The 288,358-nt window shown below is 38.7% G+C and overlaps 1 protein-coding gene across 5 annotated transcripts; it reads right to left on the minus strand.

Moving 5' to 3' along the window:
• Window positions 1–900: 900 nt before the first annotated feature.
• Window positions 901–162,631, minus strand: CTTNBP2 (cortactin binding protein 2). 5 transcript variants are annotated; one of them, XM_055283789.2, is made up of 24 exons: window positions 162,427–162,631; window positions 150,607–150,714; window positions 99,645–99,869; window positions 80,722–82,212; window positions 75,824–75,863; window positions 73,682–73,885; window positions 72,277–72,376; window positions 69,847–69,997; window positions 66,916–67,170; window positions 56,524–56,641; window positions 49,923–50,198; window positions 47,338–47,433; window positions 45,700–45,779; window positions 35,143–35,229; window positions 34,962–35,061; window positions 25,583–25,735; window positions 25,227–25,414; window positions 18,398–18,576; window positions 15,357–15,562; window positions 14,852–15,037; window positions 11,339–11,402; window positions 9,772–9,904; window positions 8,301–8,402; window positions 901–2,117 (listed from the first exon to the last, which is right to left on the minus strand). In XM_055283789.2, the coding sequence occupies exons 1-24, from the start codon at window positions 162,505–162,507 to the stop codon at window positions 1,872–1,874; spliced, it is 4,869 nt and encodes a 1,622-aa protein (XP_055139764.1). In that variant the 5' UTR covers window positions 162,508–162,631; the 3' UTR covers window positions 901–1,871. The 5 variants fall into 5 exon arrangements, with proteins under 5 accessions (XP_055139764.1, XP_055139762.1, XP_055139767.1 ...); XM_055283787.2 differs by lacking the exon at window positions 75,824–75,863 and having other exon boundaries at window positions 80,559–82,212; XM_055283790.1 differs by lacking the exon at window positions 75,824–75,863 and having other exon boundaries at window positions 1,926–2,013; window positions 80,559–82,212.
• Window positions 162,632–288,358: the final 125,727 nt, after the last annotated feature.

A 288,358-nucleotide genomic window follows, 5' to 3' on the forward strand; every position in this document is an offset into this window, starting at 1 on the left:
TCATAGGTGGGAATTGAACAATAAGAACACATGGACACAGGAAGGGGAACATTACACACCAGGGCCTGTTGTGGGGTGGGGGGAGGGGGGAGGGATAGCATTAGAGATATATCTAATGTTAAATGACGAGTTATAGTGGGTGCAGCACACCAACATGGCACATGTATACATATGTAACTAACCTGCACATTGTGCACATGTACCTTAAAACTTAGAGTATAATAAAATAAAAATAAAGGAACTTTTAAAATCCTCTTAAAAAAAAAAAAGCCCTGTTCTAAATGTCCTCTTTAGACATCTTACAGTCTGCCATCAATTACAAAAAGTGCATTTGTTGAATGTTACCGACAGTCACATGGATCAATTACCACAAGTCATCTTAATAAGGTATTCCAAATTTGGTTTTGTTTTCTCACTTCTAGTTCTTGAGTACACTAATGGGATCTTTATCTTCAGAAAAGCTACTAATATAAAACACAATGCCTTATCACTAACAAATCAAATTACATATAATCTAAGCAGGTGTATGTGAGCAGGAAAAAACACATTAGAGCCACCTGAATCTAGATATGATCTATGATTTTGAGAGTATTCAGTTTTGTTCTCAAGATTAGTGACATAATCTTTACTATATATTGTTATTTTTAAGGTATGTGCAGTTTTGTAATAGCAATACAATGCAGGTATGTATACTTCATTGTAAATAACCATTCTGGCCAAAAAAAAAGGCTTTCAATGAGTTTAGACAAGTAAATGATTCTTGGTACAAAATCATACTTTTTTGGTATTTATGAAAAAAAAAAAGGAAGGTGTTTTAACTCTGAGCACCCAATCCCTGGTGCTCCATTCAAGTATTTAAGATGTTTCTAATAGGGTTGAGTCTTGTGAACAGCTAGTGAAATACTGACATGGGAGGGCAAGTTTTACGAGCATTACTAAATTGAACACAAATTATCTGTTGCAGAGACAACAACAAAGAGCTATAGATAAAAAGTACAGCAAAATTATTTCACTAAATTAATATTTTATTCCGTGTCAAAGCATCTTAACTGAGTCGTATAAGTAATTTTGTCTGTAATTTTAGAAGTAACACTTGTAGAAAATATCAATTTTATTATCAGTTGTGCTACTAGAAATAATATTGAAGGAGTTAATTCTGAATTTATTCATTTATGCAGTTATTTATATCCACTTAGGTACAAAACTTTTGTAAGAAAGATAACACTTTTATTGCATTATAATTTCATATTTTACAGGAGTCATAATGCAAACTTAAAAGCATAAATATATACATGATGCTACCAAATGGCAATGTAACCACTAAGAGATTTAAAAACATAAAACTAGAATTTAACAAGCAAAATACTTAATATGGCTTTTAATGGAAAATAACTGTTTAGAAATGATTTGTTATTGCCCCATTCTAGTCATTCCCCATCAAAATTATGATCTCCATTTAAAATGGTACATGTTATCTAAGCCAAAGTTATACACATTTTGTAGCATGTATGCAGTATGATTTGTGGACTTCCTTAAATATACATACATATATACATACATACAGATATACAGTACACAGTTCTGTTTTAATACCCCTGAACATCTTGATTAAAACTATTACAATTTTTCTATTATAAAACTACTTGAAAAGTTGGCATAACTTCCTGGTACTGAAGTTCAATCCTACAGAATTTAAAAAAAAAAGCAACAAAATGTTGGTTATAAATACATTCTTTACAAAAAAAATTGAATAGTGGTCCCGCACTCATAATTTATATTACAGTGAAAACATTTTATCAATTTAAAGGTATTTATATCTTGTTGTCCTTGGTTTCTGTGTGAAATAGAGGAAGTTAATATTGTAGGCAGGCCTATTTGTTAGGTTTTTCTAGGTGTTCATTTTTGTGTAAGTTCCAATTCTCTTCTTTTGAGTTGTTGTTGATTTCTATTTGCCTTGTATTACTGCTGCTGCTGCTTCTTTTGGTGTTCTGGGAACACTGGGTGACTTTACTTCTAGGAACAGGAAGAAAAGATTTAACTCTTGAAACACCCAACTCAGTCTTTGATTTACTGTTGCTGCATTCAGTAGTTTGATGGCTGCTGAGAGGACTAACCTCCTGTAAGAGATGAGAAACCACACAAATTTATCACATTTGCCATTGTTACTAACTTCTGTTATGAGCCCTACTCCTGCCTCCTCTTTGAGCAAATGCAAAGGAGTTTCTCTCTCCAACTATAGGTTCTTGTGAAAAATCAAAAGAAAATGGAGAGGAGAAGCTGAGTAATTAATTTCCTATAGACTTACTGCATGATTTTCATTAGTCCTTGGCTGGTGTTACAAAACTCCTAAGTACAGGAGTCAGTGAATCAAGTGCTAAGGTGTCGATCTCCTTACCAACAGGAACTTCACAAAATTACAGGCCTGAGGAAATCACCAAATTGGAATAGTCCAATTTGTGGGTAGCTCTACAAACTACGTCACCTTGGGTAAGTCACCTAACTCTTCTGCTTTCTACTTTCAAGTCTTAAAAGTGAACTATTACTCAATAATCAAGGGGCATGTAGGAGAAAACATAAGAGAAACATTCCTTCCCTAGCAGAGCCTACATTCATCTATGATTAGGTCGCTCAAGATCTTCCATACTTGGAAAGCTGTGTGTTATCAATTCTCTAGTGTTTCAGAACTCCTATGATTACCTGGTCAATGATCTGAAAGCTGGATAGGTAAGATGATTTGCCCACAGTAAACGGAGTGGTGAAGCTGGGACCTCAGGTCTCCCAACTTTCACCCGAGGTGTTTTCCCTACATTGCATTAAATTCTGCAAACTAACAAACATGACATGACTCCTACTAAGTGAGCTACTCTGAATGCCTCTGAAGGAGTTGACCTTGATAACTTCTCCCCTTCAAAAGTAATAATGCAGCCAACAGCCATATAACCATTAAAAGATTTAAAACAAAACTAAAATTTAACAGGAAAAATCTGCCTTCACCTGGCAGTTGCATTCTCCTGGGTATCTTACATGATATTGGAATCACCTGGGGGAGCTTTAACAGTCATTGGCTGGGCCCTATTACCAGAGATTCATATTTAATAGTTCTGGGGTATGGCCTGGACATTAGGATTTTAAAAAATCTTGCGGCCAAAGTTAAGAACCCCTAGCTTAACTTCTCAATATCCTTTTTCTCCATTGAGCAATTAAATCAGGGGTCCCCAACCCACAGGCTGTGGACCAGTCCAAGGCCTGTTAAGAACTGGGCAGCACAGCAGGAGGTGAGCGGGGGCGAGCCAGCATTACCACCTGAGCTCTGCCTCCTGTCAGATCAGCAGCATTAGATTCTCATAGTAGTACAAACCCTCTTGTGAATTGTGCAAGTGAGGGGTCTAGGTTGCCCAGTCCTTGCGAGAATCTAATGCCTGACAATCTGAGGTGGAACAGTTTCATCTGGAAACCATACCTTCTACCCACGTCCGTGGAAAAATTGTCTTCCACGAAACCAGTTTCCGGTGCCAAAACTGCTGGGGACTGCTGTCCTAAATGGTAGCATTTTTCTTAGCCCTCTATAAGTCACACGTTGGTAATCTTTCCCTTCAGAGTATTTCAATCTCTAAGTATTTCCCAAAGTTCTTTCTTTAGCCCTCATTTATCTCCTGCATTTCCACCCCCCTAATTCACCTATATGTCTAGCCACACTTCAAATTCTTTCTAAAACTGTATTTATTGCACTTCCTCAATACTACTCATTTCTACAGCCTTTCCGCTTGGCTCATTACTGGTTAATGCTGCTCTCCCAGTGAATTTAGCAGGAAATCCTCAGTTATCTTTAGCAGCTGCCTTTCTCTCTCCTCACCAACCTAATCCAATGTTACCCACAAAATGGGCAGAGAATTATGGCTTTGCTGGTGCAAATAGGAAGGTAAAGGATAAGTCCTCACTAACTGCAAAGAACAAGTCCCAAACTTTAAAGCATGTCACTAAAGTTCTTTTAAAGTTTGGCTCCAATCCCCTTTAAATCCTATTTTTCTTTTACTTTCCTGTTAAAGTCCTAATTCTTTAATGTCCATTAAACTACCCCTAAATCACCAGTGAAATCTCTTGGTGTCAAGATTTTCAGACTCAGCTAATCTTAAGTAGAACAGCAATGTAAGTCTAATATATACTTGGCTAGAGGTTTGGGAAAATATAAAAACACTGAAACAACAAATATGTAATGGAGAATAAAGAGGGGACAAATCTGGGGTCCAGGCCACCTGCATTTACAGGGAAAGGAAAGAGAAGTCTAGACTGCAAGAAGCTAGCTTAGAAAGGCAAGAGCTTCCTGACAAAACAAAACAACAGATGGGCTTGGTTTTAACTACGTCCAAGGAAGCCTGGAAAAAGGCTGAGCTACATCTGGTGAGGGGACACATTCTAGTCCATCCTTGTCACCTCCATGTGTAGTTGATGGTATGTTAAGGGCGAATCTGCTTAGTATGTTCTGCTTTTGTCTTGTAAAGATGCTTATGCTGTCAAGTTACCAGGAAGAAAATGAGAAGTTACAATTGCTTGCCATGAGTTGGATGGTGATAGAGTCACAACTGTAAAAACAGTGCAGGTACCATGATCCAATCTCATTTTTCCTAACAAGAAATTACTGTTAAGACTGCAAACTGGGACTTAGTCATGGGCCTACTAAGGCCAATTACAACTTGTAATTTGGTCTAAAACACCAGCAAATTCAACACATACATAGTATTCAGAAAACATGAAATATGGCATTATAATAAGGATAACAGCTAGTTGCTATACAGAATCCGGTGGTGAGGGGAGTTGTTTAATTTTGCTATTGTCAAACCCACAGAATTAATGTCATGGCCCAGAGGAAGGAAAGGAGACATACACAGTGTTCTAGTTTGTTTCTGTACCTGCAACATGATGGTGAGGGGAGTGTACCTTCATGGTCTGAGGCAGGAAATGTCCACATGAAATAAAGTACTGAGAAGTACCCAGAACAACTAAAAAAATGTAGTTTGGTCAGTCCCTGGAAGTGTGAGGCTAGAATGGAAGGGGGTAGGATGAGAACATGGAGAATCACTTGGGCTTAGTGTGAGCCACAGCAATTCAAGGCCAGGAGTGCAAGAATAGAGCAAGTGACCGATGCACAGCGTCCTGCCTGAAAAGTGCTCCTGACACCCTGGAAGTCAAGCCTAGGGGGCAGCGGAGTTTAGGAGCAGGAAAGTTACAGGTGTTTAATGCTTCTTGGGATAAAACCCCCAAATTCTCTGTATTAAATGTATAACGTTTACTATCCATGTTGCTGTGCATGTTAAACTAATTCGTTTAGAAAGGCACTGACCTAAAGTAAGTTTTATTTAGCCTTAAAGAATTGGTAAATCAGAGCAATTCATCCAATACACAGCATCTACTAGAAGCTAAGAAGATACTGTAATTCCTCTAGATGGGAGAGATGGGGGCAGGAGGAAAAGAACATGTAGGGAAGGTGGCACTGGGGGTGAGTCTTTAAAGAGGCACAGGACTGTGACAGGTGAAGAGAGAAGGTTCTACGGGGAAGGAGCACACAGGGGAGTAGTAAATTACATGTAAAAAAGGAACATGTAAAAAGCTACATGAAGGCATCTCAATAATCCCTCTAAAGATATATTGGGAAAGAAAGAAATGGGTGGAAAATGAAGATGACAGATCAGGGCTATGTTTTAGAGCAGTGGGTCTCAACCTTGGCTGCATGTAAGAACCACCAGGGAGCTTTAAAAAACCCATTGTCCAGGCCCTGAGGATGGAAAAAAAAAAAAAACAACCTCAAGTGGATTTCATCATGCGAAAAAAAAAAAAAAAAACAACCTCAAGTGGATTTCATCATGCAACCAGATGTGAACTTGTCCTTTCAGAGGATTAGTTTGGATTTACATGAAAGGAAAACATTTATTAGCATTTGTTCTTCCTGTTGATTTAAATATGTATATTTGTTTTTAATTTAGAAGGCTGGCTAAATGCCACTTGATTAGTAAACCCAATTATGCTCCCTTACTGTTAGAGCAGTGAGGAGCTATATTGTTGCAAATAATAAAGATAACTTATTCATTTTTGTTTTCCAACAGATAATGATTGTCACAGGGCCCCTCTCCAATGGAGGCATTGCCAGCCTTCTGGCCATGAAGGAGAAAGTGATTTCAACTAACCCAGGGAGCTCTTACCTCTAAATGGAGATACTTCCTGATAACAGAAGAAACTGGGCAACTAACCCAGAAATACCAGCTGCGTAGGAGAAGAGAAAAGGCATCAGCCAGTCAAGGTTTCAGAAGGCTGCCAACAGTAAGTACCGCTTTGCCCTCTGCTGGCAGTTTCTGAGGAAAACATCTTCTAGCTCTTGGGGAAGAGTCCCTCCAAGTAAGTGTCTTCAGCCGGCAAAGGGAGAGAAGACTAGGAGGCAGCGGTCCTAATCCCCACATCAAACTGCACATTTAAAGAGCCCAGATAGTATAAAAGGACTCGTTTTAAAAAATATCTTTTAAACAAAGCTGCCCAGAACTTTGACTTTCAGTACTACTTTTATTTGTGGACAGTACCTTATTGTAGCAACTCAATACGGTCACTTGACAGAGAAGTAGGGGTATGACAATGTTTCTTCATTAGACATTTAAGGAGCAGCCATTCTCTATTTTTACACACGAAAGTGATTTGGCCTTATGGGGAAGGTAGCTCACTGTTCCTCTTGCTAAGATCCTCCTGGCCCTTTCCACTGTCCATGTTCCACAAGGAATCCTAAATTCTTGGGTCCTAGAGACTAGTGTTCAGTCAAGCACAGCTCAGGGCAAGCCATGAATACAGGGGGAGTGAGTTGAGGCTTTAAAGATGGCAAAGGGATGGGCCCTAGACTGTTTTCCAACCAGAACGCTCAGTGCTGACTCCAGGTCACCTCCTTACGTCATCCTCCAAATTTTGCTGGGCTTCTAAATTGTTCCCAATTGAACAAAAAAAGGCAGACATTATGATAGAGTGAGCTTGAAAGCCATGCTTTTCTTCACAGGACATCATGTTAAATATTTTGTATTAGAGCCCCCAGCCGTGTAAATTCCCACTCCCATACCTGCTCTCCCAATGCATGCAGCTCACATAGTTCCACATCTAATAGCCAGGATCTAAACCTAATGAAGCAGTGAGGGAGCAGGGCTGTGGGGCCCAGTGCTGCTAGGTGATGAGATAAGGCTTAATAACTTAATAGTCTCACTATGCTTACTTTATAATCCTGCTCTCTGCACCCCACCCTCCCACCCACACACAGGTCTTTGTAAGCCACCTTGGGAGTAGATGAGAACAAGATGTGAACGGCAATCAATCAACATGGTTTGGTGAACAAACCATATATTACAAAGTGCTTCTGTGAAGTCTGCATCCTCACAACATGGGTGAGACATTTCTTATTGTTTCTGCTCACCCAGGAATACCATGCTGTGCCCGCTCTTGCCATTTATTAACCAACTGATAATGGTGCAGTGCTGTAGTCATGGAAGACATTTCAAAAGGTTAAGGAAGTCTACTGGAATCCTGGTTCTTCTAGTTGCCATTCAGACTTGTTTTTAAAGTCTCATTGAAATGTAGTTATGGAAAGTCAGGATGAAATAAAATTGAGATTTTTTTGCAATGTATAAGACCTTTATGTTATCACTCAGTGCTTTGCTATAATTAACTCTAATTTTCTAAAATGCAGGAAATCTTAGATGACAGTTTTGTTACCATAGTACCCCCCTCGTCCGCAATTTTGTTTTCTGTGGTTTCAGTTACCTGTGATCTGGAAATATACAATTCATAAATTTGCAGGCCATTCTAAGTAGCATGATGAAATCTTGCACCATCCTACTCTGTTCTGCCCAGGATGTGAATCAACTTGTCCATTCTGTCTACATTACCCACCCACTGGCCACTTAGTAACCCTCTAGGTTATCGGATTGAAGGAATATAGTATATATAAACTTTGGTACTATCTTGGATTTCATGCATCACCTGAGGATAAGGCAGAACTACTGTATTTCTAGTTTTGTCATATACAAATGAAAAAAAAAATGGAGATCTCGAATCAAATAGAAGGGAAAAAAGTAATGCTTTTCTATGTCATTTTTTTCCCCAAAATATTCTATAAGCACTCTTTCTAAAAACTATGAACACTTTTACCTTTATCCTATTTCTCAGTTCTTAGCTTTGGTTTAAAAAAATAACTCTGTGATTCACACTGAAAGATGATTTGTGAAGTCAATTCCATAGCAATCATCCTTTGTTCACTTTGGCGAGAAAGGGACACTTACCTTTTGTGACACTGGCATTCTCAGATTATTAATAGTTGCTGAAAGTACACGGTTGTTTCCAGAACTATCAAACATCCTTATATCATCCCTGGAATCAGCAATCTGGAAAATACAGAATTTGCCCAGTCATGTCTCCACAGTCACATTGTACATACTCAAGGTACAGCTAAATGGTGGAGAAAGCACAGCAGAAGTGTCACTCTTCCTTCCCTGCCCCTCAAGTCCTGAACTGTTCACATGAAAGACTTCAAGTCTTTATGTAAAACTGACAGCAAATGCATGAGAAACATCCTCTACGGAAAAAGAATCCATTTAAAAAGTCAAAAGAAGACCAGAAGAACTCTCTAGGGAAAAAAAGTCACTTTGCAAGTAAAGAAAGGATATAACATCTGCAAGATTTTAATCATTACCTTACTTTTCCAGTGGATATATATTTTGTTTCCAACAAAGTTAAATAAGAGTGAATTCTACTTTGTCGTAGATATTATGACGACTCAAATAACAGAGTTTAGAGTCTCAGGAAGCTGAAAGTTATAACCACTCAAAAGGCATCTATCAAGGCAGCTCGGTGAAACCTGCTGCAGATACCAGAGTGCCAAAACAGGTTGAACTTGATGCTGTCCGTGTTTTCTTTGAGATTTCAGGTCACTGGTTTCCATATTTGGTCTCAAATTTCACAGCTTAAAGATTATGATGATATACATTATATAAGCTAATTCTTTTTCTCATTTGCAAAGAAAGTTGCTGCTTGGTCTATAACGTAAGTCGGCTGTGATGCTTGTTATAATTTTCTTACTGATAGATGACTGATATGCCAAAGTTAGAAATGTGGAAAGGAAAAAGATCTGAGGAAACTCAAATTTAGGCTCATATAAAAAGCTGCCCAGGCTGGGTGCAGTGGCTCACGCTTGTAATCCCAGCATTTTGGGAGACTGAGGCGGGCAGATCACCTGAGGTCAGGAGTTCAAGACCAGCCTGGCCAACATGGTGAAACCCCATCTCTACTAAAAAATCTAAAAATTAGCCAGGCATGGTAGAGGGCACCTGTAATCCCAGCTACTTGGAAGGCTGAGGCAGGGAGAACTGCTTGAACCCGGGAAGCGGAGCTTGCAGTGAGCTAAGATCCTGCCACTGAACTCCAGCCTGGGCGACAAGAGCAAAACTCCGTCTCCAAAAAAAGAAGAAAAAAACTGCCCAAATGAATTGATGTGACTTATACTAATGCAATTAACATACAATTTTAACTTCAGGTCTCAGAGGAGTTTGGAAAAGCAGGCTTCACAAAGTAACGCTCCTTTATTGTATAAATGATATTTCGGAAGAAACGGCCTTTCTAAGCAAGGTGAGGGATGGTTTGATTTGGAGCATTAACCATGTTATTCAATAAGGAATTTCTTTTAGGGAATTGTCCCCCAAAAGTCTCCCAGCTGTTGAGTAGAGCCACTCAATGCTCCCCATTTGTACTGCTCACCTTGCTGATATCAGACTCAGACTTGCTGGAGCACATGCTCTGAAGTTCCTTGACAAGATCTGCTTCGTCATCCGAACCCAGAGAGAGTCTCTGATCCAAATTCAACGTCAGTGATAGATCATTCTCTAAAGACCTAACACAAAGTTCAGAAAAACGTTTTTCAAAGTGAGAACAATTCCCAATTTGGAAATCTAGACACTGTACCTTTTTTGGGATTTGGTGTGGGGTAGGGAAAATGTTTTTAATATCATTTAAAGTATTTCATAAATGTCATTTAATGCAAGAAATTTCCACAGGATTTTGATAACTCCTACTCAAAATTCTTAGAGGATAAAATTTTGTTTCACAAAGAACTTCACTTTGATGTACAATATTCCAGGCTCCCTACTCTTGCCGTTTCTTCTGTCTCCCAGGCCAGATAGGATGCTAAACACTGTAGCATAGGGGACACTGTGATAAAATGGGGCAAACACGAATTTCAAACTTGGCTCTATTGCTAGCTAGCAATATGACCACGCACCAGGTTTTCTTAACACCTGTTCCTGGGTTCCCTTTTCTGTAAATAACCCTTATGTGTACATCTAAGGTTGCTGGAAAAATGATACAGGCTGTTGCAGGTCATGGATCTAGCTGTGGTCCTGGCAGAAAATAGCGTGCCATGCAGTTTCCTTCATCTCCCTTCTCTCTCTTCACCCTCCTCTCTTCTGTAATGCTACAAACTAGCGGACATGATCCTAAATGTTACCTGCCAAGTGACAGGGCACACAATTTATTGGGCTACCATGGGGACTTATGTACAAACTGCCTAAACATTTCTATTCTATAATTGTCCAAACCATCCTTTATATCTCGATATTTGTAAGCTGAAATAGTCTATTTCTTAGGAATAATATAAGAAATTATCACTGTAAATTTATAGCACTTAAAAATCACGCCTGTAATCCCAGCACTTTGGGAGGCCTAGGCAGATGGATCACAAGGTCAGGAGTTCGTGACCAGCCAGGCCAAGATGGTGAAACCCCGTCTCTACTAAAAATACAAAAATTAGCCAGGCACGGTGGCAGGCACCTGTAATCCCAGCCACACAAGAGGCTGAGGCAGGAGAATCGCTTGAACCTGGAGGCGGAGGTTGCGGTGAACCGAGATCACGCCACTGCACTCTAGCCTGGGCAAGAGAGCAAGACTCTGTCTCCAAAAAAAAAAGTCACACTGTTTCTGTAAATCTGTGGAAAAGTCATCTAATGACTGTCTAAAAGTTCACAAATGCATAAACAGAATTTGATCAAATGAAACCTATATTTCTAACCTTATTCAACAAATTACAAGCAAAATAGCCTTTATATTGCATTATATTAATCTTAAGGAACAGTTTAGAGGTTATCCAAAGATGCCATTAGATTTCAGTTTAATATCAGCATTTGAATGACATATATCAATATATCACTTTTTTAAAAACCGTATTAACATAATATTCAAATAATTGAGAACATGGAACATTTAAAATAGTAATTGAGGTTACTTGATTTATCTTTGTTTGCTATGAGTTAAATTTGAAAGGGGAACTTACTTTTGTTTTGACAGAGAAGCATTCCTGTTACAATTCAGCTGTGATATAGTCTTATTTTTCATACCTGTTAAAAAGAACCATTTTCAATAGTTCATTATCCCTGTGCCTCTTGAATTCTGTATTTAAAAGAAACAGACTGTGGACTTTGCAGTACTTTCATACTGTTCTTGGATTAGTATCCAGGATTTGAGGAGATTTTCCCCAGGACAGAGGCTCTGGGCATAGCCTCCTGCAGAGGCATTGTGGGAAAGTCAAGGAATAGCCAACTCCCTCGAGAACATTTTGATGGAACTCGGTACAACTAACACTACCTGAAGCTCAAGTCAAGAATCCTGAATTTCGCTTTTACGGATGGCCGTTCTTCTCTTTAGTCAAGTCCCTAGTTCCTTAGGCCCTTGTTCTCAAAGGACCAAAAGAAGATTTTACTATCTGCCTTTTGATGATGGTAATCACCCTTCCTCTACCTTTGTGTGCATTCTAACACTACTATGTAATCAAGTATAGTTTTTGATATGCGGCATTAGCCATGCACTTGTAGAAATTTAACTTTTAACAGCTTTTGCATTACACAGAAAAGAAAATATGAACAGGGTACAAAAAGTCATAGAATTTAAAAAATGCTGAAAATCATATAAATGTTTTTTAAACTGCAGATTATGACATAGTTAAAAAAAAAAGAAGAGAAAATAGCCTGTATTGCTTGCTGGAGGTATACTGATGCATATCAGTTATATATACACACAAATGCAGAGGCTTGTGTGTACAGCGATCACGGTGTAAAATGTATTTCTCAGTATGGGTTATGGTTAAAGTTTGAGAAACACTCTTATAAACCATTTTAGACTCAATGTTGTGAATGCATTAAAAGTTATTTTTGAGTGAATTCTAAAAATATTAATGTTGTCAACACAAATTTTCTCTAAAGAATGTTTTTGAAAAGTAAATACATCCTCATTAAAAGCAGATCAAAGAAAATCACTGTCGAGTTTCTTTAGTCATACTTCTGTCATTATTGTCCAAAGCACTGACTAGTGGCTTCTACTAATTACTACATAGCGCACAGCCTTGGGCTCTGCCCTAAAAGCCTGGGATCTGACATCATTGGCCTTTCTGTTTTAGGTCAGGAAAGAAATGGGCTGTCTCTTTATCAAATTTGATGAGCTTCCATAGTGATCTGCATGCAAAGGGATTCCTGTGGTTTTTTCTTTTTTTTTTTTTTTTTTTTTAACAAAAACCAAAGTCACCCCAACCATTGTAATAATCACATATACAGTGTAATTATTGGAAAAATTTACCATTATAAAAATAACGAGAACCATGCTAGTCATGGTTTCCAACCCAACTACTGACTCATGAATTATATACTTTGTAAAGTTAAGTTTTAGAAATTTCCTTGTTGAAGTCAGTGTAAATTCTTGTAGCATAGTTTTATTCTGTCCAAGAAGTTCATGCTTCAAAGAATATAACATTTGATATCAAATAGTTCTAAAACTAAAATTATTAAAAATACAAATAATTTCGTCTATTCATCTTTTTTTACATTTAGCATAATATAGTTTTCTGATCCAGACTCTTCCATGATACTGCTTTAAATTCATATTCATTTTGTTGATTCTGTTTGTCTACTCTAAAGCATATACCAACAATTAAGTTAGCTCAAAAAGTTGGTCTTAAACTTTATAGAGATTCTAATAGACTTAGAAATGACACAGTGAAGAGCCTCAATTGGTGTCCAGTTATCTGAGTATCCATAGATCATTGCATGTCTACAAGATTAGGGTGTCATGGACTACAGTAAATAGCACTAGACTTGCAAGAAACAATTACAGAACCGCATATTTCCAGGGGAGGTGATTTGGAGCAGGTGCCCAAGGGTTTCTGAACCTCAGTTTTGTTCTCTGTAAATGGAGATCATTATCATTGTCTTAGAGCTTTCTTGCATACTGAAAGGACTAAGAGCAAATGAAAGGTATAATCCTTGCTACAGAAAGTCATCTGGGGGTCTCTACTAAATTGGTGGGCTGGAGTCTAGTGATTCTTACTCCCTAAATCAAACACTCTGACAACTTTGGGAAGTCATAACAAGCTCTTAGGATCAAAACAGTATCTTATTATCAATATAAAATACTGATCTTTTTAAAAGTATAAGAAAATTCATTTTATTCAGTAAATTTTCATTCAGTCCCTTAAAAAGGGGTCACAATATGCTATCATGCACTTAGGGTAACTGGGGAACCCTAGCATATATTGATAGGATTAAAAAAACATTAAATTCTTATCAAAATTAACAAAATACAAGCTTACAAATGAAAATATACTCATAACTAAAAGCAACTTTATGTTTTTTAAAACGTAGGATTTTAAGTACCTCATTTAGAAACCCCACTGCTATAAAGCTGGCATAAAATTTCACAAAACAAATACTTTGAGAGGGGAGGTAAATGAATGACATAATCTGAAGTCCACAGTGCACATGAGGTGGAAATTTCTTTTCATTGTTATTCCAATTTGGATTTGTTTTGGGAAGGACATTTATAATTTATATAATAGCTGATTATCCTATTATCAATGCCAAAAGGAATAGGTCTAACACCAGAAGATACACACGTGTTACATCTTCTTCGTTAGAATGAAAGCTTACATATTTTTCACTTGATGTCCCATCATATGAAATCTGTCCAATTTATTAGAATATAAACTCGATGAAGGCAGGATTTTTTTTTTTTTTTTTGAGACAAGAGTCTCACTCTGTCACCTGGCCTGGAGTGCAGTGGCGTGATCTCGGCTCACTGCAACCTCTGTCTCTCAGGTTCAAGCAGTTCTCATGCCTCAGCCTCCTGAGTAGCTGGGATTACAAGCATGTGCCACCACGCCCAGCTAATTTTTGTATTTTTAGTAGAGACAGGGTTTCACCTTCCTGACCTCAAGCTATCCACTTGCCTTGGCCTCTCTCAGTTCTGGGATTACAGGGATGAGCCACCATGCCTGGCCAGAATACATATATTTTTTACCACTCTATTTCCAGTGCCTAGACTAAAACCCAGCACATGGTACACGTCATACATAAGAAAGAAATGTGTACACCTGATTCACCTGGAAAGGCCTTAAATGGGTATCAAATATGTCTCTACATGTATTTTTTTAATGTAAGATTAACTTAGGAGTGACATAATAGGAGATAAATATGCCAATGATTTTATTATGCAATAATACAATGATTATACAAATTGTGAACACCAAGAGAAACAAATTAATAAATAAATGACCATTAAAGTTAAAGATTAATTTTGGAATTCTGGTTTGAAAGTGGTATTTTTCAGGTAGGGATCTCCTGTATATTTTTGGAAATGTACCTACTATATAGTTTGTTTATTCCATGAAAATGTGCATTGAAATACTTAAACTTTGTTTTGCCAAATGCATAGTGATAAAAATGAAAGCATATTTGCTTTCAGACACTGGATCAGGTATGTCCACCTCCTTGTAGGCAGCATGCCAACCCCCGCCCCTTACCTTCAGTGCTTAGGTCTGGCTTATTCCAGGTGGGTAAAGAGAAGTGGCCAGACTTCCTGCGAGGACTGGTGTTCACCTTTCTCCAGGCACCACTCTCTCCTTTCTTCTTGTTACAACTGTTATAACTGGAAACTATGGATAAAGGGAAACCTCCTCCTCTGAAATCAGCTGTATGCTGGTCTAGCTCTGAAACAACACAAATCACAGCAGGGATAATGCAGTTTCACTGATTAAAGCAAAATACATTTCTGTTTCTCAAAGATACGGACTGTTCAAAATAATGCATTTATTTAATATCCAAGCTGGGGTTTTGTGAACCAGAACAAACTTTACTTGGAGGTCTAGAATTCAAACATAAACCAGTAATTAAAATCACAGTTCTGGAACACTGCTATAAAATATATATTTTTCTAATTACAAAGAGAGAAAGCTCTCTAAAAACAACTTTTAAAAGGTATTTTATAAGGGTGTGAATTTCCTCTCCTCTCTGCAGAAACCCACATACCTGCTCTGGGGAGGGGACAGCCATGCAGTACAGCTTTATTTAGCAAGATGCTGAGAGCAGCTTTGACCACAGCCTGCTGTCCTTGGCTAGGGTGTCTTTTAGCAGTTGTCTGCCCAAAGCCAGGTTGTCTTTTCACAGAGGCTCTTGACAATATTGCTTCTTGAACTCTGGGTGCGATGACGCCATTCCACAGCTTAGACATCCACCTAGCAGGAGAGGGGCCGATTCTTCCCTTAGGAGCAGGCTTCTCAATAATTATACACAATTCTATGAAAGGACAGTTTGAAGACTATGGGGAAAAAACGTTAAGTGTTTCTATAGATATGCTACCTTTCCCAGGTAGTTTTCGAATAAGTGAAATTACCCGATACAAAAGTGTTTGAATCTGCCTCAAAAATACAATGTATTTCAAATGAAACTGACTGTTTACATGTCTCTCTCAATGTAGAATCAATGCGTGAGTGCTGAGTGAATGAATGCATGAATAAACACATGGAAAGGAAGGTAAATTTAAAGACTGAAGAAATCTGGAAAAAAGATTTCCTAAAAGTCCATGTCTAAATAGCTTCAACTTCTTTGTTACATCTCCTTAATAAGGTGCACATACATTGTATTTTAATATTTCTGAAATTGGGATACTTTTTTTTTTTCTTTTTTCGAGATAGTCTCGCTCTGTCACCCAGGCTGGAGTGCCAAGGCGCAATCTCAGCTCACTGCAACCTCTGCCTCTTGGGTTCAAGCGATTCTCGTGCCTCTGCCTTCCAAGTAGCTGGGATTACAGGCATGTGGCAACAGGCCTGGCTAATTTTCATACTTTTAGTAGAGATGGGGTTTTCCTCATGTTCGCCAGGCTGGTCTCGAACTCCTGACCTCAAGTGATCTGCCTGCCTTGTCCTCCCAAAGTGCTGGGATTGCAGGCAGGAGCCACTGCGCCCAGCCTGGGATGTATAATCACTGGCAAATTAAATCTGCCTGTCCCAAGGCAAGGGCTCGCTGGCGCGTGTGGGTGGGCTCAGTTCTATAGGGAGGATAGGGGTCAACCAGCTATCGCCTCAGGTGGACTGTTTGCCATAAACAGTGGGACTGCAGCCCAAATTTGCAGCACTCAATGCCAAATAAAATTCCATCAAAAAAAGATTATGCTTTGTTGCAGTATTAAAAAACACTTATATGACTAAAGGCTATAGAAAAAAAACCACATCTCCCAGGTTAGGAATGTTTTCAAAGCTATTAGACATTGCATAAAACTTTCGAGAATTGTCAAAAACTATGATCCATCTATTTTAAGTTTCTCTCTTAGTGTCTAGTGCTACACAATTGGGGGAAAAATAAAAGTACAACAGGGAACACAGACAAAATTCTGGTATTCTACAGCATGAATCAAAATTATGCAGTTATTCCTAAAAGTGCTAAAGTATAACTATAAGCTGTGGTCTGAAAAAAAAAAAATCAACTCCTTAACTTAGCCACTAGTAGACAATTCCCTGTGGCATTTCTGCACATCTGGTGTCAGGTTTTGTTCTGAACTATCTTTTCAGTCTTGGAAGACAGAGATAAATGTCTCCTTCAGGAGCAGAGGGCAGAATTGTTTCCTGACCAGGATAATAAAAATAACATCTTCCAGGGCCAAGGGTCGACAGAGTTGCAGCACCCCTCTTTAGAAACCTTGGAGGGATGGGAAGGGGGGTGGTTCCACAGCTGTGAGGCAAATCCAGCATCCACATGGGCTACTATGTATCACCCCATGTGGCTTCAGGGATAAAGGGAATCTATGTAAAAGTGAAGCTCAGGCTGCCTGCTGTGTTGTGGGTGATGAAGTCCTGGTCCCTAACTCAGCATCCTGAACCATGGCAGGCTAACTTGCTAGCTTGCAAATAGGGTAAAAATCTTGGAATCTCCATAGTTCTTGACAAATACTATATTCCATATAGGAGAGGTCAAAAATGATTCCTAAGAATCTTGAGACTCTGGATGTAAAAAAGACTTTAATTTAATTGACATAATAATGAAGAAAGTGGTAATTATATCAATAAGTGTATTTATTTTGTAGCAAAATTCTAAATGTATATTTAATATAGTACTTCTTTCCCACCAATTAGCTGTTATAAAAATGGTGGTTTGTCTTACAATAGAGAAAATATACATATACTTTTTAGAGACAGGGTCTTGCTCTGTCACTCAGGCTGGAGTTCAGTGGCTTAATCAAAGCTCACTGCAGTCTTGACCTCCTGGGCTCAATTGATCCTCCTGCCTCAGCCTCCCAACTCAATAGCTAGGAATACAGGTGCATGCCACTATGCCTGGCTCATTTTTTTTTTTTTTTAAATAGAGATGGGATCTCACTATGTTGCCTGGGCTGATCTTTACTCCTGGCCTCAAGTGATCCTCCCCGCTGAACTTCCCAAAGTGATGGGATTACAGGCATGAACCACCACATCCAGCTAAGAAGATATTATTTCTATCCCCTGCTTTCCAAAACAGACTTCTGCCCATGATACCAGAAACTACAGAATCAAATCTGCTTGCTGGTCACAGAACCATTACTAAACTGGATGGTAACAAATTTTTTCTCATTTCAATTTTCTCCTGATTTTCTATTTCATTAACCTTATTGTATATATGTCTGTTCTCATAAGATGCTTCAAAGGAAAACACAGTAAGTACTGAACATACGTCTCAATAAAGGGAAAGCTTTTCAATTCATTAACAGAATGCAGGTTTTTTGGAGGGTGTGCATACAATACTTAATGAAACTTCTTATGTGGGACCTCACTCAGGAGACTCTGCACAGCAAGCCAAACATAACTTGGATGAGAGTTTTCTAATAGAGGAAAAACCTAGCTCTCAGCAAAAATGCAGCTGCCCTAGGAAGCACACAGTAGCCAAGCTGTGGCCATCCTCTGAAAGAGCAGAGAGCACTGGCACTCCGTGTCAGTGACAGGAGGTGGCGCAAGGCAGCCTGGTCAGCATTCTCATCCTCAAACATCTGAATTGGCCATGTCTCTATTATAAGCAGAAAGATAAGGAAAAATGGCACTTACTTCACTGTCACTTGGGCATGCCCAGGAACTACAGGACAAGACAGGAAATATTTTGGTCCAAGAAGTGCTTCAGGTGTGCCCAAGCGGGCCAGGCAGGAGTTAAGCTGACGCCAGACGGACAGAGCCCAGTCGACAATCTTGCACACAGGATCGCAGGGGGAGGGCGCCTGACCTTTGAACTAGAGAGACAGGGAGGTGGAACCCAGGAGCTTGGTTTAGAAAATTTTGTTTTAGAAGCCCAAAATTAAAAATATAAAACTTTAAATCAATATTGAAAAGTAGCTGAATCTTATTTAACTTTACTTGGGATGGCTGAAGGAGGGATAATAACACATACTATAGTTATGCAAACGTGTTAGTGTGATAAGCATTTTTCTTCTTTAATTCTCACCATGAGCCTGAGTTAGGCATTTTTACCCCATTTTACATATCAGGAGACTGAGGCAGGAAGAAAAAATAACTTGCCCAAGGTCCCACAGGTAATAGTGGCAAAGCCAGGGCTAGAGTCTATTTATATTTTTTATTAAGGTATAATTGACAAAAATTATACATATTTGTGGTATATATCATGTTTTGATGTATGCATACATTGTGAAATTATTAAATTAAGCTGATTAACATATCTATCCCTTCACATACTTACTTTTATTTACGATCTACTCCCAGCAATCTGCAAATATACATAACTACAGAGGGCTTATTTTTAATAGAAAAATAGGATACAGCATCTCGCTGAAATAATAAAGGAGTCACTTATCACATTTAAAATGAATTCAGTAACCACTATCAAGCTAAAGAACTTCCTCTTCTTCCTCAGGCTCAACATTTCTGAAGCTCTCTGTTTAAGCTTCACTTTCTACGGTCAGCCAGGGCTGAAAGAACAGGCTTAGCTTTGTAGGCAGCTGACAGAGGGTGAGGGGTCTCCCCAGCTGCCTCATCAAGACCACATGTAGAGGAAGGGAGAAGGAGAGCAGAGCTCTCATTGTAACTCGGTCCCCAGGGAAATGTTACTTTTTCTGGGAGGACTGAATTATTCTCTTAATGACTGTCTAATAAACTGCTTCTAAAGCTCAGACTGTTAGACATCATAATGGAATCATATTTCACAGTGCCCAGAGGCAGAATGTAATGTCTTTCCTAAGGACCTGAACAAACAGGAAGGGTGTCCACCTCTCTCCAAAGTGCAGATGTTGTTTATATGAAATTTCTCCTTTTGCAAGTTGGCTGTATTATGGGAAAAGTGGTTATCAGACAGTACATTAAAAACTGGTGTTTCATTAAAAGGACTATCCAATAAATAGACTTTCTAGTAACTACATGTTTTTATTTCCTTCCCTAGAGATATATTCCTTCAGTGTTAATGGATAATTTTGCATAGAGGTATGTATGCCTACTATGTATTCTATGCCTATTTGTTATTGCCGCTAAGAAGGAAAAATCCATGTCAGTTAGTGTACTCATGAAATACAGAGGAAACAAAAGAAAAGGTGTGAAAAGCTAATGAAGAGCAAGTGGTCAGTTCTGGTGTGGTTTGATGGAGTAGAGAAAGCCACCCAGCAGGTACTGCAATTGCCTTCCTTTTTCTTTTTTTTTTCTTTTGAATTTTACCAGCTGGAAAAATGAGGAAATTGAGCCAGGCCCTTTATCTTTCAGATCCCTTCCAGACTGGCAGTCTTGAAGTACAGACCGACACAAGCTGCTATGGTAATTCGAAAGAAGAACTGACTGACTACAGCATGGTCAGCAAAGACAAATAGATGAGGTGGGGACTTCAGCCGGGTCTCTCACAGGATGTCCAGGACATGGGATTGGTGAGGGGAGGTGGGAAGAGTGTCCCAAATATGGAAAAGGGAAGGAACTGTGGAGGAGCGGTCAAAATGGATGCTGATGTTTGCAAATAACAAAAGGGATGAATAAATGACAGGCTTCTACAAGTAAACAGTCTACGTAACTGTTACTAATTCAAGGTGCTGGATCTGATCCCCCACCTAGCATGTCCCCTGAACAAATGACTTCAAGGCCACGTAGTTGTCCCTGAGTTTTCCAGATGCCAACCTCCTCCTCCCTAGGCCTGAGATGTGTCGCAAGTGCTGCTCCTTCTGCCCAGACCCCCTGCCTCTCTATTCTCAGCAAACTCTTCTTCCTTCAGATAACAAATTAGCGTGACCTGCAAATCCTTCAATGTGACCACAGATAGAGAGGCCTCCACCCCAAATTCCTAAAATAAGTACTCTTCCCCACTTCTGCCCAAGTTTCTATAGTGGTACCTTACCTGTTTCTTTCACAGCACATATTAGCCACCTGTTTAATTAGCATGATTTGAGTGTTGTACCCATGAAGTCGGACAGAATTAGAACTGGGAACACAGAGTTTAATCTGATGTCATTTATCAGATTTGTGGCCCTGCCACTCAAGAAGAGACAAGCCTTAAATAGTTGAATCCAGTCCAGTGGTGAAATAGCATAGGTAAAGGTTACAGATTCAAATACAAGCTGAGAACTACATAATGTGTAAACTGAATCTACCCTACTTGGAAGGCATGGACTTAGACGCTTGTACACAGTGACTATCAGTGGGACTCTACTGGCTTTTTTTCCTGTTATTGAGGAAAGCCTAAGGCCAGATCACAAGTCCTCAACAAGTCTGGCCGATACATAGACTTGGCCAGCCAAGAAAATAACCCTAAATTTTCATGGAAAGAGAACCCAGGTCTCTTGAGATGGAAAAAATTTGGGGGGATGGGGACAGGGGGTGTACTTTTATCTTCATTAATATTCAGAATTAAATATAATCAAACATTATTTTTTGGGTTAGGATGAGAGAATCATATATTGGGTGTTTTTAAATACTTGAAATGTTTACAGGAATTTCATATATTAGAATAGCTTCATGTCCAGTTAAAAATGGTAACTGAGTTCAGGGTTGTGGTCTTAAGAAGGGGTAAGAGGATTTTTTTAAGTTTATGTAAATGGCACAAGAATTAAGAGAACATTTGAGCCACAATTTATAAATTTAATTTTCTGGTTTTATAAGAGTTAATTAAGTACTTGGGAAGATTTGTCAGCAGAAGTTCTTAAAAAGAGAAATAAAATATATTAAAGTTTTAAAGACCAAACTATTTAAAGAAATGTAATTGAGCTATGAGTCCCTTCAAAGGTGATTGTTAAATTTTGCTAGATTTATACATAGAAAGATAAATTAACTTAAAAGCCTGAGGGAAAGCCGGGTATTTGGATGTACAACTCTAGCACACTGGATGCATTTTTAAAAATAGCGCTTGAATAATGCCTCCTGAATAAAAACTGTCCTCCAAGGTCCCAAATCCTACAAAGATAGTTTCTTTTTGAAGGCCTGTCTTTCCATGAGAACACTAGCTCTCTGAGGGTGAGAGGACCCCCGTTTTGTCTCACAGTCCCCAGGCCAGGGGCAAATGTTTACAGAATAACCAGCTAACACTGTTCTGATGCGCTTATCACACTGCGTTTTGATGATCAGTTGCCATGGCTATATGTCCTTTCAATCTTAGTACTGGATCTTCCTTGGTGTGCCACAAAGTGAGAATTTAGAAAATGCTATGACTGACTGACGGGAAGAACAGGCTGAGAAGTTCTAAGTCTGGATGTCTGATAACAAAAAAGGAAGTCGGCGGGGGAAACCTGGAGTTAGGTTTGGGGACAGGACGTGTTGAATTTGTTATGTGTGCAGTATCAGATGGACTGCATTATATAGATCGGTAGCTGATTACATGAACTTAACACAAAATAGAGGGGTACGCAGACAAAGGAGAAAGCTGGATCAATTTTTAAACATGAATTCTGGAAGAAACATTACTTACATATATGTATATATAGTCCCTCACCAGGTCTTACAAATAGTAAGTGTTCAAAAAAGTTTTTTTAACTTAATAAGAATGACATTAAATATTTCGTATTCTGGGTAAGTGATGAGATGCTGTATCTGGATTTGTAGTATGTTCACCTGGTATTAATGGTAATGAAAAACAATTCTATTTTCCTAAAAGTAAGGTCTCAGATAAAATGCTAACATCACCAAAATGTACAGAGCTCTTTCAGCATACATTTTTCCAAAATTTAAAATGTGCGCATTTTAAATAACACCATATAACACACATGACCTGAAGGGAGTAATTCTTTTTAGAATTATATTTTATTTATAAAAATCAAATCCCTTTTTGGTGGTATGGAGGGTTCACACAAAAATAAATATTTATTTACTTTTAGGAGAAATACCCCTTGATTAGAAGTCAGGCACAAGGCCAGGCGTGGTGGCTCATGCCTGTAATCCTAGCACTTTAGGAGGCTGAGGCGGGTGGATCACGATGTCAGGAGATCGAGACTATCCTGGCTAACATGGTGAAACCCCGTCTCTACTAAAAATACAAAAAATTAGCCAGGCATGGTGGCGGGCACCTGTAGTCCCAGCTACTCGGAGAGGCTGAGGCAGGAGAATGGCGTGAACCTGGGAGGCGGAGCTTGCAGTGAGCCGAGATTGCGCCACTGCACTCCAGCCTGGGCGACAGAGCAAGACTCCGTCTCAAAAAAAAAAAAAAAGGTCAGGCACAGAAATGAACTGTGTATTTTACAAGAAAGAAGATTCACATAAATCTTTGCTTTACCAAGTAATTATGATATTAAGACAGGGGACAATTGTGAACACTGGTATGTCCTACGTGAAGGAAATAATTTGGCCAAGGAAAAACAAAAAAAAGATTCTGTGATACCAGCAGCTCTATTAAATTGATATCACTGTACTATCTGAGGCTTTGGGATCTGTTACAATTTTCCTTCTCTTCAAAAGAGGAATGATCATTATACAACTCTTTCATATTTTTTAAGCAACAATTCTGAGATCATGTATTATATAATTAATGATAGTTTAATATTTCCTACTAAAAAGGGTATAATTGTTTTTTATTAAATACTAGTAGAAAGCCTAGTATTGTCCTGAAAGGTCGATTTTCTTGTATCTCTCCAAGGAACTAGAAGAAGAAATTGTGATCAATTGCCAGTGTGCTTTAAGTGCCCACAAAGATTAGGTTCTGTGACATTACGAGATTTCTGATGTTTTGCAGGACTCATCCATTCCCTTGTACACACACCCCAGGGGCTGTTTTATTAGCCTACTTCAAGTAGGTTACTGGTATAGGAAGTGCTTATTGGTATAGGAAAGGCATTTCCTTTTTTCCACTTTCTATTCTTTGCAGCACACCCCACTCTCAAATGCAATGGAAAAGAGAGTGAACCTGAAGCTTGGAACTTTCCTTTCAAAATAAGTTAAAACAATTTTTATCAGAGAGCTGGGGGGAGGGGGGTATACTTTACCTGAAATAGTGCCAATCCTACATAATTAAAATGATGTCTTTTCTGATTATTTACATGAATTATCTTTGGCAATGAGATTTAAATGTCGACAGTGATAAAGTTAATGCAAGTATTGGTAATTTGAAAAGCTACAGACCTATGACTGTCTTTACCTCACCATCCGTCCTTCTTGTTGAGATCATACAGTGGCTAGGCTTTGGCCAAAAGCATATATTTATGACCAAGTAACTGATTTAAATATAACATGGGGTAGATTTCTCTCATTAAATTCGGAATTTCAGATATTAATTATAGTTACCAGTGGCAGACACTGTTCAATGAATTCCCAAAAGCCATTCTCACCCCACACTTCTCCCCGCCACCATCTCCCCCGCCCCAGCACACATGCGTGCACAGACTCTAACACAATAGACACAGAAATTTGTTCAAGCACTTGGTGGAGAGCTTCAATCTTGGAAAAGCAGGTTTGGCCATGGTCTGGGATGAAACCAGTTTTAGTTAATAAAACATTAAAGAGAAGTCTTATGTTTCTGGAAAAGTGCTTTCCTCCCTGATAAGGAGGAGACTGAGGAAGCCGAAGCTCTCTATCCTTCGCTGCAGCCCGCTTTCTGCCCTTGAACATGTTTTCACAAGGGCACAGTGTCTGCGGCCTTGTGGGCACACTGTGGTCTTGAGGGGAGGGTCAACAGACTCCCCTGGACTTGGGACCTGAGACGTTGGACACCTACCACAAGACATCTGGTTATGTGAGGGGGAAAATCCTCTTTCTGTGAAGCAGCTAGCAGTTGGTGTGTTATTAGCAGCTTAAAATCCTGCAATAATGCAATGACAATACTGTCCTCCAAATGTGGCCCATTGTGCAGGATTAAATGAGAAAATCTTACTAAATCAAACTCTATTATTTCTAATCTACCTTGACACTCAGCTACTGGCCCAATTTAAAAATATTAAATAATGATGTGTTTGGTCAGCTCTCAATTATTTTTATCATTTGGGAGAATATAGAATACTTATTTTGTTATTCTGTGAAAGTTATTAAAAGTTATTATTACTCTTGAAAATGTGTCAAAAGGTAGAGAACTCTACTCTTTCATGTGGCTGAATATTTACCATAGTGTAGTATAACAGGCCTATTGCAAAATGTGCCCACAGGGGTGTATGTTTTGAAGGCTCCAAGAAAGACGTTAAGTTTTCCTTAAGAAGAGTGATTAATTTTCTAACCAAGCCTTCTACAGCATTTAGAACTTGGTGAGATTCCTCGAGAACAGCTGATAGCCATGGTAAAACTAATTTGCTTTTTCTTGTAGTTAATGTAGTGCAGAAATTGTTATGGGTTTCACATTCATTATGTTTTTTGGCCCTTGAATGTTAAAAAACTGTACTTGCCCAAGGCTGCATAGTTAGTAAGTGGTGGAACTCAAGCCGAGATCTCCTGACAACTAAAACCCCCGCTCTCCTGGCAATAGGCTACAGTTGCTGTTTGTTACCTTATTCACAACTTTCCTTCGTAAGAACCTCTGCAGCAGTCCTTGTATGGGCTCCCCATCCCACCGCAGCTGCACCCAGCGGAAATGCTGCTGCACCAGCAAGTCGGAGCCCTGGAGACAGGCCTTGGCGATGGTTCCCATCAGAAAGCAGTTCTCATGAAAGTAATAACATTCGGACATTCCATTTCCTGAAACAAACCAAAAAGCAATGGCCCATCCTCAGTGAGTTATGTTATGGGACAGATTCAAATTAAAATAACTTAAAGAACATGAAGTATAACTGGTACTCTGGGAAACAGAAAGATTAGAATATTACGGAAGCTTGCTTCTCAGCACGGTCCCTCTATTAGCATTACCTTTTTGGAAAGTGCAGGGGCTTTCAGTGCTGCGATTTTCAAGAGGTGCCAAAAAGTCCCTCAATAACTCAGACAGTGAAGATTTTTCTAAATTCTCTAAAATGATGATGATTTTCTTCTTACTGGGAGATTGTTTCACTGGGATCAGACAATCTATAATAAAAAAGGAAATTCAATGATTCAAGCTTTTGACAAAAATTTATACAAATTGGCAAAACTAAAAAATCTGAAGTTATAAAGCATTAGCAAAGATGTGGTATAATGGGAATGTTCTTAAATTGCTTGGGGAATGAACAACTCTGGAAAACTGTTTGGTATTATTTGATATGTTTGAACACACTCACAAGGATCCAACATTCCTTGTTCTACAACAAGTCTCAAATGGAATCACCCCAATGTCCATCAACAATAGAATAAATGAATAAATAAGAGTATGTTCATACAACAAATAGAAAGCGAACAAATGACAACCTTCACAACATGGAAGACTCACAAACGATATATTAAGAAGCAAATCATGAAAGATTATATACAATGTGATTTCATCATGTAAAGTTCAAAACAGGCAACACTAAATCTATAATTTAGGGATTCATACACAGGGAGTAAAACTATAAAGAAAAGCTAAGAAATGATTATCATGAAAGAGTAGTGGTTACTTCCAAAGGGAAGGGTTTGCAATAAGGGGGAGAGACCACACAGTCACATTCTGAGAGCTGAGAATATTTTATTTCTTGGCCTAGTCAGTGGTTACATGGTTATTTTATTTTAAATTATTAATTAATCTGTAAACTTAAGTAGTATGTATTTTAATATATCTATTTCATAATACAAAAGGTGAAAAGCCCTTAAATGACCTTTAAATTATGCATATGTAAAATGTTCATAAAATTATGTAGACAGGGCCAGGCACGGTGGCTCATGCTGGTAATCCCAGCACTTTGGGAGGCCGAGGTGGGCAGATCACTTGAGCCCAGGAGTTCGAGGTCAGCCTGGGCAACATGGTGAAACCGTGCCTCTACAAAAAATTAGACAGGTAGTGGGCAACTGCATTCCCAGCTACTTGGGAGGCTGAGGTGAGAGGATCACCTGAGCCCAGGAGGTTGAGGTTACAGTGAGCTGTGATTGTGCCACTGCACTGCCGCCTGGGCAACAGAGCAAGACTGTCTAAAAAAAAAAAAAAAAAATGTAGACAGGACCTCAGAGAGATAAGTAAATCGCTCTTTCCATTTTCCAGATCTCAGAGAGGCTGAAGTAATTTGCGGTCTCAGAAACAATGGTAAGGGAGGAGTAAAATCCAGGACTTCTGACTCATATTTTCCCATTCCTTTCACTCAGGATGGGAAGGACTGACTTCTTGTCAACCCAAAATGAAAGCTGGAAAAGTAAATTAAAAATTAATATTATATATAGGAAATGAATAAGGGCACAAAACATACTTAAAACAGTACCTGGCACCTACTAAGCAAAAACTATTAATATTTTAGTTAAAATGTATTATATATGGCGCTTCCCATATACTAATCAATTACAAAATAAAATCACTTTAGTTTCTTGAAAATTCTAAGATGCCACAGTTTTAGTCAAATTAACCTTGAAAAGAGACCAGTTTAGGATACTTGAGAGTAACATTACCAAATAGTCTACTTTTTACAAATATTCATGATAGTATATTCTCAATTCCTTGTTACTATAGACACAATGCATTTTCATTTTCAAAAGAACTCCGTGAACATTGTAAATGAATCTCTTCTCAGACAGAAATGGCTTTTCTGGATGCTATGAAAATTTAAAAACTGAAAGGCTAGAAATAATCACAGCCACCTCTCAATCTAGTTGTACTTGTGGAGGGCTGTTAACACTAGCATCTAGTGTGTGTCAGATCCCTTTCAACACGGCTGTTTGGTAAAGAATGCTAAAATTCTATGTTTCTTTGGGTTCAAATGTTATTTCAGAAATAGATGTATTGTGGAAGTATGAGAAATCTGTAGTTGGTTAAAACAACAATGGAAAACTAACATTTTTAATTCAGTGATTAAAAAAACACACATGATTGATGGTTTATGTATCTGGTTTTCTGTAACTGAGGACTGAAAGTCTCCAGTTTTTCCCTGATTTCTGTTAAGTGCATTGCCAGTTTAAGTGGCTCTGAAGCTGCTGCAGCCAGCCAGAATGTATCTGAAGGAAGGAATATTTCCTTGCATTTCAACAAATGTTTATCCAATGCCTCTTTGCTACAGGTACTGGATGCTGAGTGCTATGGCATGCCAGAAGTGACTCATTCTAACTGGGGGTGTGTAGCATTTTATTTATTTTTTTGAGATGGAGTCTTGCTCTGTTGCCCAGGCTGGAGTGCAGTGGCGTGATCTCAGCTCACTGCAACCTCCACCTCCCGGGTTCAAGTGATTCTCCCACCTCAGCCTCCCGAGTAGCTGGGATTACAGGTGCACACCACCATGCCAAGTACAAAAAAAACTTTTTGCATTTTTAATAGAGATGGGAGTCACCATGTTCGTCAGGCTGGTCTCAAAGTCCTGACTTCGTGATCCACCCACCTCACCCTCCCAAAGTGCTGGGATTACAGGTGTGAGCCACTGCACCTGGCCAGCATTTTAAACTAAGTTTAAGAAATGGCACTGGCCAAAGAATGGAGGCTGGGCAGGATTCAATTCTAGAAGGGAATACGGCATCAGATCAAGGTCAGAATAGTTACAAAAGCTGCATCATGGTGAGCTCAAAGCTGATCCATATAGCAAGTCAGGCCAGGGCTGGGAACTTGGGGTGGAGCCACAGGAGGGGCAGGGGGCCCAGCAGTCACAGCTGCGGAAGGCAGGCTGCATCTTCATCCTGAGCTGCATGAATCGCTAGACCCATCCCCAGTGATTCTCAGCGATTCTGATTTAATTGCGCTGTGCTGGGCCTGGGGCACTGGGATTTCATAAAAGCTCTCTAGTGACTGGAATGTGCAACCAGGGGCGAGATTTGCTAATATGAAGCCTCAGGACTGAGCCAAAAATGAAAAGTAGAGACCCAGAATGTCTTGTTGGGAGGGAGCTACTGGTTCTGGGAATCACTAGAAGTCTTTAAATAGGGGGATAAACAGGATTTGACTCCTGCTCTGAGATCTTCGCTGGTGCAGAGAATTGGCTGAGGAGGAAAGACACAGTAGAATACACCTCCTAGACTCTTACTGCTATGGTTAAGGAAAGAGATGATGGGAGCCTCGCCCAGGACCAAGGCACAGAATGAAAAGGCATTTTGAGACCAAATCAGTAAATCTCAGTGGTTGACTTATTGAAAGAGGGGCAGAGAGGAAATAATGGAGACGACTCTGAGGTTTCCACCAGAGAAGAGGCTGAGCGGTTAATGGAGGCAGAGAGCAGATGACCAAGCATGTACTTGGGGAGGAGGTGGTGGTGATGCATTATGTTTCAGGCTTGATGTGTTTGATGAGTGAAGCATTGCTTCTCCGATGCCCAGCAGGTGGTGGGGCATGAGGGTGAGGGCATCGAGGAAGGATCCAGGCTGGAGATAAAATAAATGAGTTTTCAGGCATGCTGGGGTCTCTTGGAAAGAGGCAATATGCTCATTCTCCTGGGTCCTCAAGCAAAGACTGTATTGCTAATGACCTAATACCTCTCACATTCAATGGACAGTTTGTGCCCTAGACAAAAAGGGGGAAGGGTTGCTATACATAAGCATTGGGTTATCTTTCCACTTCATCTTTATCTTAGTCTCCCATGAAGTAGGAATCAAGGGTCAAACAGCACAGGTTTCTTTGGGGAAAAGCTTTGTCTTCATTCGCTTGCCTCATTGCCTCAGTTTTTCATTAGTACCTACTTTTCCATCTGACCACTTAAGCTCAACATCCTTCGTCAAGGTGGGGCAAAGGTGAATTTTATTTTAGTTGAGAAATAGTATGTGTATAGTTCAGGTTATTCTGCATAGTTTCAGGTCTAAAATATTAACCAGCCACAGAAGCAGGAACTCATTACAGTTTCAAGGATTGACCGGTCTCTGATCAGGGCTTATGGAGAGGTGAAAGAAGGCCACGCACCCCATGTTACAGCTACAGGTTCCTTTATACCTACTGCCAAAAAGTCAGCCATTTGAATTCCCTTTGCTTTGTGCTACTTCAAAACGCTATTTCTGAAACCAGTCTGCTCTTTTTGACCTTTTTCTTCCAACTTCATAGGCTCTCTCAGCCCTGCTCCTCTCCTGCAGGTTGGTAATTTTAACTGGACACTGTCTTTGTGATGCTCAGGGCTACATCCCAGTTTTGTACATCCTTAAAGTCTCAGAGAGTGAATTCTGCAGCCAAACTTATCAGTTTAAAAATAATTAGCATATTGCATTTCTAGCTAAACCCAACCTGCTTTGTGTCGTAGGTGACTGACTCCAAGTCTATAATCTCCCCTTTGAGGACAGAAAACAGCCCCTCTTTTCCATGTGCCCTTAAACCCCGGGCTCTGGAGGAACGATGTTCTGAGAGGCCAAGTGGGAAGCACAGGGCAAGCCTTTAAAGAGTCTCCAGGAATGCAGGGTCCAAGGAGGTAAACTCATTTCTGGAGACTCCAATTGTCAAAGTCTCCTATTGTAACAGCAACCCTATCCTCATTACTTTTACAAAGCAAAGTTCCCTTGAAAAATTCAGAGTATTACTTTAAAATACCCATCTAGTGTTTAAACTTTTTTCTGTTCTACTGTTTACAGTCACTGTAATTTTAAAAAGTATCATCTTGCTAACCCAAGTCCATACTTCATACTGAGGAGAAATTTGACCTAATTCTAATATGCATTCACAGCCTCCTTACCAAATATCAGAGTCATATGACATGACCCTCTCTCAAGAAAGGGAATATGAGAAGGAAATGTTATTTTAAAATAAACACAAAGTAATTTATGCTAGAATAAGTGCTGTGTCATTTTCTTTGAAATGGTCTTTTGTTCTCTATTCTTTTCTTCATTGGCACCATTTTAATCTCCATTTAAGTTTCAGATTCTTAAACCTAATTATTTAAAATACTTTTGCTACTCTTCATTTCTGCCCTTTTTGCTCACACCCTTCTTTAACTCTTTTCTGTGCCTGTTTCCTGGCTTTCTTCTACAGCATCGTACAGAGGAACACATAAGGCAATGTGTGCTGTGCTCAGTGGAAGACAGAAGTTCAGCATTCTCACCCCGTTCAATCCACATAGTTTAAGGCTCTCTCTTTAGAGAAAATAAGGTTAACCATCAGGAGTACGTGTGGAATACCTCAGGAATCAGTGTACTCTTCAATTGTACTTACCATTTAATCACTTCAGTTTTTGGTGAAAAAAGAGAGTAGCTGATAGATAATCCCTATAATGCTCATTATTCTAAACGCTTGAGTGGAACAGCCTAGAAAACCCCTTTCCTCCATCCAGATCTCTGACTTCTCTACCCTGTGGCCTCATCCATCGCCTCTTGACTGAAGGATCATTCCCTGCTGCATGCTTTCTGCACAGTGAAAGAACTGACGCCATGCCTGTCGATGGATCCTTCCCTGTGGCTCGCAGGAGTTCTCTTGTACTGCTCTGAAGTCTCTGGTGTCCTTGTTGATTCTAATTCTCCTCTACGTCTTCATCAGCCTCCAGCCCACAGCATGGGTCCTACCGAGAAGACGGTGGTGGAGGTAGAGTGGGTTTTAGGAGATGAGGGTGAACTGCGGCAGGGCAAGGATGAGGGGCCTGTCCACAATGTTCCTGGTGTAGATTCTGAGAGCTTTAGCTTTCATTCTGGAGCCTTGGGAGTATAACAGCAGGGAACTCTCTGAATGGTTTTATATCCTCCAGTGAGCCCCCAGATGCCTTGTGGAGGGCCCATGGAGGGACTGAGACCAGAGGAAATACAAAAGGTTAATGATGAGGCCTCTACAATGCCTTGAACAAGAAATAATAGGTGATAGGGGGAATGGAGAGCAGGAGGAGGAGACAGAGGAAGCAGATTCCACAGAGCTTAGGGACTGCCTAGATATGGGGAGTGAGGCAGACAGGAAGTGATTATGCTCACCTTGCTAACTTGGGCAACTGCAGTCAAGGTCTTAGCAGATGAACCTTGTATTTGTATCATAGTTTTATTATTAAAAAGTGAAGAAAGATATTGATACTTATAAGTTACTAAGCTACATACAGAATAAAAATCCTTCTGTATGAATTTTCTTTTTTGCTTTACTGCTTACGATCATTTGCAATTTTAAAAAGTATCTGTCTTACTAATCCAATTCCATACCTTGCACTGAGGAATATTTGACCCAATTATAATATGCATTCGCAGCCTCCTTACCAAACCACAGTCATGTGATATGAAGGGTATAGAAGGATTTTTATTCTGTATTTGGAGACGACATACCATTTCCTACTCTTCCTTCTTGAACCTAGAGTGGAGTATTTTGTCCTTAGTCTATTGTTCAAACACTTCATTTTTTAAAATCCAAATTATTCTCTGTGCCTAGTCATCAATGACTCCCTTATCAATGCCCGTCTCTCTATCCCTTATCAATGCCTGTCTCCCTAATCTTACTTTTTTCTACCTCGACTCTAAGCAAGTTCTACTTGCTACCACCTGAATTGAACTAAGAATTCTCTTTTTCTTTGCCTATGCTATTTCTTGCATCAGAAAATTCACCAATATATTCAACAAATAATTATTGACAATTTATATACAAGCTAAGAGAAGAATAAGTTAAAGTGCTAGCCTTCAAGGAGCTCATCATATAACATGTGTGTGGGACAAGGCAAAACCCCAAATAATACCCTCATTGCCTTGACATACAGTTGGGTAGAGCCCAGAAGTATAAATAAAATCCACTGCTGTTTACCAGAAGGAGTGAATCACAGAAGCTTCATTTGAGGTGTCCTTAAAGAATTTCGACAGAGGCTTTTTCTATAGTTTCCAGAAGGGCAGAGACTGTGTCTATTTTAATCGCTAGTCTATAACAGACTACTCTGCATCACACCGGCCACGTGGTAGCCATAGTGTCTGTGGGATGAGAGGCATTGACATGTTTACTCCTTAATTCTAGTGGAAACTGCAGCATGAGCAAAGACATGCAGAGTGGAAAAGCAAAGGATACTGCCTGTAGCCCCAGCTACTCGGGAGGCTGAGGCAGGAGAATTGCTTGAACCAGCGAGGCAGAGGTTGCAGTGAGCCGAGATCGCGCCACCACACTCCAGCCCTGGTGACAGAGTGAGACACTGTCTCAAAAAAAAAAGAAAGAAAGAAAGAAAGAAAGAATAGGGCCTACCAGAGTAAGAGCTTACAAAATGTTAGCTACGATCAGTAACATTATCAGAAAAAACAGCTTTCTGTAGCTAACTTTCACTAAGTTCTAGCCCAAGACTGGCCTGTACTAGCCAGTGATATTCAGATTCTACTGGAATTTTCCTGCCCCTAAAATGTGCTTCTAGGTTTGTGGCATCCTCAGTGAAATCCTCAGTGCTTCCTTAAACCTGCCTCATAATTTCATTTCTTTTTAAAAAAATTTTAAAAAATGGTGGATACATAGTAGGTGTATATATTTGTGTGTATATGAGGTGTTTTGATACAGGCATTCGACGTGAAATAATCGCATCATGAAGAATGGGGTATATTTATCCCCTCAAGCATTTATCCTTTGTGTTACAAACAATCCGATTACCTTCTTCTAGTTATTTTACAATGTACAATTAAGTTATTACTGACTATAGGTACAATTATTACTGACTATTGTCATTATCAAACAGTAGGTCTCATTCATTCTATTTTTTCAGTACCCACTAACCACCCCCACCTACCCCCCAGCACCCCACACTACCCTTCTCTGCCTCTGGTAACCATCCTTCTACCCTCTATCTCCATGAATTCAATTGTTTTGATTTTTAGGTCCCTCAAATAATTAAGAACCTGCGACGTTTGTCTTTCTGTGCCTGGCTTATTTCACGCAACATAATGATCTCTAGTTCCATCCGTGTTGTTGCAAATGACAAGATCTCATTCTTTTTTTTATGGCCGAATAGCACTCCATTGTGTATATGTATCATATTTTCTTTATCTATTCATCTGTTGACTTAGAAAGTGTTGGCTAGGCACGGTGGCTCACGCCTGTAATCCCAGCACTTTGGGAGACCCAAGGCAGGCAGAATGTTTGAGCTCAGGAGTTCACGACCAGCCTGAGCAACACGGCAAACTCTTTGTCTACAAAAAATGCACACACACGCAAATTAGCTGGAAGTGCTGGCGCGTGCCTGTAGTCCTACCTACTCAGGAGGCTGAGGTGGAAGTTTAGCTTGTGCCCCAGAAATCGATGCTGCAGTGAGCTGAGATCACGCCACTGTACTCTCTAGCCTGGGTGACACAGTGACCCTGTCTTAAAAAAAAAAAAAAAAAAAAAGCATAGGTAATTTCTATCTTCCTAAGCCTGGTCTACATTTGCCCTGGCCACAAGATATAGAAGCACCCCTCCCCAACAGAGATTTTGAATTTGCATTTCAACCTATCCTTCTCCGATCTTACAACTGCTTCCTTTGCGCCTTCCCCAGGGGTCTCTGTGGCTTTGAGCCCCAGGAGACTAAAGTCTGGTCCATTTCAGTTTTGTGTCAGAGTCACTAGTTATGCTATTCTACAGTATGCAATGCAGGGTTATGCTAATTCCACCCGTGATGAAACTTGGGGTATTAGACCCTGGAACCTAAGATTGAAAACTCATTAATAACATTACATTAATAAATACATTTAATCCTGGTGCTGCTACTACATAGCTGTGACAAACTACTGGACCTCTCTGTGACCCTTTCCCCACCTTTGAAAGTAGAAATAATGATACCTACTTGCATAGGGCTGTTGTGGAGACTGAATGAGTTAATTAGTGCACATGATGTATTTCACTAAGTGCCAGTCAATGGCATAGCAAGAGCGAGGCAGAGAAAGCGGTTGGCCCCAGGTGCAGCACTAAGGGATGTATTTGTTGTAGAGAATTTATGAGTACTAAAATTTACTAAAAAGTCAATCTGCTGTGTATCACCACCATGCTCCAGCAATTCTAAACAGCATCAAAGATGCAATACCTAGTCCAGCTAAGGTGAACCTGCTCCTACCACCTCCTCCCTTGGTATACCACTAGTGCCAGTAAGACAGTATGCTAGCAACAACTAATGATTAATAACAAAAGATAACAAAAAGAAGAAAAAAATGCAGGATGCTCAACAAATGCAATAATATACACATGAAGATAATTTTTGCAAGTGTTTATCCCACAGCTGCTGAATAATTAAAGTTATCTTAAATGTATCCCCAAGCAACACAGTGTATTTTCTCTTAATGGCATAATTGAAGAGCATGCCTTTAGGTTATCACAGGCAATTTGCTGAAATGTTCTTACCGCTACTGATGAACAGGTCTAGTAGCTGTTCCTTGGAAAAACCAGCATCTACTTCAGCTCTCACTATTTCACAGGAGAATCCTGCAGTCATTTGTCTGTGCTGTGATAAGAAAATAGGGTGATTAGTTCTACGCACTTGCCAATTTTCAAAGAAAAGGAGATGATACACAATAATCAATACCTTCAGGCAGAGTGCAAGCTGATGTACTATGTAGTCTTGCAAGCTTCCTTCTGGGCCGTGGAAAATGACATTATGATATTGCTCAACCTATTAACAAACCAAGTAGAGACCTAGGGTGAAGATGCTAAATTGATGAGAGAAACAAAGTGGTACACAGGTGTGGAATTCTTTTTTGATTGTCCTCATACTTTCAAAAGATTAAAAACAATATTTTAGAGATTAACTTTATTCATTGGACACGTGTACTCTCATTTGAATGTGAAACATGGGCAAAGGGTACTTAGCAGAGCTGACACTTTATTAAAAAAACACATTTTTCCCTCTATTTTCTATAGCGAGGGTCTGCAGGGTAGCTGAGAAACACAGTTCCAAGTTCATTTTGTCCCTTCCAGAAATTCTGTAACTTTTTCTATATTATCCTTTGCAAATGCTCTTTATGTGGAATTTTGTCAATGCTTATTTAGCTTTTTCGTGGTTAAAACAGTAATGCATTTCATTACGGAAATTTTGGTAAATATAAAGAAGAACAAAAAATTACTGAGTGTCAGCACCCACAGTCACTGTAAATATTTTTGTTTTCTTCCAGTTTTTTCTTTGCAGAGTGGCTGCGTGTGTGTGTGTATGTTTAAAAGATGGGTACATGAGTGTAATCTTTTTACAGCTGTTGTATATCAGAGAATGTCTTTGTGTTGACTTCTTAGGTAAAAGATGTTTTGATGAGTATAAAACTCAGATCAACTTTATATATTATTCCATTCTGGAATTTGGTGTTTTAAAGAAATCTAGGTAGAGATGGATTACTTTTGCTTTGTCAAAAAGAAAATCTCCTGCCTGGATGCTTTTTTTTTTTTTTTTTTTTTAACTTTATCCTTGTGTATAAGGATACCTCACCTGAGAACATGGAGATTCAGCATGCACTTGGATGGAAAGGCAATTATCATCTACACAGGGCAAAGGCAGCGATGTCTTGAGAAAAATGTAGAGAGGAAAGTCAGCCTCCCACTTCTGTCATCCCAGGGCTGACACCCCTGCCCCCTGCCCAGCACACATGCTTGGGAGAAGCTTTCTTAATGGAAAGCTGGTCTTGCAGCATGGTCTTGCAGGAAAGGACTTGGACAGGTAAGGCTCCAACCTAACTGATCCAGTTGGTATTGCTCACATGTGAACACTGAGCCACCCAGACTTAGAGAAGTTTTGAGTTTGTTCTCTCTATAATCTAGAACAGGACAACGTAAGAACATGTGTGTATATCTCTATGTTGTCTCTCTCTTGTACTCTGATGAGGTTGTCCCTTTGAGATCACAGGAAAAGGCCCATTCTTTATGGTAGCTGGGATGTACTTCTGGCAGGATAGTAAAAATGCTCCAGTCCATCATTACAGGGAGGCAGATTGTGGGATATAAAAGGAAGGCTTGAAGAAAAGCTCTTAGCATAAGAGATTAGCTAACTTTTTCCTTACCCTAGGCCTTTAAGACTTGAGCTTTGGGCCAGGCATGGCGGCTCACGCCTTTAATCCCAGCACTTTGGGAGGCCAAGGCGGGAGGATCACTTGAGGTCAGGAGTTCAAGACTAGCCTGGCAAATATGGTGAAACCCCATCTCCACTAAAAATACAAAAATTAGCCAGGTGTGGTGGTGGGCGCCTGTAATACCAGCTACTTGGGAGGCTGAGGCAGGAGAATTGCTTGAACCTGGGAGGTGGAGGCTGCAGTGAGCCAAGATCGTGCTACTGCACCCCAGCCTGGGAAACAGAGTGAGACTCTGTCTCAAGGGAAAAAAAAAAAAAAAAGACATGAGGTTTGACTTCTAAGGAGACTAAGGAAGGTTGGTGAGCACTTCTGGGAAGTGGAGGAAAGCCAGGCATGACCATCAGGATTCAGACCATGAGCTAAGAGGGCGGTGGTCCTTTAAGGGGCTCCTTGATGTTGGGCTTGGGACTGGGTTTTAGGCTCTGAAAGACATCATGTCTGGTAGCCTCCAGTAATATTCTCTGAGTTGGAATACTATTCAATTATTAGTACACCTTCAATAAAAGGCTTACGATGAAGGTGTAGGCAAGGACCAAACCTGGAGTAGGAACTTCCCCCTAGACACAGGAAAGAATACCCTAGAAAGTGCTGCTGAGGTTCTGCCTCTACGCAGTAAGGCAATGGGGCCATAAGTCTGCTGGGGTAATTATTAAATAATAATTATTGAAGGATAATATGTTTTCATTTATACTTATGAGATGGGGAAGCCTGGGCGATATACAGATTGTACTTATCATTAAAAAATGTTGCCCAGATATGTCTAGTTATAGCCTCTTTCTCCCAATCTTAAATGGAACATGGTAAGTCCTTTTGATATGCATAGTCATAATTTTTTTGGATTAGGACATTTTTGTCCAATTTTTTGGTAATTTCTCCTCTTCTAGTTCTCTTTAACTACAATGAACACCTATAATGCTTAAGTTCTCTGTTTTCTGTATCTGTCATCTTATCTCATCATTATAGCTCTGTCTTCTTTTGCATTGAGAGAGCTCAAGTTAGTCTTGCACAACAAGCAAAAGAATATTCACGATCTCACTTCTGTTCTCTGTAGTCAAGTGCAACTTTATGCCATTGCATTTTCAATTGTTCTTGTAGTTCCTTACCTCACCCATTTCCTTTCTAAAACTTTTCCTTGTAATCTAAGCCCAGATTCTACTATGACTTTCTTGCCCTGCTTTCATAGTCTACCACCTTGCATTCTGTAGACAAAGACCATAATTTTTCAAACTTTTTCTGTTTTTCCTAGTTGCTGTGGTCTTGCTTCCCCTGGCCCCAATTCTGTCTTGCTTCCCCTGGCCCCAATTCATATACTGAAATTCTAACCCCCAAGGTGATTGTATTAGGAGTTGGGGTTGTTAGGAGGGATTAGTGCCCTTATAAACGAGGCTAAGGGGAACCCCTTTCCCCTTTCACCATTTGAGGATTGAATGAGAAGGTGCCATCTGTGAACTAGGAAACAGGCCCTAACCAGACACTGAGTCTGCTGGCCCCCTGATCTTGAACTTTCCACATCCTGGAACTGTGAGAAATACATTTCTGTTGTTTATAAGCCACCCAGTCTATGATATTTCGTTTCAGCAGCCTGAATGGACTAAGACATTAGCAAATAATTTTAAGGGCGTGTTCTTCCCTGAGTTTGCAGACTGAAAACTGTTCTGCAGCATTCTTCCAGAGGTATACGGTTAATTTGTTATTATTCGTTTATGTACTATGAAACCAGAGGAAGAATTCTGCAAGAAAGCAGGATGTGTGGACCACCACTGGCTTCACTGGCTGTCCACAAATTGGGTGGCTGAATCTCCTTCTTGGGTCAGTGGGTGGATGAAAACTTGGTGTCTGCAGTTGCTGGTTAAACTCCTGGGTCTAGCAATGGCTGCAGTGGAATGAACTCCTACTGTCCAACACAGCAGACAATGCATAAAGATAAATCACAGTTCCAGGAAGCGCCGCAGCTCAGCAGCTCCTGTCTCCATCCCTGCTGAGTGCTTATGGAGAATCCACCACCTGGGATGTAGCACAGTCTCACTAATCCCCACCAACTTTTCGTCCAGGTATTTCTAGGACCCGCAGTCTTCGGATGGACGTGGAAAGACCTCCTGGGAGTGGAGGAGAATATCATAGTGCTGCAAAAGGCAGAGACTACGCGGTAAAGGATAAACGCCCAATTTTCTAACTGGTATAAATCTTTTTTTTTTTTTTTTTTTTTTAATCACCAGGAAGATGGTAGGGGAAGGATGATAATGATTTCCTACCTAATTTCAGGTAAGCCTCACATAAGTGGGCCTAATACTTTATTAGTCTTAATGATAGTAGAAAATGCTTCCAGATTCTTGAAAGAGAGAGACCTCAGTTCTATTTTTCTGTGACTGAGGTTTTGTCAATTTTCCAAAGTACTTTAGTGGGAAATTGTCTATTAGGTACACAATTTGCTAGCCAGGTGAAATTTTAAACCAGAGCTCTCGAGCTTTCCAAATTAATCCCAAATTGCTATGATTTATTGGGTAGAATTTTTTTTCACAAGTAATGTATCATTTCATACCATTGAAACAGGATACCGATTTTTAAGATTTACTGAAAATAAACAGACTAAAGATTTTCAAGATTTACCCCGGAGATTTTCAACTAGCGTGGCTATTTAATCTTGTCTCACTTCTGAAAACAAGAGTGCTCTATTCATTATGGCCATCCTGTCAAACTGCCGACACTTTCTTAAGATAAATTTTGAAATCAAATAGCATAAAGAGATCCAACTTCATAAAGAAGCTGTCTTTAGTTGCAACACTTCATTTGTTCTCAGACTGTAGGTTTTTAGGAAACACATGCAAGAAACATTCAATTTAAAATTTCATTGAAAAGGCCATTCACTAGATGTAAGCCCTTTGCATTTACATAGTCCAATGTCCTTCATGGGATGAAGCAGAAATATAAATAAATAAATGAATTAGGTAGGTAAAGAGAAAAACAAATACTTCCAGGTCATTCGTACATTTTAATGCATGCATTTCATTAGTAGGTTTCTCTTCATTTCGGGTATTACCAATTTTTTGTAAATGGTATTCTGTTATCAAATGATAGAGTCATGTTGGCTACCATTTAAATTCTGAACAACAACAAAAAAATACCTTAATTACTGGGAACCTGTTACTCTATCAGAACCGGGGCAAACATGCAAAGCTTTGCTAAGACATTACATATTGTTTTGAAGTTATCATATTATATTTCTCCAAATATCAAGATCTTGGGTATAATGAATATATATACTCCATGCTTCCAGCAGAGGGCTCTAAAGATAGATACATAGGCAGATCTTTTGGGGAAAGAGGGGTATAAATATTCTAATTGTATTGAAAGGAGATCTGTTCTTTGAACAAGATCAAACACAACTTTTAAAATTACAGTCTTAATTGTAGTTACCAGAATTATCCCCTAAGTGCACATTTATAGTGTGACATTTCTGCTTATTGATAAAGGGACACTGGCCTCATTATCACAATTGGTACCAATCCCTTTTATTCTTGTGTCTTCACAGACTATTCAGGAAGCTCATCACATGTCAATTAGTGCTTTGTGAGCCAAACAGATTCTGGATTAAATGGAAACAAGTGACCTCAACAATGGACCATGCGTCTCTATTTTTTTCGCTCCACAATGCTCTCCTGCAGAATGGGGTTTACCAGAAGAGCTGTGATCTCCACTACTGTTGATGTGGCACCTGTAATGTGTTTGCAGAGCTGTGGCATTTTAAAGCAATAAATTCCAAGTTTTGTTTGCAGTTTCACTTGTCACACATAGTCTGAGGAAAAGAAGCTTCTGTCCAGAGACAGTTCTAGGCCAGCTTGTGCTGACTAAACAAAAAAGAAAAATAAAAGGGCATTATGGAGCCAATAAAATTGGGATCGTTAAAATCACATGTTTTATAGCTACAAATTCCATTCCACCCATATCTGACGCCTGATTTTAAATAACTAATTTACTTGTGACTTTAGAGCCACCGATAGCACAATTATGGCCTATTCATTAACATAAAATTTCCTCAAACAATATTGGTACATCCAGCATTTGGAATACAAAAAACTGGAGTTCTTCACGGTAGAGAGCATTTTAATCATTTATTGAGGTCCCTTTTAAAGAATAGGTATAAGAGTAATAGGAATTTAAGAGAAATTACAGTTCACATACATAGCAGACTGGGTTACTAACTTCAAATACAGACAGGTCCCCATTTATTGATACAGACATAATAATTTGGGTATTACAGCTATTTTAAAAACATAAAACTATAAGATGGAACTTTTAGACATAACTGCTCCCTTTTCAGCCAGCCTCTGGAATTCATGAAGGTTTTCTGCTTTAGACCTTTTCTGGGCTGATATTTACTGCCCAGGATCCTCTTCCACTACTGCTGTGGAAGCCAAATGTTCCACTGGTGGCAGAGCCACCTCTTCCTCATATCAGGCAACTGGCTGCTTCCCACTTTCACTAGGACCTCACCCAGGCTTGCTCCTCCCTTTCCTGAGAAAGATCAGGCTACCAGGGTTGTAGGATGACTTAGACACATAACTATCACTTACAACCTTATTTTTATGGGAAAGTAGCAAACTTATTTTGGGAATGTAAGGAGAATAACTAGGCTCTCCTAGTGATGATTCTCAGTGACTGGCATGGCACATATTGGAGTGAATGAAAAACGGGTAGAAGAATCTCAAGGATCCCATACTGGACATTCAGAGTCTTAATTTTAAAGAAGCGCTCGGATCAAGATGATCGAACTCCAGCATTTTTTCTAATATCATAATTATTCATAGTCACTGAATTATTAAAACACGAGGTTTCAAATAACCTAACAAAAATTGCAACTGGCTCAAAGAAATGTTTAAGTTAATGCAAAAAATTCAACAATTACAATAAATTACTAATGATTCAAAACTCAATTGGGTTGAATATTTCCCGTATTAAATCAAGGGTGGAGATTTAAAATGTACTTGTATTATTTTTAACAATAAAAGTATTTAAAAATAACATCATTTTAAAAAACAGAAACAGAAACAGAATCCTGATTTAAAGTCTTCACTACATGTGGTTTTCTGTGTAAGGGTTTTAACACATGCATTTTATATATTTGCATACATAGTAATGACTGGTACTGCAATGCTTAATCAATAGGCTAATAACCTAGGCTAATAAACTATGATTACATGCATGAGTAGGCAGAAAGGCTAGTTTCAACTTCCTGGGTCCCACCACTTAATTGCTGAAGACGCTGGGTAAATTACTTTGAGTCTTTGTTTATTTACCTGTAAAATGTAACTTGTATGGAGTATCTATCTCATAGAAAGATTAAATGAGATTATCCATATATTTAGAACAGAGGTTGGTGTATAATAAATGCTCAATACAAAGTTAGCTATTCAAAAGCAACTATCATCAGAGTGAACAGACAACCTACAGAACGGGAGAACATTTTTGCAATCTATCCATCTGACAAAGGTCTCATATCCAGAGTCTACAAGGAACTTAAACAAATTTACAAGAAAACAAACAAACCCATTAAAAAGTGGGCAAAGGATATGGGTAGACAATTCTCAAAAGGACATTCATGTGGCCAACAAACACGTGAAAAAAAGCTCAACATCACTGATCATTAGAGAAATGCAAATCAAAACCACAGTGAGATGCCATCTCACGCCAGTCAGAATGGTGATTATTAAAAAGTCCAGAGATAACAGATGCTGGCAAGGTTGTGGAGAAAAAGGAACACTTTTACACTGTAGGTGGAGGTGTAAATCCAACCACTGTGAAAGACAGTGTGGCGACTCCTCATTTCTTTCTAGAGGCAGAAATATCATTTGACCCAGCAATCCCATTACTGGGTATACACTCAAAGGAATATAAATCATTCTATTACAAAGATACATGCATACGTATGTTAGCTGCAAGACTATGGATAATAGCAATGACACGGAATCAATCTAAATGACCATCAGTTATAGACTGGATAAAGAAAATGTGGTACGTATACACCATGGAATATTAAGCAACGATAAAAAGGAATGAGATCATGTTCTTTGCAGGCACATGAACGGAGCTGGAAGACATAATCCTCTGCAAACTAATGCAGGAGCAGAAAACCAAACACCCCATGTTCTCACTTATAAGTGGGAGCTGAATGAGGAGAACACATGAACACATGGTGGAGGGGGTGGAACAACATACACTGGGGCCTGTCACGGTGGGGGCTGGGGGGAGGGAGAGCATCAGGAAGAATATCTAACGGATGCTGGGCTTAATATCTAGGTGATGGGATGATCTGTGTAGCAAACCACCATGGCACACGTTTACTTATTTAATAAACCTGCACATGTACCCCAGAACGTAAAATAAAAGTTGAAGGTAAACAAAGTCAACTATTACTACATTTGTATATCTACTGTACAGATTTCCAACAACTCAACACACATCAATGTGCCTGTAGTGATTTGTGGAACTGAGAAGCTATGCCATTCTCTGGCTCAAATTCCCCCAGGGGCTTCCTATCCACTTGGAGTAAAATTCAAACTTTTTGCCATATTCCTGCATGATCTGGTTTCCGATCATTTCCCAGACTTCACTGTCAACCTAGATACATTTGTATCTGTGGTTCCCTGTACCTCAAACACCCTCCACAAGGCAACTCCCTTCATTTCATCTGTTTTTTAGTCCAAATATCACTATAGTAAGATCTCTGCTGATAACTCCATCTAAAAATAGTGCTTTCTGCCTCCTCTTCCACCCACTCTTTATCTCCTTGTCTGCTTTATTTTTCTTCACGCTTGTGTTAGTGCTGGTCATCACATTACATATGCATTTATTCATTTGATTTTTTTTTAATCTGCCTTCTTTACCACTAGAAGGTAAACTCTATGAGGCCAGGGAATGTGTCTTATACATAGCTCTATCCTCAGTTTCTAAAACATTACCTGCATTGAAGAGGCTCTCAATAAACAGTTGGGAAGCAATTGAGGTAACAGGACACAAAAATGCGTAACACAGGGCCTATGCTCCTAAGGGGCTTATAATTGTTTATGGAAGAGAAAACATTCACAACCATTACGATATATTGTTGTCTCAGTCACTTTAAATTTTGCAGTGACTGCTGAAACAAGTGATACATTTTTATTATATTCATTCAAGAGTTAATTGTTGGATTAAAAAAGTCTTTTATGTACACTCACTGAATTCAGAATAGAAACAACAGTGTTTGGTCTCTGATTTGCTGTTAACTGGTAGTGAAATTATGTCTTATGTATAAGGAGACACATACATAAGTGTACTTGGAATATTTTACATATAATGTGACTAGTAGACATTTCATTTTACAGATTTGCTAGTCAACGCTAATTTGCAGTTATGTTTTATCATCTTAAGGGATGAAGGAAAAGCCCTGGGTCAGAACCTTGCCTTGTATGGAGAAGCTGACAAGGGGGAAGGGGAGAGAAGGGAGTGGTTCTACCAGCTGATTCTACTGAGAGCCTGAGGCTAACATTCCTGAAAACCAGTTGATCACACCCTTCTACCTTCACTTAAGCCAAGTAATGATATAGATCTCCTTCCCATCACAGGCATACTTTCATGCTTTTAGGAAGGGGGACAAAGAGGAAAGCAAAGAAGTGAAAGTAACAGATTCAGGAGAATCCACCTTTTCTACATTGTGAGGCTTTGAATGTTTCTCTGCTACTGTGGCTGCTGGTACAAAAGCTAATCCTAACTTTGAGCCTGGCTAGATGATCAATGGAATGGTTTTGAATACTTCTTTTCATAAGGGGTGAAGACAAAGGCATCAATTCACAGTCTATGGAAACAACTTTTTTCAAGGGTCATAGTTCCAACTCATTTATTTAAAAAAGTCATCTAAATTAAGGCACAGAGCAAAATTATTGTTTAATGTTTTATACCAGTAGTATTAGTTTTAGATAGATCTCATACACATCAGAGACTTGCACAATTCTGGCTTCATCACTTACTAGATGCATGACTTTGAGCATTTTACCTCTCTCTGTTCAGTTTCCCCATCTATAAAATGGATGAAATTATCTCATAGGGATGTTTTGAAGAATAAATAAAATAAGTCATAACAGCATTTGGCATATTGCCTGGCAAGTAATAAGTATTTAATGAATGCAAAGCATTACATTTATCCATTTTACATTTATAATTTGCTACTTTCTTTTAATGATCATATTCTTCTTCTTCCTTTTAGTAACAGACCACCTGGTTTTAGGTAGGTGCACAATTGCCCAGCAAAAGGCTCCACTTCCCAGCTAGGCACCGACAGGTGTCTTAAGTTCTGCTGAATGGGATATGGGCAGGAATGACATGTGCAATTCCTCTGAAAGGAAAGGCTTGCCCTCCAGGCTCTCTCTTTCCAGCTAGGAAGCAGGAGTGGGAGTGGTGACTACCTTTGACCAAGCAACACAGACAACAGCCCGGCGAAGAGTGGAGCAGGGAGAAAGGGTGCTGAGATCCTGGGGAGGTCACCCTGACACTTCTCCCTCCCCAGGCCTCTCACCTGCTGGAACTTACATGTTTGAGAAAAATAAACTTCCAACCTGTTTAAGCTGTAATTATTTGGTTTCCATTAAAGTGGCCAAATTAACCTTCTCACTAATGCTAGCATCTTTACTCAATTTTAAATTATAAAAGTTTATAGTAAGGCATCTTGATATTTGTGGCCATTCCCTTCCATATTGATCATCATTTACTTGACATCAAGTCCTTGTTAAGGGAAGACATCCTGCTCCTGCCCAAATTATGATATTTCACAGGTCACAGGTGGTCTCTGGATCCAGGCATTAGATACCTGGATGACAGTGACAGAAATCCAGACTACGTAACGGGCAGCCTGCCAGGGAGGGGGCTGGTGGGGAAGGTAACGGTGTCAGAGCACAGGGTGGGGGAGCTTGCACTCCTCCTTTAAACATAAAAATGGGCCACCCAATTTTCCAGTGGCAGGGATGGGAAACACAGGCCTCCACCCAGCAGTGTCCACCTACCAGCCTGAGGTAGTTCTGCATCATCTGGAGAGGGATCATGGAGGCATAAGTCACACTACTGAGGCAGCCTTCTTGAGGACCTGTAGGAAAGGGCAGACGAAGAAAAATGGGCACTCCCTTGTTAAATATAAATGATCAAAACACAACAGAATCTGTCATAAAAGATAAATGTGTTTGTTGACTTATGTAGGCAGAGCTGACATTTGGCCAGGAGGCACCAGTGTGCCTTTCTGTTGTGAAAATATCGTCACACTTTGTTCTGGCTGATAAACTGCCACTGCTCCTGACCTCCCAAGAGCTCCCAGCTGCTCCTTCCCCCACCCCCTGGGATGCCCGCCTACCTCCCAGCAACCACAGCCAGGGCCTCCCCATCCCAGCCCAAACATTGTGCCCAGTATCTGCTGATTGCTGGGCTCAATGTTTTACAGTTCATAAGTAAAAGTTATCATAGATCATTGCAGTCCTCAGAAAGCTTTAGCCTTGGCCACTGTTAGGTCCATTGGTAATACTCGCCACCCCTCCCCGCGAGTTCTGCCATTCTCTCAATACATTGGGCCTAAAGCAATTTTCTGGGGTGGCCTCACACTTTTCTTTAAACTTCAGTAAGTCCAGTTCAAGTAATTAAATAAATCTTTATTAGTTAAGATTGAATTTTCAGACTCCATTCCCAAGTTTGGGAAATACACGATGAAATCCATAGCTGTTTAGCATCAAGGGCTGAGAAATTGAGTATTCCTATACCACTTAGTGGCAGCATGACCTTAGGCAAGAATATCAATCTCTCAGAGCCTCAATTTCCTTGGATATAAAATAGGGATAAGCAGAAATGCATGTCTCATTGGGTTATGAGAATTAAATGATTTGATACTTATGCTATAAACAACAGGGTGTAGCACATAGCAGGTGCCCACTAAACATTAGCCTGTACCATTATAATAATCACATTAAGCATTATTAAGCACAGTAAAAAAAAAAAAAAAAAAAAAAAAGACATTTCTCTCTTTTTTTTTTTTTTTTTTTTTGAGATGGAGTCTCACTCTGTTGCCCAGGCTGGAGTGCAGTGGTGCGATCTTGGCTCACTGCAAGCTCCGCCTCCCGGGTTCACGCCATTCTCCTGCCTCAGCCTCCCGAGTAGCTGGGACTACAGGCAGCCGCCACCACGCCCAGCTAATTTTTTTTTTGTATTTTTAGTAGAGACGGGGTTTCACCGTGTTAGCCAGGATGGTCTCGATCTCCTGACCTCGTGATCCGCCCGCCTCGGCCTCGGCCTCCCAAAGTGCTGGGATTACAGGCATGAGCCACCGTGCCCAGCAAGACATTTCTCTTTTAACACAGTCTCTGTCACTCTCTTATCAGCATGCCAGTTTGGCCTCTGGTTTATTTCCAATGAGTGATGCAATCATTATGACAGGAATCAATGATCCAGACAGACATCACCATGGGTGTCAAGAACATAGCTTTTGAGTTTTCCTCCCCTTAATCAAACATTTTAAAAAATGTCTAATTATCTAGTGGTGGAAGTCACATGTGTGTGGCTGGAAGACATGGGATGAAATGTGAAGATTTAAGAACTGGTGCTCTGAGGCAGCCATGAAGCAAACACTCTTTAAACGTCACCTTAGTTAGGGACATCCTTACCTGACAAAAGCACAGTGATGTGCTCTGCCTTATTCTTCCTCATAAAGTCCCACGGGGACTGCGTGAAGCTCTGACCCACTGACCATGGCACATTTCCTGGTTCCAAAAAATGAAATAAAATGTCAAGGGCAGCTTATGAATGGTTTTTCTCACAAGGGTAAACATATGCTCTCCTCTGTGAGAACCCTAAGGAATTCAGAGCTTAAATTGTCAAAGGCATGTACAGAACACACATAGGGCCACACAAGGGGTTAGCTCCCTAATGAAATTCTTGTTGAAGGTTGAAAGGAAGGCTTTCAATCTACAGACTTCTCCAAAGCAGCCCATAGGAGGGATTCAGGGAGAGATCTAGAAAGCAAATATATCCACTCAAATATTTCTAGGGTTAAGCTCTCAAGAACAAAGCTGTCCATAATCTAAAACTGTTTCAGTGTTCTTCCAATGCTTGTTTCTCAAAGCCTGAGCACTTTGGATGAGATACGAGATCATTTATGATCTGGTCCCTGAGCCTCTTTCCAGCAAAATTTTAGATTCCAGAAAAAAAAAAAAAAAGATAATTTCAGGTGCTCAGAATAAGGCAGGCCTTCTCCCATTGCAGGCCCTCTGCTCACTCTTGTTCTGAAAGGGTTCCACTTCATAGGTGTCTTCCCTAGGGAGTGATTGGTAATAAGTATTTGTTTTCATCTCTTCCTTCCACAGATCAATTCTTAAATATCTATTCTCAGCATGCCTCCAATATACACGCACTCACCTGTAATTGTGCTTATCTGCTGACCTGAAGTTCCTTTCATGTAGCTTAGGTTATGAATCCAGCAAACTCACTTACATACACACAATAATAACACTAATAATTACCAATTATGAAGTGGTTACAGCGAGGCACTAAACTAAGCCCTTTATCCACAAAACTCAATGATTTTTGGATGTGAAATGCTACTAGGGTGCTCTATACCTCTGAGACAAGCACGAACACTGCAGTAATCAAGCCTTAGCATGCACCGCTCACAGAGGTAAACTTATCTGTTGGCAGTGAATATCCATCTGCCTTTGTCAGTTTCCACATTAGCTGAACGAAGGCTGATGGAGGGCCATTTCCTTCAAAACACAGTTGTACTGACTTTGTTTATCAGACCCTGGGCCAGAACCACATTTTGAGTAATACTCCATGTGTGGACAAAATGTGTTCCTAAGAACTGAATCATTTCTTAATACAATTTTAAGTACATTATAACAATTCTATCTTTTTTTTTTTTTTTTTTTTTTTTTTTTTTTTTTTTTAAGAGAGAGGGTCTTTGTGGCTCAGGCTGGAGTGCAGTGGCTGCATCATAGCTCACTGCTGCCTCAAACTCCTGGGCTCAAGGGATCTTCCCACCTTAGCCTCCGAGGAGCTGGCACTACAGGTGCATGCGACCGCACCTAGTTAATTAAAAAAAAAAATGTTTTGTAAATATGAGGTCTCAGTATGTTGCCCATGCTGGTCTTGAACTCTTGGGCTCAAGTGATCCTTCTGCCTCATCCTCCCAAAGCACTGGGATTACAGGTATAAGCCACCATGCCCAGCCAATAATAGTAATTTTAATGATCATGCCAAAGATCCATAAAATCAAGTTGTCATGAATACTCTTCTCCAAAAACTAGTAACATGTTTTGAAAGTGAATAAGCATATATGGGTAAACAGAATAAAACACTTTCTGATATAATAATCTGACAGATAAATAGCAATGGTAAAAAGCCCACTTTTCCCTCAACCTTGGACCATTCTTTTCTAATACGGTGCTGTTGAAAGCACACAAGTTTTTCTATCCGACAGAATATGATTTGAATCCTGTCTGCTTTGCTCACTAGTTCTGTGCTCTCAAGCAAGTCATCTTGTACGGAGTTATCTATAAAATGACACCATCGAAAGGACCTTTTATAAGCACCCAACACAGTCCTTGCAAAGGAGCAGATTTCCCAAAGACGGTAGTTCTCCTGGACCAAGAAGAAAGGAACTAATCAGGGACACCGAATATTTACAGAGAACTTACTATGCTCAGCAGAAAGCAAATCTCTTAAGTTCTGTGGAATCTGTTTTGTGCTGTCTATCAAATTGAAATAACCAATTACTACCCTGATTCATCCCATGTGGGAGCATTGAATATATCTTTATTAAAGTGCTTCTTTCAAGTCTAGACTTCATCAGAAAACCTGTCCTGGAGGTAAGGTACTAATGCACTACAGTGCTCCTGGCCCAACCCAAGAACAAATTTTGAGCTGTGTTCAGTACTTGTGCAAAAGCAAGCAGCTGTGGGGTGTTTAGTTTCTTGCATTTATCTAGAACAGCAAGTGCAATCACAAAGCCTCATCAAGGGCTTTCATGTTTTTTACTCTTTGAGTATTATTTGGGGCATAAAAGCATTTTTATATTAACAGGCAACATTACATAATGGCTACATTGTGAATACTCAAGTTTTTCAGCACCGGCAGCTGCCACAAGTAAGCTTAGAATGTGCTTAATCAATGAACTCAGAATCAGGTTATGAAACCCATGAACAAAAATAAACCCAGAAATTTCACTTTCTCTTCGTCATAGGACTGCTGATACCTAGCGTGATGGATCGTATGCTTCTTGCACTGAGGCCAATGTTGGAATCAGTGGTGTTATTGCAAGTCACGTCTTCCAGACTCCACCATCCATCAGAAGAGATTGCCTGGAAATGATTTATCAGAGCTTGACTCACTGCTTTTGAAAAATCATCCCATGATGTCTGTTTGCGGATATTTAAAGCACATATTGTGTTTTCACATTCCAAGTCATCAGAACCATAGTCGCTTGGTTCAATCTCACCCACCGAAATCCTTAAGGGTATTTTAAGAGCATCTGTTAGAAGAGTAAAAGAATTAGGAGTTAAAAAAATCTGGACAGAAAAAAAAAAGCAAAACTATGATACAAAATAAGCAGATATAAACATTTAAAAATATAAACCAAAGGATAGCTATTTTATTTCATTAAATAACATTACATTGAACGTTCTTACACTGGAGTAAACTTTTGTCTCCCAATCTCTTCAGTTTCTTTGGAAGCACGCGGCATGAACTCTTTCCTTATATCTTTGGCTTTGTCTGTTTCATTAACTCTTTCCCATCAGCAAGATTGTCAAGTTTTTTAAAAAACAATCTGAAAGAACTATAACCCTCCCTTGACCCTGAGTTATCTATATTCTCCTTTCCTTTATAGATAATGTCATGGATGAGGCAGGTTATAGTTGGACAGGTCGGGATGCTTAGGATAGTAACTGAGAATCACACAGACCTTGGGTTGAGCCCCAGGTCAGGGTCAGCCTCCTATAGATGTGTGTTCTTGTAAATTGCCTTGATCTCTCTGTACCCCAATTTCTTCCATAAAATGGAGGGAATGTACATCGAGTTGGTATGAAGAATAAATGAACTTACTTTTGTAATAGATTTTACATATTCTCATGTGGTAAATACCAGTAAGTATTTGATAAATGGTTAACAGGGTAGTAGGAATGAACTTTTGAAATGCTCTTTCCGATTTCTCTGACTGAGGCTCCAGCACAGTGGGTAGCACTCCCACGTACTTCTGTTCTCATGACTGAATTGTATATGAGTTACTTGTGTTTGTTTCCAAATATTCTATGTTCACTGAACTGATGACTATAATTATTGAATTAAGTATTCCATAAATTGATAAAATATGAGTTACTGTTCCTAAGAAAACTAAGTTGAATCCTTTAGAGACAGTTTAGGAACTGCTAAAAAATGTTATCTAATGAGGTATAAATTGGACAACTATATGAAATTAGAAATGGTTTAATAATCTCTGGACAGGTATTACCTTTAGTTTGCTTCGTAAGTGTGTTTAAGCAGTCAAACATTAGAAATCATAGATGATGCATTAAAGGTATGTTTTTTTCAAACAAGAGTACGTGAAATTTTAATTAGTAGAACCTATACTAAAGACCTCTAAACTTTGGTAAAAAATTACTTTGTATGCTTTAAAATTAAAATGCTTTAAAACAACATGTGTTTATATGATCCTCTTCTTAAACTGGGATTTCTCCATTAACTAACCAACTGCTGGATTACTTATTTTCCATTTTCTGACTCTCAGTCATCTGACTTATCCACAGTATCCGACACAAGTGATCTCCCTTTGCTCCTTGATATACTCCTCCTGGATCTCCTGTACCTCCTTGGTCGCTCTTTAATGTTGTTCCTTTGTTGTTCTCTCCACCTTTTCCAGACTTCTTAATGATAGTGTGTTTTGGGGCTCCTTTCTCTATTTATTTTGTGCGTGTTCATTCCCTTAGTGATCTCATCCAGTCCCATGACTTTAAATATCACTGACAGACTGCTGACCTTCACATTTATTCACCCAGCTCTCACTTGTCTCGGGAATTCCCGCTGACTTGACATCTCCACACAGATATCCTAAGAGACATCTCAAATTCCTGCATCCAAATCTGAACTCCCCAACTTCATGAGAAAATCTGTTTCACCACAGCCTTTCCTCCTAACTCCATTGTGCCAGTTGGTCAGACTGAACACCTTGAATTATCTATGAATCTCCTCCCTCTCTCACACTTCACATTCAATCCATGAGGAAGTTCTGTTGACTCTACCTTCAGCTGTATCCAGAGCCCAAGTCCTTCTCAGCACCTCATCTGCTACATTCCTACACTGAGCCACCAGAATTGTCTCTCACCTGGAATACTATGTGCATGTACTAACAGGTGTTCCTGATTTATCTGTGACTTCCTATAGTTGATTCTCAACAAAGCAGCCAGTGCTACTGTTAAAATGTGCATCAGACCCCATCTCTCCTACAGTCGAATACTACAATGGCTACCTTAAGTTCTTACAATGGCCTACACATTCCAACAAGATCAGGCCACGCTCCACCCTGTTAACTGCTCTCCTGCACTCAAACACTGAAATGGCTACTGCTCTGACCCGTCTTCCTGCTTTTCTTTCCTTTTAACCCAGTCACCCTGCCCTCCTTGCAGTTCCTCAGACACAACAGGAATGCTGCTACCTCAGGCCTCTGTCCAACTGGTGCTAAAGCAGGAGCTTTTCCTACCTTAGATATCCACATAGCTGCCCTGTTCACCTCCTTCAAGCCTTGGCTTCAATGTCTCATCAGTGAGGCAAACTTGGCCACCATTTTAAAAGCTGAAATGCACCCTTACAATCCTCATCCCCCTTAGTCTTTTCCATAGCATATCTCACCACCTCACAATGCCAAAAAATAAATTTTTCTTATGTTTATTGTTCATTTTATCTCTTAATGTTAGACTATAAGCTTCAGGATGAGAACAATCTTCTTAAAAATTTTCTGACTTACATCAAGTGGCTAAGACAGTGAATGGCACAACAGCAGCTCAATAAGCGTATGTTCAATGAATTAATAAAAAGGTGTCTATTCAATGGATGAAGAAAACTATTCTAACAGAGATTTTTCCATTGCCTTCCCATATTATTCTCAGCTTAAAAAATCAGCTTCTGTCTATGTAACTGCATGAAATTTGTCTCCTTGTTAGCAGTAACTTATATTTGCCAAACGCAATTGACTCTTTTTAACCCTTACAGTCCAGGGAATGTGATACTATTAAATTACTTCTTCCTGTTGGAAAGCTCTCCTAACTCGAATCTAATTACACTATTGTTTTCTTTTTCTTTTTCTTTTTCTTTTTTTTTTTGATATGGGGTCTTTCTCTGTCACCCAGGCTGGGGGGCAGTGGTGCCACCTTGTCTCACTGCAGCCTTGACCTCCCTGGCTCAGGTAATCCTCTCACCTCAGCACCCACGGAATAGAGAACAGTTGGGACTACAGGCACGTGCCACCATGCTTGGCAATTTATTTTTATTTTTTGAAGAGATGGAGTTTTGTCACGTTGCCCAGACTGGTCTTGAACTCCTGGGCTCAAGAAATCCTCCTGCCTCAGCCTCCTCAAATGCTGGGATTGCAGGCATGAGCCACCATGCCTGACCATATACCATTATTTTTTGGCTCTTGTCCTTCCTATTTCCCAATCTTCTTTAAGAGTAATTTTTTAAAAATATTTTCTGACCTAAAAATGGGGGTTTCTTTGGGCTTGGCCTTCAGTTTGCTTTTCCCCTCACCCTATGTATCATTCCTGTCTCATAGCACACCTATGACTTGAACCATGACCCCATGACCCTGTTTCTCCAGCCCTGTGACTCCCTGGCTTATTCAGGCCTCCTTCTCTCTTACTAGGTACCAGTCATGCTCCCCATCTATGGTACCCTGTGTATCAAGATCAAGACAATTATTTCCCCATTAGCTACCTCTTACTTCCTCACTTATAATCATTCAGTTTTTCATTCATGTCCACAGGACTGCATCAAAACTTACACAGAAGATTGAGTCAAAAGGAATACAAGACCTTTTATGACCTGACTCTAGACTTCCCATATTCATCTCCCTCCTCTCCCCAGCACTGCAGATATAGCTAATACCTCTAAAGACTCCAAAGCACATTCCCTTCAGTGCCTCCAGATATGCTGCTAGTTCACCTGGAATGGCTCTATTTTCCACTCTTTCTTGGCTCAGCCCTTCAATTTTCACTTAAATCTTCCATAGGGAAGCTCTTACCTCCCCTATGCATATTTTTACACTTTGCCTCATTTAGTGGTACTTATAACAAATATAGGCTTGGAGTTGTATTTTTAAACTTTTACACAGATGGTTTTATGTGTCCTTTTATAACTGACTTCTTCACTCAACATTTTTTTAATGTATTTAAGGTGATTTATATAGATAAAATTTATTTTAAGTGCTACTTGTTACCTTTAAAATATGAATTTTCTACAGTTTATTCTATTTATCCATTCCCTAATACATGTCCATTTAGAGTGCTTTCAGTTTTCTAGTATTACACACAATGCTGCAACACACATTTTCATGTCTCTTGGTACACACGTGCAAGAGTGCTTCTAGCTACGTGCTTAGGCGAGGAGTAGTTTGTTGAATAAATGAAAATAATTGTGCATCTTTGTTCTTCTTTGACATATTCTGTTCTTCAGTTTCTTTTTTTTTTTTTTTTTTTTTTTTTTTTGAGATGGAGTCTCACTCTGTCACCCAGGCTGGAGTGCAGTGGCGCTATCTTGGCTCACTGCAACCTCTACCTCCTGGGTTCAAGGAATTCTCCTGCCTCAGCCTCCTGAGTAGCTGGAATTACAGGCATATGCCACCACGCCCAGATAATTTTGTATGTTTTAGTAGAGACGGGGTTTCTCTATGTTGGTCAGGCTGGTCTCGAACTCCCGACCTCAGGTGATCCACCCACCTCAGCCTCCCAAAGTGCTGGGATTACAGGCGTGAGCCATCGCACCTGGCCCCACTTACTTTCTATAGTTCATTTGCATTCACAGCTTTTATCATCAGCCTTATGGAAGTAATCATAATCTAAATGCATATCCTGTCTTTTTTACTTCTCTCGGATTGTCAGAATTGGAATCTTAGAAAGACCGTAAGAAACAATCCACTCTTTTGCACTCAGGTATACGAATAATTACTAACCCTATTAACAGGTGAGCAGACTGAGGTGAGAGAAGGCTAAGCACCTTGCCTGACATTACACAGACATCTGGGTACTGGGATTCAGATGCCCTTTCCCTTAAATCACACTACCTAATGTCCAGTCTTCCACAGGATGTGCACCTGCAAATCCTGCTAACATGTCCGAGATAGAAACTATACTCAGGTCTCCCATAACAGTCTTTTATCTCATAAAGTCCTCCCTAATCCTCAATTTTAGGATCTCCCATCCCTCTCCTCATTATATACCATTTCCCTCTCCTCCACCCTGGACCAACTGAGGACACATCATTAAAACTTTTTGATGCTTGATCTGTTTCCAGACTCTCTATAGGTTGATTTGTCCCACAAAGAGCTGCCTACAAAATTCCAAAATACCGTTTGTATCATATTATGCACTATCAACAATCTCATTGGCTCATCTTTGAGTGCCACATGAGGTCAAAACTACTGAAATGAGCATTAAACTGCCCAAAATATCAATTGCGCTGTCTCATCCTTCCAATTCCCCACCTCTAATCACACATCTATCCCAGCCATGCCAATATGCTTCATATTTTTCACATCTAAGATACCATAGCTATATACATTTATTCCTTCTATTTTTTAAATGTTTAATATCAAAAAGTGGAATATAATTAAATGATAGCATTTACATTCCATAATAAAATTTTAGCCCAACAGAAAGTTTTCCATGTTTGTTATTAGGTTAGCATCAGCTTGTAATAAGAGATCTATTTTAGAGAAATTCTATATAAGACACTGTTTCAGACACTGAGCAGTGATTCAAAAGTTTAAGGTCCCGAAACCTAGGCTTTAACGATAAACAAAGCCTTCTGTCAACCAAAAAAACCCACTCAGGTTTAAAGAGAATTTCTATGATTCTCTTTTATATTTTATATTAAAGTATACTTACACAGTTTGCATACATGCTTCCTTACCATTCTGAAATTTTCTTCACAAAATAAAAATATATATGTATTAGGTTGAAGATAAAAACATTTCAATTTTTAAAATTCTGCTTATCCTAAAATTGAATTACTGATACAGCTGGCTGACTGGATGGATTGGGCGATAATCTTAATATAAGAGGTCATGGTGTTTTGTAAGGTCTATACTCCACACTCATAAACCCACAAGTGAGCCTTTATAAGATATGCCTGAGGAGCATATACTCTTGGAGCTGGAAGGGACCCAAAAGATGATCAATTATCTTCATAGAAAAGTAGGCGACCAGGTGCTGGGAGACAATCAACTTGCCTGCTTCATACAATCAGCAGATGCAGGGTACGGAGCTGGGATTTCTCATATCCTGCCAGCCTAATGTCTAGAAAGACCATCTAAGTCAGAAGAAAAATGCAATAAATATTTAGATTGCTCTCCTAGGTCAGCAAAATACAAGGAGGAGCCAGCATTACTTGAATAGCAATTAGTTCTGCAAAAAGTCATTCTATATGGAAAAATAGTTAATTATCACACTTATAGTCAGTATTTTTGCCATAGCTAGGGCTCCAAAAAGGTTAAAAAGGACATGCAAAAGATGTAAATAGTTTTTCCCATTGTACCAGAGGCCCCAGCAGCATAGGGGAAAGATAAACAATAAGCTCTGAACATGACTCACTCAGATTCTCCAGCAAATGCTTGCAGTCATCAGTGGCAACATCATGCACGGTCCGATTGCACTTGTCTCTCCTTTCTGGCTCAAGCCCTCCATGCCTACACAAGATTTCTAGGCAGTTCTGTAAAGACAAGAGCTCTATTACCTTCAAGTCCAAATGAATTAACTTGAGTGCAAAACCCAAAGGAAAAGCCAGTTGCCTATAACAATCAAATCAAGAATTCACAGCTATAAATCTTATTTCAATTCCATCAATCCCAATATACAGATTAATCTTAGATTAAACAATGTCTAGAAATGCAAAACAAAGAGCGCTTATTTAAATGCAAATGATAGGCTCATAACATTTTTCCACAGAACAGCTTCTTAGGTTTCAAGAAAAAAAATAGCTTGCTAATCAGTCTGCAGATTGAAATTAAGAACAAAATTAATTTCAGCAGACATTCTCCTTTTATGGTAATTTGGCAATAGAAAACAAAAAGACTTTTGCTATAATGGGATGTACCTTGCTGTCTTCTAGACTATAAACTGCTTTCCTGGTAATGTAAGTGCAGGGCCCTAATTTTAACAATTCTAAGAGTCCTCATAAGCATATTTGTATTTGAGATGTTACCTTGCCATATTTTATTTGAAAAATATGCACATCATGTTGATTGAGATTTTAGAAAAACATTCCCTATAGATGTTGAAGTTATGCTACCTTTCCTTTTCAGCTTTTTCTTCTTCTGTGTTGCTTAAGGAAATCTCCATTCAAAAAGTAGAACTACGAACTGAAAAGTCTTAGTCCTCCATATTTTTTCAAATGCAAAGTAAGAGACAATATATATACATAAATTTTCTAATAAATAAGCACATGGCAAGGTATTACATCAGGATATTTACCAAGGAACTCTCCTATATCAATGTTTACCACTTGAAGATTTGTTGGCTAATTTCCCACAAGGCTAAGGAGAAAAATGAATAGACCAGAAAGCATGAAAAGGAACTAATAACCACAACAAGCAATGCCCTGCCCACCATGACTCCCTTAAACACACACACACACACGCACACACACCCACTCAGAGGCATGGGGCTGTCTTGCAGTTCTAACAACATATTAAACCAGGTCATCTTGAATAGCCTTTTCTTATCTTTCTGTAGCACACCCTTACATCCACTTTTAAAATATACCTTTTTCCTTTCTAATATAAAATACTTTTAAAACAAATACCATATCTGGCTGGGTGTGGTGGTTCATGTCTGTAATCCCAGCACTTTGGGAGGCTGAGGCAGGTGGACCACTTTAGGTCAGGAGTTCCAGACCAGCCTGGCCTGGCCAACATGGTGAAACCCCATCCTACCAAAAATACAAAAACTAACCAGACATGGTGGTGGGCGCCTGTAATCCCAGCTACCCCAGAGGCTGAGGCAGGAGAATCGCTTGAACCCAGGAGGCGGAGGTTGCAGTGAGCCAAGATCATGCCACTGCATTCCAGCCTGGGTGACAAAGCAAGACTCTGTCTCAAAAAAAAAAAAAAAGAAAGAAAGAAATATAATATCCACATAGAAGTGTATAACTTGAAGCATTATCACAAAGCACACATACTTGTGGAAGGAGCACTTTGGAAGCCCCTTTTGTACTCCATCTCAACAATTAACTCCCCCCCCACCTCCAGAGGCAACTACTATCTGATTTCTAATATTAGAGATTGGTTTGGTCTATTTGTGAACTCTATATAAATGGAATCATACTGTATGTAGGTGAATTTTTATATTTGGCCTCTTTCATTCAACATAATGTCTCTAAGATTCTTCTGTGTGTTGGGAGTAGTCAGAATTCATCTTCATTAAAACATGATTACTATGTGGGATTCCATTATATTCCATTGTGGTATACCACAATTTACTTATCCGTTCTCTTGTTGATGAACATTGATGTTCCGCTATAAACATTCTAGTACATGTCCTGTGGTGGACACATGTTTGGTGTTCAGTATATAGTAGAGCTGGACTGCTGTGCACAGGGCATGCACATGTTCTACGTTAGTCCATACTGCAAAGAGCTTTCAAAAGTGCCTACGCCAATATGCACTTCCACAAGGAGTAGACATGAGTTCCAGTTGCTTCATGTTGCCTCTGAAACACACTTTTAAATGCAATAATGAGTTGGCTAGAAAGTACAGTGAGTCCCTAAGGGCCAGAAAGAAAAACAAAAAAGTAAGCAGAAACCGCCAATTCAGGGAAACTTCAACAGGAAGCCAGTGCTGCTCTGAGGGTAAAGCTGACAGACAGAATCTTCTTGGATGGTGGAAGGATGGGAAACTGGGCCTTGGGTTTCCTGAGTAAAGAAAATCTGCCTGCTTGCAAAGGGAAGCAACTAGGACATTTGTTTCTCCCCACCTGGCCCTGTTCAGGTTAGAGGGATCTCTCTAAAACTTGCCATTTAAGTCTGGCAGTCTGTACAATTATTATGTGGCCATTAAAAAAGCAAATCTTAAAGAAAAGTCTGGAAGTCTGGCTTTCACAAGTCTACAGTTCAGATTTAAGAAATCGCTAAGAAATTAACAGAACAAAAAGTCAGATAAATAAATGTCAATTCACATCAATTTGTTATTACTAATTTGGACAAAATCAGTAAATGAATAAGATAATGTTGATTTAGAAATGAACTCCAATTAGAAACTTAAATAGAAAGCAATCTGAGCACTAAACTTAGTGAATTCTCAAGATGATAAATGATAAAAATCACACATTTATTTTGCAAGTTAGAATTTGCAGTAAATGTAGGTAAGAGCCACAGCAGACCTGGATTCTAATCCTGCCAACCAAAATGACTGTATCTACCACTGTTGCTGAATCATTTAACATTTTCCTGCTTTCATTTCTCTATCTGTATTTCAAGTATCTATATCTCATAAGGCTAACATGACTTAAATGAAAGATGTACACAAAGTTCTTATATTCTTGGTCTGTACTAAACTCCCAATATTTATTAGTAGCTATTATTATTACTATAATCAACATCATCATCACCAGCTAGAAAACAGTCCAAATATCCAGTTAACTGGTGAGGTACTATAGCACATAACAAATGTCACTAATCTCAAGACAATTTAAGTGTTGTTACTTCAAATTACAAACACAAATGATAAAAGGGGTAACACAAGTTTGCAATACTCCCGAACTGAGAGTCTTTTATTTCTGACCTTCAAAGTAGGTTATTTCTAATTTTTATTACATTCAGGTAGGTCAGTGGGCCGGAACATAAGCAGTGACTTTCTCTTTAAGGAAGCATGAATGTCAGTCCCCATGAAGGTAGCACAAAGCCAAACACTACTACAAGTGTAAATTCTGCAGTGTGTGCTGGCTGCATGGGGAACTCAAAGAATGTGAAAACTTTGGCCCTACTGACACTTAACACCAACAGCTACAACAACTATTTGAGCGCATACTAAGTTCCAGGCACATTCCACACTTTGCAAGTATTCAATGTTCGTTTAGCCCTCACAACAATTTGTAAGTAAGGCACAAAGCCCCTTTGGGCCAGGGGCTATTATGAGGGCTGAGGGTCCTGATGGTGAATAAGGTAGAGCAGTTCCATGTCTCAGAGAGGAATGCAAAGTGTCCTGATACACTCAGAAAAGGGGCTGGTGAAGCAATGAGTACAGTTTTACTTTATGGAGGAGCAGGAGGAAGTAAAGAGGGAGAGAAGTATCTACACTCTCTCCTTGTTGAATGGGATTGTGTGAAGAGGACAAATGCTGTGATCCCAGTCCCTGCTTCTGGAAATAGAGTCCCGGGGCCCTAAACTGGGCAGGATGTCCTACCCAAGTGATACGGAGACAGGGATCTAGATGGATGAGTTTAAGCTAAATTCCTATTAGGATATGGAGACATCTGCTATAACAGAGACCTTTTAAAGAAGTAGTTTAGGCCTCAGCTTTCACATGCACTCACATTCCACTTGCCGGAACTCAAGTATTTGGCCATAGTTCCCTGCAATGGGGACTGGAGAATGCTGTCTTTATGCTGGGTGCCCATGGGTCCAGCTGAAACAGAAGGATCCATTACTATGCACCAAGAACAGAGGAGAGGTTGAGGGGTGAGGGAAGTGCCAGGCTCCTTTAGGCAGAGCTGAGAAGCAAGGTACCAGTGCCCAGGAAATTCAGTAGAAACCCCAAGTCCAGAGAGCTAGAGATAAAAATCAAAGTCAGAGCAGGGAGGCAAGAGTTTGAGATTGAGCAGAGGGAAAGAAAGTGAAAAAAGTTTGCAATTATATGTTTAAAGCCCAGCTCAAGTGCTGAGAACAACCTTGGGGTGTAACTGCTGCTTTACAAGGCTGGGGAGATGAAAGCTGTTAATGTGGGAAATAACGACAGGAGCAAGAAGGTAGAGTTAGGTGTGCATGGCCAAAGATGAAGTTGGCTGCTGTGAAGGGCTGAGTGCTATGCACTTTGAATGCTTTTCTGTAGGCAAGAGGATGTGTTTGGGAAGGAAAGTGCCATGTTCTGAAAAGCAATTGTACTGAAAGATTACATTGGAAAGGACGAGAGCGACAGCAAGGACGAGAGTTACAGCAAGGAGACCAGTTAAGAAAATATAGTAGTCCATTCTCTTACTGACTCAGCAAACATTTAGTACTTTTGGGCCACAGACTCTGCTGGACACAGTATATATAAGGATTAAAAAGTAACTGTTCAGAGGAGACAGAGAGGCAGAGAGGCATGCAAACAATTACAATAAAGTACATGCTCTCTAAGCAAAGTGTGGAGAGGTATCCTGGGAACACCTAACTCCAAGAAGCCAAGACAAGCTGAAATGTTTTCCAGGCAGACAGGGGTCAGGACAGGAGAAGAGGCCATTTGAGGTAATGGCAGTAGCAGATACAAAGGCAGGGAGTGGGGAGAGCACAGGATGTTTGCACATTGGCTGGTCGTGTGTGGTCAAAGCCTAACACACACTAAGGAAGGAGACAGAAGTGTGTCTAGGGGAGCAGACCAAGGCCAGATCAGGAAGGGACTTGACTGTCATGATAGGCATCCGTGCCTTGGAAGTGATAGAGGCTTGGGAAGACAAGAAGCAGGTAATTACATCACCACGTTCACCTGTTAGAAAGGCCCCTCACATGGCAATGTAAGGGAAGCAGAGAGACCGAACGTGATGAGACCACGGCAGTACCATGAAGGTGACCAGACAGCAGATAATGAGGGCTCCCTTAGGGCAGCGCTGACAAGACTATGGAGGAGGCAAGTCATTCCAAATTTATTCGTAAAAGAGTAAATCAAGAGTTGTGTTGATCATTTAAGTTCTTTAAGTTAGGAAGATGGAGCAAGTAAACAAATGCCAGGTGATGCTATTGGAGTAAGAGAGGAGAAGCAAGAATTGCAGCAGACTGTCCAAGAAGCATAAACATTAGGGCCCAAGAATGTGCTAGAAGGGAGCTGTCTGGTGGAAGCGAAAGTGAATGTGGTCCCCAACAGGGTTACCCTATAACTGTTTAAACTGGAACACATTAGAGAGTAAAAGGAGGCACTGTTAATAATTACACTGGGATGACAGGCATAAACAGGGTTGTACTGAGAAAACTGGAGTTTGTTCCACTGGTTACCAAGGAAAGGACCTGCCTAGACAGACTCAGAAAATGCTTAAGTAGGGCTAGAGATGAGATTTTAGAATCCCTATAGATTATATTCTACGGATCAACAAGATCATTCAAGTGAGAAGTTCAGAGTGACGAGAAAAAGGATCAAAACCCAGATCCATGAAAGGTGTTGGTGGGAAACACTGGATGGCCCATGTTTTGGATGAGAGGTGGAGCATGACTCTGGGCAGCCAAGTTTACATTCCCTTCAGGATTCTGCCAGTCATTTCTGTCCAAAGTAAGAAAGGATTCAGTACTCTTCACTGAACATTACAGGGAATGAGTATAAAAAGGCATTTTCCAGAACAATTTTTTAAAAAATTAATAGAAAAAAGGAAATAACCATAGATAATCAAAAGCATTACAACAGAGTTCAAAGAACAGATTTCTATTTATCATGATTAAAATCTAGTTCCAATGACTTTGTGCCTTTTGCAGGCACCTTATCTAATTTTCTCTTTTCTAAACTAGCTACCCAACTCCATGCGACAATGAATAACTTTAGTGACTCCTATTATCTTGTTCTTGTTGCATCCAATTCCCAGGAAGATGGAATCCAAATGTTGGGGCGTCATGTGGACCTTTGCACATACCTCATGGAGACCTCCCGGAGGACCGAGGTGGCTGCTACAGTGTGAGTGGAAACGTCTGACTCTCATATGGCTAAAAGCTAACAATGCATCAGGCAGATAGCAATCCTAACACAAAAAAATGATCTAAAGTGGGTAACAAGAGGGCTACCACCTGATCAGAGGACAGTGGGCCTGCCCAGAGATGACCTCCAGGATGCTGGAGATGAATGCCTGGAGGACAAGTAAAAAGGCAGATATGGAGATATGGGTTTGGGACCAGTTACTGCAGGAGTCACAGTTGACTCCTGAAAGACTGGATAAGCTCTTAGAAAATAGGAGTAGGCAGCTGAGAATAAAGCTTGGGAGTTGCTTAGAGTTAAAGTACACACACACACACACACACACACACACACCCCAAAAAACAAAAAGCAGAAAAACAAATAGAAAGCCTGGTCAGCAAAGTTGGAGAGGAAGCGAGAAAAGGGCAGTGTTCTGGAAGCCCAGGGAGAGAGGAGTTTGCATTAAATCATCAACTTGTTAAAACACCCAGGGAGACTGAGCAAAAGCAGAAGTGACAGGAAGCCACTGGCTTCGGCAACACATACGCGAGAAGTATAACCTCTTCCTGTAGTCAAAAATTCACGCAGTCCCCCCAGTGAAAAAAATCTCTGGGTATATGAACTTCAACAACAGAACCACTCAAATCCAGACAATCTCCTAAATTTGTTTTGGTTGCAGGAAACTAACATGTCAATGGTTTCATGACAGAACAGAAGTTTCGTTAAGAAACTCATGTATCTATTCACATGAAATGATGGAAACAAAGGCTTATCCTTAGTTCAGCAGCCTCTCTGGAACAGTCAGGCAGGTGTAGAGAGACGTTTTCCGATAACATTTAATGGTGGTCTGCACAAATTTCTTAACCATTGGAAAAAAGACCAGGGGCTAACGTGGAAAAAGGACAGATTTGGGAATTTGATCTTCAGGAATTAGTTACCCATTTCCCATTTGTTGTAGATAAAGAGTATCTACAACACAAGGGAAATTGACTAGATGAACTATGTCAGGGGTCCCCAAACCCCCGGTCACAGACCAGTACCAGTCCGTGGCCTGTTAGGAACCAGGCCGCACAGCAGGAGGTGAGTGGAGGGTGGCAAGCCTTCCTGACTGAGCTCCGCCTCCTGTCAGATCAGCAGTGGCATTAGACTTTCATAGGAGTGTGACCCCTATTGTGAACTACACATGCAAGAGATCTAGGTTGCATGCTCCTTATGAGGTGCAACAGTTTCATCCTGAAACCATTCCCATCCACCCCACCCCCAACCACGGAAAAATTGTCTTCCACGACACGGGTCCCTGCTGCCAAAAAGGTTGGAGACCGCTGAGCTATGCTATGTCCTTTCAAGCTCTGAAATTCCACAATTCTCTACTGAAAACCATGTGGAAACTGAAGTCATCTTCTCGGGTAGCAATGATACTACCACCCTGTGCAGATTAGACAAACGTATGCTAGAGTAAAGAAAAAAAAATATTTTTAAGCTCTACTTGTGGTCAGTGTAGAATCTTTTTACCAATGCAATGACTAGCTCGGAGCTGTATTCTTTTCAGAAATCTGGCCTTAATATCTTAGTTATAAGTGGATTACTTTCTGAAGAACTATCTCAGCCAGAATATAAATATTAGGCAAATGATACAAATATATTTTCCAATATCTTTGACTAGGGGAGAAGGAAGTATGGTAGAATGAAAAGACTAATGGACTCAGGCAATCTGGGCTTCATTCCCAACTTTTATCTACTAAACCCTCTGGGGTTTAAATGTCTTAATCATAAAATGGAGAGGTTAGACTAGAAGATTAAATGTCCACTCTAGGGCTTAAATAATATATTAATAGCCTAGCAGTGTGTGAATATTGTCAGTCATGCCCACTTAAAAAAATCTCTTTCCTTGTCCAAAATTCATCTTGTGCTTCTTAAAGTAAAAGAATATAGGAGAGTCATAGTCTATGGGAGAAAGAGGTCACATTTCCCTTGGACAATATGCCAGAGGTGTAGAAATCAATGACAATACCACCTTTGATCATAAAAACACCAGAACTAATAAAGAATTCATAATTAAGGAGCTGAGCAGCATCACAATTGCCCTACACTGAAGGGTAACTCATCCTGGGGAGTGGGTTCCTTTCTGCCTAGCCTGAGAGGTTCAGTAGCTGAACATCTTAGATCAAGGGTGTTCAGGTTTTGTTTTTCCGGTTTTTGTTTTTTTTTTTTGTTTTTTGGGTTTTTTTTTTGCCTCTAGGCTGAGTGCAGGCATAATACACTCCTATCATTAATATCTCATATTACATTCAGAGTTTTTCTTTTAAAGGAGTGGAGGCAGGTTGCAAACTACCCTTTCCATGCACCTCTACAACAGCAAAAGAGATTCATAGTCCTAGATTAACTGTGCATATTCCAGTTTAAACTATTCACATTTTCCATCTTTGTCTCCCAAAAACTTTTATGTCAAATATTATTGCATTCCATTCAAATAATACATACAAATCAAGTTCCCAGAATTTTTGTATCTCTTTTGTCAAAGGGTAAAGTTGGGGAAACAAAACAACAAAACTGCTGCTAACAAACAATACCTCCAGATTGAATTGAATCATGCCCTTTTCTCGTTTTGTAAAACACCAAAGTCCAAGATGAACAGCTTCTGCTAAGATCACAATAACAGGAAGTTACTCAACCAGGAGCTCTAAATACACATCGTTAGCTATCTCCATCTGGATGAACAAATCGTAGCACTTACATTCAGCATGTCTAAAACTGCATTCTGTCTTCTTGATCAAAATGATGCCTTTTCTTTGTTCTTTTTGGGAATGTCACTATTATCTTTTTATTCGGCTCCCCCATTTCCCTCATCTAATTCATGTTCATTCCTGGGGCATTCCTAATATTTCTCATTATTTCCACTGCTCTCATCATCTTTCATGTAGTATCCCTTCCTGATATCAATTTCTTCGTAATCTCAAATCTTCTTGATGTTGTTGCTAAATGAATCTATTTAAACTATTCAGTTGATTATTTTGTTCCTTTGTACAAAATCTTTCAATGGTTTCACTTTGACAAGTAAATTAACATCAAACTCCTTGCTATGTCATTGAAGGCCCTGGGCCCTGCTGTGAAACTCCCAGTCAGGTCTCATTTCTCACTACTCTCCATTATCCCAACTAACAGGGGACCTGTTATCCACCTTCCTACTTCCATGTGTTTGTTTTTAATGCTCCTTTCACCTGAACCACTCTCCTTTTTCAGTGGTAATGGTGAATTTAACCCTCCTTGCAAAGCTCAAAATAATTTCCACCTCCTCCAGAATGGGCCATGCCTGAGCCTAACATTCCTGGAGCTCGGCCCTTTGAAATATGTATGTTCTCTTTCTTTTTCCTGTAATTGCTGCATTTTTATACTGTTCCAACTGCATTTCTGTTCTCCTTGTGTTCATTTTTTTATGTGTGCTTTTCTTATCCTACATTTGTCTTGTACTCTGCACACTTGCCATTGAACTAGGAGCTACCTAATGGCAAAAGTGATCCTTGCAAATGTTAGCACGGACAGTGCCTTGCACTCAGGAACTTCCTAATATCTTATTGCTAACACATATTAATGCTAAAGTGATTGACATCAGAAAAACATGAGTGAATGGACTACTATATTATACTATTTATTTAATATTCAGAATCTTTCTGTACTCTATCTGAGCATCTAGAGCTCCCTCTTAGATATCGGTAAGACAGCACAGTTAGGGATAAGTTTGGCAGCTGAGGGTACAGTGCAAGAGAATGTGCTCTGCAGTATGAGTGTGAATCCTGACCCTGCCTCTAACTAGCAGCATGGTGTTGGTACTGAAGTAAGCAACCCAATGGACTAAATCAATGCCAATGATTTGCTCCTATAGTAGATAAGATAAAATGTTTGAAATTACCCCCATATTTCTTATTAATGAACTACAAATAAATAATTTTTATTAAAAGTCTCTTATACCCTTGACCATAAGTAACTACTACATAGGAATAATGTCAATTCGTATTGGTAAATAACATCTGCAATTGTATCGCTCAGTCTCCAATTATTCAATTTAAGTACACTTAATCTATAGCAGACAACTTGGCTGCTCATCAAATTACAGCTGCATGATGCCAGCTGCTACCAGACACACCTTAAAACCTTTGGAAGCAGCAATGTGGGCAGCAGTCCAGCCTTCTCTGTTGGCGTGGTTAATGAGGTCTGCAGGAACAACAGGCTTGGATATGCCTTCAGGACTCTCTTCTCCTCCATCCAAGTCAAAGACACTTGACTCAGACCCCTCCTCATTGAAAGAATTTCCACGAGCTAGTATTCTATGGTACATAAGAAGCTTGAGGCTGTCCACATTACCAGTGTCCACAGCTGCGTGAACTGGTGTCCAGCCATCCTGAAAATAAAATGACCAGGGGGAAAGGGTTGATAACAACATTAATGTCAAGGATAATGTTATCGAAAGTTCACTTCTAAATGTTCTTGGGCATGGACCACTGAGCTGGGAAAAGCAGGCATTCCAATCCTGAACATCATCACTGATGAGCTGGGTAAAGTTCTCTGACCCCTGTTAGTTAACAATATTTCCAACTGCTATGACTTATGTTTGCTATTTTGTAATCATTTCTACCTACCAGTTAACCATTTGGGGTGAGCAGATACTGTCCAGGGCATAACTGAGCATTATGTATGGTAAATCAAAATCTCAATTTAATACTATGAAAGAGAATGAACTTTATCTTAAAGGGATTAAAAAAATTATATGCAAGAATAATGTTATCAGTAGAGTACTGAAAGAATGCAGTTGTAAGCCAGTTTTACTTATAAGGCACTGACCTAACTCTGTGATCTTAAAATTTTATGCCAACCACCCCAGAAGGAAAGATCCTAAATAATAAGGAAAAGGTAGACATAAAGAAAAAAAAAAGCCAAATAATTTCAGTGGAGGTTTATGGGCCCCTATTGAGTGTTTTGTGACTGCAGAGGGATACTGATCATTATAAGCTTAGAAAATGTTTCAACTAAAATTATTGGGTCTATTTTCTAGAATATATTACTTTGGAGCCTCTATTACCCACTTAGCTGGTTGCTAGAGGTATTAATAGAAGTCCTTTTTAGGGCAGTGATTCTCAGGTGTGGTCCCCAGACCAGCAGCATCAGTATCACCTGGGAACTTTATATAAATGTAAATTCTTAATCCTCATCTCAGATCTACTGAATCAGAAACTCTGGGGATGGGGTCTACCAATCTGACTTAACGACCCCTCCAGGAGATTCTAATACACTAAAGTTTGACAAGCATTATTCTGGGAAAAATCTAGGTTCTATCTATAGTCTCTTCATCTTTATATAGAGATTGGTCTGCCTTCTACTCAGGCACCCATCTTCTTTAGTTTTTTAGAAAATTTTTCAAAAAAGAACCTGGCTTTATTTTGGTGATTTGGTTGACTCTGGCTTTATTTTTCTACCTTTAATTTCCCCTTGACATACCTTTTTCATGCAGTATTTCACATTGCTATACTAAATATATTTCAGTAAGCTACAGTACACTTTTAAAAAATAATAGGGTAGAAGACAGAGAAATAGGCAATAAATACGAACAATCTAAATTTGAGCTAAGTCATCTCACCGTTTGCTAAAGCCGTCCCTTTATAATGTGGCTTTTTCTCTGGTTTGGTATCTCATACCAATAAAATCCACTTGGCTAAGACCAGACAATGGTGCTCCCATCAGGTAAATAAAGTCCACTTGGCTAAGACAAGACTCTGGAGCTTCAGTCAGCTCCATTCAGGCATGTTCTTCACTGGGTCGTGGACACCTTTACTCGGGTAGTATAACAGTATACTACACAAGTAGTCTACTGAAGAGTATAAGTGCTTTTGACCTTTCCCGATTTATATTACAAAGGCCATGCAACCATTTCTGGAAAAAAAATTTCTATTTTCCTTTTGATACTTTCTTATAAGGCACAAGACATAATTGTTCCCAAATTACACTGTTTATCTCTGAAGTTTTGAGCATCTATACTTCTAAAGGTTTTGTTTAGCTCATCAGCAACTAGTTGGAGAGAATGGATTTCTGTGTTCTCTAACTTAGGATGTGACTAATTTTTATGCTGTGCTACTTATTTTTCATTCAGCCCTGTGATACAAAATTAATTCATTTTTCACTATAGAATTTTATACTGAATATGTGTAACGCCACAGATTTCTCAAGTAATATAGATAAATAACATGAAAAATATAAAACTAAACTGTTTTCTCAGATTTTCAAAAAATAGGAAGTTTTTTTAAAGAAAAAAGCTCTAGCAATGAGTCATTAAAATGTTTATATCTAGCTTATTACATCTCAGCTAATACATATATATACATATATATATATATATACATATGTATATATACATTTTTTTTTTGAGGCAGAGGTTTGCTTTTCCCAGGCTGGAGTGCAACGGTGCCATCTCAGCTCACCACAGCCTCTGCCTCCCAGGTTCAAGTGATTCTCTTGCCTCAGCCTCCCTAGTAGCTGGGATTACAGGCATGCAACATCATGCTCGACTAATTTTCTATTTTCAGTAGAGACGGGGTTTCTCCATGTTGATCAGGCTGGTCTTGAATTCCCGACCTCAGGTGATCTGCCCACCTCAGCCTCCCAAAGTGCTGGGATTACAGGTGTGAGCCACCGCGCCCGGCCACATCTCTGCTTATATTATTAACCATTGGTCCTCCTTTACTTAAGAAAACCCAGGATCTGAGACTATTATTTGTTGAATGAATAAAAAATTATACCTCCCTTGTCTGCCCTAGTTCTAAAAATAATCAAAGCATAGGTATTTGTTTTCCTGTTTGACAGATGAATCTGAGGCTCAGAGGTTAAAGGACTGGTTAGGCTAATGAACAAGACATTTAATTAACGGGAAAGAGATTCAAACAAGGGTCAGACACTTTCCAAATCCTACAAGCAAAACAAAATAAAGCAACCTCTACTTTAATTTACTTTGTTTTTTCTAGTTGTAGAGTTTACAAATATATTGCAAATTATATATACGGGGGAAAAAAAACGGACTGGTACTCACTGTGGTTTTTACACTTCGATTGGTTCCAGCTTCCAACAAGAGTTTAATACATTCTTTATTTCCGTTTTTACAGGCCAGGTATAGAGGTGTCTGTCCTCCATCAGCAGCATGATTAATGTTAGCATCATATGCAATTAATAATTCTACACACCTGAACACAAGATTAGGATTAATTACATAAAACCTGGGTTTGACCTGTGAAGCATCACCTAATCAAGATATTAAACACAGAAAAGAAAGCAATGCTGCATCTTTATAGACATCAATTGTTTCTATTTATATGTATCAATTATTATGGATCTTATTACATGAATACTGTTTTTTCACAAGGCTAGAAAATATATTCTAATCATAAAATTTAATTTCTCCCATGAAAATCTGAAAAGTGCTAATACCTGCTTTATGACACTTCCCTATAAACAACTTGTGAAAGTAGAGTCCTTAGAATTTAACTTACTGGGATGAACGGTTTAACTGTACTTGATAAATATATATTATTTTGGTTCAAAATAGCTTGAACATTGAAAAAAGGCTGCTGAGTCATTCTGAGATTTTCACTTGAGAAAATAATTATAAATAGCATAGACAGCAGGGCACCATGTGCCTTCTCTATAAAAGGCAGCAGAAAGGCTGAGAAAAGGGTTGCCTTGGGGAGAAAAGACAGCAGAGGTTGTCCTGTCTCCTGAAGTCGGCTAGTTGATGAGGAAAAAGATAGCTAAGCAGAAACTTGCTGTCCTGAGAATCAAGGAGGAAAGAAATGAGGTAAAGTCAAGACTTTGTGACACTTATTTACTAGCTAAACACATAGAGCTTAAGTTGTAAAATTAGTTGAGAATAAACTTAGAAAAGAGGGCTAAATCATAATCAAAGTAAGAAGCAATCCACTTCATCTTTTATTTTCACTCCAATGAATGTTTTTCCTACTTTTCCCTTGCAGTATCTGATTTATGCATTTTTTTTAAAATTAAGTGACATGTTGATATATGTGTGTATCAGACACATTTAAATTAACCAATCCGGCCTGGCACGATGGCTCACACCTGTAATCCCAGCACTTTGGGAGGCCGAGGGGGGCAGATGACGAGGTCAGGAGATCCAGACCATTCTGGCCAACATGGTGAAACCCGTCTCTACTAAAATACAAAAAATTATCTGGGTGTGGTGGCTTGCACCTGTAGTCCCAGCTACTCGGGAGGCCGAGGCAAGGGAATCGCTTAAACCCAGGAGGTGGAGGTTGCAGTGAGCTGAGATTGCACCACCGTACTCCAGCCTGGCAACAGAGCAAGACTACGTCTAAAAGAAAGAAAGAAAAAAAAAAATCAATCCCCAGATTTCTCCAGGGTCCTTCCTTTTTGCAGAGTTATCCATGCTTCCATTCCTATGACTGCTATACTCTCCAAGAAAGTGGCCCTACAGGTTGCCTGGTGAAAGTAAAGGTAAAAAGCACAGCTCAGAAGGAGAAATTCCTTTTGAAGGAGTCAGGATATGTCCCAAGAGTAACAGCAAAATCAGTGTCTAGGGCTCTCAGTGACAAACTCAGGGTAATGAGGTATGTGGTAGATATGCAGAAAAGTAAATCATGCTATACATAAATAATTCATTTTGAATTTTTTAAAAAGTTATATTTATGATTAATAACATGGAGTCAACCTTAAAAACTCGTATTTCAATAATTCTGGAATTTGTTAAGAACATTCCCATCGGGACAGTTAGATTAAAAAGTTAAAAGCGGCTTGCGTTTCCCACAACCTGCCATTTCAGCACAGGCAGAGAAAGCAACTTAGCTATTTTCTATTTTTTTAAATTAAAATATGACTTTTAATGTTAAAAAGTCATGCCTATATCTAACTGACTTAGTAAGCTACTAAAGAAATCATTGCTAAAGTTAGGTATATTTTAATTAATAGGGTCTCTTTGGCTTAATGCTCAAACTACTTTCAGTATGTAAAATTCATGCTTCAATTTTGTTTTAAATGGTAAAACAAGATGAATAATTAGAATACATTACCACTAGGAAACTTAGATTATTACAACCAACATAATTCTATGTTCTACTTTCAGTGACATCATAAGTAAAAAATCTTTTGGGGGGTTGGAATGGTGTAAAACAGTGAACAACAAACTTCTCAACAGTCCTTTATCTCATGACATATGTGTTGATATGCAATAGATGATCTTCCAAAGAAAGTTCATTCACGTTCAATTGGGACACAGCACAATTCTCTTCTTCACTTCCCTCAAACGATAACTATTATTAAGAGCAAATTTAGAATCCTAGTTTGCATTTAAATCCTCAAATATATTTAGTGAATTTATTTGCCAGTGATTTTAAGCACTAGTTTACACACTCAGCCGGAACTAAAATACGTGTGCAAATTATAAAAAGAGGCTCCTTTGATGGTGGGAAAAAAAGAATTAAGAGCAACTTACTCGAAATGTCCCTGAGCAGCTGCAGCACACAAGGGTGTGAAGCCATTTTTATCAGCAGCATTGACTTGGGCTTCTGCACTCAGCAGCAATCTCACACAGTCTATGGATTTTAATAGAAAGCCATGTAAATTCCCCATTTGGAGTTATGATGTGCCAAATTCAAATTCAGAATCAAAGTAGATAGATTCTAAACCCAAAGGGACTCTCCCCTGCACAGTTCATCTCACAATTCCATCATGGCAGACCTGAGACTCTGTAGACTATTTTACAGGAAAAGCAGCCTCTTTTCCCAAAGATTATAATACCCCAGACTCACTAAGATGCGTGGGTGTGTGTGTGGGCGCGTGCACGCGTGCACGCATGCACATGTGCCCATGTGCGTGTGCATTTAGGGAAGAGTTGCTGCCGAGTAAAAAAAAATGTCATGTGCCAGAAAATGCTTTACCAGATTTTTCTACTAGTCTATCCCAGAAAATAATGTTCCTGGATGGAGAACCAAATTCATTTACCAAACTGAAATATCATTCTTTGTATTTAAATAAATTATTACTTTATGATATTTAATTTAATCTTTAAACTGGTTTTGGATGGTGGGCATCCTACACTTAACTCCATGAATGAGGCTAAAGGACAGCCCATCGAAAGTCACCTAACTCAGGAATAAATACCACCCAGATGTCACATTCCTTATGTTACTTACTAGATTTACTTCTTCTATATTAAAGTAAATCTCCATAGTGATTATGAAGAATTCTAGAATACTTTAAAAACAACGGGCTCTGTGAGGTCACTAGAATCCTCCATTTATCTGAATTAATCGACAATCATAGGGGCTCCCATATGCAATGCTATCTGACTTTGCATTTGCGGTCAAATCCTCTCTTTTTCTGCACTCCCACATGTTTTGGTATATTTGACTACAGGATTTGCATTTTAAAGAACAATTCCCAGTCGTCATCGATATACCATTTATAGTTACACAACTTCTCGGTTAAGACATTCAAATAACTATAACTTGTTCCAACTGTGGAACAATTTCAGGCCCATGACCTTACCTAACTGCTAAAACTTTCCCTCACTGTAGCATGTAGCACTGAAGTTCTGATAATTAGACTTTCTCATATATCAGGTATTTCTAAGAGACCACAAATGCAAAGCAATCTTTGCATAAAACAAAGATTACTTTTTACTAGCTCTGGTAAAACTTTACATTAAGGAACTGTACAATTTGGATTTTTTAAATGTTTATAAAAACTTTAAATCTCATGTTTAAAAAAACTATCCATTACCACCTGTAAAAGAAAAATAAAACTAAATTGAACTTTCTGCTCATAACAATGGATACGTGGGCTTTTGACTTTCCATCCTTTTGCAAGTGTGTGGTATAAGATCTCGCCATATTTACCTGTATGTCCATTCTTAGCAGCAGAATACAAGGCAGAATGGCCATCTTCACAGGAGTAATTAATGTCCAGTCCTTCTTCATTAAGCAGCATTGATAATAAAGTGACATTTCCCTGGGCAGCAGCTTGCTGAAGAAGGGTGGGCCTGCCAGCCAGGGGGGCAGGACCACCACTCATTAGCAAAGGGGTTAGGGAGGGTGACCAGCCTGTAGGTTAAAGTGACCCTCGTTAGAGAGTAGGAGCAAAGACAAGAGACAGATATTACCCATTCCTTTCTGAATTACACACACACAAACATATGAACATGTGTCCCTAGAGGATTACGTGGTTTCTAACATTATCAATCTGTTAATATTTACTTAGCAGGAATCTGGACTGTTATTTCAGATCTTATATCTGCTGCTAATTAAATCAACATACATGGTGAAAAATTATTTTTAGTCACGAGTCTTGCACAGATAAGTGTTAAAGTGGTGATTCGTTTTAGGAAAACTTAAGATGGCTGTCTCGTTTTAAAAGTTCAAATTCCTCTTCAGGATTTTAAAACAATTTGAATTTTAAAATGTAAAGGTTTTACAAGGTAAAGTTTTCCTCTAGTTCAATATTAATCTGGAAAAGTAAACTGATATTTTTAGGTGTAACAGAAATAATTGTAAGAAACAGATTTTTCTTTTTCAACAAGGTTTCTAAAATGTTTAATTACAAATTTTATGTAAACCGTTAAGATGGACCAAAGAGTCTATTTATATTCCTTGAATTCCCTTATTTGGGAATAGAAATAATGGAGGCCAACTGCTATTCAGTATTAAGAGATAATAAAATATAACATACATAACTGGATCTAGAGTTAACCAGCACAAATATTCAATATACAATTGTGAAGACTGTATCATCTGGCCACCTTTACAAAATGCCTAACAAACTTTTAATCAGCCAACAAAACAGGACACTCAACTATATAATTTTAACAAAAACAATGAGTTATCATAGTTAGATATTTCTCATCAGTATTTAGCAGCTTTAGAAGAGAATCTGTTAAGTGTGTGAATTCGGCTGCATATAGCATGAAAAATTTTCTGAATTCTTCCTTGATCAAAAGGCTGTAAAAACAGTAAAGTAAAAATGTTCATTCAATGTGACATATAGGTATTTGTGTATTTTAGACTTAAATACAGTGAATTTTCAAAATAAGACATTTTCCTCTTTTTCCTTATAGGGTTCTACTACCTGTAACATCGTTGTGCATATGTATATATATTCATCCCTAAGGGCACACTTTCACAGACCAATTAGGACTATTTTGTCCTGACCAAAGTGATCACAGATGGAGGGCTTTATTCTAAATAGTGCTTCACAATGACTAGATCCTGAATTTCTATATGCACAATACATCTCATTGTGCATAAAACAAAGATTACTTTTTTACTAGCTGCAGTAAAATTTTATATTAAGGAACTATACCATTTGGATTTTTAAAATGTTTTATAACTATCCACTACCACCTGTAAAAGAAAATTAAAACCACATTGAACCTTCTGCTCATAACAATGGTCACATGGGCTTTTGACTTTACATCCTTTTGCAAGTGTGTGGCATGATGAGATAAGATCTCGCCGTATCTACCTGTATGTCCTTTCTTAGCAGTGGAATACAAGGCAGAACGGCCACCTGATTACGATATGTGGTAATATCCCTTTAGTAAGATACAACAGATGGATGTTTTATACTCTCTGTACATTGGTATCAGCATAATTATTCTAGGCATATGAGTGTCATATTAATACATATGTAATACTCAATTCTTATGATTAAATCCTAAGTTATTTGCCTTAAATTATCTTAATATTTTAAAAGTACATATCAAAGGAACTTAGTATTTAAAAAATTCTTTATTAAAAAGGCAAAACAAAGCCAATTATACAAATGAAACTACACTGCTAATAAAAAGCTGGATAGTATATCTTTATAATCAATTATTTGGGTCTATGAATAATTTATTGTTTTTAATCCTATTAGGACTACATGTAGTGACATGCGAAATTAAAATGCTCATAAAATTCAATATTTATCTAAACTTTATGATATTTTCCTACTGATACTCATTAGTTCTTCTTACAAAAGTAGTATTTTTACTTCATACTTACAAGAAGGCTCCTCTCTGGTACATTTTACCTTTTGTATTTTCTTAAAAACAAACAAACAAACAAAAAACAGGCCCACAAAAATTAAATCAGTACTTATTAGAAATGGATAAACAGAGAAATTATAAACACGAAGGCATAAAACCTCGACTGCAAAGCAAACACAGGCAATATGAAGGCATCGCACTACAGTCCTCTGTGGAACAGGAGGGAATGGGGCTCATACTTAGCCTCTCTTTCATTCTCTCTTTAGATCTCATCCAAGGGGTCTTGGTTATTGATATTCTTTTATGAATACCAATATATGTAAATGGTTTGCTATTCTTTTGGGTTTTGTTTACATTTTTCTTTTTTCACCATAAATCTAGGCTTTTGGGGGGAGGAGACAGTTTAAATATATTTTTCAACTGCTTTATATGGAAATATTCAATTGCAGCTGTAATTTCCTGGGAAACCTTATTTTTAGTAAGTTATCTGAAAGACAAAATTTTTTTTCAATTTGTTTTCAATCTTTAGACCACTCAAGTGTCTTATTATACAGAACTACAGAAGATATATCAGTTGCCTTATTTTCTTAGAGGTCTGCAATATATTTTTAAAATCTTTACAAAAGAGAAATGCTTTATAAATACCAAGTATTTTAAAACTGTAAATACATTTTATATCTTCACTAACATTTCCAATGCTGTCTAGCATAGACAAGCTTATTTTAATAAATACTGCCTAAATATGGGAAAAATAAGACTTCATCATGAGACCATACTGGTCATCTGAAATTCCCGACAATGATAAAAATGGTAATGCTTAGTTAAGAGGTTAAATAGTGGTTAAGACAGAACAGACCGGTATTCATACAGCTACTCTAATGATGTTAGAGAAAGGTCAATCAGTTTTGCAGTGTCATATGCAAACATTAGTAAGGTGAGCATCCTGCACAACATGCCACGAGGAAGGGAATGACTGGACATGCAATGGCAGAGGGAAGGAGTGAGAACAGCTTCCGGCATCAGCTTCAGAGGGTGGAGAAGGTTAATGTCATAGCCCAGATCATTCTTGTTTTCTGATTTAGCCTTTAAGCCAATCATACATGGAGGATAATTTTTAAAAGATATGTTTCAATAGGGAAAAGGTGTAAACCAAATTAAATCAAATGTATCAAATAAAAAAAGAAAAAACAGAAAAAACAATTTCCAAGGGTATGGAAACTCAGTTGCCTGGAGTGATTTCTGGTTTAGGCTTCCGTTCATCTGACATTTGAAATGTGTTTATCTGGCAAGTTCAGGAGGAACAAGAAATTCTAGTTCATTTAGAATTAAGAATGTTATTTAAAAATTTAACATTTGGCTATAAAGGTTGCCAAATAGAGTTTGGGTAATTTATACTACAATTCATTAAAAGGGTAACTTCTGTCATTCCAATTTTCTTTGGGGCTCTAACTTAGTCATAATTTTTATAGATAGAAGCTGACATGGAAACACAGAATACCAGAGTTGGAAAGATCATGGACCAGTAGTTCTCCGAGGTAGAGGTAGTTTGAAAATTTATCAGGCAAGTTTAAATCTTTTTTTGTTTGGGAATATTATTATATAATTTTGGTTCAATGTTTTGAGACATGGTCTCACTGTGTCACCCAGGCTGGTGCACAGTGGCATGATTATGGCTCACTGTAGCCTTGACTTCCCGAATTCAAGTGATCTTCCCACTTCAGCCTCCTGAGTAGCTGGGATCACAGGCACACACTACCATGCCAGCTAATTTTTATATTTTTTGTAAAGATGGGATTTCGCCATGTTGCCCCAGCTGGTCTTGAACGCCTGGGCACAAGTGATCCTCCTGCCTTGGCCTCCCAATGTGCTTGGATTACAGGTATGAGCACTGCAGCCAGCAATGCTTTTGTTTTTAAATGAAAAAGCTAATGGCTCAGAGGGAATTAGCTCTCTAGGGTGATACTTAGAAAGGGGCAGAAATGGACTAATCCTGCCTTACTATACTTAGTTCAGTGCTTGTTTGATCACTGAAATTGGAAGAGACACCTGCCAGGTATTTGACAGATATGCGTTGTCCCTGTGCCTTGCTTTGGGGAATCACAACGGAATCAGTGGCTGTTTGGAAGGTTAATCCCCTTCAGAGGGCTCATGACCTGGAGAGGCACAAGCTCAACCAGGCACAGACAGGTTAGTAAGCAGGGTGGAGGCAGCTCTGGTGTTTCTTAGTTGCAATGGTCATAGTGGTGAAAATAGGGGCAATCTAAATGCAAAACAGAGTTGAAATCCTCTAACTTATTTGGAAAGATCAGCTGACCTACATTTATAGTTGAGTTGTAGAGTTGTACACCCCCATTGTGTAAGTGTTATCACACTTCCATTTCCCAGTCTAGGTGCTCAGTAAACACTTGCTGAATGACTCAAGGCCTCCAGCGCCTCCATTCTCCCTTAATACGCCACATCTTATAAGCAAATGACACAGAAACCAGTTATTCTACCAAAAGTAATTCTGCAGTTCTGAGAGGAATAAATAAATAAAATACTTTGGCAAAATTGCAAAAGTCAGAGAGTAGAAAATAAGGAATCTGTTTTCTGTATCTTCAGTGGCTGGTATTTTTTTGATCTCTGGTCTATATTGTCTTTTGCTCTCCAGACATAAGTGAAGGGCATTTTTCAGAGGAGTTATAGCTCTTTTATCTAAAATTTTACTGAATCCTAGGGCAGGACATCCTGGTGAATAGATAATAGATTAGTAAATCTCTGTCTTTAAAAGTTAACAGATTTTAATCCGTTAACTTTTCAATCCTGTTGACAAAATGTTACTCAGTTATAGATCCTGGTTTTAAAGCTTCTCTGCTGAAACCAAAGGGCACGTGCAGCTAAACCCTGGACCACAGTAATGACCAAGGCGACAAGTGGCAAAGCCTCAAGGTCTCAAAGATGGCTTTGTATTTTTTTTAAGTGACAAAACTTCTATATCCTAGGAAGTGTTTTCTACTTTACAGTCTATGCATTTATGGCAATAGCACTGCCACTGCTCCACACATTTCTGGAACTTGTGTTTTGTGACTGCCCAAAGATCTTATAGTACATTCTCTATTCTCCTGAATAGCAAAATTCCTCTCTGAGGGTGGATTTAATTTGTAAGAAACAGCCAAAATTATTTTAGGCCACGAGAAGAGCTGTTCAACTCAGTAATGCCATTTTGGATCAAAAATATAGAATGCTGAATGCCTGCAAAAACATCTCAAAATAATACTAAAGTCAATTCCATAGCAAATTCTCAAAAATACTGTAAACAACAATATCATTGAAGCAGTAATATCACCTCTATTTATTGATTACTCATGCAATTCTAAGCTCAATACCAAGCTGACAGGTTATAGGATCTGATCCTCCTAACAGCCACCCTCCCCCATATGAGTAGCATAAGAAGTCACCAAAAATGCACAATTGTAAATGGCAGAGACTAAATTTCAACATAGATCTAACTTCAAAGTCCATGCTGCTTCCAATTCCCTATTTCGCCCCTCAAAATATGGATAAAGCCTCTCAAAGACCTTAATTTCAAGTTGATAGCTTATAATTGGACAAATAAATCCTAGTGTACTGCTGTCATCACCTGATAATTAGCAAATATGATGCTATTTGCCTCTCTCTCCCCTCAAAGTATTAAATATAACAACTATTCAAACCTTCCTGTAATTATAAAAGTTCCCTCCCATTAGAACCAACAATCTCCACCAACCACTAAGATCCCATAGCAGGAGAGACTTCCCCAAAGCGTCAACAGAACTTTGTCATCCACATTTTGAGGGATAAAATTGGGAACTGAAAACAGCATGGACTTTGCAGTTAGTCAGATGTGTTTGGAATCTAGTCTCTGCCATTTACAAGTATGTATTTTTGGTAACATCACTTTAGAGCCACATTTGCTTAGTAAATAACTAATCCAGTCATGTCAATAAAAAGCAATGCTTTCTCTAGAACTGCATAACAAAAGGGAAAAATCCACCTCTTCTTTGTTCAAGAGTCCCAGATTCAGTGACTTCATAAGCCACACCTGCAGTGGAAACCTTCTGTGACATAGCCCACATGCTATGTTAACCATCTGTGCCCAAGTGTTGGAAGACGGCAGCACTAAATAGGGTACATGGCTTTTGAAATAAACTAAACTTAGAACAGATTTATAAATATTCACACTCCATTTCTGAAGGTAAAAAAAAAAAAAAAAAAAACCAAAACACCAAACTGATATTAGAACTTAAAATATACCAATTACAGAACAAATCTAGTCAATTTGGTAATCCGACATCGTGTTAATAATTACTTGAAACGCCTTTAAAAATGTCATCTCAGAAGGAACAGAATTAAACACGTACTGTCTGGTGATGACCCACTGAGGTCTTGCGAGATAAATATTTAATAAGAAGGAATACTCTTTTCTCCCATGTAAATATTTTAGTCTCTCTAAATTAATGGTCTCCATGGGCTTTAAGCCACTACTTTCAGGTTATTGTAAAAGAAGAAAGCACTTAGCATAGTGAAACCGCAATTCATATAGCAAGATGAATCACCATACCCTGGAGCCTTTACAAAAAAATACAAAAAAAGAGAGAGAAAGAAAAGAAATGAGGGTGGGGGGAAGCATCAAATTTAAAAAAAAAGCTTCAAGGCAATGTGAAGAAAATCAAGGCAAGTGAGAAGAGAGGCCATATTCTTTAAAAAAGGGTATAACATTTCAATCCCTTTACCTGATGCTGTTACCAGGAGGCTGTCTGAGGCACCTGGTCTACAGGATGAGGCACTAACGGGGTTTATGGAAGAGCAAAAGGCAATGGTGGTAGGAATGACAAGGGAACTGTCTGAACATGCAGGTTGGTTCAGTCCGGGGGTTGCAGCAGGCCAGGCACCCACCTGAGACGTGGCCAGGGCTGAAACAGCACAGCCTGCAGGTGCCACAGTTAAATCTATGGATGGTTTTGGTGGCAGCTGAGGGGAGGATGATTTAGGAAGGTTCTCCTCATTGATCACCCTGTTCCCTTGTGGCAAACTGGAAGGAGGCGAAGCCACAGTTTTGTTATCAACTTTGGCCCCTGTGTTTGAGGCCCTGCTGCTGTCTATAATAACCTTGAGTTGGGGGTGTGGTGGAGAAGGAGTTTGGGAGAGCCCTGGCTTTTTTGGAGGGATAGGAGGAGGATTTCCTCTGTCAACTCGTGCTACACCATGAGTCTTTAAACTGGTCCGACCGACTGGAGGGTGGGTGCCAACATCCCCTGTTGGGGGTGCTCCAGGCCTTGAGGGAGCACCTGCTTGAGGGCTTGTAAATCTTGACAGTGCTTGGGTCACAGTATTCCTAGCTAGTTGTTTGGCCACTAGGTTGTCACGACTTGTAGGCGAGACATCTCTTGATGGAGGACTTTGGGTAGTATTTCCGTTTTGGTCTGGGTCGTTAGCATTGCCCTGAAATCTAAATCTAGCTGCTTGGATTCGTGGGTTTAGACCTGGATGCAAAGAGGCATTGGCACATGGTGAATGTAAACTGTGAATAGGTGGAGCTTGCGAGTTCTGAGGAGCTATGCCTGGTGTTTGAGCGGTGGGAGGGGCAGCGTTACTGGGAAGTGGGGGTGTGCTACTGGTTGGATCTGGTGTTGACCCAGTGCTTGGTCCATTTTCCTCAATTCTGTTTGCACTTGGAGGTGGGAAAGCGGGTACAGAAGCGCCAATCAAGTCACCATGGGAAGCCTGCCTGTCAATACCTGGTCTGGCCATTGTGGCACTGGTGCACACGCTCCCTTTTGCATTTGCAGAAACTAGGGGACTCCCTGTGGAAGGTTTTACAGGCATGGTTAAAGGCAACTTTTTCATGTGGTCAGCACTTTCTGTCACTAGGTCTGTCTGGCATGCAACAGACCTTGTCACAGTTCCTTCTGTTCCCACAGATATGGAAACCAAACACCTATCTTTTGTCTTCCGTGGAAGAGAGAGGCTTGGTTTGCTGTCACTTCCCCTTTTCAGTTGCTCAATCATTTTCTTCATCTTGTCTATCTCCTCTTTGAGGTCAGTGGTGTGTGCTTCTTCCCGGTTCAGCTTGGCACGAAGCTGTTCCCGCTCGGTGTCAAACTCAGAGAGTTGTTTTTCCATCTGAGCTTCCATTTCTGTGCTTCTTCGTTTCTCAGTGGAGAGTTCCTCTTCTAATTCATTCGTCTTTTTCTTTTCCTCTTCCAGTTTGGCCATTACGTCTTCGAGCTTCTGGGCCTCCTCTATGACTTTGCCTGAGAGCTGCTTGCACTCTTTGACGAGCATCAGGACCACCTGCTTGTTCTTGCCGCGCTCTTCCTCAAGGCGGGCAGCCAGCTTCTTGTGCTCTTGCTCAAGGGCTTGTAGCTGAAGCTTCTCCATTTCCAGCTGAAAGAAATTCACAGGAAAACCCTGATTAATACACAGAATTTTCTTTACACCAAGGCAATGCTTTTTGTGAGTTTTATTAATTTTCTAACAATTACATAATTTGGGTTAGCAAAAACGCCACATTTTCAAAAAGTGTTGTGATAAGAAATATTTTAAAGACCCATTAAAATGAGAAAATAGACATAAATGGCTTTATAAAGACATCTAAATTACAACAATAGAGAATTTTTAAAGTCTATTGAAGTTAACTACAGAAAAAGAGAACAATAACCAGATGCTTTAAATCACAGCACAGGGATCAGAAAGGTCTATTTTTGTAAAAACACAGCTCTGTGATGGAATTGGTGATATTTTTAAAAAAGGTTTAATGCTTTAAAATTATTAATCTCGGAGGTAAAGTATCATGAAAAGTACTGAAAACCGAGGACTTCAGTTAAATTATAAGCCCCCATGTTTGCTAATTGTATTACCTATCTCAGTAATGCAACTTCTTTGAGCTTCCTATGATGAGTTGTTGCGGAAATCATATAAAATTATATATGAAAGTTCTTTGAAAACTCTAAAGAGCTAAAGAACAATCTTATTAGAACTACATTTGGTGTCAGTGAACCCGGAGCCTGACCTTGTCTCCTACTTTGATCCTGCTTACTCCCTTAGCTTCACTGGATGCCCGGAGTTTCCTAAACACGGTCCTGCCTTGGGGTCTTTGTCCTTGCTGTTCTCTCTGCATGGGATTCCCACCACACACCTTCCCGTAGCGCTCCCACAGTAAGCCACATGTGCATGGCACAAGAGTGACCTGTGGGAGGGTGAGTAAGAGCAAAACTCTAGACCTCTCTCCCTTCCTTGGATTTCCCTACTCACCCAGCTGCCTGCCCAGGCATGAAGACAGGGGTGCCTTTTCCTTCACAGAAAGGCACTGTCTGTTCACCAAGACACAGGCCCTTAGGATTGGTGCTTTCCAGAATGAAATCATTTTTCTAACTGATCAGCCTAGACAGGGAGCTTTCAAAGCCTTTCTTTCTCCAGATGGGGCTTTCTAATATACACAAAAGCTCCCAATAGCACAAGAGGTTGGCTTGTTCATTTCTTCCAGACTTCTGCTCAGCTGTCACCTTTACAATGAGGCCTTCCCTCACCACCCTGTGAGAAATAACAGTTGATAAACTCCCACCCTTGTGTTTATCAACCTTTGTTCACTACCTGCCTGCACCCCCCTCACCCCAAATGTGACTTTACTGAGGGCAGGGACTGTGTCCTTAAGACCTAGAACAGTGGCTGGCACACAGTGGTGCTTAATAAATTGTATACTGAATGAATGAGCTGAAATTAACATAGTTCCATTGATAACAATCAACTTCCGTTACTGATGGGCTTTCTGGCTACATGGGCAGCCTCACAGCGGCACTAGTCTAACGTGTTCCTGCAAATTTTTCACTTCTGTCCAGGAGAGCATCTGTCGCAAGGGGCTCATGAAGGACAAAGGACACACCCCAAGCTGGGATACAAAAGCCAGGTTGGACCACACGCCTCACTTCCCCAACTAGTGAAATGTTCAACTGGTGGTCTGTAATGGGCCTTGTGGTTCCTAAAGGTTAAAGTAGATCTACCTGATTATAAAGATGTGGACAGGACTTGTTTTCTCCACTAGATGTTAAACACAAATATCCTCTCAAGAGAGTCACTACTTATTTGAGTCAAATTTTTGTCATCAATAACAGAGGAAGATACTCTCATGATCTGTAAGTCCTGAGAATGTTCCTGTTTCTTACCCTGTTACAAAAATCCACGACTCCTTTCCCCTCATGGTCAGTCATGGGACCAAAAGGAGAAAATGGCTTGCTATACAATTAATAGTCAGAGATAGTGTTTCTTTACTCTGGGATGCTTCCTGCTTTGACAAACAATTGCTAAATAGCATTGGGATGTATCCCATAAATAGATGATCAGGAATATAGATTATTCCTCAAGCATAATTACACATATACTTTATTCTACTCGATAAAATTTTGGGAGTAATTCATAAGTAGATTAGGTAAGATTGGGGAACAATAGTGTTGTCATATACTGTTTTTATATGTATATCTTATTCACGTGGGTGCCTTGCACAAATTTGACATATTATTAACTAAAACACATTGAACTCTTCTGAGATGCACCAAATAACAGACTGGTATTAGAAGGCATATGCAAAGTCAGAACTATTAAGAAAATTTAAATCGTATTTTATACTAACCCCAACAAAAAAAATTCTTACAGCAATGTAAGAAAAACATAAACTAGGCCAATTTTCCGCTTACTATTAAAATACAAATTTCATCATTTGCCTCTGAAGGTAGAGAATTTTAAGAGCTACCTTCATTTCACAAAACAGTAACTAGAGGCCATATTAGTGTTTTTCCTAATGTCATCCAGCTAATGAGTGTCAGTCATGGCAATCACTCGGGGTTCTACCTGTCTCAGGTTTTTCTCACCGTATCTCACATCTTGTCCACAGTAATTCTGCACTATGGATCATCAACTTTCAGAATCAAATTGAGAAGGAGTTCCAAGTGGAGAGCAATTCAGCTAATCTCAAATATTTATACAGAAAACTATACTATTGTAAAAGCATCTCTAAGTCTTTTCTGTCTTTGTCCTCCATCACTTGTGCTTTGTAAATCCTATCTCAAACTAATACATGTCTTAAAAAAAAGTTTACCACAGAGAGCAGAGCACAGAGGAAACCTCACAATTGATATACCTATAAACACACGGCTCCAAACTCAACCTCTGATTCCCAACCATCAATCACTCTACTTAACTTTATTTAGCTTCCTCTGCCATTTAGTACAGGGGATATTTCAAACCTCTGCCTTTCTCCAAATCTTCACCCAGTGACCACTCAACTGACTTAGTCTCTCTTTACAGACTCCTTTATCAAAAACATTCAAACTCACTCACTCCCCCCTTCATCCTGTCTCCTCCTTTAAGCATTTTCATAGCAACACCAATCCATATTTCCTTTCCTTCAATCTAAAGGGGAAAGGTTTCCATCTGCTCAGTGTGGGACTTTCCTTCAGCAATTAACTTCATTTTCTCCCGTCACCTCTGGGACTCACTCCATCAGTTGTTATGTTGCTCTTTTTAAAATATTAAACACCTTTTCCTCTACAGGAGCCTTCCAATCACAGTATATAAACACAGTATACAAACATTTTTATATTAAAAAATCTTTGACCATTTTAGCTCAGAGACAAATTATGTGTACTTAAGAGAATAAGAGATATAGTACTAAATTCTGATCCCAAACTTACTAGCATGTGACCTTGGTAAGTTCTCTAAAAATTGGTTCTGTATGATCCTAATAATTATGTTAGTTTATGGTTTTAAATAAGACAACACGTGTGAATCACATAGCATAGTGACCAGCACTAAAAAATATGAGTTTTCAATTCATAACACAATAGCTACTTGTATTACTTTAAAATGCGTGTGTGATTTTGCACTGTATTTCTTCCTCTGAAAACACACTAGAGGCATACAAAAATCTAGAGAATACACCATATTAAACATGTAGATGAATGTTTTTATCAGTTAGATAGGGGTTATAATTTAGCAATTATGAAATATATCAGAGAAAGTTCTGCTACCAGTAATGGAGAAGCAATGGTTATTAGACTAATTCTCCTGCAGATAATAATTATAACCCCTTGAAAAACATATAAAACATAGTGATTTAAAGGCTCTTGAGAGCAATAAAAGAGGTAGAAATGAGAGAGGAGTAAACCCTCCTGTAAGAAAGGAGCCAATAACATTGGATGAGATTTGCCTTCGTGTAGCTGCTCAGCTGGCGGCAATTCCCTATTCTGGTAGCACTGGCAGCTGAAGCTCAAGTACAATGCACCAGTGATATGGGCTTGAGGAGTCAGAGGATGAAACTGAGGTTGCCACGGTTGACCAGCATCCTTGTTTGGTCCTTGAATTACACATTCATGGGTGGACCCCACAGAATGACAGAAGGTGGCTGCTGAATGTCTGATAGAGCTGAGCAAAGACCTCACATGTTGCCAACTGCAAGGAGACAGAATATGAATCTAACTGGGTTAACTGCTTACTAGAACAAAGTACAACTCTTCAGCAGGTAACAGAATCCAGAGTCTGCAACATATCATCCTCAGTGTCAAGTATACAATAAGAAATTACTAGACAATGAAATTAAGAAAGAGTGAATCATAGTCCAGAGAAAAGTAATCAATAAAAACTGGCCCAAGAAGATCCACACTGGAATTAGCGACAAGGATTTTAAAGCAGCCATTTTCAAAGAAAATATGGTCATAATAAATGAGGAGAAGGGGAATCCTGGCATACAAATGGGAACTATAAAAAAAGAACCAAATGTATAAACAGAACTGATAAGTGTAATATCTAAACTGACAAAAAGTTCACTGAATGGGCTTAACAGCAGATTTGAGGGAGCAGAAGAAAAAGAATAATTTGAAAATAAAGCAAAAGAAAGTATTCAATTCGAAGAGCATAGAAAAACATGATTGAAAAAAATTGAACAGTATCTTATTTATGTCTAGGGCAATATAAACTGATTTAAATTCCATGAACTGGAGTTCTGAAAAGAGAAAAATGATAGAATGCAGAAGAAAAATATCTTGGAAGAAAAAATGGCCCCCAATTTACAAATTTGATTAAAAAGGCAAACTTACAAATCCAGGAAGCTCAGCAATTTCAAAGCAGAAAAATATAAAGAAATTTATACCTAGGCACATCATAGTAAAACTGCTGAAAACAAAGACAAATAATCTTGAAACCAGCCAAAAAATTAAAGACATACTACGTACAGAGAACCTGCAACATAAATGATGGCAATGGTGATAATTTTCTCTAAAATATACAAAGCAGAACCTGATAGAAATACAGGAAAAATAGACAAATCTACAATAATAACAATATCTCACTTAAAAAACCTAGATTAAAAAGCTCAGCAAGAATATAAATAGTGTATCTGAAAACACTATAAAAATCACCTGGCCATTGATATTTATAGGGTAGAATATACCAAAACTACAAAAGATATTCTTTTCAAATGCACTTGCTGAGCTATTGAAAACTACCAAACCAACAGATTTCAAAAGGCTAAAATCTTATAGCATGTGTTCTCTGACTGAAGCAGAATTAAACTGGAAATAAATCATAAGATATTAAGAAAACCTCAAAATTCAAAAATAAAACAATATATTGCTAAATAGTAAAGAGGATTAAGAGGAAATCACAAAGTAATTTAGAATATATTTGGGGCTGAATGAATACAAGAACACAGCGTATCAAAATTTGTGGGACTCAGTGAAAGCAGAGCATCTAAAAGCAGCTAAGGCTGAGGGCAGAGAGAAATTTATGGCTTTACATGTTTACATTAGAAGAGCTGCCTCAAATCAATCATCCTAGTTTCACCTTAAGAAGCTAGGAAAAGATGGGCAAAGTAAATCCAAAGTAGAAGGAATCAAATACCAAAGAAATTGATGAAACAGAAGAAATAAATGATACAGAAATTAACAAAGCCAAAAATTGTGTCTCATCTAAAAGATTAATAATATTGCCAAATATGTAGAAAACCAGATTTAGAAATAGAGAAAAACACAAATTACAAATAACAGGAATGAAAGAGGGGATATCACTACAGAATAAAGAAATATTAAAAGGATAACTTTGTGCCAATAAGTTCAACAAATTAAAAAATCCTCTGAAACCTACACTTTCAGAAATTACACAGAATGACATAGAAAATTGGAATGGCTTTACATTTTTTTAAGAGAAACTAAATTCACAATTAAAAACTTCTTCCCAAAGAAAACTCCTAGCTTATAAGGCTGTACTGATGTTCTAGAAAACATTAAAGAAAAAAAATGATGCCAAACTTATACATACCCTTTCAGAAAATAGAAAAGACTTCCAATTCACTTTATGAACAAAAAATTACCTTTATACAAAACAAATTTTTTTTAAAATTTACAGAAAGAACATCTCTCTTGGACACAGACACAAAACTCTTTAGCAAAATATAGGCAAATGAAATCCACCAATATATAAAAAGAGTAATAAAAAGGTGACCATGTGAGATTTACCTTAGGGGTCTAAGTTGTTTTAATATTTGAAAATCAATCTGTGTAACTCATTACATTAAATGATAAAAGAGAAACACCAGGATTATGTCAAATGCAAATAAACTAGTTTTTTAAATCAAAACCATTCATGATAAAAAAAAAAACCTTCCAACAAAGAATAGAATGAAACCTCAAATGAGATAAAGAGCATCTATGAAAAGCACAGCTAAAATTGTACTTAATGATGAAACATGAAATATTTTTTCCCTAAGAAAAAGACAATAAAGTCTACTTTCACTACTTCTATTCAACATTGCACCGGAGATTCTAGTCCCTGCAATAATTCCAGGGCAGTGGTGGGGAAGAAGAAAAAGGCAGGCAGGCAAATAATTTGGAAAAGAATAAGTAAAATGTTCTCTATAGATCGTATGTTTTATATTTTTAACCTAGAAAATCATGAATATACAAAATAATGGCTAGAACTATTTAATACAGCAAGATTACAGAATACAGTGTGAACATACAAAGTCAACTGAATACCTGCACATTAACAAACATTTGAAATTCTTAAATAATGCTATTTACAATAGCATAAAAAATAAGAGTAACAGCAACAAACGACTTCTAAGACCACTACACTGATAGAAGCCAAATGTTGCTAAGAGAAATTAAAAATCTAAATGAATGGAGAAATGTACTACAATCATGGGTTGGAAGACTCCATTTTACTAAGATGTCAGTTCTCACAAAATTAGTCTATAGATTCAATGAAATTTCAATCCATGCAAACTTTTGGAGAAGGAAAACTGTCTTTAATTTTTTTTCTTTTTTTTGTAGGGAAGTCCAAACTATCTAGACTAGCCAAACAATTTAGATAAAGCAAACAAAGCTGGAAGACTAACAGCTCCTGAATTTAAGGCTATTAAAACAGTAGTCATTGTTTACCTAAAATTCTAATATAGGTAAGACTAATCCATGATGAAATAATCAGAATAGTGCTCAGCAGTTTCCTGAGTTGGGGGAGGGACTTATTGGGGAGGTACTGCAGGAACCTTTTTATGTAGTGATGGAAATAGTCTACATCTTGTTGGTGGGGTGGGGGATACACAGATTACCCAGATGTACGCATTTTCAAAACTCATTAATTTTTAGACTTAAGATATGTGAATTGTACTTCCTGTAAACTTTTCCTTAAGAATCTGTAAACTAATTTTGAATTCCAGGTTTTCATTTTGGCCTTATACAGCGGTATGAGTAAGTAATTCTGAAACTACTTTGTGTGTTCCACGCTTCAGTAAATGAGTACATATACTGAAGTACAGTGAAAATCGGGTTTCTCACTGGTGGAAAAAAGGAGTCATAAATAGAAAAAGGACTGGCATACACTCTATGGCTTGGAATTAGATTCAGGAATGTTAGTATACTGACAGCTTGATACACAGAGAGACAAGATATAGCTATGTTTTGTGTACATATGAATATGATAAATATATGTAATTTTCTAGCTCCAGATTTGTTGCTAAGTACCATCTCCCATTAAATAGGAAACAGTGCTCCTGGAAGAAATACCTAATTCCAAGCATTGGGTTAAACAAAACACAAAATGAGCCTAGAGTATCTTGCTGCAAAGTGCTCAAAAATGACGAGAATATATAGAAGGAGCCATCTTAAGAGGGCTCCCAGTGGCCAAATCTGGGACAGATAGTGATGGTAAGTTTCGAACTCATCAAATAGGCATCCATGACTCCACACTGATGTAATAAACAAGTAAACAGGGGAGAAAGAAAAGCTTTTCCTTACAGTAGAATGCCACATAAAAAATGCAGAAGGAATAATGGAGTTGGAAAATCACCAGTGGATTCTAAAACTAGCAGGTGAACATTTAATGAATACGATATTTAAAGAATATCAACATATTTTTCCACAAATTAGTTACTAACACAAAAGGAACAATAACAACTAAACAGTGAGGAAAACATGCAAAAGCTGAATAAAATCATCAGGAAACATTAGACAAACTTGAATTGAGTGACGTTTTACAAAATACCTAGCCCATGCTCTTCAGAAATATCAAGGTAAATAAAGCAAAGAAAGATTGAACAACTGTTGCAGCTTAAAGGAGACTAAAGAGAAATAACAATTAAATGCAATGCCTGATCTTGAATTGGGAAAATAATTGTTACAAAGACCATTATTGGAACAACTGGTGGGAAATGAATATGTGGATTAGAAAAAATGCTGTCTCAATGATATATTTCCTAATTTTAAAAAACTGTATGGTGATTATGTAAGAGATTGTCCCTATTCTTAGTAAATATACATCAAAATATTTAGGAGTAAAAAAGCGTATGTCTTTTATTCTCTGATGGTTTGGAAAAAAATAACTGTGTGTGTGTGCTCACACATGCATGTGTGTAAAGAAGAAGGAAAAAATAAAGCAGATTAGATAAAATATAAACAACTGTGAATCTGGGTAAAGAATGCTGATAACATAATATTCTTGCAACTTTTCTGTAAGGTTCAAATTATATCAAAATTAAAAGTCTGGAAAATGTTAGTGGCACTACAATAGAGGGAAATTACAATTATATAAGAAACAGATATGGTAATCACTTGAATATGAGGAAGGATTTCTTTTAAAAGCTTCAAAATAGTCCTATGCAGAAGAGCAAAACTGGATCCACACCTTTCAATATATACAAAAAATAACTCAAGATGGATAAAATATTTAAACATAACATCTCAAACTATAAAAATCCTAGAAGAAAATCTAGGAAATACCATTCTAGACTTCAGTATTGGCAAAAATAAAAAAAAAAGTTGGCCAGGCGCGGTGGCTCACGCTTGTAATCCCAGCACTTTGGGAGGCCGAGGCGGGCGGATCATGAGGTCAGGAGATCGAGACCACGGTGACACCCCGTCTCTACTAAAAATACAAAAAATGAGCCGGGCGTGGTGGCGGGCGCCTGTAGTCCCAGCTACTCGGAGAGGCTGAGGCAGGAGAATGGCGTGAACCCAGGAGGCGGAGCTTGCAGTGAGCCGAGATCGCGCCACTGCACTCCAGCCTGGGCAACAGAGTGAGACTCCATCTCAAAAAAAAAAAAATAAATAAAATAAAAAAAAAAGTTATGGCTAAGACCTCGAAAGCAATCACAACAAAAATACAAATTGTTAAACGGGAACTAATTAAACTAAAAAGCTTCTACATGACCACAGAAACACTCAATGAGTAAACACTCTAAAGAATAAGAGAAAATATTCATAAACTATGCATCTGACAAAGGTCTAATATCCAGAATCTATAAATAACTTAAATCAACAAGCAAAAAGCAAATAACCCAATTAAAAAGGTGGGCAAAGGACATGAACAGACATTTCTCAAAAGAAGATATACGAGTAGTCAACAAACATGAAACAATGCTCTATATCACTAATATCAGAGAAATGCAAATCAAAACCACAATGAGATACCACTTCACACCAGTCAGAATGGCTATTACTAAAAAGTCAAAAAATAATAGATGCTGAAGAGGCTGTGGAGAAAAGAGGACACTTACACACTGTCAGTAGAAATGTAAATTAGTTCAGCCACTGTGGAAAGCAGTTTGGAGATTTCTCAAAGAACTTAGAAATACCATCCAACCCAGCAAACCCATTACTGGGTATATACCCAAAGGAAAATACATTGTTCTGCCAAAAAGACACATGCATGCCTATGTTTATCTCAGCACTATTCACAATTAGCAAAGACACGAATCAACCTAGGTGCCCATCAACAGTGAGCTGGATAAAGAAAATGTGGTACATATACACCATGGAATATTATGCAGCCATCTAAAAGAACGAAATCATGTCTTTTGCAGCAGCATGGATGCAGAGGGAGGCCATTATTCTAAGTGAACTAATGCAAGAACAGAAAACCAAATACCACAAGTTCTCACTTGTAAGTGGAAGCTAAACATTGGGTACACATAAAAAGATAGGAACAATAGATGATGAGGACTCCAAAAGAGGGGAAAGAGGAAAGGACTGAAAAACTACTTATTGGGTACTATGCTCACTACTTGGGTGACAGGATCAATCATACCCCAAACCTCAGCATCATACAATATGCCAATATGAACCTGCACATGTTCTCCCTAAATCTAAAATAAAATTGAAATTATTTTTTAAAAAGCTTCAAAATAAAGTTTAAAAATAAAAACAAAGACCAAGGAAGAATGACTTTTTTATGTATTAAGGGAGTTGTGACTCATCCAAAAAGGTATGTCTGGAACCCATCAAGAGACATAAGTAAAGAGAGGGTGAGAATCAGGTTGTAGAGAAGAATGCACCAGGAGACTTACAGAGTTAAAGCATTACTCCAGAAAACCAGAAAAGGCTACCGCAGGGAGGAGAAGAGAGCCAATAATATTCTTGAAGAAATGGGTACCAAATGGCATTGAAGAAGAAACTATATTTTGTCATTAAAAAAAGGTAAATATATGTAAATCATGATACATGATTTTTAATAATTTCATATGGTAGATTAATATTTGAATAACTGATTTTTGATGTTCAAAAGCCTGGCCTTTATTTATTTATGAATGAATGAGATAGGGTCTCGCTGTTGCCCAGGCCGGAGTGTAGTGGGGCGATCTCAGCTCACTGCAACCTCTGCCTCCTGGGTTCAAGGGATTCTTTTGCCTCAGTCTCCTGAGTAGCTAGGACTACAGGTATGTGAGACCATACCTGGCTAATTTTTGTATTTTTAGTAGAGATGGGGTTTCACCACGTTGGCTAGGCTGGCCTCAAACTCCTGATCTCAAGTGATCCACCTGCCTCAGTCTCCCAAACTGCTGGGATTACAAGTGTGAGCCACTGCACCCAGCCAAGCCTGGCTTCAATTTTAATAAATGTTATGAGCCAGTATCTCAAACCACTAGTGTATATAACAAACTTTTTTTTCTGGTGATCATATGCCTTTTGAATCTTATGTACTATGAAAAACACAACATCACAGACAGGGTATTTCTACCAAAAATGAAAAAGCTGATCAAACTGTGATCCAACTGAAAAGTCCTAACTCATTATTATAAATTTCATATATGACTATTCACAATAGCAAAGACATGGAATCAACCCAAATGCCCATCAGTGACAGACTGGATAAAGAAAATGTGGTACATATACACCATGGGATACTATAAAGTTATACAAAGGAACAAGATCACATACTTTGCAGGGACATAGATGGAGCTGGAAGCTATTATTCTCAGCAAACTAACATAGGAACAGAAAACCAAACACTGCATATTCTCGCTTATAAGTGGGAGCTGAACAATGTCAACACATAGACACAGGGAGGGGCACAACACACACTGGGGCCCATTGGGGCATGGCGGGGGTAGAGCAGCAGGAAGGATAGCTAATGCAGGCTGAGCTTAATGCCTATGTGATGGGTTGATAGGTGCAGCAAACAACCATGGCACATGTTTACCTATATGACAAACCTGCACATCTTGCACATGTGCCCTGGAACTTAAAATAAAAAATTTCCTGCATGTTCATTCTCCATGATATGTAGAAAAATGACCCATTGTTCAAGCAAAATCTTTTCTGTGGCCTCTGTTCTTGATTGTTTCAATCTTTATTAATACATTTTGAATGTCTTTTGAATACCCGACCTTCATGTTTTTAGCTCTTTTTGAAGCATGAACTAGATCAATCATACATTTAATAAGGGTTTTAGAGCTGGTCTTTTGATCCAATATCATATAGGCATTTTTTCCCTCTAAACTTTGGGATATTCTCTTGATTGTAGAGCTATGGGGGAATACATGTGTTAAAATCTGTGTCTCTCAATCTTAAGTGGCTTGAGGGAATGACATAAAAATCACAAAGAATCCAAAGTATTAAGGATTTTCAACTTTTCTAGCAATAAGGAAGAAATACAGTACATATAGGAAGCCTGAGAAGCAGGAGATCTGAGTTCTACCACCGAGTGGCTATAGGAAAGTCACCCTCACACAGCAGTTAAGTATGTGGACTCTGAAGGCAGACTGCTTGTCTTCAAGCCAATAGGCACAGCTGTTCAACTTCTCTGTGACCTTAATTTACTTATGCTTAAAATGCAATAATAATAGCCTCTACTGTATGTCATAACAATATCCTAAGGATCAAATGAGTTGATTTAATAGGACATGGCATACACTGTGAGCTCATTACATCTCAGGGGAATCCCTTAAGCTCTCTGAATTTAATCATATAATTTTGAAACCTCCTGTCACTATCACCATCAAGAGTCGTTGACTCTTTCCTCTATTTTTTCCTATCATCAATAAAGTAGTTTCCAGTAACAGATTTTTTTAAAAATTGTTCAGGTCAGTATAACAGCAGTGAATGTGCACTTGTTTAAATTTGAGTCATCTTGGTATTAATTTGTTCACACATTATCACAAGCAATGTCTTAAAGAACTTTTGAAGAGAAAATATCTAAATTGTGTACAAGGAACGACACTAGAAACTACAAAGGATATGAAAATCCATAAATTCCACTTATTTGATTGTAGGACTACACAAATTTTAAAGAGATGATCAGATGGCAGGACCACATACTAAGTTAAAAAGGAACCACGGTATACATAAATTATGGAGTTCCAGGTGACTTTGTTATGTTACTGTCGAATTTATATCTCCTTCGAACCACTTTCAAGTAGGGGCTGAGGGAAACTTTGCATGGAGCAGTAACACCAAACTCTTTTGCAAAAAGCAGTGGATTGTGTGGAAGGGCTCAGAAGAATGAACACAGCTTCACTGGTAGTGAGAAAGTGGGTGGCTGCTCCAAGAATAGCACCCAAACTGGAAGCTATGAATGAAGAGGCACCAAGCACATGGTTCTAGAGAATGAAAGGGAAAACTATGTAGGCGGGAGCAAAGCAGCAATGTAAAGGCAATTAGTTCTAATTCAAAGTGGAAAACTGAGAGGAAAACAATTATGGCCATCTATAAATTGAGAAAGCAGAGTGCATATCTGCCACACCATAAAATACTCTTACGACATTTAACCATACTCTTGATTGCTCTCCCAAAATCTTTTAAGGCTCATTGCATCCCTGTCCACTTCTCTCCCTGGGCATTCCAACCCATCTGCTCAATCTGGTAAACAAATACATAATAAAAAAATATATTAAGAGATGTTTTCATTTTTTTCCTTTCATTTTTAATTTCAAAGGGGCTGTGGCTAACATTCAGTGATCTGGGCTATACAGTTCTCATCTGCCCCACCCTCTTAATCTAGAATCCAGAGTTTCACGAGTGGGAAGGAAAGCCCTGGAAACAGAGGTTTGGCTCATTTCTTTCTTTTCTTTTCTTTTTTTTTTGACAGAGTTTCCCTCTGTTGCCCAGGCTGGAGTGCAATGGTGCGATCTCAGTTCACTGCGAGCTCTGCCTCCCGGGGTCAAGTGATTCTCTTTCCTCAGCCTCCTGAGTAGCTGGGATTACAGGCGCATGCCACCACACCCGACTAAGTTTTGTATTTTTAGTAGAGACAGGGTTTCACCATGTTGGTCAGGCTGGTCTTGAATTCCTGACCTCGTGATCCGCCCACCTGGACCTCCCAAAGTGCTGGGATTACAGGGGTGAGCCACCATGCCCGGCTGGCTCATTTCTATTTACATGGATCAGGCAAACTGCTCTCTCCTTGAAATTTCTACTCAGCCACAGATCTCAATCTCCAACACCCCCTTGACAATGGCTCTGCAATGCTCCTGGGGAATCAAAATGCATTTTGTAATGTAACAATGCAACAAAAAAGACTCAGGAATGAGCTAAATAATCTTTCACGTGCAAAATGTCCTAAATCCTCTGATAATTTCATTACGTATGATTCTCTACCATGTTATTACTGAATGAAAGCCTAAAAAGCAATTTAAAATGAAAATACATTTATATATGTGGTAAGCAATACATAATGAAGTACAGAACATGGAATAAAAATGGAAGAATAAAGTACAATTGTAAGAAGAAATGGGCATATGAAATCAAGGAAACAAAACAAATATTTTGTTCTTTTCTGACCCATTTCCATTTCTTCGGTTGTCTAGCACTGGAAACTCCTTCCTATGTTAGGAGAATTCTCTACTTTATGATTCTCCCCTATAGAAGCTAAATATGTCCAGTAGTTGTTTTCCTGGTCTTCTGTGTAGTCTAAGCTTGGCTAATGATATGCACCTGTCTTAGGCTTCAAATAGGAAATGAGTGATACAAAAAAGAAGGACCTAGGGAGGGACCACTCAGGATCTGGAGCAGTGAGGGCACTGGTGCTATCTGGCATCAACAGGGTGTAAAGCAAGCTGCAGCATCCATTTCTCATCAGCAGAAGCATCTCCTGCTGCGGACTAGCTCTGCAGAGGGTACTTGTCTGTGATGCTGGCTGGGAAGAGCTAGTCCTCTAGGCTTTGCTAGCCACGCTGAACCACGATGTAAGCCAACTACTGTTTCTATAAACCAGTCAACAAATGCCCTTTCTGCCTTCTCAATGAACATTGGCTTCACCTGCTCAAAACTAAGAATCCTGTCTGAGGCATCTATTGCCATGCAATTCACCTATTTATATTGAGCTGCCACGTAGAAGGAGCTGTATCTAATACACACAGTTATTTTTAGTTTTTTCACTGGTGAAAAGAATTGTTCCCCCTCTGAATTTCCTGGTTATTATTTTGGCTACACACATTCAAAGTTCTGATCAAATTAAAAGATCTTTCCTACTTCAGGGCTAGAATTTATACTTCCTGAATGTGAAGAAAATGTTTGAAAATATATAGATTTCCTCCCTACTGTTCAAAGAAATCAGAATGGAAATTCTATTAAAAGATGATAGACAAGATTAAAAAAAAAAACCTCCAAATGTCATTCCATCCTGGGTTACTGGCTCAAAATGGGAAGTGGATTACAAGAGGCAAAGTTCCCCATGATGATTACTCATTAGATTATTCAAAGTGGCTTTACAGCCTCAGTCCATTTGCCAAATTGACTCTTGCCCAAATTTCCCTGGCACACAAATTACCAAACAGTTAACCCGCCTATTCGTAGTCGCAGCAGGAGCCAACGCATGAATGAGCATGGACCCTGTTCTCCTGCCTTGAGAGGCAAACCAGAGCAGCACTCAGGCCAAGTGTCTTAGAATTACCAAAGAGATATGCCCGATGTGAGATAATAAATACTTGAATCATAGATAATGGAGCCTTTGCTTTCCCAGACATTTGGTCTGGCAGTGATTTAAAGAACTGAACTCATTCAAAATAATGGATTTTTTTCCTTATGGCTTTTAGATGTCTAAAGCTGCAATTTACTCTACATGCGAGGGAACTGAAGACATTTGGTTAAAATATTTGCTTTCAGAGGACTAAAGGCGACAGGTAATTTTGTTGTTAAAGAGATGACTTTGGTGTTTCTGCTTTCATCAGCTGATACGGCATTTTCTTTTTAAGACACAGGGTAAGAGTACAAATTATAACTCTTCTCATACACTATAATCTACTGAAATATTATATTTTTTAAGGACAAAATGTAGCACTCCCTGTCAGAGAAACCCTTCACTGAGACTACACAGCCAATGAATTTGGCTATAAAGGACTCCTGTATTCCCATTATACATGGGAGACACACCACTGGCTCATTTTATATTAGCCTCTCAGGACCCATAGGACAGAAACAATTTCCTTTCACTATCAGCCAGGTTGGAAATGACCCAGTCATTCAGAAACAAACAGGATGCAAGTTGATTTAAAAAAAAATCAGCTAGATAATAAAATCTTTGATCCAACTAGAAGTGTTCTTTTTTTTCTCCTAAAAGAGAAATGAATTTTGTTAAAGGCAGAACAGAAGTAAAATTTTAGGAAAGTATTTTTATATATTCAATGACAACAAAATGTTTTCTTAATTTTTTTATAACACAGTATAAAGTCCAGCAGAAATAATTCATTATGAAATAACTCATTTGACACATTACAGGCATAACTGAAATGTATCCCATCCAAGAAATACAAATGAGTTTCAGTGACATCAGCTGAAACTCACTGGCTCTTGTGTATGTGGTTTGTGGGGAGTTTTGAAAACCTCCAGATATCTTAGTGGTTGTCTGCAGGGCTTTGTAGAGTCCAGAGTAAAATTCTGATTTTGCCTTACATCTATGGAAGGCCTTCTATTTTTCTTTTACTCAGTGCTTTAGTTTTCTACCATGCAACATACTGAGAGAAATGTTTCCTTTTATGCAGCACCTACACCAGAACACTGACATTTATATGTTAATGTAAAGATGAAATTTCAGGGAAAAGACACACATGAAATGACAATATGTATCATAAATATTTATAAGTATAGTGCATTCAGGTTAACCATCAATTAGGTGTTACATATGAGATATTAGAAGTTCTCTGAAAAGGCCAAATAAAACATTTTAATTTATGATTTAAAAATAATGGTGGAGAGAACATATTAGTTTTAATTTTAATCAAACCACACAGCATGAGCTTCTAGCTTTCTCACTCTCTTTTCTAATAAAAGGCATCGATAGTCTTGGCAGCATATTAGAAAGGCAAAATTTAAATTTCTATTTCCTTATGGCTGATCATCACAAGTTTTCACTGAACTTTGTACTCTTTGAAGCAGATACTCAAGTGAAAGGAATATGTGTGTGATGGTGGGGGAGGGGGAGAGGAGAAGGAGGTTGGTTTAAATGAAACACATGTGAGCAGGAGGCTTGAGGTCTGCAGCTGACACAGCTATCACACCCCAGAGGTGAGTCTGACACTAACCAGGCCTTTAAGATGACACATTGTGAGACTGGATATACCACGCAAACATGCATTCCATTTTCTTCAGGTTATTTTCATTCCCCCCCCCCCACCAAAAATAAGAAATAATAAAATAATTTGTAATTGCAAATAACTATTTTAGACAGAAGCTGGATAAAGTAAGTTGGGATGTTACCATATGATCAGAGAGTCCTGGTTGCATCACTGGATTAACCTACCTAGCAGCTAAGCATGTTTTCTAGAAGGCACTAGAAAGTCCAAAAACATATATATAGAGAGAGATTTTAAAGAAAGTATCAAAGTAACCATTATCAGAAACATAATTTTTCTGTTATACTTCCTTTATGGTTTAGTGTTATTTTGAGTTACATTTTAAACACTAGGTTACATTGGCTTAAAGAATCTGTCAGCCTCTTGCACTTCTAAGTACTTATTGAAATCCTGTCTGAAAATATAATACTTAAGAACAAACAACTTTGGAGATGATCTCCTCATTCGACACCATGTTGTGGGGAAAATGACCATTTGAACGTCTCAATACCTTCTTTTGTCTGCTCTCAGCAGCAGCCAGCTGTGCGGACATCCTTTCTTGCATTTTCTTGCAGTGGGCCATGACTGCTTCAAGGATGGAGAGGGGGTTGGTACAAACTGGCTTCTTCTCTTTGTCACCAGCACCTGCTTCATAGTCTCTCTGGAGTGCCAGGAACGGGTCATTTAGATTAAATCTCCCATACCGTTCCTGGATAAATACCTCCCTCCTGCGAGCCTGGAACAAAATTAGAGAAACGTATTGAAGAAAGAAATGAAAATATACAGAAAGATATTTATAAGAAGGTTTTGTGATTACACTTCCAAATGGTATTCCCAACTGCTGTGAGTAATGGCTTATGATGTCAGTGGTGAGTGAGAGGCAAATGCGACCCCCAGTCTCCACTAGCCTGGAATGCCATTCCATCTGTTTTCAAATTTTCTTCAAGAATATTGTATTTTACATTGCAAATGATGCAAATATAGTTATTTCCTATGATGCCTATTCCTCAAGGATCAGAATTTAAGCAGCAGTCTTTTTTTACACCCCCACCCCCTGCCCCACCCAACAGGGTCTTGCTCTGTCATCCAGGCTGGAATGCAGTGGCACAATCACAGCTCACTGCAGCCTCAACCTCCTGGGCTCAAGCAATCCTCCTGCCTCAGCCTGTCTTATAGCTGGAACTATAGGTGCATGCCACCACACCAAGCTATTTTTTTTTTATTTTTTAATTAAGATGGGATCTCACTTTGTTGTCCAGGCTGGTCTCAAACTCCTGGGCTAAAGTAATCCCCCAGCCTCGGCCTCCCAAAGTGCTGGGAGCCACCACGCCCCACCTATCTTTTCTAATTTAATGTAAAATCAGAAATATTGACAATTAAAATAATTTTTAGCAAAAGTTCAAAAATAAAATTATCTCTATATCGATAGAACTTACATTTAAAATAATATCACGTTAAATCACGCATACAAAAAATCCCCTATAAGTTTTTTATAGCCAGAAGGAAATCACATGGATGTCTGATAAGAAGAAAATCTTTGTGAAATTTTTAATGTAAAAATTTTAATTAAAAAAATAAAATTTTTAATGTAAAAATAAATCACAATATTCATAGTTTGTAAAATTTGACCAACTACAACAGCCTTCAGAAAACTTAAAAAGGCATCTATCTCTTTCTCACTGAAGGGCATTAAAATATAGTTCACAGAATCCCAGGAAAGTATGCAACTTAATTATACTCTAAATGTCAGGCCATCAGCGACAAAGTTATTTCACACTCAGGTAATGAGGACCAAATGCGATTTTCTATAATTAGCCTACAAAGTCATTGCATAAAAATGGAAAATAGCAGTAGAAATGTATTAAAAACTAGCAACATTTTCCCAATTCAGGTCATTTTGGAATAGCCACTAGAATGAAAAAAATCTATGTCACTGCCAGTAGAAAAATTAAGTTATAATAAATCAAGCTTATTTGTCCAAAACATTGAACATGTTTTCTGAAGAAATATTATTAATCCATACAGTTCCATACTTTAAAGGGAACTGAATTGGAAAACTACACTTTTTCCATTTTAGGCCACTATCAGCAAGCCAACAACTAGATAAACACAAATCTAATGACAAATGGGAAAAATCTAACATTTCTTTCCTTATCATCAACTTAGATTAAGAAATAAAATTTACAAAAAGTCCAATTTCACCATTAAATTTAAGCTAGCTTTCAGAAGACCACTTTAAATTTAAAAGATAAGGCTTATGAGTTAAAAGCACTTGGTGTTTCTAGATTCTTTAAATTCAATTATGTAATCAATACACTGAATAAGTATCACTTGAGAGATGCAATTTCAAAAGCAATTTCATTTTGTCCTTCACATTTTTCTTAATATTTATTCAGTGTAGTAGTTATTCTCCCACCCCTGGATGAACACTTGGATAATTCTATGTTTTTTCTAATCATTTTAATTTAATAAAAGACCTACAGTCACTTTGAGTCAAAACAGCCTCAATTTGATTATTAGAATGTCCATCTTCATTCAGTGGTACAGCAACTTCCCTTCCTCAGCTAGCATCTGCTGCAGGCTAACATTTACCACCTGGCAAAGAGGTATATACGAAAACCTCTCTCCTTTTCCCAAAACCTTCTCCTCCTCTTTCTAAGCTGTTTTAGTCACCTCTGGGTTGGAAAGGAGTGGAGGTAGTTGATAAAGGAGAGGTGAAGGGAGCAGGAATGCCATACCTGACTGGTTCAGTTGGTCAGCTAGCTTTACCAACCCAGTGTGAAGAATATTTAAAGTCTATTCTTTTCCCATGAAGTGCTTGGTGATTTCTTAGAGGAACACCCTCTTTTGCACTGCTGGGACCCCTTCATCTACAGTTTCTTCAATGTAGGCCATAAATGTAGGACAAACTACATAATCTGCAGGACCCACTGCAAAATGAAGACATGGGCTTTTTGTTCAAAATTACTAAGCATTTCAATATGGCAACAGCACAGCATTTAACCAGACAAGAGGCCCTTCTAAATGCATGGCCTTTGTGACTGCACAGGTTGCACACCCATGAAGCCCAGCCCTGCAAACTCTCCTTATTAGCATTTGGAATCCACCTTTTGACAACTGAGGTCCCACGTTCTCTCCAGACTTCCCTATTGAACAGGACCTGAATCAATCTCATTCCTACCATTTCAAGACCATGGCCCAACTTGGTCTACAGGAAACATTCATGGATCTTTATCTAAACAAAAGCTGGGAGTCTCTACGAGATGATCCCCGCATCTATCTCTCCTTCACGTCCGCAGAATGACTGCTTGTTCAGCCCCACCTCCACTGAGCCCACCAAGATCTGCAGGAAAAACCTATTACGTCATTCAAAAGTCTCTCTGAACCCCTTTTCTCTTCAGATGAAGGGAGAAGCAACTGGATGAGGCAGGACTCACAGCACAATTCTCTGCAGAGAAATGCTCTCTGACAGAAATCTTTCTTTAATCTCCAAAAACTACATTATTTTATATCCTCAATGTGGATGAAAGGTTTAAAAGTCAACACTAGCTTTTAAATATTTCTTATGAAAATTTGCATCTTGGTCCTCACTTTAGTATCTGATATTTACTATGATGAGTCATCTGCTGAAACTGACATGTTAACAACCCATTGTAATTACCTGATGTCTACTCACCCACACAACATATTTTATGATGTACAGTACTTGTAACACTAATCAAGCAATTTCTTAACACACAGGTTATTGAGTCTGAGTAAACTTTTTGACAACTGGGTTAAAATTAAAATTAATTTTTTGTATAAGAGATAAATACATATATCACAGACCTAGTTCCAGTTTTACCCAACAGATTTTATGGTCAAAAAGCATTTAATTCTTTTTTTTTTTTTTACTGGTATGAAATAGTTTTTTATATATGTATGTTGTGTTTGTTTTTATTTTAAAATTACTAGTTTTAACTGAGTCACATTGTGACATTGTTAAATGCAGATGAATTTTTTTCTGCTGAAAATGTTGTATAATGATACATGTACAGGTTCATAAACATAAAACTGCCTATTTATTTTGAGATAGAGTCTTGCTCTGCCACCCAGGCTGGAGTGCAGTGGCGTGATCACGGCTCATTGTAGCCTTGAATTCTCAGGCTTTCGTGATCTTCTCACACCTCAGCTTCCCAAGTAGCTGAGACTATAGGCATGCACCACTACGCCCAGCTAAGTTTTAAACATTTGGTAGAGATGAAGTGTCACTATGTTGCTCAGGCTGATCTTGAACTCCTAAGCTCAAGCAATCCTCCTGCCTCAGCCTCACAAAGTGCTGGGATTACAGGAGTAAGCCTCCGTGCCAGCCTAAAACCACCAATTTATTTGCTTCACAAATATGGACTAACATTTAGTTAGCCTTTATGAAGTATAAAATATGTACATTAGATTCCTTTAAGGGTAAAAACAGTGGCTTTGTATTTGTTACTAACCAGCTATGCAACTGTGTTGCTGATATCTTTAGTTGTCAAAATGAGAGAAATGAAGCAGTATCATTTGTTGCTTAAGACACCTTGAGTTTAGACAAAAAACCTGATCTCATTCTTTCATTTTTAAGTCCCTAAAAGCATGAAAACCAAGCAAAATGAATGTCAAAGACCACATGTTCTTCTTTAACATTAAACTGACTCCTAAACTCATATTTATTATTTTCAGAGATGCCAGGTAATAATGTTGTTCTATGACCACGTATGCATTTATTTGTGTATATTACATATATTCAACATGTACTTTTGATATTCTTGTTTTTTAGCAAGGCTTTCTAGAAATATGTAATTCTAACAATTAAAATGTGCTTTTTGGTCTACAGTTTTCTATCAGGCTTATAAATTAGAATGCAGTTGCCCATTTTGATTCCATGGTGAAAACTCATAGATTAAATAAGAATAGGACATGAAGACAAGATGCTATAATATGAAGTCAGTGCACTCACAACATAGAATATGACAAATTACTCACTAATAACTAATTTTAAAAAATATTTTGATATATTTAATGTTGGAATAATATATATTCATGTATTTTTTTAATTATTACCAGAGAGAAATAGAAAGTTACTTTTCTATATAAATATATCCTAACCCCAGTGGATGAGTTTTCGCAGATGGAGGAACACAAAATATAGTAGATCCAATTATCTATCTAGGAACTTCCGGTGACTTGGAAATTTCAAGATCCAACAACAGGCTCCCCACTATTAGGATGCTGACTCCCACAAATGCATGCAGGGGCCAGGTAGCCAACATCAGTGTGTATATTTGGCAGGCTATTAATCAGTGTGAAATGGCAGACTTTTGAGGAACTAGAGAAGGTATGCTCTAACAAAAGGCATTCATGTTTTTTTAAGAAATCATGACACTTTGCCAGTGAAACAAAATACAACTGGCAGGCCTGGTTTGGACAGCAGGACACCCAGTTTATCATCTGTGATTATGGGACTCTGGGGCTCACTGGCCTATATCTTCTCTTAAGCATTTTGCCTTGAGTTCCTTTTAAGTGGGGGTATTTGTATTTAACTGACACATCCAACCCACTACAGGGCAAAAAACAGGTGCATAATACATACTTGTTGACTGCATAAAGGTAGCATCTAACAGACTCAGGAAAATAGCAAATATATCCTTGAAGAAAGAGCTCAGACCACAGTTCCCTGTTGAAGGGAAGTCTCCTTCCCAGGGGGGCAATCTATCCAGGAACCTGGAGAGGAAGTTGGACCAATGTCAGACTCCTCTATGCAGGACTAATTCTAGAGAAAATGACAGCTAAGGATCAGTTCACCCACTGCCTAAGACAGAAAGCTGGGATCCCAGGAAGGATTCATCAGCTCTCCAACCTAAAGCCAGGTGACAGCAGTTCCAGGAGAACCACAGGGTGTATCAGTTGGTTTTCTATGGTTCACCGTGCTTTGTAATGACCATTGTTCTTTGCACCCCCTGAACTGTGCAGCATGGAGGCACTCTGTACACCACACAGTTGTCGGAGTAGTCTTTCTAAAATGGAAACCTTCTCAGTCATTTCTCTGCTCAAAGCCTTTCAGCACTCTTTTGCCCCAGGCCTTTGTGTTGCTTGGGATGCTTCCCCTCCTTCACCCACATATCTCCCCATGAACTGCCAACCCTCACTGCCACCTCTTCTCTTGTGCTCATGTCAAAAGGTTCAGAGTTTAGCCTAATTTAGATTCAAGGAAACATCTGTAATGAAACATATGTCCAAGCCACTTGAAATCTCTTCAGTTTACCTGCTTTTCAACAAATAAAATGTGTATTCCCTTTAACATTCTTGTAAAAAGTTTACTGTTCTTAAAATCTTACTTTGCAACAGAGTGCTTATTTTTAATTTTTAATGTATTACATTATGTTTAATAAAGGCAGATCAACAATATAGACATGTTTTAATAGGTAAGGAGACCATGTAACAAAAAATGACTTGAAATGTTTATTATGCTGGGTTTGAGGAGGCCTGACCCTAAAAAAGGAAGAGCTGAACATGTAGAGAATGAATTGGTTTATGCATCAGAATTACTTGAGAATGAAATGCACTTTAGGGAAATGAGTTATTATGAAGACATAAACTAGTTGTAATAATAAAAACAGACTCTTAAAGGAACTCTTAAACCTAGCCACACTGATGTATAAAAATATAATTTCAGCCAGGTGTGGTGGCTCACACCTGTAATCCCAGCACTTTGGGAGGTCGAGGCGGGCGGATCACAAGGTCAGGAGATTCAGACCATCCTGGCTAACATGGTGAAACCCTGTCTCTACTAAAAATACAAAAAATTAGCCAGGCGTGGTGGTGGGTGCCTGTAGTCCTAGCTACTTGTGAGGTTGAGGCAGGAGAATGGCGTGAACCCAGGAGGCGGAGCTTGCAGTGAGCCGCGATTGCGTCACTGCACTCCAGCCTGGGTGACAGAGCGAGACTCCATCTCAAAAAAAAAAAAAAAAAAAAAAAAAAATATATATATATATATATAAAATTTCATCAGAATGTGAAGTTTTAGAAAATCTTGTTGAGAATGTCGCAAGCAGGAAGTTGAAAGATGACCATTATTACCAGAGGATTTCACATACATGAGGTTCCTACTTTGGCTTTCCTTGTTTGATATAATCAATTGAACTAGTTTGGACATGATTAGTAAAAATAAAAGAAAGCGTACTTAAAATATCCAACCTTCCCTACAGCATGCAATCCTCTGAGAAACAGAAACTAGAACTTGAACTGTGAGTCATAATTAAAACATTATAAAACATACTACCAATTTCAAAACATACTGACAAGCTTATAACCTTTTCATTTTATGAAAAGCCAGAATGATTCTGTAACAATATTAAAAATAATACTAACAAAAGATAACTTTTATTGACATTATTTATTGCTAGGTACTTTTTATACATTTTGTCCTAAAAATAAGCCCAGGAGATAGCTATTATTTTAATTCACATCTTATAGATAAGCAGACGGAGGCTTACAAAATTAACTTGCTTGCCTAAGGTCACTTTAACAGCAGCTGATACTCAACCCAGGCAAGTTTTACTCTAAAGCCTACATTTTTAAGCATGGAAAGATAATTATGACTAGAGTATTCCGAAACACTAGAAAAGGCTTCAAAAATAATTATTGTTTACAAGACTTTTTAAATCAGTACAAAGAAATTAGGTTTAAAAGACAAAAATATGACAATGTTCTCAAAAGTTAGTTTTCTATATGCTGTATTTGTACGTCCATTATTACTGACCATATACTAACATGATCTAATCGGACCTAAACAGTTTTTCAAGATTCTGCACAGAATATATTATTTAAGTATAAATCCAACAATAAAAATGGTTTCCAGATATGCTTTCACAAACCACTGGTTACCTAAGAATAACAAAAAATAACCAAAAACCAGCATTAATATAGATCTAACTTTGAGACGATTGCTAAGGAATTCTGTACTCAGCTCTAACCTGCTCAACACAGCTGTCACTATCTTGGGTGCCAATGATACAAAAAGCCACAGTGGATGGTCGAAATGTTGAGTCCAGTCTGACAAGATGGATTTTTTCAGGAAGAAATGTGAGTCAGTTCTTGAGTACAAACACAGAAGCAAGCATGAAAAACACTTAGGGGTGTCAATTAACAAGATATTGAACCAGCAAACCATGAAATGGACACTGCCCCTCCTCCAAACCATCAACTCAACCCCAGACTTCATTATTCAGTAGAGAACAGGTGTCAGAACTGGACTTCTGGACTCACTTTTGGCTGAAGTATTAAGAGAACAACCAATAGCAAAAGGATCTGAAAACAAGACTGAAGAGGAAGAGCAGAAAGAACTAGGGACGCTTCAAAGAGGAAAAGCCTTCCAGATGGTGCTCTTTCAATATCTGAAAGCATTTTATGTTTAAAGAGGTGTTTGATGATTTATTTACATGATTCCCAAGGAATAAAATTATGGATAACATAATAAAGAATTTTTAAAGGTCCAAGCTTTTCCACAGATACAATGAGCTGCATTTGATTGGAACTAAATCTCTGTCTCCAGCTGTGTTTCAAACACAGGCTGAGAAAACACGTGATAGAAATGTAACTCAGGAGTCTCAAACGTCAGGAAGGTCCTTGGCTTCTAAACTGTTATATCCCTCTCAAACCCTGAAATTCTATGACTCAAAATCAAAAAGGATAGAAAATACATAGAGATTTTTTCAAACAGTCAACATAAAAATTTATCTATCCAGCTGTAACTCTCTTAGTGTTAAGGAGTTCAAGTAGACCAACATTAAATAACACTAAAATTAAAAGCTCTTTTAAGAAGGAAGGGGGAAAATCCTACTTGTAAATAAAAGGGAATGGGAAGCCAGAGATAAGCCATGGTCCTCAGAACTCATTCTCACTGTAAGAGGGGTTGAATAGCAGAGGAGTAAGTTAACACATTCACATACTTTCTCTTTTCTCCTTCTCTCTCTCTCTCTCTCTCACACACACACACACACACACACACACATACACACACACAGAATGGCTGGGTGACTGCAGAGTGGAATAGCAACATAAAAGTTACACAGTCATCTGGAGAAGGATAATTACTGCCCAATGCCCTTTAATGATCAGAAAGCCTTAGAAATTCACTGGCCAGGAATGAAAAATAACTTCTAGAATTATGACTTAAATGCCAAAAGAACTGAAGGGTTCATTTCAGTGTCTGCATCTCAGACACTGCATCTGTGTGTGAAGATATACTTGAGCCACAGAAGTGAAGGAGAATGTCATGGCGTCAAATGATTTTCTGTGCAATGCTGAGAATGTCAGAGAAGAGGTAAGCTTTTCCTCTTCCCTCTCACCTCCCACCTTCATCCCCCAACCTTTCTGCCACCTACAATGTCCTACCTGCTCATAGACATCATAATCTGGAGGTGTGGAAGTTGTCATGCCAGGAATATACATAATGCATATTGTGAATCATACCAAGACTTTATTTTTTTTCCCAAAGCTAAAATCTGGAAGGCATACTTCAATAAACCACCAATTTTCTCTCAAAGTGTAGACCATACTAACAGAATTCATGAAAGGCTTGGTTGCACAGAAGTCAGAGCCAGAAGTAATCTCTCTCCTTTCTGAAATCTCCCACCACTTTCTTTTGACCTTGTATGCTACTTACCACCTTGCACACATTCATTAGTGCTCCTGCTCTAATGTGGGAGCCCATGCTCATTTGCAGAAAATAACATCACCTTTATTCCCTAACTAGGTCAAGAATGGTATACAAGTGCTGCACTGTTCCACTCTCTTGCCCAGGGTAGATACTATTAAATTATCAGTGCACGTAAAGCTGAATCCAGAGCAACCTCCAACTGTCTTATTAAGACTCCAGACAGCCACCACCTATCAATAAGAACTGGAGCAGAGATTAACCAACCCACTATTTCTGCCTTGGGCACTGAAATATTACCATTAGCTAGATCTTTACTTCTAGAGAATATGTTTTCAATTTTGATGAAATCCAATTTAACCACTTCTTAAAGTTTCATGTTTTTTATCTTCTATTTAATAGCTAAGAAATCTTTGTCTAATTTGAAGTCTAAAGATTTTCTCCTGGAAGTTGTATGTATTTAGCTTTTAAGTTCATGATCCACTTTGAGGCAATATTTGTCTATGGTGTTAGAAAAAAAAAGGGTTGGTGTTCAATTTTTCCACATATAGATTCAATTTTTCAATCATTTGCTGAAAAGACTAGCCTTTTCCCCATTGAATATCTCTGAGGCCTTTGTTGAAAATCAACTGACCACATATGTGACTCTATTTCTGGATTCTTTATTCTATTCCATGAGGTATATGTATGTTTCTTTGCTTTATAATAAGTGCTGAAATCAGGCAGGTTAAATCTTTAAAATTCTTTTTTTAATTGCTTTTGTTATTCCAAGATCTCTGTTTTTCCACATAAATTTTAGAATCAGTTTGTAAGATTTTTAAAAGTCTCCTGAAATTTTAATTGCGTTTGGTAAGTCATTTTATATTCTCTCAGCAATTTTCATTTTGTCTTCAGCATACAAGCTTTGTTTTGAATATATTTTGTTAGGTTTATTCTTAAGTATTGTATTTTTTATGCTACTGCAAAGAAATTATTTAAATTTCATTTTCTAATTATTTTTCTAATAGTATGTAGTACTATAACTGATTTTTCAATACAAAGTTTTGAATTCTACACATTTTATAAATTCCTTGTTTGGTTTCAGTAGTTGTTTTTGAAGATTACCTAGAATTTTTACATAAGCAATATCTGCAGAAGTGACAGTTTTACTCCTTTATGCTTTTTATTTTATTCCCATCTTGCAATGGCTAGGATTTCCAGCACTACCTTGAGTGCTGTAAAAAAAGTCCTGTAAAAGTGCTAAGTGCTTTTCTTATTCCTGTCTAAATTGCATCCCTCAATTATGTTGGCTATGTGGTTTTTTTTGTTGTTGTTTTTCAGTTTTCGTTTTTTTGTTTTTTAATAGCTGCGCCCTTTATCACTTTGAAGTTCTTTACTATTCCTGGTTTGCTGTGGAAATTTTTCAAATATTTTTCTGCATCTATTAATGAGAACATGTGGTTTTTATCCTTTATATTGTTAATACATTGAATTTTGTTTGATGTTGAATATTAAACTCTTTGATTATGATACATTGTTTGAAATTCAATTTGCTAATATTCTGTTTAGGATTTTTTTTTTTTTTTTTTTTTTTTTGAGATGAAGTCTTGCTCTGTCACCCAGGCTGGAGTGCAGTGGCGCAATCTCGGCTCACTGCAAGCACTGCCTCCCGGGTTCACGCCATTCTCCTGCCTCAGCCTCCCAAGTAGCTGGGACTACAGGCGCTGGCCACCAGGCCCGGCTAATTTTTTGTGTGTTTTTAGTAGAGATGGGATTTCACTGTGTTAAGCAGGATGGTCTCGATCTCCTGACCTTGTGATCCACCCACCTTGGCCTCCCAAACTGCTGGGATTACAGGCGTGAGCCACCGTGCCTGACCTCTTTAGGATTTTTTACATCTATAGTTATGAGGAGTATTACTCTGTAATTTTTTCTTTTTTTAATGCCTTTGCAGTTTTGGGATTACGATACGCTGACCTCATAAAATGAGTTCACCCATTTACCAGGGAAACCATCTAGGCCTGAAATTTCCTTTTGGGAAAAGTTTTTGATAGTGAACTCAATTTTTAAAATAGAATCAAGGCTATTTGGATATTTTATTCCTTCTTATATTAGCTTTATAAGTGGTATTTCTTCAAGAAATTTGCCTATTTGTCAAAAGTATTCATAGTATTTACTGAATATCCTTTTAATGTCTGTAGAATCTATAATGATAATCCCTTTTTCCATTCTTAATATTGGTGATTTGCATTCTTTTTTTCTTGTTCATTCTAGCTAGGAGTATTTCAATTTTGTTGATCTTTTCAATGAATCAACTCTTTATTATTTTTCCTATTGTATGTCTATTTTGCATTTCATTGACTGCTTCTTTTAACAAAAAGTTTTTCCCTTCTAGTTACTTTGTTTTTACTTTCCTGCCTTTTTTGTCATTTCATAAAGTAGAACCATAGGTCATTGACTTTACATCTTTCTCCTTTTCAATATAAACCTTTAGAGCTCTAAATTTTCCTCTAAGCACTGTTTTAGCTGCATCTCAAATGTTTTGACATGTTGTATATTTGCTGCCATTCAGTTCAAATTACTGTCTAAATCCCTTTTGGTTTTGTCTTGGACACATGATAGAGATTTTTTTTTTTTTTTTAAATCCACAGATACTTGGAATTTTCCTAAAGAGCTAACTGTGACTGATTTCTCATTTAAGTCTATTGAGGTCACTGAATAAATATTTAAATTAAGACTTGTTTTATGGCCCAGCATATGGTCTACCTCAGTAAATGTATCACATGCACTTGACCAGAATGTGTTTTCTGCATTGTTGGATCTAATACTCTACAAATGTCAATTAATCACGGTGGCTGAGGGTGTTCATGTTTTCTATGTTTTTACTGAGTTGTTTTCTAGCTGTTCAATTAATTACTGAGAGAGGTATTAAAAGCTACTATGATTATGAAATTATCTATTTCTCTTTTTAATTGTCAATGTTTGCTTCATGTATATTGAGGCTCTGTTATCAGCCACATAAACAGTTAGGTCTTTGTGATAAATTGTCCCTTTTATCATTATAAACTGTATTATCTCTTTAACACTGGGCCTGTTATTGAATCTTCTATTGTTTCCTTTGTCTTTCTATTCATAATTCACCAATATAAATGTTTTAATTTATATTAGTAAAGGCTACCAACCAGTAGGACAAGACTCTCTCACAATGTTCATTTCTTAAAATTTGCTATGCAACCAGCTTATTCTTCTAGATGCAATTTAGATTTCACCTGCTTCGAAAAATAAGCAATTATAATTTTGATTGGAATTATATGTAAATTAGAGATACATTTAAAAGACGACTTTTTCATAAAATTAAGTCTTGTGGTTGAAAAAAATTGTTTCTTAATATATTAATATTTGCTTTTATAGCTTAGAAAGGTTTATATATTCAAATAAACTTGCAGAAATTTGAAAATAAAAAATATTTTGATATATTTGGTAATATCCTCACTTGCCTAATTTTCTTTGTATTTATTTTATCTTGAATAAAATTGCTAAAGCAGGTCTCAATCTTAACCACTCATAAGAATCACCTGGGCTGGGTGCGGTGGCTCACGCCTGTAATCCCAGCACTTTGGGAGGCCGAGACGGGCGGATCACGAGGTCAGGAGATCAAGACCATCCTGGCTAACACGGTGAAACCCCGTCTCTACTAAAAATACAAAAAATTAGCTGGGCGCGGTGGCAGGCACCTGTAGTCCCAGCTTCTCGGGTGGCTGAGGCAGGAGAATGGTGTGAACCCGGGAGGCGGAGCTTGCAGTGAGCTGGGGTCGCGCCACTGCACTCCAGCCTGGGAGACAGAGCAAGACTCCATCTCAAAAAAAAAAAAAAATCACCTGCATAACTCCACAAACATTCAGAGTCGGGTCAACACTCAATGGCAAGTCCACTTGATTCTCCTAAGTCCTTTGATGCCCCAGCCAAGGATAAGAACTAGTAACTGATTTCTTGCTCTTCTTGGACACTTTTTGTTTTTGGAGACAGGGTCTTGCTCTGTCACCCAGGCTGGAGTGCAGTCATGGCTCACGGCAGCCTTGACCTCCTGGGTTCAAGTGATCCTCACTGCTCAGTCTCCCGAGTAGCTGGGACCACAGGAACACAGCACCACTCCTGGCTAATTTTTGTATTTTTTGTAGAGAAAGGGTTTCACCATGTTGCCCAGGCTCACCTAATTTCTTTATGCTTGTTTCCAACTAGGGAATCTTTCAGGTCTTTTTTTTTTTTTTTTTCGAGCAGCTATTAGATGGAAATATTTTATATCCTTTCCACTTTGAGGATGATTTCTATTTTCTTCTTATGTAAACACTGCCTTGTCGGGTAAAAACATGCTTAGGTGGCAACCCTCATAACAGTAGATATTAATTTCAACATCTCCTGAATTCAAGAGTATGCAAGAGCAAGCCTGAGGTCAGGTAGATTTTTCTCCTTTTCAGTAAACTTCGTTTTTCTACCTTATTAAGCCAATTCTTTTTCTTACCTTAAAATACATAATATTTTAAGATTATTCTTGGCGTCAGCTGGTATATTCTGGGCATATAGCCCTTTTAATCTAAAAATTATGTGAAATCTTGCTGGTAGCATTCATTCCACTTGTTCCGGTCTCTTTGAGGAACATCAATTTTTCTCCTGGTGGACCTCCATTCTGTATCTTGCACATACATGAATCTTCATTTCTACTTTATCACTTTAATCCTTTCCACTGGGTTCCGGGAGATCTTCTTAAGTTTGTTACTGATTCAATTTTTTTAGTGTTGATCTTTTCTACTACTTCCAATACCTGCTTTAATTCTGCTGATATACTTTAAGTTCTCATAACAATCATATTACGTAGGTACTGTGATGCTCATTTTAAAGATAAGAAAACTGTAGCCCCAAGAGAGGGCAAGGGACTTGACCACAGCTGCATGGCTAGAAATTTGGAGCCTGGACACACTCCCAGCAATCTGCCTCCAAGGTCCATGTCCCATTCAATGCTTTCTCTTCCCTAGCTTCACAGCTAGTCCACCCTTCACAATCTGGCTTCCTTCACTTCAACGCCTAGGTTTCTTCAAATTGTAAGACACAAGACAGATGGTATCTAAAAATGACACTCTAAAATTTGTTTCTTGTAATAATTTTGTCAAATGCAAGTTGTTCCTTTGCATTTTAAATGTTACGTTATCTTCCTTGTTCTATCCTGCAAGATCTTTCATGGGCCTTATGTTTTCTTTTTTGTTGTTTACTCCATCCTCGGATCAGTAGGAGTTAACTCAGATCTGGTGTTTATCCATAAGCAGGGCATGCAGGTAGAATCTTCCTGAATATATTTACTGCCCAGCTGGTTGCCATTAAAATGCTTCTTTAATACCAGGAGTCGGTGGGTAGACTGGTACAAATGAACATTTCATTGCTCCTCTCATTTGCGTGAGAGAGAGTAAAGGCCAATGGCAGGCGCTTCAAGACAAATGGGCTCCTAGACAGGTTTTTACCCCCATCTGTGTTAAGGATATGCAGTCTCTTTGGCTGTGTCTCCTTACTAGGTACAAGGAAAAGTCTCTTATGGTCTGTCCTTGCAGAGTATAAGGGAATGACCAGCTCTCTGGTTGTTGCTTCTGTCTGAGTCATGCACTGTTGCAATGCTGTTTTCTGGTACGTCTCCTTCACAGTCACAGAAGGGATTTCAATCAGCAGCTCCTACCTATCCCACTTTCTGCCTTGGCCTCTCCAAATACAAGAGGGTAGGCATTGGCTAGCTCTTTTCCAGAGCATCACAGGGTTTCAGAAGAGTCAGTTCTCATTTATCCTTCAGCCTGGTCATATAGACATTAAATCTAGCAGGCATTCCTTTATTTTTCAGGATACAGGTAGTGCAACAGTAGAGGGGTGAGCTCAGAGGTCAAACTGGATTTGGATATAGAATCTGTCACTTCAAAGTTATGCAAACTTGGATTGGTTATTTGACTGACTCCCCTTGAGCCTTCATCAGTTACATGAAGGCAGTAGTGTACCTAAATCAGAATTTTGTTGTTGTTTTGAAGAAGAAAAATAATGCATGTAAGGCACTTAGCTGGGTGCCTAAACAAATGGAAGCATGCAACAAATCACAGTTATCATTACGATAACGATGATGCTCTTTTTAGTTTGTAGCGTTGGTGTAAGGTTTTCCCTATTCTTGTATCCTTAGGATGTCTCATTAGAGAAATGGGAAGTGGGAAGCCAGGTGCCAGTGCCAAAGCTTCCATGTTATTTAGAACTCCCAGCTGCAGTTTATCAGGTATCTAGCATGCTGGGTGACTGTTTTCATGTGTGTGTCCACACAGTCACAACTGTTCTTTCTCTTCAATTGCATCACACTCCAGAAGGGAAAACCTCAGCACTCCTAACCATCCATTATTCTAGAGCCCCTCAACATCTTTGGAGGGCCAAGAACTATGGGGGCATTCATGAAACATAGCCAATTATGTCAAATGTAATCCACGTGCCCAAGGATGAAAATGAACTCACCATCATCAACACTTACAGAAACATGCATGAACATAACACTCCATGCAGAGAGAATATAATAAATCCTTTCAAGAGATAGTTTGTAAAGGATTACAGAGCAAAAAAGACTTAGAACAAAATGAAACAGAATCCTGTTTCAATGCCATTCTTTAATACATGAAATCAGTTCTAACGTAAGTCAAATGATGTGTTCTAAAGCATCACATTTAGGAAAAAAAGATATATCATTAACTTTATAAGCCTCTCCCTTATTAATAAATTTTTTCAGCTTTCAGGGTAAATTTAGATATGAATGTATAAATATTGTTTGTAGCCCTAAAATAACAAATGTACAAAAGCCATTCACTTACTGACGTTCCAAATCATATCCTTTGTTTTTTCAAGCTTCTAAATCCTGAAGTGATACCATTTTCTAAGCAATCCTATCATAAAACTTATCAAAGCTTGTGACATTATAATAAACTAGCTAATTATAGTAATAGCTCCTATAAAGAGATGACTTAGAACATCTATAAGAAAATATTTTTTCAATAATTTAAAAGAAAGTTAAAATTTCTATTGAGCATTATTATTATTATTATATTATATTATTATTATTATTATTATTATTATTATTATTATTTTGAGATGGAGTCTCACTCTGTTGTCCAGGCTGGAGTGCAGTGGCACGACTTCAGCTCACTGCAACCTCCATCTCCCAGGTTCAAGCAATTCTCCTGCCTCAGCCTCAGTAACTGAGATTGTAGGAGCATGCCACTGCACCCAGCTAATTTTTGTAATTTTAGCACAGACAGAGTTTCACCATGTTGGGCAGGCTCGCCTCGAACTCCTGGCCTTAACTGATCTGCCTGCCTCAGCCTCCCAAAGCGCTGGGATTACAGGCATAAGCCACCACACCTGGCCAATTGACCATTACTTCTAAAGTAAGTGTTTACAAAATAAGGCTTCTGAAGAAGGGTTTGATATTGTCCAAAGAAGCAATCATCATGTTGTGGGAGATGAATATCACTGTAGCAAGCATACTGCGAGTGGGGGCTGGTGCAGGATTTAGCAGGTACTGCTTTCATGTTTGCTAGACCAAATTCCTGTTTTGGAAATTTTCAAACAGGAGTTTCCCCCACTTGCATGTTGTTCTCATCATTATGACTGCACAAAAGCATCTTCTTATTTGGCTTTGATCATGTATGTTTGTGTTTAATCATCTAGGACATTTCAACTCATAACAGAAAAAAAATTCCCAATATTAAGCTTCTTACATAAAATAGACACATAAGCAGGTATACAAACGAACAAGCAAGCAAGTGAAAACCTTTAAGATAATGCAGGAAGTTTCCCTGAGGTGTTTCAATATTTCAGGGAGAATGTAGTTGGCAGTATGATAATTCCAGGAATGTGTACTTATATGTGACTTGAGAAAAGAAATGGGGAAATAGTAGTGGTTGTGGAAACAAGAGTTAACAGAAGCATTCCCACACACAAAATTTAAAAAGTGAAAAACACAGAAATAAAGGTAGTTTCTTGTCTACTGGGGATAATACTACAGATAATTTCTGTGGGCAGAAGTTGTGATTAAAAATTTTAAATACAGTCCCTTTTATAGCTCCAAGAAACATAAGTTGACTTGGTTAAAAATAAAATTCCTCAGGACATTAAGAGCGAATGGTGGGGGCAGTTGTTCTCTTGTACTCCCCCTACACCCCCGCCCCAAACTCCCTACAGAACCAGCCTTGGCCACTGAGGAGTAACTCGCCAACTGCATGAACCACTGAGCGTCTGGAAAAAATAAACAGAAAGATCTTAACATTCTCACCATCTACCAGCTGAAGATGACTCACTCCATATCAAAAACAATCGAGGGAAAAGGCATGTCAACGGTTTGAAAGCAGTCTTTATTCAAACCCTGCCAGTAACTTTACCACCATTAAATAAATGTTCCCCAGTCCTTGAGAGAAGGTATACCTCCTGCTACTCCCAGAGCAAACCAGAAAACCTTGGAGGCTGACAGAAAAGGATCATGGGGCAGACCAGAAAGCAAAGAGAGTCCTTTGAGGGTAACTTCATCTTATCCCCAGAATAAAGAACATGTGTGCTCCCCAGATGGGTGGCATATGTGCAAACTGTGGGTAGGGCACTCCTGGCTACCGTTAAGTCAGAGGTACAGGGACCTAGGCAAAAGGTGAAGGGAAGAGCTGGTCTTGCTTAAAGGGTAGGTACATCTCAGCAGGACAAGTATCATTTGCAGGAACAGGGTAAGAATCTATTTCAGATCATGCTATTTTGTCTTCCTTCATTGTAGGTAATGTATGAACTGCTGTAAAAAATGCTTTACAAGCCATCAAGTGTAGTACATAGGTTAATTGGTATCAGCAATGTAAAACTGAACAGGCCATTTTTCACAAGCCTGTTTGTGTTTGTTCACAGTGGTAAAAATGCTCAACTATTTATATTTCTACTATTTATATTACATCATTTATTCAATGAAAATTCATCAAGAACTGTCTATGTGTATACAATTTTTCTCCAGCAATCAGCTTCCCTTGTCTTCCTTATTATGTTGGGCATTTGGGGGCAGAATGAGAAGTGGGTGGTGTCTATTAAATAGTCTGCAATACAGAATAAATGCTAGAATAATGTAAACATGTGTTACACATTATAAAACAGTGAAATGTAGTGTCTGCTCCAAAGGAGTTTAGCCCAAGACAGATGCTAATCATTTCCTGACTCTCCAAGATGATTTATGACTGGCTGTGATCAATTTCTGAAAAGACTAAAACTGAATTATATATTTAAAATCTATTCTTGTAGTAATGTGTTTTCTCTTCTCCAAGCTACGCCACCCACCTTCTCACTGAAAGTGGAGCACAAGCCTGCAGGCCTCGGTGGCCTCAGAGCATATGACACCACTCTTCTGTGTAGGTGGCACATAACAGCGCTTGTTGGAATTTGCTGCAGGAAGGAGGTCAGGACCTGACCATTCCCACCCCCTCTATTCTGGAGCAGCTACTGAAGGCATCTGTCTCTGTCCTTTAATGTCCTTAGTCTCTCATTAATATTCATAGAGAACAAAGGATGGCAAAAATAATAAAGTTAGGATGAGACTAAGGTCCTCAGCTTCTGCCCAAAATATGTCTGTTCTTGAAACTCATCAGTTACACAGAAGTATTGGTTTAGGCAAGGCTAAAGCCTGTGGTCAGTCTCTCAGCCAAGGCAGACAGAACTACCTCTTCAGACTAAAGGTACTCGTTTCCTTTTCACCTGCACACCTTTTCTTTGTATGGGGAAGATGATGCTGTGGACCTTCTCAGGACACAGGGACTAGGAATGAGGGATTCACATTATGTTCATGCCCCATTCCTGTTTGTCACTATCTCCCCATGTGGCCAGCCAGTAGAAAAGGACCCAGGTATAATTTAACTGCCTCTGTGCTATAGTAAATGCCCCAAATAGGAATTACATCCATAGCTCTGGTCACAATAGCTCCATGCTCAAACTGATTGACTAACTGCACATCAGAATTCATACAAGAGGAGGTGTCAGAGTATATATGAGGCATCCTTATAGTTTGAGCTGTCTCAGTACAGCCATACAATTTAGAAGAGCCCTCTAAAATAATATCATGCTTGCCTGTGAATGCACAGACTGTTTTGCCTGTGTAGTCTATTTTTAAATATTGGTACCAAGCACATGGATTCTTGCAGCTGTGTTTGAGAAGGATAACATGTACTTGAAAATTAAGCCTGGCATCCATAGAAACAATTCCTACTCCATTCCATAGAAACAGGAGTATCAACAGAAGAGTCCACCAAAATGATTTTTTAAAAATCAATTTAGGCAAGTAAATATCTTGATAACCCATTTCCAAAATTACTACTTTGGAAGCTAATTTAGTATTGGCAACAGTCTTAATTTTATTTCTATTTTTCAATGTTAAAATGACTCTAATAATAGATTTTTAAAATACATGCACAAGTACACGTACAGCGTGTACAACAGGCAATCAAGTTATTTTTAATTGAATGTACTTCTAAAGGTGACCTAAGTTACAACGTTTCGCTATAATTCTGTTAAGCTACAAAGTCACACTACAAGGCCGACAGCAAGGGCTCCATGGAGACCTCCTAAGGTCAAAAAATTCATTAGCACCATGATATATTACGAATCTATCCCAAGATCAATTAACCTGCTAGCTCGTGAATGAGTGAACAGCCGGAGACATACCGAACATCAATGCATACGGCATTCCTAATCTTTCCTCCTTGCTCTTTGAGTATCATGAACACTCAAACTGATTTGGAAATGAAAGTAAAGAATTAGAAAGCCAAATATATAGCCATTGGGAGAAATCTCCTTAGAGCTGATATATTATTTGGAGGGAGAAAAGAACCAAGAAGACATTACAGTCATTAAACAGCTGATGGTTTTGCAACCCTGTTTGACTGCTCTTTCTTTATTAGGAACGCCTCCCTCTCTAGAATGAACGCCACCCTTCCCTGGCTATTTGGCACTTCTGGAAGCCGCCTGCTCTGCACAGAAAATAAACACTTCTCTGGCTGAATTAATTGAGGAAGTAATGACTGTTTTTGTTTCACAAGGTCATAACAAGGATTTATATTTGAACTCCACTTTGGAGATGAATAGCCTAGACTATCAAATAGTCAAAGAATCCTCTTGGCTAGAAAAAAGATAATGTTTTCATATGTAAGGTTTTTTTTTAATTTTTTTGTTTCTTAAAGTAAATCAACCTCAGGGTTAAAGTATAATTCTAACTGTGTATGAAATATTTATTGGCTATTAAACCTACATTTTAAACTTTTCAAGCACTTAAGAGATAAAACATAAATATGGCTATCTAAAGACCTAAGTCCCCTCATTCACCAAGAACTCTGTCATTATCCAGGAGTCCCTGAATCATGTGGATAAGCAAAAGAATCAGAGCTCGCTATTTCTTAATATCCTTGGCTCCAACAGCCTTCATTAGAACTCCCTGGCACCTTCATGTCTGTGGGCTTCATCTGACTACACAAAGATCTCAGCATTTCCCACAACTTCATCTCCCACTCTCCAACCACTTTTTCTCTCCATCCAGTGTAGAGGTCTTAACATTTCTCCAGATGATTCTGGAAAATCATCTTTTGCTCCAGAGGAAAGCAAGATTGAATGTCATGAGGACGACAAGGAGTGTAGTGACGGTTTGGAATGTCCACCTTGAGCCACAGACACAGGAGAGGATAGGCTTCTTCTTGCCAATATGATTCAAGCCATTATTTCTCAATACTGTGAGCTTGGGTCCATCCAGCATCTGCCATCTGTGCTCTCTCTAAACTACACAACAGCACATTTGAAAGACTGTATAATTTGAGGTCTCCAGACTCACCTGGGTCCCAGGAGCCAAGACTTGACAGTTTCAATGGATCATGTTGGCCAGAAGGAGCCTATTCTCTCCTGGGTCTGTGGCTCGAGGTGGACATTCCAAACCTTCACTGCACTCCTAACCCACCCTTATCCTCTCCTCGTGACATTCAATCTTGCTTTCTTCTTCACGCTAGAGATCAGTTTCTTTTTCAAGTATTTTCAACATTCTGCTCTCAACCTTATTCTCTTTCTTAAAGGAAACTGTTTCTTTGCCCCTAAGGTTATTAATTCTATCTGTGCTGTCTTCTTCGCTTCCTTTTCTAAGCTTCTAGAATCAGTATTCTATGACCAAAATGACATATTCCAAACCCTTAAATTCAACTACCTGTTAAGTAACTTGGCTTGGACATTTCAACAAGCCCCCTGAAACTCAACAAGAATTAAACTGAACTCTTCATCTTTCCCACCCAACACCTTTTACCTCACACATTCCATGCCCTGGCTGTGACACTGCCATCCTACAACTCACCTGAAACCTGAGTGTCCACAGAGACATCACTTCCTCCCTGCCCACAGCTAGTCAGTCAAGGACTATAATGGTTACATCCTATTATAAATCCCGCTCATCTTTATCCCCTCCTCTCCATCCCAGCCACCACCATGCAACTCTATCCCTCAGCATCTTTCACACTGACACTTTCAGCTGTCTCCTGCTCAGTCCCTACATCTTCAGACCTAACACTCCTTCAGTCAACCTTCCTCTCTGCTGATAAGACAGACTGCCCTAAAACAGAGGTCTAAGGTATTACCGTATTTCTCCAAATCTGTTAAGAGTTCTCCAGTACCTAATACAACCCAAACCCTCACCAAGCAAGTTCTTCCATGATCTGACTCTTTATTCTCTCTCTACTCTCATTTTTTTTTACATACTACCACTCATCTCCTCCTTTCTCCCTGTGAAGCTTTGTATTAACTATATTTTTGTTTTTTTCTGTATTCTTGATGCTCTACTTTCTGAGATGTCACTGACTAGGGAGAGATTGTCTTTCCCAGGGAAATCAATTCTTAGAGACAGCAAATGACTACCAATCAATCTACAGCCCTTCATTCATCAACCTTTTTTTTTTTTTTTTTTTTTTTGAGATAGAGTCTCACTCTGTGGCTGGGGCTGGAGTACAGTGGCGCAATCTTGGCTCACTGCAACCTCTGCCTCCTGGGTTCATGCAATTCTCCTGCCTCAGCCTCCTGAGTAGATGACATTACAGGCACCTGCCACCACATCCGGCTGTGTGTGTGTGTGTGTGTGTATGTGTGTGTGTGCGCGCCCATTTTTAGTAGAGACAGGGTTTCACTATGTTGGCCAGGCTGGTCTCAAACTCCTGAACTTGTGATCCACACACCTCGGCCTCCCAAAGTGCTGGGATTACAGGCGTGAGCCACCGCACCTGGCCCATCAACCTTTTTTTATGGAACTCATACATCAAGCCACTATCTCCCCGCACTAATCACCCCCAGGTCCAGGTATCCCATAAGTCCTACAACCAGAGGCAGTCCCTACAGCCCAGGAACCTGCTGAAATTATTCAAACTAGCTCACCTCAATCCTGCTTTCCCCTGCCTCACTCCTTCCTTCCCATGGAAACCACAATGAAGGTGCTGGGCCATGCTTCTCCTCACTCTCTCTGCCTCCTGACTGACCCTGGTGCTTCCCCGCATGGTCCTATTGGCATGCTTTGCCTCCTGTTTCTAACAATCTCAGAATAAAAACGTCTTCCTTCACGACAGTCATTTCTGTGTTTGTGTGTCTTATCTGACTAAAACAAATCCTGAGTGCATTTTAAAACAAGTTCCAACTACAGAACAATTTTGAGTCCTGAGTTCACCATGTGGCTTCATGCCTGTGTATGTATAGCTGGTGAGTTGCATCCATCCTTCAAGAGCCACAGTGTCTAGTTTGTCTTTCTCTAAAAAAGCCTTTCCTAACCACCCTAATGCTGAGCCCATTCTCCTTGATCACCATATGTTGTACATAGCTCCTCACTGAATTCTTCATATTCCACTACAACCTAGTTATCTGTTTGCAATTCCATCTCCTCTCTGTCCTACAAGGCTGGGCTGAGAGCTACAAGAAAGAGACCAAGCCATACTCATGTTTATTGTGAGCACTTTGCCTAGTACACAACAAGCACTCAATGAATTCTTCAATTAGTTTAAGTGTCCATTGCTAATGTCAGTACTGAGTTAGTACTTAATGATCAGCCTTGCTGCTTTGAGATAGAGATTCTCAATTAAGAATTTCTCAGCTGAAAGAAAAAAATGTTAATCAGTAATAACCTTAGATGCTGCTTACTCACAGTCCTTTAAAAAATATATAGATAGACAGACAACATCTTAATGGTGGCTTAGCCAGTAGAATATATTCACTTCAGAACATATTTTCTTCTTTCTTTCTTTCTTTTCTTTCTCTCTTTCATTTTTTTTTTTTTTTTTTTGAGATGTAGTTTTACTCCATCGCCCAGGCTGGAGTGCAGTGGCACAATCTTGCCTCACTGCAACCTCCACCTCCTGAATTCAACCAATTCTCCTGTCTCAGCCTCCAAAGTAGCTGGGACTACAGGCACCTGCTACCACGCCTGGCTAATTTTTGTATTTTTAGTAGAGACAGGGTTTCACCTTTTTGGTCAGGCTGGTCTCAAACTCCTGACCTCAGGTGATCCATCCATCTTGGCCTCCAAAAGTGCTGGGATTAGAGGTGTGAGCCACCACGCCAGGCCTGAAATGTATTTTCGTATGTATATTTGACTAAGGGTATGCGATACAATTTTGGAATTTGCAATACAATACCTGCAAAAAACAGAGAAGACAATCTGACTCGGAACTAACTGAGAACTTATGCTAATATCCTTTTTTCTCCCTATTTATGACTCCTTTACAACTCACCCCAGTTAGGAAATGATGGGAAAGTGCAGATCTAAACAAACTAATCTTTCTTCATTCTCAAGAATGGCAGTTTAGTATTTAAATCCTAAATTTTTAGAATTCTAGGTAAACACATAAAGAAAAGAATATGTACCTAAGTCATTTTTAAAAGAACTCTAATACATTTAGTATTGATAAATGAACACACTTTACTTTTTACTGCGAGTCATAAACTTCTCCATTTTGCATTAAGAGAAGTCTTATTTAGAATATTCAATATTGCTTTCAAGAAGTGATGAGATTTTATAATTTTTTCTATTTTGTTTAAACATAGGGATAGAAATGCATGTACTAATTCTTTAGTCCACACCGAAGGTGCTAGGTTGGGTTTACTTACTCAAAACAAAATAATTCTGGCCCTTCAAAAGCTACACAAGAAAAATGCTTCAGGTTTCATTTGTTTACTTAGAGTTGCCTCTTGGAAATGCCTCAAAATGATGCAGCAGTGTTCCAATTTTCCTAAACTCTTCAGATAATTGCCAGCATCAATAAAAGCAAAAACAGCTTGCAGTGCACACCTCCGTAGGTGGAATTCTAAACCTGAGCAGCTCAGCTGCCACACATGAATGGATGCTCTCAACACTAAGCCTCCCACAGGGGACAGCTGAAGTCACAGTTTAAAAGTGTTTGCAGAAATAGGAATGAGTCTCTCTCTGAGCCCTAAGGATGGCATGGTGAATTATCGGTGTGTCTTGTCCACAGGAAAGAGATGCACACTAACTCATGTTTAATTAAGTTTACACCAAAGCTGACATCTTACATGTTTTAAGTTCAGCCTAAAGGTTTCTCTGTATGTAGTGAACTGTGACCCAACTTAATGTGTAAACAGACTGGAACCTACTTTTCTAACAAGTAGCCAAGGCTCAGCCAATCACAGCAGCCAAACTTCAGTCAACCACAGGGGGCCAACAGTTAGAAGCAGATTCAAATAAGGCAAACACTCAGCTGTAACTTATCCAGCTGTTTCCCTCACTTCACTTTTCTCTCTCTAGTCACTTTCCTCTTTCTGTCCATAAATGTTATCGACCATGTGGCCACTCTGGAGATCTACCAAACCTATACTGGTTCAGGGGCTGTGCAATTTGAGAATCATTCTTTGCTCAATTGAATTGTTAAATTTAATTTGTTTAGTTTTCAACATGCGTTTGTCTTGATTAAAGCCAGAGGGTCTGGTCGTGCATCTGGAAAGAGACTGGAGATTATAAGGACGCAAAGCCACATAATTCAGTCCACAATGGGGGCTCTGGTTTTCAACTGCCTAGATTTGAGTTTTGGCTCTAAAGTTCCTAGCTCTGTGATCTCTGCCAAGTTGCTAACCACTCTAAGCCTCAGTTTCTCATGTGTAAACTAGGTAATAATATCTAATATTAGTAATAATACCTACAACTAATACCTAAGTCACAGGATTACTGTAAGGCTTAAAGAAGTAACGTACAGCACAGGGCATGTTGCCTGACACAAGGAAAAGTGTCGAGTTCTGTCACTTTCAAGAAGAGAGAATAGGATAATTGATATCTCCCTATGAACTACCACCCAGACTAAGTCTGAGCTGGAGGACTGGACAGAGGAGGCTTCATTATCAAGACTGTTGTTTCCACCTTCTCATGCTACTTCAAGTTTGAAGCACAAGCCCATTCTTGGATTAGTAAATTGAGAACTGTTGCTACCTTGTTAGCATTTCATGTCCCCTCCCACCCCACGTTTGTTTTTATAAAACTGAAGAGAGTCTCTGGGAGCGGTGGCTCATGCCTGTAATCCCAGCACTTTGGTAGGCTGAGGCGGGCGGATCACGAGGTCAGGAGATCCAGAGCATCCTGGCTAACACGACGAAACCCTGTCTCTACTAAACATACAAAAAATTAGCCGGGCGCGGTGGTGGGCGCCTGTAGTCCCAGCCACTCCGGAGGCTGAGGCAGGAGAATGGCGTGAACCCAGGGGCGGAGTTTGCAGTGGGCCGAGATCGGGCCACTGCACTCCAGCCTGGGCAACAGAGCGAGATTCTGTCCCAAAACAAAACAAAACTGAAGAGAGTGGTCTTTAAGAATACTGATTGAGAGGGTTAAGAAATATGTTACTCTTGTACAAAATACCTTAAGCGTCTGTATTAGTTTGTTCTCACTGTGCTAATAAAGACATACCCAACACTGGGTAATTTATACAGGAAAGGGGTTTAATTAACTCACAGTTCCATGTGGTTGGGGAGGCCTCATAATCATGGCAGCAGGGAAGAGAGAAAATGAGAACCAAGTGAAAGGGGAAACCCTTTATAAAAACTTCAGATCTTGTGAGACTTATTCACTACCAGGAGAACAGTATGGGGGAAACCACCCCCATGATTCAGTTATCTCCCACGGGGTCTGTCCCACAACATGTGGGAATTATGGGAGCTATAATTCAAGATGAGATTTGGGTGGGGATACAGCCAAACCATATCACCGTCCAATTCTACCAATGTTGTACTTTTCAGAGAATCCAGGGTCAGTGTTCTGCCTGAGCAGAGTTAACCCAAAGAAATCAGGATTGAGAGACAAGGAGCGTGAGACCGAGTTCTGATTGACATCATTTGAGCCCCTATTTCTAGCCAAACCTAAAAGCTAGACTTAGTCCTGTAATTTTTCAGTTACATGAGCCAATATATCTCTTAGGAAGTAAGGGTTTCTGTCACTTGCAACCAAAAATTCCCCTAAGCCACTGAATGCCAGACTATTGTAACAACAACAAAACCACCAATAACAAAATGTTCACTTGCTAACATCCACCAGCCTAATACACTTTTACTACTTTTCTCACCACCACTAACTTTGACAGCATTCTTTGCAGATTTTTTTCTGATTTCTGCCTCTCTCAGTATACCCCTGCTACCTTCTCTGCTCTCTCTTCCTCCCTGTCATTTGCCCTAACCAGCCTCTCTCAGTTAAGAAAATACCAACTACAGGTTGAAGATCCCATAGTCAAAATGCTTGGACCCAGAATTATTTTGAATTTCAGATTTTTTAGATTTTGAAATATTTTCATGTACACAGTAAGATATCTTAGGGATGAGACCCAAGTCTAAATATGAAATTCATTTATGTGCCACATACACCTTATACATATAGCCTGGAGGTAATTTTATGTCATATTTTTAATAATTTCGTGCATGAAAGTTTTGTGTTTTGACTGTGATCCATCCCATGAGGCCAGGTATAAAATTTTCCACTTGTGGCATCATGTTGGTACTCAAAAAGTTTTGGATTTTGGAGAACTTTGAATTTCAGATTAGGGATGCTCAACTCATACCTGTCTATGAAGGATCGCCCAGATACCCCAGAAAAGTGACATCCACCTGACACTGTAACCTGCAATACCCTTCAACATCTGGCTCCCATCTGCATTTGTGGCCTCACTACCTATTACCCTATCCCTTACACTAGCCCAGCTAAGCCCAGCCAGCCCCCAGAGACAGAGATCTGAGAGTTAATCACTCATGGGTTAAAGCCACAAAACTGGTTAAAGCCACAAAACTGGTTGGTGCAGTTTCTTATGTGACCATAGATAAGTGAAACATTAGCCTCAAGGATGTAATCTCCTGAGATGAGACAGTCTTCACCTAGAGATAAGTACCACTTACCAAGCTGCTAGGCAGCACTAAATATTTGATTGCTTTCCATAAAACCCTCCCCAAGTAGCAGAGCCCATCTTTGGTGTTAGCAATCACCAGGAAAAATAAACTAAACTCTGAGCCCAAAGATGGTATTTCTGCCACTAAGACCATATGGAGGGTTCGGCTGCTGAGCTTCAATTTCTGATCTCATAAAATGGGGCCTGTTATAAAGAAGGCATGGCACAAAACATGAGCATGGTCTCTAGTGCTAATATCATCAAGGAGTCTAATGCGGTTATGTGACACCTTGTTTGGGGGGATAACTTAGACTACAGCCAATTCTTCTCTTTAAACACTATTTGTTACTATAAAGAAAAAGGAAAGAAAAATTTTAAAAATTCATTAACAGAGTAACTCTGCATTAATCACAGGCCTAATCTGTAAAAACTACCTCAGATATTCAAAAAATTAATAGATGTGAATTCAGTCATTTTAACAACTGACCAGCTATTTAACAAATGATCCAGCTTGGAAGATTGGAGACAGATGAATCTCCAAAATCTCCATTTTTTAATCTATGAGGGGCAAGTCATATATCCCCTTTGATTCTGCCTTTATAAAAATGTTAACACAAATAGTAGCATATAAAATACTGAAAGAAACCTGCACTAAAATAAAGATTTCAAGATTTACTGTAGTTTCCTGGGCTTGTTCTTATTAATTTTTTTTAATAATATGCATTCATGTAGCTGCAGCTGGAAACCACAGTGCCATTTTCTTACTTAGAATTTCTTTAAAGTGATTTCCACATTTTTGTTGAATAATGTATAGTAACATTGCTGGGGGGGCAGCTTTTAAAAAAAATCCTCCAAATGATTTTTTAAAAATCTTTAAAAAAATCTTCCAAGGTGCAATTTCCATAGGTTTATGGTCCTTTCCTAGAAACATTAATATTCAAGTTAACGTCTTCCCCAACCACCCTACCTAAAGTAGGAAACTGCCTGTAATTTTCTTACTACAGAATTTCATCACAGTTTGTGATTATTTTCATTGTGTATTCTCCTCACCTGTCTGGCAGATAAGCACCCAGTCATCAATAGTTACCTACAACTATCTGAGTTTATATATGTAGTCTCATTGAATCCTGACAATCATGTTAAGATAGTTCTTTACATGCCATTAGTCAGAGTGGTAAACTGAGATTTAAGGAACAGGAAGAAATTTCCTAATGTCACACAGCCAGTAATGGCAGTCTGGACTTTAGTTCCTAAGCCCTGTGTCAGAACCACAGAATTGCCTTAATAATACATCTAATAATTTGGCAAAATCCTCTAGTCATAGCTAAGGGATCATAATAAATAGAAAACTTCAACACACTTGCACTGTGACAAACTGTTAGATTTAATATGCTAGTGGACTATTCATTTTAATACAGGTACTTTTTGTTAATTGATTCTTAGGAGCATTTCAGCCCCATGGTGAATTTAATAAAAGTGCTACTTCTGTCAAAGGAAGAAGCAAGGTCAAATCTCTGACTTCAGACTGAAGAGTGGCAGGAAACCAGAGCCCAGTTTTAGTTCTACCTCCTGCTGTGGTTCTGACCAGCTTTAAGAACTCTGCACACAAGCCGGGCGCGGTTGCTCACGCTTGTAATCCCAGCACTTTGGGAGGCTGAGGCGGGCGGATCACGAGGTCAGGAGATCGAGACCACGGTGAAACCCCGTCTCTACTAAAAATACAAAAAAATTAGCCGGGCGTGGTGGCGGGCGCCTGTGGTCCCAGCTACTTGGAGAGGCTGAGGCAGGAGAATGGCGTGAACCCGGGAGGCGGAGCTTGCAGCGAGCCGAGATTGTGCCACTGCACTCCAGCCTGGGTGACAGAGCGAGACTTCGTCTCAAAAAAAAAAGAACTCTGCACACATTGTCCCACCTCCCTACTTTAGCTTTATTATCATCTACAGGGCCCCAAGGCATAATTCACCTTTACTCCTCCAGAATTTCCCTAAAATAGTTTTGAAGTAGGCTTTATCTATAAAACTTTTTATGACTATAACTCTCCCTAATAATAATAAACTACCAAATAACCAAATATGGCTAACATAAATATCTAAAGACTGAAATTATTTTTCTGATTTTGAAAGATTCACTACTCCAAATTTACGTGGGATATATAAATACATACACACATTTATATGTATGCATGCACAAATACATACATATACATACATGCACACCTGTTCATACAATCCATAAATATCTAGGGTATATTTTAAAGGTTTTTGAAGGCTACAAAGTACAAAACCATAACTGAGCATCACAGTTTTATTGAATCCACGGGCTTTTGAATCATTGCTAGTTCCAGAAATAGCCTAGAAGGGAGAAAAATATCTTTTGTGGAAAAACAGGACACTTGGTAACAACCAATAGTCCTGTCTAAAAACGTTGAAAAGTAAGGGGATATTTCTGATACCTGTGAGCATCCCTAGCATCAAATTGGGGCCAGGCAAATAATAGAATCTTAAAAAAAAACAATTCTAAATTAGCCAGGTGCAGTGGGGCATGCCTGGTCCTAGCTACTGGAGAGGCCACCTGGGGAGGATCATTTGAGCCAAGGAGATTGAAGCTGCAATTCAGCCATGTTTGCGCCACTGCACTCCAGCCTGGGTGACAGAGTTTGAGACACTGTCTTAACAACAACAACAAAAATTCTTTCCCTGCCTCCTCCAATGTCCTCTCCATACATGTAAACCATTATCACACAAGTGCCTTACTGTAAAGCACACATGTGTTTGTGATATAGTTACCTTGCTGTGGCTGCAAAGCATATAACTATTATCTCTTCAGGAAGAAGTCTGGGTCTCTCCTGAAGGCAATTATTTCCAGTATCACTGGGAAAAGCTATGTTCTCCAGCAGAAAATCTGAATGGTGAGGGCAAACTTCAGGTAGAGAGACTGTTCATCCTCTCATGAGGGACTGAAATAGCCCAGCATGGACTCTGAAGGAAGAATGGGTCTGGGTAGTGCAATACAGCTGTACTTCAAAAATCAAATTAAGCAGTTCTCCAACTTTCTAGTCTCAGGGCCCCTTTGTGCTCTTAAAAATTATTAAAAACACAAAGAGATTTTGTTTATGTGGGTTATAGCTATGGCTAGTTATCTTATTAAAAAGACTGGGAAATTTTAAATCAATGCATTAATTTTAAAATTATAAATCAATTAATGTGTTAACATATTTATGGGAAAAAAGCACTATATTTTCCAAACCTAAATAAGTGAGAAGAATGGCATTATTTGGTAGTTCTGCAAACTCCTTTACTATCTGGCCTCACAGAAGACATCTGGAGTCTGGTATCTGCTTCTTCATCTGAGCTGTTAAAAGAATCATCTGTCATTGTAGCCTCTGGAAAGCTCCAATGTATACATATGGGATATGAGAGTGAAAAAAGAAAATAATGTTTACTATTATTAAGAAAATTGTTTTGAACTCATGGACTACTTGGTAGGGTCTTGAGGATCTTGAATCCTGGACTGTACCTTGAAAGACTACACTCTACTTTCTGTCTTTTTTTTTTCCTTTCATCTCCATCCTTTCATTAAGCCATATGGAACATTTTAGCCTTGTATCAGCGTTGCTATAGAGGATGAAGAGTCCTCTCTCTAAATATACATGTGCCAAAAAGTTAATGAAAGTACAGCATCCCCCACATATCAAATCCCAATGTGGTGGTTGCCTCAGGACCCAAAGGGTCTTCCCCATACTTCTCCAAAGATAAAGTTAGTCTTAGACAGAAAGCTACGACCTTTTGGTCAAATCTCTTCTCCTCATCAGAAATTGCGTGCATAGGAATGCAGGGGAATTAAATAGGCATGATGAATGCATGATTACACAGGCAGAGACACTACTAACTGGTGTCATCAGATAAAAGATTACTTCTCTTTTTCATGATGGCTGAAAAATGATGAGGTACTAAAAAGAATGGAAAGTCAAAACATAAAAGAGAAAAAATGGAACAGTAACAACCAGAGGAAGTTGCCATCAGAATCCACAAGCAGGACAGCAAACAGCAGGGATGCTACTAGAAACACACTAGAACCTAGAGACAAAAGAAACAGCAGTTCCCTGGCTTGGGGGAGAGCATGAGAGAGACGCTTGGAAAAAGGGACACCTGGGTTGAACCCCAGTTTCTCACAAGCTCTTCCAGGCTTCATGGTACCACACTAACTACTAACCACTCTACATACTATAGAGTTAAAAAATGGGTTAATAATAGAGGAAACTGGTGGAGGGGGACACATGAGAACCCTCTCTACTTTCTACTCAATTTTTCTATAAAACTAAAACTGCTCTGAAAAAGGTCTTTTTTTTTTTTAAACAGAGTTTCACTCTTGTTGCCCAGGCTGGAGTGCAATGGTGCCATCTCGGCTCACTACAACCTCCGCCTCCCAAGTTCAAGCAATTCTCCTGCCTCAGCCACCTGAGTAGCTGGGATTACAGGCACCCGCCACCACACCTGGCTAATTTTTTGTATTTTTAGTAGAGATAGGGTTTCACCATGTTGGCCAGGCCAGTCTTGAACTCCTGACCTCAGGTGATCTGCCCATTTTGTCCTCCCAAAGTGCTGGGATTACAGGCATGAGCCACTGTGACCAGCAAAATAGTCTTGCATTAAAAAAAAAGAAAAAAAGAACCATCACAGTAAAGTATAGTGAAGTACTCCAGGGTCCACAGACACATACTCAACCAAACAACAGAACTAGGTAATGTGTAAAAAGTGTCCTCCTCACTGGCTCCAGTTTCATCTATGGAAGAAGAAAATAAAGATAGAAAAAATGTATTCACCTAAAATCAGAAAATGCATATTTCTGTATCACATAAAAAAGACAAAAGCAAGAAATTATTTCTATGTCTATACAATATCCATTAATCTAAACTACTTGATATAAAGATGCATCTATATTTAACAAGGAAAATTTGGAGTCAATCTAAATACTTTCATTCAGCAAATACTTACTGAGCCAGGTATGACAGAGCAGTGAACAGAATAAAATTCCTGCCCTCAAGGAGCTTACATTCTATTGGGAAAAGTAAAACAAACAATAAACATGTAAAAATATATAGTATAGTCAGCCCTCTCTATTCATGGGCTGGGGATTCACACTCACAGATTCAACTGAGGATAGAAAATAGTTGGGGACGGGGAGAGAAGAATGGTTGTAATCTGTACCAAACATGTACAAACTTCTTGTAATTATTCCCTAAACAATACGGTATAACAACTTTTTACAGAGCACTTACACTGACTTAAATACTATAGAGAAAATTGAAAGTATATGGAAGGATATGTGTAGGCTGCATGCAAATAGTACGCCATTTTATATCAGGGACTTGGGCATCTGTGGATTTCAGTGTTCCAGGGTGTCCTGAAACCAATCCCCACTGACGCTGAGCGATGACTACATATCAGAGAGTGATAAATGTAGTGGAGCTAAATAAAGCAAGAAAGGATGGAGATTGCATGCAGCGTAGACAGGAGTTCCCGTTTTAAATAGATGGTCAGAGAAAGCCTCACTAAGATGACATTTCAGCAAACATCTAAAACAGTGAGGGAAAGAGCTACAGGTCCATTTAGGAGAGCTTTGCAGACAGAGAAAACAAATATGAAAGCTCTAGGGCTGGAACAGGCAAGGGGGCCAGTAGGGCTGTAGAAGAATAGGAATGATGCTAAGAAGCGATTCAGAAACATAACAGAGGTAGATTATGCAGCCTTGAGGCCACAGAAAGGCCTTGGCTTTTTACTCTGAGCAAGATGGTGGCCAGTGGAAGGCTGTGAGCTGAAGGGTGACATGATCCTGCTCTTGTTTTAACAAGATAACTCGATGGCTATGGAAAACGGAAACTGGAGTGGGGCAGCTACACAAGTGGGAGGACCAGTTAGGAAGGTATTAAAATAATTCAGACAAGAGGGTTGCAGTGGGCAGAATAATGGCCCCTAAAGATGTCCACATCCTAATCTAGGGGACTTGTGAATATGTTCCCTTACATGGCAAAAGGGATGTTGCAGATGTGATTAAGTTAAATATCTTGAGATGGGAAGACTATCCCAGATATGGGTTAGTCAAATGTAACAGCAAGGGTCATCATAAGAGGGAGACAGGAACCTTGGAGTCAGAGAAAGAGGCATGACAACAGAAGCAGAAATGAGAGAGAGAGAGAGAGACAGGGACAGACAGACACTGCAGGAGGGATAGATACTACAACACGCTACCCTGCTGGCCTTGAAGACAGAGGAAGGGACCATAAGCCAAGGAATGCAGGCAGCCTCTAGAAGCTAGAAAAGACAAGGAAATGGATTCTCCCATGGAACCTCCAGAAGAAATGCAGCCCTGATGACTCATTTTAGACTTCTGACTTCCTGAACTGTTAAGATAATAAATTTGTGTTCCTTCTAAGCCAGGACGTTTGTGATAATTTGTTATAGCAGCAATAGGAAACTAATACAGGTTGGGGTAGGTGGAGATGGGGTGAGGCAGTAAGATTTTAGGTACATCCTATTCCTAGAGCCAACAAGATTTACAGAGACTGAATGTAGGGTATGGGAGAAAAAGAGAAATCAAGTCCAACGTTATTTTTTTCCTGAAAACTACAAAAATAGAGTGATTTTTGATTAGAACAGTGTTGGCAAAAATCTGATTACAGTAGGTTCAAGGGAGAATGGACAAAAAGGAATTGCAGTCAACTAGCAGGCAACCATTCTAAGGACTTTTGCTGCAATAGGACAAAAGGAAACAATGTCACAACAGCTAAAGGGAAGGCAGGGTGGATTTGAGGAAAAACTTGATGATATCTGAATATGTGAGTGGGACAGACCTGAGTGCACAATAACCAGCTGGACCCGAGCCTCAGACATGGACGGTTTGCCAGAGCGAGGGGAGGAAAAGCGAACACATGGGTACTGGTGCCCATGAATGGGTTGATGTGCTGATGGCAGAGTCGAGAAGCTCTTTCTGATTGCTTCTATGTTCTCAATGAAACTGAAAGCAGCTGAGAGTGAAGTAAAGCAAAAAGGTACTGAAGGTCTCAGAAGAGTGAAGAAAGTGTGAAAGAATCTAGGAGAACAGGTGAGCAAAAGCATTGAGAAATGCCATACAATTGCCAAGCAGCAAAAAGGACCAACAGGAGGACTTGGTGAATCTAAAGTGAGGGCAGTCAGCAAGGTTGGATGTTTTCTCTCCAGGCTTGTGCAAGCCTATTGGTGTGGGCATGAGGTAGGCAGAGAATTTAATTTCACTGGCACCAGGGTTTTACCAAGTGAGGACCAAGGGAATTTGGGGCATCTGCAAAGGAGGAATTGCAGCAATAGTTCATGGGGTCTAAGAGGGGTAAGGAGATGTCCAAGAACTGAGGTTTCAGTAAATAAATGATATGCAGTGACTGAAAATCTCAAAGTTGAAGAATAGCTAGGGATACATTCACTCACAATATATTAAGAATGCAAGCAGGCTGCACAAATTCCTGTGTAGAGCATGTGCCCATTTTTGAGAGATCTGTATTATATGTGTTCATTAACGCAGAGAAAAATGGTTACTTCTGAGTCATGGAAAAATTTCCTCTTTTGTATCTTTGAAGATATTCAATGAAGAACATTTATTACATTAATAATTAGAAAAAAAGGATATCTTAAATAGCACAACTATTAAAATATCTTGTATATTATGTCATTTAAAATTGTACCTACCTAAATTACACATTTCTGGCTATGCTAAATTCTAGCAGGCACTACCAATGCTCATTGAGATGGCACAGGTTTTTATAAGCAAATACATTTGATTGGGCTGTGCTTCTCTATGGAAAGTTTTCAAAATTAAAACATTACCAAAGGATATCCACAGCAAGGGCTGTGGTTCAGCCAGTACACATCAAGATGGTGTAATGAATGTGATCTGTCCTGGCATTTTAAGCATCCTTTCTGATTTACTGCTACCTGCGTGGTTTCTGTTAATTGTTTTTCTTTCTTGTTCTTCTTTTTTTGTTTGTTTTTTTTTTTTTTTTTTTTTTTTTGAGATGGAGTCTCGCTTTGTCACCCAGGCTGGAGTGCAGTGGCAAGATCTTGGCTCACTGAAAGCTCTGCCTCCCAGGTTCACGCCATTCTCCTGCCTCAGCCTGCCGAGTAACTGGAACTACAGGCACCCACCACCACGCCCGGCTAACTTTTTGTATTTTTAGTAGAGACGGGGTTTCACCATGTTGGCCAGGATGGTCTCGATCTCCTGACCTCGTGATCCGCCTGCCTCGGCCTCCCAAAGTGCTGAGATTACAGGCATGAGCCACCACACCTGGTGCTGTTAAATATTTTGAATGCCACCCCTACTCATAGCTAATGGAAAAACAGCTGATGACAGAATATAGAAGAATAATAAGGTTTTGGTTCTTCAACCATGTGAAATACCGTATAGTCAAGAAGGCTATGATTTATTAATACTAGAAACGCTAAAAATAGTTAAAATGCTTGATTAAAAAATGAGAAATATAAAACTGTTGTATAACTCGTTTACAATTATGTTATGGTGGTAGGTTTATGGGTAAATCTTAAAGTCAGTAATTTAACAATCAAATGATATATGTTTCCATTAAGAAAAGGAAGTATAACTTTCTGGTACATAAAGAATTAGAACTCTGTTATTAGTGAGAAAAAATAACCCATGGAGAAAGACTAATCCCACATGGACCCAGAGTCATTGTTCATGTACCAAAAAAAAAAAAGAAAAAAAAAGAAATATACTTTAAAATATCATATAATGCTATTTACACAGTTAAGAAAAGGATTAATGAAGAAACATTTGAATTGTCTGTAAATCAAATTGTTACATTTTACAAAACTGTTAAAAACTCAATTCTCATAATTATAATCACTAACAAAAATGTCAAAAGTTGCTCCATTATTATTACTATCTAACCATCTTCATTCCTTAGTTAAATGTATCAAGATTTAAAAACTGGCTTCTTAAACATTGTGACTTTTTTCCTTAAGCAAATATTTATATAATTTAATGTCATCTTGTAACTAAAAATATATATACACTCTCATATTAAAGGGGCAGTTTAATTTGTTATGAAGAAAAATGGTAGTGAATGTTTACCAGGAGTTACACTTGGTTAGTTACAATGTAAAGACAAATTGACTTAGAGACAATTTGAGACTGTTAAGAGACACCACAGAAAGAGCAACAATGCCCTGCAAAAATCAATATTCAATTCACCAACGGGAAGAGGAGCTAAATAACAAAATTTTAGATTACAGGGTTACCAACATGCTTCTAACATTTTAAATCATTTCAGGGGCATCCAGAAAAAAAAATGCACAAGCTGGTTTTCAAAGCAATGAAAAGTAGGACAATAAAGAGAGTTGGAAAGTCCAAAAGCAAAAATGCAGAAAACTAGGCCGGGTGTGGTAGCTTATGCCTGTAATCCCAGCACTTTAAGAAGCTGAGGCTAGCAGATCACTTGAGGCCAGGAGTTCAAGACCAGCCTGGGCAACATGGCGAAACCCTGTCTCTACTAAAAATAGAAAAATTAGCTGGGCGTGGAGGTGCATGCTTATAATCCCAGCTACCTGGGAGGCTGAGGCAGGAGAATTGCTTGAATCAGGAGGCAGATGTTGCAGTGAGCTAAGATCATGCCACTGCACTCCAGCCTGGGCAACAGAGCAAGACTCCAAAGAAAAAGAATGTTCTAAACTGAAATAAGTTGATTAGAGAAAATAACTAGCCAAATTATTTCAGGGCTATAGAAAAATACTGTTCGCTGTCAACTACCAGTACTTAAACTATAAAGTATATTCATAAATTCATAACATAATTTGTGTTATGAGCAATCATACATTCTGACAGTGTTATAAGCCAAAATTATCTGACATCAACCCTCATTTTATTGAAGAAGCATTGATATAACTGTTTTCCATGCTTTTGTTCCATGTTCAAATTTTTATAGATCTTCCTTGCTTTTCTTTTTTTTTTTTTTTTTTTTTTTTTTTTGAGACAGAGTCTTGCTGGAGTGTAGTGGTGCAATCTTGGCTCACGGCAATCTCTGCCTCCCGGGTTCAAGTGATTCTCCTGCCTTTGCCTCCCGGGTAGCTGGGATTACAAGCATGTGCCGCCATGCCCAGCTAATTTTTGTATTTTTAGTAGAAAGAGGGTTTCACCATGTTGGCCAGGATGGTCTAGATCTCTTGATCTCGTGATCCACCCGCCTCGGCCTCCCAAAGTGCTGGGATTACAGGTGTGAGCCACCACGCCCGGCCTGCCTAACCATATTTGAATACTTGTTCAGTCTAGAAAACATGTACATGAAATTATTAAATAAGGAACATTAGCAAATGTTATGAGATCAAACTGGCAAATGGTTTGAAGGCTACACAGCCCATCTGCTTCCTGAGATGATCTGCTGCAGATTCAGTTCACAGCAGACCACTCTGCTGTGGTGCCCATCCCTCTCTATATCCCACTGTCTTCCCCATGCCTCACCACCCCACCTGATCACTTCCACCCCAGCTACTTTGCCCAAGCATCCTGCCTCTCACTTATATCAATGAATTTTATGCAAAAGCACCCATTCATACTCAGCCGTTACAGTTTTACATTGATATTGTGGAAACCATGACCACACTACCCAATATCTCCAATTTGAAGAGGCAGAGAAGAAAAACTTTAGAGCCCAGTATCAGGAAAAGTTTCTCTTCCCTGAGGAAGTAATTGCTACAGCTTTTTTCTACCATATAAACAACAACACATCATGTGTAACTCAAGCTGCTCCTATTTTATTTTCCCTTTTAATTGATTCAGGAAACTTACAATTCTAATCATTTGCTCCAAACCAAGAGCTCAGCTTCTGGTTTATGTACTGGGACTCGAGTAAGATTTCATTAGAAGAAGAGGTCTTATTATTAAAAGGTTTGTAAACTACTGCTCGAGTCCCTAATTTTTATAGACTTACATTTTCCATTTTGCTGTTTTTATTCCTGTAAACCACTTCAATTCCTACATGAAACCATTAGAGGTGTAAGTGAATAATTATATCAACTGTAATAGCAATCAGTTGATTGCATACAGTTCTTAATGTCTTAATAACTCATGTTTTATTTTAATCCAACAATTCAAGAAAGCTCCTTTAGTGCTATTTCTACAGGCTTCTTTAAGAAAGTTTCCAGGCTGAGTCACTTTGAGGCACTTGCTGACTTTTGAAAAAGCTGTCCTGTGAAAAACCACTGCCTCTTTTTCTCATCAAGTAGATGGGCAAAAGAAAAAGACTAGACAAATTTGCTGGCCATCTTGCTTACTGAGCAGAAAGCCTTTCCAGCCCTAACACCTAATCAGCATCAGCAATTTCACTGCACACCCTGATGTGATGTTACACAAATATACCAGCTTTATGAGTGACCGTCCTTTGGATCAGTGGTTCTCAAACTTCAGCATGCATCAGAATCACCCAGAGGACTTGTGGAAACACGGAATGGAACACTTTACTTTATCCCCAGAGTTTCTGAGTTAGTTGATCTAGGGTAAGCGTTCTAAGAATTCGCATTTTTAATGAGATGAAGCTGATGTTGCAGGTCTGGAAACCACACTTGGAGAATAAAAGCCTCAGATCATTCAATTTTCCTGCTTGATAATCTTCAGGGACTCTGCACTGCTTATCAAGTTAAGCACATAAATGCTTCAGCTTAGCATTCAAAACCTCCTGGAGAGAGCCCATTGGAACTCCTACTCCATCAGTCCACACCCCTGTGCCTTCATCCATTTACCTCCTCACTGCCCAGAGCACATGCAGACCCTGTGCTCTGGCTCTTTCTGATCAGAACACACTTCTCATTGCTCTTTTCATTAAGGTACTCATTCTTCAAAAGACTACAAGAATGCCACTTCTTCCCAGAAGCCAACCATTACTCATCTTCATTAGAACTCTTTTCTCTGGGCTTTACTAAAACACACAAGCCAGCCCTGCATTCTAATTAGTAGCTATTACCTAGCTCTCTTCCACGAGATTATATAGAAGAGTAGTTAAGAAGATGCATTTGGAGATAGAAAGACCTGGGTCCAATCTTTGGCTTGGCACTTAGCTGTGTGACACAGAACACTTTCCTTAACCATGAGCCTTTAAGTGAGATAACAACAGTACCTACTTCCAGGGATACTCATGAAGGTTAAATGACATAATCCACATAAAACACTAAATAGCATGCCTAGCAGTTAGGGCTCAGCAAACAAAGGCAACTATTTCCTGGAGGTTTTGGAACAGCCTCCAATTTTTCAACATTTCTCCCGTGTCAGGTTTATGTCTCTTCACCTTGAATCTAAGCTCTGTGACTGCCTGATTAATAGAATATACAATAGCCTTCCCTTATCTATAGGGAATATGTGCCAAGACTCTAAGCGCATGCCTGAAACCACAGATGGGACCTATATATATGGTTTGGTTCAAGGCTGCAGTGTGCTATGGTCATGCCACTGCACTCCAGCCTGGTTGACAGAGACCCCTTCTTAAAACAAAACAAACAAGCAAACAAACAAGCCACTTCTATAGTCATTGGTACAAAACAGCCATACTGCTTTGTAATTTCAAGTAACCAAAGAATGACAGATAAATAGGAGAGACTAACAGTCACTTTGAAAAGCAAGAAATTCGTGAGGCCACCATCTGCATACAAGGAGAGATCAAAAGAAGACACGGCAAAGCAATTGCACAAAATAAAACAACTTTGAGGGAGGTGCACAAAATCCAGGGAAACCTAAGTAGGTGGGGACCAAACAAGAGAAACATGGTTACTTTTATTAGATATATTACAAATATTAATATTTTGCAAATACTTTGTATTCTTACTTTGGCCCTATTATTACACAGCCCTCCACAGTGGGTCTAAGAAAAATACCATATCAGTCATGGTAGATAATCTTAACAGCCGAGTACTTTTCCACTGCCACACTTATCACAAATGGAACTTATTATGGTTAGTGTTCTTTACTAGACAATAAATTGTAGAAGTACCAGGACTATTTAGCATACACTCTCTTCCCAGTGCAACACCTGATATGATAAATATACATTGAGAAAATATTTACTAGGTGAGTGTTGAACAGCTAAGCACTAAAAAGGCCATTGGAAGAACTAGAACAAATGCCTGAATTAATTGAGCATGAATTCACATGGAGTATAAACACAATGTCCTTAAAAAACAAAGTTTCTACCCTGACACAGAAATTGTACTAGGAACAACTATTTGCTGTCACCAGTTAGAAAATAAGGCACTCTTAAGGTTAGCATGGTGGTACACACCTGCAGTCCCAGTTACTTGGGAGGCTGAGGTCAGAGGAGCTCTTGAGCCCAGGAGTTTGAGTCCAGGTTTAGCAACATAGCAAGACCCTGTTTCTAACTAAGAAAAAAAAGAAAAGAAAATAGAGAAAAAAAAAGAAAAAGAAGAGAGGAAATAAAAGAAAATAATGCACTCATGCTGGAGGAGATACTTTTATTCCCAATCTCTTCTGTCTATTCAAGTCCTGTTAATACCTCCGTGCCCCACCTCCCCCCAACACACAACAAATTACCTACATTTGGAGCCATCACCCAGAATTCAGAGCTTCATGGAACCATACTTTAATTAACGTCAACTGTAACTGCTTCCTCAGATTCCTTCTTTCCCTTTTACTGTCAATCTATTTCCAAAAGTGGTTAACATAATCTCCCTTAAACACTGTTTTTATCACATCTGTTTCCTACCTCAGAGCCTACAGTGAATCTCAATTGTCAACTGTCTGAAATCTAAACTTATTAAGAGTTTAACATATTCCCAATATCTATTAAGAGTTTCTAAAGCTCTTCCATTAGTTGTCCTACCTACAGTCCACCAAACCAAACTCACAACTTGTTACTATTCCCATACAGGCACAAAAACACATGGTACCTCTGATGTAGCCAAGCAGACATGATGGAAGGTTGCATCTCAGTTACACCAATCAAGTCTCATTATTTTGTCAAGAAACTCCAGAAGGAAGCCCAATACACTTTTGAGACTTTTTTACGAAAAATGTATTCCCAGGCAGTCACGGAAAGAGACTCATCAATAGAAAATCATCAACTCTAAGTTAACTTGACAGGATTACTTAAAAGTTTGTCTTAAAAAATCTAATGTAAAACTAGATTCTGTTGATTCAAGGCTTCATGAAAGGAAACCTGAACTTTCTAACAAGGCCAATGACACATCCGCATTTTAATATATCAATTACTTAAAATACTGAACTCTTCCTTGGTAGTGCCTCTATCATGACCCTGGCTTACATAATCTACCCTCGCAAATTCACTTCAACTTTCATTGATTGGAAAAAATAAAGAATTTTATAACATCAAGCAAATCCATGCAACAGCCTTTCATGGAAACCAAACCAAATTTCTATTTAAGGACTCAATTTACTACCTGCTGATGTTTTGCAGATACAAAACCAAAAAAAAAAAAAAAAAAGATCAGATATGACAAACTAAAAGATTTACAAATTTAAAAAAAAATGCGACTACAAGAAACAGACTTAATGACTGAAATATGCAAAGATGGTCAGGGTAGAAAGAGCAGTTCCTTAGTAATCGTGTCCTTGTGTATTTCAGAAATCTCCATCACTTCCCTAAACTCAGGTCATGCAGCATTCTCACGTGTACCAGCGTGTTCTCTCTCATCCCATTAGAATCATAACCTACTTACAGAAAAGTATAAGCTTTTGGTGTAATTAATAAGAAGGACACATTAAAAATCAATGACGTTCCTCTACATTATCATACTTGCCATTCAATAGGATCTTAGAAATCTTCAAGGCTTTACTTCTCTTTATAATTACCTGTGCTCAATTGCAAGGGAACAGTAAATGAATGATTAAACATAGAATACTAACAATTTCTTTGTAGCTTCAATTTCTGTGCAGCTTTTGAAATTTACAATTGATTACAGGTGTGTAGAAATGGTCTGAGCCTTCGTAGCAATTAAAGTAAAAAATTCATAAATGACAACTTTCACCTCTAGGAAAATGCTTAGTTTCATTAATGTTGCCTTGTGGGAGAGACATGGTGAGGGCTAAGGTTAGGAGTCAGACAGAAAATGGCATATATATCCTATTAGCTTTACTTTCTCTGTTCCTAAAGTAGGGGTACTACCACTGATCTCAAGAGATTTCATAGGGATAAGAAATAATGCCTACGAAGTGCCGGACATACAACCAAAACCTAACAATATTAGGCTTCATCTCCATCCCCTGCTCAAACTCTAGCTTGTTGCAAATAGCAGTTAACCTCAGGATTCCTGCAAAGCATGAGCCAAATGGAATTACCCTTTTCTTGACTTTGGTTTGCTTACTGCCTAACCCACCATCATGGGATGGATGGAGTTGGCTGTAGAAAAGAAACTGTTTTAGTTTAAAATGACAAAACCACCCTCTTCCTTTTCCATTTTTTAGTTTACTTTTAGCTGGTTGTGAACAGAGGTGGCTGCAAACAGAATTATTTATGCAAAGTTGAAAATAATGCCACACAAAATTTAAAAATTTACATAATAAAGATGATGCTGTACACTGTATATGAGCACACTGCTTTAGACCCTTGTTTCCTCTTATAATCAAAACATAGAATTCCTCATAAAGATGGCAAAAGAAATTTCTGCAAAAACCCATGACTTGTAGCTTAGCCACCAAGTGTCAGGATGAGGTGGCTAAAATGTAATCAGAATGGGGCCTCAAAGGAATACCTTGTATTTTCAGGTCACATGGAATTCTAAAAATGAACTGTTAATTAGACTGACAGTCCCCACAATTGTGATCATCGTCATAGTGTACAAAAATATATTCCTGGTTTCATCCTATTTGTAACCCTGATTCTATCCTGCACCAGAATGGATCAAATGGTATGTGGGAGATTGAGCTGGGAAAAGCCTCATCTTTAGTTTGTTCTCCTTACATATATCTTGATAACTTATTAATAATCAGCAGGCAAATGCTACCCAGTTACTTCAGTTGCTTATTATATGGGTCAGAAATGGTGATCATAAACATTATGCTTTCATGACCTCATCACCTGCATTTTCTAATATATGGAAAAACAATGTTTTGCATGGTATTCTATTTTTTTGTTTGTTTTTTACTAATGGTAAATGTTTATCAAAGAAAAAACTGACCAGAAGTAACGAATCAAAGTTGCTCATTTCAGTGTTTGTCCTGCTGGAACAAATACAATGCTGCTTAAAAATCATCAGCTATTTGTTCCTTCTGAAAACTGATTTGCTTGCAGAAACAACACAAAATCTGGTCAACATCCTTCTTCCTTTCTCTAGCATGGCACAAAAGCGTTATCTCAACAGACAGGAAAGGAAACTTTAATTTATGTTTTCATAAATTCAGCTCTGCTCAGCAAATTCATTCATTCATTAATTATAATGAACAGCACAAAAAGGGTATGTTTTGGTCAATCAAATGCCTGCATTCACAGAATTTTGAAATACAAAAGACTGCATGTTTTACTTAGCTGAAACCAACAAAAAGCCAGATTGTTTTTCTTTTATCAGGATTTAGCAGACATGTCATATGAGGAAAACATTCACAATACTCTCTAGCATACTCTTTGGCTGTTTTTAAAACTAGAGTGGAACGATTATTCTATTTAAAGTGATTGCCTGTGTTCTATGTGAAGATTCTAGCACTGAACCATACAACCATAAAGGCTTTTTAATTTGAAAAATAAGTCATTTAATTTCTGCATAAGAAACTGTAATTCAATTTTAAATAGTAAAATACGTAATACATTTTGAAAGGGTCCTGAAGTTGTTAAAATGGGCATTTTCAGAATAATTACTTTTAGTTTAAAGGTATACTTTTTCAAGAAAATCACTGCATCATTATGCAACGTATTTGAATAGAGTTTTTACATTTACTTTAGCAAAAATATATTATTTATTTATTTTATTTATTTATTTGAGACGGAGTCTCGCTCTATCACCCAGGCTGGAGTGCAGTGGCTTGATCTTGGCTCACTGCAACCTCCCCCTCCTGGGTTCAGGCGTTTCTCCTGCCTCAACCTCTCAAGTAGCTGGGATTACAGGTGTGTGCCACCACACCTGGCTAATTTTTGTACTTTTAGTACAGATAGGGTTTCACCATGTTGGCCAGGCTAGTCTCGAACTCCTGATCTCAAGTGATCCACCTGCTTCAGCTCCCCAAAGTGCTGGGATTGCAGGCATGAGCCACCGAGCCCAGCCTGAGATACATCTTATAATCACTGGCAAATTAAATCTGCCTGTCCTAAGGCAAGGGCTCACTGTTGCAAGTGGTTGGGCTCAGTTCTATAGAGAGGATGGGGGTCAACAAGCTATTACCTCATGTGGACTGTTTGCATTAATAGCCATAAATAGAGGGACCTCATACCAAATTTGCCTGCCACCATGCCTGGCTAATTTTTGTATTTTTAGTAGAGACAGAGTTTCACCACATTGGCCAGGCTGGTCTTGAACTCCTGACCTCAAGTGATCTGCCCACCTCGGCCACCCAAAGTGCTGGGATCATAGGTGTGAGCTGCCGTGCCTGGCCAATTTTAGCAAAATCAGTTTTAAAAATAGTCCTTCCTTGACTAGAATTACCTCCTTAAGCAGCATTTCCCAAGCAGCAGCAATTTGGTCCCCCATGGAGAGACCTTCTTGTTGTCACAACCGAAGAGTTGCTACTGGCATCTAGTGGGTAGAGACCAAGGATGCTGCTAAATATCTTACATGTAGAGGACAGCTTCCCGCAAACAGCGAAAAAATAAATGGTCCCAAATATCAACAGTGCTAAGGTTGAGAAATCCTGCTTTAAAGCAAAATTACTTAAGAGCTTTAAATTTTATTTTTAATTTTGAACCAAATGAACAGTCAAGTTTTTGAAAAGGAAGATCATTCTAGGCAAACTCAACATACTGAGTCACGGTCTGAGAAAAGTAAAACTTAGGCCTAGATGACACTACACAGAACAATTAATTTTAAATATATAAAGTCAAGAAACAGAATTTTCTAAACAGATACAATTTTGGCATAATACATCTTCACTTACATGTACTTCAAACTTTATGCCTGCTACATAATAGGTACTCATCAAATCCTTATTGAGGAAGGAAAGAGGGAAAGATCTATCTTCCTATATCTTAACCCATGATATTTTGAAAGATAATATTGAAATCAAGATAGGCCCCTTCCTTCTTGGACTTCAACAGGTTGTTAATGTTCTCCCAAGTCCTCCCTTCTTTCATAGTACTACAATGTAGCCAGCCAGCCACGGCCATTTTCCAGGCTCCTATGCAACTAGGAAAAGTTTCATGTCTACAAAAGGTCTCACCAATACACCTGTGTGCACTCTGCAGAAGAAAGACCATACTTAGAGGAAATGCTTGCCCTTCATTTCCCATCTTTCCCCCTTACCATATGTTGGGATGTGGAGCTGGCACTGATCCTGTTTTAAGCATGCTGATGAGGCTAACTCCCTAAGAAGAGTAGTAAAACAAAAATAGCCTGGGTTGTTGAATGACCACTTGGCATGGTGCTAACTCTCCAGCTGGGATCACTCACCTCCAGATTGTTATGTGAGAGAAATGAACTTATTTAATCTACTGTATGTTGAGTCTCTTTCTTACAGCCACTTGTACAAGGCAATTCTAGAACTGATAGTCTCCTATGTTATTGGGGTGATAAATGCATTCTATCTGAAGAAATGTTAAACTGGCTAATTTTAAAAAATTTCAATGCAAATAACAATTGAAAGTCTAGATTATATAGTTACTTTATATGAAGGTTATGAGGAAGAATTGCCATGGGTTTATTATGGTCAATCTCATTTATCCAATCTAAAAGGAAAAAGGCACAGAAAAAATCTGAAGATTATTGCCAAAGGAATTCATTGTTTAAATGATATAATATTTATGTAAACTCATGCTAATGATGGCAGGCTGGGCACTGTAAAATGTAGGCTTAAGCACATAATTTTGACTTTTAAAATTTTATAATTATAGCATTTTCGTCATCTTGACTTTGTCTCTGTTTGACTAAGATACCTGTAAGAATACCAGTAGCAAGAGGAAAAAAGAAACAAAGGCTAGAAGACTCCACAAAATAAGTAATTCATCTTCAATCACGGATTTCTGTATAAATTGTGTACTCAGATTTTGAATAGCCAATTAAATTTAATTCCAATGATTCTGTGCCTATCTTGGTGTTCAGAAAATGCAGCTGCTTCTCTTTGGGCACATTCTTTATTGAACTACAAAATATTTTTCTTTGGACTTTATCTAAATGTATCTGTTTGTTCAAAGATTTATTCCTGCTCTATGTGAATATGGAGGAATTGTTGACAAACTAAATATTTCCCATGAGAATCAATTAAAATATATTTCAGTTAATCAGCTTTATGCAATTCAGATTTTTCCATCAATATTGCTCTTTTTAAAAATTAATGTCTTCAACCCTATCGTGGACTTTTTATACTAGGAAGTATCTATACCTTAAATATATGAAAATAGCAAAGGTACCAAGATATATATTGCAATCTCTTAACATCCTCCTCATCCCAAATCATATTTACGGATTGTTTTGAAAAGTCCATTGCCATTAATTCAATGATGTATGCAATTTTTAATAACTTGAAATCAAAGCATCAAGATAACATGATTTAAAAAGTAAAATAGCTTCATCTGAAATATATGTTTAAAGATTTTAAAATTCTAAAGAATTTGAATGTCTCACAACAAAATCATTTCTAAATTTAATAAAGTTCAGTGTACAAATTAGGTATCTTTATAATTTATATATTAAGTTCAAAACTATTTACTATTTTCAGAGGAATATTAATTTTGGCTGAAAAAAAAAAAAAAACCCCAGATGCACTTCCTTCACAGTTGAATAGCAGCACACTGATTACCAATTGAGATTTTGATTCTTGATTTAGGAGTAAATTGATCTCATAACGTAAAACAAAATTAAAATGACAGTTTCACAGCCTCTCTCCTTCCCAATTTCTTTCTAGGGCATTAGTCACTCAGTTACATTCCAACCATACAGGAAAAGGCAAACAGATGACATACTGTAACCAGTGAATGTCCCAGGGAACACTCAATCAGTAAATCACCACAGCGATGCTATGATGGCTACCACAGGTATGTGAAGACGACATTATTACCTACTGTAAAAAACACAATCATCTAAATAAAGAAATCACAATTCTCAATTTTAAACCAAAAAAGCTTTAAGAATCTCCATAGGCCGGGCACAGTGGCTCACGCCTGTAATCCCAGCACTTTGGAAGGCCAAGGCGGGCAGATCACGAGGTCAGGAGATCAAGACCATCCTGGCTAACACAGTGAAACCCTGTCTCTACTAAAAATACAAAAAATTAGCCGGGCGTGGTGGCAGGCGCCTGTAGTCCCAGCTACTTGAGCGGCTGAGGCAGGAGAATGGCGCGAACCTGGGAGGTGGGGCTTGCAGTGAGCCGAGATCACACCACTGCACTCCAGCCTGGGCGACAGAGTGAGACTCCGTCTCAAAAACAAAAAAAAAAGTCTCCATATACACCAAGTTCCACATGGCAGGCTGTGTGAAAATGAACTGGAAGCTCTTATGCATGCCATATCTGTGGCCTTCGATAAGCCAGAAGTCTCCAGGCTTTTTTGTTTGATTTTATCTATAAACAAAGGAAACTGGTCTTGGCCAGTGGTTCTCCACAGGAGCAGTACCCTAGGATGTGTTTTGGAAACAGATGAGCATTTTTGGCTTTCACAGTGATTGGCACTTAGGGAGGCAGGGCAAAGATGTGGTTCCTTTCCACATATCCAGGAACTGTGCCATGTTTCAAATATCTCTCTGTTCATTCCTTTCACTGGAACCTTCTATATGACCAGTCTAGAGGGTAACTCCTTTTTACTTATTAAATAAGTCAATATAATTTTTAACTGAATTTTCCAGGGATTCAACTCCTGCGTAAGTGTGTACTTTTGTTTGCAACTTTACTAAGCCATTCGCCATTTCAGAAAATCACCTCACCCACCACAAATCTGCTGACTAAGAGTAAACAACACAGCAGGATGGGATCAGGATTCTTTTGCAACTATTATATTCATGTCAATGCCATGAATAGGTTCAAATAGACATGTGTTTTATCACATCTTTCAGTACAGTCATGTCTGAGCATTTATATATTGAGTACATCATATTTTATTTTAAATATTTTCCTGTTATCTTTGTATTGGTTTTGTAATTTTTAACAGAACCTACTTATACATGCAATTCTCCATAAATTTCATTGCAGGATAGTAAGAAGGTGATAAAACATTTTATGAAAAGGAGACACCACATCTGATAGGGATGCAAAACACTGACCTACAATATCATCTAAGACTCCCTGTAATTCTAACATTCCTTGACTCTATGAAAAATGTTCATAGGGCAAGTGCTGATTATTAGCAAGCCTTTACCTCTACTCTCACATTTCAACATTTCAAAGTATTGCAATTAAATTAAAAAGAGAAATACATGTGGTTGCTAAGGTGATACATAAAAACACAGACTTCACTAAACGTTCAAACATTGATGTGAGTCGTGGGGAATTCCATAGTGCTGATGCCTTTCACAGGTTAACACAGAAGGACAAAAAAAAATAAAAATATCTAAGGCGCAGCTGGAGCCCTTCACTTCTATCTCGCCACAAGAGGCTATACTACTGGCCTCCATCGCTGACTGTGCCCTTGTTCCGTCCTTGGGCTAAGGGTCACATATGTTAGTTATATGCTGCCTCAGCATTTCTCCCAAAAATTTCATTCAGGAAAATATACATTTGCCAGCAATACAGATGTTCTCAATGTGGAATAGGATGAACATAACCAAACTGTAAATGTCTACTTAGCAGAACTTGTCATTCAAAAGGCAACACCTTCAACTCAATATTGGCTTGCCGACAGTATAACTATACTACCATTTTTCTGTGGCAATTTGTTCCTGCAATCAAATTGATGGATAATCACTACATCTGCTATGCCAACTTCTGGTTTATGAAAATACATTGATGACATGACTTCAGGAACTCTCTCTTCTTCCCACACAACTGAGTTCTCCCCATGTCCACCTTCTCCATTATTACGTCTGACCATCCAGCACTACCACCTCCCTCCTCTACCATATAAGCTCCTGTCACAGGCAACAATGTGTTAACATTCCACAGATTTTCATATGTACATTAAATTAGACTTCCTAAGACAAGGTTTGAGGAAACAATTCCCTGATGAAATAAGATAAACCCATACTTAATAAATATATCCTTCTTGGCCAAATGACCAAGAACCAAAAAATAACTAATCACAGACAAAGTATTAAATAGAAAAGAGGGAAAAAAGCACCAAATTATGTTTGATCTACAAACCAAAACAAACGCAAGATCCAGAATATTGAATTGGAAAACTGCATCAAGAAAGTCTAATCACCTTTTTTTTTTTTTTTTTTTTTTTTTTTTGAGATGGAGTCTTGCTCTGTCGCCCAGGCTGGAGTGCAGTGGCGTGATCTCCACTCACTGCAAGCTCCGCCTCCCGGGTTCACACCATTCTCCTGCCTCAGCCTCCTGAGTAGCTGGGACTACAGGTGCCCGCCACCATGCCCAGCTAATTTTTTGTATTTTTTAGTAGAGACAGGGTTTCGCCGTGTTAGCCAGGATAGTCTCGATCTCCTGACCTCGCGATCCAACCACCTCAGCCTCCCAAAGTGCTGGGATTCACCATTGTTTTTTCAAAAAGAAAATTTTATTAAGACATTTAAGTAATATATTCTTTGTAAGCAATTACAGAAATATTTCAAAATTACTGAAAGATCAGAAAAAATTAACATTTTGAAGGTATGGATAAACATTTACTTTTTAATGCATGAGTTTCTAAAAATAAAAGAATAATAATTTTTATAGGAAGAAAAATATCTACTACCAGCAATATTTTTTATAAACCTCAACTTTTCCTCACTGCCCTCACATACATGTAGGATACCAAATTAGCAATCTTCTAAAAACGCATGTTTCTAACCAAATAAACATGTGAAACATAAAAGGATTTCTGAACGAGTACAGCTGACTTCTCAAGTTCCCCGTATTAAACAGTTTCATCTCGGCCCCCAGCGTTTCAATGACCATCTGACTTCAGTGTTTGTTTGGGCTTATAAAAGTTATGGGTTAGTGTTTGGGGTGAAGAGCACATTGTGACCTGATGTAACATTTTAAATCTATTTGATTCAAAAATTAAGAAAAAGAAGGTTTGCCAATGGCTCTTTGAAAAAAGCAAATGATCCAGCATGGAGACCCACTGTCATTCTTACCCGCAGGGCCTCGATGACAAGGTCTCTGGCCTCCAGCTCCCCTTCCATCACGCTGAGGAGCATCCGCAGCTCGGATTTACTGAGAGTATCCACATCAAACTCTTTTTTCTGTAACACATAAAAAAAATAAGGCAATGAAAAATCTTTTCCTAAGGAAGACACACACATCCTAAGGGTATGCAATGAATCAGTTTTTATCCCAGTGGCTCGGCAGATCCAACAGGCACTGGGGTACTATTTGCAGCAGACAATCTATGCCTTGACCTTCCAGGAGGAGAGGTAAAAACTATAACGCCAATCTCTCAACTGTCCTCTCCAAGGAGCTATAGTTCCCCAGCCTGCCTGCACACCCAGACTCAAAATCTCTCCAAATTACATAGCACAAATTTAAAGTCCCTGGAGTCTGAAGCAAAACAGGTCTGGTACATCTTCGGGGAGTGGGGGAGTTTCAAGAGAAGCAAAGAAAGCATGGATGTATTCCTAGAAGGGCCCCAGCATAAAGGTTCCTGGGAGGTTATTATAAATTCCAGAACATCCAATAATAATAGGTCATGTTTATACACTCTGCAGCAGAGGCCACCAGCTGGCAGCCAAATCTGGCCCACAGATGTGTGTTACTTGGGTCAAAAAATGGGTTTGTCGTTGTTGTTGTTGTTTTTCATTTAGAAAACATTTAAAAAATCTGAAGATGTCACCAAAAAATCCAGATCCCTGGCTTGTCTTTAAATGTCAGATGACTGGGTAACTAACTCCAGATTCATATTTCCTCAGGGCAATAATCCACAAAGCCGGGAAGTAGCTGCCCCTTTAGAAGGAACACATTCCTCATGTTGCCAACCCTCCCCCACCAACACATACACACACACACACACACACACACACACACACACACACACACAGTACAGGCACACGCACTTTTAAGAAGCCAGGACTGCCATCCATGTGTGGTCATCTGGGCTACCACAGTCAGGTGAGTTTGGAACCCCTGCTGTTTGGTTATCAAAGTGCCTTCTTATGAATGTCTCTGTAGCTTCTGGGCAGGCCTGGGAGCGAGCTGAGACTGGAATAAGTGAGCCTTCCAAGGACCCAGCTACAGCACAAAGTCAGCACCAGGGCACTAGGTGTGGGGTGGGGTCGGGGGGCGGTGGTTCATAATTTCTCACACAAGTTTCTTCCAGCCCTTTTGTCTTCTCTTGCAGATTTCTTCCTTGAGTGACTGCATCCAACCTCTCATGGCTTTAAATCCCATGAATATACCACTGACTCTCGATTCTTTTGTCTTCCATTCCAACCTTCCTCACAGCAACTTTTAAAAGCAGGTTCTCTGGCATTCGTTTTAGAGATACAGCTGAGAGCAAGTTCACAGTCAGCCTGGGTGAGTCCAAAGCCTGAGATCCTTCCACCAGGCACACTCTGCTCCTCCCTTCTGTATACAAACTCATTTGAGAAGCCCAGTCACCATCACCAGGGAGGGTAACACAACATTTATCCCCAAATCTCTCTGTAGACTCGCCCTGGTTTTGAAGCCATTGTTCAAAACATGCCAGAACATTACTTCACACTTGCATAGCACCCAATGGCTTCCAAAGTATTCTCAAAGAATTGACTCTTACACCATATTGCCATCTCCATTTTTAAAATGGAAACTCAGAAAAGTCAGATAATATATGCAGATCATGCAACCAACCAGTCAACGGTAAAATCAGGATATATGATCAAATGCCATGATTTATCTTCACACTTTACCAGCATGGCACCAACATTCTAGAATAAGCTCTTTGAGATGAGATAAAAATGGTACCATCCTATCAGTCAACCAACATGAACACTGGTCTATTTCTGTGAAGACACAAAAGTATACACAGCAAAGACAATAAATGATTTCAGAGGCTTTCAAACAGGCATGACCAGAATGGTCACATTTAAGTTTCAAAAGAATCTTCTGGAAGGAGGTATGACGGCACAAAGGGGAAAGAGACTAGAGCTAGGGGGTTCTCTCGAGAAAGATTTTAAAAGGATCTCTCTCTTAAAATTATTTCTTTTTGCATATACACTAGACAGAGAAGTTATTTGGAAAGGTAAGCGCTAAGGATAAAGAGAAAAGGAAAACCTATAGCAAGCACAAATCATGTATAGTTCTGAGGGATCCATACTTCAAAGATTTATTAGAGATGCTCCCTATAAATCCAATGTACCAAGTCTCAATTTCTGCTTCTACTACACAGTAGTGTCCATAAAGTCTTATAAACTAATTGTTCTCAAACATTGGCATGCATAAGCATCACCTGAAGACCCTGTGAAACAACAAGCCACGGGGCTCCACCCCTGGAAATTGTGATTGAGTCCGAGGTGGGGCTGTGAATCTGCCCTTCTAACAAGCTCCTGCTGATGTTGCTGGTCCACAGACTACATGCTGAGGAGCACTTCTATAACTCATGCCATCCTGTTTTCTCATCTGTATAATGGAATTCCTAACGTCTACCCTGCATTCTTATGAGGATTAAACAAGAACATATCAATGAAGTAAGTGCCAAATGAAGGCAGGCAATTGTTATTATTAACCCAGATGTTTCATGTACAGAGGAGTGGGGTATTGGCCAGGAGCCTATTTCTTTGAAAATCTACCAGCCCAAGTCCAATAAACTCAGTTTATTGACTATGATGAAAGACAGGCTCTTTTATTCCGGTTTTTCCCACTGAGATGGGAGAGTAAGCTGCAATCCTTATGTGCTTTAGAGTGTAATGCTTTATTAATGATGCTGCTGGTTGCTCTAAAGATTTTAATTAATTGTATATTTTATTGTCCTGTTTCTCCAAAGCTTTATAAGCAAAGTGCTCCATTTTAAAAACTAATAAATTATGAAAGACATGCCAAGATCCTGATTCATATTAGAGTCAGGAGAGCCTGCCCTGCTTCCATCAGTAGCAGCAACACATGTGACTTACAGCTAAAACTTCTGTTTTTCTATGTATTACCATCAATAAAGAGGGAAATTCATTAAAATAAAAAATATTGGTACAAGGGTTCTTGCTAAACCATAGATTATGACACACAGAATGTTAAAAATAAATGTCTCCCGTCACAACGTATGAAGTGATGTACTGTTGGAAACATAGAGTGCATCTGTCTACTTGTCTCTCTTCTCTCTATGACTCTACCTCCATTTCTCCACTACTAGTCATAGCAAAATTTCTCTACTAATTCCTGGTCTTCCATAGTACAAATATAATAATAATATTTTCAAATTGTCAACAACTTTTATTTCCACTCTATTCTGGCAAAACAGGGTAAAAAAAAGTACTGTGCATGAAAAGATGCTGGAGATCTTAAGATTCCAAGTATTTCATAAATAAATATAAAGCACTTTAGTATTTTTAGAAAAATAACCCCAGAAGCAAAAATTCTAAAAGCTATATTTTTGTTAGTATATATTTATATATATTCATATATACATGCATATATATTCACATATATTCATATATAGGCACACATACATGCATATATATTCATATATATGCACATATATATGCATATATATTCATATATATATATGAAGTGGCATTATTCTTAGATGCATATGGTACAAAAGTACTTAGATACAGAAAAAAATAAAGTTTCCTGGTTTAAGAGCCAAATTATTTTAAGTCATAAAATGTCTATAAAAGATTGCCTTGATAATCTAATTTTCAAATTGGATAGAAGACAGGACAGATCCAAATGCTGCCACTCACACAAAAAATTAAGGTCTCTATCAGGGCACTCATGAAAACATGACCCCCAAATCCCCAACTCCCCCCAGAAAAAAATCACAGCAGACATGTTCACAGACTAAGGTTTACTATTGAACTTGCTTTTCCCAATTAAAAAAGAAAAATCCAGCTATTTTTTAGTGATGAAAAGAAACTAAAAACAAAGTAAAACCAGACCTGTGCCAGGCACGGTGGCTCACACCTGTAATCCCAGCACTTTGGGAGGCCAAGGCCGGCGGATTGCCCGAGCTCAGGAGTTCGAGACCAGCCTGGGCAACATGGTGAAACCCTGTCTCTACTAAAATACAACAAAAAAAAAAGAAAAAAAAATTAGCCAGGCATGGCAGCATGCACCTGTAGTCCCAGCTACTCTGGAGGCTGTAGGCGGGAGAATTGCTTAATCCAGGAGGCAGAGGTTGCAGTGAGTAGAGCGAGACTCCATCTCTAAGAAAAAAAAACAAAAAACAACAACCAAATTTCAGCTCCACAGGCCACTCTTCTGCCTGTTACATTTGCCAGGAAAAGCATTCCAGAAAAAATGCTTAACACCTAGTTTTAAAAATCTGGCATGGCAGCTTCAACTAATCCAGAATCTGGTCATCAAATACAAAGTATGTCTTGTTTGGGATACAAATCATATATATTAATTTATTGTATGTTAATCTATTGTATATTACAACTTATTATATACAATTTATTTAAAATTTAAAAGTATACTTATATAATTATATAATATATACATATATATTATATATTATGTATAAATGAGAAAGGAGAAATAATCCCAAACTCAACTGTTCAACACTGTAGTTTTGAACAGCTCTGAATTACTTGGGACAAGCATGGGGAAGCCATTCTTCAGGATTTTTTCTCATACAGGCTGAGAGAGAGAGAAAGAGACAGAATAGACAAAACAGACCCTGGCTGAATCAACTCATCTTAAACTTCCAGAATTGAACACGGGCCAATACCAAGTTTCCCCCTCCCCAAATCTAAAACACTAGGTTTATGTGGGGAATTCAATAGATACAGCTAAATATTAATAGAAAAGTCTTACCCATACCCTTTTAGAATTACTGGAACCAACCAACATTGATTACCAGAATACCTTCAGGAGACATTATGAGCCACAGTGGCAGAGACACCCCTCAGATCTTTCCTCAAACACATCCGTCCTATCACGGCTGCTGGAGGATATGTTGGTGACAAACTCAGGCACTTTCTCTGGCTCTTCCCACCAACACCAAGAGCCTCTCTTCCAATTTAAAATCCAGCAGGTTGTGCCTATTTTCCATCAGTAAGCTTTACACAGGAGAAAGCAGGCCGACTGGAAGGTGGGGTGATGAGCAATGTGGCTAGGGAAGAATCAGCAAAGTAGGGCAAATCATTTCATCTGTTTGAATCTCAGGTTTTCCATCAGTAAAAATAAGGATGCTGGAGTAAGTGATCTCTTAAATCTCCTCCAGCCCCTAAATGTCCTGATTTCGTGTACCATCAGGATAACTAGATTACTGGACTGAGGAAATTTATTTAGGTCATTTCCTGAGCCTAAAAGCCTTTGTGAGGTACTTGAGGAAAACTGATTTTGCCTCTTTGCTCAGAAGTTACAGAAATGTATTTTCCTCCCAGTTTAATAGTGCGTGCTAATAATAATGCATTTAGAACTTTCTATGTAAGCAAGATTTACACTTTGGGGATGAATAAGGGCTATCAAAAAGGAAAAGCAATGAAATCAACTTGAAAGTTCACCATCACAATGCAAAGGCTGTATCACTGACATGCAAAATATTAAATCCACCTCTCTAGGTACTTAAGAACATGCACTATACTAAGAATTCAACTAATTATAAGGATTTTCATGAAGAAAAGTACATACTTCTCAAGATCTCAAAGTATTTTCAAATCTCTGAAGTTACTTCTTGCCTTGAGATTATCTTCCTGATTTCTCTCTCTACAAGGAGGAAAGAATTTTTGTGATGGGGTTGCATACCTCTGATGCTGCTCTTCCTAATCCTCCATTACCCTCTGATTCATCTGGGTACTATCTTAACTTCAGCGCATAGCTCAAACCCACTTTTGAATGTCTTTCCAGACTCCAGAAATCTCTTGTTCTCTCCATTCAGTCTTAAAATCTGTTCTATTACTTCACTTGGCAGTTAATCATGTCCGGCCTTGTGCATTTCCTCATAGTAATCTTATTAACTCTATTAACTCTATTTTCTCACCCCTACTAGATGTGTCAGGACAGTAAGAATATTACTTCTTCACTTATTTTATCCAACATGCTCCCCCTGCCCCCACCCCACCATATACACTTTGGGTATAAAATGTCTACTGCACACAGTATGAAAACAGAAAGTGTGCAAAGGATGTCTCAGGTACATCCATCTTACTAAGATACAATGTTTCAGCCCACTCTAGGGGGAACTAAGTAACTGTATTAGATGATTCACTCAGTGTTTCAAAAATCATTTAGAGTAACCTAAACTAGGGAAGCTGCTTGATGTTCCACTTTAAAACACCATATAGTACGAGAACATGAGGTCTGGTGTCAGCTCTCCAAGGTCATGCACCTCAAATCAACCACACTGTCTGGGGTCTTTCATGCAAGACAAGAAACTCAGTGTATTGAAAGGAGGTAATACTGACAAGGAAACAATGTCAGGAAGGAAACCTGGTAATGGATGTAACTAATTTTAGCTGAGAAAGCTGGAAAGAATGGCAGAAAAGTGGCTCAGGGGTGACAGCCTCCGATAATTAAGCCCAGCTACCTCCCTTTTCCTCCTTTCAGATCTCCCCACAGTCTCTATTTCCTCCTTAGGGAAAAAAAGGACTACATCTCACATAAAACAAACATCTATTTTCACCCTAACTCAGTTTTTCGATGTTACATCAGCCCGACATGGGACATGGATCAGCTCCACAGGCAAGCAGACATTCAAATGTAATAACCATCCTTTAAAAGAAGCTTACAATGCATTAAAGAATAGTCTTGATTATTTGTAGGTGGCAAATATCTGCATGCTGATTTTCAAACGAAAAGGCTGGGCCAAATGAAGAAGCAGGCCTTTGGAACCATCTTGTCTTTTCAATGAAATATAAAAATGTCAAAACCAAATCATCTGCAAACAAGTATTCACTCCACACAGCAATGTTACCTCGACTACACTACATTTACTATAACCTTTAAAACTGATCCCCAATGTATTAGTTGGTTACTAACAATTTATTTAAAGAGAGTATCTCCCCCTACTCTAAAATCAGGATTTCTATATGGAAGGCATCATGCTGTACACAGCATTAATAATATGATCTCATTATTTGTGTAAGTTATTTAAAACATTGAAAATTTAAAAAATCTTTCAATATCGATGTCATCATCATCCTCTCTCGTACCTGTCCTCTGATTCCTTACCTAACTACCAACAGAAAAGACAAATCTTTTTCCATGTTATATAAGCTTTGCAAAGGAGCACCAACAGAGAATAATGTAATCAAGTGTGTTCAAATAAAGTATACTTCTAAAGCAATACTCAGACGAGCTTGGGTAGCAAAGTAAATGAAGTTGGGGGATACTCCTCCATCCTTCCTAGGCACATTCAAAGTTGAAATTCCAGTCCCACATTTCTGTGAAATTGCAGACTATTCTAAAGCCTTGCCTAACCTCCTTTTTCCTGCCCAATCTTTCCTTTTATTCCCTTTTCCTGTTTCCAAACTTCCCCATATTTCTCTTAACCCCCTATCAATCATCCTCTCCTCTACACCCCAATGGGTGATGTGGCCTTGACTCTTATTATTGGAAGGATGCAGAATGGCAGAGGTGCAGCCTCAATCATCATTTTGAAAAGGGAGAATCGAAAGAGAAAACTAATAGTGTTGGAAATTAAACTTTCAAAACCCCCCTATAAATAATCTAAGAAGTCATTGAGAAAAACAGCTTGGAAAGGGGCAGTATTAAGATGAAAATTGTAAAAAACAAGAATTAGGGTCATCTTTTTGGATCAAGATCTATAATATCTATAACGTTAATTATTACAAGTCACAGGCCAATAATTTCACTATAAGATAGCTGGTAACACACAAAGTGAGTTTTCTAATTAGCCAATCAACATTAAATTTTATGACACAGCTTCTTGGTGAGCTTCTTTTCATTTTCTTCATTCAGTAAATATTTGTGGAACACTTACCACGTGCCTGGCATTGTGCTAACTACCTTTGCTTTCTTTTACAAACTTCACACAACTCTCCTCGGAGGAGGAGGCTGCTTTCTCCCAGCCACAGCCTTGCTGTCCACATGATCAACAGCAGATAATTGTAAATGTCTAAGTACCAAGGCTGTGAAACGTTTTCTCACCTCATAAAGTTATGTGAAACACACAAGGATAGAACCAACTGGCAATCTAGCCTAGGCATGGATTCAATCACTGAGAGGACAAATGTTCTCTAAACAAAATTGCTGCTGTGAGAAATACAATAACGACAGCAACAACGATAATAATAAAGTCCAAAAACTGGGGCAAACAGAAATCTATGACCTATTAAGAAGAAAACAAAAGAGTGAAAAGCAGGACATTGAAAACAGTTATATTCTCATCTTTGGAAAAATATTCCAGTCAATTTCCTCAACTTCCAAGCTATTTTTCTGAACCATATAGCTGAGACCAGAATGGGAACCTCTATGCTCATCGCTGAAAGCCCTTCGCATATGGCTCCCTAGGATATGGCCACATTTGCATACTCCTTCCTGCAGTGCCAGTCCAAATCCTGGCACTTCCTGCAGTGCCTGTCTCAAGGACTACTTCAAATGTCATCCTTCTATGGAAGTTTCTAGATCCATCCACTAGGGACCCTCTTTATGACTGGTCCTCTCCAAACTTCTAATGCAAAATCATTCTTGCCTCTCACGACACCATCATCCCCAATTTGATTCCTTGGCGCATGTCAGTTTCTATCACTCGAATGTATCACTTTAGGGCAGCAAAGATCATACTCATGATGCCTGTATCTCAGCAAGTGTTCAGTAATGTGTGTTAAATCTGCGTTATTTCCTATTTAAAAATTAAGCTGCAAAACTTTCAACATTCTATAGCTGCCATGTAACTATAATTTAGTTTTAAAAAAAAAAAGCTTAGTGCAATTGGTTACAAAAGTTCTTTTCAGTGCATTTACATTCAATACTGTCACCTGGAAAACAAAAATTTCAAGTTCCAGCTGTTAATTTGTTTAACATCACTGTCGTGCATTTTAAATCATTGTCCAAGTTTTTCTTTGTCACTGTCACCATGACAACAAATTTTATACCTACTTCTTGTATATTAGCTGCTCCAGAAAAGCTCAGAATGACAAGAATGTTGGTTGGCTTCCCAAATATAGCTCTAAAAAGATCTCCATTTTCCTTTCATTCCAAAATTCTTTGGTGACAATAAAAAGCATGAAGATTTCTGTTTTCCATACTGCCTTATCCATTAGGAGTTATTTTCAGAGTGGAAACAGCAATATGGCCTATAAAAGTCATCACATTTGGCTAAGGCACTGAAAATAGCCCAGGTTTCCCGGCATGGTTCACGGCAAAGACTATTAATATGATCCTATTGAATAATGTAGCTGTTACCCAGCCTTAAACTTGGGATGCTTTCAGGATTTAAACAGCTAAGAATGAGGATCACAAACTAAATTTAAAACATTCCACTAAAAATGATATTAAACTGAAAACTATAAATTAAGCTTGTTTCTAAGCAACAATCTAAATAGTCAAAGCTTAGTGAAAACACTCACTTTCAAAAATAGCCTACTGCTTCAGAGCTTCCATTGACTCCTTACTGCCAAATGTATACATAAAAATGCACAATATGTAAACCAATTTGAAAGTCAACAAATCTCCAAAATGAAAAGTGAATTGTTCACTAAAATAAAAATTATCAGTCAACAAGAACCCAAAATGCATAAAACGCCTTTGATTTTTGAGGAGCAATTGTGATGACACATATCACTCCTCTACACTAGCTTTCCTTTCATTTAAAAATCAGTCTATAGGTCAAGTGGCTGATATAAGAGAACTAGCCTTATTAAGTCAAAACTATTTGGAGAACTAAAATAAAAGGCACAATTTACTACATAAGAAGCCATCATCAAAATTTTACTAAAAATTCGGAAATTATTACTGATTTTTAAACTACGAGATGAAGAATCCTTATTGCATCTTGCTACCCTAAAGGATTCTATGGAAATAGCAAAGAAGGTTCATTTTCGCAGATTTTCCATGGCTCTGCCCATTAACAAGGGTGAAATTATCAAATCCCCAACTATCAGCAGTGAAAATCAGACTTGAACATTTTAAACAGAAGAGAGGGAACACTGACCTTGTTAACACAGAAATCTGCCTGGTGACCTGGGTTTTGTTTACGATCTAACCAAACAAAACTATATATCAGCGCTACAGACCATCGGTCAGCTGTTTGTGTTTGGGTTAATTGTCAAGTGATTAAAATATTGAGGGTAACAAACCCATTCTGAGTGGATTAAGTAAACAAATTCAACCTTTCTGGGGAACAAGAAACACACACCCTACAAACACACACACACACACACACACACACACACACAAACACACCCTCTTTCTTTTTCCTCGTCCGTCCCCTTCCCACCTTTTGGGGATGAAGGCACCAAATCATTTCCACTTGCCAGAGAGCCTTGACTCAGTAGCTAGTTTCCTTACTGTGCCCCACAGAGGGGAGCTGATTCACGTAAGTGGGCAGGTTTCGTTTGAAATCTTAAAGTTCTCATTTTCTATGCAAAGAACGGAAACTCAATTTTCCCAAAAGTTCAAATCAAAACTTGCCAGTTTTACAAGTGGAAATTAGCAGTCCTCCTCCCCCTCTCTGTTTCTCCTTCCATTGCCAGGCTCAGCTCCTCTCACCCCAAGTACCTTCCTCCACATCTCTCCTCTCCCTCTCCAGAAAGCCCTACCTCCAGAGGGTGGGAGGAAGTTAAAGCGGCCCCCGCTGTTTACGCCCGGCCCTGCCCTCTCCCGCTCCTGCACGGACTCTGCTCAGGTCTTGAGAGGAAGAGGGGGGCGTCCACGCCCCGCTCCCTCCATCCCACCCCATCCTTCGGCGGGAGCAGCCAGATCGAGCCAAGAGTGGGAGGCGCTCCCAGATCTGCCTTTCTCTGCAGTTCCTTGCAGCTCCTGCGAAGCTGCTTCCCAAACACTGAGAACGTTTTCTACCCAGGAAATGTGGGTCCAGCCCTTCCCCAAGGTAGAGGCTGGAAACCACCAGCGAGTCTCTACACAGGGATGTTCAGGGGGTGAAAGTAAGGACCAGTCAAGAATGGTAGCGCATTCGGCTTCTAGACTCCAGAGAAGGAGAACAATGTCTTGAAACCAGGTGCAGAACCTCCACCTCTCCCGGGCATCGCCTCGGGAAGAACCAACCCATCCACCCCACCCCAAACACCACCACCAAGTAATGGGCTAGAACCTAAAGCGCTGGCCTCAGCGGCAGTAGCGCCCACATCTGGACACGGCCCTCTCCCAGTGGGCCTCCCGAAGGCACAGGACCAGATGCACACAATGGGCATCCCCACACCTGCTGGGCGATGGCCCACCTCCTCCGCCCAAGCTGCTTTCCCGGGTCCGCTGAGCGGTATCAGGCACCCCTGAGACACGCGCTTGCAACTAGGCGCGCAGCGAGAGGTGAACAATGGGGGGTCAAATTCGCCAGGAAACACGTCCCAGCCTTCCTCCCCGGCCAGAAACGACCGCAGCGGAGGGAGTGGGCACAGGGGTCGCACTGGACGCAGACAGGGAGTTGGGAGAACCGGGCGACCCGGGGACGCTTCCCGTGGGGCGCGGAAAGGAAAGGAGGGATCCCCAGCCCGGGTGGCCGCTCCGCTCCCCCCGGCTCCGCCGTGTGAGCATCCCGAGGAAGGGGCGCCCCGAAGAAGGGGCACTGGAGAGTCTCGGGCTTACGGAACGCCCCGGGGGTGCGGAGCTGGGTCCGGCTGGGACCCCGGCGCCACCCCCGGCCCGCGTCTACACTCGCCGCGCGCCCGCCCCGGGAACTCGGTTACCGCCGCCTCCGCCGCGGCCCCCGCCGCGTCCTCCGGGGCCCGGGACAAGTCGGGCTCGCAGCTCGCGCCGTCCGTCGCCATCTTCCTGCTCCAGCGGATCCGAATGCGAGCTCGGAGCCGCGGCTCCGGACTCAGCCGTCTCCGCGCGGGCGGCGCTTAACCCGCTGCTGTCCGGGACGCGGGCGCAGAGAGCCGGGAGCCGGGAGCCACCGCACTCCCTCCGCCCCTCGCCGCCGCCCTCGCCGCTTAACCCGCTGCGCGCCGGAGCGCCCCGCCTCGGTCCCGCCCCGCGCCCCGCGCCCTGCGGCGCCAGCCGCGGGCTCGTGGAGGTGCGAGAAATGGGCGCACGACCCGGCTCCGCTGCGGCCCTGCGCGGGGACTGGGGATCAAAGACCACGGAAGAGGTGAAGGCAGAAAGCGCCCGAGGAGCGTTGCATGCCGAAGAACCCCCACCAAGCCGGAGAAATCCGTGCACAGACCGGATTAAATGTCAGGCCTCCTGAATCTGAATTCTCTGAAAGATCAGGAAAAATCCTACACTTCAGCTCCCTCTATCCCACCGCGAGGAATCACACAGGGCACCCCTTTCTTCTTAAATTGCTCTTTCTTAAATTTCATTGCCGCCAGGGTGTTTTTACCCTCCCTATATATATATATATACACACCTGGCTCTGATTTATTCTGTCGTTGACTCTAGTGTTTCTCCAAAAACAATTCTCAGATGAAAACAATTTGTCTGTCCTGTTTTCTTTTAGAACGTGGCACCAGCCCCTCAGCTCCTAACTTTCTATACAATCTCCTTTTCAGGGAATGTGTAGCGGGCTGTTTTATGTTCTATGACTCCCCTAAGTCTGAGATCTCTCCTGAAGGACTAACCGAGAAGTGTTAAATGTCATAGCTTTAAAAGCTAAATGTCATGTCCTCTACTTTTGAGAGAATTTTAAAAAATTACTCCCTAAGTGTGAGGACACGTGTACATATACACCAAAAACAACCAAACAAAAGCCATATTTGTAAAAATAGATTTTATGGGAATTACACGTCTCAGAAGATTTTTCACGAGATGAGTGAATTAGGCCCAACCACTTAATTTTCCCTTTCCACATCTAATTCAGTTCCTACCGTTTGCTGCCAATTTCCAGAATGTGAAAATCTATCACCTCACCAAGACCATATGGTACAACCCTTCCCAAATCACCAGATCCCTAAAAATGTGTTGAATGCATAAAATCAAACTGAGACATTCAAGCTGTGTCTCAAAGATGTAAAATCAAACCACAACCAAATCCTGCACTTGAAATTTTGGAAGATGAATGACTAGAATGTTCAGTCCAAGGGTTACAGATCAAAGCTTTTTTTTTTTTCTTTCTTTCTTTCTTTCTTTCTTTCTTTCTTTCTTTCTTTCTTTCTTTTCTTTCTTTCTTTCTCTTTCTTTCTTTCTTTCTTTTTTTGATGGCAGGCTCCTAATGAAAGGTTTTGACTCTTTAATTGCTCCACTTTCCAAATTAGACCCAAATATGACACAAACCAGGGCAGAGAAAATCTTTTTCTGCAAAGACCCTGAAAGGGATTGATTAATAAACTGTGAAAAGTTCCCTCCCAGAAGAGAGGTCAAGAAAGAACTTTACCTGGAACTCTGGGGCTAAAAGTCAGAGGCTTAGAAATCATCTCCAGGTTATCCTGTGAGTACGGGTACTTATTTACTTATTTATTTATTTATTTATTTATTTTTATTTGCTCTGATAGTTACTCCCTCACTTATCCCTTTAATATCCATCACTGTTCATTATACCACTTTCCTTTATTAAGTATACTCTCTAAAACTGCTCAATATTAGAATTACTAGATTTCTTTAAGATGAAAGAAAAGCATTGGACAGTAAAAGTTAGATGTCAAACTGATAGTAAAAATTTAAAGTCCAAGGGCATTCCTTGTTCTTTTCAAAATGCACTTTCACACATTGCAAGGCAATCAATTTTCTTGATTCTGATGTTGAATACTTCTCAAGCAATTAACTGGCAAACTTCTGGAAAAAAAAAATAATAAATTTTACTCAGGGTTAAGAGTTAGAAATACAAAATGACACCATCTCTGGGAAGCAAATCCCTTTTATACATGCAGTCCAATTTTTAAAAAAAATATCATTGGGAAAAAAAATAGCTTGTATTCACCTAAATACAATTAAAGCAGGATCATGTCACAAGGAAATCAGTCCTTGCCCACCCCCGCACCGCAAACCCCCACCCATCATTTTTTGTTTGTTTTTGTGAAGTGGAAAAAATAAATAAATAAAACAGTGATAAAAATCACAGGACACCACATTCTCTAACAACCGAAATCCAGTACCTTGGATGGAGAATTGACAGCATTCTGTTTCCACTTTAAAACCCGCGCTGTTGAAGGTTGGCTGAGGATCTCACCTACTGCACAGAAGTGGCACACTAGGAGTTAACTTCCTCACCAGTAGCCTGGCCTGGGGCTGCTTCTCCACCAGGAGGACACTTGCCAGTTTAAATTCTCTCTTGAGAATTAGTCTCTGCTACTATTGCAAATTAACTCTTTCTAAGACTTTTTTTGCACGAAGGCAGGCTCTATTACAGTCAAAGCAAATAGATGTGAAAGGGTATTGACTTGATGGCTCCAGAAATTAAATCTTTTGAAGCTGCATTAAACAGCTAAATAATAATAATAATTAATAATAAAAATAAAAGATATCCCAGGGCGACAGTGAAAATTACTGAAAGGCAGGGTAAAAAAGGAGAAAGATAGAAGTATAAACTGGAGGAAAATAAATCCCCACAACAAAAATGAATCATGAGTCTTAACCAGTAAATTCCTTTTGGCATTAAAATGGAAGGAGTAATACTGAATATATTGCAAATAGAGAAAACTATTATTTACATCCTTTTTTTTTGGATCATAACAATGATGCTGATGACCCACTGACTAAAGAAATTGAGAGTAATTATTTTCCGAACCCTGGAATAGAGGTATTTGTGCTGAGCTATAGCACATTTTCTAAGGGTGAAATGACCAGGGAAATGAGTTCTTAAAGGTGGGAATGCAGACAGATGTTTGGGAGCCAGGTGGTTTTCTGATTAAACCATGTCCTTGGCTTCATCAGCCACATCCTCCAACCCACTAAACCAAAAACCCAGAGAGTTATACATAATGATACAATAGGATGCTTCCTTCCATGTGAAAAGATAAAGGAATATACACAGAACCTAAAACTGTTTCCGTCATGGAGTAAGAGAATTCTTTATTTCAGTCAAATGACAACATTTATGTTAATTCCAAAGAGCAAACCCTATGTCATCATGTCTTAGTATTGCTAAATGACAAAATTATTGAGTAGCAAATCATTTCTGACTGTATCCTCAAGCCTATAGTTATACAATTTAAATATTGCAGACCATGCTTGTCCCTGTCTGCAGCATGGTGACCAACCTAGGAAACCCCAAATCTTGACGTCAGGAACTCTGCAGATGAGCTCTGAGTGTCCATTGCCAGAAACAAGTTTTCCTATGACCTAACTACATTCCCTCATAGTCAGCTTGTCATTACCTACATGTGTCTCAGGCTTTTTGTGGATTTTACTCAGCAAATGTAATTCTAATCTAGTTAGCCACTCTTGTCAACAATCTATGGTTTTGGAAGGCCTCCTCCACCAACTGCAGTTGGTGTGTGCCAAAGGAATGCAAGCTAATTTTACCTAAGCTAAAGCAAAACATAATTAGGGAATTAAATCTTCTATGTAGGAAGCAAGCCAAAGCAAAACATAAATAATTATCATAATCACTCCCAGCCCCTTTAAATACAACCTTTAACTGGGAACTGTATCTCTTCATTCAATTGCTGAAATAATGTCCAAATATAAGATTTGACTGCAAGGTTAGAGCCACATTAAGAAAATCATCCCCCAGTACAGTCACTCTAAGAACGGAAACCAGCTAATACCAAACAATGAGGTAGTGTTGGTTCCATTCTCTTGCATGGTTTTTACATTTTAAATTATTACTTGTTGGTTTGGATGCTTATCCGCAGAAGTCATTTACAAGAGTAAATTTTAGTGCACAAAGATGTTTTAGTGCAAAACCGTTATGGAAAAACAATTTTAACAAAAAAAAAAATCTGGCCTGCTCTTGCCCCTTATCCACCTGAATTGGAAATGGACCTGAATATTTCTGTTTATTCAGCCTCTTTAGCAACCTCAAAGCATGCAGTATATAGTTACTAGGCAATCATTAAAGCAGGGGTGTTTATACCGTTAGGCATTAATTATAGTGGAGCTTCATTTATCTTAGAAAGTTTAAAAACTATATAAATAGGTTGTGAGATCAGGCCCTTTTCTTCTCTGATTAGAAGTGTGGATCCAGCTGTAAAATCACAGCTGAGATTTTACTTTCACTTGGGGATGTGCACTGTTCAACACAAAAGGAAATTTAGTGTTCGAAGAATTAATAAGAACACTAAAGATGTTATCTTTTGATTTTAATAAATATGCATATGGCATTTATGATTGACTCAGTGAGGATTTACTTAGGATACAAAAATCAGGAGAAAAGCTATACATGTGTAACTCTTCTGTGTCAAATTGTGAAATAAACCAACACATTAACACTTCCTAGACAATCATAATCAATTGTCACATACCAAATTAATAGAGTTTTAAATACATTTGGAATTTTTGAGATGTAAATTTCACCTTACCCTGCCTCAAATCTCACTTGATGACAATAGTTTGTGGTTTTTTTTTTTTTTGTCCATCAAGACTTTTTTTTATTAATCCAAATTAGTTGGGGTTATTTAAAAATCACCTGGAAATGTGATGACATTATTTGAAAATATATAAATATATATAGTAGGGGCTGTTCAATTAACCAACAAGTATACAATATAAATTTATAATATTTATAAAACAATGTCATAGCTAGACTTGGATTAATTTATTTCACTTGATTCAAGAACTGAAGGAGGAAAAAAAGCATTGGTATTGCTATTTTCATTCTGGGGAAGGTGAAGTTACTTGTAGAATAATAAGGAAAAATACTTCTAACAAACCATCATTAAGGTTTAAGCAGCTTGAAATGTTTTATTCTGGCAATTAAAGAAAAATGTAATTACTGAAAATGTTTTATGGTAGCAATACAATAAATATTTTTTTCTTATAGCAAAAGATAAATAGCCACACACTGGTCGTTACTATCATAATCATCATGACAACCTCACTCACTATCCGTTTCAGCATTAACATCTTTGTTAAGAATCAGTTCAGCTGGGATGTATTTTACCACTACTTTTTCCTCCCTTTGACATCTGCTAAGGACCTCACTTTGTTAGCTTGCAGCCTCCACCGCCTGACAATTGATCATCCAAAGGACACCATGCCATCTGATTCACAAAACACATTTGCTTGACACTTTTCTGCCTTGACCAGCCTTCCATCCTCACCCAATGTGGCCATGGATGCCGTTAGAACGGTGATGGGGAACCCCGCTCCCAGACTTTAAAATTTGAAGTGGCAGCAGATTAGGAATTGAACTGAACCTGCTAAACACTACCTGACTTTGAATACTGGGTAAAGGTACCCCATATTGAAATACCATATTGCATTGTTCTATTTTCTGTACAGAAAAATTTTTAGAACTATAGAAGAAAACATAACCAGAATCATAGTTTTGTGGGGTTTTTTTTGGGACAGAGTCTCACTCTTGTTGCCCAGGATGGAGTGCAATGGCAGGATCTTGGCTCACTGCAACCTCTGCTTCCCAGGTTCAAGTGATTCTCCTGCGTCAGCCTCCTGAGTAGCTGAGATTACAGGCATCTGCCACCACACCCAGCTAATTTTTTGTATTTTTAGTAGAGACGGGGTTCCACATGTTGGCCAGGCTGCTCTCGAACTCCTGACCTCAGGTGATCTGCCTGCCTCAGCCTCCCAAAGTGCTGGGATTACAGGTGTGAGTCACCGCGCTCGGCCAGTTTTGTGTTTTTATTTTATTTTTATTTTTATTTTTATTTATTTAAGAGAAGGTCTTGCTCTGCTACCTAGGCTGGAGTGCAGTGATGTGACTATGGCTCACTGCACCCTCAACCTCCTGGGCTAAAGAGACCCTCCTACCTCAGCCTCCTGAATAGCTAGGACTACAGGTGTGTGCCACCACACTTGGATAATTTTGTTTTCTTTTTTCTTTTGGTTGAGACAGGGTCTTACTATGTTGCCCAGGCTGATCTCAAACTCCTGGGCTGAAGCCATGATTCCACTGCAGATTCCCAAAGTTCTGGAATTACAGGCATGAACCATTGTGCCCTGCCCAGAATTGTAGATTTAAACATGAGCAGTAAAGAAACAAAACTGCTAGAAGAAAAATATTTTCATGAACTTGTAATCAGAACATAAGCTCTTAATTTTAATGTTATCCAACTTATCTTTATCTTGTATGGCTAGTGTTTTTTGTGTCCTGTTTATGAAATTTTCGCTCAGCTCCTAAGTCACCGAGATGCTATTTTCTGCCGGTTTTCTTAGAGTCTCATCCCACACAGGCCCAGCTTAGAATTCTGCCTAATTTTGAGAGGAAATTGCATGCATGCTTTTTGGGCTCTTTTTCTGAAGTGCCTTCCTCCTCTGGAACTTTCTCCTTCAAGTCCAAGACTCCTGGGCAACTACCAAGGCCTGAGCCCTATCTCCTTAGCCCAGTAAAAGTCATCTTTATACCCCAACTGCCCCATTCGCATCCTAGCTCTTCCCTCAAGAATCATAGCTTTTAGTGCCAGGCATGGTGGCTCACACCTGTAATCCCAGCCCTTTGGGAGGCTGATGCAGGTTGATCACCTGAGGTCAGGAGTTTGAAACCAGCCTGGCCAACATGACGAAATCCTGCATCTACTAAAAATACAAAAAATAAGCCGGGCATGGTGGAGGGTGCCTGTAATCCCAGCTACTTGGAAGGCTGAGACATGAGAATCACTTTAACCCAGGAAGCGGAGGTTGCAGTAAGCCGAGATCACACCATTGCTCTCCAGCCTGGGCAACAGAGTGAGACTCTGTCTCAAAAAAAAAAAAAAAAAAAAAATAGGGAATCATAGCTTCTAAAGTCCTGTCTGTGCTCACAGCTTGCCAATGCCTTTTAACATTTGTTTTACATATGTTGTTCCACTTTTTTGTTTCAGTAGGAGAGTTGGCCCAATACTAGCTTCTCTGTCATAACCAGAACTGAAAACCACACTTACTTTTAGAGAGTGTTTATAACAAAACTTCCTAATGTTTCCTTGCCTAATTGGATTTTAAACAGGACTGTATTATTTGTTTTTGTATCCTGGGAGTGGGGTGAACCTAGCTTAGACTCTCTAGTTGCCATTGACAAATAGAGCCCAGGCACGAATCTGCTACCTCATCTGTAGTTAACATGAAAAACCAGACTGGCAATAAAGGATCACATTGCATCATGAAATATAATACATAATACATATAGAACAAAGCCATCTCAAATGTGAAGATTCTAGTACATTCTGAAAACTTTTGGCAGATTTTCTGAAGTTTAAGGTCAAATAAAGATTGGTGGGTCTGTAAGAACATTAACTCTACACTTGTAAAATCTGACACTGAATCCAACACATAACAAGCAGTCAAGAAATGTTTGTTCAGATTAATTGAATGGAAGAGATATGTGGATAGATGGAAAGATAGATGAGTAAATGGATCAGGTAAATATTACTCCTTTCTTACCTTCTCTCATGAGCCCCTTTGACATTGCTGTGAAGCCTATGGATTTCTTCTCAGAAAAAGGTTTTCAATACATAAAATAAAACACATAAGCTCTTAAAGGAAACAATTATATTAAAATCCAGTGATCAAAATTCTGCATATAAAAAACAAATTTATAATGTAGTAATGGAAGTGTTTCTTTATTAGCACAGTAAATAAGATATAGTGGTGAACTCCATAATTAATATAATTTGAAGTTTCCATATTTGTCATTTTTTTTTTTTTGAGACAGAGTCTCACTTTGTTGTCCAGACTGGAGTGCCGTGGAGTGATCTCAGCTCACTGCAACCTCAGCTTCTGGGTTCAAACAGTTTTCCCACTCAGCCTCCCAAGTAGCTGGAACTACAGGTGCCTGCCACCATGCCCAGCTGATTTTTGGATTTTTAGTAGAGAGGGGTGTCCTCTTGTTGACCAGGCTGGTCTTGAACTCCTGACTTCAAGTGATCTGCCTGCCACAGCCTCCCAGAGTGCTGGGATTACAGACGTGAGCCACTGCACCAGACCCCATGACTGTAAATTATATTTTGAGATATCTGTGACAATTGTATCAAGATTTAAACATATCTGTAACTTCTGCTATGACACAGTCCCAGGTACTACAAGGTCTCTTATGGTCTGTTGCCTTAAGTTATAATTGAAATAAATGCTCACTATGAGAGGTTAGTAAACATGAAAATATTTAATTTTAATTTTTAAAAAAGTTTATGTTTAAAAAAATTTCATGTTTATAAAATGTACATATTAAATATATTAATTAAATTGTTTTGTGAGATTAAAATTTAGATGTGATAGGCCAGTTAGGGTATGCTAAGTAAGAGAGAGCTTAGAAGATCACCAAATGCTCTGTCCTCCAAACAAATACAACTCAGGTTGCATGCTCTAGAGTAGTGGTTAAATTCAAGGTTACATTATTAAAACCTCTTTCTAGCTGTGTGACCTTGGACAAGTATTATATCTCAGTTATCTCTTCGGTTAAGTGGTAATCATAATGGCTCTTATCTCTACAGGGTTGTTGAGAGGATTACATTAACTCATTTAAAGCACTTAGAATAGTACCTGGCCCCCAGTAAGTTTTGGCTCTTATTACCATTTGCATGGTCTTCATATACCTATTAAATAATTAACAATCACTCTAATACACATGGAGTTTCAGAAAGAAATAACTTGTTGAATTAATAAAAATGATTTTACAACTAACTACACAACAGTCCCAACAAGGCTATTTGTATAAATTTTTAATTTTAAACCAAATATTCCATGATTTTAGATTAAATATTAAAACTCTCAGTAAGTGCTTGCAATAGTCTTAATAGAGAAACTCAGGATGAATCATATAAATTGGAAAGTCGCTGCCATTTTGTGGATTGCTGGGTGAGTGAGAGCATCAGTGGGTGCTGGGGCAGAGGGAAGTGGGAAGACGAATCGGAGGGTGTAGATTTGAGCCTGTACATTTTTACCCTAAATCTACAGTCACCAACCTTTTTGGCACCAGGGACCAGTTTTATGGAAGACAGTCGTTCACAGGGGTGGGTGGGGGATGTTTTCATGGATGAAACTCTTTCACCTTGGATTATCAGGCATTAGTTAGCATCTCATAAGAAGCCGGCAACCTAGATCCCTTGTATGCTCAGTTCACAATAGGGTTGGTACTCCTATGAGAATCTAATACTGTGGCTGATCTGAGAGGAAGCGGAGCTCAGGTGGTAATACTTGCTTGCTTGATGGCCACTCACCTCCTGCTGTGCTGCCCGGTTCGTAACAGGCCATGGACCAGTACTGGTAGGCACCCAGGCTGTGGGAACCCCTTCCCTAGATCTGGAAATACATCATGGTTCCTGTCCATTGGACGATAAAGTTTATACAGGTAGTCTTTGAAACAACGGCAAAAAGACTAAATTGGAACAGGCTTTAGGCTACTACAGACCGCTCTGAAGTGTGTGGGTTGCTTTTCTTGAATTTGGAGAACTCTGGGATGCAGCTGATGTTGTCTGACAGCCCAGTGGAAGAACACTCTGTGACTACCATGTCGGAGTGGAACTGGCATGGCACAGTGGCTCATGCCTGGAATCCCAACACTTTAGGAGGCAAGGTGGGCAGATCACCTGAGGCCAGGAGTTCAAGACCAGCCTGGCCAACATTGTGTAACCCCCTCTCTATTTTTAAAAAATACAAAAATTAGCTAGATGTGGTGGCAGGCACGGCACCTGTAATCCCAGCTACTTGGGAGGCTGAGGCACAAGAATCGCTTGAATGGGGAGGTGGAGGTTACAGTGAGAAGATATGGCATCACTGCACTCCAGCCTGGGCGACAGACCAAGATTCTATCTTAAAAAAAAAGAAAAAAAAAAAAAAAAGGAGTGGAACTGTCAGATGGCAAAAAAAAAAAAAAAAAAAAAAAGTAAGAAGTAGAAATCGTGGCCCACCTCCCCCTTGGGGTCCTCACCCTCGAGATGATTATCATAGAAGGAGTCGGCCACCTCACCACAGATCTCCAAGAAGGAGAAGCTTCTCTCACAGCTGGAGCAGGTTCCTTTCTAGAAACAGGAGAAGAGAGAGACCACTGTCTTGGGAGAGAAATCACAAGCTGTCCCGATCCTTTTCTAGGTCTCATAGCAGATCTAGGTCAAATGAAAGGAAATACAAGACCAGTTTGCAAGAGAAGAGGTGTACAGGAAATTACTTCATTTGACAGGAGTGTACACAGAAAATTCACGTTTTATTTGAGACTTCTTAAACTTGTTTCGTTTTAAAGATGTTTTAGTTGTTCAAATTTGTCTCTTGAAACAGTGACACACAAAGGTGTAATTCTCTATGGTTTGAAATGGATCATAAGATACATGAAATACCAAGAATTGTTACTTTATAATGTTCCCTTAAGCAAAATTGAGTTTGCTTTGAACTTTACACATAGACTGATAATAAACCTCTGAATCCTGCCCAGCAGAAGTGTGATTTTTTTTAACACAGAAACAACTGGCAAAAATTGAAGTAAGATTTACTTTTTTTTCATAGCTAGAATACAGTATGCAGCTAAGTTGCACAAGCAGGCTTTAAAAGCTGCTGTGAAACACAAGCCATCGGGTAAAAAGAAACGCTGCACTATTAAGTTAGAGGTTTTTAAAAAATCCAGCGGAAGTCCAAAATCAAGATGCTGGCACATATGGTTCCTGGTGAGAGCCTTCTTCCTAGCTTATAGATGGCGAGCTTCCTGCTGCATCCTCACATGGCCTTTCCTCAGTGCATGTGCAGAGAGAAAGATTTTTCTCTTCTGCCACCCACTAATAGTAGAACCATAAGGACTCCACCTTCACAACCTAATCTAACTCTAATTTCTTCTCAAAGGCTTCTCCAAATATCATTACATCCAGGGTAAGGGCTTCACATATGAATACTAGGACTGATCATTCAGTCCTACAAGATTCAAGGTCATTTCTGTACCATCTCATTCACTTGATTTTGAACAAGCTGTAATGGGTCTGAGAAAAAGGAGATTCACAGCCAGCCCATCATGAATTGCGCAAAGCTTGTCCCATGTTTTATTTATGCCCGCGGTATACCCCACATGCAAACATTTTCCAACAATGTTGCAGGGCCTGGAATCACCCACACTACACAACTCCAGGGGGTGCCACTCATCTGGTAGTCTATGTAAATGGCATCCTCATGCTCCACAGAAGTCTGAATAGGAAAACTCAGAAAACACTGGTATGGTGAAAGTCCAAGGGACTTGGTCTTGAAGACCTGTTTGAGCATGATTTCTCTGTGACCTGACTCAGGTCACTAATCTTCAGTGAGTCTAGTTTTGTCTCTATAAAATGGGAATGATAATTTCAATACTCACTTTACAGGGTTGTTGTGAGGATTAGATGAGATTAATATGGACAAGTGCTTGAATGCTGAAACGAGCTACACAAGTAGTATTATGGGCTTGATTTACCTTCCAGCCCTGGCATTCAAGGGTTCTTTCAGTTGGATATAGACAGCCTCATCACTAAGAAACCCCAACAGCCCTTAGTTGGGTCAGACCATGTTGGAATTTCTGTTCTGTATACACACATTTCTGAGCTCTTTATTAAGGAAATGCCTCTGGAGTTTAAGTATAGAAGGAGTTTCTCTTTCCCTCATTACCACATTTTTCAAAAAGTGAAATTTCTTCTGTCAAAACACATCAAGATACCATGGTGACAATTGCTATAGAAATGCTAGATTTGGAAAGAAATGAAGAGATTTCTATTCTGTTTCCTGCTATCCATGTTTAACAGTCTAAATCAAGTCCATGCTAGCTACAAGACTGAAAATGACTGTTTGCCCCATATTTCTTGACCACACTCCCTGCTCCAAACCTTAAATTCTCACTTCTTAAGGCCTTTCAGAGGTTGTGCATGAAATTAAGTCTTAGCATAGCATTATCTGAGACACAGAGAAATTGGATGGCATTAGCAGAGTTTTTTCTTTTTAATTATCCACTTGAATGTAGATCACAGAGTCATTGTATTAAATGATTATAAGGGCCATGTGTATAAGATATCTGAATAAGGCTGGCTAGGGTGTAACACAATAGGGAATGATAAAGACTTGAGCCGACAGCAGGGCATAGGCTCTGTCCAGCTAAAGGGGAAAAAAATCCTCACACTAAGTCAAAAATATACAGACCTAGTGATGTTAGAACTTCTAATTTTTTAAGAGAAGGAAGAAATCAAATATTTATGTGATATTTCCTAATATAGAAAATATATCTGCAAGTCAAAGCTGCCCATGGCTGCCAGTTTTCAACCACTGATCAATGGATGCCTTAAATCCAGAAATTATCTCCTTCTATCCTTAATACACAGAAAAATGAAAGCATGCTAAATGTGGATTCCAAGGTATCCCCACTGAGTAAGTCCCTTTTGGAGCCTAAACAGTTGCCAATTTTAATAGGCAGCCCAGAAGTTTCACCTAGAGATCATTCAGAGACCCCTTTTGGGATGCGCTGCTGGAGACAGCAACTTCCTGCAAGCTAGTATCTGTCTTTGTTTCCCTTGAGCCTAGCACATTGCCAAGCACGGGAAGTTTTAGGAGTGAATGAATGCTTCCATATCCTACTGCTGTACCATATCACTAGTAGATATTTAATAAAAAAGATATAATTGTCCTCGAGTAGCAAGGCCCCCAAGATACAAAATGCTAAGAGGGAAATACATTTGGATTGGAGTAAGGGAGAAGGGTAAGGATTGTGGAACATGGGACATTATGTGGAGAGGGCAGGCCTGAAAGTGGCCCACAGTGGGTGACTGACCCCATAACATCTAAAGGGCTCTAAGGCACTGAGAAATGTTCATAGGCCCCAAGAAAAAAAGGTTATTATATGAAAAAGACACTTGCAAATCCATGTCTATAGCAGCACAATTTGCGATTGCAAAAGTATGGAACCAGCCTAAAGGTCGATCAACCAACAAGTGGATAAAGAAAATACGATATATATCCACCATGGAATACTACTCAGCCGTAAAAAGGAATGAAATAATGGCATTCACAGCAACCTAGATGGAGTTGAAGACCATTATGCTAAGTGAAGTAATGCAGGAATGGAAAACCAAATATCATATGTTCTCACTTATAAGTGAGAGCTAAGCTATGAGGACACAAAGGCATAAGAATGATATAATGGACTCTGGGGACTTGGGCAGAAGTATGGGAGCAGGGTGAGGGATAAAAGACTACACATTGGGTACACGATACACTGCTTGGGTGATGGGTGCACCAAAATCTCAAAAATCACCACTGAAGAACTTTTCCATGCAACCAAACACCACCTGTTCTTCCAGAACTATTGGAATCAAAAAAAGTATCTGTTTCACCACAATAGCAAAGTTTCAGACAGTGGAAAATAATTAGGCCCTGAAACTGTAGCAATGACTATTTATCTTTGTCTTTTTATTGGTAAAAGTTATGGTGGTTAACAAAATACATCTGTGAATTAAGGACAAATAGTAATAGAACTCGCTCAATCAAAATATAATAAACGTTGATATTTTAATTCTAACTCTAGATTTTCCTATCTTAATTTCCCTTGTAACTCATTTATACATTCCTCTAATTACCTTTAGAGTGAATCACATAATGTCATGTATGTAAAAGTAACTATGCAGCAATACTTCCTGCTTCTCAGGAGAGGAGTGGTGAATTTTTAATCAATGTTGACTTTGGAACAACATTGTGAAAAATGTTTCAAAGGATTAGACTTTTCCAAGTTAATTATTTTGGGGGCCAACATAGTAAAAGTGATAAGAAAAGGATGTAATAAAAGCAATATGCAATTACTTTCAGCATGTTCTTACTAATTATAAGAATCCCCCATTCTCCACCTTCTTTTTACAGAAACAAAGTCCTTTCCCCCGTCTGTCTCCAGGACCTGGCTGGGGAATCATTTGAAGTTTGCACAGCCTGGGTCTCTCAACTCCAATACCTTCAACTTCCCTGTTACCCTCTTGGAATTGATCTCGTTTTGCCTTGTGACATGATTTGACTATTTAAAATAGGTGTTGGCAACATTTTTCTGTAAAGTGCCAGGGGTAAATATTTTAGGCTTGTGGGCTAAACAGCCTCTGTCTCAACTGTTCAGCTCTGCCCTTGCCATGTGAGAGCACCCATAAATGTAAACGAAAGGGTGTGGCTGTGTTCCAATACAACTTTATTTACAAAAACAGGTGTTGGGCCAGATTTGTCTTGTGGGCCACATTTTGCCTATACCTGTTCTAATACAAAATTATGTACTTTTTGCATCATTTACAATAATATCTTATCTTCCCAAATACAGTGTAAGTTTCTTGCAGACAGGAAAGTCTATATTCTGTTTTTGCAACACCTGTAGAACTTAGCGACAATGTTTGGATCATTATATGATCTTGATGAATGTTCATTGACTATTAGCTAATTGTTTTATTTTGTGTGTGTGTGTGTGTGTGTGTCGGGGGGTGGAGTTTGCTAAGGAAAAGTATCATAAAATGATGGAATTTTTGAATGGAGAAGACCTTGTCTGTCACCCATCCTTGGAAGTGAAACCAAGGCCCAGATGGGCTTATTATTTTGGATATACAGCAGGTCACGTGTTATCTCTCCGAACATAAATGCAGCTCTAGGGATCCCAACTTTATCGGCCTTCTATTAACATACAAATGAAATAATTTCAGCTCCATCTACAAAACTACGGTATGTCCAGTCCCTGCCTTTATATTCTTAAAGATTTCCTAGAGGTATTTTCAGTTCCCTGACATTATCCCCTCACTTGCTGCTCTGAATTCTTCCTTTTTGACCCACTTACCCTCAGATCGCACAATGATGGCATGGTTTTCTTTTTTCTGCTCACTGGAGGATCGATCTATGCTCAGCTTTTGCCTTAATAAAAAATTTCTCCACATCTCCAACCCAATTCCTCTTTGAATAAATTTTAAAATCCAACCCCCTGCTGATTCAGAAATGCATCCTCGCAATCCTGATGAAAATCATCAACATTTGTATATTCACAGCAGCCAAGAAGATGGTTGAATTGTACTTCTAGGGATTTGAATTAAAAAAACAATTGTTTTCCAAAATATCACACTGCATTGTTATGCTAAATATGCTTTTTCTTACTATAAACACCTTACACCCACTGTTCTTACTTCCAGAGATTCTAATTTTCATTTTCAAACCCAGAAATCCATGCATCCGTGGTGAGAATTCCTGAGCCAAAAGATGCTGAATATAGTTCTAACTCTGGCAGAAAACCCAGGGTAAATTTACAGAGTGAGAAGGCTCAGATTAGAGAGAACGGACAGATTATGGTAACATTCTGCTACTTTGGGAGTCATATGCAAAGCAGGCAGCCAATTTTAGATAGTTCATTAGAGGGAAGTGAAGTATCCTTGGTGCCCTTACTGACAAAGCTTTGATGCATAAAGTAATCTCAGAGTATGTGCATAATCAAAGATTTAAGATATCCAGCAATAGCAGTAAGGGCTTTCCTCTGAAGAAACAGCACTACAGTGCAGATCAGGGATAATAATTTTGTGAGATTTCCAAATGGTTTAATGGAATTGAGGGGTAAAACAGAAAGATGGCCTGGAAAGAAGGGCATTCCCCTAGCTATGCCTCACTCAGGATAATTGTTAAATCCTTATACAGAATGGATTGGAATACCCAGGACTACCCCACCACATGCTTATTTGCAGTTGCAGGACCTGGCTGTGGAATCATTTGAAGTTTGCACAGCCTGGGTCTCTCAACTCCAATACCTTCAACCTCCTTGGAATAAAAAATCTCATTCCACAGTGTAGGTTCTCTAATTCTCACCTAATTCTTTTGATAATTCATGAAAGCTTTATAACATATTTACCTATCTAAACTGGACAACAAAACTGGGTAATAATGTTTGACCTTTAACAACCTTCATGTTATGTCTCCATGTGTTATTATATATTATGTTGGATATTTAGCCTGCATAAATCTTAAACCTCAGCCAAAACACTAAACGTTGGCTCTTTGATGGCCTTTTATACAACAGAATAAAAGTGCAGTTGAGGCCATGCTCTGTATTCTCCAAATGCCATTTGATCACACAGGAAGATGGCATTTCCCAGGTCACCAGATAGTTCAGTTGGGGTCATGTAACTAGTTCTGGGTACTTGGCTACAAACAAAGTGACATATATTACTTCCAGCTGAAGCACAGAACAGTGGTGATCTCTTTTCCCTTGCTCAGGGACCTAGACGTCAACAATTCCAGATGGCAAAGCTATAAGATGGACCCTTGAGTCACTGCCTGGATGACAAGTGCCTTAGAAAGCTGCCTGGCATGAGAAAAAATGCTCACTGTGTTACACCACTGAGATGTGGGCAGTAATTTGTTACCATAACATCATCTAGCCTATCCTGAAATAATATGCAAACTGACACTGAAAATGAAATAATTAATTTGATATTTAAGTTACTGGGAAAAATTATAAAAACAAAATGCAGTTAAATTTGAATTAGAGAATATGTTAAAAGAAATGCATTCTGTGATATTCATTATATAGGGATAATGAACTATGTTAATAAGGAAAATCAAAATAGCTACATTGCATAAAAATTATCCAAACAATACATTTTTAGAAATTGAAAGTGAATTTGAGAACTCTTTAAAACTCAATGCCTTTTGTTTAAAAAAGTTACTGACCCTGGAAAAAATTTATTTTATTCTCAGTGAGGCCCTAAAAATTACAGAAAATACATACAAATATTTACGTCATAAACAATAGGATTGATTTTCATGTGCACGTACATTATGTAAATTAAATTACATAGGCTTCACTCTTTGTTTGTTTGTTTGTTTGCTTGTTTTTGAGATGGAGTCTTACTCTGTCGCCAGGCTGGAGTGCAGTGGCACAATGTCGGCTCACTGCAATCTCCGCCTCCCGGGTTCAAGCGATTCTCCTGCCTCAGCCTCCCGAGTAGCTAGGATTACAGGTGCGCACCACCATGCTCAGCTAATTTTTGTATTTTGAGTAGAGACGGGGTTTCACCATGTTGGCCAGTATGGTCTTGAACTCCTGACCTCAAATGATCTGCCTGCTTTGGCCTCCCAAAGTGCTGGGATTACAGGTGTGAGCCACCGCACCTTGCCAGGCTTCAATCTTAATTTACTTCATCGCCCTTCTCCACTTTAAAGATTAACTTCCAATGCTCTAGATTAGGGGCTGTCAAACTATACCTTGCAGGCTAAATCCAGCCTGCTGCCTGCTTTTGTAAATAAACTTTTATTGCAACACAGCCATACTCATTAATACTTATTATAATACATATTGTCTGCTTTTGCTGTACAACAGCTGAGTTGATGAGTTGCAACACAGACAGTCTGCTAAGCCTAAATTGCCTACTCTCTAGAACTTTATAGAAGAAACTTGCTGACCACTACTCTAGGGAAAGCGAGACCACAGCAAAAATGTAAAAATAAACACAAGGAGTTTTATCCTTTGATTCTTAAGGGATTTCCCATGGTGTTTTTAGCTATATGTAATTTTCATCTTAACACACTTATTTTAGAACCTATGCCATATAGAGAATATGAAATCACAACACCTAGTCTGGTTATCTCAAATTCTGACTTAGAGGAATGAAAAGTATTAATAGTTTAAATCTTACTATATATAGGCTCATCTTCAATATTGACAGTGCTGCTTCTAATTCTTCTTCCAAATTATCTTGCATGTTATTGTCAGGATAATCTTTCTATTTATTGGTAAGATTTCCAACAAGTAGTTGTCATGCCAGACCCATATTGACTTAAGTAGGGATGGCACCATGTTTGAGAGGCCAAAAAAGAGAGCCAGAGCCAGCAAATGAGGCATAGAACTTATTGAAGCGTCTTATATATAGGTTCATTCAGTGGTGGTGGACTGGACAAGAGAACCATGATCACTTCTAAAAGACATGAAGTTTATATAGCATTTTCACATAGCCTCCTCCCCCTAACATCCTCCATCTAGCAACCTTCGTTTGACCCAAAACAAAGGACTTTGATCTCTTATATGGCCTGCATTCCATGGAATGGGCTGGGGGTTCAGATGTTCCTCATAGATAAAGGAGTGAATCTCCAGGTTGGCCATTCCCAGATTATTTAGCTTGGAACTTTAAACAGACATTCTTCTAAGACCATAGAGTCATTTTCAGGGTACAGAGTATGCTTGTTACTGCAGTCAGGTGCATCTGCCATATAGTAGCTCTTTTATACTGTCTCTTACCTTTGATAATACTCAATGACTTCCTATCATCCATGGTTTCTAGAACAGACTCATTTGCTCTCCAGAATCTAACCAGTTTATCTAAGACAATCTTATTTTCTATCACTCCATCACATTATTTCTTTGTCACTCAGAATTTTTCACTTCTCTTCTTCTCATATACAGTATGAGGGAGAAATGACCTTGCCTGCAAGTAAACCTGACTACAATAGCTTAAGCAAATAAGGGTTAATTTTTTCCCCCAACACTGTAAGAGACTGGGAGGTAAGTGGTGTTGATTTAGTAACTCAACCGTGTCAATGCTTGTATTTTTAGAATTCTCTAGGCTTTCCCCTCATGGTCACAAGATGAGTACTGAAGCACCAGCGATCGTATTCATAGTCAGGGCATGCAGAAAAGAGAAAGGGGAAAGGATAATGTGAAACATATCTGTCCTTTTATCAAGAAAGCAAACACTTGGCTAGAAACTTCAAGCAGAATTCTATTCATACGACTTACTGGTCAGAACTAAATCTATGGTCATATGACCACATCTAACTGCAAAGAAGGCTGTGCAAGTATTTAGATTTTCTAGACCCTAAGGAGAGGCCGACGAGGACAAGTAGGCTGCAAAAGTGTGTTGGATAAACCATCCACCATGGCCTGTTGCATACATATTGAACTGATTTCTGCCTCCATGTTTTTGCATACAGTCTTCCCTGTCTAAAATGCTCCCTCCACCCTTCCTTATTCTAAAATTTATTCTTTATTTTTTTAGTGTACAGCTTTACATTCCATCTCCTCCATTAAACATACTCTGAAAATCCCAATTACCATGATCTCTCCTTTCTCTGAACACTTTTTTTCTCATACACAATAACATAACATCTGTTTTTAAAAATTCAAGTTATGCTACATTCATGCCATGTTAGGACTCAGAAAACAATACCTCAAAATGTGCTTTGGCTTTCTCTGAAGTTCCCCCATCTACCTGAAAGCTATAATAGATCCTCCAGAAGATACTCAATTGCTATGAATCCCTTCCCCAGATAGGACATCAACTGGAGGAAATGGATGCATCTCACAGAAAGGAAGACTAGAGCTTACCCCACACCCAGAGCCCAGACAAGATTTGTCCCAGGCTGTTGTCTGTTCTTCAGGTCCATTTATCTTCCGTAAACATCATTTACTCCTCCTTGAGAATTGCCTACATCCCCCACTTTTCTCTCCTTTATGAAGAGGTCATTTAAGCTTCAACCATCTGGCCCTTCTTTGAGCCTCATATTTTGTAGGATACCCTTGTGCTTGCACCTAATAAATGTGTATGCCTTTTCTCTGTTAATCTGCTTATTGTCAGGTTGTTTTATAAGCTAGAATTATTGAAACTTCAGGGGGTGAAAGTTCATTTTCTTCTACAGTCACATGTTTTTGTTGTTAACTCCCTAGTAGGACACTTGAGTTTTTTTTCTAATTGCATTTTTCCATAAGTTATTGTGGTACAGGTGGCATTTGGTTACATAAGTAAGTTCTTTAGTGGAGATTTTTGAGAACCTGGCGCACCCATCACTCGAGCAGCATACACTGCACCATATTTTTTGTCTTTTTTTTTTTTTTTTGAGACGGAGTCTTGCTCTGTCACCCAGGCTGGAGTGCAATGGCACCATCGCGGCTCACTGCAAGCTCTGCCTCCCGGGTTCAAGTGATTGTCCTGCCTCAGCTTCCCAAGTAGCTGGGATTACAGGCATGCACCACCATGCCCAGCTAATTTTTTATTTTTAGTAGAATCGGGGTTTCACCATGTTGGTCAGGCTGGTCTCAAACTCCTGACCTTGTGATCTGCCCGCCTTGGCCTCCCAAAGTGCTGGAATTACAGGTGTGAGCCACCGCACCTGGCATTTGTTGTCTTTTATCCCTTGCCCCCCTCCCACTTTTACCCCCAAGTCCCCAAAGTCCACGGCAAAACTGTTTTCAGTATCTTCTTTTCAGGATCTTCTACAAAAGACAGTCTCATTTAGGTAAAAGTTGATATTTTACAAAAGATAAACTCTTTTTATTTAACTATTTAGTGGCTGTGTTTCAAAGGACCTCACAGAGTTTAGTAATAATTACTTTTTAAAACTGTCATATGAATTATGGCTTTACAATAACGAGACTGAGCCCTTAAACCAAACACAACTGTAACTTTATGGTCACATCTTACACATATTGATGCATTTAGCATTGTTAATAAGATGAAAGACACTGAATTTGAAATGTATTTGTTACATCATACTAATTACTAATTTGACTAGGAGCTGGTTACTCTGCTTAATGGACTGTAAGAACTCTAAATCATGTATACTATACTACATAGGAGGTTACCTTGTTGATACTTAGTATAAATGTGGTTTAGCTAGGAATTTAAGCCAAAGTTTGGGTTCCTAACTCAAGAGGTTGGAACGCTTAAAAAAACACAACTGTTTTCCAGGCTTTCTAAGCTAGTCTCCCTTTTAAAAGGTCTAGTCTGTTTGTAAGTACTTAATTGCTGACAAGGTAAATCTTATTTTTCTCCCTGGTCTTCTTTAGGGGTTTTCTTCTTTCTCAGCTGAGTACTTTTAGATTTGGTTTTTCATGTGAAATAGCTTTCCCTCACATCAGGATAATTCTTCTCCAAACAAATTACCAAATAGCTCAAAAATTGTTTTAATTTCTTGGATGGAGATTTGAATGACTGCATATAATTTACAATATTAAGTCATGTGATTGCAAATGTAGGAATACTTTTGAAAAATGTGAAATAGGAATTAATAAAAGGAATTCCTAGCTCATTAAAAGTGAGTGTAAATTTGGGTATGACAAAGATTCTCTCATTGACCAAAATTGACTCAGGTTCTCCCGAACTCATGTCAGCTAGGTCTTGAATTTTGGACTTTTATGTTTGTACAGTTTTAGCAAGAACCTGCTACGTCAGTTTAGCGAGAATCTCTCACCCTCAATATCTTATCAGACTTCTCATCCTCCACCACCCCACCCCCCAGGTGATGTCTGATCACCCTGGCCTTCCTTCAGCAAAAATCCTGTTAGGTCGGTTAAGCTAGCATCCCTCCTTACCCCTGATATTTCCTCTTAGTAATTTTTCATACACTAACCCCTCTTCTGCTCCTTGGCTATAAATCCCCACTTGTCCTTGCTGGAATCAGAGTTGAGCCCAAAATCTCTTCTCGATTGCAAGACCCCATTTAGTAGTCCCTATACTTATCACAGTGGTACTCTCTTGAAGAAAGTCTTTCTTACTGTCTTCAACAATTGTCATCAATAATTTCTTCTTTTACAAGTACCGGTGTCATTTTAAAACAAGCTGCCTCACCAATACAAACATACTCTTAAAAGGATATTGTGAATCTAAAGTCAGAGAACTTGTAGGATTACAGCCATAGATGATCGAACAATAAAAGAACAAAGACAGAGGAAGAGATGAGAGAGTGTGGCCTTCCCAGAGCCCCACTCCAGCTCTCCCTTGGCCTGCTTCTCAGACAGTAGGCACTGGCATTGAGAAATAAACCATGCACCTTTTGAAGTTATGCCACATCAATCACAGGCCTTTATATACTGATTAACTGCCTCTCTCAGCAAGAGGGATGATCCACCTCATTCTCTCAGCACAAAAGAAACCAGTTTTGCAGCTCGTGAATTAACCCTTCTTTTGCCAGGCAAACTATTTTCCAGGATAATGAAAACAAAGAAATAACGTTTCAAATAATTTAATGATGAAATTAGTGATTCTTTTCTGGCTAAATTATGCTGGAAACTCTAAGATCATTACTTAATAACCTAGAATGGCTTCTAGAAACCCAGAGGTGGCAAAGGATGTGAGAATTAACAAACTGGGAGCACCCCTAAGTATGCAATCTGACTACCTTTTAGAGGTGCAAGGAATTAAAATTGACATGGATTCATGAAGGGCAATTGCAAGCTACATGTTTGGGAGAACGGAGTTGTCCAATTTCCCATGAAGGATTTGCTGGAACAATACTTCTGTAAACTGAAAGTGCCTACAAGTCACCTGGGAAGTTTATTAACATTTTGATTCAATATATCTGGATGGGTCCTGAGATTCTGCATTTCTAACAATCACCCAGTGGATGTGGATGCTGCTGGTCTGTGGACCACACTCTAAAGCAATCTGGTTCTAGAGGACTCTTACTATAACTCAGCAATCTTAACTCATGTGCCAGAGCTAATGTCATCTTTGCCCTCCTTAAACATGTGGAGTCTTTGCAGCTTTATAGCCTCTCCTACCCTTAGTCCAAATTCAGATGCATCAGATCAGTGGTGGCCTTCCCAAGTGAGGTCTGTCACTAGGTTATGTGTAGTAGCTGGTGGACTGCAGGTCCAACTGTATTATTTTGAAACAATGTAGGCATTGCTTTATCAAAATCTTACATAAATTCAAATACATCAAACAGAACAAGTAGGAAGAATGGGAGAAGGTTGTTCATTACATGAAAAAAATGCACTGAAGCACATGAGTTTTCTCACTTTGGCATATGTAAAACATATTTCAGGCAAAAATACAAGACTGAATTTGCATGTAGGCATGTATTCGTGGTGCTGAGCAAGTAAGCTACCCAGTTCTGCCACTTGGATTGGTGCCCAAACAAGGAGCAGTAATGATACCTTACTTTTGTTGGTATAGTTACAAAGCACTACCGCATGCATTATCCCTTTAATCCTTTTAATGAGCATCTGATTAAGAGTTATTCTCATTTTACAGATGAAGAAACAGAAACTTGGAGGTCACACGTCTAATTTCCTAGCCTAATAGGTGGCAAACTCCAGACTTAAAACTCAATTTCTGAGTTCACTTCTCTTTCTAGCATCCTCTATGCTCTGCCATTGCGCTCAGCTCTGGTTGTACATTGAGATCATGGGAAGAGCTTACAGAATGCTACTGCCTGGGTCCCACCCTCAGACATTCTGAGGTCATTGGTATGGGAAGTAGCCTGGGAATCAGGATTTTTAAAGCTTTCAGGTGAGTCAAATGCAGTGATTCAGGCTTAATACTGTTGGCATCTGGGGACAAATCATTCTTTGTTGAGGAGGACTGTCCAATGCATTGTAGGATGTCTAGCAGCCTCTCTAGCCTCTACCCTCTAGACACCAGTAGCACTCCTCCAGTTGTGACAACCAAATGCCTCCAGACATTGCCAAATCTTCCCTGGGGGGCAAAATTGCCCTATTGAGAAGCACTGCATAATATAAAGCCAAAGTTGTGAAGGACTGATAAATAACTACATTATCAGCAGCAATTGTAGTTTATTTATTCATTTCTTAATTTACCCCACTCACGGCCAAAGAAGCAAAACAATTCATCATCTTTCCCTCTTCCCAATTTCATCAAAATTAGGAGCTGAACCTGATAAACATTTTTGGAATACTATATTTATTTGATGATTGTCTAATCTAAAGGAAGATAGAGACTTCTGTTCATCCATAGTTTCTTAATTCACTCAATTACATTTCCTTAGTGGTATTATGTACTGGTATGTCTCAATTTTGCCTGATAAGAATCACCTGGAATTACAACAGATTCCTCGGCCCTAATCCAAAACTACTGAATCCAAATTTTTAGGGAGAGGCCAGGTAATTCAGATATTTAACAAGTATCTCCAGGTAATTCTTATCATCAGGGAAGTTTGGAAAAAATTAGGTAAGACAAAGGGAATACAGAGATGAATAAGACAGAGCTCCTCAAGAAGACACGTAATTAAGTAGTGATAATTCAGGTTGATAAAAGCAAAACTATAAGTGTGTAGAAGCTTAGCATGTAGCATAAGGGATGGAATAATTTACTTATTTTGGCTGAGGAGGCATAGCTCAGAGAAGGGCATATGTGGGAGATGATATCTGTCTTGGATTTTGAAGCATAAATACAACTAGCCAGGGGTACAAGGTGTAAAAGTTCATTCTACATAGGGAAAATCAACAGGAGAAAAATCATCTTCTGTTTCTAGATGCCTAGCCTATATAGCCATGCATGTAGTAGGTGCTCAATAAATACCTATTCTTTGGTCAACCTTAAACCCACTGCTCCTTCATTATAGTGCTCTCTAGTCAGTGATTCTGCACACTGAGTATTATCCTCAAATGGGCCTGAAAAAAGTTTGCCTAGGTGAGAAGGTTGCTAATTAACATTTTTATCTCATTTAAGCCCCCTACATACTCATATTTAACTCTTATTTTTTTTCCTTGGAATTAACTTTTGTACTCTTCTCTGATGGCTGTTGACTTTTTAAAACCTATTCCATAGGTCTTTGGAAAAGCTGAATTACTGTGTGATTATTGTATGAACATGAAAGACTCAACATGCTCTTAGATTATTAATGGGAACATGAAAAGCATTTGCAGGCTGGGCAGAGACCCATCTTAAAGTGATGATGATACTGATATTGCAAGGAAACGTGAAAATTTGAGGACATTTCTGAAGACTCCTTCTCTGCCTAAGGCTGCCTCCCAAGAAGCCTGAGCAAATAAGGCTTGTTCCATAATTAAGAGACCAGCTCAGATGTAATCTTCTCAGAATGGCTTTTTATGACTACCCACTACTAACTATTTCCTTCATCTCTTTTTCTTATCTTTTTTTCATAATATTTATAATTCCCTGATATTGTATATCTGTTTATTTGTTGTTTCTCTTTCCTCTACTAGATTAAAAGTTCCAGAAGGTCAAGAACATTTACTGTTGAATCCCAACTCCCCAAAAAAGTCCTTCATACATAAAAGCCATTAATTAAATAACTGCTGAATACTGAATAGATTATATATTCTTTTAGAATCCTGGTTTTCTCCTTTGTAGGCTCAACATGTTTGTCCTCAGTTGTCAATGTCTAATTTTCTTTCTGGACTGTAACATTCATTAGGGCAGGGATGGTGTCTACCTTATTCTCTACTTATTCCACCATGTAGTAAATACTTAAAAACTATTCATGTATTTAATAGATCTATGAATGAGCAAGTGAATAAAAATGGAAGGCCAGCACTAGATGGCTTTACTCTAATGAGCTGGTTTCTCCAACAGCATACTGACCGTCAGCATAGATGTGTGGGTCAGCAAATTCCAGGAATAAACAGCTCTGATTATTATAGCAGTCAGCTCTTCCTGTGACAGTAGTAAGAATGGAACAAATGAAATGGCCAATGAGCAATAATCCTGTTACTCTTGAAGAGCAATTAAAAAAAATGTCAAAGAAGAAAAATCATACATCAGTGGCAGGGAAGCTCACTGAAATTGTTGACCAATGTAGGTGAAACAGAGGGTCTTGCAAGCCAAGAAATGTCGGCATCTGGTGAGAAAATAGCAGAGGCAAAGAAGCCCAGCCTAAAGAGATAGAGCAAGCCCAGAAAGCCCAGTGGAAACCACAGATGTGGTCCTATCCCTGAAGTTCACATTTGTCTACTATCAGTCATAGGTATTCTACTCTAGGAAGTCATTCCCAATCATAAAGACATTACAGATTCAAAGAGGGATATCTGCTGAAATCACGACCTTCAAACTAAAATTTGCTTCATGCTCAGTATACAACTGTGTGGTGGGGGAGGAAAGCCTTGCATTCTTAACTCTCAACAAGTAAGAACCTGATTTTCACAGGGTAGTCATTGCCAATGAAGCAGCTGCATTGTCTGGGGTATGTACCCTGGGGTTTGTCATCCTGTGTGGGGAAAATTTAGGATGGGGACACACATCAAGAATTTAGGAGTAGAGGTTTATTAGGCAGAAGAGAAGAGAAAGAGAAACAGCCCTCTCTATAGAGAGAGGGGTCTCCCAGCAGAAAGGACCAGCTGCAGACAGATGACCCGGATTTTATAGTGTGGTTTGAGGAGGCAGTGTCTGATTTATGCAGGGCTCACAGATTGGTTCCCTCAGGTAGAATGTTTACATAGCAGGCAGGGAAGGCTGGTTGCCCCACCCTAATCTTATTATGCAAATGAATTTTCCTTGAGCAGTGCCATATTGTCTGCTCCTTACTGTACACGTGGCTGGCAGAGAAGGGAGGATGTGGCCACCATCTTGAACATGTCTAGTCTCTAGTTCCTGCAGGCGTTCACCCATGAAAGCTCCTAGCTTGCTTGTCTATGTCTGCAGCTTGACTTTACAGGCTGCTCTTTGTTAGAAAATGATTTGGGGCTGCTTTTCATTAAAAAGGAAAGCCTTACCAAGGACTTCCATACCCTTACTATCTGCCTAAGTGATTTCTTCTTAACTCCTGTATCACCGAAGCTCTCAAATACGCTTTACCACACCTTTTGTGTATCACACCACACATAGAAAATTATAATAGTTGCATGGTACACTTGAATAAGCAGACATGGCTTCTCCACCTGCCAACTCAGGGGCAGAGGAGAGCATTACGTCAAGCACACCTGGAACTCATTTGAGATGGAGCATTTAGCCTGCAGCTCACTGTTTAGAAATTCTGCCCTGGCAGATGTGTTCTCATTTTTCATCAGACATGAAAGGAAAATATTATGCTAGGTTCTATATGCATCCCAGAAATATTTTGGGGCACCTACTATGTGCCAAGCACTTCTCAAAGCAGGGGACAAAACAATAAAACAAAGACCGCTTTCTTATGAAGACTACATTGTAGTAAGGTGAGACAGAAAACCAAACCTATGTTGGGTGGTGACAGTGCTACAGAGGTAAATACAGCAGGCAAGCATGACAGAAAATGATGGTATGGGGGCAAAGCTATGAGCAATTTTATGTAGAGAGAGAGAAGGGTCTATTATCTGCTTCTTGCTGCTGCAACAAGTTGTCATATATGTAGTGGCATAAAATAACACAAATTAGGCCGGGCGCGGTGGCTCACGCTTGTAATCCCAGCACTTTGGGAGGCCGAGGCGGGCGGATCACGAGGTCAGGAGATCGAGACCACGGTGAAACCCCGTCTCTACTAAAAACACAAAAAATTAGCCGGGCGTGGTGGCGGGCGCCTGTAGTCCCAGCTACTGAGAGAGGCTGAGGCAGGAGAATGGCGTGAACCCAGGAGGCGGAGCTTGCAGTGAGCCAAGATCGCGCCACTGCACTCCAGCCTGGGTGAAAAAGCAAGACTCCGTCTCAAAAAAAAAAAAAAAAAAAAAAAAAAATAACACAAATTTATTACCTTACAGTTTTGGAGGTCAGAAGTCTAAAATGGATTGGCAGGGTTACATTCCTTCTGGAGGCTCTAGGGAAGGGTCCTTGCCTTTTTCACCTTTTAGAGACTGTCTGCATTCCCTGACTCATTGTCCATTTCTCTACATTCAAAGCCAGTAATATAACATTCTCAAATCTCCCTCCCTCTCACTCCTCCTTCTTATAAGGACCCTGAAATTATATTGGGCCTACCTGGATAATCCAGGAGACTCTCCCCATCTCAGTATTCTTTATTCACATTGACTCACAGTTGCAGTCTATTATGCCATGTAGGGGAACATATTCAGGGTTCCAGGGATTAGGACATGGACATCTTTGGGGGTCATTATTCTACATACCACAGTAGGATTCTCCGACAAAGTGACATTTGATCAACGACCAAATGGAGGTGCAGGGCAGCCATGGAGCTATTGGGGGATTGGGGTTCTAGCACTGAGGAAGTGAATGCAAAAGCCCTGTAGGGGGAGTTGACTTGACACGCTTAAAGAATAGTAAGGAGTGTGTCCAGATTGGAATGAGAGGGGAATTATGGCAGTAGAAAGATCAGAGGGATGGTAGCAGGCCAGAACAGGTATACAGGGCCCAGGAGGCCATGTCAGGATTGCATGGGTAAGCTCATTCAGTTCATACAACAACCCGATAAAGTAGGTGCTATTATTTGCCTTGTTTCTAAGGTTGAACAACTGAGGCTCATAAAAGTTAAGTACAACTCAAAGAGCAAATATTGAACTGAATCTGATGATTCTAGTTTAGAGAAGTGAGAAGATCCTGGAGAAAATATCAATATCCTTCTGAGTCGCAATTTCAGTTGTGACTCAGAAGCCATATGTCAGTGTGACAGCGCAAGGAGCAAGGCCCAAATAGCTCCCCTCCTACCAGTTTCCCATTTGACAACAAAATTAAGGGTTTAGGCAGCTGGGATGTAACTAAAATTAAGCCAGGTAACCTTTTTGTTCTTCAAGTTTACTATCTGTAAAACAGTAATACAATGTTGCAAATGTACCTTGCTATCAAACAATAAAAGAGAGATTCAGACTAATATGAATTTTCAAAACAGACAAATAGGACTTCATTTTTGCCATAAGACACTCTGTATTAACAAAACATCATCCAAAGCTTTCTTTATAATAGTAAGTTTCTCTGGTATGCGCGTGCGCGCACACACACGTTTTCTGATATTTGATTGACAACTTTTAAAGAAAAGTAGTGATTACCAAAAGTGCCTTTATTTCATCTTGCATATATTAGTTCTTTTTCTCTAGCTCAGAGATTTTGCATTATTCCCTGCTAAAAGATGGAGAGTTTGGGGATGAGTTTGCACATTGTGTACCTGAGGGGCTCCTGGAAAGAATAAAACGTTTCTATAAGCTTCTTAATCACAGATAATTCTTTTTCTTCCTTCCCTGAGTCCGATGTCCAAAGAATGCAGTGCATTTAGGGGGCAGAGTCAGGCCCAGTGTGGTTGGCATTGTTGCTAGTACAGTCCATCGACATGGACTATTAATAAAATTGTATGTTTATGTAAAATTGGGCAATTTAAAAGTAGAGCTATGTGTTCCTTTCCAAACACCTTGGTTGTTTAGAATAGAATTGTTAAGCGTGTGAGTTGATTCTTTAGTTTCCAGTATTCACAGCTCCCACTCACAGCTTTGAAAATTCCTTTATGGCATCTACATACAGTAGTCAAATTGCGAAAGTTAAATGATATGCATTAAGAAAAAATGGGCCCCTGTGGCTGTTGGTGCTTTTGTCATCTTGTCAGGAGTCAGGAATCCTAGAGAGCTGTGCATTGTCTGCATAGCTGTGCTTGCAGAAAGAATACATGGTATGGAGTGTTAGAACTCATGAAGGCTCTCCCTTCATGTGATCCATATCACAGCTCCCCGCTGCTCTGCCACGTGGTGCTTCCCATGCATTTCTGCCACCCCCACCACCCTCCATTCTTTAACACGCGTGGTAGCTCTGTGGAGATGGAAGTCCATGTCACTGTATCGTGATGTTCAACCCCTCATGCCTCTCTTCCCCTATCCCCATCCTGCCCCAGGGTGAGTGTTTTCTGAATTGCAGTGATGTCAACAAAACAACAGACTTGAACAACCAGGACAAGTCCAGGTGAGGTCTGAGAAGGCTCCCATGGAGAAAATTTTGCCTTGCAGCCTCTGCAGTGAAATTGCACAGTAGAGCAGAAAAATACCATAATGAGAGACCCAAAGGAAAATGGCCTTTTATGAAGTGGAAAGTGGAAAGATGTCCAGATGTGGACACTGCATATTTAAACATATTCAGTGATGCAATTATTATAAGCGCAATATCTCAATTTAGAGACACTGTGAGTACCTGAAGTGACCAGAACATGCTTCCATGATTTCAGCAACTTACGTAACCCAGGAGCAAGTCTCACCTGGTTATCTGGATTCATTGTTCAGTGAAGCCAACTTTGCTGGGAGGAAGAAAGGACTGGGAGTAGTAGATTTGAATGAAGGCTTTTTCGCTTACTGATTTTGTGAATTTGGGCAGCTTGCATCCCTCACTTTGAGTTGTGCAACCTCAAAGTCCACATAAGGAAAATGGGCTTAATAATGTTTCTCTTACTGGGTCGCTGTGAGGCAAAAATGAGATCATGCATGAAGAATTACTATGTAAGCTGTGAAGTGCTACACAAATGAAATTTGTTGATGTTTGTTAAGAAAAACCAAAATTATCACATTGACCTTGGACTCACCCAATTTCTTTAATCTGTTTAAATGTGGTAAGAGGTACCACATTTAACCTCCTCAAAGGAGGTTTAGATATCTTGTCAATAACTTATGTCATTAGAAACCAACCAATGTAGGTGAAACAGAGGGTCGTGCAAGCCAAGAAATGTGGGCATCTGGTGAGAAAATAGCAGAGGCAAAGAAGCCGAGTCTAAAGAGATAGAGTGAGCCCAGAAAGCCCAATGGAAATAGTATTGTCAATACTATTTTTCAACTTACTGGTAAGAATACACATTTTAAAAAATGATTCTAATTGCATTAGGTACAATAAAAACCTACTTGAAGTAGTTATAGAATATGTAAAATTTCAATAGTATTTGTGTTGTAGAGGGGGAGGTACAGACAGGCATATTTTGGAAAAGAGCAAACATTCATGCTAAAAAAAAAAATGAGGCTAGAGAAGTTATATACTCAGTGCTCTTTGAGTTGAATAAGAAAGGGCAGGAAGGCTGTTTGACATACTCAAAATAATGTCCAGGTAATTTAGTAAACAAGACATGCTGGCATTGTAAATTGGTTGGGTGACCTTTGATGAGAACTAAAATACAACACATGCACCTGATTGAATATTTTTCATTTTGTATCCTTAGTCTGATAAATCTGTGAGAAGATAGACATACATGTAACCTACATCTTTACCCTTAATATTATTGCTATTTCCACAGTTTTCCTATTGATTAGAGTGATTTTCTCGACATATTCAAATTGTCAGAGTGTGAATAAGAGAAATGTCTTAATGATATGATTTATTGCAGGAGCACAGAATGTTCAGAAGAAGATGGCAAAGACCTTTTATACTTCTTTCTGTTTTCATGATCAAGCTTTCAGAAAAATAGATGTGAACAATTCAAATTAGTTTCCCCAGGACTAGAAAACCTCAGTTGCCATTTTAGTTGCTTCTGCTTTTCTAGGTACTGAGATAATATATGCTATCTGCCCTCCAAAAATATATAACTGGAATATAAATTTGATTCTTATATTGCTTCGGACCTAGCCTTAACATCTAAAGATTTTTCATATTCTCCTCACATCTTTGAATTCAATTTTTCAAAAATTGAATTCAATCAGGCTTAAAAAGAAACAGTAGGATCTCCACTTTCGTTGATATTTTATTTTTCTGCTTCTACAATAAAAAATGTCTTTACCTACCATGAATTACAATATTAACTAGGTTGTGATTTGGAAATCCTTTTTAATCTTTATTAAATCTTCCATGAATAACATACATATGAAGAGATTTTAGTTGGAGATAGTCATTCAATTTGATTTAAATTAGAAGCAGATTCCATTATTTGTGATTGTTATTGCAATTACTAATAGAATGCATCAGGTAATATAGATAAGTGTTAACAGAAATACTAAGCTCATCAAGAGTATTTTAAAATACATGTAGACCTTTAGTTAATAGACAATCTGTTTTTTGTTGGGTTGGCCATGTAATATATATGGTATATTGAACAATATATAAATGCATTGCTACTTAAAATTTTACACATATTTCCCGAGTGTAGGTTGTTTATATTCTCTAGACTAGGAGCCGTGTCTTAGGCAGTTGTATTTATTTGATATAAGCCAAATTATTTAACTCAATAGTTTTCTGGTAACTACTGGTTGAATGGCTAAATGTTCTCTGCTTGGATCTCTCATCCTCCCCTGTCTTTCAGCTACATCCTCTGTCCTCTTCCTGATCTGTGGGAATTATAGGTTTGTTTCTCTGTGTACTGCTTCCCTTGCTTTCTTCTACTACCTACCATAACCCATTCATTGCTGGCTCAAACTCGTCTTAGGGGCTTGAAACTATCTAGGCCTGGCCCTAGGGGAGAGAGTCATTAGCCATAGCTTCTGTCCTTTGCTTTGTACACTGGGCACTTCTGCTCCAAGAACAAGACCAGCACTGAGCTGCTTGGAGTAGCAGCAGCAACAGCAGCAGCAGTGTATCTGAAAAACTAGGTTCCCTGAGAAAGCTTCTCTCTTAGAAGATTGTGGCTTGTAGAGTTGCTTCTTGAAGACCTTGCCTCTGGTGTTAGGTAAGCATCCCACATACATTGAACAACACACTTCTTAAAGGATAATCCTTAATTGAAAGCAAGTTCATCATGCATTAACGAGGTTATGATGGATCTTGTGTTACATAAAAAGGGTTTATGAGCTTCCGAAAGAACACATTCGTTTCCTTCTCAACTCAAGGACACTCTACTATTCAAATGCTCCTGGTGTTTAGCAAATCAACTCTAGCTTTTTCATCACCTCACACCAAAATTAACTTAAAAATGCTATTTATATCAGGCAAAAAATTCCAGTTAAAAGTGAGAATCCACTCTATATAATTATTTAACATCAGGTAGAACCACCCACTACTTTTTTCCATGAAAATGTTTATTTTTAAATTGAGTGTATCTACTTTTTTTAAGAGTTAAACAGAATGCGTAGGACTTGATCAAATAAATAGCTGTTTTTTCCTAGCCTTCAGCTTCTCCCTTTTCATTTTTCTCTCCCATCATTCATTCATTCTTTCCTTCTCTCCTTTCCACAATAAGCCTCTTCTCATTCTTTGTTCCTCCGGATCTTCTCTTCACAATCAAGTTTCTTGCTCTCTCTCCACTGCATCGGCAGGTGGGGGGTCACCGAATCCTTTCAGTGTTCCATTTTAGTTCTTCCTCTGTTCTTGCAGTACACTTCCCTTGCATGTATTCATTCATACCTACATCAAATATCACTTAAATGTCCATAGTTCCTAGATTTAGAACTTTGGTCCAGATCTCTTTCTTGGGAGCCTCAAATTTTTTTTCTGTTTGTTTACCAGGCATCTCTGCTTAGATAATCCATAGCAATGGTGGCCCAGCTAGAATTCATCATCTACAATAGTCTCACACCCTGCTTCCATAAATACCTTCCTGAATTTCTTATCTTATAAATGACACTTAATCCCACTGCCCAAGCTAGAGACCAGGATATCATCCCAGATTACAATTTTTCGTTTAAATCCTTCATCTTGTCAATCTCTGTGCTCCATTGATTTCATCTCCTAAAGAATTCTCATTTCAGTCCCCCATATATGTTTCCATGGTCGCTGGAATGACTCATGCCCATGCAAATGGCATTGTTTGCCCATTTGTCAAAATAGGGCATTTTCTGATTGTTCCACTTTTAGCCTTATCTCATTATCTTCACAAAGCTGCTGAAATTTTCCAGTGTGAAAATCTGATTACTCCCTCTCCAGCTCAAAATTCTGCAGTGACTTCTTATTCTCTTCAGATAAAATCTGCAGTGTTTTGCTTGACAAAGTCTTCCATAATCAAGCCCCTATCCAGCCTCCACTCTCACCTGTTCTTTGTACCTTTAGCCCCTCCCACTTAACACTTTACATTCTGCCAACATTGGGCCACTTCTAGTGCCTCAGACACTCCGCAGTCTGCACACTGCTAGATGTGGCAAATGCTGTTCCTTGCCTGGCATGCCCTCAGCATATGTCTGCTCATTTTTCAAGGACTGTTTAGGAACTATCTGTCCGTGAAGCTTACCTTTTTGTCCCTAGGCATACATGCTGCCATTGTGCTTAAGCCTTACTTTCATCAAAACACAGGAAGGGGCCGGGCGCGGTGGCTCACGCTTGTAATCCCAGCACTTTGGGAGGCCGAGGCGGGCGGATCACGAGGTCAGGAGATCGAGACCACGGTGAAACCCCGTCTCTACTAAAAAAATACAAAAAATTAGCCGGGCGCGGTGGCGGGCGCCTGTAGTCCCAGCTACTCGGAGGCTGAGGCAGGAGAATGGCGTGAACCCGGGAGGCGGAGCTTGCAGTGAGCCGAGATTGCGCCACTGCACTCCAGCCCGGGCGATAGAGCGAGACTCTGTCTCAAAAAAAAAAAAAAAAAAAAAAAAAAAAAAAAAAAAAAAACACAGGAAGGATCCTTTCTGTTTGCTTCTGTCTGGTACATTGTAGACTTCTTGGAGGCAAAGTTATGTTTTTCCACCTATGTGTCTGTATCACATACAAGGGTCTAACATATAGTAGGAACTCAATAAATGTTCATTAAATCAATGGATAACTGAATGAATAAATGAATGAAATTACTAAAACAATTGAAGGCTTTGAAACTACGTGATGCCAAATATACTTGCATAAACTTTTCTTCATTTCAGCTTTTCATCTTGATTCTGCATAGACACATCATTAATTAAATTCTGGGTGCATGAAAGACTTTATAGAGAATGCTCATATTTTTTCCTAAGATGAAGATAAAAATATTTGCATGTAAATGAGACAATACCCAACCTCAGAGAAGCACTATCTCTCACTCCTCCAAATAAACTCCATTACCTGTTGGGAAATAAATGAAAATGAATCCATTGCAGTAATGGGTTTTCAGGCCAATTTTCCAAGCAAGAGCTCATTTCTAGTTGAAAGTAAATATGTTTCCTGAGCTTATGAATTCAGCCATTGCTTATGTTTATACATGCATTGAGGATGCATTCATATCTCATTCAGGATCCGTGAAGTTTGAAATCAGCCCTCCTCATGAGCAAGACATTCATGGTTTCACAAATTCCATTTACTAAAATTAATAAGCAAATTCTTAAGTTTCTAAATAATTTGAGTTATGAAGGCATCTCATATTTGAAGCATTTGCTCTTGTTTCTAATTTTTTAATTCTGGAAATTGAAATGTAAGGCAATAAAGCAGAAAAATGACCACATTCTTTTAATGATAACTCTTTCTTCCCTTCTTCCTGCATTCCTTTAAGTCTCTTCAGTTCCCTTCTAAAGTTGCCAATGGCAGGTTGTGAGGACTTACCATGTGCCAGGCACAAGGCAAAGCACGATGTCTTAATAGGATTTAATCCTCTTAACAACCCATGTAAATGGATACTATTATTTTCATCTCCAAGTAACCGAGGAGGAAATGGATGCAGGCAGAGGGTAAGCCATATAGCTTATAATTGGTAAAGCCAAGGCTGGAACCCAGGTCTGATTCCACAACCTTGCCTGCAATCGTTAGTGGTCCATGTCATCCAAAGCATGGGTAAAATTTGTGAGGTGGAAAATTGTTCCAGCCTGTTTTGAATCACCTCACACTCTGTTTAGTAAGAATCGCATGTATCTCATTATTATCACATTGCCTTTTACATGTACTTTGTAAAGTAGGCTTTTTTTTTTTTTATAGCTAGTGATGTTGATTCTAGTTTGTAAGATGTAATAACTGGTTCAGAGAGGTTAGACGCTCCAAAGAAAATGAAGGGAGCAGGGAGGGAAGTTTTCTCCTTCCACATGATATTATTGAGAAATAAAAAAACAAAACAAAGCAAAACCCAAGAAAACAGAGGTGTTTCAGATGAAGCGGCATTGGCAAATTTTTCCTGAGAGATGGCAAGTATTTTTGACTTTGCAGAGGCTTTGCAGCCTCTATTGCAACTATTCAATTCTGCTGTTGTAATGTGAAAGTAGACACACAGAATAAGTAAATGAGTAAGTGTGGCTGTGTTCCAACAAGACTTTATTTATAAAAACAGGCAGCAGGCCAGGTTTGACCCACTAACCACAGTTTTTTGATGCTTAAAGCATCCAACTATATTCCTTATATTGTGTTCTCAATCTACATATTTGGAAATGCCTAGGTGATAAGCAGAATGTAGATAAATTACAGGAGAGTGATAGCATTTGAGGTCTATCAAGATTATTTTTGTGCTACATAGCTAAAGCTCCACTGTTTAAACTGGATATTATAAAAGTTCAAAGGGAGATAATCTATTTAAACTCTAGAAGCAGGCTGCCTGGCAATTTATGACATAGAACTGTGAAGTCTTAGAAAAGCTTTTGACAGCTATGGAACTACGTTCACACAATTTGGAATTGCAATCTCAGTTGGGAGGATATACATTCAGACTCAATACAGATAATACAAACATGTACTATAAATCTTTGTAGTGTAATTAACAAAGTTGGGCACAGCAGTTTTATGATCCAAACTAATAAACTGCAATTTTTCTTAAAAAATACTAGAAACAAGGAAAAACAGACCTTATATGCAAATTTCAACTTCATGGATCTTTATGATGTTTTCCTTTATTTAAGAAATGGCAAGTCTGGGCGTGGTGGCTTACGCCTGTAATCCCAGCACTTTGGGAGGCCAAGGCTGGTGGATCACCTAAAGTCAGGAGCTCGAGACCAGCCTGACCAGCGTGGTGAAACCTCGTCTCTACTAAAAATACAAAAATCAGTTGGGCGAGGTGCCCAGCGCCTGTAATCCCAGCTACTCGGGAGACTGAGCAGGAGAATGACTTGAACTTGGGAGACAGAGGTTGCAGTGAGCTGAGATCACACCATTGTACTCCAGCCGGGGCTACACGAGTGAAACTCCGTCTCAAAATAAATAAATAAATAAAAAGGCAAGCCTATTTTAAGATGCTGTTACTGTCTTTTAGATAGATGTAGAAAGGTAGAGAAGCCTATGGAAACAAAGCGTTTGAGTTGATAGTTCCACTCTGTCACTTCCTAGCTGTGCGCACAAATTCTTAAGCATCTATAAGCCTGGGCATAAAATATATAGCACAGGCCTGGCACATAGTAACTTCTCAATAAATAGTTGCAAAAATGATGATGTTATTTTTCCCCCAACTTCCTCTACCTAAAGGTGTAGATCTCTGCCTTACTAAAAATAAAAAGAAAACCTGAATTTGGATGTTGAATTCTAACACTGATTTGAATACTAAGGTAGAAGGCTTTTGGTTATTCCAAATAAATGATCACACAGTCTACAGACAACTTCCACATGCTCACTATCATTCATTACCAGTAAGTCTGTGCCCCAGCCTTCCTGTGATAGAAAAAAAAGAAAGAAAGAAATATCTTTCTTACAGCATTTTAGTATCATTAAAAAATAATGCACATATAAATCTATTGTGTACATTTAATACTTTGTTTAAAAGAAACCTGTCACCCTTTGGTGTGTGTGTGTGTGCTTAAAAGAGAAAGGGAGAGGAAAAAAAAATCAGAGAGAGAAAGGGAAAGAAAAGGTGTATAGCTACCTAGGCACATTCAAATTTACTAGGTGATGCCATACTTTTTTTCTAATAAATTATAACATGTACCATTAGCAGTGGATGAGAGTTTTCCTGGCTCTGTATCCTTACAAAGGTTTGGAATTATTAAACTTTTTAAAATTTTGTTTTTATTGACACGTAATAGTTATACATATTGATGGGCTACAGGTGATGTTTGATACATGTATACACTGCATAAAAATAAAATCAGGGTACTTAGCATATCTATTACCTCATGCATTTATCAGTTTTTTGTGATGAGAACATTCAAAATCATCTCTTCTAGCTGCTTTGAAATACACAGTACAATATTTTTAACCAAAGTCACCAGAACGTATTTCTCCTATCTGACTAACTTTTTACCTGTTGCTCAATGTCTCTCTATACTCTCTTTCCTCTCCTCTCCCTAGCCTCTGGTAACTACTATTCTACTCTCTACTTCTAAGAGATCTATTTATTTAGATTACACATATGAGTAAGATCATATGGCCTTTGTCTTTCTGTGCCTGTTCTATTTCACTTAACATAATGCTCCCCAGCTTCATTCATGTTGAGGCAAACAACAGGATTTCATTTTTTCTTATGGCTCCATAGTGTTTTAGTGAGTATATATATAACATTTTATTTATCCATCCAGCTGTTGGTGGGGGCATAGGGTGATTCCATATCTTAACTATTGTGAATAGTGTTGTGATAAACACGGGATTAGAGATATTTCCTCAACATACTGATACTGATGAGGGGTTAATATGCAGAGTACTTAAGGAATCCAAACAACTCAATAGCAAAAAAGCAAATAATCTGATTGAAAAACAGATAAAAGACTTGAATAGACATTTCTCAAAAGAGGACATACAAATGGCCAACAGGCACCTGAAAATATGCTCAGCATCACTAATCATCAAGAAAACAGAAATCAAATCGAAATAGAATTACCATATGATCCAACAACCCCACTCCTGGGTGCAAATTCAAACAAAATTGAATTGTTCAACTTTAAAATTTTTTCAATCTTGTGGGTTTGAAATGGATTCTCATTGTAGTTTTAATTTGCATTTCTTAATTCCCTAATGGGACACATAAGTCTTATATATTATATGCAAATATAATCCAGATTTTTTATATATTATATAATACAAATGTTTCATAAAAGACACTTACATTTCTTCTGTTGAGACATGCCTGTCAAAGTCTTTTGCCCATTGTTTTTTCAGTTGATTACTTGTCTTTTACTTATTGTTCTATATGAATTTTTAACAAAGATATATTCTAGGTAATTCTTTTCAGATTTAGGTGTTGAAAATATCTATCATAGCTTGTGGCTTGTCTTTTTATTCCCTTTCTTTGGTGTCCTTTGATGAACTAAGTTCTTCATTATGAGTCAGTCAAATTTGTCAATCTTCTTCGTATATATTTTTACTTTTTTCATCTTATTTAAGAAATATTTCCCCACCTGAAGGTTATAAAATTATTTTTAAATGGTCTTCTAAAAGTTTTTTACCATATTCTTATGTGCATTTAGGTTTTTAATCCACCCTGATTTTTGTGTACAGTATGAGGTGAGAATACAATTTCACTTTTTCATCTGTTGTTCCAGCACTATCATATTAAATAATCAATTTTTTCCACAGATGTACAAAGCCTGCTCTGTCACAAATAGATGATTTATATATTTGTGGTTTGTTTCTGGCCTATTCTTTTCCAACCATGGTACAATATCATGTTAACAACTACTATAGCTTTATACTAAATCTTTATACTGACAGGATAAGTCTTCCCACCTTGCTCTATTTTTCTTCTCTAGGAATGTTTAGCTATTCTCTGTCCTTTGTGCTTTCAAATGCATATTAGAATAAGCCAATCGATTTCAACAAAAAATCATATTGAGATTTGGACTGGAATTGCAGTCCAAATTGGATTTGGACTAAATTTAAAAACAATTGACGTCTTGGCCGGGCCCAGAGGCTCATGCCTGCAATCCCAGTGCTTTGGGAGGCCCAGGTGGGCAGATTACTTCAGGTCAGGAGTTTAAGACCAGCCTGGCCAACATAGTGAAACCCCATCTCTACTAAAAATACAAAAATTCGCTGGGCATGGTGACGTGTGCCTATAATCCCAGCTACTCTGGAGGCTGAGACAGGAGAATCACTTGAACCCTGGAGATGGAAATTGCAGGGAGCCGAGATCGTGCCACTGCACTCCAGTCTGGGCAACAGAGTGAGACTTCATCTCACAAAAAAAAAAAAAAAAAAGAAAGAAAAAAAATTGACATATTGATTTGAGTCTTCCTATTCAAGTGAATTATATTCATTTTTCCATCTATTTATATATATTTTATATTTTTCAATAAAATTTTATAATTTTGTACCAAAACATAAAGTATCTAGAAAAACATGGTACAAAATTGTATAAAATTATATCATTTTTTCTCGGTATTATATGTTTTGTTGCTATTGTGAATGATGTACTTTAAAAAATTGTATTTGTCTTACTGATTACTGCTGATGTACAAGAAATGCATTTGACTTTTATGCATTCATTTTTATTTAGTAAACCTTACTAATCTCTACCAGTTGTAATGGTATAGCTTTAATTTTCTTTGGAATTTCTTCATTGTTATACACCTTTCATTTCTTATACCTTTTTGTTCTTTTTTACTTTTCTCTATCTGTACTAGCAAAGACCTACAGTGTAATAATGATCAACAAGTGGGGTGATAGTGAGTGTTTTGTATTTTTCCGATCTTAAAATAAACTATTTTGACTGTTCACCATTCAGTAGGATTCTTGTGATATGCTTTTTGTAGATGCTCTTTCTTAAACTAATATAATTCTATTCTATTTCCAGTTTGCAAAAATATGATACAAATTTGCTGAATTTTATTAAACTTGGTCTGCATCTACTTAGATGATGTATGGTTTGTCTTATCTAAACTACAAAGGTGGTCAATTACACTGATTGATGTTTTTGAATTTTTATTTATTTTTTAAATGAAGTCTTTCTTTGTTGCCCCAGTTGGAGTACAAGTGGTGTGATCTTGGCTCATTGCAACCTCCGCCACTTAGGTTCAAATGATTCTCCTGCCTCATCCTCTGGGGTAGCTGGAACTACAGGCACATACCACCATACCCAGCTAATTTTTGTATTTTTAGTAGAGACAGAGTTTCACCATGTTGGCCAGGCTGGTCTTGAACTCCTGACCTCAAATGATCTGCCTACCTTGGCCTCCCAAAGTGTTTAGATTACAGGTGTGAGCCACTGCACCTGGCCTAAATATATTTTAAATTATATATATTAATCTTTATACATTTTGGTGAGATTTATATAATTGACACATAGTAAGATTCATACTTTTTAGGTATACAGTCTTATGACTTTTGACACATGCATAGAGTTGGGTAACCACCATCAAAATCAAGACATAAAATGTATCTTGATTGTGATTACCCACTCCATTTCCCATTATCTTATGGTCACCCTTTATGGTCATATCCAATCTCACCCTAATCCCCTGGAAACTACTGAGATCATATACTGTCTAGCCTTTTGAGACTGATTTTTTTTTTTTTTGCTTAGCATAATATGTTTGAGATTCATCCATAATCTTGCATATTTAGTAGTATTCCATTGTATGCACATAACAGTTGGTGGACATCTATGTTGTCTCCAGTTTTTGATGATTACAAATGAAGACACTATAAACACCCAGGTACAAGATTTTAAGTGAACACTGATTTTCATTTTACTTGAGTAAATATCTAGGAATGGGAGTGCTAGGTTGTATAGAAAGGGCAATGTTGGCTCCATAAAATGAGTTGGGAAATGTTTCTTCTTTTTTCTGGAACAAATTATGTGTATTTGGTCATTTTTCTTCTTAAATGTTTAGTAGAATTCATCAGGAAAACAATCTGGACCTGGGTTTTTCTTTCTTGGAAAGTTGTCTGGCATGAATTAAATTTCTCTAATTAATATGACTATTCAGGCTATCTAGTTCTTCTTGAGTGAGTTTTGGTAATTTGTGTCTTTCAAGGAAATGGTACATTTCATCTGCGTTGTCAAGTTTATGGTTATAGGGTTGCTCTTGCATTCCCTTATTATCCTTTTAATGTCTTTATGGTTTATAATGATATCAGCTTATTTATTCCTGTTATTGGTATATTCTCTCTCTCTTTTATTTTTGGTCAATCTCTCTAAAAGCTTATTAATTTTATCTTATCAAAGAAAACTTGTTTTCATTGATTTTCTTTATTCCTCTTTTGTTGATTTTTATTGATTTCTGCTTTTATCTTTATTTCCTTTCTTCTGTTTACTTTGTGTTTAATTGGCTCTTCTATTAGTTTCATAAGATAGAAGCTTATTGATTTGACTCTTTCCTGTTTTCTAATACAAGATTTTATTGCCATAAAATTTCCTCTATGTATTACTTTAGAAATTTTCTCTAAGCATTACTTTAGCTGTAACCCACAGCTTTTGATGTGTTGTATTATTTTTCATTCAGTTAAAAATATTTTCAAATGTATTTTGAAACTCCTTCTTTAACCCATGAGTAATACAGAATTGTTCCAATTTCAAAATATTTTGGAATTTTCTAGGTATTTCTATCATTTTGCTTTTGACTTACCCATATCATAATAGTTAAAGTAGATTTTCTATAGACAGCATATACTTCATCTTCTTTTAAAAATTCGATGTGTTAATTTTTATCTTTTAATTACTGTATACATGCCATTTACATTTAAGTAATTACTGACAAAATGGTAGCACTAAGGTCTACCATTTTTTGTTTGTTTTCTCTGTTTTTTTCTTCTGCTATTCATTTTCTGCATTATTTTGCATAATATTAATTTTTATTTATTTGTACTATTCCAGTGGAAACTCGTCTATTGCTTTTTGGCTATCTTTCTTTGTATTTATTTAATATTTGCTCTATCAATTTAAATATGTATGTTTATATGTATATGTATCTTTTCAGTGTCTATACATAGTTAATATCTTGTCATTTTAGTAAAGCATAAGAAACTTACCACCATGTAGGGCTTTTTCCTTTACCCTGTTTATGTTTTAGTTGTCATATATATTATATCTATGTATATTGAAACCTCTCCACGTGATGTTTAAATTTTTGCTTTACACAGTATTAGATATTTTAAAGAAATTAAAAGTAGAAGAAACACAGTGTGTTATATTTACTATTCTGTTAGTCTTTATTCATTTCTAAAGCCTCCTTTTTCCTTAATCATTTCACCTTCAGCCTGAATAACTTCCTTCAGTAATTCTTTTAGAACAGGTTGACTTGCAATGGATTGTCTTAGTTTTCCTTCATCTGAGAATGTCTTTATTTAGCTTTCATTCCCAAAGGATATTTTTACTGGTTATCAAATTCTCGACGATAGTTCTTTTTTATGTTGCACTTTAAAGATGTTGTTCCACTGTCTTCTAGCCTGTTGTCTAATGAGAAATCCATAGTCATCCGAATTGTTCTAAATATAATGTGGAATTTTCTCTGACTGCTTTAAATATCTTTTCTTTGTCTTTAGTTTTCAGCAGTTTCATGATGTATAATATTTGGGTATACCTTTGTTTGAATTTATCTTGCTTCCAATTTGTTGAACTTGTTAAGTCTGTAAATTTATGGCTTCTGCCAAAATTTGAGAAATTTTGAGTGATTTTTCTTCAAATGTTCTGTACCAATCCCTCCTTTATACCACTTCATCTTTTTCAGGGACTCTAATCGTATGATTGAAATAAAAATAGTTTGAGCCATAGGGGCTAGTGGGACAATATTATTCCGATATCAAGGGATACAATAATTTCTTCTTCTTTCTTCAGATTATTTGATTCTTATTAATATATCTTCAAATTGCCTTACTCTTTCCTTCCTCCTCTCAATTCTACTATTGAGTCCAAGTGAATTTTTAAATTTCAGTTACTGTAATTTTCAGGTTTCAAATTTTTATTTTGTTCTTTTTTATATTTCCTAATTATCTGCTCAGAATTTCTATCTTCTATCCAAGATACATTTAAAATATATTTCTTTTTAGATGATTTATCCAAAATTTTAATTATTTCAATTGGGATGGCTATGCCGTGTATCTAATCTGTTAAATTGCCAGAAACAAAAACCATGGTTTTTTTTTGTTTCATGTTATCTTGCCTGCTATTTTTATGAGTCTTCTGATTAGTGTGCCAAGTAGTAAAATATCAATAGCACTTTCTTTATATAACAAAAATATATCACATTTGTATAGCAACCTGCAGTTTATAAGTAGTTTTAATATTTACCCAAATAACTTTATGAGGGATGGAGGGCAAAAATTATCTCTATATTATAGAAGAGCAAATGGACTCACAGAGATTTACTTAACTTGCGCAAAGTAAGTATGAGGTAGAATCAGAATTATTGTTTAGTTCTCTTTTCTCTCTACCGTGTGGCATCTGGGATGTTCAAGCAGAAAATTTTATCCTGTGGCAACATCTGACAAATTCAAGTTGAGAGGACTGAACAATGGGGAAACAACTGGAGTTTCTTCACATTGATTTACAGATATGTGTTGAGTTTTTCTACTATCAACTGAATGTTCATTAAGGAGCCTTAGAAATGCTTGACAACAAAAGCATTACCCTTTCTATTTACTGTGTTATTCTCAAAGACAGAAGGGTCTTCCTTTAGCAGTCCTGATAATTGTATTCAAGGCCTTGAAGACTTGAGAAAAGTAGATTAGAAATGCAGAGACTGCCTTTGATCCTGAAGTACCAATCAAGGAAAGGTGCTAGCTTTACTTCAAGCATAAGAAAGGCTGAGTTTTGTTGAAAGTAATGTTCAGAATATGATTTTTTATAAGATGATGTTTTTCTTTAGAATCTCTGATGATAATTGTGCTACAATAAACTGTTTCTAAGTTGGAACAATATACATCTCTTTTGTAAAAATTTAATGTAATACGTAAGCCACAGAAAATAGTTTTATTAAATAGCGGCAAATAGAGGTTGATGCCTCCAATAATCTCTTGTCAATGGTGATAGTGTGATTTTCCTCATCGTATTCCAAATGTCTTAAAACTTTGAATAGACTAGTTTGACAGGGGTGCTATAGATCCATCTTTTGTTTTATTTGGTTCTAACTTACCACACATTGTAACATTTTGGAATATAGCTAGATAATTATATCAATGTATTGTACTCAAGTACAATAAAAAATATTTAAAAAAGGACATTTGCTAAAAATATTATCTTCAACCTTGATTAGTCCTTTCATGTTTTCCATAAGTTGTTTCTTGATGATGTCTAGAAATTTTATGTGGATCTTGACCTGTAAGATTGGATTCTGTCTAGCTTAGTGTCTAAATATAAGTACACTCTCCTACAGTTATAAACAATTATCCAAATTCCCTCCTGTAAACTACTGCAATGATTACACCTACAATTACACATACATTCACTCTCTCCATAGTGGAACACAACCCACATTCCTTCCCAGTTATTGTAGCCATCTCTGAGCCCGTGATATCTGTCTAATGTCCATTCTTCTCAGTCAGGTCTTAATATGGCTTCTTGTGATCCCTGTTATTTATGTTCCAAATAAGAAATTTAACCACCCTTAACACATCGAGTATGCCAATCAGTGAAGAAACCTTTGTTTATTAGTCAGTGTTTTCTAGAGAAAGAGAACCAACATGATATATATGAGGAGATTTATGTTGGGAATTTGCTCATATGATTATGGAGGCCAAGTAGTCCCACTATATACTATTGGCAAGCTGGACAACCAGGAATGTTGGTGGTGTAATTGCAGTCTGAGACTGAGGGCCTGAGAACTAGGGGAACTAATGATATAACTCTCAATTTGAGGCTGAAGTTCTGAGAACATGGATGGGGGTGAACACTGGTGTAACCTGAAGGCTCAAGAACCAGAAGCTCAGATGTCCAAAGGCAGGAGAAGATGGATGTCTCAACTTAAGAAGAAAGAGAAAAGAATTCACCTTTTCTCTGCCCTTTTGTCCTATCAAGCCTCTGAACAGATCAGATGATGCCTACCCACACTGGTGGGAGCAGATCTTCCTTACCCAGTCTGCTGATTCAGATGCTATTCTCTTCCTGAAACACCTTCACAAACACATTCAGAAATAATGTTTTACCAGTTATCTTGGCATTCCTAAACCCAATCAAGCTGATACATAAAATTAACCATCATACAGTGGTTAACAAAAGCTTTTAATAAAAAAAAATATATATATTGCATGGGGGGGATCATGGCAAATGGGAGGCAGGACTAGATTGCAGGTCCCACTCGGACGGACAAAGCAGTTTGTGGAGGCTTGCATAGTGAAATTTTGCTCCAGAACGACTGCAGGAATAATTTAGGAAAGCTGAGAGAACATACAGACCCTCTGAAGGAAGTAGATTGCTCCTGCAAGACCCAAGAGACACCCCAAATACTCAGCCACAGCGAGACCCACACACAGAGAGTCTGAACTCAGACACGCCTAGCCCTGCCCCACCTGATGGTCCTTTCCTACCCACCCTGGTAGCTGAAGACAAGGGGCATATACTCTCGGGAGATCTAAGGCCCCACCTACTGCCTGTTCCTCCCCATACTACCACAGCTGATGCTCTCTTCAAAGTGCCACCTCCCAGCAGGAGGCTAAGCAACACAAAAATAGTCCATTAAATGACCAAAGCTAAGGACCCTCACAGAGCCCATTTCATACCCCTGCCACCTCCACTGGAGCAGGTGCTGGGATCCATGGCTGAGAAATCCAAAGATGGTTCACATCACAGGACTCTGTGCAGACAAACCCTAGTACTAGCCTGGAGCCTGGTAGACTTGCTGGGTTGCTAGATCCAGAAGAGAGATAACAATCAGCTCTCAGGAAGACACATCCCTAGGAAAAGGGGGAGGGTACTACATCAAGGGACCATCCTGTGGGACAAAAGAATCTGAACAGCAACCTTGAGCCCTGGACCTTCACTCTGACACAGCCTATCCAAGTGAGAAGGAACCAGAAAACCAACTCTGGTAATATGACAAAACAAGGTTCTTTAACACCCCAAAAAATCACACTAGCTTAACAGCAATGGATCCAAACCGAGAAAAAATCCCTGATTTACCTGATAAAGAATTCCAAAGCTTAGTTATTAAGCTAATCAGGGAGGCACCTGATAAAGTTGAAGCCCAATTTAAGGAAACAAAAAAATGACACAAAAAGTGAAGGGAGAAATTTCAATGAAGCAGATAGCATAAATAAGAAACAATCAAAACTTTAGGAAATAATGGATGCACTTATAGAAATGCCAAAATGCTCTGGAAAGTCTCAGTGATAGAGCAAACAAGGAGAAGAAAGAACTTCAGAGCTCGAACACAAGGTCTTCAAATTAACCTAATCCAACAAAGACAAAGAAAATAGACTAAGAAAATATGAACAAAGCCTCTGAGAAGTCTGGGATTATGCTAAATGACTAAACCTAAGAATAATTGACATTCCTGAGGAAGAAAAGAAATCTAAAAGTTTGGAAAACATATTTGGGGGAATAATTGAGAAAAATTTCCATGGCCTTGCTAGTGACCCAGACATCCAAATACAAGAAGTTCAAAGAACACCTGGGAAATTCATTGCAAAAAGATCATTGCATAGGCCCATTGTCGTCAAGTTATCTAAAGTTAAGACCATCTTAAGAACTGTGAGACAAAAGCACCAGGTAACCTATAAAGGAAAACCTATCAGATTAACAGCAGATTTCTCAGCAGAAACCTTAAAAGCTAGAAAGGATTGGGGCCCTATCTTCAGCCTCCTTAAGCAAAACAATTACCAGCCAAGAACTTTGTATCTAGCTAAACTAAGTTTCATAAATGAAGGAAAGATACAGTCTTTTTCAGACAAACAAATGCTGAGCGAATTTGGCACTACCAAGCTAGCACTATAGGAACTGCTAAAAAGAGCTCTAAATCTTGAAACAAATCCTGGAAACACATCAAAACAGAACCTCTTTAAAGCATAAATCTCACAGGACCTATAAAACAAAAATACAATTTAAAAAACTCTGAAAATCATGTGCATGTGCCTTTATAGTAGCATGATTTATAATCCTTTGGGTATATACTCAGTACTGGGATGGCTGGGTCAAATGGCATTTCTAGTTCTAGATCCTTGAGGAATCGCCACCAACAAAAATCCAAGGCAACAAATAGCATGATGAATGGAATGGTACTTCACATCTCAATACTAATGTTGAACGTAAATGTCCTAAACGCTGCACTTAAAAGAAACAGAATTGCAGAATGGATAAGAACTCAACAACCAACTATCTGCTGCCTTTAAGAGACTCACCTAACACATAAAGACTCACATAAACTTAAGGTAAAGGGGTAGCAAAAGATATTACCTGCAAATGGACACCAAAAATGAGCAGGAATAGCTATTATTATATACGACAAAACAAACTTTAAAGCAACAGCAGTTAAAAAGACAAAGAGGGACATTATATAATGACAAAATCCTAAATATATCACTATCCTAAATAAATATGCACCTAACACTGGAGCTTCCAAATTTATAAAACAACTACTGCTAGACCTAAGAAATGAGATAGACAGCAACACAATAATAGTGGGGAATTTCAGCACCCCACTGATAACACTAGACAGGTCATCAAGACAAAAAGTCAACAAAGAAACAATGGATTTAAACTATATCCTGGAACAAATTGACTTAACAGATATTTACAGAACATTCTACCCAACAACCAAGAATCCATATTGTATTCAGCAACACATGGAAATTCCTCCAAGATAGAGCATATGATAGGCCACAAGACGAGCCTCAATACATTTAAGAAAATCGAAATGACGTCAAGCACCCCCTTATATCACAGTGGAATAAAACTGGAAATCAACTCCAAATTGATTTGAAACTCCAGATGTATTGACATGTGGAAATTAAATAACCTGTTCCTGAATGATCAACAATGAAATCAAGATGGAAATCAAAAACTTCTTTGAACCAAATGTCAATAGTGACACAACCTTTCAAAACCTGTGGGATACAGCAAAGGCAATGCTAAGAGGAAAGTTCATAGCCCTAAACCCCTATATCAAAAAGTCTGAAAGAACACAAACAATCTAAGGTCCCACCTCAAGAAACTAGAGAAACAAGAACATACCAAACCCAAACCCAGCAGAAGAAAGAAAATTACCAAGATCAGAGCAGAACTAATGAAATTGTAACAACAAAAAATACAAAAGATAAATGAAACAAAAAGTTGGTTATTTGAAAAGATAAATAACACTGATAGATCATTAGCAAGATTAACCAAGAAAAAAAGAGAGAAAATCCAAATAGGCTCAATTACAAACAAAACAGGAGATATTACAATTGACACCACAGAAATACAAAAGATCATTCAAGGCTACTATGAACACCTTTATGTGCATAAACTAGAAAACCTACAGGAGATGGATAAATTCCTGGAAAGATACAACCCTCCTAGCTTATATCAGGAAGAAACAGATACCTGGAACAGACCAATAATAAGCAGTGCGATTGAAGTGGTAATAAAAAAATTATCTACAAAAAGAAGCCCAGGACCAGATAGATTCACAGTAGAATTGTACCAGACATTCAAATAAGAATTGATACCAATCCTATTGACACTATTCCACAAGACAGATAAAGAGGGAATTCTCCCTAAATCATTCTATGAAACCAGTGTCACCCTAATCCCAAAACCAGGAAAGGACATAACCAAAACAGAAACCCACAGACCAATATCTCTAATGAACATGGATGCAAAACTCCTTAACAAAATACTACCTAACTGAATCCAACAACATATCAAAAAGACAATTTACCATGATCATGTGGGTTTCATACCAGGGATGTAGGGATGGTTTAACATATGCAAGTCAATAAATGTGCTACATCACACAAACAGAATTGAAAACAAAAATCACATGATCATCTCCATAGATGCAGAAAAAGCATTCAACAAAATCCAGCATTCCTTCATGATTAAAACTCTTGGCAAAATCAGCGTACAAGGGACAGACCTCAATGTAATAACAGCCATCTATAAAAAATCCACAGCCATCATCATTCTGTATGGGGAAAAATTGAAAGCATCCCCTCTGAGAATGGGGACAAGACAAGGATGCCCACTCTCAGCACTCCTGTTCAACATCGTACTGGAAGTCCTAGCCAGAGTAATCAGACAAGAGAAAGAAATAAAGGGCATCCAAATCGGTAAAGAGGAAGTCAAACTGTTTCTGTTTGCTGATAATATGATTGTATACCTAGAAAACCCTAAAGACTCCTCCAAAAAGCTCCTAGAACTGATGAATGAATTCAGCAAACTTTCCGGATACAAAATTAATGTACACAGATCAGTAGCTCTTCTATAGACTAACAGCAATCAAGGTGAGAATTAAATCAAGAACTCAACCCCTTTTACAATACCTGAAAAAAAAAAAAAAAAAAGAAAGGAAAAGAAAAGAAAAAAAAGAAAATTCTTAGGAATATACCTAACCAAGGAGGTGAAAGATCTCTACAAGGAAAACTACAAAACACTGCTGAAAGAAATTATAGACGACACAAACAAATGAAAATGCATTCCATGCTCATGGATGGATAGAATCAATATTGTGAAAATAATCATACTGCCAAAAGCAATCTACAAATTTAATGCAATTCCCATAAAAATACCACCACCATTCTTCACAGAATTGGAAAAAACAATCTTAAAATTCACATGGAGCCAAAAAAGAGCCTGCATAGCCAAAGCAAGACTAAGCAAAAAGAACAAATTTGGAGGGATCACGTTATCTGATTTCAAATTATACTCTAAGACCATAGTCACCAAAACAGCATGGTACTGGTATAAAAATAGGCACATAGACCAATGGAACAGAATCGAGAACTCAGAAATAAACCCAACTACTTACAGCCAACTGACCTTCTACAAAGCAAATGAAAACATAAAGTGGGGAAAGGCCACCTATTCAACAAATAGTGCTGGGATAATTGGCAAGCCATGTGTAGAAGAATGAAACTAGATCCTCATCTCTCACCTTATATAAAAATCAACTCAAGATGGATCAAGGATTTAAATCTAAAACCTGAAACTATAAAAATTCTAGAAGATAACATTGGAAAAACTCTTCTAGACATTGCCTTAGGCAAGGATTTCATGACCAAGAACCCAAAAGCAAATGCAATAATAACAAAGATAAATAGCTTGGACTTAATTAAACAAAGAGCTTTTGCATGGCAAAAGGAACAGTCAGCAGAGTAAACAGACAACCCACAGAGTCAGAGAAAATCTTCACAATCCATACATCTGAAAATGGACTAATATCCAGAATCTACAACAAACTCAAACAAATGAGCAAGAAAAAACAATCACATCAAAAAGTGAGCTAAGGACAAGAATAGACAATCTTAAAAGAAGATATACAAATGTCCAGCAAACATATGAAAAAATGTTCAACATCACTAGTGATCAGGGAAATGCAAATCAAAACCACAATGTGATACCACTTTACTCCTGCAAGAATGGCCATGGTCAAAAAATAAAAAAATAATTGATGTTGATGTAGATGCAGTGAAAAAGGAACACTTCTACACAGCTTAAGGGAATGTAAACTAGTACAACCACTATGGAAAACAGTATGGAGATTCCTCACCTAAAAGTAGTACTGTCATTTGATCCTGTGATCTCACTACTGGGTATCTACCCAGAGGAAAAGAAGTCATTATACGAAAAAGATAATTGCACATGTAGGTTTATGGCAGCACATTTGCAATTGCAAAAATGTGGAACCAACCCAAATGTCCATCAATCAATGAGCAGATAAAGAAACTGTGGTATATATGTATGATATATATATATATATGTAATATATATATATATGATGGAATACTCCTCAGCCATAAAAAGGAATGAATTAATGGCATTCGCAGTGACCTAGATGAGACTGGAGACTATTATTCTAAGTGAAGTATCTCTGATATGCAAAACCAAACATTGTATGTTCTCATTCATAAGTGGGAGTTAAGCCATGAGGATGCAAAGGCATAAGAATGACACAATGAACCTTGGGGACTCAGGAGGGAAGGGTGGAAAAGGGGTGAGGGACAAAAGACTACAAATTGGGTGCAGTGTATAATGCTTGGGTGATGGGTGCACCAAAAACTCACAAATCACCACTAAAGAACTTACTCATGTAACCAAACTCCACCTACTCCCCAGTAACCTATGGGAAAAAAGAATTAAAATTATGATTAGGAGCCCGAGAAGCAGCCCCTAGTGACATTATCTTTATCTTGCTAGGTAAGTAATTTACCTCTATTTGCAGACTTTCCTTTATGGAAATAAATAATCTAGTAGGTTAGTCATTTTGGGTTGGCTTGACTGTTATCTACCAAAAAGGTTTAATTTGCTCAGTGTCCTACATGATTTTGTCATCAAGGATATTTGGGAGGATTTATGTACGGGGAGATATATTTGGTTGGGCTGTGACAGCAAGTATGTAAATGTTCAACAAAATAGAAGTTTATATCTTGCTTACATCATAGTCCAGGAAGGCTGTAGTTTTACCACCTTCAACGCATGATTTCCGAAGTTGACCTGGTGATCTTCTCAAGTCCTGTTAACTAGAAGAGAGAAAGAGCATGAAGAAGAACATGTGCAAAGTTTTCATGGGCTAGGACTGGAAGAGGGAGACACTGCTTCTTCTCATATGCCATTGAAGATAGTCAAAGGACCACAACTAAGTGTAAGGGAGACTAGAGGTATGCCTGAAGAAGGGAAACAATTCTGGTGGACAGCCAGGCATCTTTGCCATAGGACTGACAACTTCTTAGCTGTGCATTTCCTGTTGGCAGTGACATAGAGGTTCAAGCATTGCCATAAACAATGAGTTATCTTGTATCTCTTTCAGCGAGACTTGTTTTGTGTTTTGTTTGTTTGTTTGGGAGTGATGATGGTGACAAAAGAACTTCCTTAAAATCCCAGTGGGTTGCTTGTTTAGGAATTCCTTTTGCTAGTAGCTGATGTCAGAGCAAGATGTTTGAATCTGGGCCTCTGCCCCTTCATGGTTTTGGTTTCTTGGTGACTCTTCAGGGGTGCTACCCATCGTTATGGGACTTGATTTGATCTCTGTCTGCATGATGGCATTGGGGATGAGGCAAAGTTAAACGGCCCCTCTGCCCCAGGTACTCCCAATATGCTTTATAATCTGGGGAAAGGAGAATGATGTTTGCCAGGGACAAGTGCTTTGGAAACATCTAGGGAATCTGATTTCTCCATTCTGGTTGAACATTTACTAGAACTAGGTGCAGTGAGTTGCCTTTTGAAATCCAGAGGATGTCCAGTAGCAGAAAATGGCCTTTTGAGTAGAGCTGTGTCTTTCTCCGGCTCCACTTTTAGATGGCTTTGCTTGGTCCATTTGTTGTTGTTGCTGTTGTTATTGTTCTTGTTGTTGCAACACCTTATTGAAGCCATACTTATTGTTGGCTAGAAGTAACCAATACTTCCAAATTCCTGTTTTCTTTCTACCAAGTCCCATTAAGTTCTAAACTCAGTGGGAATAGGCACAGGATCCGAATAACAATAAACAATGAACAATGATTAACTAATTGCTTTGCTACTGAGTTCTCTAATTCAGAGTGGAGGAAACCTGCTTGTCCTATTTACACCTGGACATAGACAATTCCACATTTTGGATCTGTCCCCAGCAATGCCTGTGGTCCTGTTACCAATTATGGCATCAATTAAGGCTCCGTTGGTTGCCAATGGCAGAAACCCCATCCAAAGTAGCTAAACAAATACAGAAACAGACAAACAAAAAACACAAGTTCACCAGAGAGTAGTGCTGTTTCAATAGAAATAAAATTTGAGACTCATATGTAACATGAAAATTTCCAGAAGTCACATAAAAAGATAAAAAGTAATAGGTGGAATTAATCTTAAAATTTAGTTTATTTAAATAGTATATCAAAAATATAATTTCAATATATATTCATTATAATAACTAGATATTGTACATCCTTTTTTCATACTGTCTTTAAAATCGAGTGATATTTTACATATACAGAACAATTTAATTTGAACTAGTCATATTTCAAGTGCTCAGTAGCTGCTTGTAGCCATTGGCTACGATATTAAATAGCATAGTATTAAAGCATATTAGGGTGGCTCTTAGGACTGAAAGAATTCCTTAAGAACCATCCCTGCTTCTGTGAGATGGTTTCATTACTGTACACTTCTGATTTCTCACTGTGCCTGGGCACATGGCTGCTAGCCTCTCTAGAATCACATTCTCAGCCTCATCAGAGAGGAGAGAACTCTTCATCTTCCCATCAAGCTCTGCCTGTCTACTCCAGCTCCAGTTCAAAAAACTATTTGGAGGAAACTCTGACTGCCCATTTTCAGGTCAATCAGATGGCCCATTAATGAGGCGAGGTAACACAATTGGTCTAGTGTAGGACAGAGTGGGGTTCTGTGACTGACAGCTTAAAAAAAAATCCTTATGACTAGAGTGGAGAATGAAGAGCTCTCCAAAAGAAGAAAGGTTTCTGTAACAAGAACAAGAGGAAAAGAGGTACTGGGAACTCTGAAACAATAAATGTATACATTCTCCTATGCCCAAGGAAGAATAAAAATGGCTGTTTATGCAGGTACTATGACTATTGTTGGATGAACTGAAAACTCATGTACAGACACTAGTATATGGCTTGGTATGTAAATATTCAGTGAGCAAGCTTGGAATTTCTAGAAAATGAAAATGGCAGCCTCATTTAACAACTAACTCCTTAATAAGCATATTTCTCACACTTATTTTTGTTTTTTGGTTAAAAAATAATCAGGATGCATAATACACTGATTTGGTAGTTTAATATTAAATCATAAAATGTTGTCTTCCTGACTAGAAATGAATGTGTGGAATGTCGGAAGAAAAAAAAAATGTCAGGGATCAATAGGATTTTTAAGATACAGCCATGGTGATTATTTTATAAAAATGAAAAGATAACAGAATCCCATAAAACCCTGATAAGCAACAGACCCTACTGTTTCCAGGACCTTGCCAATTACTGTCAGTTTGCAAAATCCTTCCTGTAAAGACTGACTGATGTATGAGTGTAACTGTGGATCTTTTTCTCAGATCAAGACACAGAGCAGAAGCTTCTCTGGCTGCTGTGGCAGGTGATCATTTAAGGTTAAGGATGATTACTGTTTATCTTAGTCTGCTGGGACCCATCAGTAGCTTTCAACGCTATGAATATATGATGCTAATGTTCCTCTTAAATGTTCTGGCTAATGTAAAGGAGACAGCTTTCTCCAGGGTAAATTCAGTCCTAACACACTGTAGCTGAAGATGTTCCTATGCTTGGCCTAAATTAGTACTGATTGCAGGATTATCTTGAGAATCAGTGGAGTTGAAAAAAATATCTTTTACAATTTTGTGCTTTAGTTCTTTCTGTCCCTTACATGTGGTGCTGGAAAGTCAAAAGACATGACTGTCCACTACAATGCCCTCTTCATCACAAAATCAGCATTTTTCTAAGATAAATGTGCATCACAATCAGGTAGGTGCTTAAAAATGTATCTCAGATGGCCCTGCCACTGGAGACTTTCAGTATATTTGGGGTGAGACTTAGGGATATTGATGTTTTTATAAGTCCTGTAGGTAATTCTAACGTACACACCTTTAAACTCAAACTTGAGTTTAAGTTGTGTCACTGTCTCTAATTCTCCATTCTGATCGTGTATGGAGGAATGAAGTAAAAAAACATGAAATGATAGTTCCCTTCATATCAGCTCCTTCTCAAAAAATTTTAAATCCAGGGGTATCCAGGGAGGGGAGAGTCTGGAGGAGCTCCAGGTGTCTGAACCTCCTGAGATGGTATGCAACATTTTATATACCTGTGCATTTTTTAAGAGAAATGTACTTACAGCATTTATCAGATTCTTCAAATTCTCAAGTTCTAAATAGATGCATTAATAACTCCCCACTGACCACCTAGTTAAGTATAAATGCCTCAACTTGGTATTTAAGACATGAAGAACACTATTTTAAATCCACTGTCTAGTTTTTCTCTCGCTCCTCTGCATGTACACTAATTTCTGGTCAAAGAGACTATTCACTGCTCCCAGAGTACGTTGCTATTTCTGCACCTTTGCCCAAGCAGTTCCTTCTACCTGAAATGCCCCCTCTTATTGAAATTCACATCATCCATTATCCATTTTAAAAATCATTTCACCTATTTAAAAGAGATACTTTTACTGGTTATAATTGCTTTCTCTTCAAAGGCCCTAAAATATTTTGTTTGAATCTGTTTTTTGTTTTATTTAATTAATTAATTAATTTATTTTTCAGACAGAGTCTCACTCTGTTGCTCAGGCTGGAATGCAGTGGCCCGATTTTGGCTCACCGCAACCTCTACCTCCCGGGCTCAAGCAATTCTCCTGCCTCAGCTTCCTAAGTAGCTGGGATTACAGGTATGCACCACCACGTCCAGCTAATTTTTATATTTTTAGTAGAGACAAGGTTTCATCATGTTGGCCAGGCTGGTCTCAAACTCCTGACCTAAAGTGATCTGCTCACCTCGGCCTCCCAAAGTGCTGGGATTACAGGCATGAACCACCATGCCTGTCCTGAATCTTTTTTTTTTTTTTTAAGAGTTACTTGCTTCTTATTTTATACATCTAAGTATTGAAGAATTGTTTCTCGATTTTCTCTGTAACCACTTTTACTTCCAGCCCTACACTTAGCATACTGCCTTCTACATAAAATACTAAAAAAAATTTGTTAAGTTAAACTAAACAAAGTAGTCACTGTTGGATGTTATATCCTTAATTAGCAAAACATTTTTTTTTTAAATCTTATTTAGGAACTAAGGGCAGAATATGTGTATGTTTCTTAGTATGTCCTCAAGGGTAGGAAAATCATTGCCCTTTAGGAGTGAGTAGATTCATATCAGAAAACTAAAAAAATTCATGCAAAACCAAGTCTGTTGCACTTATATATAAATATCAATGTGAGACTTATGTTTATATGTTTTCAAATTACTTGCTCCAAGCAGTTAAAACAAGAGTTACATAAGCGTATAACAGCAGGAGGTAAAAAGTTTTAAGGTCAGGTTTATTGAGGTATATGTACAGACAGTAAAATATACCCTTTATAGGCATACAGTTCTGTAGGTTTTGACCAACTTGTACAAGTGTGTAACTACCATCATGGTCAAAATACAGAACACACTCACCATCCTCAATTTCAAAGATTCCTTGTGCCCCTCTGTGGAGAATCCTTTCCCTCCTCTCTGAGCCCCTGACCACCACTAATCTCTTTTCTTGCACTATAATTTTTCTTTTTTTTTCATTATACTTTAAGTTCTAGAGTACATGTGCACAACGTGCAGGTTTGTTACATATGTATACATGTGCCATGTTGGTGTGCTGCACCCATTAACTCGTCATTTACATTACGTATATCTCCTAATACTATCCCTCCCCGCTTCCCCCACCCCACAACAGGCCCTGATGTGTGATGTCCCCCTTCCTGCTTGCACTGTAATTTTTCTAGCTTTCTCCAGAGTAAATGCATACTGTTACCTTAATGGAATCATACAGTATGTTGTAAGTGAGCCTGGCTTCTTTTACTTAGCATAATACTTTTGAGATCCAAGGTGACTTCTGAAAAGAGGAAATCACTCTTTTGTGTATATTCTGGAATGTTATTGAAAAATTGTGTCAGGGAACCCCATACACATTTTCTACTATGTGATGAGTTTTTAGTCTCCTAGGGTTGCTGTAACAAGTTGCCACAGGCTTGGTGGCTCTAGACAACAACAATGTACACTGTCACACTTACGAAGGCAAGAAGTCTGAGATCAAAATGTCAGCAGGGCTGATCCCCACCAGGGGCTCTAGGAAGAGGCTCCCATTCTTTGCCTCTTCCAGCTTCTGGTGGCTGTTGACACTCTTAGGTTTGTGGTACCACGATCTACTCTGTCTCCATCTTCACATGCTCTCCTCCTCTTGTCTGTCTCTCTTATGTGTGCCCCTTATAAGGATGCTTGTCAATAAATTTAGGTCCTATCTGGATAATCAGGTGGATCTTAGTTACATCTGCAAAAACACTTTTTCCAAATAAAATCACATTCCCAGACTTCAGGTATTATGGTACGGGCATAACTTTTGGGGAGCCACCATTTAACCCCAAACTACACTATACTCCCTGGCCCCCTCCAGATTTATATCTTTCCTATGTACAAAATCCATTCATCTCATCCCAATACTTCCAAATGTCTTGATCCATTATGGCATCTAGTCTAGGTTCAAAATCCTATCTAATTATCATCAGCTCAAACCGTTCCAAATGTCATCATCTAAATCCTCCAGTCAGGTATGGGTAAGTATTATTGATCTAGAGGCAAAATTCCTAACCATCGGTGGACTTGTGAAACTGGGATACAAGTTATCCGCTTCCAAAATACATTGGTGGGGCAGGCATAGAATAGACATTCCCATTTCAAAAGGGAAAAAAACAGAAGGAATAAAGTGGGTAATTGATTCCAAGCAAGTTTGAAATCCAGTAGGGTAAGTTCTGTTCAGTTTCTGTGGTTCAAGTCTTTGTCCTCTGGACCTTCAGAAGCTCTGCAGACTTCTGTGCCTATAGCTCTAGTCTCTGATTCTACACCTCTAGCCTCTGCCTCTGTACTCAGGCTGCTGCACTGAGAGTCACCCTTCCTTTTTTTTTTTGAAGGACTCATGTTTAAACAAAGTTAAGCTGAGTAGTTCTATCAACTCATTTCCTGAGTATAGAATTTTAAAAGTCCAACAGCCCTCTTTCACTTGCCCTACCTCTCTTCCCTTCAGTCGGTGCTGGCAGAGTTTCTGCTTATACAACAGTATCAAAAACCTTGTGGGTCTCCTATGTATGTTATGGAAATCTATGCCATTAGAGAGCACGGCACTCCACAGATCTTTCCTGGATAATCCTGTTTCCATTCCTAGCTCTTTCTGAGTGATTGAGTGAATTCATGAGTAACACATCTAATCTCTTCAGCAAAAGGTTGTCCAGCCAAACTCTTAGAATTCACTCCAGAGCATGCATTCTCAACAGTGAATTTCCTAATTTTAGCATCCTTTGCAATATGAATAGGCTGAGTACCTCTCATCACCAAATGCTGGTTCCTTTTTGCTTAATAGTTCCTACCTCAAATTTGTCTTTCCTCACACGTTTTACTAAAAGCAGCAAGAAGAAACAAGGTCACATTGTCAACACTTTTCTTGGAAATTTCAGCTAAATATCCAAGTTCATTGCATACAAGTTATACTTTCCACACAACTATAGAACACAATTCAGACTTACAGTTTCTGCCACTATATAACAAAAATTTCTTTTCCTCCAGTTTTTAATAATATATTCTTCATTTCTGACTGAGTTCTCACTAGCAGTGCCTTTAATTTCATATTTTTACCAATATTCTGTTCATGGTTGTATATGTGTTATCTAAGACAATAAAAATTTTCTCTATGACATTCTTCACTTCCTTCTGAGCCTCACCATTGTCATCTTTGAAATCCATATTTCTATCAATAGTCTGTTCAATATAATCTAGGGTTTTTTTTCTTTTCTTTTTTTTTTTTTTTTTTTTGAGACATGGTCTCACTCTGTTGCCCAGACTGGAGTGCAGTGGCCTGATCTCAGCTCACTGCAACCTTCACCTTCCAGTTTCAAGAGATTCTCCCACCTCAGTCTCTCGAGTAGCTGGGACTGCAGGTATGCATCACCATACCTGGCTATTTTTTGTATTGTTTGGTAGAGATGGGGTTTTCCCATGTTGGCCAGGCTGGTCTCAAACTGCTGACCTCAAGTGATCTGCCTGCCTCGGGCTTCCAAAGTGCTGGGATTACAGGCGTAAGCTGCTGCGCCCCACCATCTAGGTTTTTTCGTATCATGGTCCTTAAAATTCTTCCAACCTCTACCCAAAGGCACTTCCACAATTTTAGGTATTTTTTTGGAGAGAAAAACTGAACTTCAAAAAACCCACAAAACCTCTGCTACCAAAATTATACACATCAAAGGTTGATCCAATCTTGTATCAATCTATTGACAATTAAACAACACCATGTTTTCCTCACCTGGTTTAGTTAAACATACCCAGACAATTATTATTCAAAGTATATGTTCCTTTGAAACAAACTCTTAAAGAGAGCTCAAATCCTCAACAAATAAACAAGACCTTTTACCAATCGTAAATTATTAATGATATCTCCAAATTTCCTCCAGAAAAACGGTTTCAACTTTTTTTTTCCAGTTGACAAGCTTTGAGAGACACTGCTGTTCAATGCAGCACACACACGAATAACGACACTTTTTGATAACAAGGACATTGTAATAAAATACCCCTCATACCTCCACCTTTAAATATAAAATTTCTCCTTTGGAATTAGTGTTGCTTTCTTCTCTTGAATTTAGATTCAATGATCAACAAACCTAAATTAGATCTAGCCATAATCTTTAAATGATTGCATAAAAATAGGGAAGTAGTTTAAAGCTCTCAGAAACATAAGTTATAATAATAGATATATTTTATCAGGCTACAGGACATGTAATATCATTTTAAATACCAGAACCCTACTCTTGTACCAAAATCTGGATTAGCATCTCACCAGAGAAACAAAACCTGTAGGAGATTACACATATATATATATGATATACATATGTATATGTATATAGATATCGATGTATATGTATATAGATATAGATGTATACGTATTTAGATAAGGGAGGGAAGAAACATATACATGTATATATGTTTCTTCCCTCCCTTATCATCTAACATAAGATATATTAATAAGTTAATCCTACATCTCTGTATTTAAGTAACAGGATATCAAAGAGAAAGTGAATATCACCCGAGGACTTTGCATCCTCTTCTGGAAAAAGATTATTATGTTTTCAGTTTTATGTAGGATAGTTTTATCAAGTTAAGTGGAAGAATGACTTTGTTATTATCTTTATTTGAAGGCCAGGTATGGTTTAAGGAGATATGTATGGGTGCCAAGATGACAAAGGGTGCATTACGAAGTACACTTTTTTTTTTTTTGAGACGGAGTCTTGCTCTGTTGCCTAGAGCAACAGAGCCGGAGTGTAGTGGCACAATCTCAGCTCACTACAACCTCCGCCTCCTGGTTCAAGAAATTCTCCTGTCTCAGCCTCCCAAGTAGCTGGGATTACAGGTGTGCACCACCACGTCAGGCTAGTTTTTGTATTTTTAGTAGAGACATGGTTTTGCCTTGTTAGCCAGGCTGGTCTCAAATTCCTGACCTGAGGTGATCCAGCCTCCTTGGCCTCCCAAAGTGCTGGGATTACAAGCATGAGCCATCACACCCAACCGAAGGACACTTTGTGTGTCAACTTGGCTATGCTGTAATACCCAGCTATTCAATCAAACACGAAACAAGGTGTTTTTGTGAAGATATGTTGTAGATGTGATTGATATGTATAATCAGCTGATTTTAAGTAAAGCAGATTATCCTCAATAGTTGACATGGTGCTGATATAGTCAGTTGAAAGGCCTTAAGAGCAGAACTGAGGCTTCCCTGAGGAGAAAGAAATTCCACCTGTGGACCACAGCATCAGCCCATGCTCGAGTTTCCAGCCTCCCTTCTTGGTGGTCTGCCTTATAGATTTCAGTTACATTCTTTCCTGGTCATCACTTGCTCTTGGAGGCTCTTCCATAGCCCTCCAGCATCCTTCATGCCTCCCATTTAGTTTTAAGGGTTTCACTACAACTCAGAATAAGAAATGAACAGGGGATAACAGATGTAACTGACATATTTTACAAACATTCTCCTGAAGGCTGCAAAATCTCAACAATCATGGCCCTTGACTTACAGGCCCTGGCTTTGTCTGAAACAAAGAGGAATCCTTTGAGGCTTCTACTGATTTGATAGGGGCTCATAAATGCCCCTTCTAAGAATCTTTCCCTTCTCTAGGGCCCTTTCTTACTAATTTGAAGTTGGACCCGAGGCAGAACAATGGACTCCTCTTTGTCTTGTGTGGCCAGTCCTCATTCCTGCGAGAGATGGCTCAGTCCCTATTACCTCACGTTTTTAGCTGAAAGGAAAAATTATATGAATTTTAAATGATAATCAGTTTAATACTGCTAATAAGTAATATTTTTCTAGTTCAATAATACGAATATTCTTAAAAATATCAAGATTGAAAGCATGGCTGTTTACAGTACCCAAGCTCATGATCCCTGATTGCGTTTCTAACGGTTCATTTATTTAGGATGACTAAAAGGAACTTTTCAAGATGAATGCTGTTGATATTGTAAATACTAAGGCAGTAGGCTGATTAAAATGACCCTGGAGAGAACGGTCAAAATTTGCTTTATTCTCCATCTTTCTATCATGAAAGATAATTTTATGGCAAAGAAACAGATATCACGAAGACATTGGTAAAAAGAACATCCAGCTGGGTGTGGTGGCTCACGCCTGTAATCCCAGCACTTAGGAGGCCGAGGCAGGTGGATCACCTGAGGTTAGGAGCTCGAGAACAGCCTGGCCAACATGGTAAAACCCCTGTCTCTACTAAAAATACAAAAAATTAGCCAGGCGTGGTGGCAGGCACCTGTAATCCCAGCTACTCAGGAGGTTGAAGGAGGAGAATCACTTGAATCTGGGAGGCAGAGGTTGCAGTGGGCTGAGATTGTGCCATTGCACTTCAGCCTGGGCAACAAGAGTGAAACTTGGTCTCAGAAAAAAAAAGAACATCCTACCTTTTCATGATATCCTTACTATACAGATCTCAAAGCTTCTACAAACAAATTGAGTGTAGTACTTCAGATCAATGGGAATAAACATGTTCAGACTTGGTCTTTATTAATAGTCCCTACTGAAGCTCATGAGCACAAGAGTGCATAATAATCCAATGAACCCTGGGCCTCTGCAATACAGGCAAATCGAATAAGTCAGACGATGTCAGTATTTCTGATTCAACTTTTCTGTGTAAACTATGAAAATGAGCCACCGTGTCCACGATGATTGTCCCAGATGTAATGAGTATCAGCTATGTGGTCACAGACATAGTACATGGTGCTATGGAAGAAAAAAAGACACTGCATGCTTTAAAAAAATACAAGTTTCTATTTTTAAGTCTCATGACTGCCCCTAAATCCCTTGCCTCATTTCCTTCTAACAGCTGTCTTCAAGAAATTGGAGAATTGGAGAATTGTAGAAAATATGTGTCCAGGAAAAAATAAAGGCTAAGATCTTCAATTGCTCCTCTGGGAATTATATGCATCAGAGTTCCTTCATGTGGATCATTTATTCTCTAAGTTTTAAAGTTGTATACATTGTTCAGGTTCATGGAACATTCTAGGTAACTGGGTTTTGCAGCTATGATAATGATAATCAATATTTCTCAAATTTAAAAAATGATTTGAGCAGATACTAACACCTTATGAATATCTAAGTTTTGTGGATCAGACATGTGCACAGAGTTCTTTGTTAATAATAAACTAAAAATCAATTTGTTTAGTCATTCATCAGGTATTTATCCCTTACTAGCTTTCTGGCCTTGGGCAAATCACATAACCTCCATGGGTCTGAGTTTTTTCATTTATAAAATAAAGAGAATAATAAAATATATAACTCAGAGGAATGTTTGGAATTTACTTGCTTTGCAGAATGCCCAGTGCATAGTTGGTACTTTTAGTGTGTGTCACTGTTGTCACTGTGGTTGACAGTATAGTTCATCTCCATGTGCAGGTAATCTCTAGGCACAGGGCATGGAAAGAATAAATTACCCATGGCCCCTTCTCTTGGGAGACTCCTTGTCTAATGGGAGAAAGGCATATAAGCAAGTACTTGCACTTCATTGCCACATCTGCAGAAATCAAGGCCCAATGTATTGAGTGTCATGGCAATCCAGAGGAGAGAATGTTGACTTTTCCTAGAATTATGAGGAAATGCTTGGAAGGACAACTGACTTTTGAGCTGAGCCTTGAAGGGTGGGAGGGAACCATCTAAGTCAAACTAGAAGTATAGGAAATCTTTGTGTGTAGGGACACATCATCTGAGAGATGTGAATGAAGATGGCTCATGTGTAGCATAACTAGTAATTCAGGAGGGCTGTAGCATAGAGAACATGTTAGGGTTGCTTGGAAACAAAATATATTATGACATTAGTTACTTAATGGCTTATTTGCTACCTGTCTGTTCCACTAGAATTTAAATTTCATCAGGGCAAGGACTTAGCTTATTTTATTTTCTTCCATATTCCCAGCAACTTCCAAAGTTCCTAAAACATGGTATAATTATATATTACTGTTTGATAAAATTAATCAGTTATCTATTAATTACCCAATTTACTTGCCTCTAGCAATGTTCCCATCCCTTTCTTATGTGCCTCTGTGTCACTTTTTAAATAACTTTCCAGGGATACTTTTGTGTACAGGTCTCCTAACTCCCTTACAGATTAGAAGCTCTATATGAAAAGTGACCAGCATCATGGCTGCTGGCACATAGTATAGATGCATAAATGTTTGTTGAATGTAAATATTAAAGTGTAAAATACTCCTATCAGATTTTTCCTAATTTGTTATAGAACACGAATATGGCAGATGCCAGAAAGAGAGCAGAGGAAAAGATGCAGAAGGCAAGCTGGCCCTCCCTCATGATGGAGCATCTGGGCTCTGTTCACTATCACCTGCTTACAGAGAAATGAAGTCTGCACATGCATGTGTTTTGTACCATATATACCACAGTGAAGCATGCAGACATCTTTCTTTAGATAGTAGTTGCTAGATATCTATGTCTTGCCTACATGAAACAAGTAACTCTAATGTTTTGCTCAAACAATTTTGATAGACCCAAACACATTTTGAAGGTCCAAACTCACTACATTTTTGCAGGTAACTTTTATTTTACATAAAGAAAACATATGACTCTAAAGGGACCAGGTGGAATGATTTAGAAGTAAAAACTAACATTTCATTCAATGGCCATCAACTCCCTTTACAGGGAGCTATCCATGGAATTTTTCACATATTATCCTCCCTTCCCCTCCCTTGACTTTGTGGTTATAAAAATCTATGACCTCTGCCCTGTAGGATTTATAACGAGCTAGAAAACAGGCTTTTAATAAGAAAATTACAGCATAAGGCAGAATGTGATGGGTGACAGATGAGTGGTACAAGGAATTATCTGGGGTCATAAGCAAACATGAGCCTAAACATTAGCTGCTATAACATGATCAACTGCTCTCATTTTCTTTATGGTGAAATTAGCTCCAGGAAAGCTGGGATCCTATCAACCCTATGTACTATTGTATCCCAGTACTTCTTCTAATGCCTCATATAAAATAGGTGATATCAATAAATATTTGTGGGATGAAGGGCTGAATTCTTCCCTATGGAGAAGGAGTTCCGTTGTCTTACCAAGCCAGTATGATATTTCTGTAGATCATTATAAACATATTCTTTGTACAAGGGCTAGTTTGGTATTCATCAGTCTCTCATACTGTGTGTGTGTGCCGGGCTGGGGGGAGAAACACGAGAGAGAGAAAGGGAGATGCATGTCAAAGGGTAGGATGTGGGAGAAAAAGTGCTAGATTTATAATCAGTTTGAATTCCTTCTCTAGCTTTCCTATACGTGTCACCTAGGTAACTGCCTTAACTCTGAAACCTGTCTACCAAATAGGAAAAGTTCCTCTCCTGCTGTCCTCCCAAAGCAGCTGTATATGAGAGTGTTTGAAATTGTTAGGCAATATAACAAATGCAAATAACTGTTCTTGCATGCCTAGAGTCACAGTGGGTGAAATGGCTCTGCTCCTGGCCCTGTTTGGTGCACCTTCTTGGCCTCACCAACGAGAGCTATCAGACCACTCCTGAAGGCAAATGCTCCTTGCAGCAGGTCTAGTTCCTACAGGAGGCAGATAATATCACAGCAAGGTGCATGTGTACAAAATAGCATACTGCGTACAAAATAGCATACCCTATAGGCATTATAATGACCTCTAAGACTTGCTTTTGTCGTTTTTCAATTTTTTGTACTTCTTGTACACATTACTTAGTAAGAAAACCATAGAGAAGGAAATGTACACCTGCAGATGTACACTCAACTTGTGAGGTAGACAGGCAGGGCCAACCTATGGTATTGCTCTGTATACTAGCTGTGAGTAGGGTCGGCAGCTTCACAAGAAACATAAATCCAGAAGTGACAAGAAATCCACAGGCATACTGTCATCAATCCATCCTCTTGGCTTAAAGTTGAAATGCAAACACCTGCCAAAGAGTTAGTTGTTATGCGTTATCAATCACATTTGTATGCATGAAGGCATCTGCTCCTCTCCTGCCAGAGCCTAATGCAGTGAAGAGCAGAAGGTTTACTGAGTGCTGGAAAAGGGAAAGAGGGCGACCAGAGGGGAGAAGGATCACAGAAAGACAATCTCAGGAGCAGTAGGAGATAAAAGCTATTAAAAGATAAAATTATGTAAATTCCAGTTATTGTGCCACTACATATATAAAATCATGGTCAATTACAAACTTATTTTCAACATGATAAGAAAAACCTGCATGTTGAAGACATCTTTTTATATTTCTAAAAACAGAGGAGGAATGTAAGTCATATAAACTTGAATAGCTAAATTTTTTCAACACAATTCCTTGATTGGTCAAAATCCCTTCCTGCTCTGTAGTGAGGACTCCAGATTGGTTTTTTGATAAATTATTCTCCTGTTTTTGTGGAGTGCACGTTGTAGAAAAGACTATTGGTGGCTGCTTAGATGACCAAAACATTAATTGTTCTTCCAAGTACCTGTGGCAGAGTCTTCATGTTGGAGAATGGGGGTTTCACCAAGTATCCTAGTGTACAGGAAAATGATACAATTCCCATCAGAGGTCCTCTTTCCATCAAGGAGAGGAAATGAAACAATCTGATTCCTGAAGATATGCCTGAATAAGTCCTTTTATCCAAGATTCCTCTGGTGCCCCTTGAAAGATACTCAATCTTTGCCAAGTTGAGGTCTTGTGGGGCTTACAAGGCTCTTTGGAGCTGTGTCAAGAATACATTGGAAAAATATTTTATCTGCCAATTGACTGCATGTGAGTATGCAAAGTCAGAATCCTGAAAATTTAGCACTTTGGGGGAATGAGAAAGGGTTGGAAAGTTTTAGGAGGTACTGATTATGACCATGAGTATCAGGATGAGTATGGCCAATTGTATCAGCTGGTCATCTAAGATGAAAACAACAGAACCCTATCATATTGGTTTACACAGTAAAGGAATTTATTAAATGATATTAGGCAACTCACGGATTCTCTGAGAGGTCTAGAGAATGGGCCTTGGAAGCTCTGGAGCCAGGAACAATGACTAAACCACACACTGAGGTTAATCCAACAGAGATCTTGCTGCTGCTGCTACTTAGCACGGATACACAACTTGCCTCGCTGCTACTTGGCATTTGATTCCAGAACTTTCATCTCTGCTATCTTGGCTAGCTACCTGTCTCTGTGGTCATTCATTCCAGACAATGAATTACTCTTGGTACATGCTTCGCAGGTTGGTTCCTTTCTATATAGAAGTTTCACAATGGCTTATCTGACTGTTTGCACACAAGCTGCAAGAAAGGCTAAAAAAGAGTTTCTGACTTCTACCCCCAGAGAGGTGAAACAGGATAAGGGATAGACTCCAAGCAATGGGAGGAGAATTCAAAAGATGAGAGCCACATCCATGACAAAAGGCCATAGCAAATAAAATGCTCTTACTTGCCTTTCCTCCTCAGCTAATACAGAATTTCAGTCCACAGCAAAGATACCTTTAATATTTTGGGTGATTTCCAGGTGAGTCTTTTCCATGTTCTTAAACAAATCTAGATATAATCACAGGGGTGTAAATTTGGACAGAGTGTTTCTCAATTCTTCTGGTGCTATAGTCTGTCAAGGGAGTGTCAACATGGTCTTGATTACCCCATAACGTCTCATAGAATTTTTGGGAAAACATATCTTTCAGTTTTTAATTACAGTTAGGTCTGTGTTTTTATGACTGGCTTCATATATAAATCCCATCAGGGCCTGGCTTTGTGCAAAATCTAAATGACTTTATACTTCACTTATAAAATAGCACTCTCCCTTCCTCCATTACCATTAAATTTTATTACTGGGTCGATCTGCTTCCCTTTTCTCTTAAGATGTCTTTTCTACCAAAAGGTACCTCAGTTCCTCCTGTACATAGACTTTTGGATGGCCTAACCCCAAACAGGTCAAATTCAAGAGCATATTTCTGAATTCCTCCTTAGATATTAGTATGCTTTCTCAGTTTTTATAAATGTAAAAGTCCTTATTTCACCTTCATTTTTAAAAGAATTTTTTGCTATGTATAAAACTCTAGATTGATAGTTTTCTCTTTCAATAATTTAAAGATATCATTCCATTTTCTTCAGGCTTACAGTGTTACTGCTGAGAAGTCTGCTGTCATTTTTATATTTGCTCCTCTATATATAATGTATCTGTTTTACTTTGGGAACTTTAAATATTTTCTTTCATTAGTAGTTTTTAGCAATTTGAGTATGATGTACAGAGTTACGCTATTTTCTTTAAACTTCTCATGAACTTCTTTCAAAACATTTATATGAAATTAAGGAATTTTTAGACACATGAAAGCTGAGATAATCTACTACCAAATAGGCCTGTATTAAGTTGTACAATGACAAATGTTTAACAAGTAGCTTTCCAGGAAAATAAACCTAGATTTGTAGCATTTTGTGATTTCTATGCTGTAAATATTCCTTCCGTGGCTAATTTGATGCTAACAACCTGTCATTTCTGAAGACAGAGTATGGAAGAGACACACACAGTGTTCCTGCAAACCTCTGTGAGCCGGCTCCAGCACAGTGCTGCCTGCAGCATAAGAAACATGAAAGGAAGCCCTTCAGGTAGAAGAAAAATGATACCAGAAGAAAATTTGGATCTACATAAAGAAAGAAAAAGCACTAGAAATTGAAAATATGTAGGCAAATATAAAATACTTTTTCTACTTAAGATGTTTTACTTTAAAAGATAATTGACTTTCTAAAGTGGAAACAATAACAATGTGTGCTGTAAACTCTAGACAACCACTAAAAAGCAATGACAATAACAGCAGCAGCAGCAAAGAGGTACAGATGATAAACCAATAATAGACAGAAACAGAAAATAGAAAGAAATACACAGAAGATAGAACTGGTCAATGAATTAATTAATTTCATTACCACCTAAAAAGGCAGGAGCAGAAGAAAAAATGAAATGGTTAGTGCAAGTAGAACATTTAAGCCCAACCATATTATCATTACATAAAATGCAAATAGTCTAGCCACTCCAAATATAAGGTAGAGATTGTCAGAGTGCATTAAAAGAAGGACCCAACTATATACTGCTTTAAAGAAACACACTTTGCATATAAAATCTTAATATTTGAAAGAACATTATAATCAATTTTTTTCAGATTAACAGATGGTTACTCAATGCACATAGTCCCTAATTATTGTTATTATTATTTTTGATACAGAGTCTTTCTCTGTCACCCTGGCTGGAGTTCAGTGGTACAATCTTGGCTTACTGCACCTCCATCTCCTGGGCTCAAGCCATTCTTGTACCTCAGCCTCCCGAGTAGCTGGGACTACAGGCACGCACCACCAGGCTTGGCTAATTTTTTTGCATTTTTAGTAGAGACAGGCTTCGCCATGTTGCCCAGGCTGGTCTCAAACTCCTGAGCTCAGGCAGTTTGCCTGCCTCGGCCTCCCAAAGTGCTAGGATTGTAGGCGTGAGCCACCGCGCCCGGCCTGTCCCTAAATTTAACAAAAGATTATGTTCTAAGCAGAATGAAGTAAATTTATAAAAGGAGTTTTGGATTCAGAATCAGAACATCTGGGTAGGGAGTCCCAATTCTACATCTTACTAGATGTGTGGTTTTTGCTAAACCATACCTCGCTGGGGCTCAGTTTCTTTCTCTCTAAAATAGTGGAGTTTTTAGGGAGGTGAGGGAAATCATTTATCAGAATTACCCAATGAACTTCTAAAACACTTGTGAGACCACCCCGCAACCCTCCCAGACTCTAATATTTTCTCAGATTGAGCCAGGAGTGTCTAGGTAGCCTGTTTATATGTTGAAAAAGCTCCCTAGTGATTACAGTGAACAGCCCCGCCCCCACAGGCTACCTGAGAGTTGAAGACACTGAACCTTATTGTTTCTATGGTCCCTTCCACTTAAAATATTTTATGATTCTCTGATTTGAGCAGAATTAATATTTAGGTGTTCTTCAAATTACTTGAAGTTTGCAGCCACCTACTTGGCCAGCACTGACAGGCCCTAGGCTCGGTTCCTTGGCATCTTGCCATTTCCTTTCAGTTGATGGATTATAAATGACACTTGTAACTCTGTTGATTTGCCTAGAGATATTTCATTTCAGAGCGAATGCATAGATCAAACAAAGGATACACTGTAGAAGCACATATGTAGTTGTCTATGCAATTCAGTTCACCACAGCAGAACTGCTTAGAGACTGCTCAATGCTGCCTAGGTCTAGGGTGGCTGGCGTTGATCTATCTGAAAAATCAATGAAGTCTGTGCAATTGAAAAGAGAGCACTAAATTAGCTTTAATGGTTCACAAAACTGGAAAGTAGGTCAGTGCCCAACATTCCAGTAATTGCTACTAGTGCTATGGCAGGCTCAGTGGCAGATACTGAGGAGCAGGACAGCCATCTAGAGCCCTCGAGTCAGGAGGAATAAGGCCCTGAGTTTCCAATTTGAGCTAGCCCAGACTAGCCCTCTAGGTCCAGACTGGACCTCCCCTTTCAGCCTTCATCCAGGGCTATAGGAAATAATTTTCTGTCACAGCATATGGTTTGTTTTAGTTTTAATATGTCAGAGATGTTTCCTTTAATTATTTTCCCATTACTTTTGCTGTTTTTCAAAGACTTTTCTCCATTCCTCCCCTGAGAGTGCTCGAGGACTCTGTGTTATTTAATTTCTAACATGCTGCATTTCAAAAGACCTGTAGAATTAAATCTTGGCAGAAAAAGAGGGGGCTAATTAAGCAAGAGTGGGTCATGTTCTCATTTCCCGTCCTTAGTCAGAATGAAGGTCTTTCTAATTGTAGGGCTCAAGTTAAGGGACTAAAATTTTTATCCTAATAATTGTGAGCATCACCCTGTCATACACAGGTCAAAAGAGAGAACTGTGAAAGCCCCACTGAGGGAAGCCGTTGATGATTTAGGAGGGAAGGAGATGGAAAGAGTAGATTGGCAAGTGGCCATAGGCAGGAGTGTGCAGCTATGGTTTAGCTATCCTGTGGCAGCCATGTGTATTGTTGCTGTCTTTGGTAGAGATCTCGACCTATATTTAATCAGGATGAGACCTTGTTGAAATCAAGAAGTAGGTGAAATCTTTTCCCCTGGCTTCACATTTCAGTTTCCCCTTTCATTGCCTTGATTCCCAGTATCTCTCCTTCCATTCTTTTCTCTTCCTCACAGAGAAGATGCCTGTCACATTCTCAGGGATCTGTCTACCAGCCTAACCCTACAAGGCCTCATTCTGAGATTTAAGTGCAATGGTGCTTGGACTTGGGCAACATTATGGCCTTGTTGCTTTCACTGAGAGATCACAAGAAAGAAGAACCTCAGTGTCCAGTGGTAGCGCATTAGGAAATTTGGCAGGGGACAAGAAAGCCATTTGAATTAGTAGCTTCCTGCTATTCTAGTATCAACACATTTGTAAGGGATTATGCACCATAAGGTCCTGACAACGATTCTTGGAGCATGGCATCACTGCTTCGTCATTCGGTACCTTTGCTAGAGAATATGAGGGGGAGATGAGAATTTGTTAGTAGGGATCTTGTCGTTATGCATAGTGCTCTGACATGCATTATTTTCTTTCAGACTTGATGTTATTTGGGGGCTGGAAAGATCAGGCATTATTATGCCCACTATATTAAATTAGAAACTAAATCTGAGAGACCAAGCCATATTCCTGATATCCACGAATAGTTGAGCTCCACTAGAAATCAAGTGTCTTAGCCCAAAATCCATCTTGCATTAAGTCTGTGTGTGTGTGTTTGTGTGGTGGTGGTGGGGGGTATTAATTCTATACATTCCATTTTTGTAGAGAGTTCCATTTTGGCACACGTTCATTTAAGGCTGTGAAATAGAAGCCAAAACAAACATATGCAACTCTTTGTTATTTTAGCCCAAGTCTTCTAGAAAGCAGAGCCTGAGGCAAAAGCTCACATGCTAATGCTTTAATGGGGGTGCAACCCCACGAAATTAAGAGTAAAGGAAAGAACGAGTGAGGCAGGGAAGGAAGGAAAGCTTAGTGGATTCTGTGATGCACCATTCAGGCCTCACCTTGGGCATAATGGGATCACTCACTCAGCTACAGGAACTGCTGCTGGGAGACAAGCTGTTAGCCCTTTTCAGGAATTGCTTTGGCTGAAGAGAGATGCCTCATGCTGGTAACATGCACCTTCCAGAGCAGCCTCAACCAATGACTTGTCGAAACAGCAGCATACAGTCCTGGTCCCTTTGCCTGAATTGAAGACAACTTCTAAGGACTAGCCCCATTCCGGAGGTCCCGTGTAGTCAGCTGAGGCCTTTGTTATAGCTCGTCACAGCCCAACTTCTCCTCTTGCCTGCCTTTGCTTTCATTCCTTCTCAAGATTGCTTCTTAATAAACTTCTTGCACCTTAATCTGTCTCAGTCTGCTTCCCAAGGAACTCAACTTATAAAAATACACATTTACATTCAGTACCAGGATTGTGTTAACTCCTATGCCCTCATAATATAGTCTAGAGAGATCTGGATCATCTGAACATTCTCTAGAGCATTGTACTGGTTCAGTATACTGAGGACATCATTCCAATATGACCAGAAAAACAAAAAGTTCAAATATTTTGGAGGCTTTGGCCCTACCAGATGGGAGGTAATCCCTACACAGACTTCAAGAACCTATTACATCAGTAGCAATTTTAGGATCCAGGGGTCTAAAATATTGCCTTCAAATAAAGGAGAAATTATTGTATCTTTCATCTCCCACTACAAAGAAAGAATTGTTATGTTTGACAGGCCTGCTCAGAGTCTGAGCCAGCATATCCTACACCTGGGCCTACTACTCTGACCTGTATTCCAGGGGACCTGAGAGGCTGCCAGGGCTGAGTGGGCCCCAGAGTAGGAACGGGCTCTTCAGATGATATAGGCAAGTGGCGTACTATAAGGGTCATGCAAATTAGCAGACCCTATTGTCTTAACGGCATTAATCATGGGAAAGGGGCCACAACTGATGATTCCTTTCATGACAAGACCCAACGGAAATGGCAATGCAGATTCCTAATGCTATGTCATGTGCAGAGAACAGTCAAACACTTATCCAGAAACAGCTCCTGTCATACTATGGGGTAGAGTTGGAACACCTGATCATGGAATCTTAACTTATCCTATGGCTAGAATTGTCATTATGAGCTGAACCCTGTCAAACCTACTAAGGTTCAGGAAGGTCTCACAGCAATCTATCTTAAGACAGAAATGATACATCCTGAATTGAGCCCAAGCGAGACCAGATTGTATAAGCAAGCTGTACAGCAGGTGGCCCAGAACCCCCATGTCACCCATCAATGTGTTCCAGTGCCTCTCCCCAAGTTCATTCTTTTTTTTTTTTTTTTGAGATGGTGTCTCACACTGTCACCCAGGCTGGAGTGCAGTGGCAGAAACTCAGCTCACTGTGACCTCCAACTCCCAGGTTCCAGCAATTCTCCTGCCTCAGCCTTCCGAGTAGCTGGGATTACAGGTGCCTGCCACCATGCCCAGCTAATTTTTTGTATTTTTAGTAGAGATGGGGTTTCACCATGTTGCCCAGGCTGGTCTTGAACTCCTGACCTCGTGATTCACCCACCTCGGGCTTCCAAAGTGCTGAGATTACAGGCGTGAGCCACCGCGCCCGGCCCCCGAGTTCACTCTCACAGCTGTAGGGGGCATCTCATGCTCAGCTGATAGAAGAGGTTCAAAGATGGAATGGCTCAGCATGTAGGTGTAAGTCAGAAGTGGTTCGCAGTTGCTTTATAGCCTGACTTGGGTGTGGTCAATGGGCCGCACTTGGGTGCAACAGGTTATTAACTTTAGAAGCAAGGAGAACTGTCGCAAGGGCATAAGACACACAGGCAGTGGAAAATGTTTTGGCCAGCTGAAAGGGGTCTAGAAAGAGAAAGATTGTAAGATTGGAAACAAGGAGGCATGTGGATGAATATATGGGAGTGAGCACATTGTGTGAAGACTTTTCTATCACATGCAATATCTACTGGAAAGTACCCATCACTGAAGAGGCACTTCACAGCCAGGTACCAAAAACAACTCAGACAGTCGACACCAACTAGCCACTGTCATTGGCCATGTAACACTGGCAAAAGGAGCACAGGAGTGGAGTTGCCATGGTAGCAGGGCCTAACAACATGGATCCAATAGCATCCACTTCTGCTTACCTCGGCCGATCTATTATTGCCATTGCCAAATGTGCCAGCAATAGAGAACAACTCTACATCTTTATTGTAGCATCATCACTAAATAAGCCACTTGGTGACAAGTTGACTACATTAGGCTCCTTCAGTCTGCATAGGCTGGTGATTCATTTTGACAAGAGTAGACATATATTCCTGGTATGGGTTTCTTTTTCCTGCTCACAGGACCTATCCAAGGTCTTACAAAGTGTTTGATCCACCAGCATGAGTTTCCAGAGAACACTACATCAGACCAAGGGCCCTACTTTACAGCAAAAAAGGTGTGAGGGTGAGGCCATATCACATACTTTACCACCTAGAAGGTACTGGCCTGGAAGAGCAATGACTCACCCTGCTGAAGGCACAGCTGAGAGGATTACCCTGCTGAAGCACTAGCTCAGAGGACAGACGACCATCCTCCAGGATACAGTGCACACTCTGAATCAGCAAGCATAATAGGAGATTGTGTTCTCAACAGGTAGAATGCATGGGCAAGGACTGAGGGGTGGAAGCAGGAGTGGCTTGTTTACCACCACTCCCCAGCACCCATTTGAGGAGTTTGTGCTTCCCATCCCCACAACTCTGAGCTCTGTGTGTCTAGACGTCCCGGTTCCAAAGGAGGAACCCTTCCACCAGAGGACACATCAAGAGTCACACTGAACTCTAACTACTACTGCCACCTGGGCACTGTGAAGCAATCATCTTGTCAGGGTTAACTGAAACTGAAGTTAGGCTAATGCTTCACAATGAGGGCAGGAAGAAATAGGTTTTGTTCTTACATGAGTCACTTGAGTGTCTCTTTAGACAGCAACCATGGTCTGCAAAGGGCACAGTGCTCAAGAAGCTCAGATTTCTAAAGGATGCAGGACTGAGTCATGCCACTGGGTGAGCCACTGAGACCAGCAGAGATGCTAGCTGAAGGTGAAGGAGATCTAGAATGGACAATGTGAAGGGAGATGATGAGTGTAAATTGAGTAGCAGCAGCAGTGGAGCTGTAGTTCACCCTATTAACTTTCTCTTTTTAAATTTCCTCCGGAAAAAGAAGTGCACCAGTGTCCTGAAGGAGTGACTCCCGGAATTTATACAAAGAATTGATGTCAACTGTACAATAACTAAATTGTACAATAATAAACAATAGTATCCAAGCTCCCCATGGGCAGTGCAACCGGCCAGTGTACACCAATTAATCTCAACACCAGAGGCAAATGGGTCAGAATGCTCACTGTGACTTGCTCCAACCCACTGAAGCAACTGCACTTCCTGTGTTTGAATTGGGTCATATTTCGGTGCGTCTGTGCCCACTACCTATTTGTGTTTCTATTCTTGGATATTTTAAAGGTTTGTCATGAGGGGTGGATGGGGGAGACCATGCAGGCCTGTAGTGGAGTTTTTTGTTTTGTTGGGTTTTGTTTTACAGAGCCTGAAGACCAGGAGCAGAATGCCCTCATTTTACACAGAGAGATACTGGGGAAGGAGGACTTTGGTACCTCTGAGCCAGGCAGTGGTGAGGAAATTTAGAAATATGTCTCTCCTGGATGTTTTTGCTTGTATATATGTCAGCATTTTACTGACTTAAGCATAAAATTGAGCTTTTATTTACTTGGGGCAAGCCATTATTCTATAATATTTGATATGTCTAACTCATTTAAAATGAAAGTGAAATGGAAACAGTACTTTAAAACGAAAATACGATTTCATTGTTCTTAGCTTCAGTATTCTTTAACTGCTTCGCCTCTGGAGTCAGTGTGAGGTTCTTAATCAGGGTTTGATTCCAGAAGCAGCTAATTATTAATCTGCCCTTGTACAAGCTACTAAATCTCTTAATTAATAGGTAAAATGATATCTACCTCCTAGGATTTTGTGAAGATTAATAAGTTAATTAGAGGACATAACAAATGTGAAATCCATGGAACATAATAGGTATTCAGTAAATGTAAGTCTCCACTCATGCCTGTCCTGTCCTAAGAGATGGAGTTTTAATGAGGACACCACTTAATTTTAACACAAATACAATCACTTCTTTCATAATCATTTCCTCCTAAATCAAAAGCTGGCACAGAACTCATTTTCTGTCTCTGGATCTGCTTCCTAATTTGTAAAATGAGGTGGTTAGATTATGTTTCCCCTCCGATGTCTTCAAAATCTGGATTTCTACGGCTTTTTCCTAGCTTTCCATTGGCCTGGGAAAATCATTTATCCCAGTCATCAAATTCTCCTGTTTGCTGAGAGAAAGAATAAGTTTAAATGCTTTGGGGTGAATAGAAGGAAAATGTCTCGCATGCCTCCTCTATGAAAGCATCTTTTTCCATTTTTGTTAGCTGCAAAGCACTATACAAGTATACAATTTATTGTCATTCTTACTACTATTATTCTTACCACTCTCACTATTCTGTTTTCTCCATCTCCCACAATTGGATGGGAGATGCAAGTACTTCATGTTAGGATAAATATATAATTAGGTCTATATATAACTATATATAAAAATATATAATTGTTCAGAAAGAACAGTATATGCATAGGCATATTCTTACTCATTGTACTAATCATAGCTTAGGTTTCATCCTACCTCTGTTCAGCCCTGTCTATTCAGTCACTTGCTGTTCTTTCTGACTGGAGTGACAATATCAATCATGCTATTCCTATGGTCAGAAATTCTGGCTGCTGTTGCCACCACCATTTAGGAGTCCCCTTGTGAATTCCTGCCTGACAAGAACTCTCTGTACCTATGTACTGGGCTGACTGAACAAGAGAAGGATCTGCCTTCCCCAGTGACCACCGAGAGTGGTTAAAAGACCTGACTTAGAAGTGTGGAGGTGTTGTTGCCCAGTGGATCAGATTTTGACCAGTGGGAGAGAAGTGTACGTATCCTAGCAATTAATGTGCTCTGTCTTCCTCTTCTCTCTTTATTTCCCATGGACTATTCTGAGTGTACTCCTTTCTTACAATCTTCCTTATGTCCTATGATTGTTGGGCAAACAGGCATGTTTGGTGATTGCTGTCTGTCACAGGTTGTGTTCCCTGAGAAGCAGACTCTAAGACTGTTGGTGTGCAGTATTAAAGAATATGTCTAGTTTATTTCATCTATTAAGATCCTTTTTTCTTTCAGTTATTTTTTTCATTTGTCTAATTTCCAGTTGGCCCATTTTCATGCATTCCTGCTCTTGTTTGATAACTTTATGTTCCTGTTTCTGGGATGCTATTTACTGCAATATCTCTGAGAAATTTAAACATTTGTTTTAAATGAGGAATGCTGCCTTATTTATATTTTATCATTTGTGAATTCTGCCAATGTATGGTCTTTTGACTATCTCACATAGCAGAAATTTTCCTGTATGCTTTATAATTTTCAAGTATGGGTTTAATCTTCCCAGGGCGCTTATTTTTACCTACACCTCTTCCTATCCAGTGGTCTCATGGTTGCTTCATTGAGCTCTCTGTGTTGTTTAGCTCAATTAAGCTATTGGTTGGGGTGGATTCTTAAACTTTCTGTTGCTGCTGTTTTTGTTAAATCACTCCATTGAAAACTTGATGATATCCCTATTTCCTTTTCCCCAAGAAATACAAATACACATATATACACACCCTTCTATATATACCCTTAGGAAGTTTATGGGCATTTCAAAGCCCAGTCATACATCTTGTAGGGGTACTTAGACCTTTAGTTAAGAACTCTGAGTGAGGAGTTTTGATTTTCTGTACTATGGGGGTACAAAAACTCTAGATGTTTAGCCCTCTTGCAGTACAGCTTCAGTTATAATTATCTTGAAGGGTTTTTTCTTGGGCCATAGATAAGTGGCACATTTTAATTTCAGTCATTTTTATAGGTGCATGGCAGCAGCTCACTATGGTTTTAACTTGCATTTTCTAATAACTAATGATGTTAAGCATCTTTTCATGTGCTTGTTTGTATTCTATACACTTTTGGGGGGCAGGGGAAATGTCTGCTCAAATCTTTTGCCCAATTCTGAAAAGTTGGCTTATTTGTTTTCTTATTATAGATTTTAGAATTCTCTTACATTCTATATACTAGCCCATTATCAACTATATGATTTGCAAATATTTTTCTCCAAGTATGGCTTTGTCTTTTCATTCTCTTAATGTCTTTCAGAAAACAGAATTTAAAATCTGATGAAGTCTAATTACTTATTTTTTTTGTTTATAGGTATGTTTTTAATGTTGTATATAAGAAATCTTTGCCTAGCCTAAAGTCACAAAAATTTTATCTTTTTCAAAATGTCTGATAATGTTAGGTCTATGATTCATTTTAAGTTAAAATTTAGATATGATGTGAGGTTAATATATATTTTTAGTATTTAAAAATACTGTCTTTCTCTTTTATTTGGAGCTGAGGGGGGCTGGTTATGAGCTTGTTTACTCCAGAAAATTGACCCTAATTGATACTACATTACACAGCATTTCATTCAATAGTTCATTTGTTTGATATGCAAACTAATTACATATAGGCTAATTGGCTAGTTTCCAATTAAGAGAAGGAAATGACTGGCCATACATGAAGTACTGGTTAATGGAGAACAGTTGTGTAAATCATTCATTCCGACTCTCAGCAGACTGCCTGATTCTCCTTAACAACTGTGTTGGAAAAGCTATTTGCGTAATGAGATCAAACCCATATATTATCACATGTCTATTTGTAATTAAGTAGCAAGTATCAACGAGGTCTAAATAAATCAGTTCAAAGGGGGTTAGTAAATTTAAAATATGCTACCAGCTGATGAAAGCATCACTTCAAAATATAACATTTATGAAAAATATTTAATTAGTATACATGTTATGATGGAAACTGACAGGTAAAGGGCTTTCTAATATTGTTTTGAACTTCAATATATTTTCCCACCAAGCTTCTAAGATTGAAAAATGCAGCATTTTATTCACACTTAAAAAAAATAGAAAATAAGTTTCTCTGTGACCCAGAAAAAAAGGTTTCTTTTATAACTAACAAATATTTTTAGAGACAAAGCAAAAAAGGAAAACAAAGGACTTCAGAATGAGGCAGTAACATCTGGACTATATATTATGCCCAGTTTGAAAATGTAGGTCATTTTAATACCACTTTATCTTTTGTATAAAAATTCCAAAAATCATGAAGTGTAATCATAAGAAAAAAGCCTCTGCATTTTTACCTTTTTTGGAAAACTGCTGCTAACAATTTAAACTATTGTTATAAAATGGTTGTAATCAACATTTATCTTAAGATGGGAACTACATTTGATTGGGAAAGTGCTTCAGGTAGAGTATGAGACCCTGACAAGACCTTAATACTGTTGAAAATGTCTATGCAAAACAATAATAAAAATGTACTTGTTACTTTGGAGAAAGAAGGAGGATGAGGGAGAAAGAGAACGGAGATCAGACAGGTTGTAGAGAACCATCTGTCCCTGATATGAATTTCTCCTCTTAGCCTGGGTATCTCCAAATCTTCAGTAAAATACACATAAAAAGCACAAAATGCATATTATTACATATCCTGTGGAAGTGTTGAAGCAGCTGAGACCTTCATCCTGACTAATACAAGGCAAACAGAGGATCATGTGCAGATGGCATATGCGTGGTAGCAGAGGAGCCTGGAGAATTCAGGATAGGAACTAGCAGAAACCATGGAGTCTCTCTCATGGGACTGCGGATTTGGGGTTTGGACTAAGTTTACCCAGATTTCTAGGGCCCAGGGGACCTCCAGTGGGGATATGTGGGCTACATATAGATTTTACTGCTATAAAAACAAACAAGGCAGATTTGTATTTACTGATATAAAAACATGTCTATTAAATAGAAAAAGCAAGTTGTATAACAGTATCCCATTTTTTCCAAATAAGTCCACTGGAAGTTAAATACCAGAGGGAGAATTCACTATACAAACCAGTTCTACATTAAGGATGTGTTCAGATACAAGAAACAGGTCCTAGCAATAGCTCCCAAGTGGAAAGAAAGCAGGAGAGGATGAGGAAAGTCAGAGTTGTGGCAGAGCAAGGCCGTACAGACCCTGCTAAGCAATGGCATGGAAGACTATATGATCCCATGAAAAATGGAAATCAGGGACCCCTTGTTGAGGACTTATTAAGAATTCCAAGATGGCAACTGGAGAGCATTAAATCATGTGTGGGGCCCTTCTAAGCACTGGATCCTGTGTGGCTGCCCAGATGACATTCCCATGACTAGGAGGACAAAATCTATAATTCCTGTGCCTTGTTGCATATTTTTCTCTTCTTTTAGTGCTGACTTTTTGGGGAAAATGACTCTTTTCTTCTAAAGGAAATATATAGTGAGACAATAAAGGCTTACTTGCCCCAAATCTCTTTGCTTACCACTTATCTTTGTCTTACTTCAGCCAGGCAGCTTAGAAGGCAGCTTCTGCAAATTCTCTTCCTGAGAATCACCATTAGCAAGACTCACATTGACTGAGATCTGAAATCTGTCATATGCTGGACTCAAATATCATTAACTTATTGTTTCAGTCACATTTTCTTTTCTTTTGTTTTGTTTCTTTTTTTTTTTTTTAATTGAATCGGGGTCTCAATCTATCACCCAGGCTGGAGTGCAGTGGTATAATCATGGCTCACTGCTGCCTCGATCTCCTGGGCTTAAGCGATCCTCCCACCCTAGCCTCCCAAGTAGCTGGGATTACAGGTGCATACTACCACGACTGGCTAATTTTTTTGTGTGTGTGTATTTTTTTAGAGATGGGGTTTCACCACATTGTCCAGGCTGGTCTTGAATTGCTGGGCTCAAGCAGTCTTCCTGCCTTGGCCTCCCAAAGTGCCAGGATTACAGGTATGAGCCACCGTGCCCGGCCTTATTTCATATTTTCTAATAAAACTGTATTCCAATCTGATTGTTGTAGTGAAAACAGCAGTAGTGAGTGTAGTGAAAAGTGCAAAAATTTCTGGCATGCAGTAGGTCCTCAATATGTCTTCATATATCAATGAATTAATACAAATTCATTCTAGTCTCAGTTCTAAATGTTCCCGAGGAAATCATATAACATTGGGAGGCCTCAGTTTCTCTTCTGAAGAATAATGGGGTTGAAGTAACTATCAAGTCTAAAAATGTTTGTGTAGTTCAATGTGTAGAAAGATTTTAAAAAAGAAAGGGCTGAGAGGATGGTAAGGGCTTACTTCTAGCAACTATTCTCTGCTTTGGAAAAGCAACATCAGAATAGGAAAAATTATATAAGCACAACTTCTTAATTTTGAATACATAATCAATTAATGTATGTATCTATAACTTCCACATTAATATACTTCTAGCTGCATTATTTATTTATTCTACATGTCTAAATCTGCCACTATGCTAGTTCCTGTGTGGAAGACATGGCTAAAGAGGTTAGGTTATAACTATCTGGTTTTACATCCAGACTGTTAATTGAAGAATGAGGTTAAGGTTTGTAACCCCAAGTCTTGGTCTTCGGGAGATTAAAATTCATCATTCTCCTGAGTCTTTCAGTACAATGTTCACCCCTAAAGCTGACCTATATCGACTGATGCAGATTCTCTTAGAAATTTTAAAATTTGTTGCTGGGCCAGAGTCAAGCAAAAAAAATAGGGACCTTTTTACTGACAGTTAAATATCACTTTCTCTTAAAATGGAGATATTATCAATAAAACCTCTACCCAATAAAGTCTCACACATTTAAAGCAGCTTAGTAGCAGGTTGACAATATTAGTTCATGAGCTGGTTAGATTACATTTAATTAACAGATATTTTAAAATCAAACATAATAGCATTTCCCTCTCATTCTCTCAATGAATTGAAGAAGATAATTTTATCTGGGAAAACTAATTGTTTTGAAAAACACTGCTCAATTTAGTAAAGTTGAAAAAATGTTTAGATACTTCAGCAGGAGGGAAGGATAAAGTCAGAACCAATTATGGGGAAGCAGAAAGACAACTGGGCCTGCAGTTCTGAAGGTTTGAATCAGCTTTGCTGCTTATGAGTTTTGAGGCTTTGGATAAGTTTTAAAACTACTGCAAGCATTATTTTCTCTTATACAAGGAAATCATAATTCTAGCTCACAAGGATGTTATAAGAGCTACACAGTGGAATAGCATCATGTTTGCAGCTATGTTATACAAATAATTTGCATTCTCCCATGAAATTAAAATACATAACTATACGTCCTCTTTTATACAATTAATATTTTGAGAAATAAATTTTGCAAACTATCCTTTGTTGCATACTATACTTTCTTTAGTCTATAGATACTGTCTTCATACATATGCATATTTTAAAAAGTTGTTTGTATGAAACTATGCATGGTATTCTTTATGGGCTACGGGTAATTTTATCCATATGTGATTTTTACCTTAGGAAATGGCTTCACAATACAATCCCCATGTAAGATGTAACTCTGCTGCATATGAAAGTGTTTTTGCAAACCTTAAAAATCATGCATGTGTAAGATGTTATTAATATTTTATTTTCATTTAGAAGGAAAAGTGAAATAAAATAAAAAGGAAGATAGTAGGATGAAAAACAGAACCTTACATAAAGATTTTCTCATATTATTTTTCTTAATTGCCCATGGTTTTATATTTAGGCTAAATAAAAAACATTGCAATTTAGAGTGTGCTATCTTTTAGCCTCAGAAAAGTAGATTTGTGTATGCAGAAAAATCTCTATTGGACATAAAACAATGCCTTAATTTTAACACAATATTTTATCTTTAGTAGTCATACAAGTTGATTTTAAAATAATAGACTGAGTTTAAATCCATTGAATAAATAATTTTTGGATAATTGATGAATAACCAATTGAAGAATCTTCATAGTGACTCCATGGCTGCTGAAATTTCACTAATAATTTTTAAAAACGTTATTTAACTGAAATTAATACATATATATCTGTTCTATAAAAATGTAAAGAGAACTTTAAGTTGTAATTAATCAATTGTTAAAGCTTCAAAAACTTTGAAGGACAATTTTCATTCTGTTTTATAATTTAGAAGCTGAAATCACAAATGGGTAAGTGATTTGTGTAAAGTTACACATCTGCCACAGAGAAGATGGAACTCAAGGCTGGAAATTTGAAAGCCAGTCAGAACAAACGCAGGTCAGCAGAGCAAGGACAGCTGAAACAGCCTACTCATGAACTTTATCCTTGCCAAACTCCTCAGAAACATCACAAATATCGACGCTCTTCAGCTTGTCCTGGAAGGCTTCCAGAGTAAATATATAAGGCCACAGGAAAATATAGGAGGTCATGAACACTACACTTCAATGTATTTTAAGCACATAAAAACATAAAAATGCTGTACAATATCTCCTGCCTAATTAAGTGTTATTGTATGCTAGCAAGCCACTCCCTTGGTTTTATTTCCACGTTTGGTGGCCTGATTTTCTTTGATTCTTTTTCATTTTTTATTTTTATTTTTTGAGACAGAGTCTTACACTGTCACCCAGGCTGGAGTGCAGTGGCTCAGTTTCAGCTCACTACCACCTCCACCTCCTGGGTTCAAGTGATTTTCCTGCCTCAGCCTCCTGAGTAGCTGGGATTACAGGCATGTGCCACCACACTCGGCTAATTTTTACATTTTTAGTAGAGACAGGGTTTCGCCATGTTGGCCAGGCTAGTCTCAAACTCCTAATCTAGGTGATCCGCCTGCCTCGGCCTCCCAAAGTGCTGGGATTACAGGCATGAGCCACTGTGCCTGGATTTCTTTGATTCTTTAATTTATGTCTCTCCGTGATCATATCTTAATCCCATTATCCCATTACAAACACTTAGCAAAAGACAATGCTATCAGAGTTTTGATCTGGGAGAATGCTCTTCCTGGCAAGGCAACTTCTAGGTATAGCTGTTCCCCTGAAGGGTTTCTGTGGCATGGCATCCTACAGGAACATGTATAGGTGTTAAGTGAGACAGGTTTCAAGTGGTGCCTCCAGCACTTACTAGCTGCATTTATTCTCTGAACTGAGACACTCATTCTCTGAGCTTCTATTTCTTCATCTGTAAAATGAAGATAATGTTGTACAGTAGGTATAATAATTCAGTGAAATATATAAAGTGCTTAGCATAAAGTAGGCACTCTATAAAAAATAGCTCCTTGTTGTTATCCAAAGTTTCTTATTTTCCTCAATCAAAGAGAAGAAATACGAACTTCAGAAAGTAGAGGAATAACCTTTCCATGGGAAAAAAAATTCCTGTTCGAATAGTTATGGTGATGAGCCTTGTTTCATAATTTTCTCAGCTTTTTTGACATCTTAAGCAGCACCTTTCCAATCACCATCTCTTAGTCAATAAACTCGTGTTTATTGACATGAGTGAGAATATGAACAAAGTCCAAAGAAACCATGTTACTGTTACTCTAGAAAGATCATTGCACTGAATTGTTTATCTTGCCATGTATTTCCTTTTAAAAAGAAGTAAGAAAGACCTTTTTAAGGGGGAAAAAAGTGTACTCTCTAGATACTTGATATGCAATCACAGTTCACTATCCTTGGGGGACTTTATCAGGTCTTATGCTCATTCAGATGCTTAGTGGCTAAATGGTTGTCTTTGTCCCTCACACCATCAAAGGCAAAACCTGACTGTATCATTTAGCATCCAGCACGACCCTAAGTAACGATAACTACGGATGGCCGGTAACATTATTTAAGTTAGTTCCCAAACAAGATCCAGTAGGAAGCAAGAAGTCATTCAACATTCAGATCTAAAAGGGAAGCAATCCAACCCCCTGTGCCAGAAGCAGCACTTGTTTACTGAGACATGTCTAGTGGACCTGAAGTCTGACTTCACAAAATAGAAACCAGCCAAGAGGACAGAATGTTTTTCTGCTGCTTGGAAGAAGTAGAGATAGTCCGAGCCTTGATGCTGTCATACCAATTTATCTTAATTTCTCCATTACTCAATTTATCTGTAGAAGAGGTAATGAGTGTTTTTTGTTTTCCTTTTTTTTCTCTCTTTTTTTTTTTTTTTTTTTTAGCAGTAATGGGAAATATCATGAGTCAGATAGAAACAACACTCTTCAAAAGGCTCCCCCGATCACACTTGCCGGATATAAATCTTTTTCCTTTCTCTGTGCTCTTGTATTAGTTTTTTTGTTTTGTTTTGTTTTTTTAATCACACTTCCTTAAATAGGAGTGATTTGTGTCTATGTCTTAATCTGGATTCTTTGAGAACAGCTGGCTGTCTTGTATATTTTTCTATCCTGCATAACACCTAACATAGTATTTACAGTAGATAACATGAATGAGTGCATAAGAAGGTGGTGGTTTGGGTCTAATCAAAAGAATGGACATGGGATGAAAATAACAACAACAAAAATGTAGCCCAGAGTGACTTAACTTTGGCCTAAAGAATGGAATCATTAGAAGCCTGCAAACCATTTTTATTAGTCAGTCTCAATTCTGCATGTCCCCTGGCAAACATTTTATTTCTTTCACTTTTCCTTATACATATACTTTTTGCTCCTTTATCATCTTTACTTCTCATTTTTGTTTGCTTTATATGCTAGCTCTTTGAAGTTAAAAATTTTAGGGAAATTGAGCAACTGCTGCTTTCTTTAAATTAGATCATACTAGTAGAGTCAGCAAGTTTTTTTCTGAATTCTGCATAGACATCTGTCTTCTTGTTAACCATTAGTTTTGATTAACATAGGTAATGCTAATTGTACTTCCTTGTGGAGTCCTGGTTGACAATGCATGATACATACAATTAATCAAAAGCAAAATGAAAGCAAATTGTGGACAGGTTTTTTTTCCATAATGAGTAATATACATTGATAGATGATTTTTGTTAACAAGAAGTTCAAATTACTTCATGAATTTGATTTTCCCTTCCTTGTAAGCAGCTGGTAAGGATTAGTTTCCCTATGTTTGGAGAATTTGAGGCTCAAGATTGCGTTGCGCAGGAGCAGTCAGGACTCGGCCAAGCTTGCAGACTCCTAAATTAATATTATCTGTCTGCGGAGTCATCTGTCTTTCTATAGAATTTTATTAAGTACCTTTGGTATAAAGACAGACACTCATCAACCACATGACAAATGTGATAGCAAGTTTGCAGTAGAGTTATGGGGAAAACAGGGACTAAATGAATCCATAGCTCTGCTCTTTGCCTGTAAGGTCAGCTCATGTACTCTTTAGAAGAACCTAGAGGCCTCCTCCTTCTCCCTTCCCCAACTTTTGTCAGCTTACCATGAGGAAGGCTACCAAAGGGACTCTCAGTGAAACTTCAAATCTGAATTCACTGAGGGGCTCAAAGACCATTGACTCCTAAATAATTTTCTGCTCAAAATATAGAAAAGAGGGTATAATATATATTTTAGGGCATAACAGAGAAGTAAGGATATGTCATTTTAAAAGAGCTGTATATCTTCTCTTTTGTTCTTAGGACAGTCATCTGAACTCCCTGGAAGGGGGGAGGGCAGTTATAAACAAGATGAGTAACAGCCTAACAATGCACTTTCAAAACAGAATATTGTTCCCCAGAAATATTCCAGAAATATCTGAAACAGCATTATGTCCCTGAAGAAGAGCAATGCCTGCTTTCATAATTTTCATTTGGTTATTAGGGTTTTTATTTTTTATTCCTTTTAAAATCAAGACCCTTTTCAGCAGAAATTGAAAATCACAGTTGTTTCCAGTTGGGGAAGAATGCCCACTGCTTTATCTGTTCCATTCATATATCTGCATAATTGGTTGATTCTGCAAGCTGTAATCTAATGATTCTTGTTTTGCTAGGAAACAATTTAATCTTAAACTATGTTTATCTAGCCTCCCCCAGGACTGACATGCATCATTACCCTTCTCAGTCTTTGTGGATCGTATGAAGAAACTGAAGAAAATTCATAGTGCCCTAAAGGTACTACTACCAAATGAAAGAATTGTCTTTAATTTTGAAAGCTAGCTAGAGTGTGATCTCTCTTGATTTCTGAAATAATACTCAGGTTTTAACACTGTGTTATTTTTGCTTAAGTCAATAAATGAAAAATGAAGTAACCTCAACCAATTTTGTGTTCCTGTAATAACAGGATTGCTACGTCTTCTGCTGCCATTGCATAGGCAGTTTGTTAAGAAGGCTAACTCCCCAAGTTCTGCTGTCAGAAGAGGAGGTTATACAAGCACATAAACAAAGCTGTTCTGTCAGACAAAATACCAGTTAAGCTGTGTTTGCAATGGCATAAATAAATGTTCCCTTCGGATCCAGTCAATGTGAGAAAAACAAGGAAATTACAAAGGGTAGTTTTAATGTTGAGAAGACAGGAGGTTAGCAGGCATGAAGAAAGTTTTAATTGTTTTACAAATGCTTCCAGTAAACCACCCTGAACAGCTGGCCCTCTATAAGCAGCACCAGGACATTTTGGAGGAGAGTATCTTAGACTTGGAACAAGAGACACAAGCTCCACAGTCCTCTAAAAATGTATTTAGAGAAATTGCCAGAATAATGCTGACTCTACCAATGCACACAAGCTTTTCTTCTTTTTCCCAGCAGGTGAATTTATGCAAGCAAGACATTGCTTTGAAAACAGGCCATTTCTTTTTAAAATGACATTTTGACTAAACACAGAGCCATAAGGAAGCCTTCAATACAAAAGGTGATGTAATCTTCCTAAGACTCTAGAAGCAAGACTGACAGAAAATCCATAAATCCTGTGCTTTTTAAACCTTGCTCTATAAAGTATAATCATATTAGGATAGCACTGAATTAAGGAAGGCATTTCTTTTCTCTCTCTCTGAATAATATAAATATTTTATGTAATATCTCTCTGATTTGTTTTTTTCTAGAAGAGGGTCTTTGATACTGACATGAAGGCCGTAGATTCAGCTATTTTCTCCATTTGGTCTCTAAATTACATTCATACATATGTAGAAAGTCATGCTTCTATCTATACAAGTATTTATTATTTATGTTTCTATGCATGTGCTTATATCCTGGTTTATTCCATAAAGACTTTAGGTGCTAACAGTAAATACATGTAATAAATTTGCAAAGCAAACACACACAACAAAACAATAGGACAGGGAAAATCTAAACTAGCATAGGAGATGTAAACAGCCTTAGGGAAAGCGTCAGAGAGAATATATTATGCCTAAGAAAGTTGTAAATTTCTATTTAGTTCCCAGAGCTGAGCAATGCACTTAGTTCTGAACTTTACCACTGACAAAGTAACAATAAAAACAGACCATTAAATTGTTTTCATTATATATGAATGTCACAAAAAAGGCATAGAAAATCCTTAGGAGAATCACAGCTTCTACTTAACAGCTCCTATTCTCTCACAGGTCTTTGTACTGGGGACACTAGTGACTGTAGAGGACAATGTCCTGGCCAGGCGTGGTGGCTCACACCTGTAATCCCAGCATTTTGAGAGGGCATGGTGGGAGGATCGGTTGAGTCCAGAAGTTTAAGACCAGCCTGGCAACATAGGGAGACCTCGTCTTGACAAAAAATAAAAATAAATAAAAAAAGGACAATGTCCTCGGGAACATCACCACAACAAACACATGTCTAGTAGTGTGTTCTGAGGAAAGGCAAGAGCATTATCTCTCATTTCAATCCAGGAGAAACAGTTCTTCACACGTTCATGGGGAAGAGTTCTGATGGGCAGTTTGATGTAAGGATAAAACATAACCTACCTGTATGTAAATATATGGACTGCATGCACATATGTGTAGATAATTCTAGTTTTGAAAGTGATCTTACAGAAAATATTAGTGATGACCTACTGGGCACTTACTATGGACCAGGCATTTTATTTACATACATTATTCCATTTATTTGTCCTAAGACTTTAAAATAATTATCTTTACTTTTCTCTTCTGTATTTTATAAAATGAGGACACAGAACTGAGAAGAATTTAATATACCTGTCATAGGTGTGTATAAATATGTATATATATACATGTATGAAAATATTAAAAGAAAAAGTAAAAAATCCACCATTGAACTGAAAGATTTGAACACATTTCTCTCAATAAATGATAGATCAAACAGACACAAATCAGTACAAATAAAGAAAATTTGAATGGAACAATCAAATTGCTCAGTCTACTGCAAATTTCCTAAACCTCTCTAATGGCCTAATACCAGACCTACTGAATGAGACTCTCCAGGAAAGAGACCCAGAAAGCTGTATTCCTCAGGTGATGATCATAGAGGAGGTTTAGTAAACACTAATCTAATGAAAACATAAAAAACTCTGGACTCAGTTCAATTTACAAGGAACATTTACCAAAACGTAACAATGCTTTAGGCCATATAGCAAGTCAGAGTAAACTCCAAAGAGTTCATTTTGCACAGAATTCCATCTTTGACCCAAACTAGATTAAATTAGGAAATAAATTTAAATTTTACATTCATGCATACATGTGCAGGACAAAAAAATGGAAATTAAAAAAAATATATATAAATAACTCGTGGTTTAAAAAAACATTAAAAAGGGAAAAATTTAACAATGAATAAAATACTGTAACTTAAAAATTTAGAGAGGTACTTCTCTCTTTTCTTCTTTATTAGTCTTGCTAGCGGTCTATCAATTTTGTTGATCTCTTCACAAAACCAGCTCCTGGATTCACTGGTTTTTTGAAGGGTTTTTTGTGTCTCTATCTCCTTCAGTTCTGCTCTGAACTTAGTTATTTCCTGCCTTCTGCTAGCTTTTGAATGTGTTTGCTCTTGCTTCTCTAGTTCTCTTAATTGTGATGTTAGGGTGTCAATTTTAGATCTTTCCTGCTTTCTCTTGTGGGAATTTAGTGCTATAAATTTCCCTCTACACACTGCTTTAAATGTGTCCCAGAGATTCTGGTATGTTGTGTCTTTGTTCTCATTGGTTGCAAAGAACATATTTATTTCTGTCTTCACTTTGTTATGTACCCAGTAGTCATTCAGGAGCAGGTTGTTCAGTTTGCATGTAGTTGAGCGGTTTTGAGTGTTACTTAATCCTGCGTTCTAGTTTGATTGCACTGTGGTATGAGAGAAAGTTTGTTATAATTTCTGTTCTTTTACATTTGCTGAGGAATGCTTTACTTCCAACTATGTGTTCAGTTTTGGAATAGAGCCATGTGGTGCTGAGAATAATGTATATTCTGTTGATTTGGGGTGGAGAGTTCTGTAGATGTCTATTAGGTTCACTTGGTGCAGAGCTGAGTTCAATTTCTGGATATCCTTGTTAAGAAAAGAGAAAAGAATCAAATAAATGCAATAAAAAATGATAAAGGGGATATCACCACTGATCCCACAGAAATACATACTACCATCAGAGAATACTATAAACACCTCTATGAAAATAAACTAGAAAATCTAGAAGAAATGGATAAATTCCTTGACACATACACCCTTCCAAGGCTAAACCAGGAAGAAGTTGAATCCCTGAATAGACCAATAACAGGCTCTGAAATTGAGGCAATAATTAATAGTCTACCAACCAAAAAAAGCCCAGGACCAGACAGATTCATAGCCGAATTCTATCAGAGGTACAAGGAGGAGCTGGTACCATTTCTTCTGAAACTATTGCAATCAATAGAAAAAGAGGGAATCCTCCCTAACTCATTTTATGAGGCCAGCATCATCCTGATACTAAAGCCTGGCAGAGACAAAACATAAAAAGAGAATTTTAAACCAATACCCCAGATGAACACTGATGCAAGTATCCTCAATAAAATACTGGCAAACCAAAGCCAGCAGCACATCAAAAAGCTTATCCACCATGATCAAGTGGGCTTCATCCCTGGGATGCAAGGCTGGTTCAACATACGCAAATCAATAAACGTAATCCAGCACATAAACAGAACCAATGACAAAAACCACATGGTTATCTCAATAGATGCAGAAAAGGCCTTTGACAAAATTCAACAACCCTTCATGCTAAAAACTCTCAGTAAATTAGGTATTGATGGGACATATCTCAAAATAATAAGAGCTATTTATGACAAACCCACAGTCAATATCATACTGAATGGGCAAAAACTGGAAGCATTCCCTTTGAAAACTGGCACAAGACAGGGATGCCCTCTCTCACCACTCCTATTCAACATAGTGTTGGAAGTTCTGGCCAGGGCAATCAGGCAGGAGAAAGAAATAAAGGGTATTCAATTAGGAAAGAGGAAGTCAAATTGTCCCTGTTTGCAGATGACATGACTGTATATTTAGAAAACCCCATCAGATCAGCCCAAAATCTCCTTAAGCTGATAAGCAAATTCAGCAAAGTCTCAGGATACAAAATCAATGTACAAAAATCACAAGCATTCTTATACACCAGTAACAGATAAACAGAGAGCCAAATCATGAGTGAACTCCCATTCACAATTGCTTCAAAGAGAATAAAATACCTAGGAATCCAACTTACAAGGGATGTGAAGGACCTCTTCAAGGAGAACTACAAACCATTGCTCAATGAAATAAAAGAGGATACAAACAAATGGAAGAACATTCCATGCTCATGCATAAGAAGAATCAATATCATGAAAATGGCCATACTGGCCAAGGTAATTTATAGATTCAATGCCATCCCCATCAAGCTACCAATGACTTTCTTCACAGAATTGGAAAAAACTACTGTAAATTTCACATGGAACCAAAAAAGAGCCCGCATTGCCATGTCAATCCTAAGCCAAAAGAACAAAACTGGATGCATCATGCTACCTGACTTCAAACTATACTACAAGGCTACAGTAACCAAAACAGCATGGTACTGGTACCAAAACAGACATATAGACAAATGGAACAGAACAGAGCCCTCAGAAATAATACCACACATCTACAACCATCTGATCTTTGACAAACCTGACAAAAACAAGAAATGGGGAAAGGATTCCCTATTTAATAAATGGTGCTGGGAGAACTGGCTAGCCATATGTAGAAAACTGAAACTGGATCCCTTCCTTACACCTTATACAAAAATTAATTCAAGATGGATTAAAGACTTAAATGTTAGACCTAAAACCATAAAAACCCTAGAAAAAAACCTAGGCAATACCATTCAGGACATAGGCATGGGCAAGGACTTCATGTCTAAAACACCAAAAGCAATGGCAACAAAAGCCAAAATTGACAAATGGGATCTAATTAAACTAAGGAGCTTCTCCACAGAAAAGAAACTACCATCAGAGTGAATAGGCAACCTACAGAACGGGAAAAAATTTTTGCAATCTACTCATCTGACAAAGGGCTAATATCCAGAATCTACAAAGAACTCAAACAAATTTACAAGAAAAAAACTAACAACTCCATCAAAAAGTGGGCGAAGGATATGAATGGACACTTCTCAAAAGAAGACATTTATGCAGCCAACAGAGACATGAAAAAATGCTCATTATCATTGGCCATCAGAGAAATGCAAATCAAAGCCACAATGAGATACCATCTCACACTAGTTAGAATGGCGATCATTAAAAAGTCAGGAAACAACAGACACTGGAGAGGATGTGGAGAAATAGGAACACTTTTACACTGTCCGTGGAACTGCAAACTAGTTCAACCATTATGGAAGTCAGTGTGGCAATTCCTCAAGGATCTAGAACTAGAAATACCATTTGACCCAGCCATCCCATTACTGGGTATATACCCAAAGGATTATAAATCATGCTGCTATAAAGACACACGCACATGTATGTTTATTGCGGCACTATTCACAATAGCAAAAACTTGGAACCAACCCAAATGTTCATCAATGATAGACTGAATTAAGAAAATGTGGCACATATACACCATGGAATACTATGCAGCCATAAAACGGATGAGTTCATGCCCTTTGTAGAGACATGGATGAAGCTGGAAACCATCATTCTCAGTAAACTATCGCAAGGACAAAAAACCAAATACCGCATGTTCTCACTCATAGGTGGGAACTGAATAATGAGAATACTTGGACCCAGGAAGGGGAACATCACACACCAGGGCCTGTTGTGGGGTGGGGGGAGGGGGGAGGGATAGCATTAGGAGATATACCTAATGTAAATGACGAGTTAATGGGTGCAGCACACCAACATGGCACATGTATACATATGTAACAAACCTGCACATTGTGCACATGTACCCTAGAACTTAAAGTATAATAATAAAATAAAATAAAAATTTAGAGACGTAGGTCAGTGGTATGTATGAGGACTTTTATGATTTAAATGCTTTATCATAAAAGAAGAAAGTGAAAATTAATAAGCTTATTTTTGAGGAGATAAAAAATCAGACAACTCTCTGGGAAGTTTAATCAAGAAAACAAGAGATAAGATTCACAGGAATCCTTAAAACAATGAAAATTACAGATAGTACATAAATAAAAGAAAAAAACACGTTCTGATGCCAAAAATGTTGAAAACTTTCAAGAAATGGATATTTTCATAGAGTAACAAAATTTATCAAAATTGACTCAAGATGAAATAGATAATGTATCTTTGTAACTATCAGTCATTAAATAAGTATTTTTAAAAATGTTTCCAGAAGGAAGACATCATGCATATGTGTTTTTAGAGATAAATTCTTTCAGACGTTTGAGGGACATAATTCTAAATTTGGCATAGAAGAAGTGAGAACATTCTACAACTCATCTAATGAAGCTGAATAACTTTGATGACCAAATCAGAAACAGGCAAGATATGAAAAGGCAGTTAGGTGTCAGTCTTACTTGTGAATAATGATCCACTGATTTTTTCACAGCCAAGTTACGTTTACTTATTTTATTTTCTTAATAGTATAGTTAATTAATGATATAATGTATTTTATTAGTGGTACAATATAATTCAAGTGATTGTTGTTAAAAGCATAGAATTGTTATATTTTTCTGGTGAATTAAAACTGATCATTATGTAGCAGACATCTTTATTTCTAGTAGTGCTTTTTGTCTTATATTTCTGTATTAAAAATTAATGGCATCAATTTTCTTTTAATGAACACTTTTCAGATATATCTTATTTCCATCCTTTCCAACTTTTCTGTGCCTTTTTGTTTTAGATATTACTCTTATATGCAGCATCAGTTTTTTCCCTCTACTGGTTTGGATGTTCCTCATGCTATATTTGTTCTTAGTCAAACCCTTGAAATTTTACTGTGCTTACTTAACGAGACTTAAGTTAATAATTACATTTATCCTCCTCTTGAATAGCTCCAGGACCTATGAATATTTAACTCTATCCGCCACATACACTACCTTTTAGGTTTCGTGCTATTTTGTTCATTATTTTATAGTTCTTTGCAACGCTTGTTTTATTCTCCAAATCAATAGTTATTATTGCTGTGTTCAATGTTTATTTAGACTTATTCTCATCCTCAATGCTTTCTTGATTCACTAATTCTTTTTGCAACTCAGATCTTTTTCTGAGAAAAAATATATCTTTCTAAAATTCATATTTTAGATTTTCTTTTACTGAAAATCTGTTGGTACTAAACTCAGTTTTTGTTCATCTGAAAATTTCTTTACTCTCCTTTTTGAGTGTTTGTTTTGAGTATACAAATGTAAATTGACAGTTATTTTCTCTCAGCAGATTGGTGCTACTAATTCCCCTGTTTTCTGCCTCTCATTTTTCCTCTTGAGAAAGCAACCATTAGACTAAATATAGTTTATTTTTAGCTAGCCTATCTTTGCTTTCTGGCTGCTTTTAGGATCTTTTATTTTCTCTTTGGATTTCACTGCAATGTTTTAATATTGGATTTTAAAAATTTATTCTGCTTTGAATTCGTTAGGTTTACTCAATATAAAGATAGATGTATTTTCAATTCTGGAAAGGGCTCAGCAATTATCTTTTAAAATAACATCTCTTCCCCTTTCTTTTAATTCTCTCCTTCTGGATCTCCAATGGGACATATTTTAGGCATTTATTCTCTGTGTCTCAAGTTCTCCTTCATAGCTTTTATCTCTTTTTCTGTCTGTGCTGCATTCTGGAAAAATTTTTAGAATCTACTTTCCAATTTGTAATTCACATTTTCTTTCTCTCCTTCCTTCCTTCCTTCCTTCCTTCCTTCCTTCCTTCCTTCCTTCCCTCCTCCCTCCCTCCCTCCCTCCTCTCTTTCTTCTTTCTGCCGAGGTCTCTCTCTCTCACCCAGGCTGGCGTGCAATTGTGGGATCTCGGCTCTCTGCAACCTCTGCCTCCCAGGTTCAAGTGCTTCTCCTGCCTCAGCCTCCTAAGTAGCTGGATTACACGTGTGCACCATCACACGAGGCTAATTTTTGTATTTTTGGTACAGATGGGGTTTTACCATGTTGGCCGGGCTAGTGTCGAAGTCCTGACCTCACGTGATCCACCTGCCTCGGCCTCCGAAAGTGCTGGGATTACAGGTGTGAGCCACCGAGCGCCTGGCCGTTTTTCATTTTCTGCTAAGTCTGATTTGCTGCTTATTTGTCCAAGTTTTAAAATTTCAATGATTTTATTTTTCATTTCAAAAAGTTCTACTTGACTTTTTTTTTTTTTTTTTTTTTTTTTGAGACGGAGTCTCGCTCTGTCGCCCAGGCTGGAGTGCAGTGGCGCGATCTCAGCTCACTGCAAGCTCCGCCTCCTGGGTTCACGCCATTCTCCTGCCTCAGCCTGTCCGAGTAGCTGGGACTACAGGCGCCCGCCACCACGCCCGGCTAATTTTTTGTATTTTTAGTAGAGACGGGGTTTCACCGTGGTCTCGATCTCCTGACCTCATGATCCGCCCACCTCGGCCTCCCAAAGTGCTGGGATTACAAGCGTGAGCCACCGCGCCCGGCCCTACTTGACTTTTTTAAAAAAATGACTGTTTCCTAAAAGAAATCTTTTGCTCATTACTCATGGTTTCAATTCTCTATTATATGTCTTCAGCATATTAAACATGAGTATTTTATGTGCTTTGTGTAATAGCTTCCATAAATGTCTAGTTCTGATGTTTGTTCTGATTCTTAGTATGGTGCTATTACCTGGTATGGTTTGGAATTTTTTAATTATGATTTTAATTCATTGTAGTTTACATATGGGAATATTTTGAGGTCTGGATCTAGGAGGCATTCTCCCAGAAAGGATTTACCTTTATATCTATTGGGCATGTGGAGGCCCTGCAAACTCTGGTATACTTTGTTAGAACTAATGACCTCAGATTGTAGGAGACACATAGTGCAATATCAGGCCCCAAGCTCTCTACATTCTGGCCCTTAGCTATGAATTCTCAAGGGAGATATTTTCCCTTTCTCCAAAGCCAAGGCAGACAAGTTTCCAAGGGCTGATTTTGTTTGTTGTTTCTGCTTCCTAACTCACCCTTTCCTGGAGGACAGAGTCCTTCCTGAGTCTCTGCTGTAAAGGGTAGACCTCCACCATGAACCCCCTCGCCTCTGGGCCCTGTGTCTAACTACTAATCCCAAGAGGCAGCCGTCCTCCTCCCAAGGGCTGCGTGGACTCAATGCTCCCTTACTTCTCTTGTATGCCTTTGCTTCTTACTTTCTTGAAAATTCACATACGACTTTTAAAGGATGTTTAGAAAATATTTTACACAGCATTTCAGTGTTTTGTACCGGCAGGTTTTCAAGATCTCTAATCCATCCTACTGTTGAAAATAGAAGTCCAGGTACATTTTCTTTTTAAAAAATTTATCTTTTTTTTTTCTTTCTTTCTCTCTCTTTTCTTTTTTTTTGGCATGGTGTCTCACGCCTCTATTCCCAGCACTTTGGGAGGTTGAGGCAGGTGGATCACCTGAGGTCAGGAGCTCAAGACCAGCCTGGCCAACATGGTGAAACCCCGTCTCTACTAAAATTATAAAAAATTGGCCAGGTGTGGTGGCAGACACCTGTAATCCCAGCTATTTGGGAGGCTGAGGCAGGAGAATCGCTTGAACCCAGGAGGTGGAGGTTGCAGTGAGCTGAGATCACACCATTGCACACTGGCCTGGGCAACATGAACAAATCTCTGTCTCAAAAAAAATTATTTTTTAAAATGTTTAAACTTCAGGTTTCATCTTAAATTCAGGGGTAGGTGCATGTGCAGGTTTGCTACCTGGGTATATTGTGTGATGCTGAGGTTTGGGGTATGAATGACCCTATTGGGAGTGGTACCCAATAAGTCATCTTTCCACCTTTGCCCCTCCCTGTCTCCCCACTCTAGCAGTCCCCAGTGTCTATCATTCTCATCTTGATGTCCATGTGTCAGGTACATTTTCTTAATGGTACCTAATGGGGAAGTTTTCAACTCTGGGCTTGACAAATATAGGAAGATTGGTTAACTATAAAGTGTTTTCTAAATGTTTAGCTTAAATATAAGCATATGTACAAACAATTACAAAATGTACAGATAAAGCTACAAAATAATCAATCCCACAGGGAACTCTTACCCGGAAGTGGCTGAAAGATTCTTTAGTCGTCATCCTGATCCTATAGTCCCCATTGAGCTTTCTCTTTTAATAATGCTGGTCGACACAAGTGGACTTGATTTATTAAAAAAGATTTCAGTTGCTGAGAACTGGCAGTCTTTATGTCTGTACAGGATCTGATTTTGGTCTCCATTGATTGTCGGCCAAAGTTCTGGCTGTTCTGTTGCTCTTGTTTCTTCGCATATTGTGCATGTGCTCAAAGAGTATAAACTTGCAGCTGCCTCACCCTAATTATTCCATTTATTCAAAATACTTTCCACGTATTGTTATAATGAAAAGAATTATGATAGTTTTTTTGGGTTTTGTTGGAGGAGAAACAAGGCCATTATCTGATCCTGGGGCAATGTAGTAAGGATGTTGCAGGTAAGTTTTGGGTTAAAATCCCAGAGCTTTTTTCTCCATGTACACTTCTGTTTCTGTCTTAAAAACAGTTAGTTAAATGTCACGACAGGTTTAGTTGCTATGATTGGAAGACTGCTGAGAGGCCATGTGCCAGATAGAAATCCAGGTTCTATTACTACAGAGAAGGGGAGAATGGATATTGGGAGAACTCAGTATGTGTGGAGGATAGTGGTGTGAGGCCATGCGTGACATGTAGGTCTTGGACCGACCATGAAGAATCCAAAGCTGAACATGTTAGCCTTTATCTGATAGGTAAAAGGAAACCACAGAGGTGTTTAAGCAATGGAACAGAATATTCATATCATGTGAAGAAAATAAAGTTCAAACAGATTTCAGAGAAGCCAGACATAGAAGCAATACCAAGAACAATTTGATATTTTCAGAATTATGTTCAAAATGTTTCATAATCACACAATCATCTTTACATGATATATAAAATAAATCACCTCTGCATCAAAATAGGCCCACTTTTAATATAAATTTATATTAATTACTGAAACTTTCATTCCAGAAAATGTGTATATTTTTAGAGCATTTAGTGTATGAGACAAAAAGGCCTTTGTGACATATTACCCTCTATTTTCTGTCTGTTGGTGTCTCTTAAAAGGAATTTCCTGGCATTTACCATAGAATGATAGCTTAAATTCAATTTCATACTCATCTTTGTCCTTAATATTCCCTTGGGTCATTTCTCAAGTGATAGATTTAGTTAACTGAGTTGACGAGAAATTAGGAGTAGTTTTATATGCACCTTCCTATTTGTGAAATAGGCAAATTGTTATTCATTAGCTTACCAATTCCCCAGAAGGACATTTTGACCTAAGTACAAAGTGTTGTTATTGAAAACTTTGAAGGACAGTCAAAACTGTGAGTTTCTCATAAAAACAATTTTTGGCATTTTTACACAGACTATGTGTAAAATGATTTAAAAAGACTTTACTACTGATGTTTTGACAAAGTGCCACTTTGCTTATTTAATGATAAAAAGATCAAGATGTAGGTTGGATGTATATAACATTCAACATGACTGAGTTAACTATTTTTCTGTTTGTTTTTATGTTTAATAAATATAGGCAATTAGTGACATGGTGCTACCACAGCCTTGATAGTTTTTGCCATTGCTTAACTAAAATAATAATATCAAATTACATTGCTCAATTTCCATGAGGACCAAAGTGGTTGGGCACAATTCCATCATTTGCTGGAAAGGAAATGGTAACTGGGTTATGTCCTATAGTAATAATTGGCACAACTTTGTAAAGAAGAATTCATACCCAATCAAATTTATTTCTTGCTATTTCTGAGTGATGAGCCATTGAGCCCGAAAGTAATTTAATTCCAGTTTCTATTATATTCAAACCAATCAGTTAGAAGATATGATCTAGCCAAGTGTTTCTTAAACTGTAAGGCTGTGAGCTCTTGGCATTCTTCTCTTATTTAACATCTGATTTCTTTTTCTTTCCACTCTATTTCCATGTTAGCACAGTGTTCTTTATCCTTTGTTTACAAGCATCATGCCCTTGCCCTCTGCCCTCTCACAAACAGAATCTAGTTTTTGAAAGAAAAAAATGTAACTTAGGTTGACTACCTATTAGGAAATAAGATAAAAATGCATTGCATTTATTAACAAAATGAAAATCTGAAAGGTTTTCGTATTATTGTTAAGTGACATTAAGCGTTGTACTGAGAATATCAGAACCATTTAAGGATTTTAAATATTTAAAAATTTGAATAAAGTACATGTAAATCTAACTAAAGGATTTAAACTAAAGCTGAAAAATTCCTCAAAGGTGTCATGAGTAGAGGCTGTCTGAGGGTAAAATGACTTTTTTCACGTCTGTGAAAGGATGACAAATTTGGCCCACTAGGAATTCATGCAGCTTCTAACTGGATGGTCTCTGCTATCTGGCAATCCCTTCAGGCCTCTTTTGTAGACTGCTTGTCCACTCTAGCCATAAGAGCTATTCCAGATTTTCTCTGGTCTCAAACTGGAATCCCACCTACTTACCCAGATTTTAATAATTGGCATTTCCTCTTACTTTTCTGACCAGATGAAAACTGTAGGTTCTGAAGTCTTTCACTCCTGCATCATCTGACTTCACCTGTCAACCCCTTGCTACCCTCATGAAGGGTCACGCGATCCCAGCTCGGCTCAACCTGAGACTCTGAGCTAGATCCCACTCCCTGTCAAAGGAAGTAGCGTAAGCTGCTCACCAGGATAAATGTGCTGTTAATCCTGCTCTGATATTATGGCTAGTTTTAATAACTGAGCTTCTGCTTTGATATTTTGACTTATAGTGGACACTGCCTTACTCAGCAATTCACTTCTCCCTACCAGTCTCAATTACTAAGGTTGTGTCTAAATCATCGTCCTATTGCTAGAACCTTGTCATTTACTTCTAGATGCCCTAATGCTGCAGAGTATCTTGCCATTTAACACCTGTCCCCAGACTTTTCACGAGTTCTTTGTATACTTGAACTCCAGTCACCTTCCCTATGTTGCCCTGATAGTGGCCATGTACTGGACAATCTTGTCATCATAAGTTGGGTACCATGCCCTACTGTCCTGTGTAGACTTCCTCCCTCTATCTGTACCTGGCTGTGTTGCACAGTCCTTCCCTACCCCAGTCATCATGTTCAGTCTCTGATCTCTTCAATAGGCCAAATCTCGTCAAGGTGATAAGCTCTGTTCTGAAAGCTTAGATGCTATAAGCTCATTCCCACCCCCCGCCCCCACTTTTCATTATGTATAGAAGAAAAAGTGATTTCACATCATTCCAAGGCCAGCTCCTAGATTACTTGACCGGTGCCCTTAATCCCCTCCCATCCTATGTCTTTTCGTTTATCTAGGGTTTTGGTCTGTTATTCGCCTTCTCTTTCTTACTTTTTCTGTGGGACCTTTCAACTCAGCCTTCAAACATGCACTTGTTTTCCTAGGCTTGAGATAAAAGAACAACATCTCTTGATCTTGCTGCTAGTGCTTGACTATTGTTCTGTTTTCTCCCTCCTTAGCTTAATAAACTTTTAGAATAAATGACCTACAGGGGCTGTCTATCATTTCTTACCATCCATTCTGCTCTTTACGTCTTAGATTGTGGCCTGCTCCTCTTTCCTACCCAAACTGCTGAAATATTCATCATCTGAATCAATCAACTTGGTAAGTCTTTTTCAGTTCTCATTATTCCTAATTTCTCTCTGTAATAATACCAATAGCCACCACTTATTGAGTAGCTGCTGTGTGCTAAAAAACTGTTCAAGCTTAATAAAAATTTGCAGACTATTTTTCCCCAATAGTGTTAAATTTAACCATCTTAGAAATAAGTGCTTCTTTTAAATGTGGAATTCTCTTCGCTTCTGTCCTGTTCTTTCTCCTCCCCACCTTATGTTGCTCTGTCCACTGAGAATCAACTTCTGTGGCACTTGGGGAAATCTTCCTGCTCTACATCTGGTCATCACTTGGAAATGTAACTTTTTCTAATAACTTTTGCCTAACAGTTAAAAGCACCATTATAAACAACAACACATGATATGAGCGGAACTTTGTATGCCCTAATTACATAGGCCCCACCATGTGGGTCTGAAGTCTTACGTTTGATTGGCTCTTTCCTCTCCAATGTCAAATGGAAATGTAATCAGCCAGAAGTTTTTCTTTTCAGGGTTTCATGTATTATTGAGGCTTCATGAAAACAGAGTAAAAAATAATCTTATCATTGACAAAGAAACACTTACATCGAACTGCTTACATCTCCGTGGAATTTTATATTTCATTTGCTTTTGAAAGCCAGTTGTATTACTACCATCCCTCCATCTCTCCCCCCCACACATCTACACACACAAACTTAGAGAAAGGAAACATTCAAAACACGATCTCTGTATAGAAGTGGTCAGATTTTAAAGAGCTAAAGATATACTTTCAAATTTAAGTAACTGTATAAATTAAACCTAACACATACCGATACTTCCTTTGTGCAAGCAAGGATTTCTTTCAAAGTATTTGTGCTTTATCTATGCATGACTGCATTTGTTTGTTTTTTCCTCTTATGATTTTAAAGTATGTCTCTGTAATGCCCATATGAAAATAGAAAAAAAAGTATTGATTCTACCTCTAATCCCCAGAGAAATGAGAAATGAAGTAAACAAATAAGTAGTTATTAATTAAGAGATTATTACCTACACTAGAAACTCTGTATGTCAGTCATAGGCCCTTCATGTTGATATTCATTCCCCAATCCTTTTCTTCTCACCTCTGTCACACAGATGGGAATATTTGCTAGGTTCCTGTCTCTACTGGATTATGGATGGATCTCGGCTGTGGGAGGCACTCACAGGAGGCTAGAGGACGGAAGGAAGGAAGAAGCCAGGGTATTTCTCTTCTCTACCCATTCTGCTTTGAATGCAGGTGGACAGAGGTCACTTTCTGTATTAGTCAGGGTTCTCTAGAGGGACAGAACTAATAGGATAGATGTATATATAAAGGGGAGTTTATTGAGGAGTACCGACTCACCGGATCATAAGGCGAGGTCCCACAATAGGCCATCTGCAAGCTGAGGAGCAAGGAAGCCAGTCCAATCCCAAAACTTCAAAAGTAGGGAAGCCAACCAACAGTGCAGCCTTCAGTCTGTAGTTGAAGGTCCAAGTGTCCCAAAGCTGAAGGACTTGGAGTCTGACGTTCAAGAAGCATCCAGTACTGGAGAAAAATGGAGGCCAGAAGACTGAGCCAGTCCAGTCATTCAACGTTCCTCTGCCTGCTTTCATCCCAGCTGTGCTGGTAGCTGATTAGATTGCGCCCACCCAGACTGAGGGTGGGTCTGCCTCTCCCAGTCCACTTACTCAAATGTTAATCTCTTTGGCAACACCCTCATAGACACATGCAGGATCAATACTTTGCATCCTTCAATCCAATCAAGTTGACACTAAATATTAACCATCACACTTTCGTTTCATGGCTCCAGTTTCCACCATACAGGCCACCATAGTTCCAGGGTCCTCTGGGTGTCCTCTCCCATGGGGCTTTGGTAACACTATGGCTTTCCTCTGTCCCTTTAGAGGAGAGAGTGGCTTCCTGAAAGTTGCTTCCTGGGTTGCCTTGCTGGTCCTTCTAGGTCTTATCCCCTGCGGAACAAGTTCCCTAGATTTCATTTCATCTGTTTTTGATATTCAAAATGGTTTCTGCTTCATGGCTGGATCATAACAGACACATCCTACCTATTCAGAAAAACCCAGATAATGCTGTATGCTTTTATGAATAGAGGGAAAAAAATCTATGTACCACTTTTTAAAAATGCCATCATTTGCTTGTTTAATCTATTGAATTTGAAATTAAAATTACCTCAAAATTTTTCCATTTTTTTCATCTATTGTTTAATGTTTCTGATACTGCTCTCTCTTAACACTATGCCCGCACATTAAAATTTTACACCAGAGTTTTCATTACTCTGTAATAAAAAACTCTTGACATTGTGTTTTTCATACATTTTAAACTATTGTCATGGCCATTTCATCTTTGGGCCAAGCTTCTCTTGCTCATTTTGTTAATGAGTCATCTTCTTGTAAGTCAATCTCAAAGAAAAATGGGTTTTTGGACTACATTAGGCTTTGTTTAACTCATTCAAGCCAGGGCACACTTTTGACTTAATAAATGAACCATTACTATTAGGAGATCAGCAAATTCTATTTGATGCCTGCCTTCTATATAGCTCTGTAATACATATTATGGGAACAGAAACATGAAGGAGCTCACGCGCCCTACCTGGTAGATAGGGAGGGGAGGACCATTTGGTTTTCAAGGGATGAAGGTACAGAATGATATGACTAATAACCATAGAAGAAAAGGCAGTCACATAGAGGAATTTAGGCTTAAATTTTGTATAAGCACATTATATCCTGAGATAAGTCATGTGAATGGACCAATATTACAAACAGGTGAGACTGGCTAAGAACCACTTCATGAAAGAAGTGAGCTTTAAGCAGAAGAAAGAGGCCAACCAGCTTTAGTGGGGAGGGTGGGGTAAAATGATATTTCTAGACAGGGAAAAAGCACACACAGAGGCTTAAAGTTCCAGAAAATAAAGAGCAAATGGATTTACCAGGCAGGAGCACACAGGAGCAGGTCAATTGTGAAGCAGAGAGGGAAGAGGAGTAGAAACAGCAGCCTAGTGCAGAGTCCTGAATGAGTTAGGAAGAGATTTGATGCAGAAGACGAAGAGAGGATTCCGAGGGTGAGAATAAATCGCTTTCTTTTAACCTTATCTCTTTTGTGCTTTGAGACTAGAAAACCTTCTTAATGTGTTAGGGGATTTTGGGAAAAATGTCCCTAATATGTGAGAATAAAATTGAAACTTGTATATAGAAGCCTGTGTATACAGAGGATGCTCAGCTCCTTCGATGACTTACATTTGATTTGTATGAGTTCAAATGGCCCAAAAGGGCTGAAAGCTAGGTCTCCAGACTTGAGACTGATGTTTTTCCAACCATGTCATTCTTTTTTACAAAGCATTACTTGTCACTACTGGGAGACAGAATATTGGACTGAATAGATAACTACGCTGATCTACAATGGCATATTTTTTGGTTTATTTCTTTTTGATGAAGTCTTTCACTTTTAAAAAAGTTTCCTCAAGATCCTCCACACTAACATTAGTCTCAGTGTCTCTGATTTACCTTCACTCTTCCACTCCCTGCTGCTGACAGAGTGCTCAGATTTGATCACGAGGTCCCATTGTTTAAAACCTACCAATGCATTCTCCACATGCAGAGAGGTCCATGCACTTGGTATGGTGTGTGTGTAGGGTTGCCAGGTTGGCAAATAAAAAATACAGGATATCCAGTTAATTTGAATTTTAAACATTGGATTTTTAAACGTATAAGTATGTCCTGTGAAATATTTAGGACATACTTATGCCGAAAAGGTCATGTCTATCTGAAATTCAAAGTCAACTGGGCACCCTGTATTTTATCTGGCAACACTAGATAGAGAGTCCATCCCTTGTCTTCTGCCCTAGGCTCTTCTTGCACCATCCCCTCACCCCCGCTCCACCCCAGTGCCCAACATTCCAGCCATCTCCATCTGCCCCAGTTCCTGGGACCCTCCCCCATCTCCTATGTTACCTGCCACCAGCACTTTACTCGCATTGTGCTCTCTGCCTGAACTAAAGTTCTTTTACTTAAATCTGGACCTTGAGGACTGTGGAACTCCAGATGGAGGACATCCAATAAAGTGTATTCTGCCATTTCTTCTGGAAGCCCCTGCTTCTGCCAGTGGGGCAAAGGGTTCTGGGTGAAGGGGTTGCGGCTATGCTGTTGGGGAGTAGGAATCAACGTTTCAGGCCTGGTCTTTTCAGTCTGAAGGGGCTCTCTCTGTTTCAAAATAACAGAGTCTCACTTGCTCCTGAAATAACCTTCAGCTTTATGAGTGCTGCCTTCACTCGGGCCCCCCAACTCAAGGCTCACTGTCCTTCCCTAGGCTGCACAGCTCCCTTTCTGGACTGGCCATCCCCACTGTGCACCCTGCCAGGTTCATGTGGATCATCAGAGAAGCTCTGCCTTGTGTTGACTGGGGTCCTGCTTCTACCCACGCTAGAGCTCTCCAGCAAAGCAGCCTTCCCAAATTATACCTCAAATGGTGTGGATGCTTTTGTTAAACTGGTTTCCCTCATTTTAAAATAATGTCTATGTTGTAACATTGGGAAATGTGACCCTTGGATAAACAACTTTTGATCTAAAAATCTCTCAATGTTTGAAATTGAAATAGGACACATCAATTAAACTCTCAATCAACAATTTAGCATATTTTCATGTTATGAGGACTAAGAATAATGGGTTTGATCAAGTTGCTATTTGTGAGAATATGCTGACCCTGCATCTAAGAAATTCCACTCCTGTGGGAAGAGCTTATTCCTTATACCAAATGTAATGTTTCTCTATGACAATCAGAGTGTGGGTTTCTAGCAGGATTTCCCCCCGGCTGAATAAACAAACGTTACAAAGTGTTTACCAGTGTATCACTAGAAGTTTCTGGAAATTGCATTTAAAAGATCTGTGTACTTAGATTCTTCCTTCCTTAGGCAGAGAACCACACAGACAGTCCCAGGCTAATCTGCAAATCGCGCTGCAGTTGCACTAAATCCTCCCAGCAAAACATCATAAAACCCTTCCTGTTTGACTTTACACAGCATTTAAACATCAAAATAATTACCAGGAGGCTGAGGAAGCTGTGTCGCAGCTCAGGTCAAGCTGTTCTCTCTCGAAGCAGAGGTACAGAGCAAAATGTGCATGGCGGCTGATTAGGGCAAGTGGGCCAGGCTTAGGGAAGGGAGAAAAGGTAGGACACTGTAATGGGAGGTCAATTATCTCATGCCATCTTTAGGTACCAGCATTAAGTAACTTTGTAAAGAACTACTTTACGTTCTTTAGAAGTCCTTCAGAGCTAACGTGATGCAATGTAGCTGCTACTCATTCACTTCCTTAAACTTTAAACTTTTTGAGGTTTACAAATTAAATCATAATAATATAAAACAATTACGCCCAGTAACAGCCACATCTGACTGATTGGCACTGCTGTTATATAAAACTCCTTAGAGAACTCTCGGTTTGATGTTAAAATAAAAAAAGAAAAAAGCCTCGTTTTTCAAAAAGGAGGACAACTGACTCTTCAAGATGCATTTTTCTTCCTTTTAGCCCTTCATGCATGCTTCATTCTGTGCATGAAATAACTGAATATATTTCCTAGGGTTGGTCACACTGCTTTCCACAGCTTGCAAAAATTAGGGGATATTATTGGATTAAAAACAAGCAAACACTGTGCTCATTCTGTCAAACAGCCGTGCTGTTCTGAGTATGATGTGCCATGCTCAGAAAATAGGCCGTGCTCATTTTTATTGACTTATTTCAAAACTTCTCTCAGTCAAAGCGACCCTGGAGTTTTAATAACTTTTTTTGCTATAGACTGCAACAGAGATATATTAGGCAGCACTGGTGAAATATAGCCATTAACGTATAAATCCAATGCCTTATCAATAATACATTTTAAAGTTGGTGACAAGACCTAAAAATCATCATTTAATACCATTGCATTCAACAGATTTTCATTTGACATGATGCTTTAGTGATTTAGTGCCATGACTATAAAATGTCAGGAGGATTTATTGGCATGAAGCAGATCAATTCGTGTTAGAAAATAGGAACAAAAACTAAAACATCTTTTTGTGACCTACTATATTCTGTTCTAAGCAGAGAGGATTGAAGTAATATCTAATTAGAACCCTTAATATTAGCATTAGAATTACTTTTTCTTAAATTTCATTCGAAAGCATGTAGCAACTGTGTCTAGGAGTTATGGCAGAAAATGAAAGATATTTTATCCATGGGCAGCACGTTTCCAGTTCCATCAAGCTTGAGTAATAATTTTATCAATCATCATATAAAGAGTAGATTTCTAAGTGAATCTTGAATCTGTTTTAGAGGAATAAATGGGAGAGAAACACCAGGACATTGAATTATTTCAAATATAATGACAATTAATCCCTCCTGCCATACTGATGTTTGTTTCCATGGAAACATTATTTACGAAAAGTAGCTAATATTTTGTTTTGCTTGGGAAATCAAGTTTACACATTTCTTCCAGCACAATTACTATGATACGAGAATTAGCATTGGACTTAATATCACTTCTAAGCAAATGTGATAAATACTATGGTAGGAGTATGCTGAGAGCACAGAGGAAGATCATGTAGCTCAGACTATCCAGGAAGTCTTCTTGGAAGAGGTGATGCCTGAGTTGCCTTCAAGAGCAAGAAAGAGTTAGGTGAAGAATGAAGGAAGGGATATCCAGGCAGAGGAAATAAAAGAGGAACAAGAAAACAGTAGAGAAAGAAGAATCAGATTTTAGGTGCCATTGCTTATGTCTGTCTCACTGAGAATCTTTTTTTTTTTTTTTTTTTGAGATGGAGTTTCTGCTCTTGTTGCCCAGGCTGGAGTGCAATGGTGTGCTCTCAGCTCACCGCAACTTCTGCCTCCCGTGTTCAGGCAATTCTCCTGCCTCAGCCTCCCAAGTAGCTGGGATTACAGGCATGCACCACCACACCCGGCTAATTCTGTATTTTTAATAGAGACAGGGTTTCCCCATGTTGGTCAGGCTGGTCTCAAACTCCCAACCTCAGGTGATCCACCCACCTCGGCCTCCCAAAGTGCTGGGATTTCAGGCATGAGCCACCGCACCCAGCCGAGAATCTTTATCTGGAAGACAATGAAGGTCTGTAAAGGACATTTGTTATTTTTACATGTCAGTCATCTGTTTTCTTTGAAGGTCACTGCACTCTGACTTTCCCTGGAGAACCATACATCCCCCACATTGGCTATCAGGTTTGAGTGAATCAAACAATTCTACCTTCATGGACGTATGACTTAGGCTTGACCAGTCAAATTTCATTACACTAACCAGAGTAATTGGCTCAGGGGTTGTATTATTTCCCTATTGTTAACTGTAACCAATTAACACAAATTTAGTAGCTTAAATATAAATATAGATTTATTATCTTATAGTCCTGGAGGTCCGAAGCCCCCAAATCAAGGTGTCAGCAGGGCTGTATTCCTTCTGGCTCTGGGTATCTTTCAGATCTTTCTCTGACTTCTGCTTCTGTCATAAAGTCTCCTACTATGACTGTTACCTCCCTGCCTTCCTCTTACAAGGATTATGTGATTACATTGGGCACTTCTGAATTATCCAGGAAAATCTTCGAATCTCAAGATCCTTGACTTAATCACATCTGCAAAGTTCCTTTTGCCATGTAAGGTAAGATATTCTGGGGACTTAAACACTGACTTCTTTGGGAGCCATTATTCTCTCTACCACAGGGATGTTCATGTGACCCAAGATAGGCCAATAAGACAGCCCCTACATTAAGTTGGAAATATCGGGAAAGAGGTACTCTCTTTTTGCTAGATAATTAAAATGGTGGAAATGTTAATTTTAGAGCTGCTCATACTCATTTTGCTACCACTTTGGAGCGCCTACCTAGGAATAAAATCAACAGAAACAAAACAAAGTAAAGGGTGCAGAGGGAGGGAATCCTGTTGTCCATTGTAGCTGGATGTGTGCTTCTACCTCTGGACTATCCAGTTACCTGAGCCAGCAAATTCCCACTTTTGTAGAAGCCAGTTTGAAATGCATTTCTCTTGATGCAACTAAGAGTCTTGAGAAATATAGCAGCAAGTAAGCCTTTTAATAAAGGGACTTACAGCATTCAACTATTACTTAATAAATGAATAACTAGCACTGGCAAGGAAATGTATTGAAAACAAAGCAAGTCTGGAATTAGCAAGATGAATTAGGGAGGAACTTCAGCAGATAAGGAGAGAAATGATGAAAACATGAAGCAAGGCCAGGTGCAGTGTCTCACTCCTGTAATCCCGCCATTTGGGAGGCCGAGGTGGGTGGATCACAAGGTCAGAAGTTCAAGACCAGCCTGGTCAACATAGTGAAACCCCATCTCTACTAAAAATAAAAAATTAGCCTGGCATGGTGGTGGGCACCTGTGGTCCCAGCTACTTGGGAGGCTGAAGCAGAAGAATTCCTTACCCAGTAGATGGAGGTTGCAGTGAACCAAGATTGCGTCACTGCACTCCAGTCTAGGCAACAGAGGGAGACTCCGTCTCAGGAAAAAAAAGAAAAAAAAAAAAAAAAAAAAAAAAATGAAGCAAGTCAGTGGTAGTGGCAACAGAGGAAGTAATAAATTCAAGCTATAGTTCGAAGATGAATGCCAGGATTTGGTGACTGATTGGATGGAAGGAGTGAGTCTTGGCTGAGTTCCAAGTTTCTGGCTTGGTGACTGGGTGAATACTTGGGTCATGAATGAAGTCAGCTGAGCTAGGCATATAGATTTGAGAATCATTGCACAGGTGTTAGAGAAGTCCATAATTTTAGACAAAATTATTTTGAAATAATACAGCTTTAGAAGAGAAGAAGATGGAGGATATAATTTAGGGAAGTGCTTATAAGAGATACTGGCATCATAAAAATGAACAGAGGAAAGAATGTCAGGTAGTGAAAAGATGAAAAGTGGGATAAGCTATAACGAATGCTGTAGTGAAGACAGGAATTATAAGCAATGAAAAAAGAACAATAAATTTTCCAACCAGGAGTTCAATAGTGAACAGGTAATCATATTTTAATGACTGCCCCAAGTGACCTTTTTTTTTCTTTGAAGCTTTCCTTTTCTCTATTAAGTATATAGAGGTGACAACTTTCTTTTGACTCTCAAATGTGCATTATGCATATTATAGCACCTACCACTGTTTTGAGTATGAGCCTTACTTCATAAATGCTTGGAAATAAAAATATCACATTGCTTTATTTTTCTACATTGAATTAAATGATTACATTTTCGTCAGAACCTCTTATTGACAGAGTGCTTTGAAAAAGTCAATTCAGGAATGCAGAATCTTCCCCAGTGAATTCTTGGAGGCTTACATCTTGTCCTAAAATTGATGGAAGGGCCTCTAGTCTTTAGTTCATTATGATTTCCATTGAGGTGGTCATTTTTATGGCTCATATGACTCCTTCAAAGGTGGACAGCCTCTTCTTTCACTCCAAGACCCCGTAATGGATCAGAAGACAGACTGAGATGAGTTAAGGAGTGAATTCAAGTGAAGAGAGTGAGTGTAAATTATTCTTTCTGAAAGTTTGGATATGGAGAAAAGGAGATGGTGTGGGATTGGGGGAGGAGAGATGAAGGTCAAGAGAGATTTACATACTTTCCTATTATGGATTGACTTGCTAAGAAATTGGCGCTCTGGGCTCTTGGTTTTGTTTTTGTAGTTATTGTTTATTTGTTTTCTACCACATGCTCATCATAGGAGAAATAACCTGTCTTTCTTTTTCCCTTGCTAATATCAACTATCTCAAGACAGTCAGTCTGGCCCAGATTCAAGATTTTTACCCACGGAAAAGAAATAGACGTGTATGTGAGTATATGATAATAAAATAATAGTTGGAGAGGGTGGAGGGAGAACAGGCTTTGGTGGTCAGAATATAGGTTAGCGGATCCTGAAGAATCACCCAGAGAAATCAGTGAGGGCAGGTTTGCTCAGATTCCACAGGGAGATTCTGCAGGCATAGGCCTGAGGTGATGTTGGTATCTTCATCTTAACAACCACCCCAGGTAATTCTGATTCAGGTGGGTCAATAACTACATTTGAAAGTTTTATTCTTTGAGGGTTACATGAAAGAAGGCACTCTAACTTCAAGGAGATATTGATTCTTGAAAGTCAGAAAGAGAGTTGCAACATCCTAAGATGATAGAGCCAACATAAGGGATGAGCACTAAGAACTGAGGCCTTGAGAAGCTGAGTTTTCAGCTTAGCTCGGCTAAGCTGAGCAAGGAAAGAGTGCTGCCATTAGTGGAGGCACTGGCTTGTGAATGGATCACCCAGTCCTCTAGACTTGGGGTGGGAGAGGGAGCTGCACCTAATGACTGGTATTGGACTTCTCCCCAACTTTGATAGTGAGGCCTCCAGTTGAAATTAATTTGATTTAGAAAAATAATGTGGCATTTCTTATACTTTAAGAGCCAGGGAACAATTTCACTGATATTTATTTCATTTTTAAGGATAGGAGAAAATTGAGCATGGTTGGGTCGTGAGAGGAAACAGGTAATTGTAAAAATCAGAGATTGGAGAGATGAGACATTTCCCAAAATGTCTGAATGGACTTCTGGGCATTGTTACTATGATAGTGATAGATGTTCTATGGCAAATCCAAGTTGCAAGACAGAAAGCCCTCTGTCAGCAAGTATGTCCCTGACCCACAATATCCTGCCCTTTGCCCATTCTTGCCATCACCTGCTCAGGTGTCACCTCCTCTGGGAAGTTTTCCAAGCCCAGATTCTTCTGACCCCTCCTATACTTGTGCAAATGTTAGATGTTGCATTGGCAGCAAAGGACAAGCAATTTTTTCAGAATACCATATTCTTCCTGATGTTCCTGGCATTGTCTATGCACGTTTTAATTCACCTATTTGTTCCGAGTGCAGGGGTATGTGTCATTAGTCTTTGTTTCCCCAGTGTCTACCATAATATCTGACACATAAGGACTTAATTCATCTTTTTTGTATTGAATTAAACTTTTGATAATAAACGTATACAGTTGACTCTTGAACAACATGAGTTTGAACTGTATGGGTCCACTTATACATGTATACATGGATTTCTGCCTCTGCTACCCCTGAGAGAGTGGGACCAACCCTTCCTCTTCTTTGTTAGCCTACTCCATAGAAAGACAGTGAAGATAAAGAATTTTATAATGATTCACTTCCACTTAATGAATAATAAATATATTTTCTCTTCCTTATGACTTTCTTAAGAACATTTGCTTTTCTCTAGCTTTCTTTATTGTAAGAACACAGTGTATAACACATATAACGCACAAAATATGTGTTAATTGACTTTTTATGTTATCAGTAAAACTTCCAGCCAACAGTAGGTTATTGGTTGGGGAGAGTCAAAAGTTATGTATGGATTTTTGACTGTGTGAGGGTCAGTACTCCTAACCCTTGACATTGTTCAAGGGTCAATTGCAGTATCTGAGCATTTAATTCTAGACTAAGAACATAACGAAAAAGTTTGCCACCAGTGATAAAACTGTTGAAAACGTTTATGTAGCATTTCTAATAATACATAAATTAATGTCCATTATTTATTATCCTAACTAATTTGCAATTCTCCTCTTTTATTTATTTATGGTGATATTTGCATACCTAGAATATATTGGGCAGTAGATATGTAAAAAATGAACAATACCTAGTACTTGTCTTCCATGAGCACATGGTCTAGTAGCAGAGACAGACAAGAGTATCATTAGAGTGAAATTATATTACAGTGAAATAAATTCTGTCATAGGCATAGGCACAGCATGTTATTGCAATACAAGGAAGAATCTAAGAAGGAAACTATCTAACTTGAAGGGGTGTAAAGGGACAAGGGAAGGTTTCTAGAGGAATCTAAGCCGTGAACCATGTCTAAAGGACAAATAAGAGTGATTGTGGAGGGTGGGGCAGAATAGGGAGATGGGGCAGAATCCCTTTTCTGTCCCTCTTCCTTTAATGTTTAGGAAACAGCCAGTGTTTCAGTACTGCTGGAGTTTGGGGTTTGTGTGAGGATGTGGATAAGCTTCTAATATCTCAGCTACATGAATCATAGAGTTATTTGTGGAGCTTTATGCCTTGGAGTCAAATAACTGACTACAACAAACAACTAGCCTCAAGTTCAGGTCTTGATTCCAAATCTGAAAAGAATATTGATCATACCAGTAGAGTAGTACAAAGCTTCAGTGGAAAAACAAATTAGAGAGTTCATTGCAGTTGAAAATGTTGGATACTGCATTGCCAGAAAAGGACAAGGAATTATTGAAAGTTCCCCCAAATGTCCAACAACGATAGACTGGATTAAGAAAATGTGGCACATATACACCATGGAATACTATGCAGCCATAAAAAATGATGAGTTCGTGTCCTTTGTAGGGACATGGATGAAACTGGAAAACATCATTCTCAGTAAACTATCGCAAGGACAAAAAACCAAACACCGCATGTTCTCACTCATAGGTGGGAATTGAACAATGAGAACTCATGGACACAGGAAGGGGAACATCACGCTCCGGGGACTGTTGTGGGGTGGGGGGAGGGGGGAGGGACAGCATTAGGAGATACACCTAATGCTAAATGACGAGCTAATGGGTGCAGGAAATCAACATGGCACATGGATACATATGTAACAAACCTGCACATTGTGCACATGTACCCTAAAACCCTAAAGTATAATAAAAAAAAAAAAGAAAGTTCCCATTGTACTTTAAGGGGAACTTCTCTACTCCCTTTCCAAAGAATTTCTCTATTGGCTTGAAGATACTAAATAGGCAAGTACTTAGAAACTGAATAATTCATTGTGCCTGTTTCACTTAGTATATGCGTACACTGGTTTTGCTTAGATACTGAGGAGGCAATGTGGGTTGGAACTCATTCACACCATTGATTTGAGTATGCCTTTTTGGTAGTTGAGAGTTTAAGCTTCTTGTCTTTCTCCTTGTAAGTCTCTCATCCTAATAATGATCATTTTTATTCTCTGAGGCCTCTCCAAGAAATCTAAACTGAAAGGTTCAGAACGCCACAAAATAAAATTAAGGTTTTCAGGTAATGCTTTCTTCAGAACTTGGTAGAAATTTTATTAGCATTGAAGGTGGAGAGAGGAGAGGCACTCTATGGTAAGGTTCAGAGCTCAGGTGTAGGAGAAAAAATTGAAAGGACTCTCAAGACCATGCATGGGAGACTCACCTCCCTTCCCTCTATCCCAAGTATGACCTTCACTCATCTTTTCTTGCAACCTCCATTTGAGATGAAAATGTTATCTAGGCATCAGGAGATGAAGATCTAGAAAAGGTTGTTTTAAACACTTAATTCTAGACCTAGAGATGTCCACATTTCCTCTTAATTTATGCTCATCCCTGGGCACTCTGGGAATGTAAATCTGATTAGTGAATGGCTTCCTACTCTTCCTCAAACTTTGGTCATGGCCTACAAGTCTCCATTTCACTGCTTACTTCTACAGATACAACCTGGCAACTCTGGAGTTCACTCAAGATGATCCAGCCCCATGCTAGCCCATTCTCAATCTCTTAAGTATGTAAATTTCTCCAGTCTTACGGCCTTTGCACTTGCTGGTTCTTCCACCTGAAGTATTCATTCCATGGTTCATGACATTTTCGTTGTCTTTTGCTTCAGGTGAACAGAAAGGTCTTTCCTAATCATCCTAGGCTCTCATTTCCAGGCGCCACCATTGCCCTTTGATTCCATTATAACTACGAGCTGGTTTTCTGGTTTGCCTGTCTCTCCCAGAATGCCACTGGTTCTCAAAGCCTTTAAAATATGAGTGTCTAGGTTCTACTCAATATATTTTGATTTGTGCGTTCTGGAGTTGCAGACTGGTCGTCAAGAATTTTAATAGCTCCTTGGGTGATTTTAATGAGCAGCCAAGATTGAAAATCACTGCTGTGGACCACTGGCTCTCAAAGTGTGGTCACCAAACAACAGTATCAACATCATCTGTGAATGTGTTATAAAGGCAAATTCCCTGGCTTACCTCAGGCCACCTTGAATTAGAATCTCTCCTTGTGATTCTGAGGAATGCTAAAGTTTAAGAACTGCTACTCTAGAATACAGTCCCTGAGGGTTATTCTTTGGCATCCAGATATTCTGCAGTGTCTTTGAACTAGAAGGTGTAACAGATATTTGAATTAACAAATGAATAATCAATAATAATCGTAATCAACCAATGAATAAATTACATAAATGATACAATGAAGGAATGACTTTTTCTTGCAGAATTGAATGCACATGATTTGATTTCAATGCACATCTTTCTACTAGGACCTCAGGATAAATTTGTTCTACTAGCCCTCATTGAGAAATTATGTCATAGCAGAGATAGAAGAGCAAAAAATAGTGTGATTTCCTGAACTGCTGCTCCAGCAACTCTCTTTCTCAGCCTCATTTATTTTGTTTCTGTCACTATAGCACTGAGTGTTTTGACAAGTGTGCTATTTTCACTTCCGTGACTTGCACTTCTAATTCAAAGGTGGCAAAGTGGAGAGGCTATTTGTTAGATTTTATTGGTAACAGATTAACACATACGTTTGTTTTCCTTTAATTTCCCAGTGAGTGGGTCACTAATGAGTTGCCCAATCAAATTAGGGGATGCCTACCTTTTCTTGGATGAGCTTCCATGCATTGCATGTGAACAGTCTTCTGCTAGAAGACCAGTGTTGCTATTATCTGCACCTCCTCCCTAGCACCATCTGGAAACCTCACCACCCACAGAATGCAAGGTGCATCCTTCTCCATTCTTACACATTTTATCATGCTGAGAATGCTCAGGCACTGGGAGACCTGTCATGATTGGCTTGCTAGAGAAAAAAAGAAAAGTTTATCTCCTCTAATTCTAGTGTGAAGTTGATATATAAGCTAGACAGAAACAATGATATTAGTTCAAGCTGCTTAGAAGTGAATTATGCCTTCCCTTTGATAGAGTTTCTAACAAATAAACCAAAAGCTGCTGCTGGGGGTGGATGCTAATTCTGTAGCTCAGACTTGTTTCTGGTATTATTCTCTACAATGAGTCACTCTCCCAGACCCTAGAGAGCAATAATGCTACAGCTTTACATTGGCTGAAATGGCTGTGCCTGCAATCTACTCCCTTGCCCAGAGGTGCTCTGGAGAGCTTTCCTTCCAGATCACAGGGTCCTAATTGGTGTGCATTTCAATGGCTTTCCTGTAGGGGCAGCAGCAGCAGCTTTTGAAGGACACAGCAAGGACTTGCTCAACAAAGATGCTCTCCTCCCTCCCCCCCTTGTCCTCAGTGGTTGAAATTCTCAGCTGTAGTCGCTCCTTTAAAAGGCAGGAGGATAATTACAGTTTGGGTAAATTTCTTCCTGGCTATCTCCTTCTCTGATTCTTGTTTCCATCTTCTAATGTTACTGAAGATTAGCTTAACATAGATAAATCATTTCAAAACCTTGAGGGGGGAAGAAAAAGAAAAGAAAAGATCCAGCAGAGAAAATAAGGTTGAGATCACAAATACAATCATGGGCTGATATGGTTTGGCTCTGTCCCCTCCAAAACCTCAACTTGAATTGTATCTCCTAGAATTCCCATGTGTTGTGGGAAGGACCTAGGGGGAGGTAATTGAATCAAGGGCTGGTCTTTCCCATGCTATTCTCATGATAGTGAGTAAGTCTCACAAGGTCTGATGGGTTTATTAGGGGTTTCTGCTTTTGTTTCTTCCTCATTTTCTCTTGCTGCCGCCATGTAAGAAGAGCCTTTCACCTCCCGCCATGATTCTGAGGCCTCCCCAGCCATGTGGAATTGTAAGCCCAATTGAACCTTGTTTTGTTCCCAGTTTCAGGTATGCCTTCATCAGCAGTGTGAAAAGGAACTAATACAGTAAATTGTTACTGGTAGAGTGGGGCATTGCTGAAAAGAGACCCGAAAATGTGGAAGTGACTTTGGAACTGGGTAACAGGCAGAGGTTGGAACAGATTGAAGGTCTCAGAAAAAGACAGGAAAATGTGGGAAAGTTTGCAACTTCCTAGAGACTTGTTGAATGGCTTTGCCCAAAATGCTGATAGTGATATGGAAAATAAAATTCAGGCTGAGGTGGTCTTAAAAGGAGATGAGAAACTTATTGGGAACTGGAGCAAAGGTGACTCTTGTTATGTTTTAGCAAAGAGACTGGTAGCATTTTGCCCCTAACCTAGAGATTTATGGAACTTTGAACTTGAGAGGATGATTTAGGGTATCTGGTGGAAAAAATTTCTAAGCAGCAAAGCATTCAAGAGGTGACTTGGGTGCTGTTAAAAGCATTTCATTTTACGAAGGTAACAGCATAAAAGTTTGGAAAATTTGCAGCCTGACAACGTGATAGAAAAGAAAAACCCATTTTCTGGGAAGAAATTCAAACCAGCTGCAGAAATTTGCATAAGTAGCAAGAAGTCTAATGTTAATCCCCAAGACCATAGGGAAAATATCTCCAGGCCACGTCAGTGAACTTCCCAGCAGCCCCTCCCATCACAGGCTCAGAGGCCCAGGAGGAAAAAGTGGTTTAGTGGGCTGGGCCAAAGAACCCTGTGCTTTGTGCAGCCTAAGGACTTGGTGCCCTCTGTCCCAGCTGCTCCAGCCATGGCTGAAAGGGGCCAATGTATAGCTCAGGCTGTGGCTTCAGAGGGTGGAAGCCCCAAGCCTTGGCAGCTTTGTGTGCTGTTGAGCATGTGGGTGCACAGAAGTCAAGAATTGAGGTTTGGGAACCTCTGCCTAGGTTTCAGAAGATGTATGGAAACTCCTGGATGCCTAGGCAAAAGTTTACTGAAGGGGCAGGGCCCTCATGGAGAACCTTTTCTAGGGCAATGCAGAAGGGAAATGTGGGGTCAGAGCCCTCACACAGGGTCCCTACTGGGGCACCACTTAGTGGAGCTGTGAGAAGAGGGCCACTGTCCTCCAGATCCCAGAATGGTAGATCCACTGACAGCTTGCACTATGCACCTGGAAAAGCCACAGACACTCAACACCAGCCTGTGAAAGCAGCTGGGAGGGAGTCTGTACCCTGTAAAGCCACAGGGGTGGAGCTGCCCAAGACAATGGGAACTCCCCTTTTGCATCAACGTGACCTGGATGTGAGACCTGGAGTCAAAGGAGATCATTTTAAAGGAGCTTTAAGATTTGACTGCCCTGCTGGATTTCAGACTTGCATAGGCCCTGTAACTCCTTTGTTTTGGCCAATTTATCCCATTTGGAATGGCTGTATTTACCTAATACCTGTACCCTAATTGTATCTAGGAAGTAACTAGTTTGCTTTTGATTTTATAGGCTCATAGGCGGAAGGGACTTGCCTTGTTTCAGATGCTACTTTGGACTGTGGACTTTTGGGTCAATGCTGAAATGAGTTAAGACTTTGGGGGACTGTTGAGAAGGCATGATTGGTTTTGAAATGTGAGGACATGAGATTTGGAGGGGTCAAGGGTGGAATGATATGGTTTGGCTGTGTCACCACCAAAATCTCAACTTGAATTCTATCTCCCAGAATTCCCATGTGTTGTGGGAGGGACCCAGGAGGAAGTAATTGAATCACGGGGGCCACTCTTTCCTGTGCTAGTCTCATGATCTTGAATAAGTCTCACGAGATCTGATGGGTTTTCCAGGGGTTTCTCTTTTGCTTCTTCCTCATTTTCTCTTGCAGCTGCCATGTAAGAAGAGCCTTTCACCTCCCGCCATGATTCTGAGGCCTCCTCAGCCATGTGGAACTGTAAGTCCAATTAATCTTTTTTTGTTCCCAGTTTCAGGTATGTCTTCATCAGCAGCATGAAAATGAACTAATACATGGGCTGTCCTTACTTATAATAATGAGGCAAAGCAGATGTCCTGTGCAGCATCACAAATGGAATTTGTACATGCCCTGAAATGTGCCACTTGTCTTCTAGTGTGGTGTGAAGACTAGGTAGACAGTGATATGATGAACATTCATTATGGAAACTCATCCTGCCACTCAAATCGTCCTAGAATGACCAACAAAGAAACATTCCAGGACCATAAGTTGTATATTAAATACCTCATCTCTTTATTTTGACAGAATTTATGGCACAATGAACATCCTGATGCCCTATATTCAAAACATCTTTCCAGCTGGGCTGACCTCGATGACTAAACTTTCCCATTTTCTCACTCCTTTTTACTGAAGCAAGATTTCTACTCTATTTGGGGCAAAGGAAAAGGGGTGGGGGATAGTGGTAACACCTTAGTCTACTCTCTGCCATCAAAGCCATAGCTTAAAGCTGTTTAGGTCACTTTAAGTCCCTTCACCTGGTTGTGCTCTGATGCAGAAGAATCAGGGTAGTTCTGGAAGGGCAAGCCCTGCTAGGTTGGCTGGGGCAGCATGAAGACAATGGACTCCTGGCCTTGAGCATGGTGGAACGTGACAATGAAGTGTGATGCTCAGAAAGTCACCAGAACAATTCTTCATTTATTTTCTAGTTTTTTTAGGTATTTACTCTGCAGCCAGAGTAAACCTTTAAAAGTCCAGCTCCAACTATGCCATTCCTCTGTTTACCTCGGTGCCTTCTGATTGCTCTGAGAATGAAGACAGAGCTGTTCAAATGGACTCCTGCTCACCTCTCTGGTCTTATTTCACAGTCCTATTAAATGCTCCTTTAACATATTATACTTTATAGGGCTTATTACAATTTTATTTTGATAATTGTGTAATTAGTTGCTTAATGTTTATTTCCATTAAATTGAAATCTTCATGAGATGGAAGACATTTTATCCATCTTTCATCAATGCTTTAGTTTCAGAATGTGCTACAGAGCCTTGCTCATAGTAGATACTCAAAAGTTATTTGTTGAATGAAAGGAGTAAGAAAACATTTTGGTTAGAAAACATAAGGTGTCTACAACCAAAATGTGGAAAAGGAAAGGAACAAATGGATAACTATTTCAAACTAAAAACAATGTATTCTCTCTTTGGGGGGGGGCGGGGAAATGTGAGTATTGTCTCATTAAAGATCTGAATGGAATAAAAAGTTTTCTTTTTAGCTATATTCAGACCTAATAACTCCTTCCAATGCACAAAACTTACTAAATTTAGCCCAAGTGGCAAATAGTTATTGTTATTGGTGATAAAAATGGTGGTTAATTCTCATGCATCCATATATATTTTCTTTGACTAATTTTGATCGTGGGCTAACTTCGTTTTAATGCTAAATAAAATGCAAGATGATTTCTAACTCATCACTTCTAGGCTTGGGTTAGAGAAAACAAACCCAAACACTTTGAGAAAGTTCCAAATCGAAATCTAAAACCATCTGGAATTTTTGGCTGCTTTAGACTCTCTACTTGTGGTCTGTATAAGCACATTAGTACAATTAATTGAGAACTAGCTGTGTTGATGTTACTAGTAATACTCCTTTTATTTAAACCACATTAGACACAGCGATTCTATTCCTAGAGTATACATCCTTAAAAAATGGATACAGATTTCTACAAAAAGACCTATTATGGGAATGTTCATGCTCACCCTATTCCTAATAGCCCCAAAGTGGAAATAATTCAAGTGTCCATCAACAGGAGAATGTGTATAAAGAACCATAAAATTTTATACTAGAACACGACTAATATTTTATATTAGAACATGACTCAGCAATAAAAAGGAATTACTGATACAAGCCACAGCATGTTTAATTCTCATAGATATGTTGAGCAAAAAATTCATACTCTATGGTTTCATCTAAATGAAGTTCAGGAACAGGCAAAACGAATCTATAGTTCTAAGCTAAAAATCAGGACAGTTGTTGTCTCTGGAGAGGGGACAATGAAGGATTGACTGGGTAAGACCATGAGGAAACATTTTGAGGCTAAGGAAGTGTTCTATATTTTGATTTAGGTGATTGCAAAGTGGTTATATACATTTGTAAAAAATGCATTGAAGGAACACTTAAGATCAGCATACTTAAGATCTGTGAAAGTGTGTGGTCTAAGGTAGGTTATGACTCAATAAACAAAAATGTCAAAAATGTAAACCAATAATTGGCATTATCAAGAAAATACTTTAACAGCACCAGAAATAAAATATGCCTTGTTTTTCCCAGTGTACTTCACATCAAAATTGGAAAAAAATAAAATGGTCATTAATACACATGATCAGATATATAAATTAAATTGTGCCCCTAAGTTATAACAAACCTCATATGTGGTTAACCAACATGTCTACCCGTGAGTGCAATGATGAAATTCTCAGCTCCACAGGGTAGGAATTTTTTCTTGTTTATATCTGTGTCTCAAGTATTTGGCTCAGTGCCTGAACTGGCTCTTAGCTTGAGTGAATCTGAAGAAGCCTGACCTTCTCCAGGACTCAGTTTTTTCACCAATATAATGGAAATAATACCTGACTTTCCTAAGTGTATTGTATAAACAGCATAATAGACTATCTTAGCCTGTTTGTGCTGTTACAACAAAATACCTGAGATGGAGTAATTTATAAGTAATACACATTTATTTTTCACAGTTCTGGATGCCAGAAAGTCCAAGATGAAGGCTCTGGCAGGGTTGGCATCTGGTGAGGGCCCCCTCCCTGCTTCTAAGATGTCAGCTTGAACACTTCATCCTCACATGGCAGAAGGCACAGAAGGGCAAAAAGGGCACTAGAGTGCTCCCTTCAGCCTCTTTTATAAGAGGCTTTAAATATTTTCAGTAGGTTGTTTTATGTGCCAGTTTTTCCCTTTTCCCATAAACTGATAAGATAATGACGACAGGACTCTAGGGAGACATATATAGTCAAACTTTCAAAACTTGGCTCAAGGAATAAATCATCTATAGAGACTTTCTAGTACTCCCCCCTGCAACACACATACACATAGACACACAAGCATGCACTTAACCCAAGTAAAATTGGCCACATTTTCTTTGGTGCCATAAGGGTGGGAATTTATTTTATTAATCTTTGTATCTTCAGTGTCTAGAACAAATAGTCTTTACACGAAAGGTATTTGATTTTTTTGAATAAATAAGCCTCAATGTATTATAGCAATATTAATACATAGTAATATATAGCAAGAGTGATTTGATTTTCTAGGGAATACAGAATGTGTGTTGCATTTCTGTATGAGTAGGTTTTCTTTATATCCTCTATATATGAATGAGAAAATTTCGTCTGTAGAGATTAAGTTCTTACTTGCTCAAGGTCACTCAGTGGCTGAAATGGGACTTCAATCCCACATTTGTCTGTCTCCTCCCAATAGTCATAACCATTCTGTCATATTGCCAGGTTATTAAAGTCACTTTTCTACCACATATTATATTTCAGATCTAACCTAATCAAGTCTAGTTGGTGTAAAATAATCCTTCTAAAGATGGAAAGATTCTTCCTTTGATGACTAAGCTTTCATTGCTGGATAGAGTGCCAGGATAGAAATTTAAAAAATTCTGTTATAGGGTCAGGCAAGTCTCTTTTGAACTTTTTGGGCCAGGATAAATCACTAGATCTCTCTGAGCCTTCATTTTATTATCTTTAATTAGAGAAAATACTATCTATTCTGTTTTACCTCACAGGATAGAGGGAATCATACAATGATATGTGAAAGTGTTCCATGAAATTTAAAGTACCAGAAAGGTGTTTTTTTAAAAAAGTCATGTCACTACAAAAACACGAACCATTGCACTGTTGAATTCAAACATGCATGTATGTCGCCATTTCGAATTTTTGTCATCTCTCTCTCTCTCTGTGTGTGTGTATGTATATATGTAAAAGCTATTTTTAAATAAATCTTTAAAATGAAGATAACTTTTGGGTAATTTATGGGATATTTTTAATTGAGGTTTTTCTGTTCCAACCAAGATGACCCCATGGATTGGTTTACCAGCCTGCAATGAGGGGCCTCGTGACCATGTGGCCTACTCATTTAAGCAGATGGAATAACACATTTGGTGTTTATTAAACCTTTAAAGGGTCTTCAAAGGGTAGCAATAAATACTACGTATTTCCCTTATTTAAAACACTAGCTGATGAAGAGCTCTTTTTTTCTTTTTAATGAATATAGGATTCCCATCTGTTATCTTTACAAAAATGCAGCATGTAATGCAAAAGCAAAAAATAGAATTTGAAAAATTGTGTCATTTTTTTTCTTTCACAGTAAACCATTCTTTTCCAGACGAAGCCTTTTTTTTTTTCTTTCTGCTACCATATCTCAGAGCCATGGGAAACTATTGATCAGTCCTTGATAAAGCATAAGTAGATCTTTTGGTTCCTCCTGTTTTAAAGGCATAGTGATAGATACACCAGGTTGGCTCATTCAGCACCAATCCCAACCCCTGATTAGTTTGGCTCCGTGTACTTGCGGAGCTGGAAAGCTTAGGACTACATTTCAGTCCTCCATGCAATCCACCTGGGAGAGACAGTGATGCGGAAGTGAGCAATGTGAGGAGAGAGAGGCTCTCCAAGCAGGCAGGTACAGGGGGATTCGCTTCCTTTGTGGCAGCCATGGTGGAGTTTCTGGTGTCTAGTCCCAGCGTGTTAGGTTGAGGGTACAGAGAAGATGGGGTGGCAGCATCCTTTTAGCAATAAAAATCCTGTGAGGCAACTGAGCATTTTTCATACTTATTTCCATGGCTGACTGTATACAAGCTTGTTTTTCTGGCCCTCCCAGAGAAGTCTGTGAACTACCTAACATTCTTTAATCAACTCTATTTTACTTATACTAGTGAGAGCTGATTCTGTTGCCTGTAAGAGTCCAGGCATGTATAAGGAATGCTACATAGGTTTTAATAGTGAGGACATACATCTATTAATACACTTAAAAACTGCTAGTTGCCTATCCAACTGGCCTTTTCACCTTTCTTATTATTAACAGAACCCCATTTTGTAGGGGGTGGGCAATGTCTCCAGTTGAAAAGAATGACATTTCCCAGCTTCTCTTGCAATTAAGCATGACTGCAGACATAATTCTAGCCAAAAGGATGTCAGCTGAGGATATCTGGGCAAGCTTTGCTTCCCTGATATAAGCACCATCTCCTTTATGCCTCTTTTCTGCCTGAAATATAGATGAAGCAGTTGGAGCTTCAGCATTCATCCTAGAATCACCATGGAAAGGCCCAAAGAGTGGCAGAGATCCTGTCCTGATATCCATGTGCCTCAGTGCCCATGCCAGTAACAAACACCTGCATTACCTCTGGACTTCTTGTTGCATGAGAATAAAAATAGACACTTATGTGCTTTAGGCACCATAGTCAGTTGTTTAACATTGAAATTAGGTCCCTAATGTAACGAATTTCTAACTCAACTAAAAGTAAAGGTAATACAAGTTAGAAAATGTTCCAACAAAGCAGCTATTGTAGTCGTAACCATTTGGGTTTCTATAACAAAAATACCACACACTGGGTGGCTTGAAAAACAAATATTTCCTTTTCACAGTTCTGGAGGCTGGAAGTTTGAGACCAGGGTGCCAGCATTGTCAGGTTCTTGATGAGGGCTCTCTTCCGGGTTTTTAGATAGATGGCTGACTTCTTGCTTCTCGTATGGTGGGGAACAGAGAGAGATGGGAAGCAAGTTTTCTTGTGTCTATTCCTATAAGGGCACTAATCCCATCACACAGACTCCACCCTCATGACCTAATTACCTCCTAAAGGCCCGTTTCCCCAAATACCATCACATTGGGGACTGTATTTTCCACACATGAATTTTTAGGGGGCACAAACACTCAGCCCATAGCAGCAGAAATTTTAGTAACGTATACCTTTGGTAACAGGCAGCCTGCCCCTGTCTTATAATAGGAGCCTGGGCTAGATTCCCAAAGAGCCTCTCAGTTCCTTTCCTCGCTTGTTGGCATTCATTGATTTGTTCACCTATTTCCTAAAGAAGGTCCCATCCCCTACATCCAGTAAAGTGAAGAAAAGGATCTTGCCCCTTCTCTGGGATTCCACACTCAACTCTCAAAGACCAAAATACAGAAGCCACAGAGAGACAAATTTCAGCTGTCTATAAAAGACTATTCTTCCAGAGCTCCCCAAATATCAAATAAGCATAATTGAGGGTAACGAGTTCCCAGTCACTTAAGGTATTCAAGCATAGGCTAAATGACCTTTGGGAGGGGACATTCAAAGAGAGGGATCAAATATTAGGCCATGGTTACAAAGACAATTTGTTTTCCAGTTGTACAGTTCTTGGGTTCTATGTCAACACCTCATTCATAAATGTTTTGCAGTTGGCTACCAAGAACTGGTTTGTTTCACTGACTCCCCCACTATCTTTGTGATGAACATCCACCTCTCCAATGTCTTGTGTGTTACAGGTGTACTCTTGTTTTAAATTTACAGGGTACAAGGAAAGGCTCTGGAGAGGAAACGAGAGTATGAAGCCAAAGGTGAAGCAGACTAGAAAAAAAAAGTGAATAATGAAAAAAGACCAGTGCCTACAGAAGGAAGGGAGTTGGGTTCATTAAAGCAAAGGCTGAAAGTGAGTAGATTAAAAAGCTGAATTAGATTCAGTTCCTAGAAACGAAACTTTCTAGAGACTCGAGGTCATGAGGACCAGGCGAACTAGAGCATCTGGCTTAGGATGCTAGAGAAGGACCTAGAGAGAGCAGTTTCAGCCTGACTCGGGTGCAGAATGTGCTAAGCAGAAAGTCTGCTTTCCTTACACCATCAAGGTAGAGATGATTGCTCAAGGACAGAGGAGTACGATGGAGTAAAAATAAATCACACATCTAGTGGTGTCAAGCAAGAACCTATCATATGCTGACCTGTTTGTAGTCTGCTACCCTGGGATTTCTCACCTGTACCAAAGTAGTTTCTTGTACTCTAAATCAGTTGGGTGAGTGCGATGTTCCTGATTACTCATTACAAAGACATGGTTGAGAGGGAGATTAGGGAGCAGTGCTGTGTTCCCAGACCCCTCTGCCTGGGAAAGTAAGATCAGGGATTAACACAGGGAGCCTCCTGAGTGGACACATCCTGCTTGTTTATCACCTGGCTCTTCTTTACCTGATCAACTCAGCTATCTCCAACAATAGTTCTTCTGGTCCAGAGATATACCATGTTTCTGCCTGCTCAACCCAGGTGTCTTTTAAGATGAAACGGTGTCTTGATTTCATGTTCCTTAGTATCTGGTTCCTAAGTTCCTCGTGCTGGCTAATGTTTCGGGTGGTTGTAAAGAGGCATCATTCTTCAGAAATGCTAATGATATTTCCCAACCAACTAAATCACAAATCCTAAC

This window comes from Symphalangus syndactylus, chromosome 6, assembly GCF_028878055.3.
Source record: "Symphalangus syndactylus isolate Jambi chromosome 6, NHGRI_mSymSyn1-v2.1_pri, whole genome shotgun sequence".
NCBI lineage: Eukaryota > Metazoa > Chordata > Mammalia > Primates > Hylobatidae > Symphalangus > Symphalangus syndactylus.

Excerpts from the sequence above, each read along its gene's own strand:
- CTTNBP2 (XM_055283787.2), bottom strand. The coding sequence starts at position 162,507 with ATGGCGACGGACGGCGCGAGCTGCGAGCCCGACTTGTCCCGGGCCCCG. Across the intron at positions 67,171-69,846 it reads ATCGAAGTGTAAAAACCACA|GATGGCTGGACACCAGTTCA; the intron begins GTGAGTACCAGT and ends TTTTATTTTCAG. Across the intron at positions 56,642-66,915 it reads CTGCTTCCAAAGGTTTTAAG|AACTGCCTAGAAATCTTGTG; the intron begins GTGTGTCTGGTA and ends TTGTCTTTACAG.